At 38.5% G+C, this 288,358-nt stretch overlaps 9 protein-coding genes and 1 long non-coding RNA gene across 15 annotated transcripts in view; 5 read left to right on the forward strand and 5 right to left on the reverse strand.

The window, feature by feature from the left end:
- Window positions 1–372: 372 nt before the first annotated feature.
- Window positions 373–22,679, forward strand: slc1a5 (solute carrier family 1 member 5). The gene is made up of 8 exons (XM_067450985.1): window positions 373–1,084; window positions 5,653–5,695; window positions 5,791–5,844; window positions 6,848–7,014; window positions 7,149–7,382; window positions 18,399–18,593; window positions 18,686–18,820; window positions 20,412–22,679. The coding sequence occupies exons 1-8, from the start codon at window positions 537–539 to the stop codon at window positions 20,647–20,649; spliced, it is 1,614 nt and encodes a 537-aa protein (XP_067307086.1). The 5' UTR covers window positions 373–536; the 3' UTR covers window positions 20,650–22,679.
- Window positions 22,680–24,054: 1,375 nt separating this feature from the next.
- Window positions 24,055–27,675, reverse strand: fkrp (fukutin related protein). 2 transcript variants are annotated; one of them, XM_067451797.1, is made up of 2 exons: window positions 27,543–27,675; window positions 24,055–27,146 (listed from the first exon to the last, which is right to left on the reverse strand). In XM_067451797.1, the coding sequence occupies exon 2, from the start codon at window positions 26,833–26,835 to the stop codon at window positions 25,225–25,227; it is 1,611 nt and encodes a 536-aa protein (XP_067307898.1). In that variant the 5' UTR covers window positions 26,836–27,146; window positions 27,543–27,675; the 3' UTR covers window positions 24,055–25,224. The 2 variants fall into 2 exon arrangements, with proteins under 2 accessions (XP_067307898.1, XP_067307900.1); XM_067451799.1 differs by having other exon boundaries at window positions 27,260–27,623.
- Window positions 27,676–29,042: 1,367 nt separating this feature from the next.
- On the forward strand, window positions 29,043–59,127 carry strn4 (striatin, calmodulin binding protein 4). The gene is made up of 18 exons (XM_067450987.1): window positions 29,043–29,474; window positions 42,138–42,241; window positions 42,957–43,033; window positions 43,226–43,304; window positions 43,401–43,586; window positions 46,344–46,518; window positions 46,612–46,768; window positions 47,091–47,192; window positions 48,726–48,844; window positions 49,419–49,594; window positions 50,408–50,455; window positions 51,238–51,359; window positions 51,514–51,681; window positions 51,761–51,901; window positions 52,795–52,893; window positions 53,779–53,865; window positions 54,040–54,220; window positions 56,219–59,127. The coding sequence occupies exons 1-17, from the start codon at window positions 29,190–29,192 to the stop codon at window positions 54,207–54,209; spliced, it is 2,295 nt and encodes a 764-aa protein (XP_067307088.1). The 5' UTR covers window positions 29,043–29,189; the 3' UTR covers window positions 54,210–54,220; window positions 56,219–59,127.
- A 1,891-nt stretch (window positions 59,128–61,018) lies between these two features.
- prkd2 (protein kinase D2) lies at window positions 61,019–124,589 on the forward strand. The gene is made up of 18 exons (XM_067450988.1): window positions 61,019–62,119; window positions 104,024–104,162; window positions 105,100–105,231; window positions 105,403–105,599; window positions 106,280–106,463; window positions 107,866–107,934; window positions 108,080–108,242; window positions 111,319–111,430; window positions 112,643–112,720; window positions 113,036–113,348; window positions 114,375–114,427; window positions 114,550–114,622; window positions 114,911–115,017; window positions 115,218–115,379; window positions 117,917–118,015; window positions 118,151–118,418; window positions 118,699–118,784; window positions 120,328–124,589. Exons 1-18 carry the CDS (start codon window positions 61,793–61,795, stop codon window positions 120,550–120,552), a joined length of 2,787 nt encoding a protein of 928 aa, XP_067307089.1. The 5' UTR covers window positions 61,019–61,792; the 3' UTR covers window positions 120,553–124,589.
- A 4,626-nt stretch (window positions 124,590–129,215) lies between these two features.
- On the forward strand, window positions 129,216–145,034 carry gpr184 (G protein-coupled receptor 184). The gene is made up of 2 exons (XM_067450990.1): window positions 129,216–129,453; window positions 142,696–145,034. Exon 2 carries the CDS (start codon window positions 142,699–142,701, stop codon window positions 143,701–143,703), a length of 1,005 nt encoding a protein of 334 aa, XP_067307091.1. The 5' UTR covers window positions 129,216–129,453; window positions 142,696–142,698; the 3' UTR covers window positions 143,704–145,034.
- LOC137084646 (uncharacterized) lies at window positions 132,740–154,846 on the reverse strand. The gene is made up of 3 exons (XR_010906775.1): window positions 154,448–154,846; window positions 132,965–133,056; window positions 132,740–132,881 (listed from the first exon to the last, which is right to left on the reverse strand). It is a non-coding gene; the product is annotated as an uncharacterized lncRNA (long non-coding RNA).
- Window positions 154,847–166,385: 11,539 nt separating this feature from the next.
- Window positions 166,386–174,354, reverse strand: si:dkey-202l22.3 (7 transmembrane receptor domain-containing protein). The gene is made up of 2 exons (XM_067450989.1): window positions 174,143–174,354; window positions 166,386–173,057 (listed from the first exon to the last, which is right to left on the reverse strand). Exons 1-2 carry the CDS (start codon window positions 174,227–174,229, stop codon window positions 171,918–171,920), a joined length of 1,227 nt encoding a protein of 408 aa, XP_067307090.1. The 5' UTR covers window positions 174,230–174,354; the 3' UTR covers window positions 166,386–171,917.
- Window positions 174,355–189,985: 15,631 nt separating this feature from the next.
- On the reverse strand, window positions 189,986–197,910 carry si:dkey-202l22.6 (interferon-induced very large GTPase 1). Its single transcript, XM_067450991.1, has 4 exons — window positions 197,866–197,910; window positions 196,965–197,040; window positions 196,590–196,750; window positions 189,986–196,434 (listed from the first exon to the last, which is right to left on the reverse strand). The coding sequence occupies exons 3-4, from the start codon at window positions 196,642–196,644 to the stop codon at window positions 191,867–191,869; spliced, it is 4,623 nt and encodes a 1,540-aa protein (XP_067307092.1). The 5' UTR covers window positions 196,645–196,750; window positions 196,965–197,040; window positions 197,866–197,910; the 3' UTR covers window positions 189,986–191,866.
- A 1,895-nt stretch (window positions 197,911–199,805) lies between these two features.
- On the forward strand, window positions 199,806–208,833 carry LOC137085240 (uncharacterized). Its single transcript, XM_067451800.1, has 4 exons — window positions 199,806–199,959; window positions 201,208–201,321; window positions 207,431–207,473; window positions 207,584–208,833. The coding sequence occupies exons 1-4, from the start codon at window positions 199,906–199,908 to the stop codon at window positions 207,691–207,693; spliced, it is 321 nt and encodes a 106-aa protein (XP_067307901.1). The 5' UTR covers window positions 199,806–199,905; the 3' UTR covers window positions 207,694–208,833.
- Window positions 208,834–212,120: 3,287 nt separating this feature from the next.
- The window catches only part of dscaml1 (Down syndrome cell adhesion molecule like 1), a 166,472-nt gene continuing 90,234 nt past the window's right edge, over window positions 212,121–288,358 (reverse strand). The window contains exons 4-33 of one of the 5 annotated variants that reach the window (XM_067450992.1): window positions 263,342–263,488; window positions 261,113–261,391; window positions 259,273–259,548; window positions 258,254–258,550; window positions 252,610–252,882; window positions 248,227–248,508; window positions 247,917–248,036; window positions 247,646–247,822; window positions 244,610–244,815; window positions 244,102–244,198; window positions 243,797–243,925; window positions 243,285–243,452; window positions 242,742–242,812; window positions 242,413–242,653; window positions 239,071–239,256; window positions 237,374–237,529; window positions 232,377–232,516; window positions 227,545–227,698; window positions 226,472–226,589; window positions 225,110–225,273; window positions 224,580–224,678; window positions 223,406–223,594; window positions 222,275–222,562; window positions 221,884–222,039; window positions 221,698–221,728; window positions 221,424–221,545; window positions 219,375–219,527; window positions 219,084–219,278; window positions 218,582–218,893; window positions 212,121–217,763 (exon numbers count right to left, since the gene is read on the reverse strand). In XM_067450992.1, coding sequence (XP_067307093.1) covers window positions 217,231–217,763; window positions 218,582–218,893; window positions 219,084–219,278; window positions 219,375–219,527; window positions 221,424–221,545; window positions 221,698–221,728; window positions 221,884–222,039; window positions 222,275–222,562; window positions 223,406–223,594; window positions 224,580–224,678; window positions 225,110–225,273; window positions 226,472–226,589; window positions 227,545–227,698; window positions 232,377–232,516; window positions 237,374–237,529; window positions 239,071–239,256; window positions 242,413–242,653; window positions 242,742–242,812; window positions 243,285–243,452; window positions 243,797–243,925; window positions 244,102–244,198; window positions 244,610–244,815; window positions 247,646–247,822; window positions 247,917–248,036; window positions 248,227–248,508; window positions 252,610–252,882; window positions 258,254–258,550; window positions 259,273–259,548; window positions 261,113–261,391; window positions 263,342–263,488 — 5,759 coding nt within the window. In that variant the 3' untranslated portion in view covers window positions 212,121–217,230. Of the gene's footprint in view, window positions 217,764–218,581; window positions 218,894–219,083; window positions 219,279–219,374; window positions 219,528–221,423; window positions 221,546–221,697; window positions 221,729–221,883; window positions 222,040–222,274; window positions 222,563–223,405; window positions 223,595–224,579; window positions 224,679–225,109; window positions 225,274–226,471; window positions 226,590–227,544; window positions 227,699–232,376; window positions 232,517–237,373; window positions 237,530–239,070; window positions 239,257–242,412; window positions 242,654–242,741; window positions 242,813–243,284; window positions 243,453–243,796; window positions 243,926–244,101; window positions 244,199–244,609; window positions 244,816–247,645; window positions 247,823–247,916; window positions 248,037–248,226; window positions 248,509–252,609; window positions 252,883–258,253; window positions 258,551–259,272; window positions 259,549–261,112; window positions 261,392–263,341; window positions 263,489–288,358 lie in introns of those variants that run through there. The other 4 variants (XM_067450993.1, XM_067450995.1, XM_067450996.1 and 1 more) reach the window with 4 other exon arrangements.

Below are 288,358 nucleotides of genomic sequence, written 5' to 3' on the forward strand. Positions count from 1 at the left end.
ATTTTTTACAATTAAATAACTTTTTTCAGATTTTTATTTTATTTTATCCAACTTACTTTTATAGGATCCGTATGTACTTTTGTCTGTGTAATCGTGACCATTATATCTTCTGATGTATCATTTTAAACCAAACTGCTTTTTAATGTTTTTCTTCTTCTTCATATTTTGTAGCATGCTTGGTTGGACAGACATATGTTTGATAGGCCTACTAGTTATTTAATGGCATTCATAGAAGTGTCTAAATAATTTTTAAGGCCATTTGTATAACTTATTATATCCACCCACAGTGTATAATGTATCCACCCACAAGCTGCTGTATATCTAAAAATGTAAAAACCTGTTTTCTAGGTCTCAGACCCCGCCCTATGACGTATTGGGAACGTAGACTTCTGATCGTGTTCTGATGCGGGTTTTTACGCGCGTTCATTTTCCACGCTGCTAGCACCACACGAGGAGCAGAGAAAATCAGCTCACACCAAAGAATCCTAACACTTTTACATTCTCTCTCCGGGCACCGGATACCTTCAGACAGCACAATGACAGAAGAGAGAATCTACATAGAAGATGTAAAGGCGTCCAACGGTGAAGCGCACCTGGGCGACCCGACTGTCGCCAATGGCTTGAGTGAGCACAAGACGAGCGAGCCGGAGACCACCGGGCAGAAGCTGAAACGGATCGCCATGGCCAATCTGTTGGTCATCCTGACGGTGGCTGCTGTCATCGTCGGCGTGTTCATCGGGCTCGGTGTCCGTAGCGCCGGGTTGAGCCGCACACAGATCATTTACTTCGGGTTTCCCGGTGAGCTGCTCATCCGCCTGCTCAAAATGATCATTATTCCTCTGGTGGTCTGTAGTCTGGTGTCCGGGGCTGCCAGCCTTGACCCCAAAGCCCTGGGCAAGTTGGGCGGCTGGGCGATGCTCTTCTTTCTGGTGACCACTTTGATCTCCTCTGCTATCGGCGTTATTATGGCGTTAATTATAAGGCCCGGTGCCAACGACGGGACAAAGCTCTCCCTCAACAATCTGGATGACAGTGGGGTTCCTGAATCCAAAGAAGTAATCGATTCATTTTTAGACTTGATAAGGTGAGTCAACAACGTGTCGTCCAGGGTGACAGTGTACATGCGGTAGTCTTCCAAAGTTAAGTTCCGCCAATAACACGTGCTGGCATATTTTGATTCTGAATTGTTTTCAGTGTTTCCAACACTCCAATGCTTTTAAATTTCCTTTAAACTAATTAATTATGACTTGTGTCGAGCACTAGCCTATGTCAGTTGTGTGAACGAATAATTCTTTCGAGTCGGATCTTTTCAGTGGTTGAGCCGGTTCACAAAAACGCTCTTACCATTTCTTTCACGAATCGGAATGAATCGAATAGCAGAACTTTTGATGAATTAATTGTAATATACAGACATTTTATCAACACGCACATAAAACAAAGCATGTGCCAGCGACCACATACTGACGCAAGTAGAGCTGAATATACATCTGTTCGAAAGAACCGATTCGCCGAAATGATTCTAACTTTCCTGGCTTCAACTGCCAGCGCAGCTTTGCCAAACAGGAACAGGAAAGGACACATTAAGTAAAAAGGGCTAGATACATTTGTGACATTATGTAATTTTATTTTTAAAAATGTGCCCAGTTCAAAAAGCTGCTGTTCTTGTCTACATAAACTGAATTGGAGCTTAGGCTAGTGCTCGGGAACCGCCACATGGTTATGGTATGTTTTTATAATCACTTATAAAAAGTGATTTAATTTTTTTTTTTTTAACCCAACTTACTATTGTCAAAATTAATAGAATTCGTAAATTAATTTAGGGACATTGTCTTGACTATCTATAGCGTGAGTTGCCTGGTGGCGATCTGCATGTGCTGTAAACGGACACTTTAGTTGCATCAGCTGCGCGTAGCGTGCTGACGTAGTTAATCCGCTCTGAAGAGGATGCAGGCTGATGGTCAAGAGTTTATACATGTGCCACATACCCTTTGCCTTTTCTAGGACTGTGGTTTCCGCACCTCAAGAGGGAATACATTCACAAATTGTATTTTTTTAACGGTATATGATGGACCGTCCGAGGCACTTGGTAATTAAAATATATAGACATTCTAAAACAATTTAAAAAAATAATAATAATTGTATTTTTTGAACTGAGGCAAACATCATCTCTTGCATTCCATGAGCATGCCTAAACCTACTATGGGTGGGTTTTGGGGTTTGGCCCTGTTGTCCTGTAAACAGGTCAAATTTCATCATGTGTTTATGACATGAAGAGGACACACTGTTCTCATTTTCCTTCAAAAACAACAACAGCAATAAAATAATTTAAACGTTTATAAACCTAACAATAACACTAAACGGGCATGTTTACTAGAATATTTACTAAATTTAAATATTATTTACTGAAACAAATTAGGGTGACCTGACCCAAGAGAAACAGGGTTTTCCTGTTTTTGGTGGACTGGACTGCGTTGGAAATGTCACTAAGCCCACAAAGTGAGATATGAAGTGTACTATATTTGCTTGGAGGAAAAAAAGAATATATATTACCATTTTATTTATAACATTCATCTTATTTTTAATTACTGTTTGTTATAATTCCCATGTGACCAAAGGAGCTAAAAACCTAAAGCCCGTTTTCTAACCGCATTGAGGTTAATTTAGGTTAAAGGATTAGTTTAAAATGAACATTACTCCCATGATTTACTTGCCCTTAAGCCATCCTAGATGCATATGACTTTCTTCTTTCTGTTGGAGACAGTTGGAGTTATATTAATAAATATCCTTGCTCTTCCAAGCTTTATAATGGCAATGACTGGGCCCATTGAGTTTAAAACTCAAAAAAGTGCATCCATCCATCATAAACGTACTCCACGCGGCTCCAGATAAAGGCCTTCTGAAGTGAATCGATGGGTTTTTTTGTAAGACAAATCCATAATTAAAATGTTCTAAAGTAAAATATTTAGCTTCCACCAGACTGCTTTCCATATTTAACTTACGGAAAAAACGTAACTGGCACGGCATATCGCTACACGCAGGTGTTTTGAACTAAGAGGTGTTACGCTTTCTGGGTGTGTGGGTGGGGTAGGTAGTTTCCTTGTGCCATTTCCTTGTTTCATACTTTGACCAATTCCTCGGAATGCAGAAGATATCTTTCAAAAGAAAAATGGTTCAGTCTACATGTGTTGGAATTCCTAATTTAATACCAAACTGAAACATTTGTGTAACTCCTGTGTCTCCAGGGAAAGTCAATAAGGCGGCGTATGCTTGCCACATGAGGGCAACACTCACATGCAAACATACACAATAGAAATTGGGTTAATTGAGGCAGCTGATGTAGCTCGTGTCATCCATCAAAGGGTCTTCTCTATTGGGGTTTCACTGTGAAACAAATCCTGCCATACAATCACAAAGACCACCATGGACTGTTGATTTCACACTCTTACGGTCTTTCCATTGAAAGTCTACAAACAGCTGTTCTGGTGTCTGTTTTTGTAAGCTTAAACTTGTTTTAGCTGTTATCTGTCGTTGTGTTGCCTTATCCGGTTTAAGGTGAGACCCTGACAAGAACAACATGTTGTGGAACAAGCTCTCATTCCCACGTATTGCACAAATATACATAGTTTATCTTATAGGTTTGCAACACCAAGACTCACTTAACCTTTGTGACCTTCTTTCCTTGTGGAGAAAAAAAAAAGAAGTTTTGAAAAATGTTCACACTGTTTTTTTCCAGTGAATGAGCTGATGAGTGCCAAAAAGGACCACAAAACCCCACCATAATGGTGATCTGCACAAACTTGCTTGCTTGACTGCTATGGTCAAGACTCACTTTCATTGTATGAAAAAGAGCAGCTTGAACATTCCGCAACATTTTTTTTGTGTGTGTTCTACTGTAGAAAGCAAGTCAAATGCATCATCAATTTCACAAGGGTCAGTACAGTTAATCATTAATTTCTGTGTGAATTGTTCCCTTAATCCATTTGTGTGTGCTTTATGTACAGTGCATGTGAACCCCCCTTTTTGTGTGTAAACTTTGTGAAACTTTATTTTAGACAGGGCAAAGTCAGAGTGTAGTTATGTTTCTGTTAATAGTTACTTTTTAATATGTCAACAAACACCGGACTTGAGAGAAAGCTTTGATAAGGTGTGTGGAGTGCCACGTTTTCAACACAGTCCTGTTTGACGCGTCTCCCCAATTACGTGGCTTTTTAGAAATCAGGAAGTTCTGTCACGCCTTGGAATGCATTATACTGTTGACATACTTGTCATTGCGTGGGTTTAGTGGCCGTAACTGGTGTCTATAATATAATCTAACTACGCAGCTGACTGGGATTTCAATGAATGCAACGCATTGGAACCCTGTGACAACATTAGAGTGCGTCAACAATCAAATATTTCAATGGTGTAATTTACCAGTGTTGCCATGCAGGTTCCTCCTGATGTGTTTGGATTTTGTTAAGAGTTTTCCGTGTATTTTAAGTTGTATCTTTCATCCGTATGTTTAGACAAGAGAAATTTGAGGAGGGAACGACCCCTGGCATTGGTGTTTGGCAGAGACGTGCTGTCTGGGGATGCAGCCTGTTGCACAGCACAGCAATTTTGAAATTTATATTTCTCTCGGTTTTCCAGTCTCGTCTAGCGTCAGCCGTACTATTACGATAAAACTCATCTCCTCACACTTTCCAGGCTTCTTTAGGCATTGGTGGGAATGATTGTGACTTATTGGAAATGTCCATATGTGCAATAGATTCCAGATGTGTTCATAATCAAGTCTGTAATGGTGTCATTTTTTGGAAATATATCTCAACATCTCAAGCTGTTTTTGCGGTTTCACTTGGCCATATTCACACATACCAGGCAGTATTGTTCCATCCCATTGAAGACTTCCTTGTTTTTTTTGTACGCACGCAGACCATATTAAGGTCAGGGATACCGGAATATTCCTGGATGTCTGTGTTTGTCGTTAATCCCCATTTTGAGGCAGGTCCTAGTGCCCATCTAGTTTTCTCCATTTGAATGGGTTATGAGGTAGGAGGTAATGTGTGGAATTGGGATTAGTGAAGGGGTATAATCAGACTACATTCTCCAAGTTATTTCCACATCAGTCCGCTCAGGGATTTGTTGGTCCAGACTATGAGGATTTTATTGCTGGTGGGCTGAATCTATGGCTAGAACTGGATCTTTGTTCTCTCACTACCTTGTTTTGTACCACCTTGTACCTCAGTTTTGATGTAAATGCTAAGCTTATACACAACCTAGTGAATTTTTGTAGCAACCTTGTCCCTCAGTTTTTTAGTTTAGCTTTTACATACAACCGAATGCATAGCCTTTCAAGATAGGCTCACTCCAGTTGTGCAAACTCAAATTTTCTGTAAAAAGCACTCCAAACACAATTTTTGCCCATCGTCCACCATGTTTGTTTACTCTAAAGTCACGTTTGAATGTGTGAGATTTTCCGAGTGTGTTTGTAAATGGAATCTGTTAGTGTGTGCTGCCTTGGTCACATCGCAGCCCTCCGCACACTATAGGAACAACTTAAATCTAGCAAGATATGAAACTGTCAACTTCTGACATTAGGCTTTGTTTGATTTAATTGGCTGATTCATTGATTTGTGAGCATGTCAGTTATAATTCCGTCCTGTCTTCTTTCAGAAATATCTTCCCATCTAACTTGGTGTCTGCTGCCTTTCAGTCGGTAGGTTTAACAAGATTTGGTTTAACATAAAAAGCAGACGTTTTGTGTATGATTATTAGATGATTCTGAACCTTTTTTTCCCCCCTTCTTCACAGTATGCTACGGGTTACAAGTTTGTGAAGAATCAAACCAACATCACCATAGAAAAGGTAACAAGTCCCAGATTTACCTTAGGATTATCTTTTATATGAATAATAAATATTAGGGCATGCGATAAAAAAAAAAAAAAAAATCAGTTTAACACATTAAAAATATTTAACATAATTAAAGCCGCATCTGTTCCATCATACTATAGCGCAGCCAAAGGATATGTTTACACTATCATTCAAGTGCTATTAAACCATTCAACCACAAAAATAAGAACTTAAATCTATACAGGCGTCTGCGCTGTCTGTGAATCTCCTGTGTGACACACACACACACACACACACACACACGACTCAAAGCCGCTTCAGACAGCACGCCGGCCGCAATGAGTTCTCTTTTGTGCTTGAATGGACAAAAACACACAAGTATGCCAGAACGCCCACTTTGTCGAGTATCCTTACAAGCACAGTCTTCAATTTAGTTGAATTACATTGGGTGTGTCAGATTCGCGTCATGTGCAGCAGGTTTAAAGTGAAGGCAGCCTAATAAACCTGCTGATGTCTGTCATTAATGTTTATCAAACAACATAAGTTTTGAATCAACATTTAATCGCTAATTTTTGCATTGAAAACTGTTTAGTTTTTGATAACTTTATTCAATTTCTGTATATTTCCTACCTGTTAGATCAAATATTTAAAGCATACTGCCTTTGTTATTTCTACATTAACATGAAGATTAAATGTGAAATTACATGTTGTTATTATACATGCGATAATTTACAGAAAAACGTGACTTTTTTTAATCGATTGACCGCACATTCATATTCATAAAAATATTTAGTGTTCATTTATAGTTTTGTTTTTATAAATGAAATATAAATATTGATTGCTTCATTTAAAAAAAAAAAAAATCTAGCATAAATATAAGTAATGCTATTTTTTTTATATTCTAGAAATGTATTACAACCATTTAATCTAAATATTAGTGGTTTAATGTAATTAAAAATATATAATAATAACCCCCCCTTTCTTTCTTGCCTTCAGTCATTTATGTCTTTGTGTTTAGATTCCAATTAGCACACAGGTGGATAGCATGAACATCCTGGGTCTCATCGTGTTTGCTATGGTGTTTGGGGTGGCCCTGAGAAAACTTGGAGAGGAAGGAGAGATCCTTATTAAGTTCTTCAACTCTTTCAATGAGGCCACCATGGTGTTGGTCTCCTGGATCATGTGGTAAGGGTACTTTTATTGTGTTTATTCCAAATAAATGTGTTTTGATGCTTGTTCCCGATTTGTGGATTGTTGTGTCCTATCCATTCATCACTTTACTTCCGTCACACCATGTCTCAATGTCGTCTTGTCTGAAGGTATGCACCACTGGGTATTATGTTCCTGGTTGCCGCTAAGATTGTGGAAATGGAGGATGTTGGCTCACTGTTCGCCAGCCTCGGGAAGTACATCGCCTGCTGTGTCATTGGTCATGCCATCCACGGTCTCCTCATCCTCCCGCTCATTTACTTTGTGATTACACGGAAGAACCCCTACACTTTCTTGCTGGGATTGGTCACCGCTTTGGCTACTGCCTTTGGAACCTCCTCCAGGTAAATAGACAGGAGTTAAAATAAAGGTTCTTCAAAATAAAGGTTCTTATTGGCATCTATAGGGGCTTTCACACCAGGTATTTATAGGAACTAGCCGCCAAGGCGGTCCCCGTAGAACTAAATGTTCCCTTAGGACCCTTTTCCAGGTTACATTCACACCGCTAGTAGGAACTCTGAAGTGACGCAAGCTGTTATTTTCACCCTGCTGCTTGGACAGGACTTTAATTTTGACTTTGATGTGAAAGCCCCTTATGGTACCATGAAGAATTTCCGTCCATGTAACCTTTCCATTGCACAAAATGTTCTTTATAGTGGAAAAAAAAATTCTTCAGATAATTAATGTTCTTCACACCAAGATCAAATTATTTTGTTCACTTAAAGGGGTAGTTTACCCAAAAACGAAAATTATGTGATTTACTCACTCTTAAATCGAACTTTAATTTTTTGGGTAAACTATCCCTTTAAAGGGTAACTCATCTGTAAAGTGTATGTTTTTGGTTTGCCCAATTTTTTGTCACAAGAAGAGGGTTTTTATCAGGACAAATGCAGAAAAACTTTCTTTAAAAAAAAAAATCACACATACATTTAAAGAATTGTATATACAATGGTTGTCATTTATCTGAATTACAATTTATAAATTGGTTATTTATTGTATTGTTTGCTGAATGTTGAATCTATATGTGACCAGTCACGGAAAGTGGGGACACAAGTCGGTTCTGGTGCATTTTGAGTTATTCACAGTTTCTGAAAGTGTAGTCTCCAAGCTTTCCAACGATGTGTAACGCATGGAAATCTGATAATATTTGGAGAAGTTGTGTCCATCTGAATGTATGCCTTTAGAAAAGTGTAAACGAGAGAAAACAGCCTCAGTTTAGTAGTTCTCACCTGCTGGGAGTGACAATAGGGCTCATTTACATCTCATTTAGATAAGCCATACCCCCTGTAAAGCTGCATGGTTGCTAGTAACGACAGACGCAACGGGAAAAATCGGACCGCATACTACTAATAATAAAGATGCAAAAATTACCATCTAAAAGCCCATTATAGTAATGGGGCTTTTTGGCAAGTGATACGATGCTAACGATCACAATTAAAATGACAGTTAAGAACAATAGGTAGGTATGGGAAGTCTAAACATGAGATAACGTGTGTGTGTGTGTGTGTGTGTTCTTAGAATGAACACAAAACGACAAACTTTGGTGTTTCTGCAACACTGCATCTGTTCAAAGGGGATAAAGACAGAGATGTGATTACAGTCCTTAACTGTGGCTGTAGTGTAGAGGTAAGGCGCATGTCATTAAGTTTTGACGCATATGCGATCAGTGGTTCGAGTCCGCCTTTTGCCACACACTCTAACCGAGAAACACTTATTAATAAACACGTTAGATGCTTTATTTCCACTAACAATTTCTCAATTCTTTTTGAAAATAAATGCCTTTCCGATCTGATATTTGATGGGAAAAGGGAGTAGTGAAAGAGAGAGTGTGGCAAAAGCCAGATTCGATCCTCGATCGAGTTGCATCAAAACTTGATGACATGCATCTTACCACTACACTATAGCCAAGGTTACAGATTTGAGCCATTTCTCTGCCTTTATCCCTGTCGAATGTTACTATCGCTATAGCCTCTGACTTCTTACGGTCCAACTCGTCTGACGCCTGTCTGATTCATTCTTCCTCTTCTTCATCTTCACTCAGTTGTAGATTAGGGTATTATCCAGTCTTATTATGCCGCTTTCATCGTCGCTTGGATCTTCTTCAGAGTCTGTGAGCGCTTGTTCATAAGCATCCGGCTTGTCGAAGAAGTACTTCGAAACATTTTCGGTGTAACGAACGGCCACGGTTCAGCTCGTCTGCGATCATCTTTGCGGCGTCCATCTTCATTGAATGTTGATATCAGCTAGAGCCGGACAGAGCGCTTCATAATAAGTAGCCACGCTTCCCTCGGAGGGCGGGTACAATAACAAAAGAAAATTAAAGCTGCGAGCAGCATTTAGCGGGGTTCAAGCCATTTAAGGTCTTTAAGCATTTGACGCCTTTTGCATGAAAGGTTTTTAAGCACTGAATGAATTTGAGAGAAATCAGGTGAAATGAAGTGATAAACTGACAAAATGTGATTTTAAATATTATAATAGTGACTTTATAAAGTCTAAATATGAATTGATCAGGAGAGTGCAGAGAATCATACTGCTGTGGTTTGGTTCCGATCAGGTAAAAAACCTAGGACTAGTTTAGAGGCAAAGTTGTTCAGTATGAGAATATCTATCATAATATATGCATGTTATGTGGCTGTTTTAACCCCACCTGATTACAGAGATGGAAAATACCATTTACAGGCAATTCACCATAGGGAATACATGGTTTTCAAAGCTTTTTAACACTTATAGCGCCCCCTATACTCCGATCTCCATAAAACATTGCATGTGTCTTCAACATGTTATGCCACATATACCCAACAATTTTCGTGAAGCTTTGAGTTTCCTCTTAGGATTTATAGGCTTTTGAGTGTATTTTGCCACGCCTCTTTTCTAAATGGCTCTGTTATAGCCATCCAAAAGCAAAAAATCTACTTTTTTTTGATAATTATTGATCGAGAGAGTCCAGAGAATTGTCCTAGACTGGTTTGGTTCTAATTGCGCAAAAAACCAGGGACTAGTTCGCAAAAGTAGGTTTTTAACATTTTTGCAAATATTTATTTAACAATTTGATTGACCGAAATGATTCTAGAGGCAAAGTTGTTCAACATGAGGAGATCTATCATATGATATGCATATTTTGCCGATGTGTGCAACACCACGTGATTGCAGAGCCATAAAACTCGTTAGCGCCAACTAGTGGCCGATTTCTTTCAAAATTCTTACAGACCTCTAGGACCATGAGTCAAACATGCCTACTGAGTTTCGTTCCGGTCGACCTCCGTTAACCCTGTCTAATAGGTGCTCAAATTTCATTGGCCGATGGCGGCCATGTTTTTTTAGATACGCCAATGTTCTCATAGACAGACATGGTACCTTGGGCCAAGACACTGCTTACCAATTTTCAAGTCAATCGGACTAGCGGTCGCGTGGTTATAGCCCTTTTTGTGTTTTTTCCATGTTATAGCGCCACCAAGTGGCCAATCGTCGCGATTTTTTTATCGTGACCAAAAACTGAGCCCATAAACATGTGTACCAAGTTTGGTGAAGATATCTCATTTCTTGGTGGAGTTATAGCCTCTTTAGTAAAATAGGCTCCGCCTTGAATGTACATTTCCACGCCCCTTTTCGTTCATGAGTCAAAATTTCAACTTTTTTTTGATAATTATTGATACTCAGTCTAGAGAGAACATTTTGGCACTGGTTTGGTTCTGATATGTCAAAAAACCAGGGACTAGTTCGCAAAAGTAGGTTTTTGACAAAATTCAAAATGGCGGAAAAATTTGCATACCGGAAATGAAATCGGAGATATACGTTTTGTTCTTCATGGTCTCAGCTTTCCAATGATATAAGACACTTGACCCTTAGGATGAACGGTTTAGGAGTTATGAGCCATTTCGCGTTTTTGGTTGCTGTAGCGCCACCTATTGGCCAATCTGGCTCATAATTTGATAACCTCTCCTCGATTTTTGGACTACCTGTTGACAAAGTTTGAAGTCTTTAGCATTTACGGTTTGGTCTGCACGATGAGTTTTACGGCAGAATAATAATAATAATAATAATAATTAAAGCTGCGAGCAGCATTTAGCGGGGTTCAAGCCATTTAAGGTCTTTAAGCATTTGACGCCTTTTGCATGGAAGGTTTTTAAGCACTGAATGAATTTGAGAGATATCAGGTGAAATGAAATGATTAACTGACAAAATATGATTATAAATATTATAGTAGTGACTTTATAAAGTCTAAATATGAATTATAGAACAATATTAATCAATTGTATGACAAAATTACTATTTTACTTTGCTAACATGATAAACATGTTGCTAGGTGGTTGCTAGGTTGTTCTTGATGGTTGTTATGGTGTTGCTAGGCAGTTGTTAGCTGTCACAGATGGTTACTATAATGTTTATAGAGTTCTTACTATGTTTTTTGCCTGATTTAACACTTAGCTAATCACTGCTAGCATGTGTAGCATGTTGGAAGTGCTGTTTGCTCGAATGACAAACAGACAGACAGACACAAACACACACACACACACACACACACACACACACACACACACACACACACACACACACACACACACACACACACACACACACACACACACACACACACACCACCTATTTTTGTGAAGTTTTGAGTTTTCGTTCAGGATTAATAGGCTTTTGAGCATGTTTTACCACACCTATTCTCTAAATGATCCTGTTATAGCTACCCAAAGTGTAAATGTCAACATGTTTTTGATAACTGTCGCCTTTGGCTTGGCTTGCTCAGTTGGGGACACTAAAAATATGATTAAAGTTATTCAACTTATTATACAAATAAAATATATGAATTAGGTCTTATTTAATTCTATAAACTATAATACTGATCTGCCAACATTGTCGCTATATGATAAATTAAAATAAGCTGATAACATCACTGTTTTCTCCAGTACGGCTGTACAGCCAAATCTAATTTTGTCGCAATATTACCCTGTTTGACACTGTGAAGCTGCTTTGACACAATCGTGATTGTAAAAGCGCTATATAAATAAAGTTGATTGATTGATTGATTGATTGAACTATTGATCAGGACAGTCCAGAGAATCATACTGCTGTGGTTTGGTTCCGATCAGGCAAGAAAAACCAAGGACTAGTTTGCAAAACGAGGTTTTTAACATAATTGTGAATATTTAAATAAAGATTTGATTGACAGTATTGGTTATAGAGGCAAAGTTGTTCAGTATGAGAAGATCTATCATAATATATGCATATTATGTGGCTGTTTTAACCCCACCTGATTACAGAGATTCACCATAGGGAATACATGGTTTTCAAAGCTTTTTAACACTTATAGCGCCCCCTATACTCCGATCTCCATAAAACTTTGCATGTGTCTTCAACATGTTATGCCACATATACCCAATAATTTCCGTGAAGTTTTGAGTTTTCCCTTAGGATTTATAGGCTTTTGAGTGTATTTTGCCACGCCTCTTTTCTAAATGGCCCTGTTATAGCCATCCAAATGCAAAAGTTCAACTTTTTTTCAATAATTATTGACCTGGAGTGTCTATAGAATTGTCCTAGACTGGTTTGGTTCCAATTGGGTAAAAAACCAGGGACTAGTTCGCAAAAGTAGGTTTTTAACATAATTACGAAAATTTAATTAATGATTTGATTGACAGCAATGGTTCCAGAGGCAAAGTTGTTCAGCATGAGGAGATCTATCATATGATATGCATATTTCATGGATATGTGCAACACCACGTGATTTCAGAGCCATAAAACTCGTTAGCGCCAACTAGTGGCCGATTTCTTTCAAATTTCTTACAAACCTCTAGGACCATGAGTCAAACATGCCAACTGAGTTTCGTTCTGATCAACCTCCATTAACCTTGTCTAATAGGTGCTCAAAATTCATTGGTCTATGACGGCCATGTTTTTTGAGATACACCAATGTCCTCATACACATACATGGTAGCTTGGGCCAAGACACGGCATACCAATTTTCAGGTCAATCGGACTAGCGGTCACGTGGTTATAGCTATTATCATGTTTTTTCCACATTATAGCGCCACCAAGTGGTCAATCTTCACGTTTTTTTTATAGTGACCTCAGAATGAGCCCATACACATGTGTACCAAGTTTGGTGAAGATATCTCATTTCCTTCTTGAGTTATAGCCTCTTTAGTAAAATAGGCTCCGCCTTAAATGTACATTTCCACGCCCCTTTTCGTTCATGAGTCAAAATTTCACCATATTTTTGATAATTATTGATATGCAGACCAGACAGAACATTTTGGCACTGGTTTGGTTCTGATATGTCAAAAAACCAGGGACTAGTTCGCAAAAGTAGGTTTTTGACAAAATTCAAAATGGCGGAAAAATTTGCATACCGGAAATAAAATACCTCCTATGTTTTTTGTTCGGCTTGAGCCAAGGATTCCAATGATGTAAGACACTTGATTGTGCGACAATGGGTTTTTGAGATATAAGCAAAATAGTGACTTTTTTTTGTTTTTTGCGCTATAGCGCCACCTATTGGCCAATCTGGCTCATAATTTGAGAACCTCTCCTCGATTTTTGGACTACCTATTGACAAAGTTTCAAGTCTCTAGGCCTTACGGTTTGGTCTGCACGATGAGTTTTACGGCAGAATAATAATAATAATAATAATTAAAGCTGCGAGCAGCATTTAGCGGGGTTCAAGCCATTTAAGGTCTTTAAGCATTTGACGCCTTTTGCATGAAAGGTTTTTAAGCACTGAATGAATTTGAGAGATATCAGGTGAAATGAAGTGATAAACTGACAAAATATGATTTTAAATATTATAATAGTGACTTTATAAAGTCTAAATATGAATTGATCAGGAGAGTGCAGAGAATCATACTGATGTGGTTTGGTTCCGATCAGGCAAAAAACCTAGGACTAGTTTAGAGGCAAAGTTGTTCAGTATGAGAAGATCTATCATAATATATGCATATTATGTGGCTGTTTTAACCCCACCTGATTACAGAGATGGAAAATACCATTTACAGGCAATTCACCATAGGGAATACATGGTTTTCAAAGCTTTTTAACACTTATAGCGCCCCCTATACTCCGATCTCCATAAAACATTGCATGTGTCTTCAACATGTTATGCCACATATACCCAACAATTTTCGTGAAGTTTTGAGTTTCCTCTTAGGATTTATAGGCTTTTGAGTGTATTTTGCCAGGCCTCTTTTCTAAATGGCCCTGTTATAGCCATCCAAATGCAAAAAATCTACTTTTTTTTGATAATTATTGATCTAGAGAGTCCAGAGAATTGTCCTAGACTGGTTTGGTTCTGATTGGGCAAAAAACCAGGGACTAGTTCGCGAAAGTAGGTTTTTAACATAATTGCAAATATTTATTTAACAATTTGATTGACAGCAATGTTTCTAGAGGCAAAGTTGTTCAACATGAGGAGATCTATCATATGATGTGCATATTTTGCCAATGTGTGCAACACCACGTGATTGCAGAGCCATAAAACTCGTTAGCGCCAACTAGTGGCCAATTTCTTTCAAAATTCTTACAGAACTCTAGGACCATGAGTCAAACAGGCCCACTGAGTTTCGTTTCGATCTACCTCCGTTAACCCTGTCTAATAGGTGCTCAAATTTCATTGGCCGATGGCGGCCATGTTTTTTGAGATACGCCAATGTTCTCATAGACAGACATGGGACGTTGGGCCAAGACACTGCATACCAATTTTCCAGTCAATCGGACTAGCGGTCGCGTGGTTATAGCCTTTTTTGTGTTTTTTCCATGTTATAGCGCCACCCAGTGGCCAATCGTCGCGATTTTTTTATCGTGACCAAAGACTGAGCGCATACACATGTGTACCAAGTTTGATGAAGATATCTCATTTCTTGCTGGAGTTATAGCCTCTTTATTAAAATAGGCTCCGCCTTAAATGTACATTTCCACGCCCTTTTACGTTCATGAGTCAAAATTTCAACTTTTTTTTGATAATTATTGATATTCAGACTAGAGAGAACATTTTGGCACTGGTTTGGTTCTGATATGTCAAAAAACCAGGGACTAGTTCGCAAAAGTAGGTTTTTGACAAAATTCAAAATGGCGGGAAAATTTGCATACCGGAAATGAAATCGGAGATATACGTTTTGTTCGTCATGGTCTCAGCTTTCCAATGATATAAGACACTTGACCCTTAGGACGAAGGATTTAAGAGTTATGAGCCATTTTGCGTTTTTGGTTGCTGTAGCGCCACCTATTGGCCAATCTGGCTCATAATTTGATAACCTCTCCTCGATTTTTGGACTACCTATTGACAAAGTTTGAAGTCTGTAGCATTTACGGTTTGGTCTGCACGATGAGTTTTACGGCAGAATAATAATAATAATAATAATAATTAAAGCTGCGAGCAGCATTTAGCGGGGTTCAAGCTATTTAAGGTCTTTAAGCATTTGACACCTTTTGCATGAAAGGTTTTTAAGCACTGAATGAATTTGAGAGATATCAGGTGAAATGAAGTGATAAACTGACAAAATGTGATTTTAAATATTATAGTAGTGACTTTATAAAGTCTAAATATGAATTATATAACAATATTAATCAATAGTATGACAAAATTACTATTTTACTTTGCTAACATGACAAACATGTTGCTAGGTGGTTGCTAGGTTGTTCTTGATGGTTGTTATGGTGTTGCTAGGCAGTTGTTAGTTGTCACAGATGGTCACTATAATGTTTATAGAGTTCTTACTATGTTCTTTGCCTGATTTAACACTTAGCTAATCACTGCTAGCATGTGTAGCATGTTGGAAGTGCTGTTTGCTAGCATGACATACAGACAGACAGACAGACAGACAAACACACACACACACACACACACACACACACACACACACACACACACACACACACACACACACACACACACACCTATTTTTGTGAAGTTTTGAGTTTTCGTTTAGGATTAATAGGCTTTTGAGCATGTTTTACCACACCTATTCTCCAAATGATCCTGTTATAGCTCCCCAAAGTGTAAAGTTCAACATGTTTTTGATAACTATTGATCAGCAGAGTCCAGAGAATCATACTGCTGTGGTTTGGTTCCGATCAGGCAAAAAAACCAAGGACTAGTTTGCAAAACGAGGTTTTTAACATAATTGTGAATATTTAAATAAATATTTGATTGACAATATTGGTTATAGAGGCAAAGTTGTTCAGTATGAGAAGATCTATCATAATATATGCATATTATGTGGCTGTTTTAACCCCACCTGATTAACGAGATGGAAAATACCATTTACAGCCAATACAGGCAATTCAACATAGGGAATACATGGTTTTCAAAGCTTTTTAACACTTATAGCACCCCCTATACTCCGATCTCCATAAAACTTTGCATGTGTCTTTAACATGTTATGCCACATATACCCAATAATTTCCGTGAAGTTTTGAGTTTTCCCTTAGGATTTATAGGCTTTTGAGTGTATTTTTCCACGCCTCTTTTCTAAATGGCCCTGTTATAGCCATCCAAATGCAAAAGTTCAACTTTTTTTCAATAATTATTGACCTGGAGTGTCTATAGAATTGTCCTAGACTGGTTTGGTTCCAATTGGGTAAAAAACCAGGGACTAGTTCGCAAAAGTAGGTTTTTAACATAATTACGAAAATTTAATTAATGATTTTATTGACAGCAATGGTTCTAGAGGCAAAGTTGTTCATCATGAGGAGATCTATCATATGATATGCATATTTCATGGATATGTGGAACACCACGTGATTTCAAAGCCATAAAACTCGTTAGCGCCAACTAGTGGCCGGTTTCTTTCAAATTTCTTACAAACCTCTAGGACCATGAGTCAAACATGCCAACTGAGTTTCGTTCTGATCAACCTCCATTAACCTTGTCTAATAGGTGCTCAAAATTCATTGGTCTATGACGGCCATGTTTTTTGAGATACACCAATGTCCTCATACACATACATGGTAGCTTGGGCCAAGACACGGCATACCAATTTTCAGGTCAATCGGACTAGCGATCGCGTGGTTATAGCTATTATCATGTTTTTTCCACATTATAGCGCCACCAAGTGGTCAATCTTCACGTTTTTTTTATCGTGATCTCAGAATGAGTCCATACACATGTGTACCAAGTTTGGTGAAGTTATCTCATTTCCTTCTTGAGTTATAGCCTCTTTAGTAAAATAGGCTCCGCCTTAAATGTACATTTCCACGCCCCTTTTCGTTCATGAGTCAAAATTTCACCATATTTTTGATAATTATTGATATTCAGAACAAACAGAACATTTTGGCACTGGTTTGGTTCTGATATGTCAAAAAACCAGGGACTAGTTTGCAAAAGTAGGTTTTTGACAAAATTCAAAATGGCGGAAAAATTTGCATACCGGAAATAAAATACCTCCTATGTTTTTTGTTCGGCTTGAGCCAAGGATTCCAATGATGTAAGACACTTGATTGTGCGACAATGGGTTTTTGAGATATAAGCAAAATAGTGACTTTTTTTTATTTTTTGCGCTATAGCGCCACCTATTGGCCAATCTGGCTCATAATTTGAGAACCTCTCCTCGATTTTTGGACTACCTATTGACAAAGTTTCAAGTCTCTAGGCCTTACGGTTTGGTCTGCACGATGAGTTTTACGGCAGAATAATAATAATAATAATAAAAATCGGTACAATTACAATAGGGTTTCAGCATTTCATGCTTGAACCCCTAATAATAATAAAAATCAGCACAAATACAATAGGTGTTCAGCACTTCGTGCTTGAACCCCTAAAAATCGGTACAATTACAATAGGGTTTCAGCATTTCATGCTTGAACCCCTAAAAATCAGCACAAATACAATAGGTGTTCAGCACTTCGTGCTTGAACCCCTAAAAAGCCGGCTTATCCCGTATGGAAATACACATAGACAATGACACGCCCCTACTGCGTGCTAGAATCTCCAAAAACAAGCCGATTTCAACCTCAAAATGTACGCTTTTAAATATACCAATACTGCTGTCTCAAAAACGGAGAGGCTTCTTCGTGATCTCAACAGATTCTGCAAAAAAACGAAAATCACATAATTTGAAAAAAACGCTTCAATCTCATTTTGCTCGAAGGTTGTGCTGCCGACTTGTGTCCCTGGTTTCTGTGACGGGTCACATATCCGCCATGTAAAAGTCTATGAAGTCATATGGCAGTACATTTAAATACATCATCTATAGTGTCCTTTTGAAACCTATATTTTTAATAGTGTAGGTGTGTATAAAAGGCCAACCCTGGTATTTGCATCTGTCTTGTATTACTCACCTCGATTCCTAAATTCCAATTTATTAAATGAGTATTGCATATGCATAATTAAGCAGGAAATAACCATCAGCTTTTCTGATCAGCTCCGCCACATTGCCCCTAATGATGAAATGTGTGGAGGAGAACAATGGCGTTTCCAAGCATATCAGCCGCTTCATCCTGCCCATCGGAGCAACCGTCAACATGGACGGAGCCGCCTGCTTTCAGTGTGTAGCTGCGGTGTTCATTGCTCAGCTCAATGGAATCCCGCTGAACTTTGTCCAGGTCATCACCATCCTGTGAGTTAATTGGATGTCTTTTTGTCACGTTCGTACTCTTCATGATTGGAAGCTGATGACTTTGTAAACTAACCTTTTTAACCCCTTTATAGCGTGACCGCTACAGCATCTAGTGTGGGAGCTGCTGGGATCCCTGCTGGAGGCGTGCTGACACTGGCCATCATTTTGGAATCGGTGGGGCTGCCCACCAACGATCTGTCCCTTATTTTGGCTGTGGACTGGCTTGTGTAAGTATCTGTGCTCCGATCAGGATTTTTGTGGCCGATTACTGATCAGTGGAAGCTGTATTGGCTGAAGCGATCACAGATATAATAACCAAAGTAAATAGTACTATGTATTTTATTTTATATAAAAATGTAATAGATGAGGAAGTATTAGAGCATATAACAATTACAGCATTCCTTTGAAATAAATGATGATAATAAAACACAGAACAGTCTTTATCAGCAGAAAGTAATCATAAATGTAAAACATTGCATAGTCTTAACTCTATAAATTAAATATAGGTTTATTTTTGATGTTTGATTAATGACACAGACGGCATTATTAGGCTACTGTCACTTTAAGACCGAACGCACGGATCCAATATTAATGCACATGCAACTTATTTCCAAATATTTGTTTATGGTTTATGTTCACTTAAGATATAACAAGTGGTGTTTAAGTGAATGCCCACCAAGCTGAGTGTGTCTTTAACCGTTAATGTGCAAAACCCAAGCTCAAAGTTTTCTTTGCTTGTCTGTACTCTGTCTCGGAGAACGCACACAGAAAGCCGCTTTGGGAACAAGATCACTTTTGTGGCTTAAAGGTGTAGTTCCCCCAAAAATGAAAATTACCCCGTGATTTTCTCAACCTCAAGCCATCCTACATTCTTCTTTCAGACGAATAAAATTGAAGATAAAAAATATCCTGGCTAATCCAAGCATTAAAATGGCAGTGAATGGGAGCCCAAAATTGGAAGCCACCCATTATAAAATCCACATAGCTCCATTAATTAAGGCCTTCTGAAGCAAAAAAAATTCTTTGTATAAGAAAAATATCCATATATAAAATTTTAAGTAAACCTTTGGTGGCTTGAGGGTGTGTAAATCATGGGGTAATTTGAATTTTTAGGCAAACTCCATTTAATGCAGTTTTTAATAACTTTTTTTATTAAAGCTACACTGTGTGATTTTTTTTCCCCTATCTAGCAGTGAAAAGGTATATGACCATCCAGTGAATAATAGTTTCTGTTCGTCTCAATTCCGATTTCGTTTTAACTCCTACGGTGGCCGATTTAGTCCAAGATTAACATGGCTTCCAGTTCGACCTCGTCCATGAGTGCCATCGAGTGTTAAACCGTGAAAAGCGAAGCTTGAATGTACGAGTATGTCCCTCTTTGGCTAATGTATTTTCAAGATGGAGGGGCAACATGGCGAACAGCATTCGCACCCCTCACCCATATGTATTTTCAATGGCATATTATAAACTTACGAGACTACTTTATTACTTGAAAGAAGTAAATATTCATTAATGGGCACATATATCTTTGAAAGAACTAAGTGTTTTTAGCTAAGAATAAACTAAAAAAGTTACACAGTGTAGGTTTAAGTACGTCCTCTAGTTTTCCAACAGTAGACTGTATTTTACCCAATCACTGGTATGGCTGATTTGGATGTTAAGTTTATGCTTTTAGGGAGGAATGAAAGCGCATCGCTGTGAAGGAAAGAAATACCCTAAAAACTTACAGCCCTAGATTCTTGACGGTCATTGCTGTAGGGTTGCAATGTCTCTTCTTCATTGTCTTTTCTGTCTTTTTTTTTCTTCTTCTTCATTTAGTGACCGCACTTGCACCGTCATCAATGTTGAAGGTGATGCCTACGGAGCAGGTCTTCTGCAGTATTTCGTGGATCGCACTTCCAGTAAAAAGGAGGGGACGGAGCTAACTAAGGTAGGAGTGGAGGAAGAAGACACCGCCTCCAGGCCAGAAAGATCTCCACTCATTGAGAAACCGGAAAACCTTGAATTGGAAGAAGTCGCTGGACCTAAACCCTGTGACAAGGAGTCCGCCATGTAGATTTGCACAGTATTTCAACAAACTTCCCTTCGCTACCTGCCTGATCTCACTAAATCAGTCTGCATCTACGCAGCGACCATGGGAGAGATGGCGGTTTAGATTAAGACAGGACAAAGACTACATGCTTTTGGCTTTTTCCTCTATGCCCAGCTCTTTATGAAAGGAGTCTGCAAAAATGCACATTTAGATGAAAAAATGCTTGAACATTTATTTATTAGATGCTGGTCAGATATTTTTGATTTTTTCTTTTCTTTACTCCTTTTATATATGCAAAGTCAGTCCGGCCTTTTTAAATATTTTGTATTAATATAAAAAAATATATTATTTAATACATGCCCTGATAGTTCTGATAATATGCTTCTAACTTAAAACTCCAATTTCTCTTAACACCTTTTTAATGCAAGACATCTCTTAAAAAGCCAAAGTACCTGCAGAACCTCTGCATCCTTCACTGTCTTACTCTTATCAACACCAAATACTAAGTTTTTAGATGCCGTGCTGTTCCTTTACGACGCTTTGAAATACCTCGTTCATGCCGATTCCCTTTAAAACACCTCAGGCTCCTCAGACTTTGTTCCATCCAAGAGGTGCTGGTAACGTCACTGAACTCAGGAGACAAAAGAAAGCTGTTGGAAGCCTGAACTTTAACTTTGGCTAAAAGTTAAGACATCTTTCCTTCTGCATCTTCGGCATTATGCTGACAGTTAAGTTTTGTGTCGTACTCTTTGGGGTCAGGTTAATCCGACAAAACTAGCAAGTTATGTCTTGTGTCTTAAAGCTCCAAGGCTGTTCAGATAAGGCTGTGGAAACCTGTAGGTAAGAGAGTTCGCTATGTGCTGGTTGATAAGCAACTATCCGTGGTTAAGAGGTGTAAAGGTTACATTATGATCCATTTCAGAAGAAAGCCATAGGTTAGCGTGAGATTTTGGATTTTTGTGAGATCTAAGCCCCAGAGCCCCACGCTTGTTTAAAGAATGTAATACAATTCTCTTGACTTTGCTCCACCGTTAGAAGATGCTCTTTAAACTGGATGCATACGGTGTTCTCCAGCGACGGTGGTTTCCGAACATGATCAAAAGAGAAGTGAGATTTTGTTGGGATTAAGCTAGAATAATGCTTCATGTGGTGTAGATACATGTTAGATGTTACAAACACACTGTGGAGTGTATTTTTTTTGTTTGTTGCTTAAATGTGTATGAAAAGAAAAAATACTGTTTGCATATCATTTTGTTGTTTTAAAAAAATCAACACAACAAAATACAGAAATGAAGTATACCATTTTTTAAAGCGTATTTCTGAGGTCTATTTTCTTTTTTTTTCTTCTATGAATGTTATTGGAGAAGAGCACAAATATGAAATTCCTGCCATTTTCTGAAAGAAATTAGGCAGAACATTCTGTTAATACAATTTACTGGTGATTGTTTAGCTGTAACTAGTAGTTAAGCCGAATTCATATTCTAAGTTTGCTTTTTTTATAGAAATGTTTTATAAATGTACACCCTAAACACACCAGCAGAAGGAAAGTATCGGGCGACAGGGTGCTAGATATTACCAAATTTTTTGTCAAAATTGATGAAAAGTTGACATGATGGCACATTCGTGTAGAAATCACGTCAGTTTGAGCATTTGATTGTTGTACGGATAAATCCGACCAAAGATGAACATTACGCTACTTTGTTTTCTTTTTACTTACCAACATTTTAATACTGTGTTTGGTGCTTGTAGTCTGCACTATTATCAGTCTGTCATTTCTGTTCTGTTCCGTTAGTGATCAAGATGCATTTCAAATCACATCTGTTCTGCTTGACTGACTTCACTCCATTAAAAGCCTGTCATATGTACAGTACTGAAAAGGCTTCTCATTCCAGGTGGCTGTAGTGTTGCTGCCCTGTTGATGTGGATATGTGTGGGTGCTTGTATCATAAATTATAGCTTGATGTCATCAGCAGAGCCAAAGACATACTGTTGAGAGAACCAGTGAATGTACTCCACACTGACTGCAGAATAAAGACCTTTTTTTTCTTTTTTTTATTCAACTGTGATGTTCTTTTTCTTAAGAGTTCCCTGCAAACATGACAGGATAGGATATTATTCAGATAGGATCAACATAGAACACATGGACAAACCCATTTGAGGCCTATTCTGGGGCTAATTCAGGTAGGGTGGACGTGAAACCCATGGACAATCCCATTACTCTAGCTAATTCAGACAGAGCTGACATGGTACACATGGGTAAACCAACTGGGGGTCCATACTAGGGATAATTTAGACAGGGCCAACATAGACAAACCAATTTGGTGCCAATAGACAGGACCAACATAGAACACATGGACAAACCAAGTTGGGGCCCATACTAGGGCTATTTTAGCAAATACAAACTGATTTGGGGCTTATAGGGCTAATTTAGATGTGGGATAACATGGAACACATAGACAAACCCATTTGGGGACATACTGAGCTAATTCAGACAGGGCCAACATGGATTAACCTATTTGGGGCCCATACTAGGGGCTAATTCAGACAGGGCCAACATGGAACACATGCACAAACCCATTTGGGGGCAAATTCAGATAGGACCATTCTGGGGAAAAAGTAGACACGATCAACATGGCACACGTTGACAATCTCATTTGGGGCCCATATTAGGGGCAAATTTAGACAGGGCCAACATGGAACACATGAACAAACCCATTTGGGGCCCATATTAGGGGCAAATTCAGATAGGATCAATATTATCAAACACTTTTGGGGCTTATACTGGGGAAAATTTCGACATGGTCAACATGGAACAGATGGACAAACCCATTTGGGACCCATACTAGGGGGTAAGTCAGACAGGGCTGGCATGGTACACATGGATAAACCCATTTGAGGCTCATATCTCAAGCCCATATTGTACCTACTTTGACCTAACCATTAAATGTTGGCATGGGGAAATCAATAAAATGAGGTACATATGGGTGCCAGAGGACTTTACAACTAACCAAAGGATAACCATTTGTTGGTTATAATATCTCTTATTGTCTATAATTATTATACAGCTCTGGAATACTAGCTGCTGATTTCCTACAACTGCGCTTCATATCACTCCAAAGTCAAATAATTCGAACAGAAATTGAAATTTCACAACAATTATGTCAATGCATGTAATTATTTGTTAAGAATCCCTTTAATAAGCAAGATAACATACAGCCAGCCAGTCAATATCGCAAAATAACTCCTTAGCTTCTGACAATATTGTAGATAGATTTAGAATGAATTAATTTTCATCGTAAACACTTAAAATATCCTACTGTAAAAAGCAAATACTGTTGCCCTCAAAATAATATTGTACAATCTAAGTAGTATTTCAGTGCTTCATAAATGCAGTAGGTTCAGCATATTTGAAGACTTCATGGCCTACCGCGCCACCTTGTGGATCATTTAATATTTTACAGTAACTACATTTTCACCTGTCCTTCAACATCCCACACCATGAACACCAAAAACTCAAAAGTAATTCAATGTGGTTTATTTCCAGACATTTGAAATGCATTGAGATTTTAAGACAGCCATTGGTAAAGTTGGTATGTGTTGTGTAACTGTACTATTATTATTATTTCTTAACCATTTAAATAGTTCATGTTCATTATGTATTTGCATAATGTACTATACTGAACATTACAAAGTACATTTGTGAAACGTGGTACCAAAACCAAACCAGACAAAAAAGAAAAAAAAAGAAAACAAAAGGTGTTTAATTCATCAAAAAAAAAAAAAAAACAGTCTGACAGTCAAAACAAACATTTAAACATCAAAAGTGCAATTTTGAATCATGCAAAATACTGTTTATTTATATGAAAATAAACCAAACATCATATGGCATGAAAAGACCAATATCATTGGTACAAATATTCATAAAGTGAATAGGTGCATAAATCAGTGGCTGCTTTTCAGATTTACCGAAAAGTCTTGCATTTCAGCCTCTTTTGACGTCAGCTAACATGTCAAAGAAAACATCATAGACTCTACAAAGTTCATAGTGGTATAATAATGATCATACATCTAAAAGTTTGAATGAGCTGCCAGGGTTGTTTCATATTTGGGTGAACTATAGCCCTGCAAATAGTTCACTTGTGAATCAGTCAATGATGCAGGCTTTTTAAACACTTTCAAAAGTAATGTTTCTCTGGCAATCAGTTTAAAAAATACTAACTTTTGTTTTGTTTAGTTGCTATAGAAACTGCTATATTAATATCATGTATTACAACCAAAAAAAGCTATGACCCTTATGCCATTTTGACATTTCTGGGATTCAGTAGTGTAAAAATTACATAGAGTTTCAGAACCTTTATTACCATTGTTACATACAGTATATTTAGACAATTTAGAGATTCATAACTCACCAGACCACAACACACACACACACACACACATAATAAATAAAATTGGCAGGAAATACTAACATTTAAGTGTTCAGATACAGACCGAGACATTTAGTCTGGTAAAAATACTCTACAAAGTTCAAATGTCCAAAGATGTTCAAATGTGAGAAATGCAGTATTGCGCAATTGTGTCGCATCAAGTTACTGCTTGCTACGATCCTAAGGTGCGACTCCTGTCCAGCCTTTTCTTGGCAGGGTTCGGGTACTGGGGGTTCTCAATGACCCCTTCCCCAAACTTAAGTTCCAAGAAGGCACGGTGGTTGTTTGGACCATAAGCGGTGATGCCAGCGAACGGCATTGGCACCAGGGGTTGCAGGAAATGTTCTGGGAACTCCACGTCTTGTTTGTGCTCAGTCCATGTGTCCCTGGTCATAACTCCATTACGGGGGTAGAAGGGCCACAAGTCTACATGCAAATGGTTTGCTTCACTATACTGCACACGGTAGAAGTCACCCTCGACCGCTCGCTCCCACACATAGCCGTTAGCATCCACCAGTGAGCCGGAGTCCAAGTTCTTAAGATAGTCGCAATTCGGAACGTCCTCCAAGTAGATGCCCAAGTCCACGTCATAGTCCCATGGGATTATGTCCTGGTGTCGGGCAGCTCCCAACAAGGAACCCCCTTCCAGCCAGTAACGCACACCGGAGCTCTCCAAGATGTTGACAACATATTTAGTGGTCTCTCTGAGGGCGCGCAAGCAGCAGGGTGGAGTCCATCGTTCCACATAAAGGTATTCCGGTGTGTCATCTCGGACCGTGCCGAAACATCGTGGCGTCTCTTTACTGCAGCCAAACCACTGATCTCGGCCATCAGGCAACATGACGCGCTTCAGGCCAAAGCTGCGCATGAGAAGAATGGTGGCATCTTTCAGGCGACTATCCGCCTTCCACTGGTTGTGTGCAGAGGTAAACAGCGGCCGATGAGTGGTGGAGAACGAAGGTCCCTCCAGGAGCTTGACCTTCCATCCCCGCAGAGATGTTTGGACAAACAAGGAAGACATCAGGGGGCGACCTAAAGGAACGGAGAGATTGAAGAGGTCCTCGGTACGGATAAGAACCACGGCGTCTCCCTGCAGGGCAGTGCAGACGCTCCCGCTGCTCCCTGAGGCCCCAGGGGTGTAGGTGGCAGTCCATTCCCGCAGATTAACCCGAAGGTGCAGGCACTGCACGGCCGAGCGGGTCAGCACGGGCGCAGCAACCAGTCGGACGGGCCCGCCACCCTCCCCTTCCAGCTCCCGAATGAGACGCTCAATTTGTCGGCCATGGTCTAGCTCCACACCATCTGGAACTAATAAAGCAAATTCCGTCTGCACGTTGAACTCGGGACGGTGAGTTTGTGGAGGCTGGTCAGGGCTCGGCGACAACACCAGGAGACGGGATCCCTCGGGAAGAGCCAAAGGAGGGTATGGTGGATTTTCGGCTACAGCGAGGAAGGGCAACTCTGGTCTCTGGTGCAGAAAAGAGCGAGCAACATCACCAACATAGTTCTCAAAGTCTTCAAATTCACGAACAAGGATCGTAACTCGTGGGCCACGTATGTTGCCCTCAAGGCCTCCCAATTTGACGCCTCCAACTATACTTCCACCAACCAAATTACCCATAGCTCCGAGTCCTGGCACAGGGAGAGAGGCTTTTTTTAAGCCCTTACCTTGTTCCCGACGCTTCTCCATCATCTGCTGCTGGGCCCGTGAGACATAATACAGGATGAGCAAGTTCAAAATGATTGCTCCAGTTAACAGAGCCTGGCAAAAACTGATACGCATTATGACTCTAATTGTTATATGGTTTTATGACACATACAGTAAGTGAAATCTCAAATCGAGAGAGGACAATCTTGACCATCATAACACATCCAAATTCCTGAAATCTTGAACATTACCATTCTGGATTGATCAAAAAGAAAACAAAGTGGAAAGAGTTTGAGGTAAATATTTGATGAAGCATCTTCTGTGACCAGATCAGATTCGGCTGGCTCCTTTGTGTCAGCTGATCCCATCCAGGAAAAAAATAAAGATGGACAGATTCCATTTTCAACTCAATCGCCTTTATTTCACCACAGTCCGTTCAATATATGCTGTATATGGAGACAAAAAAGAACATATTAAACTATTTTACTTTGAGCATTTCAAAGTACACCGTTATTTTAATAGAAGTTTGTACTACAAAAAGCCTATTAGTCATCATTACCAAGTCTAGCCAACAAAGATGACCTAGAAATATAGAGATGTTCAAATCTGCTGTCCCAATTAGAGATAACCCACATTCATGTATTTGAGAATCTCATTATTTGATCACTTGAGACAGCTCCTTACAAATATAGAACATCCACGCGAAATTAAATCAAAACAAGCCTACAATCATCGATTCATGTATATCTATGTAGCCTCTGATCTTAAAAGCATACACATATTCACGTTGAAACGCATCTTCATTATGCAAAACGGTTTAAATCACGATTGTGAGAACTAACATTTTACGGCTTGATTCAACATTTTCCTCATCAGCAGATTGTCTGCACGGCATTCTTGCTATTCTTCCCCATGCGGATTCGGAAATGAGCAAAGGAAGTCTGAAAGAAGATCACAATGTAGCAGGAAGCTCACACTACTGGGTCGCCTCGATCAATCCCGTAGAAATAGAACGAGCGGGTAGAAGGACAAATATCGTGGAAACTTCAGTTCTCAAATGGGCGGGCTTAGTAACAGGTTTAACGCTTCACTGTTTTTTATTTGTTTGTTTTATAATATATATTTTACTTGTGTTATATGTAGGCTATGCAATATTTATTTTTGTTAATTACAATTAAAAAAAAATGTATCTGCGATTTTGTAATGACATGTGATATGCTAGCTAAAACAAAAACAAAGTTTAAGTAAATTCTAATTTAGTACAATTTGAAATTATATATTTTTGTTTTGCAAATGAAAATTTAGAACATAAAATATAGGCTATTTAGATTTTTTAATTTTTTTTATTATTATTATTTTTGAGAAAATAACTGAAATTGTCAAACAACAAAAAGTAATTCAAAAATATTATGATATCATTTTCGGATCCCCTGCCACCAGTTAATGACACACATTGTTTTGTACTAGCTACTGTAGCCTAAGTTATGCTATGATTTTCACTTGTTCTATATCCTCGATAAAATAAAATAAAATAATTGAATAAAAAAATAGGCCTATAAAGATATTTCAAATTCCACTATGAATAGCCTACCTTAAAGCTGGCAGGGAGGAATTTACATAGGCCTACTTTAGTTTATGTATATACAATTTTGCCTGTGTTATAAATAAATGAAAGAGGCTATTCAAGACCTTTGTTAAGATTGTTTTCATGTAGCCCACGATAATATCCTTTAATAAGTAGTATTTACTCTTTACTAAATTAAAGATAGGCCTACATTCTGCCAATTCCCTCCAAAAACTTTGGATAATTTTACAATCAAAAAACAAAAGCATCACCAAACTCTTTTTCACTTTTACAAAAAGAGCATAAATCATCAATATCAGAGTTCATCTTGAAATTAACGATTTAACAATGTATTAATTTAGTTTTATTATTCATACATTGTCTAAAGGGGATTAACCAAGCTGTTAACATATATTTAGAACAGATAACATTCAAATATGATGCAGCATTGCCACATGATAGCCTAGCTTTAATTTCTTACTGCTTTTCGGGATGGACCAATCACAGTCTTTGTAATGACTAGCTAGGCCTACTGGACTCGTTTTTTAATTTATATATATATATATATATATATATATATATATATATATATACACACAATAATGAGTGATTTTTATTTGTTGGTTAGCCACAAATCTTTCTAATCAATAGATTTCAAAGATTATATTGAGGTTTTCGTTTTCTTTTGGAGCCACAACACGCCCCCTAGCGGAAGCCTGCTTTATGACCCATTGGGAGGAGCGTTTGCAGCCATTCAGTGGTTGGAGTGGATCACTATTTGGCACTTTTCCGTGTGTATGAGTACTCGCCTATCTGTATCGGGCAGGAAAACGGGAGACGGGCTACGGAGGAGACTTCAAACAACGGGGTGGCATATTCTTCTGTATTTCCACCTCCTGGCTCCGGCGACAGCTCGAACGCTCTGATGGAGGCGGAAAGATCCGGCGGGGTGGCGGGCGGAACGAATCAGAGCCCTGCAGGAAGCGGAGCGGGGCGCAATCCGAACGGGCCGAAGGCTGTGCTCGGTCCCGCTCCCTCCGCAGCAGCAGCCGCCGCGGCCGGGCCGATGGCTGGATCATCCCAGCCGCGAGATCCGCAGGACGGGGAAGCGGGCCTCTCGTTGCCCGGGATCTTACATTTCATCCAGTTCGAATGGAGTCGTTTTCAAGCCGAGAAATATCGCTGGGAGGCCGAACGAGACGAGCTGAGGGTAAAACAGCGTTTCTTTAACAGCTTGTTTTGGTCTCTTGCAGTTGCAGACGGGTTCCTTAAGGAAGAGCACATTAACAGATAAGACGCAGGAGAAGTCACGACCGCCCGCTGTTATTGTTGGTCAGGCGTTGTTTTGGGATTACATTGGGTTTAGTATTCATCTGGTTTTATTCATTGAAACAGTTGACAATTTAACTGTGAAATGCTGTCCTTTTGTTGAATAGCCATACCCACCCAAGGAGGAGTCGATTCTGGTTCCGATTAATATAACGTTACTTTTTGAATAAGTGGGGGTGTTTAGCTGTCAGTAGTCTGTTGCCAAATTATAAGAGAGGCTAGTTTTTGATTTTTTCAACATTACTACAGTAGGTTCAATATAAAACTGGCTACTAAAATAATAACAACGGATTTCATTCTTTAAAAATAATAAACTACAGAACACATAGTTTGTATCTAGTAGCCTACACGTTGTCGTGTGAACAACAAAGTGAGTCAGATTTAAATCTTACGTGGTGATGTAACACAGTAAAAAGTTTTGCGTAATTTCGAGAAGGACCAGCTTGCGGTTCCGTAGCCAAAGTTAAGCGAGTTAAAAAGATTTCAAGAACTGAAACCAACTCGTTGGTATGTGTTTCAATTCTTTTTAAAAACAGAACCGACACAAAAGAGTCATTCCATTTTCGAACGAATTACACTGGTGTAGTTTTATGTTTTTAATTCACTAAAAACATAGGACAGGAGTCAATCGTGGAGGAATTGGACTAGACTGGTCGCGCAATCAGTTAGATTTACTACAAAAGTGTATTGTTTCATGCGTTGCTGTTCTGACATCAATGCAGTATGTGTTTTTAAATTTACTAAAAAAAAATAGGCTTATACCTGTGACATAGATAAGACAAAAAATGTAACTTCTACTTTTTATATCACAATTCGAACTTAATTTCTCACATTTCCAAAGTTAGAACTAGCAATTCTGATTATTTTTTTCTTGCAACTGCTGGTTTATATCTCACAATTAATTTTTCCCTCCTCAGAGTTTATATTTCACAATTCTGATTTTATATGTCACAATCCCAAATATATAAACATCTCACATCTGAACCCCCAGAGTTGAGATGAAAAGTCCCAATTACCTTCTTCTTTTTTTATTTTTTTATTCCATGGCGGAAAGAAGCTTCATAGAAATCTGAATGCACTGATCGTGGTATTAGTTCGATTCACTAAAAGAACTGTTGCACCAGCTTTGTGTAAGTTACAATTAAAGACCAGTTTACACCAAGAGCATGACTAAAACGATAACAGTAGTTCTAAAAATCATTCTAAATATAAAAAAATCAAAGTCCATACCATAACGATAACGGCACAGAGAAACAATATCTTTGGAATCATTTTCAGGGTAATTTTTGATGAAAAATAAAAACATAGACAGCCAGTCAGAATCCATCCTGCTTTAAAAAGCTTTTAACCCTTAAATGCATAACTATTTCGCCAATCATTTTTACATATCCGGGTCTTTAGCGACCTATGTCTATATCTAACACGGATGGATCTCTGCCTGTCGTGATAATATAAGACTCTCCTGATATTAGAGTAACAAGAATAATAATAAAATACTGCATATTTTGTCATGTTTTGGTGCTTGGAAGGGTTCAGTTTGAGCAGATGCTTTAGGACATCATCACTGTCCTCATCAGAGTTCATTTTCCAGTACATGCAGGTATTTGGTATTCAGGTACAAAAACAGGTATTATTTTATAATGTTTTTCTTGTTATTGTTCATAAACAATTATTGAGGAATACTAAAAAGAATAAAAATGAATGAGGCGGATTGTACTGAATGACGTACCGGGTCGCTAAAGACCCGAGACCATTTAAGGATTTTTGCGACGGAGGACAAAAGGGTGTGTGCACTTAGAATAAACAGAATATCATGCGTTGGTGTGGACGCTAATATAGTTATCGTTAAAGTTAACATTCTTGGAGTGAGAACATCTACAATTTTTGCTGAAGTGTGTATGTTTTTAATTTACCAAAAAGAAGGGGCTCATAAAAGTTGTTTATTCTGAAATCAGACTACACTGGTTGCGCGATATTAATTATATTCACTAGAAGAACCGGTTCAAACAACTCTTTTCGTAAGAATTCGGCCTTCAGAGGTTTTATGTTTTTGATTCTCGAAAAAATGAATCCGCTCAAAAGTTTTACTGATTATTTTACTGATTACAATAGGTTTACCGGTAATTGTAATCAAATCTTTTGTTTTTACATTTGTATATTTAAGTATCCATGGGTTTGCAAGTAGGTTTTGTTGTTGATAAAATATGTGCTGTACAATACACTTAATATCCTGTCCTTAAGTCCGCACTATTGAGATGATTTTCAGTTATCGTTTTAAATCTTTGTCATCCGTGGCATTACATGCAAGATAATAGAATGAAGGCAGTTCTGGAGGTCCAGCTGACATTTATTAGAAAATTGACATTGACGTCACATGACCCATTGACTGCTATTTCTTTTGTAAATTGTGTAGCTTCTGCCTAAGACATGACGTAATTCAGTCCGGCTGGAGAATTAAAGCAAGTGCTTTTTTCAGTCCCAAGAGAGCCGATCTGTGCAGCACAGAAGATGTCAAAGCAATTTCGTCATTTAGTGCCCTTACTTACATGTATTACATTACAATATGTGAAAGATGTATTGCTCTAGTTATTTTATTTGAAACCTGTAAACATAAAATCTATTAGAAAGCTTGCAATCACATCAAGAATAATAATATAAAAAACGATTTCAACCTAGGATTAGGGATTAACTTCCAATAAAATTTGCTTAAACCGTCTTTTTTTTTTTTTTTGAGTCTGGACTCCCCTGGCCTAGTTTGCAGCAGATCTTGGCCTGAGAAAAAGCTTTGCGATTGAGTGACCCCATTCAAACAGTGCCTGTAGTAGATTACATAAGGAGTTGCCAGTGTGTGCTATAATAGGACAGGCCTTGTGGCTCTCATGGACGACTTGTGTGTGTTCTTCTGCCAGGCCTCTTCTGGACATGCCCATGGAAATGTGCACAGGCTTCGGGGACCAAATGCTTGGTTTTCCATGTCCCCCACACACATTTTTTTTTTTTTACTATAGAAAGTGTGGTAAGGGACCGTTGTAGTTGGGACATGCTGGTTTGCCCTGCCGTGGGGCGTCATGTTCCCTGGTGTTTTTATGTGGGACACCTGTGCTATTGTGTTTCTGTGTGACAGGCAGGACAGGATCGTTCAGGTATGGTGTCATCTGAAGCAGGGTTATCTTTGTTAACAAAAACTGTAAAATATAAATATTTGAAACAAAATGAAAATCAGAAATATTGTAGAATGCAGAAAAATTACTTACTGAAATTAAATAAAAACTAATGATGTACTAAAACGAATACTGAAATCAAAATAAATAAAACCCTAGTAATATTAAGGGGGGGGGGTGCTATTGCATGCATTCTGACTTATTTACAATGTTAAAGAGTTGGTTTCTCAAATTCTCATGCTAAACATGGCCACAATTAAAAACAAAAAATGAGTTGGATGTACGAAAGAGTATTTCTCTGCCATATACACTCCTTCAGGATTTTGAACACGTTTCAGAAAGTTATATAATGCATATAATGTAAACAACACGAATGCATAGTGAATCAAAAGTTATCCAGGGAGTGTGTGTTTAGCTCCGCCCACTGCACACCTTCATGAGTTCGGCTGTTTTCTGAAAGAATCTGTACAGCGTATCTCTTTTATAAATATGATGATAAAACTTAGGACTCTTTGGACATATTAAGGATGCAATACTCGATAGGTACTCAAGATTAACGTGAGAAACAAACAATGTTGTCTGAGCATGAAAAAGGTCTGCAAAGTTACAAAGCACGAAGGCTATGTTCACACTGCGAGTCTTAGCGCTCGATTCCGATTCTTTGCTTAGATCCGATTTGTATTGTATAGCTGTTCACGTAATTGTTTTAAATGTTGCCAATATCAGATTCCGCTGTGAACCGATCATGGTCCTGAACTGACCTGCATGCTCAAAACAATGATAAAAATATGAAGCAGTTTTACTCACCAGCTGCTTCCAAAGCAGGACCGAACCTTTATCGCTGGGACCGCTCCGTCAAAAACACACTTCTTTGGTATGATTTGGTGAAGTCCTGTGACAGCAGTGGCGTGGAAATCCACTTTGAGACGCGACTGAAGCGATTTTGTGAAGCTTCCCGTCATTTCTGCGTTCAAATCGGTTCAAATGCAGCGCTGCCTTCCCGGAATGCTGTGCTGAAGCGTTGAAGTCGCTCGACGTCACCCATAGGAATAAAGTGGAGTGCGGCGTGGGACATAAGTCTTCACGGAGGACTGGATCTGCACCTGAGCGAGTGTTTATGGGCGTGCATTTCCTCTCTCGCTCTAGTCACGCGCGCGCACCCTACCGGGAGAAGAGCCCGTACGGCCCATACAAGGACCTTCCGTTCTATTAACGTCAAGTCGACCCATACTCGAAAAAATCTCGAATCCGGAAGGAGTATTTTTGACACAGAAATACTCTATCAAACGTCCAACATTAGTTTTTGAAACTTTGTCTATGTTTAGGATGGGAATCCAAGTCTTTAACAGTGTAAAAAGCTAAGTATGCATGAAACAGCATTTCACCCCCCCTTTAAAGTAAGGGATTGTGCATTTATTTATAGCGTGATCGGCAGCGGATGTTCTGCAGTTTTGAAACATTTATGATACAAGCCCTTGTGTTTTGCTTGTATAGAGCTGTCACTGTAATACTTTTGAGCTCTGACACATCACTGTCTTTCCACTGACACCTTTTGCTACAGTCTTGATAAATTCAGGTATGTAAAAGTGACTCCTGTGAATACGGATTTGTGACGGATGTCGCTCTAGAGTGATGTAAAAGTCGAATGAATTTCGGTATGGTGGTCGCATTGCAAAACATCTGATTTGTATCTATTTAGTACCACATATGGAAGTGGTCTGAATCAGAATCGAAAGGATCAGATTCCATTTGGTTTTGTGCTGTTCAAACTGTCAAGGCAAAAACAGATCTGAGTCACACATGAGCAACAAAAATGTTTTAGTCCACATTTACCAGCAGTCTGAATGTAGCCAAAGTCACTCCAAAGGGAGTTATTCTTTGCATCACCAATGTTTCTGACCTTTCCTGAGTTTTCTTCCAGGAACAAACATGTCACAATATTCCTCAGTTACATGATTCCCACCTAAGAAAAAGTACACAAAATAAAGGGGATGAGGCTCGGTCAATATAGTGTTTTGAAATTCATAGTTATGGTAAGGGGTGTAACATTTCTGTTATGTCTTGCAGAAATCTGTACAGTCTTTCTGTTAATTGAATGCTAGTCTCATATTTCATATTAAAGACATAGACTTTAAGAAATTAGTTCACAGATTAAAAGCACAGATTTTTATAATAATTTCTTTTTGTACCTTAGACCTTTCTAAGGATTTTTAGTCATAGGCTGTCTGCATATTAACTGGTAACCCAGCAGTTTTTTGTAATATAGGTTTTCTGTAAAATATAATTATAATAATTATATTATTATTAAAAAAATATTGCATTTTAACCAGATCGATATTTTCCCCAAATCGTGCAGCCCTAGATAGTCAGAATGTTTTTTTTTTCTCCATTGTAGCAAACACAAATTATATATACTCGGTTTTCACATTTTGTCCATATAGCAGGAAAAAAACTATTTAAATTTAATTTTCCCTCTAATATCATGCAGCTCTAGTTTTTAAACATGGCTGCATTGCTTTATTAAACAATCAGCATCCAATACTAGCCTTATGAAGTCAATAAATTGATCAAACATGGTTATCACAATCACGACTCTTGCATGTAATTTTATGTCTAATACGGATCTTTCCCACATACAGTCAGTGAAATCTTTGTGATGTGGTTCTTTACAGGAGAGATGCATGGGTCAAACAGCAGGTATCTTTACCTCTGTCAACTCCCTTAATGTCAATATAACATTGAAGTGTCAATACAACCTTTTGTGCGTTTAACCAAAGGCTGAAAGCCATAGGTTCGCCCAGCTTACCAAAAAAACATAGTATAATAACACTTAACAAAAGAGTTCAAAGAGGTTCTAAGTAGGGATGCACTGAAATGTTTATTTTGGTGGCTGATATCGATACCAATTTTAACAAACAATTATTGACCGATACCGTCACATGCCCTCTTATTTGACTTTTTGTCATTAAAATAGTGTTTTGAACATGTTTTAAATCAGCAAAGTAAAAAAAAAACCCATTACACATTAACTTATAGCCTACTAGCTAGTTTATTGCTGCATTAGCAAATCATTTATAATTCATTCATTCATAGACTGGATCCTTCCATTCAGCAGGCCATATATATATATATATATATATATATATATATATATATATAAAAAACACACAGCAGACAATATGAAATAAACAGTGCTTTTTAAGTAGGTTTAATGTTAAATTACACTGCATATTCTTCACTGTTTACATTAAATAATATTACATTGAGACGTAGCTCTTCTTTACAACATTAATCCTGTCACAATTACACTGAACTTTTATTTTGGATGGGTAGCTGTCTGCTTTGAGTTCCTGTGTGTGTTTATGATGTGACGATAGATTTTGTCGAATGAAACGGTAAAATGCACATGAAGTGATTGGAGATGCATTCATGTCTTCATATTGAGGTGGCAGATACTGAAAAAACACTGAGTTTCATGTGTGTGTGTGTGTGTGAGAGAGAGGTAAGGTAAACAAAACCGCGCCGTCCATGCGTCTTTAACAGTCTTTCTGTGCGTTCACACCGACGACGACGAGAGCATCAATTACCGCCCTGCCAGCGACCAAGCTTCAACCTCCCGCGATCTCTCTTGAAGCCAATACGGAAGTAATGTAAACTGCAAACAGGCTCCAGAAGGGAGCAGAATCTCATTGAGCCCATGTTAAAATTCCTAACTTTACAGCAGGCAAAAACATGCAGATAAAAACAAGCCTGGTACAAATTGTGGTTTTGTTATATACGGCTAATTTTGCCCTTCATGACAACTGTGAGGGGGGTGTTTTTTTAAAAATATAATTCATTAGTTTACATTATATAAAGCCTTAAACTTCTGCATAATTAAGGGTGTGGTTACTTTGAGTGGCAGGTGGGTAGCCATTTATCCGTCGTCTATAGTCATTGCATAACCTAAGCTCCGCCCACATCCCAGCTTTTTGCCCATTTTCTGTTACCCGGGAGTGACACGCGATGACTCGCTCGCAAGATGGCAACGCCCAGCTCGATCCGGCTTTAAGCTTCAGAACGGCTTATCGGAATCCTATGGGTGACGTCATGGACACTACGGCAATATTTTTTTACAGTCTATGCAAACGATGCTGTAGAAAGCTTCGTGGACGCGCTGCCGGTCTGACGTAGATCAAATGCTTTTTCTTTTTTTAAACTGTATTTAAAGTGGTCGCAAAGCAAACAAGCTGTTGATGGGTAGACTGACCCAAAGTAGGGTATAAGTTAGCCTCATGAAATTGTTTAAATTTGAAAGTAAGAATGAATTGCATTCCCGCTGAAAAACGAGCGTTCTAGCGGCTATAAAATAGTGTTGCACGCCTTCTTAACAAATTACACATCACTATGAATGATCTTGCATAATTGATTGGGAAACCCGCACAGCAATGATCAACTTCTTTTACATTTTGCTTGGGAACTAATGTGGTCGGAACCAAAGTTTACATGCCTGCTTTCTTTTGACTTCTCTCAAGCGGAGCACTTCTACATTCCAATTAGTTGCCGACCATAGTTCATTACCATAAAGTTGAGCTGATTTTAACTCTCTTCGACGCCCAAATCGTCCAAGACATGCCGCGCCACTCTTGCCGGAGCTCGCACTCCAGGCAGGACTCAAACCCGGGTCTGTCGGCATGAGAGTCGGACACTCCAACAAGATGGCTAAAGGCTGCAACCTCTAGCAGCAGTCGCTAGAGCATCTCTTGAGGTTAGAGGAGTGAGGTTTACACAGCGACTACTAGCTGGCCTCCATTACACTCACCCCCTTAAACATCACTTCCATCCGGGTCACGGCACCAGTGTAACCCCTCCTGTTCGAACTGCCGGCTCCAAGCGGGACTCGAACCCCGGTCCGCCAACATGAGAGTCGGAAGCTCTAACAAGGAGGCTACAGGCTGAACTATTATTGCAGCCTTTGCCAAATCGTATGCCATTTAATTTTGTTTAATCGTGCAGCCCTAGTTCATATACTCTTAAAAAGACTCGTCCCAGAAAACGTCTGCTGCTCTACTTGTTAGAGTGGGTCCCAAAGGGGTGCTAATGTGTGGAGAGAGTGAGAGAGAGTTCGTATGTGCCCTTGACCTGTTCCCACCCACAGGAAGTCACAAGAAGGACAGTCTGCCACATAAATGTGTCTGTGTGGTAGTACCAGCCCCTTCCTAAAACTTCAGTGACCAAAAACACTGCAGGGTTTTTTTTGCAGGTTTTTTACACCATTGAACTGTGCTTGATAGCTGGAAGTGTCAACGTTTAAGTAGACGTATTAGACTTTTGCAAGGGATCATATGATTTTTCTTTTGTGTTAGTGCAGTGTAATTCCCAAAGCAAGTCTGTTTCTTTGATTGACAATGATGTCAGATAAGTGACAAGTGTCCAAGTTGCAAAGGCCAAAAACATAGGCAATTACTTGCCTTTGTGAATATGTCAAAGTGCTCCAAAGACCTGCCATAACAGGTTTCCTGCCCACACCATGGCAACTGCAGTCGAGTCGGTCTCCATGAAGACCAGTGCCAACTTGTCATGCTTTACTTTTCCTGCAAGTCAGCCTTGGAGACAGGGAGTGATTTTGAACAAATGTTATATATGGCTTGACACGACCTACATAAAGATATTAAAAAAAACTCTTATAGAGAACGGCTGAAATTATCCATGTTTTGGGCAAGAACTCAGGAGTAAAGCATTTAGTTTTTACATTAAGCTTCAACACAAGCCAAGATAGGCTTGCTTGCTTAACAGATTTCTCGCGATATAAATAAGTACTCTTAGGGGGCCATTCCATTCCAGTGCACTGCTTTTCCATTATTTTTCAGTGTTCGTGCTACACAGTATGACCGTCAAGCTCTCTTTTGCAGCGCCTCGCAGATAAACATTGTGTCAAGTCAAAAGTGTTTTATGGACCATCTGATGCATATGACACATTTATCTGGAAACACTTCAGTATTTTGAAAACATCATCTGATTGGTTAAATTCTACAGGATGTCCGCTATATATGTGTATTGCGTTCTTTAACGGTCTGCCTGGAAATCAATGTTGCGACTCCAAAATCCCTCATTAAAGAAGAACGCCGTCTGAGCACTTACTAGGATCAATTAAATGCTGGATTTTCAAAAGTATTGAACTTGAACAACTTTCTTTAATTTAATAATTTATAGATGCACGCTGGTCTGTTATAGCCTGGTCTTACAGACTCTCATACATTTCATTTGTACATAGAGTCTGGCCACTCTCCATTGACAAGCGTTTATTTCTGCAAAGGCGGGTACTCTGTTGAAGTTTAAAACTATTAGATCTGCCATAACCAATCGCTAACGTTTGGTCGTGACGTATGTCATGCGTCCTTCACCTGTTTTACACATGGAAATCCGTCAAAATAAATGCTCACTTGTGCAGGCCAACTTAGTGATAACCTAAAACTTGTGCATTCGGATTGTGATTGATTCACGCCACGGTGGAGAGAAGAGTTCTGTGACCGGGAACGCGGCGCTTACGTGGTCCGTAACATGATTGTATGCTGTAAATAAAATGTCATATGCTTGGTATGATAATAAATGGTGCTATAAATAACGGACCAATTTAAATGTTTATATGCTATTATTTTAATTTGTTTGAGCAGTGATGAAATATATTGCTCTTGTAAATACTTGCCAGCATTTTAAAGAAATACAAGTCTAGAAATGCATTCAAACAACATCAAAGCAACCGTATGGTGCTCTGCAGTGGTCAAAAATGATTATACAGAGTGAATTTTGAAGTGATTTATTCTTGAAAACTTGAAGATGTGGAATCGGACAGCTTACATCACCACACGACCTTGTGTTTGTCAAAAGCAGTAGGTAACTCGGCCGGGGATTTTTATGCGGGTGGTGTGAGACGGATGGCAATAAAATAACTGACCAGTCCCTGTAACTTAAATGATGACAATACCTTCCAACCCCATGCGAAACAGTTACCGTCCGAATAGGGCTTCACCCAGCCAACTTCTTCATCACTAACGGAGCGAGCTGAAAAATCTAACTTTCTAAATCTAATTCCCCCTGTTGGGGAGGAGGGCCACACCATCATGGCCACCAACCAACCCCAGCAAAGATTGTTATTGCTCCAGCTTTAACTTCTGGGTATTTGGCAGCGGTGCCACAACGGAATGAATGGTTTGTTCGGATCTTTCTCCGCTGCCATTACTGAAGTACAACTCAAACTAGCGCACAACATCAACGTCATCGTTCTCAGCCAATCCCTCTGTTCGCTGATTGACTGGTAAAAATTTGTTCAGAGAAAACCTTACAATACACTGCAGTCCCAGACGTAGTACTGAAGGAAAATGAAAATTGAGCGGAAGTATGTAGGAGGGCAGAGCCAGGCTAGGTTTGTTACTGCAGGGATATCAACTTTACACTTTCACACCCCTAAACATGATGCAGAACAAAACATGTGGTTGCGTTGCATGTCAGTCAAACGTCCTCTTGTGTGGTCCTTGACCAATGAAACCATCTGCCATCAGTCTGAAGCTGTGGTTACGCGAGACAACCATCGATTCTGCTGTTTGGCTATTTCTGTTAATGCATGAATTTTTTTTACGGTCTATGATCACGACACAAAAGCGCCTGTCGAGACATTTTGTGCTTCATAAAAAATAAACAACATTCCTGAGTACTTTGGCACGTTTTTAGATGTGTTCTGTGTGAATAGCCCCTTATAGATTTACGTTTTGTTATAAATAAATAAATAAATATAATAATAATAATTATTCTCATTATTAATATAATGGTGGTATTCATTATTTTATAATTATTACATTTTTATAAAACTTAAATTAATAAGTTATTATTAATTTGTTTATTTAAATCAAGGTATTCAGACTTATTTATAATTTTACATTAAAAGTCTTCTTTAAAAAGTAGATGTAAGTTTTATTAATATTTTATTAGAATCAACAGATTTATTTATATTTTTTTACATTAACAACAATAATACAGTTAGTCAGTTTATTTATAAATTATTATAATAAATAATTTCTGTATTATTTTTTTAATAATTGTGTAGTAGTGGTATTCATATAATTAATAGCTTTAATATAATATGTCATAATATTTGTAATCAACAGATATTATCAGTATGTACTTTTTCAGTATGATTTGAATGATAAAAAATAGCTCTCTATATTTTATTTATAATTCATAAATAAACATTAATTGGTTAGTTCACACTCATGCCAAACCCTTAAAAGGTTACTTCAGCGATTACCATATGGCTTTGTATCAACAACAAAAAAAATCAGTATAGAAAGCACCAAATTCAAAAATAATTTCACATTTCTACTACATTCATGACCCAGTTTAAATACAGATTCATCTTCCCAGTACTGAAGTACCCTTTTAAGACTTCCGTTCACCTTTGGAACACAAATGAAGATCTTTTTAATCAAATCTGAGAGATGTCTGTCCATCCATTGACAGTTACGCAACTACCACTTTCAAGCTCCAGACAGTTAGTAAAAGCATCATGAAAGTTGAAGAATAATTTTGTAAATGGTGTTTTTTGTTTTTGCGAACAAAGCACTTGTCCCATCATAAATTTGAGGTGAAACCATTGGAGTCACATGGATTAGTTTTGTGATGTACTTAATACCTTTCTCGGACTTGAAAGTGGTAGTTGCGTAGCTGTCAAAGGAGAGACAGAAAGCTGTCAGATTTCATTAAAAATATCTTTATTTGTGTTCCGAAGATGAACGAAAGGCTTAAGGGTTTGGAATGACATGAGGGCGAGTAATTAATGACAGAATTTTTTACTTTTAAAGATATTATTATTATTATTATAATGTCATTTTGTATGTGGTAGAGACCTATGCCTCTACAGTTCTGTTGTGTGAGGTACACTGATAGCCGTAGAGGGATGCTCCATGAAAAAATAAAAAATAAATTCTCTGGCCTAAACAGATGACTGTTGGTAACTTTGCATCTCTAATTGATGTGGGTTTTACGGGGGACTCTAGGGGGCGATTGAGGCCCATTTTATTTATTCATCACTGTTTTCTCTCTCTTCTAAACCACAGCTGACTGGTGGGAAATGAATGTTTTTTGGCTTCTCCCCCTTTATAGTCTCTGTTCCGTCAACATCTTTGCCTTTCATGACTCTGGTCGGTGCTCGGTCAGCAGCAGTCTAAAATAAAGCTTGTGGAATAGCAGGCCTTTAGTTAACCGTTGCCCTCGGAATGTCATTGGTGGTGGTTCAATCACGGAGCTTCAGCGTATAACCTTTCATTTTCCCCTCAGATGTATCTGGTTGGAATCTTTACCATATTTATATCTTTGTCTTTCTGTCTGTTTGTCTTCCTGTGCTGGCTCAGGCTCAGGTGGCGTTTCTGCAGGGTGAGAGGAAAGGTCAGGAGAACATGAAGCAGGATCTGGTGCGGCGAATCAAGATGCTGGAATACGCTCTGAAACAGGAGAGGTGAGACGACGCACACACAGACGAGCTTCTTCAGCTCTGCTATAATGTGAAACCACTGTTATAGCCTTTTTTTGCTCTTCTTTGTTTTTGTTTAGTTAATTGTATGTTATGCTCTGGTTTTTTATTTTGTTCTGTTTTTGTTCAGTTTTTTTGTTTTGTTTTTTTATTTACTTCTGTTTAGATGTTTGGTTCTGTTTTATTCTGTTCAGTTTTTTTCTTTTTGTTAGGTTTTATTGTTTTGATTTGATGTTTTATTGTGTTTTTAATTGGTATTTTTTCATTCTGTTTTGTTTAAAATATTTTTGCTGTTTTATTGTGTTTTTCTTGTTTTATTTAGTGTTTTTTTATTTTGTTTTTAATTTTTGTTTTTAATTTTTTTTATGTTGTATTGAGTTTTTGTTATTTTTCCCTCTTTGTTTTTGTTTAGTTCTTTTAATGTTATGCTCTGTGTTTTTATTTTCTTTTTTTAAAGTTATTTTTTATTTTCTATTGTGTTTTTGTTCTGTTTTTTTTTTTTTTTTTGTTTAATTCTTTTAGGGTTTTTTTTGTTCTATTTTTGTTTAATGTTCTATTGTGTTTTTGATTTATTGTTTTTTGTTTTTCTGTTGTTTAATTGTTAGAGAAGATGCCATGCCGATCTCATTGTTAGATCTGAGGGTGTTTCCATGAGTTTGTATGATGCTGATCATTAATATTCTCATCATCTTTATCCCAGGGCCAAACATCAGAAGCTGAAAAGTGGCACTGATCAGAGCCCTGGAGAGAAGAAGCCAGAGACAGAAGCTGAACCAAGTAACAACCTAGAAACAAACTTATCAAACACACACACATGCTATAAAACATGTGATCTGATTCATATTTTCCAAAACACAACATATGCATTATTATTTAAAAAAAACACAATAATGCCCAGATTTCTGAGATTAAATACTGTATGCTGTTGTGTTTTCTCAGTGTTTAGTGACATAATTTTTTTTTTCACAGTACCCAATGGGCCTGCAGATTCAGACTCTGAGCCAACCAATCAGATGCCTTGGAAGGAGGGCCGGCAGTTATTGCGCAAGTCCGTGCATTTTGTTTGCATTAATTCTCAAATGTATTAGTCAAAATGTTGTGCTGACACTGTGTATGTGGTGTTTTTGTGCATGTTCATGAGCAGGTACCTGGAGGAGGTGGGATACTCCGACACCATCTTGGACATGCGCTCCAAACGTGTTCGTTCCCTGTTAGGTCGCAACAGCCCAGAGGCAAACGGGCCTCCTCCCAGTGAAACGCCTGCAGAACCAGAACCTCGTGAAGGAGGAGAATCACTACTAGTGCGCCAGATAGAAGAGCAGATCAAACGGTTAGAGCAGCATGTGTTTTCACATCTGATATTTAAAGGTCCCGTTCTTCGCGTGTTTTCGAAGCTTTGATTATGTTTACAGTGTGCAATATAACATGAGTTCATATTTTGCGTGTAAAAAAACAGTATTTTTCACACGATTTACTTATCTGTACAGCGCTGTTTCCTCTGTCCTAAAAACGGCCTGATGATTTACTTGTTCTATGAAGTCCCTCCTTCAGAAACACGTAACGAGTTCTGATTGGGCCAGCGCTTCCCGTGTTGTGATTGGACAGCAGCTTAGTGCACTTTGCCCGGAAAGGTCCCGCCTCTTACCATAACGGGGAGATGCAAGCGCTGAATACGCGCTCTTCTCCACATGGGAGAGCAACAAGACCACGCCCCCTATTTTGTAAAAAGTAAAAGTAAAAAGTAATTAGTTATAGTTTCTCACTACTTGTTCCAAAAAGGAACTGAGTTAGTAACTGAATTACTCTATAATAAAAGTAACTCGTTACTGTAAAAAAAAAAAAAAAAAAAAAAAAAATAGCTATTAGTCATATAATTTTAATTTTCACAAGTCAGTTGAAATGAGTGGAACAGACAAGTGTTTATAACTTTTTTTTAAATGCTCAAATATGTAAAATAATTTGGATGTCCCCGATATTCAATTTTAAATGAATGAAATGGACACTAAATAGAATAAATTATTATTATACAATATTATACACTAATCTACACTATTTTAACGTTGCTGTGTGACAATGTGAGAGACACGTCTATCAAATTCAATACATTATTGTAAATATCAGTAATATAGTGGAACAATAAAACTAAACAGATTGTTTAGAACTGTAATATTTATTGCACAGACCCCAACTGGCCATCAAATAAATCTAAAAATAAATGATGCTCCTTAAGAAAAGTCTACCAAAAATAGAAAATAATAATAATAAAAAAGATATTAGCCCAACTTACATAGCCTAAACTCTTTGTAGTGCACATTAAAATTCTAAAACTGTCACACAACTGGTAGACATATAGCCTGCTTGAAGTATTTTCTTCCTCACAAAAGTAAACAGTTTAACAAGAAGTGCTCTCAAGTCTTGTTTGTATGGCGGGCTTATCCATTTTCTCAGGAGAAAATCCTAGTTTTGGTTGCTTTAATATCGTGGGTCTGTCTAATCCTTTGGCAGCAAAGCTCATGTTATCAATTGCGTTCACCGACGTGGAGAGAGACTTCCTGGCCAAGTTGCACGTTAAATAAACATTCTTACCTTTCACCTCAACGAGGGAAAAGTAGCGCTTATACTTCCAGTTTGCGAAAGCTACCTTTGAAGTATTGGACATGATGTCGCTCTGCCTCTGACTCCTGATCGCTGTTCGCATGCGTGTGTCACTCACACACACACACACCCACACACACAGCTGCAGGTCCGCTGTTCGGATGAAAACCGCTACAGTGAGCTCAATTATAGTAACGCCGCATTTTATTCTCAGTAACGGTAACGGTGTTGTAACGGGAAACAGTAATTCGTTTGATTACTCGTTACAAAAAAAATTAACGCCGTTAGTGACGCCGTTTATCTATAACGCCGTTATTCCCGTCACTGTTAGTTAACAAACAGTTCTAGTGACGTCATTCCTACCAGGAAGTGCAGGGCTGTAGTCCAAACCGGCCGTTCGCTGTAGGCTTTGAAAGGGAACTTCTGTTAAATAAAATATCTTGCTTGGCATTGAACTTTGAGCTTTATAATTTTACAGGTATTATTTATGCTCTAACAGCAACATTACACACTAACTAAAGTTTGAAAGATGGAATCGCGAAGAACGGGACCTTTAAGTCAGTAAACATAAGGTCCAGTAAGTGTTTGTGTACTAATTAATTTGTCCTTCATAATTAGATCTATTGACATAAATGCTATATAATATACATCACTATGTTTTCAGTGGTGTAAAAAAGACCTTACTTAGACCTTACTACGATCAGACATAACACATTTTTCAGGTTCATTTTTCACATTTTTTGCAGCTAAAATTTAAACAGTGCACCTTTAAGCGACTGAACGCCAGTGGGCAGGACCTATAGTGTGACGGTGTATAACTATTCATTGATATCTTGTTCTGGAGGCAGTCATATGCAAATGCTTTTGCCCGTGTGACATCACAGATCCCGCAATATCCAAACAAGCCATTTTTGGAGCTTGATTAAATAAATGCTTTGTTTATAATAAGGACGTTTAAAGTCAAAAGATAAAGGCAAATTTGATTTCTCATGTCATGACCCCTTTAAACGCAAATCGTAAAAAACGTTTTAACGTCTATTTATTTATGTAATAAGTGAGATTTTGTTTATTTTTTGGTTTTGTTAAAAAAAAATTGAGCTGTACATTTTTTTAATTTTATTTTTAAACTTGTTCTGTTTTTTTGTTTTGTGTTGCTTTTATTATTTTTTATTTTACTCTGCAGATTGCACACAGCTCAAGGTTGCTATAAACACACCTTTAACTGCACTTTGACTTGCGTTGCTGGGCAGCCACAGACAGCATATTGTTAGGATAATGCAGTATGATGCCTGTTCATGTTAAATATAACTCCTAACTGAGCATTGTGACCTTTAATATATTGCTGTTGCTGGCTTTTTGTACAAGCGATAAGCCACGAAAGACTTGAGAGGGTTGTTCTAATGTGGTATGGCGTTTGGGAAACCAGTTTTGAAACTATAGTTTTTGCAATCATGTTTGTTGTGGTGATAGTACAGAAATGTCTCTCTTACAGGCGTGCTGGGAAAGAGAGTTCTAAAGAACGGATGGGCAGCTCTGTTCTGGATAAAATTCCTTTCCTCCGTGGCTGTGAGGACGACGATGAGGATGACAGTGATGAAGAGGAAGACTTCCAGGGCATGACTACTGACTGCATTGATGGACGCAAAAACAAAAAGTCCAGGAGCAAGGTCAGCGTGTTTACATGAAGATAGGGCCCACATGCACAGAATCTTTTTTTATTTTATTTTTTTGCTAATAGTGTGTCGTCTGTACGCTTGCAGATTGGCGGAGAACCCATGACAACAGATCTTGACCCTGAGGACGAGGATGATGAAGATGATTCTGAGGACGCCCTGGGCGAGTTTGATTTCTTGGCTTCTGGAGAGGAAGGGGAAGGTGCGGGAGAAGCTCGCATATCTGGAGACGGCCGTGAATTGGGTATGGAGGCTACATTTTTTGGGAAATTGGGATGTGCTACTAGACAACTCATTATTCCTGCTTTGTATTTTTGTTTGTGAATGTGAGGGTTTCCCTTTATCATCACGCTGTAACCGCTCATTGTTTTCATAAAATTAGCTTTTGTTTGTAACTTCCTGTTGATAAAATCTGTTGACTGGGCCACCATTTTGTCTTCACGTCACCTCAGACTTGTTTGTTTCCCTTCACTTCTTCCAAACGTCATCATGCTCAAGGATGAATGGTTGATTTAGTTGATTCTGCTCTGTTTGCTGATTAGTTTACTCTTTCTTCCTCTGCTCAGGTTCAGAGAACCGCCGGAACAAGTTACAAGGAATGATGTCAGATTTCCCTCCCAAACCCACTCCACCTCCTTCTATCCCGGGCCAGGCGCGCTCCAGTGAGGGTAAGAACAGCCATCTGGCTTTCTGAATCCCAAACCGATCACCTTTGGTAATAATAATAATAACAGCTTAATACTTTCAACTATTTCCTCTGATTAAAAGACTAATTAATGAATTACTCAATCACTCTATTCATTTATTTATTCATTAATTTATTCATTTTCATTACTCAACCAAACATTCATTGTTGCCAATATATATATTTTTTTAATACATGTATTTAAATAAAGATATTATAATATATAATTACTACATTATTTATTTATTTTTTCTTTATCAGTACAGCAGTTCTTAAATAAATATATAAATAATATAAGAATAAGTAAATATTCTTTCTTTAAAATGTCAAATGCATAGTGGGATGCATATTTTTGGATTTATTTAATCCACATATTCATTATTCAATTTTTGCCAAAAAAGGTTTAAGCTTTTGCTAATGCAACAAAAAAGTTAATGCAACAAAAAAGGGTTACATTTTTTGCCATTATATTATATTATATTATATTATATTATATTATATTATATTATATTATATTATTATCAATTATATTATACAAGGCCATAACCATGTCTTGAGGAGGACCAATTTTTAAAATTCTTTAAATTCTTCGCAGATTTCTTCGCATTAGTAAATAAATCCACAGATCTCCTAGTGATAGCGGAATTCCCTAGTGGTCTGGTGGTACATTTTTTGTAAAAAACTAAGGTTCCGGGTTTCTAATTTCTAATTCTAATTTTTTTCTTCTTCTTTAAAATCAAAGATGCTCATCAATGATTGCATATTAAGTGCAGGGACACATTTGTGTGCAGTTTGTTTTGTGATATCACCCGAAAGAATAGTTTCCGCAATAGCATTAAGTGATAGATTGACATGCTCGTCTGTGTGTGAAGACTGCACGAGCCAAAAGAGAAGGTAAACCTCGGCTACTTTGATTTGATTGGCTATCTCAATAATTTTAACATTGACAAGCGCCATTAGACCAGTGAGGCTGACCAGACCATAAATGTAACTTTTAAAACTTTTTGTCATCCTAACATACATGAAGTGCAGCAGAGCAGTGCAAAAATATTAAAACTATTTTGCCATTTTTAATTATTGTCTATGGTGGTTACGGCCCTGATTTTATATACAATCTTAGTGACGTTTACTCATTTTAATTTTGTCAGTATAACAATAATTATTAATATTTATTTTAAAAAATTATTTAAACTGCATAATGAGACCTTAAATTAAATAGTTTTTTTTCCAATCTAGTCATTGAAAGTTGAAACCAGGAATGCTTGTTTGGATTTTAAGTTTAACAAAAATGTTGTTTTCGTAAGAAACTTATACAATTTAAGTTTCTTGAGACAATTTTGTTTCTTGAGACAAATCAATTATTATACTGGCACAATTTTAACTGGCAAATTAAAAGGGCATTTTAATCACAACCGTATACATTTTTTGCTTTAATTTTAAATACTGCTACAAACCACTGTATTTATTATATTCCAATTTCAGCATGTTAATTGTTATCTATGTGCCTGTGCTCAAGGGGGCGCTCTCGGCTTCTCATCTGATGTCTTCATACTGGATGCGGTTGGAGGAGGAGATATGAACCTCGGAGAGCTGGCTGATCTTACTGTTGCCAATGACAATGACCTCACCATTGATGTTAGTGTTATAAGTCTCCTCCCCAAATGAGTGTGTTTTTAAGCATTAGAGTGCATGCTTCATAAGCAGGTGATGTTTAGAACGACATGCTATTTACATGGCATTTATTTTTGTGCTGACTAACATACAAAAACAACTTATTCAATTTTACAAGTTAAAATATTTTAAATGTGTTAAATTGCAACATCATTACAAATGTGTAATCGCAAATATATTTAATGTATGACATACAAGCACACTTTAACCTTAGTACATATAAAGATGTACTTATGGGTCGAAAAAGCACTACAGTTTAGCTAATTGGATTTAATATAAATTTAAACTACAATACAATTTCATTTAATTGCAATTAAGTGTCCGAAAACATTTGTTTCAGTTCGCACATAAGTATATTATTTTAAAGTATCTTATTTCCTTTTGGTGTAGTAGTATTTCCCTTGGTTTGCAGCAGCTTACCTGTTTCACAAACCTTTTTTTATATTAGGTATTTATTGTGAAATTAGCATTATTTAATTTTTCTGTTGTGTATATATGAATTACACACAATTGCATTTAATTTCATGTCTCATTTTAGTTGCAGGAAAGTCGAGAAGAGTTAAAAAAAACATGGAACCCTCGCTTCACACTACGAAGCCACTTTGACGCCATCCGAGCGTTGACCTTTCACCCCAGCCAGGCCGTGCTGCTGTCCGCCTCTGAGGATGGAACACTCAAGCTGTGGAACCTCAACAAGGCAATGCACTCAAAAAAGTAAGAACCACATTTCAACCCTGCATCAAAACAAGAAACAAAAAACACACTACACACACACACACACACACACACACACACACACACACACACACACACACACACACACACAAAAAATCCTTATTTCACTGCCTTCTTATGTTAAGTATGTAACTATAATTGTGTTAGTGTAGGTGTCTATATATATATATATATATATATATATATATATATATTATTGTATATAGTATATTTAGAAATATTTATCCATAATGTTATTTATCCAATATTTATCCAAAACCACAGTGATGCGTGCACAAGGGAGAAACTGAAAGTGCCCTTTTCAACTGAGGGGGAAACCCCGCCCCCCACTATTGACCGTCACTATGCACGTCACTACTCTGTGTGCTAACCAAGCGGCAACCTCCCATGATCTCTTTGAGCCAATACAAAAGTAATTTAAACTTCAATTCATCGACTGGCCACTAGGGACAGGCTCCAGAAAGGAGAATTTTATTTTATTTTTTATAACTCATTAGTTTACATTATATAAAGCCTTAAAGTTCTGCATAAATAAGGGTGTGGTTACTTTGAGTGGCAGGTGGATAGCCATTTATCCGCTGTCTATAGTCATTGCGTCACCTAAGCTCGCCCACATCCCGCCTTTTTGCCCATTTTCTGTTATTCGGGCGTGACTAACGATGATGCGCTCGCAAGATGGCAACAGCCAGCTCGTCTCTACTTTACGCTTCAGAACGGCTTATCGGAATCCTATGGGTGACGTCACGGACACTACGTGCTAACATGGAAACCTCTCTTTTTTTGCTCTCACAGAAATGCAGCGCTGGACGTCGAGCCCATTTATACATTCAGAGCACACAGGTGAGTGGGACAAATTTATAATCAGACTGTGAACTGAAGTCCACCTAAAAATGAAATGGCATGCCTTTTGACCAGCAATATTTCTGTTCATCTTGGACCACAAATAAAGATATTTTATTGAAATCTGACCAATTTCTGTCCCTCCATTCACAGTCTATGCAACTATCACTTTTTTGCGTCATAAAGTTCATAGAGGGGTCGTAAAACGAATCTTTATGAATTGGGCTGCTTTGACTGAAAAGACTCGATCGCTTTATATGATGAACAGATTGAATTGAACTCAAACATGCTGCATAACTCAAGAATTAACCTCATTGGTTGTTGCTGAAGCTCAAACGTGTTGCGTAACAAGAATGAACCTCATTGGTTCTCACATGCTTGAGCTTCTGTTTACCATATCTGATGTGTGGGATGAAGAATTCAATCTGTTCATCATATTAAGTGATTGTGTCTCTTTATAAAATTTGGACTAAACTACTCGATTCATATGGATTAGTTTTACCATCTCTTTATGTACTTTTTGGAGCATCAAAGTAGTAGTTGCGTAGCTGTCAATTCAGGGACAGAAATCTCAGAAATTTCTCAAATGCTGTTTATTAGGTATTTCATGACATTACCATTGTTTTTTGGTCTTTGAAGTACCTTATATTATAATGGAAATGAATATGGATATCAATTATATCCACTATATAGTACAGTGATATTACAGTCTGATCTCTTGATCATGGTACTGTCACATAACTTTTTGTCCTAAAATGTGCTGCTTGTGTGTGTGATTTTAGTGGTGCTGTTCTTTCTCTGGCTATGGGTGAGGAGGGAGAATCATGCTACAGCGGAGGTCTGGACGGCACCGTGCGAGGCTGGAAGATCCCTGACCTTAATGTGGATCCTTACGACAACTATGGCAAGTCTGCCTTATACTGCACTTCCAAGTTACTCAATGTCACTCAAAAACAGCTGCGTTTATTTTACAGTCCACTAGAGGGCACTGACTATAAATGAATTTGCTGACACATTGGACAGAGCTAGACTGAAATGTCGTGTGTAAATGCGTTCAGATCCAGGTGTGGAGAGCAGCGTGTTGTCAGGGCACGAGGATGCAGTTTGGGGTTTGGCTTACTCATCCAGTCTGAAGCGTTTGGCCTCCTGCTCAGCGGACGGGACTGTGCGGATTTGGGACCCCCATAATTCCTTACCCTGTGTGTCTGTTTTCAACAAGGAGAAAGGTGAGGAGGAGACCATGTGTGTTTGGATTGCTTTTCTTTTCTTTATGTCCCTCTCAATCACTTCCTCTCTGTCTTTCAGAACACGGCACTCCCACCTCGGTTGCCTTTGTAAACACAGACCCGTCCCAGGTTGTTGTGTCTTTCGATGGGGGCGAGACTCTGCTTTATGACCTCAACACAGAGCAAAGCATCATGGTCCTGGAGACCCAGACCAAGGATGGTAAGCTACATTTTGTACAGGAATCGACTACTTTTTTTATTTAGATACATGTTTTTTTTTGTGTGTTCATTTTTAGTTAATAAAAATTAAAGCTGCAGTCCGTAACTTTTTGCGCTCTAGCGGTTAATAAACAGAACTGCATGCGTCTTGCTGAAGAACATTGCAGGCGGAGCTACTTCGGTCTGTTTATATCTATGGCGGATCACGCAGGGACTGTGCTCCGCAGCGGTTCCTACCAGACCGTTCTGAAATAGTCCCAATATAAACACTTATTATAAGTGTACCATAATGATTCAGGGTAAGACGAAAACACAGTTTGAAAAATGATTCATTATGTACATTCATTATATAATTTTTGTAAATCTTGAAAAAAGTTACGAACAGCAGCTTTAAAATATGAATTGTTAGTTAATATTAATGACATGAACTAACATGAATAATGCTTTAGAAGCATTGTCAAGTCATATTAATGTAATGTTACTGTTACAATATATAATTATATTAATATATTACATAATATTTTTGTATAATATATTATTATATTAACATAATAATATTCTTATAAGTAATTCTTATTAAAATGATTGCAAATTATATATATATTTTTATTATTCAATAAAATAGAATTATGTATATGTGTAAATATATATATATATATAATATATAATATATATATATAATATATATATATATATATAATATACACGTGCGTGTGAACAGGTGTCAAAGTATATTCAAATGGATGATTGGATTAAATTCTTGGCCTACATTGAAAAAATAGTTGCACGCATCACGTTAAAGAAGTAAAATGGGTTATGAAAGCAATTTCTGCTTGAGTCAAAGCCTGTTGTACAATAATAAAATATTGTGTTTTGCTTTACCGCCCCCTGCAGGCAGCGAGCTGATTAACCGCGTCGTCAGCCATCCGTCCCAACCGATTTCCATTACAGCCCATGAGAATCGTACCATCCGCTACCTGGACAACAAGACAGGTGTGTGTGTGTCGACAGCATGCTGCAATGTTGAGGAGCATAATAACACTCACTGCATATTTTCCAGCTGTGCACTGTGGGAACTGTAAACACACCAGCAAAGTCATTTAACTCCCATACGGTGCAGTCACAGTAGACCTTTTGAAGCAGTTAAAAAGTAACCTCCGGTATAAAAAAAAACTCAATCGAAGCAATGCCAGACACCAACCTTTAATCACCAGTTTATATAGCAAGAGCACTTGAAGAGAAGCGAATAACATTCTTGGTGTTAAAGATTAGCCTGGGAATAAAAGACAGCTGCAATGTGAGCCCAGCGGTGCACTTCATTTTCCACCACATTAGGAATGTTTTATTGATTTATGCAGATATGTGTCAGCAATGGAAAAATGGTGAAATGGTGAAATTTGTGGAGTCAGGATGGATAATCAAGTCATCAAGCAAGGATTATCTAGATTTTTTTTATAGCTTTTTTCTTTTATGAGGTTCACCCCAAAATCATAATTTGCTCATCTTCAGGTTGTTCCGAACCTGTATGAATTTCTTTCTTCTGCTGAACACACAAGAAAATCTTTTGAAGAATATGGGTAACCAAACCGTTGATGGTCATTGACTTCCATAGTATGGAAAAACAAATTACTATGGAGGTCAATGGGGACCATCAACTGTTTGGTTACTGGCATTCTTCAAAGTATCTTCTTGTGTGTTCAGCGGAAGAAAGAAATTCATACAGGTTTGGAACAACTTGAATTTTTGGATAAAACTTTTTTTTTTTTTTTTAAATGGATGAATTTAGAAACTTAATCTTATTCCATTGGTTGAGCCAGAACTTGGAATATGTCCCACATGACCTAATCTTTTTCTTCCTTCCTCTTGCTGTGGCTTCAGGGAAAGTGATCCATTCCATGGTTGCTCACCTGGATGCTGTGACCTGTCTTACCACAGACCCTAAAGGCACTTACCTCATCTCCGGCAGTAAGTAAAAGTACACGGGCATGCAGTGTGTGACGTCAGAGAACAAAACTAGAAGCCAACTGAAGCCTTCTGAACATATCCACGTCAACAGACCATTCTCACGGAAATGTGAAAGTTGCCAACGATGAGGCGTCACTGCATCTGTGTCTTGTGTTTTTTGTTTGTTTTTCTCAGGTCATGACTGCTCAGTGCGCTTGTGGATGCTGGACAATCGCACGTGTGTGCAGGAGATCACGGCACACAGGAAAAAACATGATGAGGCCATTCATGACGTGGCCTTCCACCCCTCGCAGCCCTTCATCGCCAGCGCTGGGGCCGACGCGCTCGCCAAGATCTTTGTTTGATTTTTTCACTGGTAAATGCACATTTAAGCATGATATTTCCATACTTCCAAATTCACTTGTTTGTGAATCACATGACTAGGATTGTGCGATATATATCGTCTATGATAGTATCTTTGTTGTTTTAACGATATGCGATCTGACGATATTGAGTGTGTCCCTCACTTTACAAAAACACCTAGAGAGTGCACGCATACACCAAGTGATATAGTCCAGTAGGTTAGACTAGTGTGCTTTTAAAGTCCAGGGTTTCACTATGGGATTTAGTCCTAGGGCTTTCAAACTGGGGTCAGGTTGTCTGCTATCACCAGACCAAGCTCAATTTAATATTTAACATTGGTCGGGGGAGTCGGCTCTGTATTTTCTACTGCTCAAGAGGTATGATGAACACGCATTACTTAAATGACTCTGTACACAATCGGATAGTCCTTCAACCAATTAGAGCACAAGAGGCGTGATCAACAGGCAACGACCTATCGCTTCTCTATCTGTCATCATGTTAAACCCGCCAATTGTGCGCCAGGTGGATAAGCCAGTCTGTGATTGGTTCCCGCAAAAGTGTAACAGAAGTAGTAGAAATAAATGTACAGGTTTTTAGACCGAGTTGCAGGACGAAATCAAATCGGTGGCTGATCAGGCTGGCACAGGGTTTACCCAGTCTAGGGGTCCAGGGAACCCCAGGGGGCCGCAAGAGTGACGGGGGGTCCATGGAAAAGATGTAAAAAAAAAAAAGTATATTAAAATAAATTATTAAAGCAGTAAATTAGATCAAAATATAGTTTAAATATATATATATATATATATATATATATATATATATATATATATATATATATATATATATATATATATATATATATATATATATATATATCAAATATATATTAGTTAGGTATTAAAGGGTTAGTTCACCCAAAAATGAAATTGATGATGACTCACCCTAATGAACTAACCCTTTAATCTATTGCATAAATTAAATTAGTTTTTTTTTATTATTGATTAAAATTAATTAAATAAGCAACAAATAAATAATACATATAACAATACATTGAGTGTATAGCAATGTAACTGAAACAAATTTTAGATTTAAAATATATTTTTTGTGTATAAATTTGAGTGTTTATAAAAGATGCCTTATGAATTTAAGGATGGGGGACCCTCATACAGGGATGATCATATTTGGGGGTCTGTGACATCTAAAAGACTGAAAATCCCTGATTTAGTCTACTGAAATGCATTTAGAATGCACCCAATATTTAAGATAAGGGGTCTGTATAAAATAAAAATACCTCTGTATGTCTTTTATATCATTTAATATAGTTAATCAGTATCACATGATCAAATATCAGCATGATTACAAATGTGATATTAATTTTATACAATATAATACAATATTAAGCGACTTATATTTTAGATACAACATTGCCTGTTTTTGCTCTATTTTGCCAATGAAAATAGTTCCAAACAAAGACAGGCCTTAAACGTAAAAATTCAATGAAATTTATCGGAAAAGACGGTTTCACTGTTGCAAACTGATCACCACAAAGAATATGAAGAATATCAAAACCTTCAGATGTCCACGGCAGTCCTAAACCTGGGAAGGTACCAACACAAAATATCGTCTAATTATCGTAATCGAGAAAATATTGAGATGTAATATTGAGATTTTTTTGTCAGTAGCGCACACCTGTACAGACTACACTGTTAGCGATCTATGTTTTTGTGTGCATCCATAAGGACAGCTCAATGTTTTATCTTCAGATTTATTTGACACATTATTCAACTCACATAAACAACTTGAGTAAATCATGATTTATTTTTCTTTGTCGCTGAGGATCCAGCCACAAGTTATCTTTTATGCAAGTTGTTCTTAGGTTCTAATTCAGTTGTTTGTGTTATCATGGCTAAAATCATTTGCAGCACCTTGCTGCTTGTTGTGTGTGTTCATGGGAATGTGTGTTCCTGTGAAACCTGCTGCTATTAGCTAATCTCTTTCCTTTATCTCTTCTCAGGGGAGCCACCCTCACTACTGGGCCATAAGAGTGAAACGCTGAATATCCGCACACACACACACACACACACACTCACACACTCATTGAAACGATGGGAACAATATTCTACACATCACTGCCTGTGTAAAAGGCGCACGACTCATCATTCTTTTATGCCTCACGTTGCGATACAAACTCTACCGCTTTCAATACTAATGAGTTTGCTGCTTTGGTCTTGATTTCAGTTTTAGACGACACTACTAACAATCTGCACAGTGTGTTGAGAAGGATGTCCAATCTGTTGACGGATGGACCACGCAAACACACACCTTGATACAACACACACCCTGGATTTTAATTTCATGCTCCGTTTAGGTTGGGGATTTGAAGGCTCTCGGTAAACAAGACATTACCCAAGCCTGCACATTTTCTCAATGTAAATTGCATTAGTGCTAATCTGTGAATTAATGTCCTCGCGTAACTGTCGCCTAGTAACGTGAGGTGATCGATGCATTTCATTCCAAAGACTGCTTTTTTTTTTTTGGTTTCGGTTCAGCTGCCAAGTATAACACAGCTTTACCTTTAGCCTCACAGCTAAGAGCCTTAGTATTTCAGCCTTTCATAATCACTTCCTCAGCCAATTTCATTTATATGACGAGTACACCATGAACTAAAACCAAACACGTGTGTGCGTTTGTGACGGTGCCAGCACGAGCCTTTTGCAATCACCGTCTTCATCCATATCCGATCAGGTGGCATTATCCATAATAGTCAGGTGACTGTTGAGTAGTGTATTTATTGTAGTGTTCGATATCGGTCGGAAGACTTTTCGGGAACATCTGCAGTTGGATGAGTAACTCATTTCTGTATATAAGCAGGATGCGCTGTACATAGCACACTAGTTCCACAACCTTGGTGCTAAGATCTCTGAATCAGGGACCTGTTCACGACGAGGGTCGCAAAGTATCAAATCTCGGTTGACCCCTGCCATTCCTCCCGAGTCATCATGTACGGTTCTGTGGCATTTCAGAAATACAGCCAGTGTGTCGGGAATACATCTGGTGTGCCGAAGTGGCTTTTAAGGTTTTGTCAGGGTATTTTTAAGACGATAAACTCTAGATCCACGCAAGAGGATTTCCGGTTGACAGTTGTCTCCTGTAACAAACTACAAGTTCCAATGTTTAAGTACAGCTGTGTTGTCGGTTCTTGAGTTTTCGGACATCTGTGATCTCGACCCAAGTTCTTTCTGTTCCTGAAAAGTGGAGAAAAAGTGAAGCTTAAAAGGGCTTTTTAAGGTGAATGAAAACGAGTGCCCCCAGTATATGCTTGATTTACCAAGAGGTAAAAGTGCAGTGGGGAAACTTGGAGGTAGATGTATCCAAAAAAAGTCCACTTGATGGCCCTTAATCAAGGCAAGATGCAGAGGTGTTTCAGGGTAAAATAGCTCAGAGCAACACTCTACTCTCATGGCTCTTTTAATAGAAATAAAAGTGGAGCGCCTTCCTTTGTGTTGGCCAAGCAAGGAATCAAAATGCAACTCTGAAACTTGAGGGGGGCACCAAGGTGAGATGAAGAATCATCTGAATCTGATCTTTAGGTTCCTTAGTTGGAGGAGAGCCTGGTCTTGAGCTCTGGAGATCGAAGGTCACATCATGTTTTAGCCAGTTTCCGTTCTGCAGGGTTTATTTTTGTCCTTTACTGGTTTTCCGTGGTCGTAGACGAGTGGCCAGAAGGCAAGTCAGAAACGACAGAAAGACTGATGGGCCATAAAGAGCGCTTTAGCATAACGGAGCCATGTCAGACCGCCTCCGTCTAGAATCACTCCATCCATCCAACCCAGAAAATGAGATTTCCTACTTGGTTGGTCTTTGGCAAGGAAAGCAGGCTGGATTTGTAAGTTAGCAAGTGCAGAAAACTTCTTGGAGTGATTTTATTAATGGACAAGGTTATGGCTTATGTCCTTTGTATAATGATGAGACCACCGTTTCATTTTGGGATGTTCACCCAGTCAATGAATGTCACATAACCACAGACTTGCGTTCAGTGGAATCTCATAATCCTTTGCTGCTTACCTCTTTTCTTAGAAACTTTGCACCGCACACTAACGGTTAGCTTTATGCTACACTACACGTGTAGAAAAACACGAACAGTTCGGTTCATCGACGTATTGCTGCATCGTTAAGTTCTCTTCCGAAGACTGCCGGTTGCATGGGTGTTCAGACGAGTCCTGCATTCTCTTTTCTACACCTTTTTCTGCACCCCTAGATGCAATACGAGTCTTGAAACTACAATGACAAAACACATTCCTTACCGAGAGAGGACGAATCTGTGTAAAAAAAAAAAAATGGAATGAAATGAAACCGAAAATGTTTATATGTTTGACAAGCTGCCGATGCATAATGTAAGTTTCCCATTTTCTCACATATATGCTTTTCTTTACTAGACATATTATCATTATGATTACTAGTAATAAGGTGTAAGACGACAGTAGTACCTTTTTTGCTAGGCTTAAGAATTGCTTGTGATTGTGTAAAAGCCTAAAAACTGAAAATTGTATGGAAATTTAAGAAGAAAAAAAAAGTTTCAGTCCACAGCCAAGGTAAAAAGGACTTTTTGTTATGTGTTTTTATTTTTTAATAGCAATTTATCACTGTGTGATACTTTGTACATCATATTAAGCTGTATTCAACTATATCCTCTAACTACAAGGGATGAAAAAAAGACCAGCCTTTTATTTATTTTTGTTTTATTATACATATTTTTGAACTGCTTTCTAGCTTGTATCAAATGACATCTTTTTAATTTTTCCTGTTGATTTTTCTTTCTTTTTTCTTTCTTTTATTTTGTTTACTGTGCAGGTCTTGTGTTGTATGTCATTAAAAAAATCCAAAAACAACTAAATAAAAACATGGTTTTGTACAGAGATTTCATTCTTGTCTGGTCTGAACTGTACTGTCTGAGAAAGTGTTTCTGGGTATGCAGAAGTTGGATGAAACTTAATTGGGGGGGGGGTGATGTATGTCTTTTGGTCTTGGAAGAGGATAGCCAGAGAGTCGGGTATTTATTTTTTTTTTTTTATTTCTGTGATGGAAAAGCTTACTTTTCAGCATCATTACTATGATTTTCAGTGTATCATACTTCAGAAATCATTCTTATATGAGAATTTGCTGCTCAATAATTATTATCAATGTTGAAAAGAGTTGTGCATGTTTTTTCAGGATTCGTTGATAAATAGAAAGTTCAAAAGTAACTTTTTCATAGATAGATAGACAGGCGGATGGATGGATGGATTTTAAGCCTTTTTAAATATTTGGACTTCAGTTAATAATAACGTTAACATCAAATTAAATATTTTCATTTAATAATTGATTTTTTGTCATCATTGTTATAGGAAGGATCAGTTATTCAATTAAAATATGCAAGAATTATTTAATTCAGTTAAATGGAATTTTACTATCAATACATGTAAATCTTAAAAGGTTGACATTTAATAGATTGGAAAGATACAGATAGATGAAATACTATAATTTAATGTATTTTGTGTGTGTGTGTGTGTATATATATATATATACAGTGCCTTGCGAAATATCCGGCCCCCTTGAACTTTGTGACCTTTTGCCACATTTCAGGCTTCAAACATAATGATATGAAACTGTAATTTTTTGAGAAGAATCAACAACAAGTGGGACACAATCATGAAGTGGAACAAAATTTATTGGATATTTCAAACTTTTTTAACAAATCAAAAACTGAAAAATTGGGCGTGCAAATAAATCAGCAAAGATGTGTTAAATTGATAAATACTGATAGTAAAGGAGATTTATATTATTTGAAAATATGTTTTTTTATTTTTATAAATACAGTTCATTTGAACATTTTATTTATCAAATATATTAGGCAGCAGAACTGTTTCCAACACTCATAATAAATCAGAATATTAGAATGATTTCTGAAGGATCATGATCACTGAAGACTGGAGTAACAATCCTGAAAATTCAGCTTTGCATCACAGAAATAAATGATAATTGAAAGTATAATAAATTGAAAACCAAATATTTTAAATTGTAATAAATCAAAATATTTTTTAAAAATTCTGTATTTTTGATCAAATAGATGCAGGCTTGATATATATATATATATATATATATATATATATATATATACATACAGATATATATATATATATATATATATATATATATATATACATACATACATATATATATATATATATATATATATATATATATATATATAATGATAATTTATTAAAAGTTGCAAACGTGATATTTTTACATAGAATGTTTTTTTTTTTTTTAAAGAATAAAGAGAGCATGTTTTTTAAAGATGTCTTGTGCAAGGGTCTAATTTAGTAGAAAATTAGACTAGAATAAGAGAAAATGAGTTTAAAACCTGAAACAATAAGATTGTTAGAATGTAATTTTATTTTCACCATTGTTATTGCTTAAGCTATAGCAAACATTTTGTTTTAATTTCTTGTTTTATTTTATTTGAGTTCTCAGAGGTTATTACAATGCTGTTTCTTAACTGTGAACTGACATTCATTCAAGGGAAAAAAATGCATAACTCCCATTTTTTAAGTTAAATTAATCTGGCTGCAGGATCACACTGGGCTGATTATTTAGGTGTGTTCATGCGACACACATAAGATATGTGGTTATCTTCTGGGACATGGGAAACGAGAGAGAAAAAGAAAATGAGAGACTGGGAAAATAGTGTGGGGCCCCAGGCAAAAAGAGGAGGACAAAGTTGTTCCAGGGTGGGGGAGTAAACAAGTCAAACTGTTACACAAAGAGAGCGACGTAAAAGTTGAGAGGGAGGGAAGACTGTGTATGTGGGACTGGGAGGAGACAGAAGTGGATATGTATGATCTCATAGAGTTCTCATTTACAACTCTCTTTCCTGCTGATTGGCCAAAAGATCTGTCAGTCAGCTCACTTCCTCCTGGGCTCTGAGGTTCAGACAGTGGGGAGGTGGAGGCAGGGGGAAGAGGGAGTGTCCTCAGTAGTTTTTCTCACTGGGGCACATCAGACACGGCTCAACACGACAAGAAACTGAAACACAGCCTGACTTGCAAAGCAAGCCTAACCAGGAGCTCTCTCCGGCTAATTTGTTGTACTTGGAAGCCATCTTGAGCGGACGGGCTTACTGCTACAGGAGTTTGTTTTTCTTTTTCATTTGTTACATTTTCTTTTATGTCACCAGTGTGTTTCCTTGAAGTTTGGATGTGTCCTTCTTCAAAGTTTCTTTGGAGTCGTGAGAGAACAGGAAGCGTGAGGAGGAGGAGGAGGAGGAGGAGATACTTAGTTTGAAAGCTAAACTTTATCTGCATTGCTCACCTGCTCCTTCTCTGGAATGAAAGCCGTGTAGAGGACCTTTCCGTGAAAAAAAGGGTGAGAAAAAAGAAAAGCTACTTCCTGGAAAGGAATCAGTTGTTTTTAAGCTCTAGGAGAAGTGGGACACACAGCAGGGACGGCCACTATTGATGAGCGAGTGACTGTTGGTGTGTGTAGGTGAGTTTTCTGCCTCACACTACCCAGTCTTATCTCTCTTGACTGTCTTTGACTCTTCAGCATGGCCAATGTCAGTCCCTTCATGTCTCCGGGACCCATGTCCCAGGTCTTTTTCCCCCCGGGTGGCCCATCTCCACCTGGGTCAGTGGTGATGCAGCAGGGAACACCGGTCTCTGTCCATACATCTCAAAACACAGGATTCCCTACAGTGGACATGGTGGTTGCCCCAGGTCCCGGCGGGGCATCCGTAATGCCGTCAGGGCCTCCTGCGCCAGCTGGTGTCTCCTTCATCATACAGATTGGGCTGACTAGAGAGTCTGTGCTTCTACCTCAGACTGCAGACCTGGCCTACATCAAACAAATTGCTTGTTCAATTGTGGATCAGAAGGTAAGCACCACCCAGAATCTTGTGCCACAATATTGTATGCACTAGCACTTTTGCACAACTCAAACGGAAGTTCAAATGTTTTGAAGAAGTGTGTTTGCCATCAGAATTTGTGTATTAGTGGTTTACCTTGCGGTCTGCTAAAATTAATATTTTTTTAAATACAGTCTTCAAAAACTCTATTTTTAACATTTAAATAGAGTAAGAAGGGTGTCATCTACTGTAAAGCTTTTTTTTTTGGTCCTTCACATCGTGCATGTCAGGCATATTTTGTGACAACCGTGTCCACAGAGATATGCAATGTATGCAGAACATGTTGTGGTAACGTGCTGCAACTCTTATCCAAGTGTCAGCAGTTCTCCACATAAATACTATTATTTATAAATACCCACACTGATCTCCATATTGCTAATGAAGGTGCTGATGTAAACTCATGGAAGGTTGGACGGATAAATTAAAAGGTTGCATAGTCAAAACCTTCAAGTAAGTCATCTTCTTGGGTTGGGCTCAATCAAGCCCTGGAGATGCACTTAATATCTTAGTTCAGTACATAACTCATTTCTGCACTAATGGGACAAGAAACAGACCAGCCAATTCATGACTGCCCTTACTTCAAATCTGCATTATGACCTAACAACAGATTTTATCAGCCAATCACACTGTGAGATGATTCAATAACCAGATTTCCATGCTCTGGGCAGTGGCCCGGGTCAGCTTAAAAGGATCATTTGGAAGAGATTTTTCCAGGAAGCATCTGTAGAATAGCACGATACCAGTAATTATGCTTTGCTCAAAGCCACAGAGAGCTCTGCGATCACTAGTTTGAATCTCAGGCTTAAATTTTGTCATCCACGTGAAGGCGAATGTCTTTCCTAAACTAATCCTATGAAGGTAACTTGTTGCCAAGTTGCCTTGGAAAGGAACCTACAGGTGTAGTCACGTTCTAGCCCTCAAAATGTGATTTGGACTTTATTGGGAAACACTGACCATGACTATGCTTTTCCCTTTAACTCACAAATCAGATGACTACAAGAAGTCCTCTGTTGTGTTCTTTGGATTCGGAGATTTGTGAGCTTGTTTTTTGGCTCCTTCCCTCATCTCCCCTGGCTTCAGGCAGAGTGAGTCACAGTGTTCCCTCTCTGTTTATTCAAATGGCTCCCTCTGTTCCATAGGCACTTTTTTCCATTCATTTGAAGGGTAATGTGGCGGCATCACCCAATTCTTCCCCCTAGGCTCAATTTATCCTCTTCTAGGACAGGTTTTCCTTTCCCTCAATTTCAAAAGAGCTTTAAAATGGTTCTGCCATCTATGCAATACATAATTAAAGCATCAGTAACAGTCAAGGACAGTCTCCATTGATTGGATTGGGGTGTCCCTTTTGTTCCTTGCCCAACCTATTTTCTCTGCTGGCCCAACACGTAAGCAATCCATTGTCCATGGGATAAAGAGGAGGAAATGAAGCCTGTTTCCTCTGAAAGTAGGAGGCCATAGTGTGTCCTCCGCCTCTGAACCGCTCCCTTGGGCTTCCTCCAGGAGTTTGTTTTCTCACTGCAGGTTCCCAGACAATGCAGCTACTTCCATCTATGCACATCTCCATGTAACACATCCTCCCGTCACCTATAGCTTGTGACTTTTTAAAAGGATAAGAAACAAGTGTTAGATCTTTGTATGTGGTAATAGGCGTCTAAATAATCATGCTGTACACAGACTGAACATGAAACAAGTAGATTTGGGTTAAGTCATGTGTGTCGTCTTCCCCTGGAGAGGAATGTGTTGTGGCTTTATCTGGATTTCTGAAGGAGTGCATTCTTTGGAATGCCCGGATCACACCATCAATCGCCTGTTCACCCACCACTGGCCTCATAGGCTTGGGGTGTTAATGGTAGAAAAAGAGCGGCGAGTCAGTTTATACTAAACAGAAGAAAGTTAAACAGTACAAAAATGTAATTCTTGACCTGTGTACCAAGATACTCCTGCACTGGACTGTGACCCATGTCGGCCTAATTCCATCACACTGTAGATCCATTCTAGACCTACATGTTAAGGAGGTTGAATATCAGAGGGTGTTTCCCCACCCCTGGGGGTAGAGGACTTTTAAGAACAAGCATGTGGAAATATCAGCAGCTGGTTTAAAATCACTACTCGTTTGTTTTCTTACAAATGTGGGCACTGAAAAGCACACAGTGTCTGATATCAGGGGAGTCACAGGTAATTCTGCACCGTGCAACTCCCATGTACTATAGTCCTCTCACTCTTGCTCATTTGCATGGCTGCAGAGAGTGTTTGCATGGAAGGACCGTATTTCCTGGTGAAGTTACCGCTTTGCACTGGCCACCATTTGACTATACAAAACACGCATTTGGTCATGTGCTTATCGATAGGAAATGAATGACAAAAGTGTTAAGACAAGAGAGACTGCTTTGCATTTTGAAGATTTAGATAAGAGGTGCTGGTCCTTAGATAAGAAGAAATCTGCTCAATGTCTTTTTTGATTTGACGTAGAGTGAACTTTGTGTTTGGTCTGCACAGACTGATTTGAATAATAATAATTTATATGATATGCATTTTATTTTGACAATATATAAACCCATAGATACACTGTAAAAAGTTATTTATATAAATAAGTAATCTGGTTGCCTTAACATTTTAAGTTCATTGAAATAAAAAAAATTGAGTTAATATAATGGACATTTTTGAGATTCGGCAACCTTTATTCAAATATTATTAAAAGATTTTGTAAGCATATTGGGTAATTGTGTGTGTGATGATGCAATGAAACATGATAGAATAATTCAGATACAATAATATTTTTAGTTTCTATTTATTAAACCAATTTCCTTTATTGTATCAACTCAAATTTTTAATTTCAATAAACTTAAAATTTTAAGGCAACCAGGTTACTTACTTTTTTAAGGTAAACCAACAATATTTTTTTACAGTGCAGCAAATTAGAAAATATGTTTGTTTTACATAAAATACCACATGGCGTGGCAAAAGTAATGGCAATTCACTGGCCCCAACTACAAGATTATTTAATGTGAAATAGACATTTCTAGCCTGAGATGCTTCACTGTCAGCATCAAACAAAAAAACATAATGAGTTTCTCAGTAATACTGTACAGCGCCATTGGCAGATCACTTTCCTCAGACTAGATTTTCTGGCATACACATTTACACTTCCTTTGGTGTTTTCTCCATCATAGGTATATAAAATCCAATATCTTTATCCCTTGTTTGTGCTATGATTTATAAGCTGTCTAACTTTGGACTGTGGAATATTATTATGGTGCATACTGAAAACTTTGAAAAGGTTGAAAATGAAAGAACTGCCTATTCTTTTAGGCTCCAGCAAAATTGTCATTTTTGAGTGTACTATGTAAATACCATTGTGTATACCAATGAATATGGCACACATTCAGTACAAAGGTGTATGTCAGTTTGGTGTATATAAGTTTCGTAAAATCAGCATATGATACCGTCGTTTTACAATGTACAGGTACAGTTTGTTTTTGAAAGAATAATGACAATAGTTCCATAATGCATAATGCTTTTATTGGTCAGTTCAAAAAGGGAAAACAAACAAGTTAGGAACAAAAGCAAACTTCAGTTTTTGTATAGCTGGGATTTGGAGGTTGGAGGTGTGTCCAGATTACTCTTTCAGTATGTTGGGTGCTCAATTAGGAGGTCACAGATGGTTTCTGTTACCCGGGGCAGTATGGCTCAGGCTCACCCGCTGCACCATTTTCCACCAAAATACCACAGTTAACAGTGATTGTTACTTAACGTGTTCTGACTTGGTCTTTTTACTAGAACTGTGCAAAAGGGTGTTGTGGCTGTTTGCCAGGGTGTTGCTAGATTAGGCTTTTCTTTGTTTACTATAGATGTGTATATCATTGTTAATGTATAAAAGCCGTACTCTGCAAGAGTTTCCTACAGAGCTGCAAAAATGACCAATGAAAAATGACATCAACATCATTTTTTTATCCCTGTTTTTTATTTAGCACATATCTATTCATTCTAAATAACAACATTATATTCAGCTAACATGATGTTCACTCAGTTTAGCACAGAGACACACAAACACTGCTGTTTGTAAAGCCTTAATTTCACAGTTCGCACACCATTTGGTTTTGAAATGTGTTGTTTAATGCCATGCTGTTAGTGAATCAGTATGTAATTAATCCCATTAGGATTATATATTTTTTTCAGACCAACCATGGTTTTTAGTTGGGTTCTTTGGAAGAATGGAGATTTTGTATTGTAATACAAATCAAAGCAGCTTAACTTTGGCATGAAAAAAGCACAAGAGTGGAACGAGGTGTCAGACTCGCATGTGCTTGGATCAACTGTAATGTAGGATGGTGTGAACGGTTGGTGTGGGTGGAGTGTGCAATTTGCGATTTTGGAGAAGGTGGAGCAGGGTTTGTGTGTGTATGCGTGAGTGTGCATGCGTGTAAGAACAGAGGTTTTGTGTATAGTGTTTCCAAGCTGGTAGAAAGTTAAATGAGTGGGTTACCACAGTGGGTAAACACATGATCTCAGGGTGAGGAGAGAAGTCTGGTTCCAGTCACACTGGCAGACGAGTATTTATGTGTGCATATTCAAATGCTAAGCTCCCTGTTAAAAATTAGTTATACCATGTTTTTATGGACATGTGCCGTGGCGTAATACAGTAATCATTCAGGACCATTGTAGCTACATCGTAACTTTGTGAAATGTTCACTTTTAAAAAGAATGTAAAAAGAAATAATATAATGTATTAAGTGTGAACTGAATGCTAACAGCAATTAAATGGAATTGTATATTAAATTAGCTGAATTTTGGAGTGATGTTTTGACCCACTTGCTGTAAAGTATTTATAGTAAACTACAATACATGTTCTTTTCATTTATTGAAACGTATTTAGCTATTGTGTGTAAGGATGAAGTTGCAGGCTATAGGCTATTATATGAAAATATGAACCTTAAAGCTGCTGTCCTTAACTTTTTTTTGTTTTGTTAAAAATGATCCAAATTTACATTGTAAGTAGGCTACATAACCAGCATTCAAAACTATCCTCTTACCTTAGCCCAGTTCACAACGGTAAGCTTTTAATAATGCGTTATAGTTTGAGTGGTATGGTAGCCCATATACTCAATTCTAGTCAGATTATGCCAGACCTAAAAAGTTTGTGGGCGGGGCTAAATTCGGCTGGCATCCAGGCTAGTGGTATGGTGGATTTCTGCTGAAATTTCAAGCATGTCTTTGCATCATTATGTCTGTAAATGAAGAAAGGAGTCCGGCTAGTAACCTAGTAGCCTATCCAATGTGAGGAGCATATCGCATGTTCCTCACAGCATTTAGATTTATCATTTTGATGGTGGATTGTAATCCACAAAGATCCAAACGACAATCATTAGTGACAAATCTACAGGTAGGCTAACGCTAATTAACACTAAATGCCTAGTCACGCAAGGCTGATGTTTTTAGCATTAACAATTTAAAGGGGGGTGAAATGCTGTTTCATGCATACTGAGCTTTTTTCACTGTTAAAGACTTGGATTCCCATCCTAAACATGGACAAAGTTTCAAAAACTAATGTTGGATGTTTGATGGAGTATTTCTGTGTCAAAAATACTCCTTCCGGTTTCTCACAAGTTTCGGAGAGTTTTTTTCGAGTATGGGTCGGCTTGACGTCGATAGAACGAAAGGTCCTTGTATGGGCCGCACGGGCTCTTCTCCCAGATGTGTGTGCGCGCGCGTGACTAGAGCGAGAGGGGAAATGCACGCCCATAAACACTCGCTCAGGTGCAGATCCAGTCGTCTGTGAACACTTATGTCGTTATAGTCCGTGCCGCGCTCCACTTTATTCCTATGGGTGACATCAAGCGACTTCAACGTTAGAGCAATACCTTATTTAAATAAACTATTTGGTTTTTATGCTTTTTTTAGTGGCAGACATGTTACTTACTTGTTCAGCTGACTTAAAATCTTAAAAATGAGATAATTATAATTGACCATTCATTGACAATTCCAGGCCTAATTTTTAAGATTTTAAGTACACTACAAGAGCAGATTAAATACAATTAAGTACACTGAAGGTATCAAAGTTCCATGATAGTATTAGCATCAAATACCATCACTGTGTAATTGTTTCGACACAAGAAAGGTGTCTAGGTTTGGGAATGGGAATCAAAAACTGCAGTACTGATTTTGTGCAACTTGGCTATGTACCGATTCTTTTCAATTAATTTTTAAAAAAAGACTAAAGAATCAGTCACAACATCTTGAAACCTACTTATGAATTTCTTATGAATTTATAACAAAAAAACCTTTTCAATTCCATCTCTATTCATTTCTATTTTTCTGTTCAAAGTAATAAAGTCCTGACTATTGCTCTGGGGATCAATGTGGCATTCCTATTGGCTTACCTGCCTCATCACCCCGACGCCTGGGCCACAAAAGACCATTTCAGCACGCTGGAGCACATACTCATTTAGTCCCCTCGCCAAGTCTCCTCCGCCCCTTCTCCCCTTCGCTTGCCAGCCATGCCTCTCGTGTTACCGTTCGCTTGAATAAAAAAGGGCTGCTTTGTTTTCCGAGCCCCTGCTTCAGCCCCGGGCAGCGCACAGAAAGTGAGTTTGTGGGCTTAATGAAATCACTGTGTGTGTGTATGTGTGTGTGTGTGTGTCTGCAGCATGTGTGATTTTTGCATCTAAACCAACATGTTGAGTTCAGTGGGTAGACGGCTCCAGTCCCACTTTCAGACTGTTTTTGTTGTTGTCACTGTGCATTTGAAGAATTTGAAAGTGCTTCAAAATTCACTTTGCCAATGTTATATCTAGAAACAAATATTCAAGCCCTGTTGATAGTATTTGCTATGCTATCAATTATGGCAGAAATTATTGGACTCATCTCTCAGTAAATAAAACTTGTTTAAAGTAATACAGGTAATACATGTGGGGTTGTGGGGTTTGAAGGCAAAAATGGCAATTGCAGTTTTTGTTAAAAAGCTTTTATGAATTAAAACCAAAATGTGGTATATTTTAGCTGTAGTTGTCTGAATGGTCTTATTGACTCATCTTATCTAGATGTACTTCTGGTAATGCATTCCCAGCATATTTTTTTGTGAGTGGAATGTGTTCCATGGAAAAGTGCTGCACAGATAGATAAAACATATAGTTATGTCCCTTCTTGACATCTTTGCTCGCATTTTATTGGGGTTTAATAGTCATATTAGTCAATGATTTTGCTGATTGGGTAGTTTTGGTAAGTGACTCTATCAAGCTTGTAAAATGTGTTTTAATTTATTTAACAGTTTTTTCAGTATATACTTCCTTAATTGTCCCTTAGACTAAATGCTTTATGTGTCAACAAACTTTTTGTTGGTTTTAACCGAGATGAGTAAGAATAATTTCTGTGGGGTTTGACGGCACACCGCAGATGCTATCAATAAAGTTTAAAGTAACACTACGACTTTTTGGTACTTTAGCTTATTCACCATATCCCCGGCATTAGATAAGTACACACTAGGCATGTGACTGTATCAAATTTTCATGTTGCGATTAATTGCTGAAGCTTTTATCACGGTATTGAAATGAGTTGCAAAAAAAGTGTTATAACACGGTTTAATAACTTTTTTCTTATGACAACAAGAACTGAACATTTAAATACAATAAAGCAATACACAAAAATGTGTAAAGTAAGAAAATGTTCCAAAGTGATTAAAGTGTCATGCGCATGAGGTAACGCAGCTCTGTTGCTGTGTCACTTGTTCACACTGCTAAAAGTAAAGCGATTCTGCAGAATAAAACCGGAAACCGAGGGTAACGCAGATATGACACAATTGACAGGCGACTCCCTCAGACGCTATGCTTGGACGTCCCAGCTCCTTGGCTAAAATAGCAATTTTCTCACCATTTAAATATAGTTCTTACATAATTTCTCAACTGAACAAAATATACAAAACCTAGTGGTTTTGGATATTTTACTGTAAAAATAATACATAGTGCACCTTTAAATGCTTTATAAGTATTTTTCATGGTCAGTTTATTAACTAATGAATTAACTTGTGCTAAAGCTGCTGTCCGTAACTTTTTTTGTGTTCAAGATTTAAAAAAAAAATTATATAATGAAATCCATGAAAAATTCTACATGAATCCACTTTCCAAACTGTGTTTTTGTCTTGAACCCTGAATCATTGGTACACTTATAATAAGTGTTTATGGGCAAAGTCCCCATGTGATTCGCCATAGAAATAAACAGAGAGAAGTAGCTCCAGCTGCAGTGTTCTTACGCCAGGCGCATGCAATTCATTTTATTAAACGCTAGAGCGCAAAAAGTTACGGACTGCAGCTTTAAATAATTGAGCCTGTAATTGTAAAGTAACAATAAAGTATCAGAACATTCAAACAATATCTAGGGTAGTCCAGATTAAAATATATAGTGTTAAAGTTTGATAATAAATTAAGTATTTGCTGATGTGATGAGCACCATAAGGGAATACAGAAATCTCAATGTCTGTTTGAAACATTTAAATACCGTGTCGTTTAATAGCAAGTCTGCTTTGTTTATGAGGTTATCAGGGAAACGGCTGCATTTCTGCTGTTCCATCAACGCCATCTGCTGTCAGATTTATACAGTGAATGTTCATTTTCATTCAGCGTGTCTCCTTTGCTCTGCTAATGCTTGTTGGGTTTGTTTACATCAGTGCCCATGCCTCCTTGATGCAGCATACAGCTCTTCATTATCATGATATATATCGTATTACCGTATACCTACACATGTCTAGTCCATACATAGCCTCTGTGCGTGCCATAACCCTGATAGTCTGATGCACCCACCGCTAGCCTAGCTTAGCACAAAGACTGGAGGTAAACGGCTCCATCTAGCCTACTGCTCAATAAGTGACCAAATAACACTACCAGTTTCCTATTTACATGAGGTGATGTGTAGTTACATTGTGTACTAAGACCAACAGAAAATGAAAAGTTGCCATTTTCTAGAACGATATAGCTAGGAGCTATTCTCTTATTCCTGTGAAATGATCCAGGAACTTTGGTACCGTCCCATGGGCACAGGAAACCCAATGACATTATGCGGTGCCTGAAATTAGGCTAACTTCTGTCAACATAGCATGACAGCCTGCTTGCTCAGAAAGTGTGCTGGGGACTTTTTTAAGGCGCTGCATAATATCATTTTGCGCCGCTGCACCCATGGTATTGCAGCAAAGTTCACTGATTATTACGCGCCAGGAATGATTTATAATGTTATGCCTGCTTGGCCTATATTCCTTCATGTAAACCCAGATGGACTCATTGATGGGGAGATCAGATCATATTTGCTGTACTTGTATTTAAAAGTTTCACTGATTATTTCAATTAATGTTGAAAGAAATGTTTTGAAATGTAAAAAACTGATATTTCCCACTGACACAATATACAGCAAAATATACAAAAAACTAGCTTAAAACCCTTTTTGAGGGGTGAAAATACTAACATGTGTAAGACTTTTGCACAGTAATGTATATGTTGATACAGTATCAATTACTTATAATGTTGCAGCTGCAGTTTGACAGCACTTAGAATGAAAGTATCATTGGTATTTGCACCAGGCCTGCAGGCTGTCATACTCTACGTAATGGCCCTAGCCATGTGTGGAATGTAAATTTGGCCTTTACGCCCTTTCCATTACACAGATGGAGTTCACCTTTGTTATTATATCTGTGCTATCTACTCGTGACTCAAGGGAAAGTCGTCTTAAACCACGTGTACACTGATTGTATGGGACTGACGCAAGAACATTAAAGTAAGAAACAGTACACATGCTACCTCCAAAAACGTTCCTTCCTTGCCCTCTTGGACTTGTGAGAACACAAACAGGAAGTAAGGCTCTTAACCCTGATATGCTTTAGTTGAGTTTATAAGAAAACCCCCATGAAGAGGCAATGAAATCGTTTGACAAACACAATTTTGTTTTCTGGTGTGACGCATTTCCTGTTGTGGAAGGAACAGGAACTTATCGAAGGGCTTTTATGTTTTAAATAGGTTTTAGTTTTTACAGTAATCATTTGCCACATGCTATTGCTGGTTCATTGCAGATGACATTTGAAGGAATTCTTTTTTGTTTGAGAGAGTTTTTTTTGTTGTGATTTTTATATATGCAAGTCATAAATATTTTTCCCTTGTTTTCAGGAAGAGAGAGATACATTTTAATAATTGTGTGTAACTGCCAAAACAAATGTTGTCATATTTTCTGAGTGCACTATAGCATTAGCTTTCTAATAAAGATACACAGCTTTATATTCTTACTCAAATTGAACCAAAACATAGATTTTACAGGGTAAAAGCTTTGATTGCTCGTACTTTTAGGACACTTGCTGATTAGGTAAATAATATACTAAAGTGTAATATTTCTTACCAGGCACTAAATGCGCTTAAATAGCGCAGTGCTGTGATCGCAGCCTGTGAGTACTTACATTGACTTGTTGTCAAGTACCAAAAAGTGCATCCTTTCTACCCTTGTAAAAGGCAGTTCATCCAAAAGTGAGAATTGCTCCAAACCTGTTTGCTCCAAAAAGTCCTGGCTATTCCAAGCTTTATAATGGCAGGGATTGTTGCTCTTATTTTTGAAAGGGGGTAGGGAACTAAAGGCCTTCTGAAGCGAATCATTGCGTTTGTGTAAGAAAAATATCCCTATTTAAAACTTTTTTAATTAAAGTTCCGGCTGATCGCCTACCGTGGAAAAGTGTTGAAAGTGCCTTCTCGGAGTTCATGATGCGTACGAATCTGTACGTATGAAGTCTGATGAGCGTAACTGGTTGCGTTACGCCCATTTCACACATACTCTGTCTGTGGTGCGTGTTGCGTTGCGTTACGTATGTGGTGCAGGAGCCGCACACCCTGTTGTGCTTTCACATATGCTTGCTTTGCAGTGCGAAACTGATCCGCTGTTGCATACCACACAAACACAGCATTTGTTCATTATTTTTTATTTAATTTCCAAAAGTTGTTACTGGACATGGCTCGTCAGAATTGCAATTCTCTTTGTTTACTCTTTCATAGAAAGAGAGGTTTCAGGTTTTAACGTACTACATTTAAACAACATTTTATTCAGTTCATTAATTCATATTTATATAGTACATTAGATTTAGCTCACATGAGTGGCAAAACATTTAAACATGGGTTATAGCCTAAAATCACAAACATTTTAAATTAGAAACTTACAATAGGCTATTTAAAAACAGCCGACTCGCGTCTTTTCTTTCGTTTTTAAACCCTTTTAAAAGAAATCCTGCAGGTCATAAAGAACTTTGTTTTCCACCTCCAAGAAAGGACGAGTGTTATCCATTATGACACTTTTTTTTAACCTAAATGCCAGGTAAGGTGTCATTTCCTTGCTTTACCTAAGAACAAAAAGTATGTGTTGACTTTGAAACGATAGTATATTTTAAATTATATCCATCTGTGGTGAAATGACCAGATTTTCACGTCAGTACATGTTTATTTTAAATGCGAACAATGTTCTGTCACTTTACAGCTGCAGTGCAGCACAGCAAAAAAAAAAAATAGACACGGTACGGAAACGATCGCCACACTGCTGCAGACGCACCGCACCAAAGGCATTTATTAACCCCCCCAGAGCATTTTAATTTGATAGACAGATGCATTTTAGGGATTTATAAAACAGCTACACGCCCTGCCATTATAAAGCTTGGATTAGCCAGGACTTTTAATATAACTCTCTGATTAATCTTAATTCGTACAGGAAATGCATCACTCTTAATTCGTCTGAATTAAGAATGTCATATACACCTCGGATGGCTTGAGGGTAAGTAAATCATGGGCTAATTTTCATTTTTGGGTGAACTATCCCTTTAAGCATTACTAAAGATTATTAAAATTGTGATTTTTATTTTATTTTTTATTTTTATTTTATTTTTTTAAGTAAAAACAAATATTTTACATTATTACAAAGGGCACTTTAAAAAAAAAGTTACTTAAGAATCATAGTACACTTAAGTACTGTACAGACTGTACAGTGTATGCATTGTTTTAGTTTGGCAGGGTCGGCGCTAGCTTAGCTTAGCATAATGAATGGAATCCTATGGTGCCAGCTAGCATGTCCCGAGTAAAAGTAATCCAAACCGCCCCACCTAGTATTAATCTGCATCGCTATTTGTACTTGTTGTAAATACGCAGGCCAGTAATTAGGAGGTGGGGGGAGGGGGTGTCAAACATAACGGTCGCGGGTGTGGGGCGGGTTGTAAAAATATATACAGTGGTGCGGGGCGGGCCAAATAACTTCATAAAAGCGGCCCCGCGGGTTGGTGCAGCAATATCAGTTAACCTGAACACTGCAGGAGGAGTTCACATGCAAGAGTTCTTCTGGCGGCGCGTGTGAAATGTCTTCATCCCAGGTACAGTCAGTGGCATATGTTTCAGCATGTCATATGAATATAATTTCATGGGCTTTATATTTTTCAAACGCCAAATAATCATGCTGCTCACATTTACAAGCCAGCGTCATTATAGTAGTCTATTGGTTACCGTTTTACAGAATCTATTTGATACTTCAATTCAATGTTTGAGTGGTAGGTAATCACTGTAACAAGCATGACAGCATCGGTCGGGCACGCCTCCTTCAGCTCACGCCGACGAGCAAACGCTGGTCACATGTTGATCCTCGTCCTGCCTTTAATCCCATCACTTTTTAGTTTCCTCTTATTGCTTTCCTCCAACAAAACCTTTTCTTTCTTATTTGTCTCTGCTGCTTCGGACATGACTATATTATCCGACGAACAAAGTTGGGCTCGCACGTCCGAATTTAAGGAAGTGTGGGTGTTGGTGGAAGTGACGTATATGCCGTAAAGCAGTCGAATTGTGTAGTTCTTTTTGTTCTCGGATTACTACCCGAAACCCGAAGTTTAAAAGTACGATTAAAAATGATATAGACCCCATCAAGCTATGGCAGACGTGTCATTCAACCTATTGTAAGTCAATGTATCATCACAAGAGTCTTGAAAATTTATTATGAAGGTTGAAAAGTTACCTAGTGCTGCTTTTAGATATAAAGTTAAGTGCGGATTCAATACAATTAAGCACACTTCTTTTTCACAAAGAAAGTCTCTTTAACTGGTCAGCTACTTTGCTAACTGTTCAGATTTGCATAGCAAAGAACTCTTTAGTTGCTTTAGACTGACTACCTGCACAAGTGGACTACAGGGTGGAGGAACAGAAGAAAAGAGTAAAACTCCATAGAAAAGTCTCTTTTATGCAACTGGGCTCCAACTGACCTCAGTGTTGTATTTGTTGTGAATCAGCTACTGACATCACCGGTTTATTGCGTCATCGCTTGTGGCGGGGAATTCTCATTCATTCCTGTCTCTCAGGTTGTTGAACCATGAAGAGAGAGAAAAAAACTTGGCATTTCTGATATGTTTCTCAGCTTGGAGGTACTATGACATCACGCAACCCAAAAATAACTCCCGAAAAGCATTGTTCCATCACGCACAAACACAAAGGCTGGTGAAATTCCCTCACTGAGCCAAGCTGTTGTTGGCCTCTAATGAGTGTAGCCCGTTGACGTCTTTACTCGACAATTGCCATGAATATCTGCCAAAATCCATGGGAACTTTTTGTTTTAGCCATTTAACTGGTTACAGAAGACTATTTCGAAGGTGATGACGGTGAATGGCTTAAGAAGTTGCAGCCAAGGGTGTTGTCTCAAACATTGTATTACGTTATTCGTATTATGTGATAAGCCTTTTGACTGTGTCTCTTCCGAGTGCTGTTTGCAACATTTTATAAACATTTGCATGCCTGCTGTCCAATTCCTAGTATAAACATTAAGCAGTCACATTCCACTTACTATCGTTCATTCAAATTTATATGGTCACAATGGAACAAATACTTGGTTATCTTTGTGAAATAGTAAGTGTATAAGCCGTACTGATTGGAAACAAAACATGCATGTAGCAAACAATCAGCCATTGTTTCTAATATTCAATCTGGTCTGCTACTTTACACAGTAATCTCCTTTTGCTTCATACTCTTGGGAAAAGAAGTGCATTTCAGCATACTTTAAAAAGTGCTTATTACGATAAATAATATATTACTGCGAACTGAATACCCTGTTGTTCTTTACACTTTATTGTAATGTTAATTGCAATTAATTGAAAATGTATTATTATGGTATGTGGTTAAACTGTACTGTTAAATGTACTAACAAGCATTTATTGATTATATATTAAAGTAATTTCTTTTAAAATGTCTGTTATGTATTTAAATGTATTTGTAGTTACGCATTTGTAATGGTGTTGCAATTTAAAAGTTTAAAGACAATTAAATTATTATATATATATATATATATATATATATATATATATATATATATATATATATATATATATATATATATATATATATATATATATATATATATATATATATATATATATATGAACAAAAAAGGAAAGAAAGAAAGTACTTTAAATGTTCTTTACTATGTTAGTAAACACATTCAAATAAGTATACATCTTTAAAAAATGAGAAAAGAACTTTAAAACAATAAAAAAAAAAAAATGTACTTAAAAACACAGCTTTTAATTGCCATTTGTAAGTCAAATTAAAACCTTTAAGTGCGTGAAGACTTTTCCAAGTCAAGAAACTGTTCTTTCTTAGTGGCTATATATTTCAAGAATATTGTCTGCAATATTTTTTTAAATATACTTTTTAACATTTATAAGATGTATACTTTTAAGACACTTAAGACCCCCCCCCCCTTTTTTTACACAAGGGTATTTCTTCTAAGAGGAGAACTTTCTTCCATCCTCACAGATATTATTTAGAATTGACTATGGTTTTAAAAGCACAATTTTAAAATTTTTACTAAACCATGATACCATGCAATGGTTGCTGACTGCCGTTTTCTTAGCTTTGACAGACTGTAATGTAAGTCTATGGAGAACATGGTGCTTGGATCGTTGCAAAAATGGTTGCAAAAAGCCTTTTCCTGTAAATGATCCTAAATTTATATGCATTAAAATATGTCAAAGTGGGTGGAGTTCAACGAAAGGGTCAATTCTTACAATCTCTCGTGTGATTTTCACAAACATTTAGTATATATATATATATATATATATATATATATATATATATATATATATATATATATATATATATATATAATATAAATGTGATAGAAATAAATAATTTTCATCAGGTTGAATTCAGATGTTATTTGTCCATACTTTCCACAATAGATCTTAAAAAAAGTGATGTAACTTCTGTTATGATTCCGACTATTTTGCATCACGTAATAACGAGTGCCCGTTTCAGGTGCGCTTGAACCTTAAATGTCATCTGTTGTAGATCAATCATAGGCAATATGTTACAAAAACTGTAATGTAGAATGTCACAATATCTGTCTCAGTAAATATGATGTCATGTATTTTTTTTGTTTATTTGCTTTATATTGGTTGACTGTAGTAATAACTGTGCAAACAGTATTTACTACAGTATTTCAGTGTGGCTTTAGCAATAATATCGTCATCTAAATGGGTCATATAAGAACTTACAGCTTCTAGCATGGTTCACTGATTGAGTCTGTTACAATCAATGTCTGCATACACAACATACATCTATAAGTCTATTAAGGCCTTATGTTTGTGAATGTTTGTTTTTGTTCATTGATAGACTGAAAGATAGTATTGAAAATAACATTAACGTAATAGATTTATTAACTTTCATTCAATCTGCTTGTGGCATTTTAGGTAGCGGGTTCAAAATACAGTTATCCATGTCCTGATCAATTCAAACCAAACTATCAAAAGAGAAGGTCTCGCTTTATTGAGTGTAATGCATTTGAGAGCTTGCACATGCTTGACACTCGTCTTCAGTGCTCTCTGTGAACTCGTTTTCAAATAAAGAAGCAGTGCTGTGCATAAAAACTGTGTGCATATTGTAAACACTATATATGTGAAAGGAAATGGTGGTGATGATGAATAGCGGAACTCTAGTCTATTAGTTCATGTTTCTCGCTTCTCTATAGCTAATTTTCACCCAGATTCTCATGCTGTCTCACAGTTCTCTTTTGGTTTAACAACCCTGTTGTTTTTATTTTCTTTTACCTGCTATTAATGTCATGGATGTCATTAATATCGCAGTAGAGTCTTATAAATAATAACAATAATAAAATATTTTTTTATATTAATTTATATAAATAAAAATGTATTGCATTAAAAACAGTCCAGCTTCTCTTGAGTTTAAGATATTCCAAAATATATCGGCAACAATGTAAATGTGAGAATTAAAAATAAAAAAGGGTTCCAAGAACGAAAATGCCTTGGTTAGAAATAGAATAGAAAAATCCAGCAATATGCTAAAGCTAATATAAATAGTTCTCAGCAAGAAAGTACCCCAAAAAAACTATAATAAGTCTATTCTTATGTTGCCATGGTGCTCTTGAATGTGGCTCTCTGGTTGCACACCGTCTCTAAACACTATAAAGCAGGTCTTTGAGTCCTGAATTGGAGCAATGGACATTTCCATTACAATTAGTTGATGTTTGGATAGCACACAAAGGGCAATCTAAGGAAAAAGTGACTTCTCGTTCCATTATTACGGAGTTTGTTTGTAAGAAAGAGGCCTTGACGTGTGGGACTAATAACAGACTGAAGTGGGTCATGGTGTGTGTTGCAAACGTTCATTCTAAAATTGCTGTGGCCACATTGTCAAACCATGGTCTTGGTCATGTGACCATCATCATATCACAGAATGAAGCCACAGAGTGGTTTAGGGGGTGTTTACAGAAGTAATATAATGTATCAGAGGTGGCTTTTGCAATACATAGGCCCATTTCAAAGACATTTGGAGGCCCCCCAGGGAATTTTTTAAAAATAATAATATCAAAAACATTGCATAATATCTGTTATAATTAACAATGATGTCTTCACTTTTTTTTGTTCTAAAGATTTTGACATTTGTGTGTATCACACACTACAAGATTATCATTATGTCAGAATGAGCACGTCATGTAATCTCATGGAGAATCAGATAAACATGTAACTTATACTGCCTTCACATGCTATCAGAAATTTCCAACTTCCCACTTCTGAAGTCGTGATTACAAGCTCAATGCATTCAAATTTTGACTCACGTGGTTCACGTCCGATTTTTTTAAACTACGAAAGAATTATTTACGATCATTCCAATAGCACATGAAGATAGTATTATTACATAGTGGTTCACGTCTCAACAGGTAATTTTTACATTTGCCAGCAGCTTTCTACACTCACCTGGTATGTTCAAAACTAAGGTGATTTCTCCTTTGCTCTTCCCTGTCCATGCTGTTGTGTCATGTTTTGGAGACACATTATACAAATAGATGTGTAGTTGCAACACTCCACATGCTGCCCCGCCATCTCTGCTGTTCAATGGATCTACACGGCAGCTGATTTCAAGTGCTGATGTAATCATCCCGATTTAAAATCCAAAATATCAAAAATGTTTGATATGATCGGGGCGGTCCCGATTTGTTTAAGAGCAGATCGGGAGGAGCAAGATTCAGTCTATGAACACCTCACATTACCAGATAACCCGCACCGAACATCGGAACCGATCGAGTTCCTCAACAAGATTTTTTTTTCTCCGATCCTCTAGTCCGGGGGTCTCGAAACTCGGTCCTGGAGGAGGCCACTGTCCTTTAGAGTTTAGCTCCAACCCCAAATAAACAGAACCAGGTAATCAGTGTCTTACAAGGCCCTAGTTAAACACTGATAGCTGGTTCAGGTGTGTTTCATTGGGGTTGGAATTAAACTCTGCAGGACAGTGGCCCTCCCCTAGGACCGAGTTTCGAGACCTCTGCTCTAGTCTGAGCCCAACTTTATTCAGTCTACTGGCACACAGTTTTTCTTTATAAAGCGACATTGACAACTACTGACCTGGCAGCATAATTCACCATTTTTTATTGTTTTTGCTGATCCTTGTGAATGGGGATCAATTCGACAACATTGTCTCTACGTGAAAAACATTTCTGTTTTTAGTACATCATTGTCATGTATCCTTAAGTACTCACTCGTTATAACAATTTGCTGCCACCTACTGGTGGTTGATGAAGCGAGACATTAAACGGTAAGTTACAGAGAATAGTTTTTGTGCGCAAAAAAACGAAATAACGGCTTCTATAGGGATGGGCTGATTTCAAAACAAAGTTTGAACCGTTATGAATCAGCGTATTCACTGATTCATGATTCGGATTGCCAAACTTCTGAAACACGTGACATTAGCGATTCATAACCATTCGAAACTTTGTTTTGAAATCGGCCCATCACTATACGTCGTTATTTAGTTTGCTACAAAAACTACCCTCGTCACTTCATAAAATGATTGTAGAGCCACTGTAGTGAGATGGGCTTTGTAACGACGTCTTTAGTGCCTTTTATGAGTCTTGAGAGAGAAAATGACATTGGTGTCAATGAAAGCCTTTCTGAGCCATCGTATTTCATAAAAAAATATCTTCATTTGTGTTACGAAGATGAACGGAGGTCTTATGGGTGTCGAACGATATCAGGGTGAAAAATTATTGACAGAATTTTTTTATACTGTTGTTTTATTGATCGTTAAGTCTGGATCATTCCCGAGCACTAGTGGATGCCCCTCTGTTGTGAGGCCAACTTGATGAAAAAAAAAAAAAAAAAAAAAAAAAAAAAAAATATATATATATATATATATATATATATATATATATATATATATATATATATATATATATTATTGCATTATTTTTGTGGATTGTTCACTTGCCGCTTCACTGTCTGATTCACAATTTGAGCTACTTAAAAAAAGAAAAGAAAAGCTAGTCGCATTGGGAGATCAACAGTGCGGTTTATTTGACACTAGACTTTTATTAGAAGAAGCTGTTGCCAGATCAGTTTAAATCCCTGGAGCGCTCTGGGGATCACCCTTTATTGGCATTTGATGGGTAATACGAGGAAGGAAAATACAGTTCACACTTGGGAGTGCAAATAAATGTCACTCAACTTTATTACTTTCAGTCAGCCCAGATATTTGCAATATTACATGTAAGCAAAGGACATTGGCTATTCATAGCATGCGGTTTTATGTCACCGTGCTCATGTCTGGTGAGAAAACAGGGTCAAAGTCCTGATGGATGTTGATAAAGGTGTTTGTGTAGACTGAGGAGAGGAGAGGAGAGGAGAGGAGAGGAGAGGAGAGGAGAGGAGAGGAGAGGAGAGGAGAGGAGAGGAGAGGAGAGGAGAGGAGAGGAGAGGAGAGGAGAGGAGAGGAGAGGAGAGGAGAGGAGAGGAGAGGAGAGGAGAGGAGAGGAGAGGAGAGGAGAGAAGGGGGCAAAGGTTTCCATAATTCATCAGAGTCATAATGGGCGCAGTCGCCTGAGACCATGTGGGAAACACGATCCTAGTCAACACAAAGCACCCTTAGAAACACTGTGCTGTTTCCAAGCAAAGCCCAGGGAATGGCAGATATGATTGCACCAGCATCTATTGTCTGTGCCACTGTGCAAACATGCATAAGAACAATTGAGGATACATATGTAGTCGAGCCGATAGTTTGGCCTAAGGTCCATACTGTAAAATCTTATTTGGTTGGTACAAAGTAGCAAACCGCAAGCGCTCGTTGTAGTTAAAGTATGCAGGCAATTGAATGACACATCTTGTATTTGAGTGAATTGTTTTAGACCATCAAGGTTCTTATTAAGTTATTAAAATGTACAACAATAGTGATTATTGCACTTAAAAAATAAATAACTCGCATTAAGATGTTTCCTAGGCTGCATAATAGAGTAAATCTAATACTAATCTAATACTCAAATGTTAGTTGACATTAGGGATGCAACAATACAGTAAGTCCACAGTTCAATACATACCTCGGTTTTTAACCATGGTTTTTCAGTTCGGTTTGGTTCTAATGGCTTGTCACATCAGTTTTTTGCTATTTTATTCTTAAGCGACAGGAACAGAAAGAGGTTAAGGAGAAAAAAGACAATCTTTCTTTAAAAAACCTTGTACACATTCCTAGTGTATTGTATACTATAAAATAAATATATATAAAGATTTACAGTGGCAGCTCAGAGCTGTACAGCAGCATTTAAGGGTGAAATTGAATTAATTAATGTAAAAATTAAACGCATAGACTTCACAATAAAATATACATTGATTCTATAGCTATTAGTTTTTCAGTCAAGAGCAGTGAGTTATTTTCTCTGTCTTTGTGAATTTATTCAATTATCACAAAAAGTAAAAATAGACAAAAAACCTCAAAAAACGACAGTGTATACTATGACGTAAAAGTGAATTTATTCAATTATCACAAAAAGTACAAATGGAGAAAAAACCCAAAAAACAACAGTGTATACTATGACGTAAAAGTGAATTTATTCAATTATCACAAAAAGTAAAAATGGACAAAACCTCAAAAAACGACAGTGTATACTATGACGTAAAAGTGAATTTATTCAATTATCACAAAAAGTGAAAATGGACAAAAACCTCAAAATACGACAGTGTATACTATGACGTAAAAGTGAATTTATTCAATTATCACAAAAAGTACAAATGGACAAAAACCTCAAAAAACGACAGTGTATACTATGACGTAAAAGTGAATTTATTCAATTATCACAAAAAGTAAAAATGGACAAAAACCTCAAAAAACGACAGTGTATACTATGACGTAAAAGTATATTTATACAAAAATCAAAAAAATTCAAAATGGACAAAAACCTCAAAAAACGACAGTGTATACTATGACGTAAAAGTGAATTTATTCAATTATCACAAAAAGTACAAATGGACAAAAACCTCAAAAAACGACAGTGTATACTATGACGTAAAAGTGAATTTATTCAATTATCACAAAAAGTAAAAATGGACAAAAACCTCAAAAAACGACACTGTATACTATGACGTAAAAGTGAATTTATTCAATTATCACAAAAAGTAAAAATGGACAAAAACCTCAAAAAACGACAGTGTATACTATGACGTAAAAGTGAATTTATTCAATTATCACAAAAAGTAAAAATGGACAAAAACCTCAAAAAACGACAGTGTATACTATGACGTAAAACGTCTCAGGTTACGTATGTAACCCTAGTTCCCTGAGGGAACGAGACGCTGCGTCGAAACGCTGTGAGAACGCCTCTGCGTTAATGCGTCGTGAAGCGCCTGTAGAACCATTCCATCGGAAAAAAGATCGATCGTCGGCGTGATGACGTCATCGACCGGAAGCTATAAAACGTCCGTGAAAACAAACAGGAACTAACTTCTGATAAAGCCTGAAGTAAGTGATCACGGACACGCCGGGAGTATGGCAGAGCGACGCAGCGTCTCGTTCCCTCAGGGAACTAGGGTTACATACGTAACCTGAGACGTTCCCTTTCGGGGAACTCGAGCTGCGTCGAAACGCTGTGAGAACGCTTATACCCACATCGCCATAGGACCAAGTGTCTCGTATGTGTGAAACCGAAGCGCACACGGTTACGAGAGAACCTGTGCCCCTACTGTAGATGCCAGGTCTAGCTCGTAGAACCTGACGAAGGTAGAAGGAGACGACCATCCGGCCGCGTTACATATATCATGGAGGGAAGCCCCCGACAAAAGTGCTTTAGAAGCAGCCATACCCCTGGTAGAATGTGCCCGGACAGCCAAAGGAGATGGCTGCCCGGTAGCTTCATAAGCAAGTGAAATGGCCTCGGCCACCCACTTGCTCATCCTCTGCTTGGATACAGGAGCCCCCTTCTTAGGGGGTCCGAAGCAAACAAACAATTGTTCAGTTTTTCTCCACAGGGCAGCTCTGTGGACATAAGTATCCAGTGCCCTCACCGGACACAGCAGATTTAATCTTTCCTGGTCTGACGTCAAGAATGGAGGAGGACAGAAGGCTTGTAGAGTGATGGGGCCCCGTGGGCTCGTAGGAACCTTGGGGACATAACCCGGCCTGGGATGCAGAAATGCTTTCACCATCCCAGGCGCGAACTCTAGACATGAGGGCCCTACTGACAGGGACTGAATATCTCCTATCCTTTTAAGAGATGAAATGGCCAAAAGGAAGATAGTTTTCAGGGTGAGGAACTTATCCGAAACCTCCTCCAGAGGTTCGAACGGAGGTCCGGACAAGCCCCTCAAAACAATGGCCAAGTCCCATGCCGGGACCCTCGAGTGCATAACTGGCCTCAACCTTAATGTGCCACGAAGGAAGCGTGTAATTAGAGGGTGTCTTCCCAAAGACACTCCACTGCAAGGGACGTGGACAGCACCCAAGGCCGCCACGTACACCTTAAGTGTGGAGGGGGTCAACCCTGCAGAGAACCTTTCCTGCAGGAACTCCAGCACTGTACCAACCGGGCAGTTAACTGGATCCCACTGGCGTTCTCTGCACCAAGCTGAGAAAAGTCTCCATTTCAAAGCGTACAGCTTCCTCGTGGACGGAGCTCTGGAGTGAAGGATGGTCTTTACGACCTCGGCCGAGAGACCCTCCTCTATGAGCCTAGCCCCCTCAGAGGCCAGGCCCACAGTTTCCACATCTCCGGGCGTGGGTGCAGGAATCTCCCGCCCGCCTGAGAGAGTAGATCCCTCCTGGTCGGAATCTCCATCGGAGAGCCTTCCAGGAGAGATATCAGGTCCGAAAACCATACTCGGGTCGGCCAGTTCGGGGCCACTAGGAGTACCTGGGCCCCGTCCCGGCGTACCCTCTCCAGAACTCCTGGAAGCAGAACAATCGGGGGGAAGGCGTACAGAGGCAGCCTCGGCCACTCCTGTACCATGGCATCCAGCCCCAGCGGGGCCGGATGGGTCAGAGAAAACCACCGCGGGCAGTGAGAGTTCTCCGCCGAAGCGAACAGGTCTATCTCTGCTTTCCCATAAACCTTCCATAGGAGCTCCACCACCTCTGGGTGGAGTCTCCATTCCCCGGGCCTCGGCCCCTGTCTCGACAGGCTGTCTGCTTCCTGGTTTAGGGCCCCCGGGATATATACTGCCTTGATTGACAGCAATTTCCCTTGGGCCCACAGGAGGATCCGATGTGCCAATTTGTCCAACGGACGAGACCTCAGACCCCCCTGGTGATTTATATAGGCCACCACGGACGTGTTGTCTGTTCTGACTAGTACGTGGTGGCCCCTGAGGTCGGGCAGGAACTGTTTCAATGCAAGAAACACTGCGAGCATCTCCAGCCGATTTATGTGCCAGTGCCGCTGATGTTCCTGCCATAGACCCTGGGATGAGCGACCACTCATGGTCGCCCCCCAGCCCGTGAGGGAGGCGTCTGTCGTTAGCGTTACGCGACGAACATGAGCCCCCAACACGGGACCCTGAGATAAAAACCCCGGGTTTTTCCACATGACCAGAGCACGTAGGCATCGCCGCGTGACTTTGATCGTGCGGAGCGGATTTCCCCTCGGGGAGAACCCTTGTGTTTTGAGCCACCACTGCAGTGGCCTCATGTACAGTAGGCCAAGAGGTATCACGTTGGACGCTGCTGCCATGAGACCTAACAGTTTCTGGAACTGTTTCACAGTGACGGCTCGGCCTAGCTTCTGTTCTTTGGCGGCTGCCAGGATCGACGCTATGCGTGTTGGCGATAATTGCGCCCGCATAATTATCGAGTCCCAGTTCACACCTAGAAAAGTGGTTCTCTGAGCCGGAGAAAGCACACTCTTCTTGGCGTTCAGCCTCAACCCCAGCTTCGACATATGGGCGAGAACAGCATCTCGATGCTGAACCGCCATCTGCTCTGTATTCGCTAGAATCAGCCAGTCGTCGATGTAGTTCAGTATGCGGATGCCCTGAAGACGCAGCGGCGCCAGAGCTGCATCCACACACTTGGTGAACGTGCGGGGTGACAGTGCTAGACCGAAGGGAAGTACACGATATTGGTATGCCTCTCCCCCGAAGGCAAACCTCAGGAACTTCCTGTGATGTGGAAGGATGGAGACATGAAAATACGCATCTTTGAGGTCTATGGTGACAAACCAATCCTCCGATCTGACCTGCGCTACAATCTGTCTGAGTGTAAGCATCTTGAATTTGAGCTTGGCCACCGAGCGATTCAATAGCCGCAGATCTAATATCGGGCGTAAGCCCCCATCCTTCTTCGGCACGATGAAGTAACGGCTGTAAAAGCCAGACTCCCTGCTGGGAGGGGAAACCCTCTCTATAGCCCCTTTTTGCAGGAGTGTCTCTACTTCCTGTGCCATTACCAGAGCCTGCTCCGGGCCCACCTCTGTAGGTAGGACACCGCAGAAAGGAGGTGGCCGACTTCTGAATTGAATGGCATACCCCTTTTCTACTATCTGCAGGACCCAATGAGATATATTTGATAGACGTTTCCATTCGTCTAGAAAATCTACTAAGGGAACCAGCCTCTCGAGACTGGCCTCTGGTGTTCTTCGAGCAACAAATGCAGTGCCCTGAAGCGGCGGACCGGCAGGGAACGACTGACTTGACTGCTCGGGGACCCCCCGAAGGGGGTGCGGACCACCCTCGGGTGGCCCGCGGAGACCGACTGCGCCCCGGCATTGCGGCGGGGTTGGCAGCGCGGCCCCCCGAGGGTGCCGCAGGGAAACGGGTACCGTAGGCAGGGGTAGACACCGTTTCCCTACGGGGGGAACCACCCTCAGCGTCCTGACGCTTCTGGCGTCAGGAACGCTTCGACGAGGCCTTCTTGGCGATCAGGACTGTCCGCAGATCAGCCCTGCCCCTCGAAGGCCTCGTCTGAGAGCGCCGCCCCTCGTCCCCGCGCTGAGGGGGAGCCCGAGCGGCGACGCTCTGCTTTTGTTGTGCCCTGTGAGCTGAGCTCGTACTCGGCTTGGGCTGCCTGATGTCAGCGGCAGCCCCAGGGACCTGGACTCGGAGAGGGAGAAACTGCTTTAGCGCCGCAGCTTGTTTCTTTGACTCCTGGAACCTCTCGGTGACAGTGTGTACTGCGTCACCGAAGAGGCCACCAGGAGACAGCGGCGCGTCGAGCAGAAAGCTCTTCTCCCTCTCTTTGATTTCGGTGGGGTTGAGCCACAAATGTCTCTCCGTAGCCACCAATGCTGCCATCGAGCGGCCAACACATCTGGCCGTCTCTTTGGTGGCCCGGAGAGTTAGATCGGCTGCTGTTCTAAGCTCATTTATGACGTCACCCCCCACTTCATCGCGTCCATCTAGATCCCTGAGCAGGTCAGCCTGATAAGCCTGCATAATTGCCATGGTGTGAAGGCATGCAGCAGCCTGACCTGCCGCCGAGTACGCTTTGCCCACCAGTGCCGACGTTGTTTTCAATGGTCTGGTGGGCAAAGTCGGGGCCTTTAGGGACGATGCCGAGGAAGGCGAGAGATGGCTCGCAAGCGTCTCTTCTACCTTTGGCATCGCCCCATAACCGTAGTGCTTCAGCCCCATGATGTTGCTATAGACCGTAGTCTGAGGGCTGAACACACGGTATGATGCCGGTCTCCTCCATGATGTTGCCACCTCGGTGTGCAAATCATGGAAGAATGGCAGGCCCCGCCGCTGAGGTTCTGAAGCGCGAGCGGGCAGGAATCTTTCATCTAATTTACTAGATCGTCTCTTTCCTGCCTCAGATCTCTCTACGGGCCAGTCAATATTTAATCTGGCCACGGCTCGCGTTAGAACCTCAACGAGCTCATCACTCGCAGGGGACTGAAGTGGCGAATCTTCAGTCGCGATGCTCTCAACGTCCACCTCCTCGGAGCTGGATAGTTGGAGCACCGGCGGCTCTCTCGGGGGGGAAGAAACCGCAATGCGTGCTTCCAAGCCCCGAGAAGAACCGCTGGATGGAGCGGGTGAGGGCAGAGATAAGGCAGCGCCCGTCTCAAACCCCTCCGCAACATCCAATTGTGAACCCCACGACTGCAGCCTCCGCTCTGCCTCGGCAGCAGCGGGACCAGAGCCGCGGGGAACACGAGCCGAGGCACCCTCCTCGAAGAGTGCCCGGCGGGAGCGCAGCGTTCTCAGTGGCATACGCTCACAGTGCTCGCAAGCAGCCCCCTCGAGGGCTGCCTGGGCATGCTGCGCTCCCAAGCAGGCAACACAAAGAGAGTGTGTATCCCCACTCGTGATGTAGCGTGGGCAGGGATGAACACACCTCTTAAAGTTACTGCTTTCGCTCGCCATTTCTCTATCTATTTTATTTTCTCTTTTTTGTAAATATATGGAATATTTAACAAAGGGTGGAAAAACTCTTTCAATAGACAGACAAAAACACCAAATAGACAGACAGGTTCACACAGATCGCTTACTGAAGGCACAGAAGCTAGTTCCTGTTTGTTTTCACGGACGTTTTATAGCTTCCGGTCGATGACGTCATCACGCCGACGATCGATCTTTTTTCCGATGGAATGGTTCTACAGGCGCTTCACGACGCATTAACGCAGAGGCGTTCTCACAGCGTTTCGACGCAGCTCGAGTTCCCCGAAAGGGAAGTGAATTTATTCAATTATCACAAAAAGTAAAAATGGACAAAAACCTCAAAAAACGACAGTGTATACTATGACGTAAAAGTATATTTATACAAAAATCAAAAAAATTCAAAATGGACAAAAACCTCAAAAAACGACAGTGTATACTATGACGTAAAAGTGAATTTATTCAATTATCACAAAAAGTACAAATGGACAAAAACCTCAAAAAACGACAGTGTATACTATGACGTAAAAGTGAATTTATTCAATTATCACAAAAAGTAAAAATGGACAAAAACCTCAAAAAACGACACTGTATACTATGACGTAAAAGTGAATTTATTCAATTATCACAAAAAGTAAAAATGGACAAAAACCTCAAAAAACGACAGTGTATACTATGACGTAAAAGTGAATTTATTCAATTATCACAAAAAGTAAAAATGGACAAAAACCTCAAAATGCGACAGTGTATACTATGACGTAAAAGAGAATTTATTCAATTATCACAAAAAGTAAAAATGGACAAAAACATCAAAAAACGACAGTGTATACTATGACGTAAAAGTGAATTTATTCAATTATCACAAAAAGTAAAAATGGACAAAAAGCTCAAAAAACGACAGTGTATACTATGACGTAAAAGTGAATTTATTCAAAAATCAAAAAAATTCAAAATTGACAAAAATCTCAAAAAACGACAGTGTATACTATGACGTGAGAGTGAATTTATTCAATTATCACAAAAAGTAAAAATGGACAAAAACCTCAAAAAACGACAGTGTATACTATGACGTAAAAGTGAATTTATTCAATTATCACAAAAAGTAAAAATGGACAAAACCTCAAAAAACGACAGTGTATACTATGACGTAAAAGTCAATTTATTCAATTATCACAAAAAGTACACATGGAGAAAAACCTCAAAAAACGACAGTGTATACTATGACGTAAAAGTGAATTTATTAAATTATCACAAAAAGTAAAAATGGACAAAAACCTCAAAAAACGACAGTGTATACTATGACGTAAAAGTGAATTAATTAAATTAAAAATCATAAAAATTCAAAATGGACAAAAACCTCACAAAATGACAGTGTATATTATTACGTAAAAGTGAATTTATTCAATTATCATCAAAAGTAAAAATGGACAAAAACCTCAAAAAACGACAGTGTATACTATGACGTAAAAGTGAATTTATTCAATTATCACAAAAAGTAAAAATGGAGAAAAACCTCAAAAAACGACAGTGTATACTATGACGTAAAAGTGACTTTATTCAATTATCACAAAAAGTACAAATGGAGAAAAACCTCAAAAAACGACAGTGTATACGATGACGTAAAAGTGAATTTATTCAATTATCACAAAAAGTAAAAATGGACAAAAACCTCAAAAAACGACAGTGTATACTATGACGTAAAAGTGAATTTATTCAAAAATCAAAACAATTCAAAATGGACAAAAACCTCAAAATACGACAGTGTATACTATGACGTAAAAGAGAATTTATTCAATTATCACAAAAAGTAAAAATGGACAAAAACCTCAAAAAACGACAGTGTATACTGACGTAAAAGTGAATTTATTCAAAAATCAAAAAAATTCAAAATGGACAAAAACCTCAAAAAACGACAGTGTATACTATGACGTAAAAGTGAATTTATTCAATTATCACAAAAAGTACAAATGGAGAAAAACCTCAAAAAACAACAGTGTATACTATGACGTAAAAGTGAATTTATTCAATTATCACAAAAAGTAAAAATGGACAAAACCTCAAAAAACGACAGTGTATACTATGACGTAAAAGTGAATTTATTCAATTATCACAAAAAGTGAAAATGGACAAAAACCTCAAAATACGACAGTGTATACTATGACGTAAAAGTGAATTTATTCAATTATCACAAAAAGTACAAATGGACAAAAACCTCAAAATGCGACAGTGTATACTATGACGTAAAAGTGAATTTATTCAATTATCACAAAAAGTAAAAATGGACAAAAACCTCAAAAAACGACAGTGTATACTATGACGTAAAAGTGAATTTATTCAATTATCACAAAAAGTAAAAATGGACAAAAACCTCAAAATGCGACAGTGTATACTATGACGTAAAAGAGAATTTATTCAATTATCACAAAAAGTAAAAATGGACAAAAACATCAAAAAACGACAGTGTATACTATGACGTAAAAGTGAATTTATTCAATTATCACAAAAAGTAAAAATGGACAAAAAGCTCAAAAAACGACAGTGTATACTATGACGTAAAAGTGAATTTATTCAAAAATCAAAAAAATTCAAAATTGACAAAAATCTCAAAAAACGACAGTGTATACTATGACGTGAGAGTGAATTTATTCAATTATCACAAAAAGTAAAAATGGACAAAAACCTCAAAAAACGACAGTGTATACTATGACGTAAAAGTGAATTTATTCAATTATCACAAAAAGTAAAAATGGACAAAACCTCAAAAAACGACAGTGTATACTATGACGTAAAAGTCAATTTATTCAATTATCACAAAAAGTACACATGGAGAAAAACCTCAAAAAACGACAGTGTATACTATGACGTAAAAGTGAATTTATTAAATTATCACAAAAAGTAAAAATGGACAAAAACCTCAAAAAACGACAGTGTATACTATGACGTAAAAGTGAATTAATTAAATTAAAAATCATAAAAATTCAAAATGGACAAAAACCTCACAAAATGACAGTGTATATTATTACGTAAAAGTGAATTTATTCAATTATCATCAAAAGTAAAAATGGACAAAAACCTCAAAAAACGACAGTGTATACTATGACGTAAAAGTGAATTTATTCAATTATCACAAAAAGTAAAAATGGAGAAAAACCTCAAAAAACGACAGTGTATACTATGACGTAAAAGTGACTTTATTCAATTATCACAAAAAGTACAAATGGAGAAAAACCTCAAAAAACGACAGTGTATACGATGACGTAAAAGTGAATTTATTCAATTATCACAAAAAGTAAAAATGGACAAAAACCTCAAAAAACGACAGTGTATACTATGACGTAAAAGTGAATTTATTCAAAAATCAAAACAATTCAAAATGGACAAAAACCTCAAAATACGACAGTGTATACTATGACGTAAAAGAGAATTTATTCAATTATCACAAAAAGTAAAAATGGACAAAAACCTCAAAAAACGACAGTGTATACTGACGTAAAAGTGAATTTATTCAAAAATCAAAAAAATTCAAAATGGACAAAAACCTCAAAAAACGACAGTGTATACTATGACGTAAAAGTGAATTTATTCAATTATCACAAAAAGTACAAATGGAGAAAAACCTCAAAAAACAACAGTGTATACTATGACGTAAAAGTGAATTTATTCAATTATCACAAAAAGTAAAAATGGACAAAACCTCAAAAAACGACAGTGTATACTATGACGTAAAAGTGAATTTATTCAATTATCACAAAAAGTGAAAATGGACAAAAACCTCAAAATACGACAGTGTATACTATGACGTAAAAGTGAATTTATTCAATTATCACAAAAAGTACAAATGGACAAAAACCTCAAAAAACGACAGTGTATACTATGACGTAAAAGTGAATTTATTCAATTATCACAAAAAGTAAAAATGGACAAAAACCTCAAAAAACGACAGTGTATACTATGACGTAAAAGTGAATTTATTCAATTATCACAAAAAGTAAAAATGGACAAAAACCTCAAAAAACGACAGTGTATACTATGACGTAAAAGTGAATTTATTCAATTATCACAAAAAGTAAAAATGGACAAAACCTCAAAAAACGACAGTGTATACTATGACGTAAAAGTGAATTTATTCAATTATCACAAAAAGTGAAAATGGACAAAAACCTCAAAATACGACAGTGTATACTATGACGTAAAAGTGAATTTATTCAATTATCACAAAAAGTACAAATGGAGAAAAACCTCAAAAAACAACAGTGTATACTATGACGTAAAAGTGAATTTATTCAATTATCACAAAAAGTACAAATGGAGAAAAACCTCAAAAAACAACAGTGTATACTATGACGTAAAAGTGAATTTATTCAATTATCACAAAAAGTAAAAATGGACAAAAACCTCAAAAAACGACAGTGTATACTATGACGTAAAAGTGAATTTATTCAATTATCACAAAAAGTACAAATGGAGAAAAACCTCAAAAAACGACAGTGTATACTATGACGTAAAAGTGAATTTATTCAATTATCACAAAAAGTAAAAATGGACAAAAACCTCAAAAAACGACAGTGTATACTATGACGTAAAAGTGAATTTATTCAAAAATCAAAAAAAATTCAAAATGGACAAAAACCTCAAAATACGACAGTGTATACTATGACGTAAAAGTGAATTTATTCAAAAATCAAAAAAAATTCAAAATGGACAAAAACCTCAAAATACGACAGTGTATACTATGACGTAAAAGTGAATTTATTCAATTATCACAAAAAGTACACATGGAGAAAAACCTCAAAAAACGACAGTGTATACTATGACGTAAAAGTGAATTTATTCAATTATCACAAAAAGTAAAAATGGACAAAAACCTCAAAAAACGACAGTGTATACTATGACGTAAAAGTGAATTTATTCAAAAATCAAAAAAATTCAAAATGGACAAAAATCTCAAAAAACGACAGTGTATACTATGACGTAAAAGTGAATTTATTCAATTATCACAAAGTAAAAATGGACAAAACCTCAAAAAACGACAGTGTATACTATGACGTAAAAGTGAATTTATTCAATTATCACAAAAAGTACACATGGAGAAAAACCTCAAAAAACGACAGTGTATACTATGACGTAAAAGTGAATTTATTCAATTATCACAAAAAGTAAAAATGGACAAAAACCCCAAAAAACGACAGTGTATACTATGACGTAAAAGTGAATTAATTAAATTAAAAATCATAAAAATTCAAAATGGACAAAAACCTCACAAAATGACAGTGTATATTATTACGTAAAAGTGAATTTATTCAATTATCATCAAAAGTAAAAATGGACAAAAACATCAAAAAACGACAGTGTATACTATGACGTAAAAGTGAATTTATTCAATTATCACAAAAAGTAAAAATGGAGAAAAACCTCAAAAAACGACAGTGTATACTATGACGTAAAAGTGACTTTATTCAATTATCACAAAAAGTACAAATGGAGAAAAACCTCAAAAAACGACAGTGTATACGATGACGTAAAAGTGAATTTATTCAATTATCACAAAAAGTAAAAATGGACAAAAACCTCAAAAAACGACAGTGTATACTATGACGTAAAAGAGAATTTATTCAATTATCACAAAAAGTAAAAATGGACAAAAACCTCAAAAAACGACAGTGTATACTGACGTAAAAGTGAATTTATTCAAAAATCAAAAAAATTCAAAATGGACAAAAACCTCAAAAAACGACAGTGTATACTATGACGTAAAAGTGAATTTATTCAATTATCACAAAAAGTACAAATGGAGAAAAACCTCAAAAAACAACAGTGTATACTATGACGTAAAAGTGAATTTATTCAATTATCACAAAAAGTAAAAATGGACAAAACCTCAAAAAACGACAGTGTATACTATGACGTAAAAGTGAATTTATTCAATTATCACAAAAAGTGAAAATGGACAAAAACCTCAAAATACGACAGTGTATACTATGACGTAAAAGTGAATTTATTCAATTATCACAAAAAGTACAAATGGACAAAAACCTCAAAAAACGACAGTGTATACTATGACGTAAAAGTGAATTTATTCAATTATCACAAAAAGTAAAAATGGACAAAAACCTCAAAAAACGACAGTGTATACTATGACGTAAAAGTGAATTTATTCAATTATCACAAAAAGTACAAATGGACAAAAACCTCAAAAAACGACAGTGTATACTATGACGTAAAAGTGAATTTATTCAAAAATCAAAAAAAATTCAAAATGGACAAAAACCTCAAAATGCGACAGTGTATACTATGACGTAAAAGAGAATTTATTCAATTATCACAAAAAGTAAAAATGGACAAAAACATCAAAAAACGACAGTGTATACTATGACGTAAAAGTGAATTTATTCAATTATCACAAAAAGTAAAAATGGACAAAAACCTCAAAAAACGACAGTGTATACTATGACGTAAAAGTGAATTTATTCAAAAATCAAAAAAATTCAAAATTGACAAAAATCTCAAAAAACGACAGTGTATACTATGACGTAAGAGTGAATTTATTCAATTATCACAAAAAGTAAAAATGGACAAAAACCTCAAAAAACGACAGTGTATACTATGACGTAAAAGTGAATTTATTCAATTATCACAAAAAGTAAAAATGGACAAAACCTCAAAAAACGACAGTGTATACTATGACGTAAAAGTGAATTTATTCAATTATCACAAAAAGTAAAAATGGACAAAACCTCAAAAAACGACAGTGTATACTATGACGTAAAAGTGAATTTATTCAATTATCACAAAAAGTACACATGGAGAAAAACCTCAAAAAACGACAGTGTATACTATGACGTAAAAGTAAATTTATTCAATTATCACAAAAAGTAAAAATGGACAAAAACCTCAAAAACGACAGTGTATACTATGACGTAAAAGTGAATTAATTAAATTAAAAATCATAAAAATTCAAAATGGACAAAAACCTCACAAAATGACAGTGTATATTATTACGTAAAAGTGAATTTATTCAATTATCATCAAAAGTAAAAATGGACAAAAACCTCAAAAAACGACAGTGTATACTATGACGTAAAAGTGAATTTATTCAATTATCACAAAAAGTAAAAATGGAGAAAAACCTCAAAAAACGACAGTGTATACTATGACGTAAAAGTGACTTTATTCAATTATCACAAAAAGTAAAAATGGAGAAAAACCTCAAAAAACGACAGTGTATTCGATGACGTAAAAGTGAATTTATTCAATTATCACAAAAAGTAAAAATGGACAAAAACCTCAAAAAACGACAGTGTATACTATGACGTAAAAGTGAATTTATTCAAAAATCAAAACAATTCAAAATGGACAAAAACCTCAAAATACGACAGTGTATACTATGACGTAAAAGAGAATTTATTCAATTATCACAAAAAGTAAAAATGGACAAAAACCTCAAAAAACGACAGTGTATACTGACGTAAAAGTGAATTTATTCAAAAATCAAAAAAATTCAAAATAGACAAAAACCTCAAAAAACGACAGTGTATACTATGACGTAAAAGTGAATTTATTCAATTATCACAAAAAGTACAAATGGAGAAAAACCTCAAAAAAACAACAGTGTATACTATGACGTAAAAGTGAATTTATTCAATTATCACAAAAAGTAAAAATGGACAAAACCTCAAAAAATGACAGTGTATACTATGACGTAAAAGTGAATTTATTCAATTATCACAAAAAGTGAAAATGGGCAAAAACCTCAAAATACGACAGTGTATACTATGACGTAAAAGTGAATTTATTCAATTATCACAAAAAGTACAAATGGACAAAAACCTCAAAAAACGACAGTGTATACTATGACGTAAAAGTGAATTTATTCAATTATCACAAAAAGTAAAAATGGACAAAAACCTCAAAAAACGACAGTGTATACTATGACGTAAAAGTGAATTTATTCAATTATCACAAAAAGTACAAATGGACAAAAACCTCAAAAAACGACAGTGTATACTATGACGTAAAAGTGAATTTATTCAATTATCACAAAAAGTAAAAATGGACAAAACCTCAAAAAACGACAGTGTATACTATGACGTAAAAGTGAATTTATTCAATTATCACAAAAAGTGAAAATGGACAAAAACCTCAAAATACGACAGTGTATACTATGACGTAAAAGTGAATTTATTCAATTATCACAAAAAGTACAAATGGAGAAAAACCTCAAAAAACGACAGTGTATACTATGACGTAAAAGTGAATTTATTCAATTATCACAAAAAGTGAAAATGGACAAAAACCTCAAAAAACAACAGTGTATACTATGACGTAAAAGTGAATTTATTCAAAAATCAAAAAAAATTCAAAATGGACAAAAACCTCAAAATACGACAGTGTATACTATGACGTAAAAGTGAATTTATTCAATTATCACAAAAAGTAAAATGGACAAAAACCTCAAAAAACGACAGTGTATACTATGACGTAAAAGTGAATTTATTCAATTATCACAAAAAGTAAAAATGGACAAAAACCTCAAAAAACGACAGTGTATACTATGACGTAAAAGTGAATTTATTCAAAAATCAAAAAAATTCAAAATGGACAAAAATCTCAAAAAACGACAGTGTATACTATGACGTAAAAGTGAATTTATTCAATTATCACAAAAAGTAAAAATGGACAACCTCAAAAAACGACAGTGTATACTATGACGTAAAAGTGAATTTATTCAATTATCACAAAAAGTACACATGGAGAAAAACCTCAAAAAACGACAGTGTATACTATGACGTAAAAGTGAATTTATTCAATTATCACAAAAAGTACAAATGGACAAAAACCTCAAAAAACGACAGTGTATACTATGACGTAAAAGTGAATTAATTAAATTAAAAATCATAAAAATTCAAAATGGACAAAAACCTCACAAAATGACAGTGTATATTATTACGTAAAAGTGAATTTATTCAATTATCATCAAAAGTAAAAATGGACAAAAACCTCAAAAAACGACAGTGTATACTATGACGTAAAAGTGAATTTATTCAATTATCACAAAAAGTAAAAATGGAGAAAAACCTCAAAAAACGACAGTGTATACTATGACGTAAAAGTGACTTTATTCAATTATCACAAAAAGTACAAATGGAGAAAAACCTCAAAAAACGACAGTGTATACGATGACGTAAAAGTGAATTTATTCAATTATCACAAAAAGTAAAAATGGACAAAAACCTCAAAAAACGACAGTGTATACTATGACGTAAAAGTGAATTTATTCAAAAATCAAAACAATTCAAAATGGACAAAAACCTCAAAATACGACAGTGTATACTATGACGTAAAAGAGAATTTATTCAATTATCACAAAAAGTAAAAATGGACAAAAACCTCAAAAAACGACAGTGTATACTATGACGTAAAAGTGAATTTATTCAAAAATCAAAACAATTCAAAATGGAGAAAAACCTCAAAAAACGACAGTGTATACTATGACGTAAAAGAGAATTTATTCAATTATCACAAAAAGTAAAAATGGACAAAAACCTCAAAAAACGACAGTGTATACTATGACGTAAAAGTGAATTTATTCAAAAATCAAAACAATTCAAAATGGACAAAAACCTCAAAAAACGACAGTGTATACTATGACGTAAAAGTGAATTTATTCAATTATCACAAAAAGTAAAAATGGACAAAAACCTCAAAAAACGACAGTGTATACTATGACGTAAAAGTGAATTTATTCAATTATCACAAAAAGTAAAAATGGACAAAACCTCAAAAAACGACAGTGTATACTATGACGTAAAAGTGAATTTATTCAATTATCACAAAAAGTGAAAATGGACAAAAACCTCAAAATACGACAGTTTATACTATGACGTAAAAGTGAATTTATTCAATTATCACAAAAAGTAAAAATGGACAAAAACCTCAAAAAACGACAGTGTATACTATGACGTAAAAGTGAATTTATTCAATTATCACAAAAAGTGAAAATGGACAAAAACCTCAAAATACGACAGTGTATACTATGACGTAAAAGTGAATTTATTCAATTATCACAAAAAGTAAAAATGGACAAAACCTCAAAAAACGACAGTGTATACTATGACGTAAAAGTGAATTTATTCAATTATCACAAAAAGTAAAAATGGACAAAACCTCAAAAAACGACAGTGTATTCTGACGTAAAAGTGAATTTATTCAAAAATCAAAAAAATTCAAAATGGACAAAAACCTCAAAAAACAACAGTGTATACTATGACGTAAAAGTGAATTTATTCAATTATCACAAAAAGTAAAAATGGACAAAACCTCAAAAAACGACAGTGTATACTATGACGTAAAAGTAAATTTATTCAATTATCACAAAAAGTGAAAATGGACAAAACCTCAAAATACGACAGTTTATACTATGACGTAAAAGTGAACTTATTCAATTATCACAAAAAGTAAAAATTGACAAAAACCTCAAAAAACGACAGTGTATACTATGACGTAAAAGTGAATTTATTCAATTATCACAAAAAGTACAAATGGAGAAAAACCTCATTGAGAAATAAATACAGGTTTGGAACAATATTAGAGTAAATAATGACATAATTTTAGAGGTGAACTGTCCCTTTAAGGACAGTGTGGTAAGCTGCTGTCAGTTTAAGACCTGCTGCATTTAATATACAGACATTCCGATTTTGCTTTCACTTTAGACATAAGTGACTGTGTTTATGTAAACCTGTGTGTTTTTGACAGTATTAACGCATAAAGACTACTTAGTAAAGTAATCACGTGTTTGACAGGCGTTTAGTGCGCGCGCTCAGAAAAGCGTGTGATGTGAATGTATGTCGCGTTGTTCAGTATATTGGGATGGAGGCAAATGGTAGAATTTGTAGAAAAATAGTTAATTAAATGGAAAAACGCAATTCACAAGCACGTATCGAACCGTGAATGCCGTACCGAACGGTTCAATATTATATTGAGAATTGTGGCATCCCTAGTTGACATGTAGTTTCAAAGTAACTTATAGTCTACATTATGTTCAAAAGGGACCATCAAAATAAAGTGTTACCCACTAACCTTTCAAACTGTAGCAAATACAGAAGTGCTCATTTTAGCAGCCCGTACCATCAGCCAGTCAGATTAGAGCTTGTCATTTTTTGCGTTAAATAGGCGATCAGTGAACTATAGCTGTAGCCGTTCTGAGGCTGTAACAGTTTTATTCTATAGTTATATAACAGGACATAAATAATCGTTTGACTCGGCCACTAACGCAGAAATAATATGTGGAGCAGCTTCATTAATTGCAGACAGATTCTGAACAGACTTTGCCCATTTTAGCAGGAGCCTCAAAGCCTCTGTGGGATGGTTTTAGCTTGAGGCTGCCTGCTGCTGTCAAGTATGTTTAGAGGCTGGTTAGAAGTTGCGGTAGCATGCCGGGTGTGGACTATAATCTTTGGCAGCAGCTCAAGCTTCTGGAAATAGACAAGATGGAGGGTTGTTGACTTTCTTGTGGAAGCTTCAGGCAGAGGGAGGGAGTATTTCAGGCGGAAGGCAGGGACCCTGAGTCCGTCTCTTCCTCTGGATGAGGTGGAGGTTAACCACATGTGCTCCGAAAGGAACACATGGGAATCCTTAGGCGGTTCTGGAAGTGTAAAAAACAGGAACTGGGTGGAAAGGTGTTGTTTTGGGGATGGAGTGTATGATTCTCTAAACTCTTTCTCTTTCCTTTTGTCTCAGTTTGTTTCTTCCTGTCTTCCGCAACTGTGGGGAGCTTTGAAGCTCTCTGATGTCGTGTCTGGGTTTTGTGTTCTCATACCCCTCACTCTTGTGCTGTAGCCTAAATGATTTTTCCATGCTGATATCACAACATCAACATGATCTCCTGCCGGATTGTACATCGTTCATTAGCATGTCGATTAACGGAAAGTCCCACCAAAACTCCACCTTGGATGCAAGACCAACACACCAATTCTGGTGGAAACTTAAACCAGATTTTACTCATTTACAGGACTCTTTACGCATGAATGCATTTTTGAGTGTGTGGTGTGTGTGTGTGTTAGGATGCAATCATGTGAAATGTCTGGACACCTTCGAACTACCATTAGTCTGTGGTGATTAAGTATGAGGTAGGCGGGGCTTTGAGGCTCCGCCTTCTTTGAAATGGAAATCTCCGGTTCATATCCTCTGTTCAGTCCGTAGAGGTCAGATGCGAGTACAAGCATGAACACACTGAAGAGCTGTTTTATTATAGAAGTTGAAATTCTGTTGAAATTCAAAGAAACACTGCCCCTGTTCTATTGAAATTAAGAGACACTGCCCCTGTTTTTTCATGTTTGAGCTGCTTATTTTAAAGCAAACTATTGTATAAAGGTGTATGTATATAAATTAAAGGGATAGTTCACCCAAAAATGATTTACTCACCCGGCCTCAAGCCATCCTATAGGTGTATACAGCATTCATAAAATATTATAAAATATTATAAAAATGTCCTGGCTAATCCAGGCTTCATAATGGCAGTAAATGGCAGCTCATAATTTGAAGCCCAAAAAAGTATATCATTCCATTATAAAAGTTATCCACATGGCTCTGGGGGGTTAATAAAGGCATTACATTTTTTCCCATATTTAACACGTTATAAAATAAAATAAATTATCTAGCTTCTGCCAGACTGCCTTCCATATTCAATTTACAAAATTGGGTTACTTTTATAATGGATGGATGCACTTTTTTGACCATTCCCTGCCATTTATAATGCTTAGATTAGCCATTACATTTTTAAATATAACTGATTGTATTCGTCCGAAAAAAGAATGTCATGTACACCTAGGATGGCTTGATGTGACCTGACTGGATGCTTTCTTAACTGCTGTTTTCTCACGGCTGTAATTTTTGTTGGCTGTTTATTTTGTTATTTAAGGCAAGTTTATTTGTATAGAACATTTCATACCCAATGGCAATTCAAAGTGCTTTACATAGAAATTAATAAAAATAGTGGTAACATGCATGAGAAAAAAGAATACCATGTGTACGAAAAATTTAAAATGAAAAACAAGGATAATTAAAACTGTTGTAAAGATAATAAAAAAAAATATAAAATGGTCATATACACAATAGTGGTCTGAAATAAAAATGCTAGAACATACATGCTTTCTATTTAGAAGAAAGAATGCAGAATCTTTGCAGTGACATATTGTTGGTGATCAACCTGACGCCGATCCCCACTTTTTTTCCCCCCAATAAAAGGATGAAAAAGAACTTTGTTGTGAATATATTAGGACATTAAGAGATCATGACATGACATATCAATCTTATATTGGTAACACGTCTTCAGTTTTCACATGATATGGGTGTACCCAACTTTAGCTGTCAAAATACTGCATATTTACATGAGCTTCTGTCTCTCACATTTGCATACATATCACTGGAAGTCAATGGAATGAAAAGTGTAGATATCTTCCATGATTCCATGCTCCACAGTAAAAAAAAAACCATTGAATTTCTCCAGTGGTTCTAGCACACCCACAAAGACATAAGATGAGGGCCCTTCAGCAAGATTGAGGCTGCTGTTGTGATGCTTCCAGCTCATTGAGTTGTATGACATGCATTGAATAGGGCATTATAAAGTATTCACGAGATCTGCTTCAGCGATAAGCCCTATGCATTTGACTGACATTATCAACCCCACGTCCCACTCTTTTGACCTCAGTATAGGGCGGCCATATCTTTTTTCATCCTTGTTGTTCCTTCATCCTTTATATGTAACACTGCACCTATGTCGTGCTATTGACTCTGCCCAGCTTTCTCATTTCAAAGTCGGTCCAAGTTGGCTTGTTCAGGTTGCTAATCTTCTCATGCCAGGTTGTTGCTTGGTGCCAATTGGGATTTCGCTCTACAATGATTGGCAGGCGACGGCTGTAATGCAGAAGTGCTCGGGTATCATGCCCGACTGACTCTAAGGCTTATATCTCAGCACGGTCACAGCTGTCAGCCCAAAATGAAAGGCAACCAACTGTATCCACCACGCTAGATCACATGCTAATTAGCCCAAATGGGTTCTGCGCAACACTGCGTTGGAATCCCCCTGAAAGATCTTCATCAAAGGGTCCCTTAGGCCCAATTCTAATTGTATTTTATACCCCTTCCCCTACCCTTACCCCTACACCCCTTGCCCCTTAAAACAGAGTAGCAAGATGTAGGGGTGAAAATATTCCCCTGAGAAATGTGACACCACTACTATACCATTACATGTGATTATACGTCATCATACCCTGTTTCTTTTATTAGTGTCCTGTAACATTTAACCAGTACAAACATCAAGTGCATAGGCTTTATCTAACAGAAATCAGACGTGAGCGTGGTTAAATTATGCCCAACTTACTTACAAATTATTCCCAACGCAGATGCTGTATTTGGACATAATAAAATGGCACTCATTTCAGTTAAAAAAACAAATGAGCCTTCGAGTTTCTTAAGGCGATACAGAATGATACAGAAAATGCAAGATTGGTGAAGCCGCTTTTCCATCGGGCCAAACTGTTTTCTTTGTTTATTAACCGTTTCATTTCGTTCTGATCCGATCTGGTTTGGTTATATGGTTTGGGTAAAACTATTCCTCAGTAACAACCCCTTTCAATAATCAGATTTGACATTGTGATGCAAAACAAAACCATTTCAATGCACTCTTAAAGGTATAGATAGTGAAATTAAAATGTTATCATCTTGCCCCCACCCCCCATTTTTGACTGGACATTGGCTAGTTTTATTCCACAGACCTTGATTTTCATTGGATGGATTGTGCAGACATTCTTCAAAATATCTTCTTTCATGTTCCACAAAATGATTGGAACAACCCGCGTTGGTGCAGGTTCCAACTTGTTTTTAATGATTAATCCACAATTAAATGAAGGCTTTTTATAAACCTGAGTGCCTTCGCTTGACACCTTTAGTGAGTAAATGAGGACAATTTTCATGTTTGGACAACTGATCACCAGAATATTGGCAAAGCCAAGCAACCGCCAAAAAGCGTCTGACAAATGTCTGTTATTATTAATTACATACTGATTGAAAAAAGTGGTACTACTGGTGTTTATGAATAATAGAAAGCTATTTATCCTGCTGCCTCCTTATTACTTCACTATGAATATGAATATATTATGAATTTATTTAACATACATTTGGACTTTCAAAAGTTCAAGGAAAATACATTTTTTTTTATTAATACAATCTCCTAAAACAACATAAACAACATAAAACCTCTAAATCCATTCAGAAGAATTTGGCAGCTCTCAACACAGAAGAGCTATGAGAATTAAAAGCTTTTCTCTGCAACAACAGGAAATCTTCAAAATGCAGCTGGCAGAAGCATCCCCGACACACACACACACACACACACACACGTCACACACACACACACACACACACACTTACACCCTCCACATGCAACGCTTGCACAAATAAGAGAGTTCCCTGGTGGGTACACCTGCAAAATTGCCACCCTTTTTACAGATGGCTCTTCAGTAACATGACCAAAATTCCCAGTATCTGACTAAATGCTGGATTCACAGCGTTTGACCAGGAGCTAAATATCTACGAAGGATGTTGTGGTTGTGGTTGCGGTTGTGATGAGCTGCTATAGTGCAGTGATGGTTGCTGACAACAGGGGGGGGGGGAAAGAAATATTACCATATAGATTGCAGTTGATATGTATAGATGCTCTATAAATTAGGCTAATCAATTTATCTCACTTTCTTTGTTTCGTCCAGTTTCCTGAATGTGGCTTTTATGGGATTTATGACAAGATCCTCCTCTTCAAGCACGACACCAGCAGCAATAACATCCTGCAGCTGGTCAAGGCAGTGTCGGATATCCAGGAGGGGGACCTGGTGGAGGTTGTTCTGTCCGGTGGGTCATAGACTTAACCAGTAGCTCAAAAGGCCTTCACATTTGCAGCAACAAATTTAAATTACAATAATCATAATTAATAATAAACAATAATAATACAAAGATAAATAAATGCTGTTGGGTGATAATAATATTAATAATAAATTATTTATGCCAAATACTGCATGTTTTATTCAATTTTAAGATGAAAGCTATACACTGTAAAAAAAATGTTGGTTTTTGTTGGTTTAACTTAAAAAGTAAGTAACCTGGTTGCCTTAAAATTTTGAGTTTACTGAAATAAAAATTTGAGTTGATACAATGAAGGAAATTTGTTTCATAAATAGAAACTCAAAATATTATTTTATCTGAACCACATAAAAACACACACAATTACCCAATATGCTTACAAAATCTTTTAATAATATTTTAATAAAGGTTGTCGAATCTCAAAACATGTTCATTATATTAACTCATAATTTTAATTTCAATTAACTCAAAATTTTAAGGCAACCAGGTAACTTTTTTCTAAATAATTTTTTACAGTGTACAAGTCATTCATTTGATGATTGTTTTTTTTTTTCATTTCCCCCCATTTCACATTAGCGTAAATTTGAATCAGTCTAATTCTCATTATTATACTTAATAATTTAAATAATTAAAAAATAATCATTTTTCAAATGATTTAACAATTATGATTATAATGTGTCATGGTACAGTAATACGAATGTTTTGAGAGGATTTTTATTAAAATCGATTTGTTAGAGCTGTATCTCTGACTCCCAACACAAATGGCTTCACACACTGCAAATCATGTAAATATTTGAAATTTGCATAATACTACAGTCATTAGTCCACCTGAAAACATGAAAAGAATGTCTAAAATCATTGTTCACTTAGCTTAGTATTAGCACTGTCTCCTGATCCCAGTTTTTGATTTTTGTTGCTTATTCCGCAGCTGCTGCCACATTTGAGGACTTCCAGATTCGCCCACACGCATTAAACGTGCACTCCTATCGTGCGCCGGCATTCTGCGATCACTGTGGCGAGATGCTTTTCGGCCTGGTGCGTCAAGGACTCAAATGCGATGGTGGGGACTGGTTTTGTTTATTCAACCATTTGCATCATTTGAACCATTTATTGTGAGCTGTCATGTGATTTTTATGTAGCCTATTCACCATGACTTAACCTGCTCACTTTAAATGAGATAAAAGCATGACACCAGTAAAAAGTTTTGCCCTCTCACTGTTTCCCCCTGCAGGCTGTGGACTGAATTACCACAAACGCTGTGCCTTTAGCATTCCCAATAACTGCAGCGGAGCGAGGAAGCGGCGTCTGTCCACCACGTCCCTCACCAGCAGTCAGTCCCTGCGTCTGTCCACCTCAGAGTCCCTCAGCAGCATCAACAGCAGCGTGACGTCTGAGGATACCAGCCTCATACGGTCGCACACTCAGATGGTACAGGATACACAAACACTCGGTTTCAGGTTTCTACACAATTTTAATCCAGAAACATATAGGCCTACTGTACGTTTTTTAAATAATACAGAAGTTGTCAAGGGCACAAATTAAAATAATTAAAGCATCTGCTCAAGGAATACATTTAAAAACTGCACAGCTTGATTTCAAGTGTATTTGTTAATAAAACTTTAGCGCTGCTTTTCAGAATTTTCCGATAATATATGTAGTAAAATATTACAAAATAGGGGACACATTAAAATATAAATATAGTTGCTTTCGATGATGCGTCTGTTAAATGTATATATTTCAAAATTGTGCATCTTGATTTAAGTGGATTTTCAGAACACACACACACGTTTGTTTTTGTGACATATGGGGAGTTTTTATACTGTACAAACCGTATTTTCTATCCCCTTACACTGCCCCTGCCACTAAACCTACCCATCACAGGAAACATTTTTACTTTCTAAAAAAAAATAATCCTGTATGATTTATAAGCATTTTGAAAGTGGGGACATGGCCAATGTCCTTATATTTCACCCTCTCCTTGTAATACCTATGTCATTATACACGTGTGTCCTCATATGTCACAAAAACACACACATCATTTATTATATATATATAACACTATTTAATAAGAAATCTGAAATGTAAAAATAATGTTGGTCTCTCTCCAGCCCCGCACCCCCAGTGAGGCCAGGCGCTTTTACACCGGACGGCCCGTTCACCTGGACAAGATCCTCATGACTAAAGTGAAAGTCCCGCACACATTTGCAGTCCACTCATACACACGCCCCACTGTGTGTCAGTACTGCAAGAAACTGCTGAGAGGACTCTTCCGCCAGGGACTCCAGTGCAAAGGTCTGACAGTCCCGCTCAATACATCGCTCTGACTTCACAAATTGGTAATACAGAACAGCTAGGAATGGCCTCTGGTTATGATGTATTGACCCATGTTGATGTTGTACCAACGAGGTGATTAAATTGATTTTGCTATAATGATCAGCTGGCTGTACATTATCCAGGTTATTATGTCGGTACTCACAAAATGTATCAATAAGTGCATAAACATAAACAACTATATAGAAATAAAATATAGAAAAAAAAACTTAATTTTATATAAAATTATCTTGTAGAACAACCCTAAATATAAACAAAAATTTACTGGCTTTACATTACATATAATAATTTTGAAAAGTTTTTTTTTGTTTTTTTTTACAAAATATTTTTTATTCAGTAAAAATTAAAGTAAAGGCTTTTATATTTTAAGAAAATGAAATGTTTCTTAAGCAAAAAATCAGCATATTAGAAGGATTTCTGAAGGATCATGTGACACTGGAGTGATGATGCTGAAAATTCTGCTTTACCATCACAGGAATAAAATACTTTCAAAAATATATTCAAATGGAAAACAGTTATTTTGAATTGTAATCATACTGTTTTCACTGTATTTATATTCACATAGACAGTGTTGGGTAAGTTGAATGTAATGAATTATGCTAATACTAATTACAACAGTATAATTAGATTACTGTACTAATTATTCTCTAATATATACTCTAAAAATTATGCATTACTAATCAATTTCTAAATCAACCTTGACCAGTTGAACAATACCTGTACTTTATTCTTAAACTGAAAAACGCATTTCAAGGGAGTAGGTTATATTAAAAACATACATTTTAAAATTGGGCGTTACATTTTCATGTTAAATCCACTATTGTTTTATATAGAATACTTCTGTTGTCTATAAAGTATTTAATACAATTACATCAGAAGTAGCTGTAATTAAATTACAGGTATCCCTAACTTTACTTTTTCAAGGGAAATTTATAATTTTATTAATTTATATAAGTAATTAATTACTTAGTAAAACTAATGCCCCAACTAAATATTAAAAATATTACTGAATGTAATGTATTTTTATTAATGAAATGCAGCTGGTGAGCAAAGCAACTTCTTTCTTTCAATTATTATTTTTTTTAACTCTTACTGACCCAAGCTGTAGTGTTGTGTAGTTTGTGATATATAAACATTATGATAACACATTACAAATTTAAAATAATTTTTAATCTATAACACAAGTAACGTTTTTCTTAAAACGAGAACATATTTAGTTACACCTGAACGTTTCCATGGAAAGTGAAATAGAAAGTTTGCTTAGTATGTAGTGAGTTAATTGAAAAACTTGTTGCTAACATTTGTATTTGATATATTTTTTATTATTTGATTTAGCAAATAACACTTGTTCTATTTCTTTTAGACTGCAAGTTCAACTGCCACAAGCGATGTGCATACAAGGTCCCTAATGACTGTTTGGGGGAGTCTCTTGGTAATGACATTGTTGACAATATAGACATTAACACATTTGGAAAATTTACTCTGTCGGTTTTTTCTGCAAACATGTAATTATAGTTTGTCACTTCATGCTGCTTGTATGTGACTTTTGACCTGTTTCCCATCTGTTTTTCTCTCAGATATATTAAGTCCAAGCACAGACGCGGAGGTGCCGATGGACTATAGTAATGAGTATTCTGACACTGATAAGTCTTCTATGATGGACGACTCAGATGAGGCCTGTAGTATCCCTGGGTCTTTCTCCCCAGACAGCGGCCAGGACGGAGCCAGTGGAGACCAGAGGTAGTTAGACACAGATACAACTGTTCCTAATAAACACAACGGGTACAACAAGTGCAAATAGCCCACCTTGTTAGCTGAGCCTATTTACACTAACTCCGCCCACCAATGTCCGGTTGAGCCAGACAAAATGACAAAAGAGCGTACACTCCCCATGACGATGAGGGAGTTTCAGCAAAGTACAAATAGATTTCAACCACCAAAAGTCCATTACAGTAATAATAATAATAATAATAATAATAGATTTTATTTATAAAGCACTTTTCATTCCGAAGAATCTCAAAGTGCAACAATGGAAATAAGAAAAAAACAAAAATGAATAAAAAGTAAAAATATAGAATAATACAAACAAAGCCTTTCTGGACAGAAAAGTCTTCAGTTCTGCTTTAAACTGGTTCCACGTTTGTTTTCAATCCTCAAATAAAGATTCAAACGGTCACGAATCAGCGGATTGATTCATGATTCGTATCGCTAATGTCACGTTATTTTAGCAGTTTGATACATGATCTGAATCATGAATCAATCCGCTGATTCATGAACGTTTGAATCTTTATTTGAGGTTTGTAAACAAATGAGGAAGAGAAGACAATGCTGATTAAAGTCTTAGTTTTTGTTATTTTTGGTCCAACATGTATTTTCAATGATTCTAATGAACTAACTGATGTCACATTTGGACTACTTTGATGATGTTTTTATTCCCTTTCTGGACATGGACAGTATAGTGTGCCTACACTTAGATATGCTCTTGGACTAAATATAAAATATCTTAAACTGTTTTCTGAAGATGAACGGAGGTCTTACGGGTGTGGAAGGACATTAGGGTGAGTCATTAATGACATCAATTTTTTATTTTTGGGTAAACTAACCCTTTAATGAACGCAGTGCACACCGGAAAGGTGCGGTTGTTGAAATGAATCAGCTGTGGGATGGAATATTTGACCCTCATGACAGCCACTGGAAGGTTTTGACTAGCGCTAGGCATTATCCAAAACACAGAGCTGGAACACTGTCAGGAACAGCGAAATGATGGTACCATGGCATAACTCCCAGCAAACAACTGATTTTTAGAAGAGATAGCAGTAGGTGAGCAAATGTCCTTCACATTAGAAGCAAAACCATAACAATCCATACAAAAGGTTTTAGACGTATAAAAGCGGCGAACAATGAGCGTCCTCTCCTGTCATGAGGGAGTTCATTCGAACTTCCAACTGCCAACTATCAACAGCCAAGTAGAGTTTTTTTGAGACCATAAGATAAGATCCTAGCAATAAGTCCCAAAATGAGCACTGACTGAATGTACTACACTGTAAAAAAAAGGCAAATTTTGAACTTTTGCAGTACAATCGACTTAGATGTTTAAGTTATTTCAACTTAAATTATGTTAAACTGACTTTAAAAAATGAGTTACATCTTGTATAACTAATAAAAACAAGTTTAACATTTCTTAACTTATTTTGATGAGTTAAAAAAATGTAAAAACATTTGTTGTCATAATTTATTGAACATATAATTTTTTACAGTGTAGTTACAGTCAAAAAAATAAATAAAAATACATTCTAACATTAACGTTTAAACTAAAAATCAGGTGGAAAAGCGGTGAACAGACAGCGTCAGCGTCCTCTCCCCCTCGTTGCTAGGCAACATCAGAAGCTCTGCTACTACATGTATTTATGGAGAAGAGAAAGCTGTTCCTCCATCTTGCGTAAACTTTCAATTTTGTTTTAGAAAGGTTGAAGCAGATTGGTTGTTTTTTGTCATATGAGCTGCAGTGCACTTGCGGCGTTCTAAAAAGTTGAGGTTTTTCAGCTCGCTGGGGCGTAGATGACCCAGAATGTATGTCTCACCCAATTATCTTCACAATGGCGTCGCTCTATTGTGAGAGCAAACTTGAGACGGATTGGGAATGGCTGGCATTAGCTTGTAACCAATCTAAGTTTGAATCTGTCGTTTTAACTTAGTAACTAACTTAGTCTTTTCCCATCGCATATCAGCTCAGAGGCAACATTTGAAAAGTGGAATTAAAGTGCTTAATGGGTGGGTAGTTAATAGTGGGAATAAAGTGTTTAAAAGGTATTTAACTTTTTACCCACCATGCACTGACAGAATTTTCTGGCTTTCCATGTTTTCAGAAACAAGTGATAAAAAGCATACACAGTAAACTATACTCTTTTTTTTAAGTGTTCAAAATGTTGAATTTTTTATTATTTTGATACGCTGCATTCAGATATTCATACAATATACAATATTCTACACTGTCAAAAATTTTGGTTGTTTTTTGTTGGTTTAACTTAAAAAAGTAAGTAACCTGGTTGCCTTAAAATTTTGAGTTTATTGAAATTAAAAATTTGAGTTGATACAATGAAGGACATTTGTTTAATAAATAGAAACTCAAAATATTATTGTATCTGATCCACATAAAAAATTTGGTAAATCATGAAAATAGCACTATTTGGCATGTTTCACTGCATCATCAGAAATAAAACACACACAATTACCCATTATGCAATCTTTTAATAATATTTTAATAAAGGTTGTCGAATCTCAAAAAATGTTCATTGTATTAACTCAAAATTTCAATTTCAATGAACTCAAAATTTTAAGGCAACCAGGTAACTTTTTTTCTAAATATTTTTTTACAGTGTAGGGGACATTACATTTTTTGTGAAAATTGTCAAAAACTTGGGGGAAAGAGTTAATAGGCCTGTAATTAAAAGTGTATATTGTTATTTACACTTGTAAAATAATTGCTTCTGTTTGAACAAAATTGGAAAGTATAGTGATACAGTTTTACGGCTTATACGAATGTTACACACGCAAATGTTTAATCAAGAAAAGGTTCATTTAAAATGAAGTAAAAGATCTCTATGGAGACCTTCACTTCGAATGGCAAAATTTAATCTGCTACTATGCATTTATACGCTTGTAAGCTTTTCGAAAACTGTTCACAGGCAATTTGTGCTGCTTTGTTGTGTCTCTCTTGGTATGAAAGACTTTATTCAGCCTATGTACCTCTCGTGTACGTGTCACACAGATCTCATTAATGTATGTCCTGACCGTCTGCTGTGATGTCTCTCCTCAGTGCTAATATTCCTCTGATGAGAGTAGTGCAGTCCATTAGGCAGACCACACGCCGCTCCAGCACGGCCATCAAGGAAGGCTGGATGGTGCACTACAGCAACAAGGACACACTGGTACTTCCTCTTACTGCTGGCTGACCCGAAAGGGTCATGCCATTCTAAATCCATAAGACTTTGTTTTTTCTTCTTCTGTGGAACCCAATTATTGATATTTTGAAGAACATCTTATCTTTAACAAAAGATCTGCAGCACATCAAAATAAAACGCAGAAATCAATTGTCGATGTCTAAATTCAAAATGAAAACTGTAAATAAATAAATGACTTTTGTCTAAAGTTTTTTTTTTAAATGCAATTTTATTGTTACCTCTTAAAAAATTAGTTATTAATATATTAGTTTTTACTACATTTAAGTGATATTTTAGAGATGAACTCCATAAACAGTTTTAAATCTGCCTGTTTATTTGTCTGTTTGAAAATGAATTGATCCATTCTAATTTTTTTACATTCTATATTAATAATGGATTACTTCATTACTTTTCAAAGATAATCGTAGTCTGTACAGGATCTGTTATCAACTGACACATTGGCATTGAGCCAATTTAATGCATTTTTAATAATGCATTTAATGATTTATTTATTTAAATATTTAACTTTAAGTAATATGGCACTAGTTGTGTCCTGAATATTTATTTTAAGCTATTTATTTAATTTTGCGTCTTGAAACCCCCAGTCCACAGTTCATATCACTTTAATATTACTTGATAAATAGTAATGTATGGATATTCAGAAAAGGTTTGGAATGATAAAGGATGAGTAAATGAAGACATTTTTTCTTGTTGCGTGAACTATTTTCTGTCTAGTCTTTACACTGTCCTTCCTTTTCCAAACGTCGCTATTGATATTTCTTTCTGTGTTCTGCATCAATCTCCACACTTGCACTTTAATATCAGCAAATTTTCAGCTTTTAAATCACAACCTATTCTCGGCGTCCCCTGCAGGTTTTCTATTGGAGTGGTATTGATTTGTAAGAATGAATAGCCATAAATGTCATTCATGGTGCTTCTAGACGAGTATTTCCACAAAGAATGGGGAAAAATTGGCTAGGCATTGAAATATTGACCTGTTCTCGACCTCCTGTATAGCATTTTACTCCTCTAGCCTTTTCTTTCTAACTTTCCTCCCGGTGATTCTCTTGCGTCCTCCTTTTCTCTTCAGCTCTGTTTACCCTTCGCTTTCTTCCTCCTGTCTGCTGGGGTGAAGCTGACCCCCAGCACCAACTCCTTGTTGACCTATGACCTCTGACTTCTCACTCCACCCTCCAACAGAGGAAGAGACACTACTGGCGTCTGGACTGCAAATGCATCATCCTATTTCAAAATGACACCACCAACAAATACTACAAGGTAGATCTCTATCTATGCTCTATTTATGCAACACTGTGAGCTAAATTGCACATTCTTTAGTTAATGTGTATATGGAAATGCCACATGACGCTATGCATTACGCCATCACAGTGACTGATGAAGCATGAATATTCTGGGTTCATGACATAATGTATTATGAATGGTTTTCACAAGCTATTTGGTCATAGAGGTGACTATAAATGTAGAATTACCTTGTTTGATGTATCATTTCAATTAATTATCTGGATGTTAACCTCTGTGCACATTGTCTGAATGATTAAGGGTGTAATTTGCTTCTTTTGTGTGCCTCTGCAGGAGATCCCGCTTTCAGAAATCCTGGAGGTACGCCCGGCAGGTGATTTCTCTCTCATACCTGCCGGCACCAGCCCCCATTGCTTTGAGATTATGACAGGCACCATGATCTACTTTGTTGGCGAGGACCCCAACACCACCCCGTCCCTGTCATCCAGTGTGTCTGGCCTGCCCATCTCTATCACCCCCAGCTGCGTTGCGCCCAATAGTGGGGTAGGACGGGAGTTTGCCAAAGGCTGGGAGACTGCTATACGTCAAGCCCTCATGCCGGTCATCTTCCAAGACAACCCTCCAGCAGAAGGTCACACCCCTCACCGTGAGTGAGAAAAATGTGACAATACATGCATAATCATGATTCCCGTGCACAATAGTGGGAATGAGACCTAAAGAAATAATTTAGTTATGTGGATAATTTAGATAGAGTTCAGTAATACGTTGGCATTTTTAAATTCGGACTGTTTAAAAATACATAAAAAATGCAGTTCATACAACAAACTACATTAATCGAAATTTTCAAAGATGAACTTATTTCCATGTATATGTGTATATATATATATATATATATATATATATATATATATATATATATATATATATATATATATATATATATATATATATATATATATATATTTATTGTATAATCATTGTAGAAGTAAATCTGCCATTAATATCCAGTTTTGTCCTTGAGAAACTTACATATGTCATAAAGGGGAAGTCTTCTGAATTTTATGATATCTGGGAGATGTTTTTGGAATTTGTTAAAGAAGGAGATATTGAGGAAGCTGTAGATGTATAAAGGTAGTGTATATACACAAAGTGCCAGATAGATAGACGGACGGACGGACGGACGGACGGACAGACGGACGGACGGACGGACGGACGGACGGACGGACGGACGGACGGACGGACGGACAGACAGACAGACAGACAGACAGACAGACAGACAGACAGACAGACAGACAGACAGACAGATAGATAGATAGATAGGTAAAGTCAAATGAATGACCCAAAGAAAACCCTGTGTGAAAACAATCCTGTAAATTCAAGATCCATTACAAGTATTTTAGTGCTTTTTATCTGATTGATAGTTACTACTACTTGACTTTTTTTTTTTTAATTATTAACTTAAAAAAAAAAAAAATGCTTCATACCAACATGGATTTCTAAACCATGTGTGGACCAACCACCAAGTTTTCTAAAAACTTGGCATATAAGTTTTTGTTTATTTAATTTATCATTCTACACACGTAATTTTCATTTTGTCATGGCCTCTTATACAAGCATAATACTGAGATTATAAAGCGAGGCTAATCTGGTTATTAATCTTTTTGATTTTCAGGGCAGGCATCAGTAAGCATCTCTGTGTCTAACAGCCAGATTCAGGAGAACGTGGTGAGTGAGTGAACTTGACCTTTAACGATGTAATACAACACGTAATGTGTTGATAAAGACGATGACAAAGATGATTATGATAATGATAACTATTAAAATAATGATGATTATGTACCCAACAGGACATTGGAATGGTGTACCAGATCTTTGCTGATGAGGTTTTGGGTTCTGGACAATTTGGCGTGGTGTATGGAGGTATGTCTATGACTGCAAACTAGATTTTTTTCAGTTGGATTTTGCTGTGCAGCTGCTAAGGTATACTTGGTGTTTGCCAGAAAGTTTACTTTTTTTTTCCTACTGGCCCAAGTCAAAAGAACAAACCCACAAAACTTTATAATATACCAGACTGAAATAAAAATCCAATTTAAAAAGTACTTAAAATCCCTCATCCTCAGTATGAGCTCTAACAAGCATCACTAACGATATGCAAGAATGAATATTTACAACATATCCAAGTCATTATAATTTCCCCAACCCCCACAGGAAAACACAGGAAATCTGGTCGGGATGTAGCTGTGAAGGTAATCGACAAGCTTCGGTTCCCCACCAAGCAGGAGAGCCAGCTGAGGAATGAAGTAGCCATTCTGCAGGTGACCAGCAGGGGACGATATAGAATCAGTGATCTCATCACTCTTGGCTAATGAGTGCTATTGTATTGACTGAATGATAACAAACATGCTGTGTCCTTCTTATTGTGAGGACACCTAACATAAGGTCACGAATGCAAATTCGACAACAATGTGACTCACTCAAACGCATCTCAATATCTTGTCCTTTCTTTCTCTCTCAGAGCCTTCGACACTTGGGTATAGTGAACCTCGAGTGCATGTTTGAGACACCGGAAAAGGTGTTTGTGGTAATGGAAAAGCTTCATGGTGACATGCTTGAGATGATTTTATCAAGTGAGAAAGGACGACTTCCTGAGAGGCTCACCAAGTTTCTCATTACGCAGGTCAGCACTTTTATTGCTATTCACACCAAAGATGTTAACTATAGCTATAAAGTCATAAAATCATTCCAAAGGCCAACAAATAAATACATATGTAGATAACAATATCAATAACTAAATCAGTATCCAAATCAATGCACAATAACATCCTGTTTATCCTAAGTGCATGCTGCAGTTTCGTCATCTGCCACTTTAAATGCTCGAGCTCTTTAAAGCAGGATGGATTCTGATTGGCTGTTAATGTTTTTATCATTCATCATCTAGAAGAAATCGTTCTGAAAGGTGTTCCACTGATATTGTTCCTTTTGTGTCGTTATTATTAATATAATCACTATATCTATTTAATTATTACTATTAAAGGCAGGGTAGGTGATTTGTTGCAGAAATCTTTTTTGTAATCCCGGTTGAAAGTCTTTTCACATCCTGATATGACATTGCGTTAATTAGATTTTTGATTAAAAATGGAAAGCTGAAAAGTGAGAAAATAGGCTCTTAAAAAAAAAAAACTTTTCAACTTTTAATACATGATGATAAAATTATTTTTTTGATCGAAAAATTAATGCACAAGGACCCACTCAGTGGTCTAAATGTATTTATATCTACATACAGTCTTGCTCAAAAGTTTACACACCCATTGGAGAATCTGTTAAAATGTTAATTATTTTAACAAAATAAGTTTCACTAAATAATATTTATTTAGGACTGTCCTGAATAAGATATTTTACATAAAAATATATTTACATATCGTCCACAAGACTGTGAGTTTATAAAAATGACCCCGTTCAAAAATGTACCCTTGTTCTGTACACTGTATGTCGATCCACGGCTGTTTTTTTCTTTTATGACAGTTGTTCTTGAGTCCCTTGTTTGTCCTGAGCAGTTAAACTGCCCGACTTTTTTCAGAATAATCCTTCTGATCCTGCACATTCTTCAGTTTTCCATCATCTTTTGCATATCTGAACCCTTTCCAGTAATGACTGTATGATTTTGAGATCCATCTTTTCACATTGAGGACAATTGAGGGACTCAAACACAACTTGGGAAGTGCTGTCACTGGGGCGGTACCCTAAGGTACAAAAGTGAAAAGGTACATCTTTGTACCTTACTCACCCCTAAATGGTACAAAATAGTACCTTAAAAGGTACACATCAGGACTTTAAGAGTGTGAATTAGTACCTTAAAGGTACCTAGTAGTACCTTTTATGTTTTGTACCTTAGGGTACTGCCCCAGTGACAGCACTGTACCAAGGAAACACAATACATTAAGACCTGGGGGGTGAAAAAGTTTTGAATCTGCACGGGACTGTTTTTTACTGTTGTTTCAAGGGACGCGCTCCCCCTGGGGTTATGTTCCGCACCCACCCACCCGTTCCCTATATATATATATATATATATATATATATATATATATATATATATATATATATATATATATATATATATATATATATATATATATATATATATATATATATATATATATATATACACACACTCTTTGTTCACCAGCTGTCTGCTTAGTGGGATCTTCTGTGTTGGGAAGAAAATGATTCTAAGATCCCACTTTCATCCCCCTAAATTTAGATCTCATTTCCAGAATTTCACATTTAAATTTCCATGGAGGAAATAAAAATGTAGTCTGCAAAAAAATTGTATTTATTATTTTGTTCGCCTTGTCAAGATACAAAATTGTACATTTTGCTGCCAACACATTAGGGGGAAAAATGCAAAAGACTCCAATACATCAGACTTGTCTGACGTGGGTTTCTTAGCAGTAAACTGACCAGTTGAATGTCCTTCAAGGACAGCACATCCACACTTTGCTCTGCCATCCTTATTCTGCTCTATCAGTCATCGACAACCTGCCTGTTCTTTCTAAGGGCCGTATATTCCTGCCCTGAGGTTATGCACATATCTAGCCATGGGAATGCAGACCTCTAATTAATATAATAAATAGGATAAATGTTGCTTCCAAAAGGGCAGTACTAAATAAAAAAATAAAAAAATATTTAAACAAAATAAGAACGATTTTAACATCTTCGTCCTGTTCGAAAGTTTTCACCCAGCTATTAATGGATTGCGTTTCCTTCTGGAGCACAAGTGAATGTTTTTGTTTTTTGAGTCCCCCAATTGTCCTCAGTGTGAAAAAATGGATCTCAAAATATACTGGGAGCGGTTCATGATTTTAAATTTATGTTAATAAATAATCGTTAATCGTCGAATACTCTTTTTAATTTGAAAGAGAATAACAACACAGCTATAATAACACAGAGAAAATATAAATGTGGAATCACTTTCAGAAAAAACTATTTTCTCAGCTGATGAACAATAAAAACATTAATAGCCAATCAGAATCCAAAAGACTTTAAAGAGCTCAAGCATTTAAAGCGGCCGGTGGTAAAGCTGTAGTGCATGCTTATAATAAACAGAACATCATCGTCTTTTGGTGTAGATGCTAATATAGTTATCGCTATAGTTGTCATTCTTGGTTTTGACAAGCAACTTTTTTTTTCTTTTTTGCACCAATATCTTATCTTTAGATTTTGGCTGCTCTGAGGCATCTTCACTTCAAAAACATAGTGCACTGCGACCTCAAACCTGAGAACGTGCTATTGGCATCAGCGGATCCTTTCCCTCAGGTCAGAGAATGTGCAATTTTCATACCCCTGATGGAGATGCATGAGAAATAATGCAAGGTTTCATTTCTCCCTTTTTTACCCTTTATTGACTCTTGTGACATAACACTTCTTCCCACCCACGCTGCATGCTCATAGGTTAAACTTTGCGACTTTGGATTTGCTCGTATCATTGGGGAGAAGTCTTTCCGCCGTTCTGTCGTGGGCACGCCGGCTTACTTGGCCCCTGAGGTCCTCCTGAACCAGGGATACAATCGCTCTCTGGACATGTGGTCTGTTGGTGTGATCATGTACGTTAGCCTGAGTGGAACGTTCCCTTTCAACGAGGACGAAGACATCAACGATCAGATCCACAATGCCGCCTTCATGTACCCGCCTAACCCGTGGAAACAGATCTCTCCTGAAGGTACACACCAAAAAAATACTAGCTCCTCATTTGTTGTACAATAAAATGCCAGCTCAAATTAAGAATAAAAGTATGTGAAATGTTAAAAGAGCTGAACGGAGAACACTTTGCGTGGCTATTCCTGGAAATTTACTTCATAATAACAAAAGGAAATTCGATGCATTAAAAGCAGGCTGATGGTTGAGTCGCTCCATCCGCCTTTGATTTTCTGTCGACTGCTGTAAATCATTTAGCTCCAATCAATGTAGATTTTGTTTGTGTGATCTCGGTTTCTCCATAGCTATCGACCTCATCAATAACCTGCTGCAAGTGAAGATGAGAAAACGCTACAGTGTGGACAAGAGTCTGAGCCATGCCTATCTGCAGGTAATGCCAATATCAGACCCACATTCATGCTATTAATGGCTCTTTCCATTAACAGGGTGCCAGATAAGGCTTTCTGATAATATTGTGTCTAAATCTTTGTGCTCTTAAAAAAATGCATTTGCCTATACCAAGAGGTCAAATAAAATTTTGCATGTGCTGTTATATATAAATAAAGGGGAAACAATTGTTTCATCATTTTCTGGCTACAAACAAGAAGAAAAACCTCTAAATACAGTTTAAGTCATGGATAAAAACAAAAAAAAGATTAAGCCATCACTTTTTTTTTTAAGCGGTGTGAAGGAATTTGTCCTCTGCATATAACCCATCTAAGTTAGTGCACACACATTAGAAGTATAGTGAAAACGCACACACTGCAAACCGTGGACACACACATACCCGGAGCAGTTTGCAGCCATTCACTGTGGCGCCAGGGAGTGATTGGAGGTTAGGTGCCATGCTCAAGTCATTTCCTGTGGGTATTGCGAATCAAACCCACAACCTTCGGGTAAACAGACTCTCTAACCATTAGGCCCACTCAATCTCGTAGCAAATATGGAACCATATGTAGGTTTTCAGTTGTTTAATATATCTGACATATGACCACAAAACAAGTCATACGTTTTTTTTTTTTTTTTACTTTATTTTTTATTGAGATTTATTGAGAAATATTGCAAACATGGCCTTTTAAAGTTGTCCAAATGAAGTCCTTAGCAATGCATATCACAACTAATAATATTTTTATTTCATTTATATGGACATTTTATACAAACTTTTTACAAAATATCTTAATTAAACATGATCTTAATATCGTAATGATTTTGGCATTAAAAAAAAAAGAAAAGAAAAAGACAATGTATTGTTGGCTATTGCCAGAAATATATCCGTGGGACTTATTATTGGTTTTGTGCTCCTGGGTCACGTATATATTAATTAAGTAAATATTTTCCATAAATTACAGAATTACTATTATTTTATTTCTTATATGTTATATTTATTTGTGTCAGTTGTTGTAATTAGCTATGTTTCCATCCGAAGTTGTGAATTTAAAATTGGAATATCAAATAAAACATTTGCGAATAAAGCAGCATTTCCATCCATTGAGTCAAAGAGAACAAGATCGTCACTTCCTTGATAAACTGGTGCTAAATATCACTAAGAAAAGTGGTGTAGTGACTAATCAAGATATTAAGTATTCCAGAGAGCCATGTGAAATATTATTATATTATACTATTATATATACTGTCAAAATGATGATTTCTAAATGAATTACAAATGATCTAGACAGGAAAAAGGCTATTATATTCATATTAATAAATGAAAATATTACAATTATGTTAAAAGCAGGACATTTTTTTGAGAGTTTTATGTTTGAAGAGCATATCACATTAAGGACAAATTAGCTCCCTAAGTAAAGCGCTTTCAGACACCGCAAAACAAAATGGATAATCTTTAACAGTGGCGTCCTTTTGTCTTTATCATCTCCTTATTCTCTCTCTCTCTCTCTCTCTCTCTCCACCCCCACCACCCCCGTTCGCTCTTTCAGGATTACCAGGCTTGGTTGGACCTCCGAGAGCTGGAGTCAAAGCTTGGGGAACGTTACATAACCCACGAAAGCGACGACAGCCGCTGGCAGCAGTACGCCCGTGACCACACGCTGCCTTACCCTCCTCACCTGGTGCCCCCGCCACCTGCGTCCGACGACGACGAGCTGGAGGGCGCGGAGGACGCTGATATGCAGGGGCTGACAGAGCGTGTTAGCATCCTTTGAAGCAGAACCCGAGGTGGCGGGTGAGAGGAATGAAGAGAACCTTAGCAATTTTTAGTGCACCACGAGCGTAGGATGGAGGTAGTTAAGTAGCCCTCTGTATGAAAACGTAGCTTCGTGTGTCTTTGGTGGCCAACAGCAGGCCCTCTGAACTCTGACCTCCTTCAGCCAGAGGATTGGCAATGAAGTGTTTTCTGAGATGCTGATATTATGGTCGAATAAGGACTATTTGGATCCCAGCATCGTTGCAAAGACAAACTCTTGTTGTAGGCCTGTGTGAAACGGAATTTTGCGAAAACTGATACATCCACCAATCTGCTTTAAGGAAACCCTAATTTAATTTGACTGGTTTCTTAAGGTGTGCTCACAATTGCCACTGTTTAGCAATAAGAATCCATGCAATCGGACACAAGATTTTGTCAGTCACACAGATTTGTGGTGTTTTTCAACAGAAAGCTGCTTGGTTTGAACATGCTTCTGTGTGAGCTTTTCTTCATACATTTTTTTTAGAGTTATATTTCACAAGTTCACACTTACAAATAATCAGTGCTGTCCAAGTGGAGAACTACCCTCATATCCCTGGCTGGGATAGTAACCAGTCAAGTGTGAGGAGTCGGGGTGGCGGAGGGATGCAGGAAAACTGTCGAGAGACTTAGGTGAGTCGGTTGTGTATATATAGGCCTCCTCTCGAGCTGATTGGATAGATCATTTGAACATGTTCCTCCAGAACTTTGTTAATAAAACCTTTTTTGGCCATTCTTGGATAGGACAGTAGAGATCAGACAAGAAAAGCATGGGTGGAGAAAGGGGAGTGGGATTGGCAAAGGACCTCGAGCCCGCAATTGAAGTCGGTTGGCAGAGGTGCAGTTGCTCTATACAGGGGTGCGTTTCCTAAAAGCAACTTTAGCCAACTAAGGTTGCAAGTTTCATCGTTACCAACATGATGACTTGGTATTTCCCAAACTATAGTTCCATGGAACATTCGCAGACTAACGTGACTGAAATTACAGCTCTCACTCTGTGGTTAGAAGCAAAGTCTCTTGTAAAATTGACATGAACTTAAATAGATCAGTGCTATTTTTGAGGAGTGCAAAATCACAAAAATACATAAGGGTATGCTGTACATAAGGGAACCTGCGATTTATCAAACATCCAATAAAGCAAAATGACAGGGAACAAAATCAGTGAGTCAGTTTGAGTACAGTCCCCCCCGGGGGATATCTAAGATTACCCATTTTAGATATTACAGATTACCATCTTAGATATTACACAAGATATTACACATTAGGGATGCACCGAAATCAAAATTCTTGGCCGAAACCGAAAAAGAGGAGACCAACGCTAAAAACCGAAAAAAGTATGCCAATTATTAGTAATTGTAACCAATAGTAACCATTGCATTTATGGCTGACTGTTACTTTACAAAAAATCAAGGCATTGCAATTACATAAATTAATAACTAAAATGTTTAACTTGACCTCACTCATGTGTACATTGGTGGTGGTTGAGGAGATTTCCCCCTTCAATGTAAAGCGATTTGAGTGCCTTGAAAAGCGCTATATAAATCGAACAAATTATTATTATTATTATTATTACATTAAATAAAAATGCACCTACTGGCCTGCAGAAAGGTACAGGAATTGAATAAAGTAATCAAATGTAAAATAACTGCATATTTAACTGTTTAAATTAAAGATTTATCCTTATTAAACTTACAAAAGCTATTCAATCAAAAGCAGTGAGTGATGTTTTTATCTTTTGACATTAAACAGACAGCAGTAAAAGGCTGCCCCTTTAAGACTACTGCCCTTTTTCGACTGTACAAAGTTACCTTAAGGCATATACAGACCATGTCTGCTAGGATACTCAACAAGATAGACATGTTGACATGCCTTTTGTGTGAGTTTGTCCGTTTAAGTGCAAGACTTGAAAGAGAACTCAATATTTGTGCGCTGTGAGATGAGTGCGCATTGCACAGAGACAGATCTTCTCACAGACAGGGCATGCGAGTTCTCATTTGCGTCTTCTGGCTCTACACCCAGGTGATGATGACGGCGAAAATGACTGGTCATATTCGGACATACGGCAGCACTCGCACGCACTGAACAAAGTTTACAAAGAGAGATAATTTTGCCCGTTTTTCTTTTATTATCGGTGTTGTTGTAGTGTATCACTGAGGAGCAAGTACGTGTATCCATCGACAGAAACATAAAAAAAGTATTATTTTCAAGTTACAACCCATATTATAGATTGCGTCATCAGATGTGAGATGAACCACATATGTCCACACCGCAGACATGTTGCTTTAGACAAGCACGTGCAGGTCACGGTTTCTGTTTGTCATCACAACATTTAAGTCGTATTGTTTCGGTGATAAAAGTCTTTCTTTTGGCCGAAAATTCGGTGCATCCCTATTACACACATTCTGAAAGAGTACTGAATCTCCTGGTTAAAGCACAGGCGAAGAAAAGGGAGAAACAAGTGATAGCACATGTAAACATATGCATGTGTAAAATAACGCAATCATCAACATGTTCCCCCTCAGTTGAAATCGCATTCGCAGTGTGATCGAAAAGGGCCCTTTCACTAACACACCCACCCACCCACCGACCCTTGTGCACGCCACTGAAAACCAGCATGTGACGTTTTTCATGACAGTCCTATATTGTTTAACTAATGTGGTTAAAACATCAGAGGTGTGTCCTGTTTTGGGAAACAGTCGTGACTAGCTAGTTTGTTTCCACAATGATGCATCATATTATGCTGGTTAAGCAGTGAGGTATGTCGCTGAATGGGAAACGCACCCTTGCATGTTGGAGCGCTGACCATGTCGGCTCTGACAAGACGAAGGACCCTTTTTTGCCTGCAAAATTTCGCTAATCTGACCAAACATTTAAGGGAAAATGTTATTGTGTTCAAACACAAAATAGAAGAGAACTAAATACAAGACATGTTTATAAAAGTTTGACTATTTTTTTAACTCAACAGTATTTTTAAAACACCTTTTGGATGACATTGCGAGATGTGACACAAAGACTTTCCTCTGAATGTGTATTTCCTGACAGCAGTGCTTTGAATGCGATGATTTATGAGATGTTTTTTTTATGGTCTAAATTGTCTAAAGTTGCGTTACATTAACCGATGCTCTGCAAAATGCCACGGGTGAAATCCAGTAATTTAATCAGGAATCCGTGTGATTAGAAGTTTCGTGGCGAGGACCCCAGCAGATTTCACTCATGTTTAAGTTGGTCATGCGAGCAACAGAAAGCTGCTTGGTTTGAAAATTACTTTTGTGCGAGATGTGCTTCATACATCTGCTATTGACAATAAACAATGGGCCTTTTTGCCACAAAATGTCACCCACAACTTAACCACTAAAGTGCAGCACACAGTTAGCATGTGAATTAAAGCACCAAAAAAATCTAACAAGCTTGTCAACTTCACTAATCAACCAGTTGACTATCGTAACCCATCGGTAGTTCATTATACACAACAGACTGATATCAAACTATGAATTGCCAGGTCTGAATTTGTCTTGGCGTTCAAAAGAAATGTATCACTCATGATACGAAATGCTGAGAAATACACATCAGTGGCTGGATTTTTTCCCCCCCTTTTTGTTTCATGTCCTGTGACCTTCAGTATCAGATCCACTTTTTACATATAACAGAGAATAAAGATATTATTGGTGTTTTCCAGTATCTTGTCATCGGTTTGGCCTGCAGGTGCGGGTGACGTCACCTCTGAGAATGATTATCAATACAAAATGAGTGCACTAAGACTACCTAGGCTGTTCTCAGACCAGCAGCGGGCTAGTTCAACTGATCTTCGTGGAGCTGTACTGGGGGTGTATTATTACTCCTAATGACCCTAGACCTGAGCATTAGGCTGCATGTCACTGAGAATTATAGGTTTGCTTGAAATATATTGCTATGAAGGACTGTTTTGTACACATGTAAGCTTAGAAATGATTATGTAGTTTGTGGAAGGGAATGTCAGAGCATTTCCAGCAGATATAATAAAAATGGTGATACACGTGATGTTTGAGTCGTGTTGAATTCTTTTTATCCTCTCTTTTTCTCTACAATGGGGAAAGGCATTCCAGAGGGTTTACAATATACCAGTATATTTTATATATATATAAAATTTATGCAAAAGTGTTGTTTGAGCTGTAATGGTGACATCTATTCATCATCTAATTAAAGTGCCCTAACCATGCTGTTTAAATGTCCCATTTTGTTTTGGCGGTCTTCTATATGCATCCAAATATCAAAAAACACTTTAATTTTGTCATATACATTGCAACATCTGAAAACATTGTTCAAAGACTCCGAAATGAAAAAAAGCCAGTGAGCAGCAAACAGGTATTTGAAACGGCCAGAGTCTCAAGAACCTCTCCATGCAGGCTGGAAGTTGTGTAAAGTTGCATTCCAGCAACTTATAACCACAGCTTATAACCACCATTTAGAAATAAATGAGGACTCATTTCTGGATACTTGGTAAGTGGCCACACCATTCCAAAAAGACTGCGACGTCAGCAGTGATGATTTGGGTTGGAATGTTTGGAAATGAGATGGTTGGTTTCTTAAGGGGCTCTAAGATTGCACCATTTCCTGCTTTTCATCAGAGAGATATTTCTTTCTCATATTGCATGAGGACTGTGACTTGCTTAGTAATGTGGGACACCCTCTAGTAGTAGTAAAGGGAGTAGAATTTCCTGTTGGAAAAACGATTTAATTATCCATATCTATCAAATATGATATCAAAAGGTGTGATTTATTAATGTAATGTATAAAGAACCCTAATGCTCAAAATAATTAATTGGGTTGAGTAGAGTAAACTTAAATAAACCAATTTAACAAAACTGACATTTTAAGTAACCAGATATTTTTCAGTCTTGAGTTTTATGAACTTCCCTGCTATAAATTTTACATTCCCAGAATGTCCCTGCTGGAGTCAAGGACTTTACCTACAAAATTCCCAGGACGTCCCGAGGTGTTCATGACGTGGAGTTCTTTAAATGGTTCGTGGACATTCAGGATGTTCTCTGAATGTTTAGGGGACCATATTTCATTTGGAATTTTATGCTCCCAGAATATTTTCAGACTGCCCTGGCTGGTGTCAAGGACGTCGCCTGGTATTTTTTGGTCCTATTTGTCCTTCTATCACATTTAGAGAACATGTTTGTGTGATGAATAGATGGATCAAAACCATCCCTTTAAAAAGTGTGTGTTTGCACTTTGGCTTTCTGAATGTGCTAATGTGGCTAAAGTTACCACAGTTCCATCTCTTACTGTGTTTACAGAGCCCAGAGCGTGTCAATTTTAGCCCATAAAGTGCTCACCATCTGTACAATTCAGAAGCTCAAAAAATAAAAGTAACGACATAGCTCTAATCTTTGTGAATAAAGAGGCAATGGTAACTTTAACCACATTAGCCATCAGTGTGCGCACAAAGGCAATAAATTATATTATAATTAAATTATAGGCATATAAATTATTTGTTACATTTATATAGCGCTTTTTCTGGGTCCTCAAAGTGCTTTACATTTTAGATGGGGGGAATTCTCCTCAACCACCACCACCAATGTGCAGCATCCACCTGGATGATGCGACAGCAGCCATATTGGGCCAGAACGCCAACCACACACCAGCTGATTGGTGGAGAGGAGACCATGTGATTAAGCCAATCAGGAGAGGGGGATGATTAGGAGACCGTGATGGACTGAGGCCAATGGGCAAATTTGGTCAGGAGGGCCAGGATTGGCATATATTCACAAAATATAACTCAATACATACGTTCTGAATATAAAGTTGGACAAACAGTTGGTATTGATCCATCTTCGAGAACCAACATTTGTGCAAATCCTTTTACTGACCCTCGTTTGCAAAGCAGCACAGTGTACATTGATTCACACAAACATGTTCTGAAAACATTCAGTAAATGTGATGGAAGGACCTAAAAGGACCAAAAATAACATTCCAGGTTGGTTCCCTAAAGGTCCTGCAAATGGAATGTAGTGCAGCACAGTCTCGAATTAAACATCCCCATCTGACTAACAGGCAACCGTTAGAACCGTTATGTTTTGTTAACATCCCAAATATAGTTTTCAAACTTTATGATGCCTAGGACCCTCAAATAGGATGAATATTTTATGAGGGACCCCGTTCCTAAAATTCATATATATATATATATATATATATATATATATATATATATATATATATATATATATATATATATATGTATGAAAAAACATTTAAACTGTTAAATAGTAAGTGTGACATTATAAATACAATGTATTGTTTCCAAACTTAAATTGGCTATTGTTAAATGATTAAACCTGAAGAAGAATATTTTCAATTAAAAATTATTTTAAAAAGCTGCTTTCACAATAAATACACACTGTGTTATGAATGCTGCCTTACAACCCCAGTGAGTAAGATAAAGGGGAATATAGTAAGAAAACAAAATCACTAGAAAACAAAGCAAACACAATTCTGGAAAGTGTATATGGCAAGAATGGAGACAAACATTTAGAAGTGTTTGATAGACTTTAACCATTTTTGCTTTGTCTTTTTATTCTCTGAAATTTTCTGGGGACCCCTTTGAAAAAAACTCCCTGGACCTCAGTTTGAAAACCCCTGATATAAGGAACGTTATTATATGACTAACAGAGGACCATCTGGAAACGTACTATTAATATCACAAATGTCCTTTTTATAAAATTACTGTGTGACCATAGAATAACATATGGAACATTCTCCTAAAGTCATATCAGGAACGTTATTATATAACCAACAAAGGACCATATGAGAACGATGTCCTCTTTATATCATTGCTTAACCATATATCAAAAATGGAACGTCCCCCTAAAGTCATTATAAGGAACGTTATTATAGTACTAACAGAGATGTCCTTTTTGTAATGTTGCTGTGTGACCATAACCAAAATGAACTTCTCCCTAAATTCATATCAGGAACCTTGAACTGTAGCACTTTCATAACCAAATGAGGATGTTTTAGGCACGTCCCTTATGTTCTATAAAGGTTCAGGATTTTTTTTAACTTTAGATAACTTTTAGGGAACGTCACACAAGGTCGGTTGTTTCTTTAAAAAAAAAAAAAAAAAACTTAAAATTATACTGAAACTGGGCTGGGGTTTCTATTTCCTGGAATGCTTTGCCATGCTCGAAAGGGAGAGTAAATGCTAAAATTATGTATATAATACTTTTGTGTAAATTTTAATGTTAAGTGGGAGTTTCAGTAGTGTTGAATGTTTTTCTATGCTAACTAAGAAGAGTTTCTGTTATGTTGGGTTTTTGGGAGGTTATTGTGATGAGGAGCGTGAGCTTAAGGTTGAGATGTATATCAAATGTTTTATATCATCTTACTCATTCAGCAATTGATATGCTATGCTAATGCTATCAAAGTATTGTGTTACCAATTATATTATTAGCTAGTTTAGGCTAGCCAAGCTTTCACTACTAAATTAGTTTCATTAATATAAGTTGATCATTTTAAGTTAATTTAGGAATTAGCTCACGTATTTCAAGTTAAGAGCAATTAAAAAGTATGAGTTCAAAATAAAAATCTGCCAGTTTTGCTTAGGCCTACTCGAAATTTGAATTTCTTAATTTAAAATGTTGATGTGTGTGATTACCGCAAAGATTTTGAGGTTTGCTGATTTATTCCGGTTTACAGTGTACTGACAGATCCATTTTAAACCTACAAGTTAAAGCTCAAACTACAAAATGTATTATTTCCACAAAGTCAAAAACATGAAATGTAAAGTTTCAGATTTAGAGAAACACCAAGTAAATCAGAAACCGCTTGTACTCTTGGAATCAGCCAGTGAAATAAATGAAAGTGCAAATGAGAAGAAACAAGAAGCAACCAAAGTAATACTGTAATACAGTGTGTGAACTGAATAAATCCGTGTACTCCATTAAACATGGTTTAAGAATATGTCTTATATCTCAATCCATTGTAGGCTTTAGAGAAATGTTTGGTGTATATCAAATATAGGTGAACTGCTTCAGATTTCCAAGAGGAACATAACCTTTAAATAATTAGTTAAGAGAATATTAGGTTTATATATGTTTAAATTAATTTCCAAGAAGTCTCAGATTTCCCAGAATACCTCAGATCAAGAAACAGTTGGCGGTTTGGCAAAAGAGAACATTTTGTTCTAAAGCATGGCTCGGAGAAAAAAAGATAAGCTTTGATTCTAATCAGGATACACTGGCGGTAGAGTCTTAAATTGGGGGGGGGGGGGGGGGGGGACTTCGCTCATAATCCAAATTATGATTATATCCCATTACTGACATTACGACAAGCGCAGAGAGCATGCTTAAAATGACACTATAGATTCTTTCTTGTTAAACAGGAAGTTGTGGCATTATGATAGACGTCTGTACCGTCAATTGAAGTTTGTCATCTGCTGCTGTTTGCTGTAGTGTCTGGAAAAAGCTTCAGCTCATTGTGGTTCCTTCTATATCTCCTTGTGGTTCCCTTCTATATCTCCAACACATGCAGCTTATAAAAAAAATAAAAAAAATACCCTTCATGACATCAAAACATCTTCCTGTAGAGCTACTCGTGTGAGTTGTTCTCTCTCCTCCCCCTTTTCTCTCTCAATTCATCTCCTCTCCATCCACTGCGAAGTGCAGTAGCTGAACCTGCTCTCCCGGGGTCACTTTTGATCATCTCCGGGCAGGAAACGTTATTGAAGTGTATGACACCCTCTTTATGGCTAAGATACCCTTTTCTCATAGGTCACGAGGGACTGCAGCTGGACTTGAGGAGGTTCTGGGGCTGAGGTTTTAAAGTTACACTGCTGAGATTGGGTGGACCCTGGTGGAACTGGTGGAGAACATTTACCATTCGTCGTGTTGATTTCCAGGTGAGATTCTCTCATTTTCTGGGCTGGTTTCAAAACAAGAACTTATGATGGAGTGTGTGTTTGTGTGTATAAATGAGAAAATCAGAGTGTGGGCATGCATGCTTGTTTCCTCTGCTATAAATAGTTACTCTACCAATGCAGTTTGAACAAATCTTAGATTTGACATGTTTTATTCTTGTGTATTTGGCACGTTCAGTTATACACCTACAGTATGATACAGAGATATGAATACATTTTTGTACATTCTATCAGACAAAAAAAATGTTTCATTTAATAAATTGCATTGTGGCAAAACAAGCTTACTTACAAAATTGAGCGAGATTTTATATTATATTATATTATATTATATTATATTATATTATATTATATTATATTATATTATATTATATTATATTATATATACCTTCTAAAATTTAATACTGTAATGAAAAAATGTAATGTTGACAGTTATTTTGCCATTAGGATATCGTTAAACTTGAGGTGTGAATTCAATGCTGATGTTTCTATAAATAACTAGTGATTTTCCACTACTGACGGTAATAACAAGCCATACGATTAAGTGCTGAAATAGACTTTCTCTTGTCTTTGAAGAGTTCTTGAAAGAATGATGATGCAATTAGTAATCAGTGGAACAGTACTAGAAAGGGGACAAATTATGATGGTAATAGCAGGGTTTTTGGACCCACTATATATTAGGATTTGGATGCATTAATTAATTCCTGTACATAGTTACATTTGTAATTACACAGTAGGCACTTCCCTTACACCTAACCCTACCCTAAACTTACTCATACCACCACACCTGTTCCTAACTCTACCCGTATCCCACCTCAATATCAATATTGTTTTGCAATATAATTTGAACACAGTAAGTACGAATTATTATATAATTATATTGTACTTATTTTTTGATGTTATATTGTACTTAAGTCCACCTAATATAAAGTGGGGCCGGGTTTTAGTGTTTTTTTAAAAGTTCTTTTTAAAGTACTCTATGTGTCATATTAAAAAGCCTTGAAGTTGTCTCCAGGCTCTGTCAACCCTTTATCATTATATAAAAAAGTTAATCTTTACAGAAAGAAAAAAACAAAACAAAACTGTACATCAACCATGTTATTATATCACCATGCAACCCCCCTTGGAAAGTCATGAACTATTCCATTAGTATGTCACTTAATTACCATAATATCATCATCCTTTCAAGAAGTGAAAGGTTTTTTTTAACGTTTTTTATTTAAACCATCATAGCCTATATATAGAATGAATAAAGAAAAAATGCTACTTCCATATATTTTCCAAAAATGGATCCTCGGAAAACACCAATGGCATCCATTTTGTAGCGTGAGTGGAGTGCACATGAAGTGCTTAACATGGTAAAAAGAAAATGCAGACTAGTTAGATTTTTATGTGTGATCAACAATCTCCTTATTGCATGACCTATGGAGTTTTTTGGGGTCATACGTCTCTGCATTGATTTAAAGACACAATATGTATGGTTTTTGGATTAAAATATACAAAAAACACTAGAACAATGTTATATATTTGTTGATTTGTGTACTTCCATTATTCCAAATGTTTACAACAAGTCAGTGCAGCTATTTTAACCAATGTAACGCCATGGAAACCATGTAAACACAATGTGTTTTTTAGACAGGAGAGCAACTGTTTGGACCAATTCATCGACAGAAAACTAATTATTGATATATAGCTCAACACATTCTTATTGTTTGAATCTCTTGTTTTCTTGATTTACAGTTTCTACCCCAAAATTGGTAACACTTTAGAATAATATTTCCTTGTTAATAAGTAACTATGCAGGAAGTAATGCAGGACTAATGTGTACTTTGTGTGTAATGTGTACTACATTAATAATTCAGCTACTACTATTAACTCATTTGGAAAGAAGCTGAACTAATCAGTAAATAATATCAAATTTACTTAATTACTTAATGAGATTAGCCTCATTTATAACTATTAAGTAACTGACAAATTATAAAGAATATTATTTTATATCTGAGACTTAATCAGTTATCTTTTTTCAGAATAAAGTCATCAAATGCATCAGTAATTACTCGAGTGTTAGTCACTCTGCAGGAACTACTAGTGATCTGAAACAAAAAATAATTTTCCAAATTACTATTAGTTCCTGCAGAGTGACTAACACTTGAGTAATTAGTGATGCATTTATGCACGTTAGGAGTAAAAACAGACGATTACTCACATCTCAGTTGTGATTAGTAATTAGGTAGCAATTCTTAAACATTTTTCATAGTAACTTATTAGTTCTTAGTGACGCCAGTGTCATTCAGTAATTGATTACATAATAAGGAACTATCTTAGTCTTAGATTTGATATTAGTTACTGATTAGCTTGTTTCCATATTAGTTAATAGTAGTATATGTAACCCCGAACCGCCTGCTCCAAGCGGGACTCGAACCCTGGTCCGCCGGCATGAGACTCGGACGCTCTAGCAAGGAGGCTACAGGCTGCAACCTCTAGTGCCAGTCGCTAGAGCGTCTCTTGAGGTCAGAGGAGTTAGGTTTACTTGCACAGCGACTACTAGCTAGCCTCTGTTACACTCACCCCTTTAAACCTCACTCCCATCCGGGTCACGGCACCAATGCAACCCCTCCTGTTCAAACCGCCCGCTCCAAGCGGGACTCGAACCCTGGTCCGCCGGCATGAGAGTCTAACACTCTAACAAAGAGGCTAGAGGCTGCAACATCTAGCGTCAGTCGCTAGAATGTCTCTTGAGGACAGGAGTGAGGTTTACTTGCAAAGTGGCTACTAGCTGGCCTCTGTTAAACAGTTATTAATTAATGACGGACCAGTATTCTAAAGTGTTAACCAAAAAGAAGTAAGAGCTTTATTTAAAATAACAGTAATAGAGCATTTTCCCACAATGTTTTGAAATGAATTGTGGGAACACAATTAGCAACATTTAGCATTGTTGCAACACCATTTAGCAACACAAGTCATCCAGCATTTATTAGATGTTTTAAAAATGACTGTATTGTGAAACAAGTGTCTCATACCAGCTATCGAGCAAATGCACAGTGTACACACTTTCAACACACTCAAATGTATTTATAGTATGATTGCGTTGACCAAGTAAAACAGTGCTGTGTTACCCCAATATTTTAATTGAATTGTCAAATACAGAGGCCTGTATAAGTATAGGAAGTTATAACTGAAATTACAAAGACATTGACATTGAAAAGATGCAAGGTAAAGACACTGGAGGCACCATTAGTTTTGTTCTGTACTTACATAATTTTCCTGCAGATTCAGTGTGTGCTTGCCTCAGGATGGGAGTTGGCTAGGGAGCGATTACACCATTCAGAAGGGCTGACAGGAGCTGCAGTCCACCACTCTTCTTTCAGACCTCCAGCCTGAATCTCAACAGCTCTCAGGGGTGCTCATTAAACCTGTAATTACAATAGCAAAACAAGAATAAAGCAGTCTAAACACATTACACAAGCAAAGGGAAAGGAAGTGGACAGGAACTCACCATTAAAGTAGATTATGTGTTTATCAATACTGTACAGTAACTGCTGACTGAAGAATCCAGCGTTGTCCGTTCCTTCCTTTCTGGACAAAAGCCTGAAAATAACACCCAGATTTTGACAAATACTATCGATAACATGACATTAAGTTTGCAGAAAAAAAGCGAAGTATTTTAAAGTATATTATTTCTGTAATATATAATACTCTTAAAAATGGCAAATATACCACAAGGGAGTCAGTAGGAACACAATCAAACCATGTGATTCATTACTCACTTCATCTGATTTTCCTTGCTGAACTTCAACGGTACAGTCCCTTTTGTGGTTTGGAACATGTCATTTTGGTTTAAATTAGATTTTTGTCCATATTTGTAATCTCTGGCATGTCAACTTTCATGTGTGAAAACGGAAAACATGTCATGTTTGACATTTAAAAGCATCACAGCATCCTTTTAAATTTGTCATGGGTATTTTTGTTGTTGTTGTGAATATTACATTCCACAAACGGTAAACAATTTGCATGCAGATAGCACATGTACGTCTCCAAGATGTCAGTTCATCTGGAAAGAATCTGCTTTGAACAATCATCTTAAAAAAGTCTTTAAAAAAGCCAGTTTTACCTACATGCTCAATCATAAACATCTTAAAGACATTTTCTAAGTGTCCTTTTAACATCTGACAGGAATTGTCTATTGGCATTTCAGATGAGTAAATACACGTACATCAATTTTTCCAGATTAAAACACGCACATCAAATAGACGTCTCCGAGATGTGCGTGTGCAATGTACTTTCTATTTGGCGACATGTGATCTAAACCACAACCAACTAATATCTAAAGGTGCCACCACATTGCCCACTTAGTCGGTGACGTAAAAATCAGACTATAAATCAAATACATTAATAAAATGCAAAACAGCTCAACATATTGTGAAATGACAGTATAATTTCCATAGATATCATCGTCGCTTCTTAGTCATTCACAGCAGAGCTGATGGGGAGGCTGTGTGTGTCATACAGCTTTCAATTTGTGATGTATTGTATGGGGGACTTTTGTGCATTTGCTGATTTAATCTAATTCTACATCTAAAATTCCTCTTTCAAGCTTTGAGAGTGTGCTCAGGTTACCCAGCTATTGATTTTTCCTCTGTTTTGCACCAGTAGGGCGAATCGCACACGTTGCTTTTAAACTGCCGGTCAGTTAGACCTGAATTGAATTTAAGTGTGACGCACTGCTGGTAGAACAATCGCTATAACAGCTAATGCTGTTAGTACGCCTGTGTTTGATTTTGCCAACCGAATAAGGAGGCCATAAGAGCTCAAGGTCTCTTATATAAAGCAGAGGTCAGTGAATACACTGCTTTTTCAAAAAAGCTATTTGGAACATAAACGTCTTTGTTTGCAGCCACATGTTGTGTAGGCTACTCTGTTCAAGCAAACTCACAAGAGTTCAGATACACAAGCACATCAGTCGAATTGATAACTTTACAATAAGGTTTCATCAGTTAACTACTTTAACATGAACTAAGAATTAATACGAATTCCACAGCATTTATTAACCCAAGTTCAAGTTTATTTCAACATGTAATAATCCATTATTATATTTATCATTAGTTCACGCACTGTGAACTAACATGATTATATTTTAAAATGAATAAAGATTAATACTGTTGTGAATGTACTGGTCATTGTTTTTCATGTTAGTCTATAACAAATGACACTTTATTGCCACTATTAAATTGAAGGCTTGTGTGCTTAAAGGGATAGTTCACCCAAAAATAAAAATTTGATGTTTATCTGCTTACCCCCAAGCGGCAACCTCCCGCCATCTCTCTTGAAGCCAATACGGAAGTAATGTAAACTGTAATTTCTTAACTGGCCACTAGAGGCAGGCTCCAGAAGGGAGCAGAATCTCATTGAGCCCCATGTTAAAATACCCAAATTTACAGCAGAAAAAAAAAACATGTTTACAGCCTGGTACAAATTGTGGTTTTGGCCTATAAGGCTAATTTTGATCTTCATGACAACTGTGAGGGGGGTGAATATTTTTATAACTCATTTGTTTACGTTATATAAAGCCTTCAAGTTCTGCATAATTAAGGGCGTGGTTACAAGTGGATAGCCATTTATCTGCTGTCTATAGTTATTGCGTCACCTCAGCTCCGCGCACATCCCGCCTTTTTGCCCATTTTCTGTTATCCGGGAGTGACACGCGATGACTCGCTGACAAGATGGCAACGCCCAGCTCGCCCCTACTTTAAGCTTCAGAACGACTTATCGGAATCCTATGGGTGACGTCACGGACACTACGTCCATATTTTTTTTTACAGTCTATGCTTACCCCCAGTGCATCCAAAATGTAGTGTTTGTTTCTTCAATAGAACAAAAATTTTAACTCCAACCATTGCTCGTATAATGCATGTCTATGGGGTGTATTTTTATAGAGCCACTATAAGAGTAAAAAAACACATGCATAAGAAACCATATTTAGGGTGACCAAATGTTCTGATTACCCAGGACAGACATTTTGGTTAGAGATAGTATTTTGTAATATAAGAATTTTATATCACTACAGAGGGGGCATACTTTTCAAAGGTGTCATGAACTTGTTTTAAAAAAAAAATCTGATATCAACTAATGACGTTTGTGTGGTTTTTACATTCAAAAACATCATAAGTAATAGGCTATTTTCTACACCGGTTTTGCGGCTCTCTCCAAAACGCTGGGTTTTGATGGGCGTGCCACACTGGAGACTTGGAAGTAAACACCCACGGCTAGGATTGGATACAATTTGCATATTTAATGAGCTATAGCTTCCCTGTCATATCTATGCCCCTGTCAGTTCAGTTCACATGAGGGAGGGTTGTTTTGAAAGTGGCAACCGGACTGATTCAAGTACGTCTTTATCAAACAAACACAATGATTTATTTCTCATCCACCCACGATTGATTGGACTATTATTTTTGTATTACATAGCCTGCACGAGTGTTTGATATAAACGCGAATCGCGCACACCCTTCAAATATCAAGTCAAGAGAGAGATAACAGTGCAGAACAAGAAAGGAATATTTTGAAATTCAAATTCATCTGCCTGACGTTTTGGTAGCCCGCCTGGAAAACACACCGCACCGGGACTTTGGGCTTTGCAAGCCCTGGCCCATACGTGTTTGAGTCCAGCGTGCTAAAGGTATGTTTCTGTTAGACACGTTCACATAAGCAAAATGATCTATAACAATGCAGTACTATTACATATAAAAACATGTTTTACTCACATAAGTGTGTTGCACCATTCCTCCTGTCAGATCCAATACAGACGAAATAGCATTGTGAGATTTGTTTACAAACGATCCCGCAGTGAAATTAGTTGGAAATCAGTTAGCTGGAACTTCATTTAAAATAAAGTTTTTAAATGCACATTCCTAATACTAGGATCCAAAGGAAGCTTGCAGCGACTGTGTTCTTTGACAACAAGGAATAGTGCAATATCTTGCTATCTTCCTCTGCATGTTTTTCCCTGCTGGCTAGCATGATTTGACGAGTCGATGGGTGGGGCTACTGAATTACACATACTTATTATTCTGTAGAGGTGGTGTTTCACCACTAGATGACTTCAGGATGAAGCACGCGATCGTTTTCTGGGCCTGGTGTCTATAAAAGCTTTTCTTTGACTAACAATGAAGTTTTTAGGTCTGAAACTTACAGGACAATCTTATATTACCATGACCTTTTATATATCAAAAGCTAAAGGGAAAGTTGATTTCTCAATTCATCACCCCTTTAAATGTATTGAAATTAATAAGGAATCTTTGAGTAAACATCAAGTATCATTTGAGTATCTCATTGCCAGAACGAGTGTCCTGGTTTTCAGTAATCAAAATATGATCACCCTAACCATATAAAACCCAGCTGTGACTCGTGGTGACACATTGATGTTTAAAACAGAAAATTACTTCCATTGACAGTCATCAAAATCCTGATGCGATCATATATATACAAACAGAGAGAGAGAGAGAGAGAGAGAGAGAGAGAGAGAGAGAGAGAGAGAGAGAGAGATGAATGAGTCATTTATACAACGCTTATCTATTACTGTACACTCAAAACGCTTTACCCTCATGTCAGGGATCTCCTCAACCACAACCAGTGAGCCATCTATGTAAATATATCTATATGATCGCGCCAGGATTTTGACCTTCATTGACGGAAGTAATGGTGCTGATGACATTAGTATGATGATACTAGATGAGTTTCTTCTGATATGAGGTAAAAAAAAAAAAAAAACCTTCAGTTTCTTGCAGAAACCGATCGTGTCGTGTCTTAAGACATCAATGTGTCGCCACGAGCCACAGAGTTTAATGTGGATTTGTTAGATTTTTTTAATATCACATTTATGGTTTTAGCACATGCCAACTAACATTACACAAATCACATTACTGCCACATACCAGCACAGGCAGCTAAGAATAGAGGTAGTTTCCTGTGCAGAATTTCCCCCATGATGATTTGTTGAGTGGTCGTTTGCTTCATGCTCCAAGTCAAATGTGCCCAGCACTGTCCCATTTTGGTTTGACATTTTAGTCTGACATTTTGATCTTTTGATAAAGCTTGGTGAAAAAATATTAGCAGACCTCTCCTCAACAAATCCCATGTAGTAAACAGGAGTCCAAACAGTGAATCTGGTGTTTAAAACAGTTAGCTCCATTTGAGGCAACATTCATGTCTGTGTAGCAGAATTGAAACAATGCGAGTCACGCATCAAAGTTTAATAGTTAAGATTAGGGGTATAATCAATATCAGTATGAGCGATACTAATAGTGCTCGTCTTAGAAACAAGAACGGGATATTAGTAGTGCAAGTGTAACTACGTTATTTCCCCCTGGTGTATAAATAAAGTTCCCAGAGCGGTGTTTTTGACTGTTGTTGGGCTGTTTGCTTTTCTCAAAAGGAGGAGCTGCAAACCCTTCATGTGGAGACTGGCAGCTGTGCAAGTCGGCAACAGAATGTTGAATTGAAATCAAGCAGAGACTGGCAGCAAGTTAAAAGTCTTTCCAAAGGTTAAAAAACAAGCTGAGCAATAGCATTTAAGATGAACTCCAGGGCCTATAGGGGATATGCAGTAGTGATGAAGGAGTGTCTAGCAGTGAGATTAATTGAGCAGCACATGAACCTTACGGAAATTGTGAAGCGCTATGAATAGCATTTTTCAGAGAGAATTCAAAGTGTACGGCTTGTCACTCATTTGTTAACAGAGAAAATACATGGTATATGCGCAGCTTCTGAGCAGATGTAAAGGGTCTCTGCCAACAAATATTGATCATGTCAAAGATCTGTGCAGGCAAAAGCATATGGAGACCTTAAAAAAAGAATACAAAAAACAAAACAAAAAACAGTTGAGGCATAAACCCATTATAAACCCACTCCATCCAGGCACATTTACAAAACTTTCCTTTCCCTGCCAGTTCAAAAGAACATGTTTTCTCAACCGTGAAATTAAGTTCAACACCAAGCGTGACATTTTGCCTTTAAAATCAACAACATATCATAAAATATATAGAAAATAGACAAGGACAGAATTCTGGTCAGAGTTAACAGATTATATTCATCCTTCTGAGCTGATGGTATATTATATTCTAATATTTGAATGTTCATCACATAATGGAGGACAGGAGATATATTCTTCAAGGGGAAAGAACACTAACTGAGAAAGCGACGGACAAACTGACATACTGACCTATACGATGCAAAAGGGGACTTCACATTTTCATAATCTGAAGAAACAGACACAGTAAGACTTGTCGTTTTGTATCATAGCATGGATATCCATTGGTCAGCTCCGGTCAGGTAGGAATAGGATGCGAGGGCCGTGAAGCAAACCGTTAAGCATATATGAAACCTTTTCTATTGAATTCATGTTTAATTCTCCATCAAATTCATGTCACATGCAGCTAGTAGTACTCGGGACGACATTTTTTAATTAATTAATTAATAACTACAACTAATGATTTGCTTTTAAAGAATTACAAGGCTTCTAGCAAGTTGAAAATTCGGATAAGAATGACTTTACAACTCTTTGTGAACCTTGATTACTCTTTTGAGTGAAAGACATTTCATTTTATTTTACATTCATACCACAGTGGATAATATTTGATGTACAGGTGTTAACCTGAGATGCTTTCAAAAACTCATAGTTGATCTTGCCTGGTTGAATGCACCTTGATTAAGGTTTCAAGCATTATGTTGTTTTGTTCTCACAGAAAACCACAGACATTGTGCAACTTGCAGCAACCGGAAGATTTTTGTTATCAATTGAAGTTCAATATTTCAATATAAACTAATTTATGAATGAGTAGTTAATGAGCACAAACAGTAGTCTTGAGTCACCCTTTCCATGGATTTTTCCATAGAAGTTATAATTACCACCTGAATAATTATAGAAAGTACCTTTTTAATAACCACTATGTTGTGCATGACAACAGCAAGAACATCTAGCCAAGTTTAACCGCATCATGGCTAAAAAAAAAAAAAAAAAAAGAACAGAAAAAATTAGGTCAGTGGTTTGCACATGTTTCACATGTGCAGAGTAGCTTACCATTGTTTTACTCTAGCAACCCTAAATACAGCAGTAGAGTATTTCGTAATGTTTTAAATTCATGTAATACACTATCCAGGGAGTCCATGATTGTATTTGTGGTGATTATTAAAGCCCCATGAAACCCCAAAACACTTTTTTTGAGATGTAAACAGGTAGGTTGCACATCATTGAAAACACTAAGGGTACTCATTAATGGTATTCATATGTGAAAAAAACTTTTTTTGCATTTTTCAGAGCGATTTCTGTCTTCCGGTTTGAAAAGCTGAGCCGGAGCAACGTCACAAATGCTGATGTCAGCTTGTGCTTTCGGCTCAAGTATGGGCTGCTGCTGACATACTGACGTCGACCGCTCCGAGCGATTCTCGATATATATTCATGACATAAAGCTCATTCAATCCAACCACTGCACTGTAGTAAGCATACAAGATAATTTAGTTAATATGCATTAGACAGTCACTTCTGTCAGGCGTGTCTTCCATCATTATTGTATGTTAGAGAAGTTTTGAAAGCAGCGTGCAGAAAAGTCAAGGAGGAAAGTGAGGGGTTATGCTGATACGAATTAACGTATGGGCGCAAGCGAGCTGTAACCGGGCGCCGTCTGTGGAAGCCTTTGCTGCAAAGGCTTGGTAAAGTAAAATTAATTTGAGGAATCGCACGTCGAACCTGCAAGCATTGACTAATTCTTGATCTAATTTATGTCAGGAGTGCAAAATAACGAACAATATTTTTGATGAATATCAACAAGAATCAAAAGCCGCCTTTTCGATTTATTCGTGGTCATAGACATGCACTAAACCGCATGTGTTCGGGCTCTTAGTGAAACAGTGCGCATATTTGGACAAATATAGATTTATTCTGGCTGCCGAGTGACAGCATGCATCGTCACATCAACCCAGCGCGCGTCGCTCTGTGCTTCAGATGCTTTCTCGCTGATTTGAAGAGCTGAAAAACTTGCGATCTCTGCTGCAATCCACTTAATGACCCTCATTTATCAAAAGTGAGTACACCAAATTTCCAGCGTACACCTTGCGTACACCCAAACACACGGTGACTTTGAGATTTATCAATATGGACGTTGGCGTACGGCACACTCAAATCCTACGCCAGCTCAGGAGGTGGTGTACGCACGTTTGAGTTAGTGGGAAAATGCGCAGGAAAACAATAACACCACAAAACGCACTGACAAATATATGCTAGGCCTTTATTATAACCCACTGTAAAAAAAAAACAAGAACATAGTAATTATAAACTTCAGAGTTTATTTTTGTGCAACATGGACTTCAATGTTTTGTGTGACACCAAGCATTTGATTTTTTAGGCATGTATTCCTCCAGTCGCGAGCCTGTGCGCTTTAGCTACCTGACGGTTCGGGGTTACGCCCGGCAGCTGCGCACGGACTGGGACTGAAAATAATTCAGACTGTCAAAATAATAAAATTGACATTCTTCTTCTTTTAAATAATAATAATAATAAAATAAATAATAACGACTCTTCTTCTAAATAACAATAAGCATCATTAATAATAAAAATCATAATAATAAAAGGAATCCTACAAATTGTCATGCAATTATTAATGTGAATGAATGGTACTCCTATCGTACACCCCAATAGCCTACCTACATGTGCCGTGATACGAAATTAAATGCTAATTGTTTCAAAATCATTGTTCTGTAAAATAATGGTAAATGGTAAATGGACTGCATTTATATAGCGCTTTTATCCAAAGCGCTTTACACTTTTGCCTCACATTCACCCATTCATACACCGACGGCAATGTCAGCCATGTAAGGCGCCATCCAGCTCGTCGGGAGCAACTGGGGTTAGGTGTCTTGCTCATGGACACTTCGACACTTGGTCAGGTGGAACCGGGGATTGAACCACCAACCTTCTGGTTTGTAGACAACCTACATGAACCACTGAGCCACTGCCGACAATAATGCATTGTGATAATTTCTCATCCAAACTGCTAGCCTATTTAAACTGCTGGAGTGCACTTCTCAACTGCCACACTGTTACTCGTAATTTATGTCCATATTTTGTTTTTGTGGGTGCCTTTAATCCCACTCTTTAAACTCCCAAATAAAAATTTTTCGCTTTTTTCCACTTCCCTGGTGATCGGCTCGATAGGCGCGTCTCAATCATCTCTCTAGTTCAGTAGTCAGGGCACTGATCAGGGAGTCAGCCCATTGACTTATGTCCTAATCAGTGCCCTGACTAGTGAACTAGTGAGATGATTGAGCGCGCCCGATCTCCACTTCGGAGAAGTTTCGCTTCTTTGCTGTCTTCTGTGTCCCCATGGCGTAAAATGAGGGCGTGGGGGAGGCGGAGACTTGAATATATAGGGGCGTGTTATTCTAATGACCATCGTTTTCAGTCGCGGTATTTATCAAGGGCAAGTATTGCGTACACCTGGATTGCAGAGGTGCGCACAGCTTCATAAATCAGGCGATGAGGAGTGTACGCATAATCTTACGCCAACATATACGCCCGTTTCTACGCAAGATTGATAAATGAGGGCCAATGTCTCTGAGCTCTCTCATTCGCTGTACTCATCCCTCATTTAATCTTTCTGTTGTAAACAATGCCAACGTGAACCAAGAACATGTCTCAGAACTGCTGTAACTGCCGCTGTTGGTATCGCTAATCTTGATGCAACTAATGACACTCCCCTATTTATGCAAACCATTCCCTCTTTCCACACAATACCCATCCCACCTTTTCAGTCGACCACTCCCCTTTTAAGAAGCCTTTTCAAATCGAAGGTGTGAAAAAACTCAGCTGCAGCAGGGGGGATTCATGACCCTTTAAGGTCTGACTACAAACGCAGTTAAATTAAGTGACAGTAAATTATGAAAGGACTGTGTTATCAGGATTTATATTTTTTCAGCTTAGTTCTGGTTATAGCGCATGTATTCTATAACCAAAATAATTCATTTTTCTGAAAGCAATTCATGATTATCAAATGGTTAATTGTGACAGTATTGAACTTCAGAGAAATATATGTCTGAATCTATTTTTATGATAAATAATAAGGCATACATGTATAATTTGGGAACTAAAAATTCGGAATCTTTGAACTTAATGGCATTGCATGTAGAATTCACTCATTCTAACCAAATAATAGAATTTGAGCACGTTTTGTGTTTACAGATTATGATGAACGCAACATCCAACGTAAGCAACTCTTCATGTGTGATCATGAACCCGTCGGCAGGTCACCTGCTGATGTCCATCTACATCATCGCCTTCATCCTGGGACTGCTGTTCAACCTGGTCACCATTGGTCCCATAATTCAACAGATCTGCAGAAAGAACATTCTAGGGATCTACCTTCTCAGCCTGTCTGTCTCGGATCTCCTGTACATCCTTACCATGCCTCTGTGGATCTATTATTTAAGCAACAACCACAAATGGACTCTTGGCCAGGGACTCTGTAGTCTGTCTGGCTTCTTTTACTACTCCAACCTGTACATCAGCATCTATATCCTCTGCTGGATCTCCGTCGATCGCTGCCTGGCCATCATTTTCCCTCTGCGAGTTAAAGCCTTCCGCCGCCAGCGCTATGCCTGGATCATCTGTGGGCTGGTCTACATTGTTGTCATGGCCTTGCACTGTTTGGTGCTGTACCTGGACAAGCTGCCAGATCCTCTGGATGACGGCGACCAGAGGTGCTACGAGACCTTCCCCATGACAGAACGCATCGCGATGTTCAACCTGATACGGGTCGGAGTTGGTTTCCTCTTGCCGCTGGTGGTCATCACGGTCTGCTACAGGTTGATCGCAGCCAAGGTGCAGCAAAGTAGAGGGGTGGATGAACAAGGCAAGCGCAAAGTGAGGGTTTTGTCAATGGGAGTCATTGGCATTTTCTCCTTTTGCTTTGCACCATACCACATCCTTCTGATGATCCGATCCATCGTTTTCTTTACCGTGGGAGATAAACAAAGCTGCATCATTGAACAAGCGATGTACTTGCCCTTCACTTGCTCCCTCGCACTGTCCAGCCTGAACAGCGTGGTGGACCCGGTGCTCTATGTTTTGGTCAGTAATGGAGTGAGGGACGACATGAAGTTGTCCTGTTGCAAAAACAAGCAGAGACAGGCAACAGAAAGCCCTCTTGTTGATAGCAAGTGGAAGACAAGAGTAACCAAACTTTGTTAAAACCAACCTCAGTAGATTTGCGTCTGATAGCACTGTATATTTGCACACACTGCTTTTGCACCCTTTCAGGAATTGTGCAAATCAGTTACCAGCACCAGATTGCCCAAGCCGCTTGTGCTGAAAGCAAAGGCACAATCATGCGGATGGGTGCTGAGAGTTAAGCTGTGGAGGGAGCAGCGTACATGATCTGGCGTACTTTCCTGGAATTCCACCACTGTGATCAAGACACCTTAAATGACCTTTCAAAAGGCAGAAACGCCTAACTACACTGCTGTCTACTGTCTGGATTATAATGCTTTTCTTTATTATTCTATGAATAACCGCCGACATAACGCTTGCTTTCTGCAGGTGGAGTTAGGTAATAAGCACCAAGTTTTGTAAGGAAAGGTCATCTGTAATAAGCTTAATCTACAATCAATGACATGTACTGACAATGTTGAGTGTTTAGCATCTGGTTAAACTGGATTGTGGTGGCTTACTGAATAATAATGCTGTTTTTGTGCCGAAATACTGTGCGAAAAAGTGATTGTTTAGTGACTTTTAATGATCATGTGGACTTCTCTTCTGGTCTCTCTTCTGGTCTCGGTCTTGACCACAACATTGCCGTCTGCAGATTTTATTATTATTATTTTTAACTGTGTCAAAAAAGATCTGTATATGTTTACAAATTATGGATATCGAGTGAAACAGGACCTGAATCACAGTCTTTGAAGGACCCTTAAATCACTTGAACTTTCGGTGTGAGAGCCGTACTCAGCCCAAGTGTTGTTGTTGTAGGATAAAGCCTTGCTTGTTTGTCCTGTTTAATTCAAAGATGACTCCCTGTAAATTACCATTAAACCAGATTTAGCCGTTACAGATTTAATCTTGATGTTAAAAAACAACCTGTTGCAATGTTGGCAATTTCAATGCACAGCATGTTGCTACTCTCATCTTTATATTAAGCTCAACAGATCCACATTTTCACTTCTGCAATTTACCATTAACACAAAGAAACAGTAAATTATGAAATAAAAGAATTACTCTGATTCAGACTCTCATGAAACATTTAAGGAAGTGATGCTTTCCTTACAGCTCTTTAAATGAAGGCAAAATGATTAGTGTTTCATTCAACGGGTGGGATCATCTACTGACAGTTTAATCACAATGCTTTCTGAAAAGCGAGCGACCCCGTGTTCTTGAGCGCTGATGAGGAGAGTTTGAGTAGCATCTCTAACCAGTATCACCCATGCCATGATACACTTTGTACAGTTTTGTTCCCCCACCTTCTGCTAGCATGATTGCCTCTATAGATGAGTGGCTCTTAGTCTTCTGTAAATCTGTGAGCGAGAGTGGCCTTCTGCTCTACTGTAAAATGCCTCGGACCAACTGAATAGAGTGATTTTGGAGTGTGAGTGAAGCAATGAATTGCAGCTTTGAGTACCTGATCTACAGTCTGAATGGTTTAAATGACTGCTCGCTTTCACCTATCGCACCAGATGCTGTTGTATCATTCATGGAAGATGAAAATGGGATAATATATAGTATTAGAACTTGTCTGCACTGTCATCCGCATATAGGACAGAACATTTCTGCAAGATTCACTTACGGCCACATTCTTCCATTAGAACAAACGTATTGCATCATAACGGAACTAATGTGTGCTATTTTGTATTACACAACGAAGCTGCTACTGAGTTCTCACCACAGCAGGAAGTCTGGAGGGATTTAAACGAGAACAGCACAGAACACTGTCTGCTCCCCTTCACTCGAGCAATTGATTTGCACCTTCCTGAATGCAGACAACAGATGTAGGTGAACGAGCACGCAACCTGGCACTGCATCAAAATGCTAATATTGATTTTGTTTAACTAAGGGCGGAATCTGATCAAAACATGTCTGAGTCATATTTTCACCCATGAAACATTGGATACTTGGAATCTATGTGTATACAAAGTTTGGGTTCATAAGATTATTACTAATCAAATTGTCCTTCATAAATGTATTCACCACTTTGAATGAATGACTAACTATTATTCATGTGGTATCACTACAGAGCATGGAATGACCTTTTGGACTGAAAACCTCGGGACGTCTCAGAAAACAATTTATGGATTCAAAAATAAGAAAAGAGGTTGTTAGGGTTGTTGCAGTTGGGATCATACGCCTCATTATTATTCTCAACCACTTTGTCATTACAGTGCCTAGTGAGACAAAGGGATGACTCTAAGGGTGCGTTCACACTTGTCATGTTTGGTTCGATTAAAACGAACTCTGGTGCGGTTCGATTGATATATGAACGCAACACGGACCAAAGACATGTGAACGGACGAAAAACCGGACGTAATGTCACAAGATGCGACGCATAATGCAGCTGATTTGACGACGCGGAATGATCGGTGTATCCAAAATGATTAACTTTAACGTAAGAGGGCAAACGTGGAGCAACGAGGAAGTGCCTAATCAATATTTGGTCAGACGAGCATGTTTCGAAAATGCTAGAAAAAACACACAAAAAGCATACCTGGCTCTTCTCATCAAAGTTCCTGTGTTGCCCATTATTAGCAGGTACAGACGACAGAACGGCCGTCTCTTTTGCATAAGAGTCGCCTGTCTCTTTTCTGCACAAAGGAGGAAATCCTGCTGCTGTTTTGAATGTTTTGAACATTTTATGAGCTCTTCATGAGTTCTCAGTGGGTAAAAATAATGCCACATGTACACGCATAAAATGATCGCGTTTAATCCAGCACACAGTGTTGTTTTGAACATTTCATGAGCTCTTCATGAGTTCTCTGGTAAAAAATAATGCCATATGTACACGCATAAAATGCCCGCACGTGTAATCCGCACACAGCATTGCTTTGAATGTTCGGTAAACGAGCTCCTACGTCATATAAGCCGACCAATCAGGTTGTGAGCGTCTCCCTGTGCCTTTGGTTCGGTAACTTTAGGTTCGCTGTTAAAAATGCCCGTGTGAACGCTAAGCGGACCAGGACTATTATGTTTGTTTTTGTTATTTGGTCTGGACCAAATGAACCAAACTAACCGAACTACAAGTGTGAACGCACCCTTAATGAGAGACCAGGGGCCTATTGCACAAAACTAGAATAAAGGATTAGGCCGGGATATCTTGGTGATCTTTTTAGTACACTGCTGTCATGTAAACGTACCCTGAAGGCACACCAAGAATGATAACAATAAAGAAAGTATATTAATTAATAAATTGAGCCAGGATATACAAGATATCCCGGCTTAATCCCTTATCCTAGTTTTGTGCAATAGGCCCCATGAGATCAATTCAGTCACCACAATGACCAAACTTGCAGGTCCATGCAGGTCAACGAGTATTTCATATGGGATTGACAATTTATTGTTATGCAGCAACAAAGGTGTAATATTTTATTGAGTTTCATTCATCACCACAGGCATTTGTTGAATGCCTTAATAACAAGAAGAGACTAAATTAGCTATAGAAATGAGCAATTCACTGTTTTTCATTTATAATTTTTGATTACAGGGATTGTTGAATTTTGCTGAAACATATTTTTGCATATTAGCTTTCCCCCTATTTTGCAGACAGTAACAGGTCTAAATATTGCACACAGACCTTTAAATAAATGGTTATGGTAAAATTATGTTTTTTCGAATATTCCCTTTCATGCAGTTTGCAAAAGCTGATTGTGAATGTAAACGTTCTGCAAAGTTGTAAAGCCGAGAGTCTACAATAAATAAAGTTATTGCCCTTTTAAAAGAAAAAAGAGAAAAAAAGAAATCGACTTAACTACCAGTCATCTGTATTTCGAATCCCACTGCTTGACAGGCATCACTAGAAAATAAATTTGCATAATGCCTGTCTATGTTGTACATCCGCCCGCGTACAACATAGGCAACTTGACCAACCATCAACTGCTTCTCAAAAGTTCAATGCAGGATTAGCAAAACACTTGCTCTTGAAAAATGGGTCAGTACCAAAGACTGTAAAAAAACCTGTTTTTTTGACTGTTTTTGAAACCTAAAGTTGGCCACATGTCGATGTGGGACAGGCATCCCAACTGGCAAACTTCATGTGCACTTTCGGTCTTGTGGACTTACAATGGCCGCTGTGTGCGTGTGTTTGTTAAGTCCATGAGACAGCAGCGTGTCCCATTTGTCATTTTAGGTCACAGAAGGGTGCTTGTGAGGGCACATACTGACCTCCCTTTGAGGTCAATATGCGCCCATGATGCACACTTCTGCCGAGTCCAGGTTAGGCAGCGGACTTCTTCCTGGCAGTCAAAGCGGCATTATGTCTTGAAAGTGCTGTCTCAGAGGAAGACTGTGAGGGTTTAGGGTGCCATTTGGGACAGGGCCCAGAGCGAGAGAGCAAAAGCACACCCGTGAAGCTGTTGGCTGCGCTGCACAGGTCTTCACAAAATTAAAGCTACACTGTGATATTTTTCCCCATCTAGCGGTGTAAAGGTATATGACCATCCAGTGAATAATAGTTTCCGTTCCTCTCAATTCTGATTTCGTTTTAACTCCTACGGTGGCCGATTTAGTCCAAGATTAACATGGCAATCCCCCCTCTTCACATTCGACACGGTGCCATCGGGTGTTAAAACGCGAATGGCGAAGCTTGAATTTATGGGTATGTCCCTCTTTGGCTAATGTACTTTCAAGATGGAGGGGCAACATGGCAACCAGCATTCGAATCCCTCACCCGTATGTATTTTCAATGGCATATTATAAACTTACGAGAATACTTTATAACTTGAAATAAGTAAATATACATTAATGAGCACATATATCTTTGAAAGAACTAAGTGTTTTTAGCTAAGAATAAACTAAAAAAGTTACACAGTGTAGCTTTAACAATGTCACGAAATCAACAATCACCAAAGATGTGTGTTTTTGGCTGCCAGGGCAAGAAAACCCTGTACAGCTTCCCAAAGAACCTGTGTTAAGGGGACAGTGGATGGAGTTTGTTTTTCCCGGTTCAGCAAAGGAGTTCCGCAAGTGTTTTTGTTGCACATTTTTGTTGCACATTAAGTAAACAACATGAACATATAATGTTAGTTAATTTATCAATGGAACATGCAGTGCACGGTGTGATACCAAAATACTTTTGTGTAGTTGATTATTATAGGCAGGGCTCCAGACTAACTTTTTGCCTTGGTTGCACTGGTGCGCCTAACTTTTTTATTTAGGTGCACCAGCCCAAAATTTAGGTGCACCCAAAAATGTCCCCGGCTCGCATAATATCAATTTCAAGAACACCTTTTTATCACGTTCCATATAAATTAATATATATTTTGTAAATGACAACATAATATATGCTGTAACACAGGAATTAAAATCAAGGAAAACAATGCTTTGAACATCAGCCTACTATTTTAAAACTACAGTTTTAACAAAGCATTATAAATTAATTTAAAAAAAATTAAATAAACTCATAATAAATAAAAATACAGAATTTTTTATTTCCTCTGCCTGCTATATTATATCACGCTTTGATTGTCATAATTATGTGGCAATGTTACTAGTAGGTTGTGGTAGACTTATTTTTTATATTTCTTAATAAAATTGGGCCAACTGGAACAAATGTTATAATGACGGGTAGATCACCACAGGAAAGTTTTTTTTTTTTTTAAAAAAGCAGAAAGTAACATTGCAGCAGGCACAACAAATTAACAACTAAGCGTTTCAGTTCACTCTAGAGCCCTGATAGGTGTCTGTTTGTTTATTGTAAAACCACTCAAAACAAAGAAATTATAGTGGGAAAATATTTTGAAGTAAATTAATTATTTCATATTAAACCTAGGGGATTTTGTTCACACAAGACACATTTCTTCATTAAAATGCACTAATACCCATTGCTTTTTATGTAAACGACACGCACGTGCAAACCCGCTTGCTACACTCTAAAAAGTGCTGGGTTAAAAACAACCCAAGTTGGGTTGAAAATGGACAAACCCATAAATTGGGTTGTTTGATTGGGTCCATTCACTGTGTTCAAACCACCACATTTCTGGGTTTGTTCAGTTTCAACTCAACTTGGGTTGTTTTTTAGAGTGTACTGCTAACGTTAAGTCACTAGTTCATAAACCAAATCATATCTTCAAAAAACATGAGTAAACACACGCAAATGTTGTAAAACTCACGCATGACATGGCCCAGATAGCATTGAGTCAGTGTTGAATTTCCATCAGAATCATCATTTGGTTGAGGTTGAAATTTCAATGCTAAGCGTTAACGCTTCCCATTTACTTTGAATGGGTGACATCATCTGTTGCCGAACTGAATTGTGGGTTCCGTCGCGTCGCTTCACTTGCGTTGCAAGCATAGACCGTAAAAAAATATGGATGACTCGACATCTTCCGTTTGGCAGATTTGAAGCTTTTAGGCGGCCTGCACGGCGCGGACATCTTGGGACCGAGTCTGCGCAGTAGAGAGCAGGAAATACAGTCGCGATATCAAAAGCCCGCCCACACTCTCGCAAATGCAGAACAATTAATTATGCTGGTGTGAAATAAACAGTTATGAAATGTAGAAATTAAAGCTAAAGCTCCAATCTGCTCCTAAAAATTTCGAAAAAAGTCAGTTAGTGCCTCAGTGACAACTTCACTCAGAGAAGCCATCAGTCTCAGGACTGGGACGTCACACCCCCCGTTTTTATAGCATCAAATAACTAACTCAAACTAAACTTATTTTAAAAAACGATCCCTTGAAATGAAATCATCGTGATGATAACTGCCTTCAGTGACAGAAACTAACTTTGGGGAAAAAATATTTGAAGTGTAATTTTATTGTTTAGTTTGCCTCGCGTCCATTAGAAAACACAGAGGGGCGGCTATACTGGGACCGGTCACCAAGGGGCGATCGAGGCGCGAAAGCTTCAGTAAATGAGAGGGAGACTGCAGGCTTGGTTGCAAGCGGCAGAAGTTGAAGATTTCTCAACTTTTCAAGCGCCAGCGCAGGCGTCATCCAATCAGATCACCGTATGCAAATATCCTTGAGCAGGCGCTAGCCAATCGCGTTAGTGCTCCGTGAAACATCCAGAGGCAGCTCCCGCCTCCCGGACGAGTATGTGATATTCTCCCCGCTGCCGATCCTTTTTAGGAATTAATATACCCAACAGCTTCGAGCACCTGTGCAGTGCACTGACAACAACTGCAGGGGCAATCGCAGTCACACACAACACCAAATCGGCATCCATTTCGTCTCACAGACTAGCTGTCAAAAAAGGCGTTTTTTTGTGTTGTGTTGTTGTGGTCCAAGCGGCAAGTAAGTTTTAATGTGATTGGCTGTTGTCGACGATCACGTCAGCACCAAGCTTCAGCCGCGCCCTCCGTCAGGCATTTTTTTGGTGGCCGCCAAATAATTTTCAATGCATGCTGTTTAACTCTAACGCCCGTTTCACACATACTCCGTCTGCAGTGCGTGTGCGTTGCGTATTTTTTTCCGTACCCATGTTAACGGATGACAGCTTTCACACTGCACGCGGATGCTGTCCGTCAGTCCGTTCCAGGAGCGTTGCGTCTGCAGCAGTGCACGGATCGTTTTCGTACCGAGTCTATTTTTTGCTGCGCTGCGCTGCGTTGCGTTGCTGCATTAAAGTGATAGAACATTGTTCGCATTAAAATAAACATGTACTGACGCGAAAATCTAGTAATTTCAACACGGATGCATATCATTTAAAATATACTCTTGTTTCAAAGTCAACACATGGCTTTTTTTCTCAAGTAAAGCAACAAAACGACACCTTACCTGGCATTTAGGTAAAAAAATGTGCCATAATGGAGAGCACTCGTACTTTCTTGGAGGTGAAATGCAAAGTTATTTTTGACCTGCAGGATTTCTTTTCAAAGGGTTTAAAAACGAAAGAAAAGACGAGAGTCGGCTGTTTTTGAATAGCCTATTCTAAGTTTCTAATTTAAAATGTTTATGATTTTAGGCTATAACCTATGTTTAAATGTTTTGCCTTTTGTGTGCTAAATCTAAAGTATATTAATATATAAATATGAATTAATGAATTGAAAACAAAATGTTGTTTAAATGTAGGCTTGTAGCCTACGTTAACCTGTCTACTCAGAAAGATTAAAAAAAGAGAATTGCAATTCTGATGAGCCAAGATCAGTAACAACTTCTGGATTTTAAATAAAAAAATCATTAATTAATGCTGTGTTTGTGGTATGTAAAAGCGGATCAGTTGCGGACTGCAAACGCAGCATATGTGAAAGGACTACAGGGTGTGGGGCTCCTGCAACGCACACGCAACGCAACACGCACCGCACACGCACTGCAGACGGAGTATGTGTGAAACGGGCGTAAGGGACTTGGAAAAAGAGCCTATTTTCAAAAAAAGTGGAGTGTTCCTTTAATGTTAAATTTATTAATTTGGTGCACTTTAAGAGTTCAAAATTCAGAGCTCAAACCCATATTCAGTGTGCAAATTGAGCAAAGAAAAAGTCTTGACTTTTTTTACTTGAACCTCACCTTTAAAGGGACTCTTACACTCCAATATAGTAATAATAATAATAATAATAATAATAATAATAATAATAATAGTTATATTATAAATCCTATGAGAGTAATAGCAATATATTGTAAAACGAATGCACTGGAAATAAATGAGTGAGATTTTATTTTGATGTAAACTGCAGTCGAGCATTTATTTTAGTGGAAAATATGTTTACAAACGCTCATTACAAATCCAGTAAAATGCAGCAATGGACAACTGTGCAGATATGAAATTGCATTTTTACATTTTCAAAAAACATAATTTAGTACGTTTATAAATCCATTTACATTGTGTGGACACATGCATAATGGTTCGTTTAGGCGTAGAGATTCACGTGGATAGCTCAAAATGCACACAGATAACACGCCACTTGGCTTTAGAAAGTGGCGTGTATGTTTACGCAAAGTCAGGATGTTATGTTGCAAGATGCTAGATCTTATTTTGAAGCTTCTGTTTGAGAAAAACTAACTAGCGAATGTTGAACATATTAATCCGGATGTTTACAGCTAGCAGTTCAGCAGAAGGGGCGAAGAAGAAAGGGGCGTTCCAGTCTGCAAAAACGGTAACCCACCCACACGATAAATGCCCATTTGTAGCCGCAGTTGGATGATATTGGTTAACTGAGATGTGGAGCTGATCGCGCACTTCTCTTTGCACAGTGCAAACAGACATTCTGTTTGATGAGGACACAAAACCTTATCGAGCTCTGACATCAATTTATGGCAGTCAGTGTTGTGGCAGGGCTCCACAGATAAATAAATGTATGGGAAACTCTGATACTTTACATTCTCCGCATACTACTGTATATGGAAAAATACAACTGGGGAGAACTTTCTTGCAGATTTGCATTATTCTACATATATAATAATGACTAATTAAATATTTTTCAAGAATTTACAATTACAACAAGAAACCAGTCATTTTATGACAACAACTAAAATTAAGAGCATACATATTCTAAGGGAAAACCACTATATTTACACATGATTTGACAGTTTATTTTAATAAATATTAAAAAGGTAAAAGGTGTGCATCATAGCTGACACCTGGATGAACACTTTACGATTGTTTTTTAATAACTATAAGGCTAGTATGTGCACTGCAGTGTAGCCTACATTGTAAAACAAAACATAAAACTATCGTCCAGTTTACTACAAGCTTTATTTGTAGATTGTTTATCGTCTTACCTCCCTCAAACTCATTGTATCTCTTTTCTGCTTCCCTGTCCCTGCTTCTTACAACAACAACAAAAAAAGGTTCTGAGAGAATCTGAGATTCTTATTCTGAGGATAAGATTATTACCAGACTTCTGTGTGCACTGCTGCACTGCAGTTGCGTCAGTTTGGTTTTGTTTTTCTGCATTGATTTGGTTACGTTGCATACAGATCCAATCTACATACATTGACAATGACAAGTATAATAAAATGTTAAAATTCAAGCTTGAGATTTTACTGGGGCACGTGCTCCAGTAAAAGGGGTCTAGCAACACCCCTGGTTCAGCACTAATAGAAATGGACAATTTGAGACATACAACAATGACATACCATCAACAGATTCAAGGCAGGAATATAGCAGCACGTACCTTGAACTGGTCAAAAATAGAAACCATATATATGTGTGTGTGTGTGTGTGTGTGTGTGTGTGTGTGTGTGTGTGTGTGTGTGTGTGTGTGTGTGTGTGTTTTGTGTTCATTTACAGTATTGATAGAAATTGATAAGAGAATAATGAAACAGCACAACCCAGAAAAAGATTATTTACAATTTATTGATAATGTAATATTACATGCATTTGTCCAGGTGCTGCCCTTGTAGCCTATTTCTCAGGTCTGTCTACAACTAGAAAAATATAAACACTGCATGAAGAGATTTTATGTGGCTGGAGCTACATATATCACGTCATGTCTTAATAAATGAATAATTGATCTGAACGCTTGATGGTTAATCAAAATATGCTACACGATGTTAAAAAAACACGAATGAGTTTCTGATTTGTTTATGTTTCTGTCAGCTGCGTGAGGATACAGTTTGATTTTTCATGTCACTAGCTTCAAATATGCCTCTTCGCAGCATAAAAGCGTTCAGATGGATATATAAGAATGCAAATAAAGTTAGACGGTAACAAACGTGACAATAAACGTGTTTCCTTGTGTTTTTGTCACATTGTTTTAACTGCTTGAGGTAACAGTTACTAGCATCAGTCGCGATTGCATTAATACAGCATCTAGTCAACAAAGTAATTACTTTTTAGTGATAGTGCTGTACATACCGTTTGTTGTCTGTTTTAAATCCGATTTTTAAGTGCCCCGCTCTGCTGCAGTCTCCATGTCAGTCGCATGCAAGATCACCGCGGTTGCGCGAGCACTTGTTTGCACACGCTTGCATGCAGTCTTCCGAATTTATTTTGTAGTAAGTAACAAAAAAGCTTTGGGAAAATGTACCGGAGTAAAAGTATACATTTTATGTAGGAAATATATAGGAGTAAAAGTTGACAGAAAAAAAGTAGATTCTCCCCAAAAATATTACTGATTATGTAAAGAACTTGGAGCGGTGCTGTAAATAACTTAACATTGTTGATTTTAAACCCATCTTGATCTATTTTTCATCATTGAAATAACATTATTTCAGGGTGCAAATCATAGACCGTAAAAAAATATGGACTACTCGACATCATCCGTTTCCGCTTGTCATATTTGAAGCTTTCAGGCGGCCTTGCACGGCGCGGACATCTTGGGACCGAGTCTGCGCAGTAGCGATTTCGGGACCGGAGTTGCGCAATAGAGCGCAGGAAGTAGAGCAGGAAGTACAAGTGCAATATCAAAAGCCCGCCCACACTCTCGCAGATGCAGAACAATTAATTATGTTGGTGTGAAATAAACAGTTATGGAAATGTAGAAATTAAAGCTAAAGCTCTAATCTGCTTCCAAAAATTTCGAAAAAAGTCCGTTAGTGCCTCAGTGACAACTTCACTCAGAGAAGCCGTCAGTCTCAGCTGTCAATCATGACGTCACACTCCCCGTTTTTATAGCATCAAATAACTAACTCAAACTAAACTTATTTTTAAAACGAACACCTGAAATGAAATCATCGTGATAATAACTGCCTTCAGTGACATAAACTAACCAAGCCTGCAGTCTCCCTCTCATTTACTGAAGCTTTCGCGCCTCGATCGCCCCCCGGTGACCGGTCCCAGTATAGCCCCTCCTCTGTGTTTTCTAATGGACGCGAGGCAAACTAAAGAATAAAATTACACTTCAAAAATGTTTCCCCAAAGTTAGTTTCTGTCACTGAAGGCAGTTATCATCACGATGATTTCATTTCAGGTGTTCGTTTTTAAAATAAGGTTACTTTGAGTTAGTTATCTGACGCTTTAAAAACGGGGAGTGTGACGTCATGATTGACAGCTGAGACTGACGGCTTCTCTGAGTGAAGTTGTCACTGAGGCACTAACGGACTTTTTTCGAAATTTTTGGGAGCAGATTAGAGCTTTAGCTTTAATTTCTACATTTCCATAACTGTTTATTTCACACCAACATAATTAATTGTTCTGCATCTGCGATAGTGTGGGCGGGCTTTTGATATCGCAGCTGTACTTCCTGCTCTACTTCCTGCGCTCTACTGCGCAACTCCGGTCCCGAAATCGCTACTGCGCAGACTCGGTCCCAAGATGTCCGCGCCGTGTAAGGCCGCCTGAAAGCTTCAAATCTGCCAAGCGGAAACGGATGATGTCGAGTCGTCCATATTTTTTTACGGTCTATGATGCAAACCTGATGAAAAATCAATGTTAAAAATTTAACATTAATTCAATGATATACTTTAGTTGATGCATTAACCTTGATTCAACGCTGATCCAGTGTTTGTCTGCTATCTGGTGTGTTCTAAAAACACTGCGCTCAAGTTAAAATAATATCGACATAGAAAAACTTGTCTCAAGACCTTGCGTTTTTATCCCCATACACACGACGCTATGCAAACAGGTACAGTTAGTTACATACCACACACGTCTGCTGTAGTTGTTGCTGCTACGCTGCTTCAATTTCCAAGCTAGGTCAGCTTCATTTTCTTCTTCTTCCTTCCTTCCTTTTTTTTTTTTTTTTTTAGCGATTTGCACCAATTTCGAGCACCGCGACCTACTGTGAACTCGATACACAGACTAACCATGACCCACTCCCCAATCCTTTCCTGCTATAAAACAAAGAATCAAACACAAAAAACATTTGCTACAGCCAGTGTTCAGCTCATAGACCAGCTCCTCTGACTTTACAAAAGCGATAGATGCGCGCTCTCGTGTTTCTTTAGCTCCGCCCACACGATACATTTATAAATATGATGAAAGTAACTATAACGACTTTTTAAAAATATGTCAATATCTCAAAGACTACACTTTAAAACCTTAAAATAAACAGTTCAGTAATCATTTATTCATACAATATTTGTTTCGTGTGCCATGGGAAATGTAGGAATTCATATGATGTTAAAAAATGTTAACAGCGTAGGCCTAAAGCAATTTATTCCAAACATGTTATAAAGCTTTTATGGTAGGGTTTTAATTTTGTACTTAATTGTCATGATTGTTTACATTTGCAAAACATTGCACACACACACACACACACACACACACACACACACACACACACACACACAAAAGAAAATAGGCCTATACAATGTGACAATCCCAACTTTGTGTTGGCAACTGCATATTGGGCTAGATTAGGCTCAGGTGTGGTTAGTTTGGGGTTTTCTGTTTAAAGACTGATGTTGACATGGTTTACTTAAGGCTTTGAATCAGTAGGCCTATTAATATTAAAATATGTTCTGGCCCAGTTCAGGACTGGTTATGGGCTGAGATTAAATTGGGCCAGTTATGGTCCATGTGTGGCCCTTGTCTTTAATCCAGATCTGGGCCACCCGAGGACCGTAATTCACTGCTGTATGTGGGTCGAGTTGAGAGAAAGCTGGTTGTGCAGACCGGCCTCGCTCCATAGAGGAGTAATTATCTCTGAACAGAAACTGTTCGGACCAATGAAATCATCAGGGCAGGTTTTAGACGATGACGGACAGATGATCAACAGTAAGGTAATCATGCACGTCATCAAAGGGGCTTGGATTATATTTGTTCGAATCCTAAACGGAGAGCTTGTTTGTATATGCATTCATCTTCACAATTTCTCTCAAAAATGATCAAGTTCGGTAAGTGCTCTGTGTATCATTAAATTATGTTTTTTTTTTTACAACACCGGCAAAGATCGTTTATTCCAGCGTGTGTGCAGACAGGGTTGCCAAGTTTTTACAACAAAACCCGGCAACTACTAGCCCTAAACAATAGCGGGGGGTTCTCCGGGGGAAAAAATGGCGTTTGAGGGGGAAAATGTGTGTTATTTTGGCAAGGTTGCCTGCTAAAATTCACACTCATGGATCTATATATCACATAATAAACGTTTCAACCCGTCGAAAAAAACACGGACTTGGCAACACAGTGCAGTTGAGCTCTGTCTGTTGACATTTGACAATGCGTCGCTTTGTTGCTCTGATTGGTTGTAGGTCTATCCAATTGAGAAAGATCTATAACTGCAGCAGATATACCAGCTTTACACTGTTAGACATTTCTGTGTACAGGAACCACAAGAAAGGAAAAAAGAGTGGGGAAAAGAAAAAAGACTAAATTATAGTTCACAATCTGGCACAGGCGCTTTTTCATTCCATTTCAGCTTTTCCAGAAGCATTTTCTGCTATTTGGTAATGGTTGACCCAGTGACACCTATTTCTGTCAGGTTAGAAAAATGGACACATCTGTCTAGAAGACAAAACACAGCATAAGCTCTTGGTAAATGTTCCAAATGAACAAATCAGCTGCACCCAATACAATAAGTTAATGGCGTCTAGTGTTGTTTTGGGCTCCACTGACTTTCATTGTTTGGACAAAAAATTATTAGTTAAAGTAGCTTTGTTTTGTGTTCCGAGATGCCGAAAGTCAGGTTTGAAACGACATGAGGGTCGACATGATAACAGAATTTTAATTATTGGGGGAACAATTTTTTTTTGAAGACAACTAATTTGTTTGCTATTTTTAAACAAGTAAAATTGGTATTGATCGTGACAGGCAGTGATTATCGTGTTTTTGTTGTAACAGAATGGAAAAGACAGCTGTTTAAATGTGAGATCTCTGCCACAGCATTTAAACCAGCTGTTTTACTTGCAAAAATCGTGCAATCTACTGAACAAATACACATATTATTTACTGCATTGAAAAATTCACTTGGTTCAATCTGAGGAGGTCTGTGCGTGACGAATTTGTCTTTATTCAGTGTATTTGAATGTGAAGAAATGAGATACCAAGACAGAGGGGCGTATAAGCAAGACCTCTATTTATCTCTCCTCCTCAGAGAAGTATTGATTAAGGTTTTTTTTTTTCTTTATTTATTGAGCATACGGAGTACACAGAATGCTAAGAGCTCCTGATCGTTTCAAAAATGTCCAGACGGCAAAGCCGCATAATCATCTCTCAGATAATTACTTGATAATAATGCAATTTCGTATCGCACACCAGGAAAATGAAAGTGGTTCACATTTATAGGCCTACAGCTGTTCAGAGCCATAATTTTTAAAAGCAAAACGCATTCAGATTAGCAGCTGATAGCTGTGGATGTCATTCCAAAAGGCTGTGCAAATACAGCACGCCTGTATTTCAGTGCATTTTGTCATTCGTCTCATTCATTGTTATTTCATATTCTGAATGGCATATGCAAATTTATGCTAATCCCTCCATGGTTTACCTTGGGAAATGCAGGCCAAACACTTGAAGTTTCTGTAAAATAAGTGCATCTTTAACTAGCTGACTACTATGATTGCTGTTCACATTAAGGCTAAGAGGGCTCACAGCACAAATTGAGGTGGTAATGAAACTGATCCCAAATTTGTACATGTGTGCGAGGGGTGTTGTGGGTATTTAAAATTAAAGAGGATTCCATCTTGTGTTTTTAAGGCCATTGCCATTCCTACATTTCTGTTTGATGTAGTTGTTATCACTGTTGTTATGGCAGCTGCCATTTAGTATTTGTATTTTGTGCAGTTCCCCATATTGTGAACAGAGAAAGTGATGCACTGCCAAATGGGAACAATCCAAATGAATATAACTTGAGTGGCAACTTAAAAATGGTTGCTATGGTTTCCCTGAAGCACCATTTCACCCCTGCAATGCTCACTTACACTTCAGCTCTTTGAAACATGTTGTCAGTACTGGGCATGGAGTGTATTTTTCATGGTTAAAAAAACTAAAGTTTAAAGTTAAGTGTGATTTTCTTTTGGCAATGAAAGCACAGGAGATCGAATTTATGAATGAAAGAATCAATTACTTGCTGGAACCACAGTTATAAATCGAAGCCTTTTGTGCAGTTTTTAGGATGACTCAAATATATTGATAATCCTTAATGGGAAGTCTCATTTTTACCAGTGTGAAACCTTGCATTTCCATATGAATCATTAGCTAGTATTGGTCACATTTATATATATATATATATATATATATATATATATATATATATATATATATATATATATATATATATATATATATATATATATATATATATATATATATATATATATAAGGCTCGGGGTGGGGAGCCTTACACAAAGAGCAGCCTAGGGGCCCTTGAAGTGTTGGGTGTAACTAGATGTAACTAGATACTTAGTTATTAGTTACTGTAATTACTTTTCCCTTGAAGGGATTTCTTAATTTCTTTTCTGTAATTTTATTAGTTACTTCTGATGTAATTGAACTAAATACTCCATGTAGACTGTAGAGCAATTGTATTTATTACAATAGTGGAATATTTAAAAGATTCAGTAGGTATTTAAAATCTAATTTTAAAATACATGTTTTATGTATCCTCACATGTGTAATACTGTAATTTGGTCAGTTGATACAAATAGTTTATGTAGTTTTATATTATTTAAATGAATTAATTACAAGATCCGTATCATAGTTGAGGTTGATTTAGGATTTAAAAAAGTAATCAGTAACAAGTAGTTCAATACATTTTGGTAAGAGTAATTTGTCCAGTAATCTAATTACACTAATGAAGATGTAATTAGTAACTAGTAATTAATTACTTTTTTAGAGTAACTTACCCAACACTGCGGGCCCCTGACCACATGAATCTTCCTACGCCTGTCGGGCAGGCTGGTAATACATTGTGGTTGCCCGACTGAAAAATTAAATCAAATCACCTTTATTTATATAGTGCTTTTTACAAGTCTAATTGTTTCATAGTAGCTTCACAGTGTTAACAGGAGAGAGGCGAAGGTGAAAGCCAAAGGCAACGGTGGCAAGGAACCAAATCTCCATCAGGGCCAGAATGGAGGGGGGAAAAAAACCTTCGGAGAAACCAGGCTCAGATGGTAAGTGAGCAAGAAAACACATTAGGCCTGGGATGTCGGGCTAGCGATTTCAAGCCCTGGCTCATACATGTTCTAGTCTGATCACGAGTCGCAGGACAATGAATCAACAACACCTGAAACACAAAGGATACTCCAACCTGTGACTGGAGCTGTTTTTGGCAGATGATTAAATAAATTGAAGGGGGATTCCACTGCCGCTTCAATATACCTGTATATAGTACATATATCCTAATTAACTTCATAATCAAAACCTTAATCAATATTTACCTTCCTATATTACTAAAATGATTCTATCCAGTTATGATTTTGCTTAATGTTTCTTGTTTTCTAAAGTATATATTTGGTCTCCGAGGAGTGACTGAGGGTCTGGCCTAGAGATGTGCGATGTGTCACTAAACACTATCAAAAATGTGTTTGGATTTTGGAGGTATCACACACCCCTAACATGTCAGGAGTGCAGTAACAGGGTTTGCTCACTTAGCCTGGCTTCCAGAGATGAAATATGGATTTGTCGTTCATTTGATTTATTATATTTTATTCCTTTTATATTTACTTTTACTGAAACACTAATGTCACAGACACGCCAGGCTCCCACGTCACAGACACCCCACTTTCACGCTCCCCTGAATACTAATCACACACACCTGCACACCATCAGCACCTCATTCCCCCACAGCATAAAACCCACGCTCACACACACACAAGTGTCCGGTCTCGTTTGCACAAGGTACTAACCTGCTCTGCTTACCTTAAGGACTCCCTCGAAGTGTGTTCCCTATCTCCAAGTCTGATTCCAAGTCTCCAGCGATCTCAAGTGCCCAGTGTGTGTGTTCCGTTTCCTCCATCGTTCCCTCCTGAGCCAACCCAGTCCATCTCCTCTTCACCTCGAAGCCTGATCACCGTCACCTCACTTCACTCTGCCACTGTCACACTCTACTGGTGCCCGTACTAATAAACTCTGTTAACCATCTCTTGTCTCTGTCAGTCTGTACCGTAACAGAAGACCGGACCAAGACAGCGGGCACCAGTATGAGCCACCCGGATCCCTTCCAAGAACTGGTGGATGCCGTACGCCGAGAACTCACCACCGCTTCACCGGCACCGGCAGGCACTTCTGCATACACCAGCACCACTTCTTCATCCCCGGTTTTCGCCAGTCCCATGGCCAAGCCGGCACCCTTCTCTGGATCGGCGGAGGACTGCAACGGATTCCTCCTGCAGTGCTCACTGGTCCTGGAGATGCTGCCGCACCTTTATCCCTCGGATTGCGCCCGCGTGGCGTTCATTATCTCGCAACTGAGTGGTACGGCCCTGCGCTGGACGGAAACATTGTACTCTCAAGATAATCCCATTGTACAATCATTGTCAAGTTTTCTCTCCCATTTCAAAGATGTATTCGGAAAGCCTGCCTGGGACGCTTCCGTGGGTGAGAAGTTATATCATCTCAAACAGAATGACATGTCAGTAAATGAGTATGCTTTACAGTTCAGAACCCTGGCCGCCGCCAGCGGGTGGAATGAACAGGCGCTTCTCACCACCTATCACCAAGGTCTGGATCCACGCGTGCGGTTGCATCTCGCTGCATACGAGGATATTCATTGGTCCCTACAAAATCGCGAAGCAGATCAATCCCGTCACGTATCAGCTCCAGCTTCCCCTCGAGTTCCGCATCCACCCCACATTCCACGTCTCACTCCTGAAGCCTCACTATCCCTCTGTTTCTCCCTCCACAGAGCCTGGCGTTGCCGAGGAGACCCCCCCCCCCCTCCCACTCGTCGTAGAGGAAGGAGCCACCTACGCGGTTAAGGACATCTTGGACTCCCGACGTCGTGGTGGTATCCTCGAATATCTAGTGGACTGGGAGGGGTACGGCCCTGAAGAACGCTCGTGGGTACCTCGCAATGACATCCTTGACCCCACTCTACTTGACACTTTCCATGCCGCTCATCCAGATAGACCAGCACCTCGAGGCCAAGGTCGACCACCACGGCGTCGGGGTCCCCGGCCCTCAGGAGCGGGCCGTGGAGGGGGGGGGGGGCTCCCACGTCACAGACACCCCACATTCACGCTTCCCTGAATACTAATCACACATACCTGCACACCATCAGCACCTCATCACCCACAGCATAAAACCCACACTCACGCACACACACAAGTGTCCGGTCTCTAACCTGCTCTGTTTACCTTAAGGACTCCCTCGAAGTGTGTTCCCTATCTCCAAGTCTGATTCCAAGTCTCCAGTGCCCAGCATGTGTGTGTTCCGTGTTCTCCATCGTTCCCTTCTGAGCCAACCCAGTCCATCTCCTCTTCACCTCGAAGCCTGATCACCGTCACCTCACTTCACTCTGCCACTGTCACACTCTACTGGTGCCTGTACTAATAAGTAAGGGATAATGTACACCCAGCCGGTTGTTATCGCAGAATAAACCCCAACAGAGTGATCAGGACCCCGACGCGAAGCGGAGGGGTCTTGCATCACTCTGAAGGGGTTTATTCTGCGATTAAAAACCGGCTGGGTGTACATTATCCCGCTTATTACACGGCTACTAGTCTCAAATAAATAATTATTAGACACAAAATATTGTCTCGAGTTTAAATATTTTATTTGCTCTTACACAAAGCTTCTGCGAAGGAAAACAGTTCCAACCTGCTTTAAGCCTTTATCTATTGCTGAAGATTTGCCATATGACCTTGCTAAATGTTGAAAATGAATGCTGAAAGGGTTAGTTCACCCAAAAATGAAACCAAGCCTATGATTTACTCACCCTCAAGTTATCGTAGGTGTATATTCTTCTTTCAGACAAATACAATCGGAGTTATATTTAAAAAGTCCAGGCTAACGTTAATCCCAGCAGTTGTTGTAGTTGTGTTTGAAGTCCATAAAAAATGTAGCTGTCCGTCAAACAAAGTGCTCCACACGACTCCGATGGGTTAATAGAGCCTTCTGATTCGAATCGATGCTTTTGTGTAAGAAAAAGATCTATATTAAAATCGTTATAAAGGAAACCTGCCTTGATGTCTTCCATTGTAACCCACGACTGTTTAAGCCACAAGATGGCGCCAGCGTTAAGCATAGAAGTAGTACCGGTCAAGTAACTCGTAGTACCCGTTTGAGCGGGTGTTATCTGGAAATAACGTACCGCTGGAATGCGCGATTGACCAATCAGAATCAAGTATTTCACAGAGCCGTGTAATAAATTCTGTTAACCATCTCTTGTCTCCGTCAGTCTGTACCGTAACAACTAAAGACCCAAGATGAATATTGCCTGTACTATTGTGTGTCCCTCTCACTGAAAGAAAGCACATGCTACCAGTATGTTTTGCTTAGAACTGGAGCTTAATCAGCTCCAACGTTGGAGAGACTGTGTATCTGTGTATGTGCGCAATATTCTATGTTACAGATTAGTGTTGAGAATGGTGTTCAATGGGCACCCTAAGAGATGGGTGGACTTGTTGTTCTGGGCAAGCTGGTGCCTGCTTCAGATCTGGAAGGTCACTGCGGGCCTAATTCCGGGGTGAAAGCATCAACAAGTGACACGTCTATGGAAACGTGCATCAGATTATCTGACATGAGTGGAAATTTACCATGACTGTGCATTGTCTCTGAGCCAATCAGAACCATCCACATTGCAGTAATGACGTGGATAAGACCTTGAAAACGGTATAACTGTTGGGACAATTGTATGTACGATAGGGCGAGGCAACGAGACGAGTGAGAGGGAGTGCGGCCTACAAACTCCTTGTGAGACTTGAAGCTGGCTTCTGCTTTTGAAACTGCAAACTATTCTAAGTAAATTTTTCTTTTAATTAATTGCAATCCTGACTCTGTCTTCATTTCTTCACTACTGGTCCGGGGTCATAAGCTGTTAACCCCTAACAAAATGATTTGTTTATGATGAAGAGGAAGTTTTATACTCTAAAACTTTGGAGGATGTTTTAATTGTACAAAACCTGTGTCAAAAGATCAAGGCAAATTTGACGTCTCGCATCATGAGCCCTTCAAAGTAATTTCAAGATTTTGTCTTGTAAAATGTGTTCACATCTTTGCAGAACTGATAATTACAACTTCTGAATTTTTGGAGAGCTGTGACTCATACAACCTGACCGCTGCACAGCAGTGGCAGACACACTGCAGTTCCAACAACTGCAACAGGAAAATGTAGTTCATCAGTTATTTCGTAATATAGAAATTTGATAATTCCAAAAATTGATTGTTAATTAGTTGATATTGTTCATAAAATTAAAATACGGTCATACTAAAATAAAGAGCAGCTAGCACAAAGTTGGATGTCTAATGTCCTGCTAAATACATTTTAAAAGTTTATTAATAAGGCTTTGGCATAGCAACCACTGTTACAGAACAGGGTTGACACTGACTTAGAGCACAAATATGTTAAAATGTTTTTACTGTGACAAATCCAAATCATTTTTCTTAATCCATGCCAGAGATACTGATTGAGTTACATTTTCAAAAAAAGACACAATTCATGCCTACAATGCATTTATCACACTCCCTTGTGTCTGATTTCTTTCATTTGAATCTTGAAAACCTAGATGTGTTTGACATTGGAACCAATAACAACAGCTGCTCTTTATGAAACCTTCTGGTGCCGGCCTTCAGAATGTGTTTGTTTCCACCGCATGCTAATACCTGCAGGAAAGTCTGCTGTCTTCTTTTACCTATTCCTCTACTAAGCTGCTCTAAGCTTAATGACACCATTAGACCTACACTCTCACTTCATTGATTTTCCTAATATGTTCTGCGGGAAAGGAAAATAGTCTGTTTTCTGGATAGAAAGTTTAGTAAATTATGTAGATATAGGCCTACCTCATGCTATATTTAGCAGATATTGAGATGTCATGTCTGAGCACTGTCACGGAAAGGAAAAATCACAAAGGACATATTTTTAATAACTCAACAGAGACAATGAGTCAACAACAAAATTAAATGGAGAGATGGAAATTGGATGTCTCCTCTACAGTTTCAGAAGAAATCTCAAATGTCGCAAACTGTGCTCAGACTTTCCAAAGATATCCAAGTGTGAAATATTAGCTGTGACTATATGCTTACTCATAATGCTCAACATGGTGTGACAAACTGTTGCTGCCTCTCGCAGTTTCAACAAGGTCCTGGGGTCTATTTGTCATCTATTTTGAATCATGCCTATTAGCATTTTTGCTACCGAGCTCCCTATGCAAAGGGACCCACTGTATGAAATTAGGTGGTCCGGACATGCTGACTGCAGGGAATACACAAGTTCTTATTAAGGAACCTTTGTATCATCCGCTAGGGCCATTTTTTTTCCTTTGCACACTGGGCACCTTGCCACTGGTGTCCCTGTGCTAGGCTAGCAATCAGCGTCGGTGGCTAGATGTGATAATTAGCATGCAGATCCATTCGCAGGCATATCTTGCCTGGCATAATTGTACTAACTTTTGCTTCATCCTCTACTCACTGTGCCTATGTATGTAATCAAAAAATTGTTTGTGCTTACATTCATGCGGAAACAGATTGTTTGTTGATTCATGTTACTGATGTTACTTGTGTGTGAACCTGTGCACATACTGTGTAAGATGTGAAATATCTGATCATGTAATATAACCTTTCTAATAAATGACAAGAGTCTTTCGAACACTGCTGAAAGCTTTTCATTTTACTCACACATTTACAAGGTAACACAATTCCAAAAGGTCACCCATAGTGACAACATATGTTATATATTATGTGATTACATTCACACAGGTTGTAATCCACATTGTCATAGCATAGAATCAGCTAGTCAGTGACAGGTGTGTATGGAGTGAGATAAAAATCTGTTAAAACCTTTCATCTATATTATATGCAATATGCTTTTTTTATCATATACTAAAGTACGTATAGTTCACTTAAAAAAAAATAGCATTCCATAACCTCTTTGTCAAGTGAGGTTGTTTTTTTTTTTTTTTCTTCAGGCAAAACATTTAAATTGTAGCACAAGGAGAACCTTGGGTTTGTGAAGTTTAATTTCAATTTCACATACATATTAAGATGCAAGAATTGACAAGGATTTAAAATATTTAAAGGAACTGTATTTAAGAAATGTATTTCAATTAATCATAAAATGGCCCTGATATGTCAATAAACATTAAAGGGGCGGGGTGAAACACTCAGTTTCAGTCAATCTCATGTCAATCTTGAGTACCTATAGAGTAGTAATGCATCCTTCATATCTCCAAAAAGTCTTTAGTTTTATTATACTTACAAAAGAAATATAGGCTGTACCGAGTCTTTCAGAAAAAACAGAGCGCCTGGAGAATGACAAGCGCGCACAAAGCTGTAACATCCTCAAGCGTGGAGAAGAAAACGTTACCCTAAATAAACCATGCTTATCAATTAGATTCAACTAATACAGATATGATCCAGAATCAGATCTGGAGGCTGAAATAAATTGAACAGGAGAAGCAGCAACAGCAGGACGTCCATCTCTGTGGTATGTAAGCTAGTGTATTTAGTGGCTTGTCAGCATTTAAATAGGTTTACTCATGGTTTTATGATTACATGATTTGGTTTATGGACTATTGAATGCGACTAAACATTAGCAGTAGCAAGCAAAACAGTTTTGCATGTCAGACTAGTGTAACGTTATACATAGAACAACAATGTAGTAGCGCATTTGAATGCAAGTTTAGATACAGATGCATTTTCTCTCTCGCTCTAGGCTCATGCGCGCACCCTTCCGGGAGAAGAGCCCGTATGGCCCATGCAAGGACCTTCCACTCTGTCGACGTCAAGCGGACCCATAGTCGAAAAAAAGTCCGGGTTGCCAGATCTACTCTAAGTACCACAGCTGCAGCTATAAACGTTCCTGCTGGATCCTGCAGCCTATCTGGCAACCTCGAGTCAGGGGGGAGGGGGAGAGGGGATACACCGCTCTACAGTCATTTGAAAGTGATTGCAGTACCGGTTTTGGCCACAATCTTACATAAACTTCCTTTAAAGGCACAGTATGTAGGTTTCACCACTAGAAGCTGTTTGTTCAAAACAAAGGTTTTACATGGTTAAAACAATCATACTAATTACATTTGACTGTGCTGAAAGTTATGTTATAATGTTACTCTATGCGTTCACTCGGGGGCTAGTATGAGGGACTTGTTGCACTTTGGAGTAGATCGATATTAGATTGGAATATCATATTAATAAAACAGTATGCCTGATGAAATGACTGTTGCTAAATGCAATTCATTTAAATATGTGGTATGATGGAGAAAGCTGTTGATTAAGCAGTCCGATTATGCTGTTAGCCACTTAGTGTTGTCTCAGAGGCATTGTAAAAATGTTACTCGCGGTAAATCAAGAAAAAAAGCGATTTAAACAATAAGACTAACCATGCTATAACAATGATTAGTTTTATATATATATATTTAAAAAACAGTTGCTCACCTGTTTAATAATTTACATACTATATTGGTGTCTATAATGGTGTTTCCATGGTTTCTACAAAAATCGAAGGTAGCATGGATATGACGTCAATGAATGGTGACGCAAGGACCCGGTCCGTCACACTGGTTAAAACACTGGATTTAAACTGGATTGTTGGAAACTTTTGGAATAAAGTAAGTACACAGGTCAACAAAAAATATAACATTGTTCTAGTGGTTTTTGGATATTTGAATCTAAAAACCTTACATATTGTGCCTTTAATGTTGCATAGTATGCTTTGGATTTTACCCAAGATCTCACAGGGGTCACGTCATAAAATCTGACAAGAACTATTCAAATGCACATGAATAATTTGCACAGGTTTTTTTTTGTTTTTTTTAAAGAAAACCATGAAAAAAGGCTTTAGTTTTGTCAAACAAACAGAATGACACTTAAGTCACCATTAAGTTCCATAACACTGTGTCCTACCTAGACGCGATAAGATTCCAGCGACGTGCAACTTGTCTGTCCACACCATAGATGTAAAAAAATATGGACAACGTGACTTCATTCCCTTCCGCTGAAGTAATTGAAGCCTCCGGAGATCCGAATATGGCGATTACATCTTGCGGAGATTTGGGACCGAGTCTGTGCAGTAGCGATCTCTGGACTGAAATTTGTGCGGTAGAGAGCAGGAAATAGAGGCGCGATATCAAAAGCTCACCCACACTCTCACAAATGCAGAACAATTCATTATATTGATGTGAAATAAACAGTTATAGAAATGTAGAAATTAAAGTAAACCTCCAATCTCCCCCAAAAATCCTAAAAAATGTCCGTTAGTGCCTCAGTGACAACTTCACTCGGAGAAGCAGTCAATCTCAGCTGTCAATCATGACGTCACACCCCCCATCTTTATATAATCAAATAACTAACTAAAACTAAAACTAAAACGAACACTTGAAATTAATCACTGTGAAAAAAAAACTGGCTAAAATGACAGAAACCAGCTTAGGAAAAAAAATATATGAAGTGTAATTTGATTGTTTAGTTTATCTCACCATTAGAACCCATTAGAAAACATGGAGGGGCGGGCATTATGACCTATACTGGGACCATCCACCGGGGGGCAATCAAGGCGTGGAGGCTTCAGTTATTTACAGTAGTCCTGCCATAGACAGTAAAAGAAATGGACACAGCGTTCCCATAGACTTCTACAGCGGAAAGTGAGGTCAATTAGAAGCACTCACTTCCTGATGGCTGAGCGAACTGCGCAGGCTCAGACTGAGCTTGACGATGTAGATGTGACTTAAGCAACCTGTCTGACAGCTGTAGATCTTCTAGTAGTTGTGGAAAGTAAAATCTGAATCACGTTGTTTAAATGTTTTGTCCCGTTGCTTTTGGCTCACTATGGGCTTCTCCCTATTCTTCTCCCTTGACTTTATCGGACTTTATGTCTCCACGTCCCCCCGACGGTCTCATAGACAGTAAAAGATTGCCTGCGAGCATCTCCTCCTGTCTATACGGTAATTTCTCAACTGTGCGACAGAGTCGCGTTGGTTATGACGCAATCGTTAGCCTATTTTTACAAAAACAGCTTCTACGAGGCGATAGTGTAAGATACAAGGTAATGGAGTCTTTTATGCATTGTCGTGTTTCTTTATAAATAAACAATGGACAAATGGAGTCTTTAAATGTCTCAGATGTAAAGTTATTCACTGTCAGAGTGACTCAAAAATGAATGGGAGTCAATGGGATGGTAACAGCAGGTGATGGCTTGGTTAGCAGTGGCCGCCCCTATGGGTGGAACGCTTTCTGAGTGCTAGATTAACCCCTTGAGTCCTGCAGACTTGCTCCACACCAGACCTGTGACTATGAGATGACAAATCAATCAAAAAAACACAACAATCAGAACAGCGTATGGGCGGGCTCTCGCCACCAGAGATTAATCTTGACGGCACTCGCAAGGAAGTGGATAAGTACATAATCAAATTCACAAATATTACACCATTTAAACATTACTAAAATAAATACTAAAGCCGGGTGCACACTGTGCGATTTTGGCCACGATTTGGCCGTCTGAGACAAATTTAGGAAATCCTAAAAGATTCCTCAGATCCTAGGCTAAAATCTGACGTCTTTGGTCGTTAGTTTGACATGTTCACCAGCCGCCGATTAATGAGCTCTGCGATCAAATTTTACCTCAGACGAAATTCTGGCAGTGTCAGAAGATTTGGCACAGAATCCTGCAGTGTGACTTCTCCTACGACGACAGTCAAATATCTCGGTTTTTCAAGACAAACTATGACCAAAACGAGAGCTAGAAATGTATTTGTAGCCAGCATTTCAGTCCCGCGTGTAATGCAGCTCACTGTCACTGAACGCGTCATTCATTGATGATATAAAACTCCGTGAGATTTCTTGCGCGTGTCCGTTTTTAGCGCGCCTTCACTATCGTGCAGTCTGACATTAATGTCAACTGAGATCTTACAGTGTGACACGGGGATCATGTTCGTACAGTCTGACAAGGGACATTCGCAAAGGATTTTGAAAAATCGCACAGTGTGCAGGACCCATAAGTTACTAAAACAATCTTTGTCATAGAATATACTTGTTTGTTCACAGTCTGAACGTTCTTGTATCCATTTGTTTATTTTCAAGATCTGAGGTGAATTATCCATTGTTGTGTGAGCAGAGCACTAAATGATATTCAAAGTCACATTACATGCTTTTAACATTAAATGAAGCACATAAACTACCTGAGATTATCATTGCCATGCTGCTGCGCTGGTTAGGACAAAAACATACTTTTTATCACATTATCGTGTTGCGTGTAGTTAGGACACAGTGTAAATCGTTTGAGTCAAATACTCTTGTTAATTCATCTGATGAATTGTTGATTTGATGATTAATGTAGTGAAGTGTGAATGCATTGTAGCTCATCTAATTAAGTCTAACTCACACCTCCAGAGAACTGTCAAAATTAGACATACATTCTCACAGCTCTCCAAGGAAATTACAAAACCATATAATAGCAAAACACCATGCATTTGCTCCTGTGAAATTATCATCACTTTAGCTCCTACCAATTACAAAAAGGTCAGGCTCACTCTGTTGGACATTTCATAGAACTATGCCTATCCTCAGAAATATAGACGTGTTCCAGTGCGAGCTATGTGCCTCGTATGTGTCTTAAGGTTAAAGTGTGCTGCAGAGTGTGCAGTCCATTACCAGAGGCGAAAGCCTGTCTTTTGATTGAACTCCGACTGCCAGAGCCCTCTTGAGAGTGTCTGGACTTGAGAGTGTGAGAGGCTCTGGGGGCAAATTTCCGAACAGTGATCTATATCAGTCCTGCAGTGATTCTTAGAGGCTTATGAGGCTGAGAGGGTATATAAGATGTTCTGCATCACTTGCTTTTTGACATGGGTCTGAGCTAAAGGAACAGAATTAACTACTAATCACGTCATGGGATGGGAAAGGTACCTCGGCTCAAAACACCTGATATTTTCCTGCCTACTTGCTATTAGCAGAGAAAAAGAAGGAAAGAAAAAGAAGTGAAAAAGAGCAGTCAACATCCAGTTGTGGCTTGCTGATATTCCCCTTGGCCATTAATGGGTTCAAAGAGAGGGTATTCCCAAACAGATTTGCTCTCAGATTCCTGAACTAAAAGCTGCACTTTAGCTGCATTTTGTAGTTTTCCTTCAAGGTCAAAGAGATGTACTATGTGAGGGAATCACTAATGTCCACAACAACATCAAAACAAAGCTGAGAGCCTGAGTATTCTTTTTAGTTCTCATGAAAGAAAAGCCCACCAACAACAAAGCCTTCGTTTTCAGACAAGAACATTGAATACTGTCTCGAACACCTCCCCAGAGCTGCGAAACCTCCCTAATGTCTGTGTACTCTTTCTGATTAGTCTGTGCCGATGTGCCGTGCATCTTCAGAGGCAACTGTCAGGGACAGGGCTTTCAGATGATTGGTTCTCCTTCACTGCTACCTCGGAGATGAGTGTCAGGCAGGTGGCAGGGTTGCGGGAGGCACAACGAGAGAGTAGCTCCTGCCCACTACGTCTGCAGGGGCACAGGTAACCCCGCAGGTGCATGCGGACCTTGCTGTGTAACGAGGCGTAGATGAAGGGGTTGTAGCAGGCTGAGCTCATGGCTATCAGGTGGCAACTGACCTGCAGAACATTGACGTAGCGTTTGTCCACAATCTGGAAGTCTGAGTCCAGATCCAGAAGGAGATTGAGGACTTGCAGTGGGAGCCAACAGAGGGCAAAGGCAAGCACAGAGGCCACCAGAAGGGAAAAGGTCTTGCGCCGCTGCTTGCTCCATCGCTGCTGGCTATGGGAGGGCTCTCCAGGCAATGTGTGTTTACGCAAGTGCACACTTATGGCACAGTAAGAGATGCTTACAGACAGAAGGGGGATCATGTAGGATGCCAGCAAGAAGAAGCAGGAGTAGAGTAGGCGCTGTCGTTCGGTACCCAGCCAGAACTCCTCGCATACTACCAGCTCCATGCCACTTGGTCGCAGGTCCACATAGCGTGTGTGGAGGGAAGGGGGAGCGGCAAGGGCCAATGAAACTGCCCAGACACCCAATGCCACTGCACCACAGCCCCACACAGAGATACGCCTCCGTACCGGGTACGCCACCACCACGTAGCGGTCCATAGCGATGGCAGTGAGGGATAATACAGAGGCAAAGACCGTTGCACCTTGCAGCAGAGGAATAAGATGGCACATTGGGCGTCCGAATGCCCAACCACGTGCATCAAAAGCATACGACGCGGTCAACGGCACACAGCTCAGGCACATCAGCAAATCCCCAGCTGCCAGGTTGCCAATGAAGAAATTCGTGGCATTGTGGAGCTTCTTGTCTGACAGAATGCAGGCAAGAAGGAAACTGTTCCCAACACCAGCTACAACAACAACTAAGGCGTAGAGCGGAATAAACAGAGGTTTGAAGCGCCACAGCAGCTGTGTTCCTGAGAATTTATCCAGGGGGTCTGTTCGATTCGAAGTTCCGAGGGTTGCGTTAAAGCCAGCCAGAACTTGTTCCAGGAGAGGATCCATTTCTACCTGTAACAAAAACATTCATGAACAACAACAATGTCCATCACGCACACACCGGTACACACTCACTCAACTGTTGGAGATAAACTCAGTGTGAGATTGGCACATGGAAACGCTGTTGCCATGCTCTTGATGGAACCCTTTTAAAGTCTTTTTCCTTCTGCCCTGATGAGACTTGAGCACCCTCTAAGCGCAAAGCAGAATGGCTGCATTCCGAAGATCCAATTAATTGTCAAAGCTGTTTTTTTTTTCCTCCAGGTGAGTCATAATGTCTAATCACAGTGTTATGATTAAGTATTATCTAGAAGAAACTCCTAAGGTATTTACCTTTATTTAAAGCCACATTTTCTAGGAAGGGTAATTCATAAGGATCTACTGGATATCAGGCCTTATGAATGGAGAAAAAATTAGCATTTGATGACTATAATTACTTCCTAAGTATATATCAAACTCCATTACACAGAATTTCACCATATGTGATTACATGAATGCATGATTACAGTAGCAATCATATCACAGCAGGGATGAGTGGTAAAGGCCATAAAGTAATAATGATTATAAATATCATGTTAATCAATTAATATTGATTACCTACCTAATTCTAATCTAATTTTGGCTAAATTACGATATGCACTATAGGATACAATGTGTTCCAGATATGCCTCATTTTAAACAGTGATGAAGATTTAGTACAAATAAAAACACTGATATTACAGTGTCAAGTGAAAAATGGTATCTGACGGCAGTATCAGCAGCCAGTAAAGCTGTCAGGCAGCTGGTGGTCAGAATAAGACAAAACAATTGCAGTGATGCTGCAGACTGATCTAATTTGAATCAGTTTTTAATCATTAGTTAGGACTAAAGCAATTGAATTCAAACTTGATTACCCAATCAAATCGAATTAAATCCACTCTTTTTGATTAACAATGCAACATTGATCTACTACTGTATGTGTGGAAAACAAATGAATAAAAAGTGTTTTAAAAAAGCGATGCAATTTACAGCAGTTTTGAAAAGGCAAATGCAATGTGAAGAAAAAAAGCAAGTGCGTGTTTGTGAGAGAAAATGAAAAAGGCAGAAAGAAAGAGTACCTGATGCACAAAATCTTGACGTATAGCTTTGATGTCCCTCAGTGTTGGTCCAGAGTTAAGATATTGTTCATCTCCACATTTCCACATCCATAAATGATACTCTGTGCCCAGTTTTTCACGCAGTAGTGTTTATCTGATGTCATTTACCACTGTCTCACTGGAGGAGAGTGGATAGTGAGGTGCAGACCACCAACTCAATGGTCTGTGGAGTGGGTTGCTGGGGGCTGAGAAGGAATGAGAGAGAGAAGAGAGAGAGAGAGAGAGAGAGAGAGAGAGAGAGAGAGAGAGAGAGAGAGAGAGAGAGAGAGAGAGAGAGAGAGAGAGAGAGAGAGAGAGAGAGAGAGAGAGAGAGAGAGAGAGAGAGAGAGAGAGAGAGAGAGAGAGAGAGAGAGAGAGAGAGAGAGAGAGAGAGAGGGGAGTGACTCTTCTGTCACAACCGCAGTAAGACCAAGACTGAAAAGAGACACGGTTCTCCTTCTGAGACCAACCTCCCTCTTTCACTCAGTCTCTCTCTCTAAATGTGAATGCACACAGAGGTGCAACTCAGTCTTTAATCTCTTTTGGAGATCGGTTTTCACTTTTTGCTATCTGTGAGCTGCTGATAATTCTGGAAATATAAGTGTGGCAATGGACGTGGTTGGAACTCTAATGCGCACCACACAGAATAAAAAAACTAAACAAACAACAGGTGGTTGCTGTATTTCATAGAGCAGTTGGTCTTTTCTTAAAGTTTTATGGGATCTTTGGCTTTGTAGACTTTTAGAAATTATCATAACACTCTATAATAGATTAAAAAAAATAATACTTGTCACACTCTAATAGTTTAATTTGTCTACGAACAGTTTCCAGAAGTAGCCTATATGGATGAAATGTCTTTAATATTTTCCACCTGTAATTTATGTGTAAATTATTATTTTCCTTGATTTATTTTTGTTCAAATATCATGTCTATTTAATCTCAAGTTCTTCAATGAGACTTTAAAAATTGTTTGTAAAATTTGAGTGAAATTGTTGGTTGTAGCTTTTTATTTTTATTTTATATGAACATAATTTTTTGAGACCAGTGTTTTTTAGTATTACTTCAGTAAATCCTATTAGCATTTATTAATATTTTTTATTTGTATAATATTTTATATATATTTAAAGAAAGATTTTAGATACTGTATTAATCATTACAGTGATATTTAGATTTTCTTTTAAATCATCAAAATCACAAACGTTTCATATTTCACATAAACCAATCAAGCATAACTTTATAACCACCTTCCTAATATTGTGTTGGTCCCCCTTTTGCTGCCAAAACAGCCTGACCTTTCAAGGAATAGACTCCACTAGACCCCTGAAGGTGTGCTGTGGTATCTGGCACCAAGATGTCAGCAGCAGATCCTTTAAGTCCTGTAAGCTGCGAGGTGGAACCTCCATGGATCGGACTTGTTTGTTCAGCACATCCTAGAACACCCTGACTGGTCTGCGGCTATGCAGCCCCATACGCAACAAACTATGATGCACCATGTATTTTGACAACTTTCTATCAGAACCAGCATTAACTTTTTGAGTGTCTGTTTGATCAGGCCACACAGGCCTGCCTTTGCTCCCCATGTGCATTAGTGAGCCTTGGCCACCCATGAAATGTTCCTTCCTTAAACCACTTTTGACAGATACTGATCACTGATCACTGCAGACCGGGAACACCCGACAAGAGCTGCAGTTTTGGAGATGCTCTGACACAGTCATCTAACCATCACAATTTGGCTCTTGTCAAACTTGCTCAAATCCTTACACTTGCATTTTTCCTGATTCAAACAGATCAAATTTGAAGACAAAATTATTTTGCTGCCTGATATATCCCACTGATTAACAGGTGCTGTGATGAAGAGATATTCCGTGTTATTCACTTCACCTGTCAGTGTTCATAAAGTTATGCCTGATTGGTATATATATATATTTTTAATAATACAATTTCATAGTTTAAAATGCTAAGTTGGGTTTTGGACAAGCTATCTGTAAAGAAAAAGCAAGAATAAATAAAAGCAACTATTATGTAGTTTTAATAAAAATCAACCCCTGAGAAATGAAGGTGCTGAAGTTGAAAAAACACTCAGTTACACAGCAAACATACATCCACTGGATTAAATTTCTCCATTCTGATGTTGACTAGCAGTAAAGTTATACAGAGGATACCTCATATATCTTTCACTGAATTTATTGCTACTGTAATCAAAGATCACCACATCCATTTCACCCTGATATTTCCCAAAAAACCACATCTGATAAACATTTTTTTCCTAGAGTTTTCAAACAGACATTAAAAATAAAAGTTTCAGAAGGAGGTGGGTTTCATGATAGATTTATGTGCACAGTGAGCAAATGCAATCTGAGCATGAAACAAATGTACTGATTAGCCTATGCTGAATTTCAATAAAACAGTTTTCATAATCAGCAATCATTGTTTGACGACATTTACACATTTAATTGACATTAATTCACGATAAACGTTTTATCTCCCTAAAGGACAACTGAAGACTTTAGTGTGTTTTCAATTTGGACAGTCAAACTGACACAGAGTGGATGTGTTTCGGGGTTGGCATGAAGCTAAACACAATAAATTACCATCTTGTTGATGCCCTAAGAAGGGTGAACTAAAAATGGCCAAAAAAGAGGGTGAATAGAGTGAATTTTAAAGGTTAATTGCAGTTGTGCCTGTCTAAGTAAATGTCTTGCCATAGCTAGTTTTCTGAATTTGGCCGCTGGCAAAGCCTTTAGTGTAAGACAATCAACACTAATAATTTTATCTCGTGTCATGAGGATTTTGACCTCTTCAGTCATCTGACCCTTTTTCGACCCCAGCGACTGCTCTTACTCTGTGAACGATGAACGAGGGAGCGAATAAAGAGATGAAAGACAGCAAAGGAAAAGTTATAGATCACTAGACATAGTATTGAATCTGGTTGAAACTCATTTAGTGGCAATGATTTCAGAATCAGAATGCCAGACTCAGGACGGTGACCTTTTGGAAAAGTGCAAAGCAAAAGGTCTTTGTGACATATTTTTGAATGAAACGGGATATTAAACAAGATAACAATGTGTTTTATCTATTGTGAACTGACTGGGTTTCAAAAAGTAATAATGTAGCTTCCTGATATTTCTATGACAACTGAGCCAGGAATCCTTTCTATGTTCTCCCTGTGTCAGCCTGGGTTTCCTCCGGGTGTGTCATGTTCTGTTGTAAAACCTGTGCCAAACCCAATTTGTGTGTGTGTACAGACATCGCACCTCTCCGGGAAGTTCCGGAAGTTTCCCACATATTGATAGCAGCTCCCAGGGACTGATGGATTAATGCGGGACTGAAAAACAGGTTTTAATATGGAGACATGAAAGATGGGATGAATCCTCCCGTACGCTGGAGGTAGTTTGAGGCGGACTGTCACCGGGCTAATGATCTTAGTGACAGGAAATGGGCCTATGAATTTGGGAGCGAGCTTATTACTTACGGAACGCAGAGGAATGTTCTTGGTTGAAAGCCACACTTTTTGACCCACAACGTAAACGGGAGGCTTAGATGGCGATCAGCTTGGGCCTTGGTGCGTCTACCTACATGAAGTAGAGTCTCACGGGCTCTATTCCATGTGTGACGACACCTCTGGACGAAGGCGTGTGCGGAGGGGACCGCAACTTTGAGAACACTCACTCGAGATCTTGGTTGGCTCGTTCAATTTGACCATTGCTCTGGGGATGGAAACCTGAAGACAGACTAAATGTCGCCCCCCAGTAATTTACAAAATTCACGCCAAAATTTGGATACAAATTGGGACCCCCTGTCAGAAACCACGTCTGTCGGAAGGCCATGTAAGCGAAAGACGTGGTCTACGACAGCCACCGCTGTCTCCTTGGCGGAAGGTAATTTAGGCAAGGGAATAAAATGAACCATTTTCGAGAACCTGTCCACGACGGTGAAAACGACCGTCTTGACCTGGGAGGGCGGGAACAAAATCTAGAGCGATATGGGACCAGGGTCTCGAAGGGACAGACAGCGGTTAGAGTAACCCATCTGGGGAGGGATTGTAAGTCTTACCCATGGCGCAAACTGAACAAGCCAATACAAATTCCTGGATGTCACGAGCCATACCTGGTCACCAGAACCGTTGCTGTACCAAAAATTTGGTTCTAGTAACTCCCGGATGGCAAGCTACATTGGAGCTATGACCCCATCGAATTACATTGGACTGAACTCCCTCAGGCACAAATAAACGATTCGGTGGGCCACTGAGCAGAGGCGTTACCCCTTCTAAGGCCGATTTGACCTTCGATTCGACCTCCCATGTGAGTGACGAGACGATAAGTCTCTCCGGAAAAATGCACTCGGGAGTAGACGGGCGTTTGGAGCGGTCAAAAACGCGAGATAAAGCATCGGGTTTAATGTTTTTAGAACCCGGGCGGTATGATAGAGTAAATGTATTTAAAAGAGAAGAGGAACGCATCTAGTGTTAAGATAAGATCACAACAAGTGCTCAGTTAAGACGCTTGCATTTACACCTGGTTCTAACATGCGTTTAAAATGCTTCTCTTGAAAATGCTTTTCTTGACAGAAAAATGGCAGAAAGAAATGTTGTTGATGTGCATGAAAACACTCCCCATCATGCAAGTGATGTGAAAAACAAGTAATGGTAAAACTGCATTTTTAGCGCTTTTGACAGACCCAAGGCCACCAAAGCACTTTACATGTTGCCTCACATTCATCCATTCATTCAGTCATTCATACACAGGTGTCAGCCATGCAAGGCGACATCCAGCTCGTCGGGAGCACCTCATGGAGAACCCTTGCTCATGGACACCTCGACACTTGGTCAAGTGGAACCAAGGATGGAACCACCAACCTTCTGGTTTGTAGACCACCTACATGAAGCACTGATGAGCCGCTGCTTTAATCCAGCGAGTAAGCTAGATCGAGTAGTGTGATGCCAATGTCCACTTTGCTTTTGGTGTGCACTCAACACATCACTCACTTCTGCCACACAAAAATGAACAAACCAGTGTTATGCAGCTTAAACATTCTGAATTTTTGTGCGGCAAAAATGAGTGATGTACGCTAGTGTTGAGTGCACGCCGAAAGCGAAGCAGATATTGGCATCACGCTACTCGCTCTATATTACTCGCTGGATGAAAGGTGCACTATGCAACTTTTCCGACAGCTAGAGGGCACCTTTTCAAAACAAAGGCGTAATTTTATGACGACTGAGCGCAGCATCTTGGGACATGTGGTCTTCACCTTACAGACAGTGTAAAATAATCGGGATAGGAATCATGTTGATGGATGTGGTTATTAATTTTACTGTAGTATGAAGCAGAGCAGGACTGCTGGAGCGATTGTTAATGAGATGATCAACACACTCGTGAGCAGCGGGACTTTTATTATGACGGGACACAGTTGCCGGGCGCTGGCGCTATTTGCGCTTTTCTGGTCATGAGTATGAGGTAACGCAGCTCTGTTTATCATCTTAGATACATTTAAGTGTGTTTAAAATTATGTTATGACGTTACTCTGTGCGTTCACTCAGCGGCTGCTGTGACACTTGTTCACACTGCTAAGAGTAAAGCGTTTCTGCCAAATAAAAAAAAAAAAAAAAAAAAAAAAAAAAAATTAAAAACCGAGGGTAATGCAGATATGACGCAATTGACAGGCAACTCCCTCAGAAGTCCAGGTTCCTTGGTTAAAATAGCAATTTTCTCACAATTTACAAATAGTTGGAAATGTAGATTGTGTAAAGAACTGATACAACGCAGGATGTAGTTGCCAAAACGAACATGTGGTTTATTTCCAACTTGTGCACCTCTCACCGGCTATATCCCATTCATGCACCTCTACCGGAACCCCCCGCCCACTCTCGCATAGCTCTAACCTTAAAGGGCTATGCAACCTTTAACAACTCTACATCCCTTCCCTTAAGCTAACACTCACTAATTGAGTATAATAAACATAATATAGGGAACTAACTGAAAAAATAAATATTGCATGTAACATAGTGGTTTGTTAAAAAAAACAAAGGGGGATAATGTCCTTAACCAGTTACATAATCCTGATAACGTGGGTTGGGCCGACTGACTCTCCCTGAACGAGTCACTATAGACCGGGCAGTCTGGGCAGCAGCACCAGTACTGGATGCTTCACCCTGAGATGGCAACACCGCAGATGACTGGGGAGTTGTAGGAGGTGAAACTGGTGAAAGGGGGCTATAATCATCCTCTCCACATTCTGCAGGTGCAGGCTCTTGAACATGGAGAAGGAGACGTCGGTTTCTTGTGTACTGTCTGCCCTGAGATGTTACCACATAGCTGTTAGGCTGAGAGGCAGGGCCTTGTACAACCGCCAGTTTGTCGAAGCCCCGAGCTGTCTGCATCCTCACTGTCTGTCCCTGTTGTAAGGTTGAAAGGGTGTGGGCTTTGCTGTCATAGTATGCTTTGCTCTGCTCTCTCCTCCTGGTTAACGCAGCCTTGACATCACGGCATACAGAGGGCTTCAGTCTGTCTTTCAGCTCCGGAAGAAAAGTCCTTGTACGCCTGGAGAAGAGGAGCTGGGCAGGAGATGGTAGGTCAGCACGTGAAAGATTACGCAGATGGAGTAAGGCAGCCTGTATGTCACTGTGCTCTCTGTAACATTTCTCAAGCAGATGTTTGGCGGATCGCACTGCGCGTTCTGCAAGGCCATTGGACTGCGGATAATGAGGGCTGCTCCGAATGTGCTCGAAATCCCACGCACGTGCAAAATCAGAAAAGTTGCTGCAGACAAACTGCCGTGCATTGTCTGTCATGAGAGTCTGGGGAACGCCATGAACTGCAAAGTGTCTCTTGAGTTTCGCAATTACTGTGACACTTCTCATGTCAGGTAGATGGTCAAGCTCAAACCAACCAGAAAATGAGTCTACTAGAACCAGGTGCATTTTGCCATGCCATTCAAATATGTCAGCAGCAGTGAACATCCAAGGAAGGTCAGGAACATTGTGCAACTGCATGGGCTCTCTTGAGTGATGGGGCTTGAGGGCATTGCAAGGAGCGCAATGAGAGAGTGCTCTCTCTATATCACCATACATTGTCGGCCAGTACATTGTTTCTTTTGCCCTGCGTTTTGTGGCTTCCAGACCTGGATGACCTTGATGTAGCTGAGTCACATAGTAACTTTGCAATGATGATGGTATCAGAAGTCTCTGTCCTCGAAAAACTAGTCCGTTCTCAACCACAAATTCCTCTCTCATTGCAAAGAATGGGCGGAGATCATATGATAGCTCTTTGAAAGAGCTTGGCCAGCCATGCATTATCATGTCAACAAGTCTTTGGCATGTAGGATCAGATTTAATTACAGATCGTAGTTCTTCTGTCCGTTGCGACGAGAGGACTTGAAGTGTCATTACCTCTAGCAAGTCGTCAGAGAGGGAAGGTTCAGTTGAGGAGAGATGAGCACGTGATAGAGCATCAGCGACAAAGAGTTCCTTGCCCCGTTTGTAAATCACATTGAGACTGTAACGTTGGAGCTTGAGCATCATGCTTTGAAGACGTGCCGAGGCAGTGTGCAGCGGCTTTTTGAGGATTGTAATGAGAGGTTGGTGATCAGTTTCTATGGTGACGGGTCGGCCGTAGATAAACTCATGAAACTTCTGTGTAGCAAATACTAATGCTAACATTTCTTTCTCGATTTGGGCGTATCGAGATTCGGTGGGTGTTAAGGCGCGTGAAGCAAAGGCAACAGGCGCACCCTGCTGAATACACACAGCGCCAAGTCCATGTTGGGATGCATCAGCTGAGAGGACAACGGGTTTAGTAACATCAAAGTATTGCAGGACTGGAGGACTGGATACAGCATCTTTCAACTTTTGGAAAGCAGAATCCTGCACCTCAAACCATGACCATTCAGCGTCTTGCTTTAACAGTTCACGAAGTGGGCCTGTGATGTCACTATAGTGTGGAATGAACTTTGATAAATAGTTTGTCATGCCAAGAAACCGTTGCAAGGCCTGTTTGTCCTCAGGTTTTGGCATTTGGCGGACGGCTGTAGTCTTGTCAGGGTCAGGTTTGATGCCATCAGCAGTCAGGAGGTGGCCCACATAAGACACTGAAGTGACACGAAATTTGCACTTATCAGGGTTTAATTTCATGTTGCATGCACGGATTTTTTGAAGTACCTGTTTCAATCGCTCATCGTGTTCTTGTAGTGTGCGCCCCCAGACAAGGATGTCATCTACCACGATTTGACATAGCTGTCCGTCAAAGAGATGTTCCATGGTTTGCTGGAATACTTCACTGCCGGTGGAGATCCCGTATGGCATGCGCAAGAATCTGTACCTGCCAAAAGGCGTCATGAATGTGGTCAGCTTGGATGATGCCTCATCTAAAGGGATTTGCCAAAATCCACATTTTGCGTCAAGAATGCTGAAAACCTTGGCCCCTGGCATGTCAGCAATAACCTGTTCAATGGTTTTTAATGGATGACGTGGCCTCAGGAGTGCTTTGTTGAGGTATACAGGATCTATACATATCCTTACAGAGCCATCTTTCTTTTTGGCGGCGACCATTGCAGACACCCATTCCGTAGCATCGGTTTCAGGGGTGATGACGCCCAATTTGGCCATTCTCTCGAGTTCTGCCATGACTTTCTCCTTCATTGCAATGGGCACTTTCTTGGGTGCACACACAGTGGGCGCTATGGACTCATCTAAACGCATGTGATAAACAACAGGCAGTTTCCCAATCGCTGTGGTGTCAAACAAGTCACTAAATTCCCGTACCTCTGGTTCTTGATGTTGAACTGCATGCACATGTGGTCCTAACTGTATTAGGCCCATTGCTACGCTGTCTTGCAATCCAAGCAGTGGTCTCACGCTGCGATCAACAACATGGAATTTGAGCTGGCCTTGCTCACAGTCTAATACTGTGGTGCCTTCAGTCTTGATAGTTTGCCCACCGTATACAATGAGGTTCACTTTTTCATAAGTATTTATGTGAGCTGAGGGTACAATGAGGTGTAGCTGTTGGGCAGATATAACGTTGCATTTGGCACCTGTGTCCACTTTCAGTTTTAACTGATTAGGTCCATGCTTCAGGTGTAGTGTTGTGAATATTTCACCTCTTTGAAAAACATCATCCACTGTCTCACAATAGAAAGTGTCCTCAGGGGCATTTAGGGTTGTGTCCAATTCGTTAACTCGATTTGATTTTGAGCTTCTAAATTGAGCTGTAGTTCGCTGAGGAGGGTAATCACGACTTTGAGGCTGTTGTGCTGTTCTTGGCGATGGAGCCGATCTGCAGCACTTTGCAAAGTGATTCCGTTTTCCACAGTTATTGCACTGTTTGTTGAAAGCAAAACACTTAAGTTTATCAGGGGCATGGTATCGGTTGCAATTGACGCAGCGAGCTTGTACAGTGCATACTTCAGCCTCGTGTTTCAGTTCTTTTGTGCTCTTTTCGGATTGCTCATGTAATAAACATATATTGACCGCTGAGTCCAGCGTGAGCTTTTTCTCACGGAGCAGTTGTTTCCGCACATTATCACTTTCAATCCCACAAACGATGCGGTCGCGAATCAGCTCGTCATTTAATATTCCAAAGTCGCATTTTTTTCCAAGTATTTTGAGTGTGGCAACATAGGACTGAATTGACTCACCAGGCTTTTGATTAGTGGTGTTGAAAACGTGTCTGTCCATTATTATGTTCTTTGTGGGCAAGCAAAGCTCAGCAAACTTTTGCAGTAATACATCGGGATCTTCTTTATCCTCTCCCTCAGCGAACGTGAAAGCCTCGGATTTTTCCACCGCATCGGGACCTGCTAAATTTAGCAGAGTATATGCCTGCACCTTTTTCGACTTGTCTGATAAGCCAGCGTTGCAGTATATGCGCCATTCTTTCTCGAATTTGCCCCAGTTATCAGCAATATGCTCGTCGAAAATGAGCGGATCAATGCGGCGGAGTCCCTGAGCCATATTCATCCCACTTCTGACACCATGTAGATTGTGTAAAGAACTGATACAACGCAGGATGTAGTTGCCAAAACGAACATGTGGTTTATTTCCAACTTGTGCACCTCTCACCGGCTATATCCCATTCATGCACCTCTACCGGAACCCCCCGCCCACTCTCGCATAGCTCTAACCTTAAAGGGCTATGCAACCTTTAACAACTCTACAGGAAACATTTGGGATATTGTAAGAACTCAACTGAACAAAATATATAACACTGGCCTAGTGGTTGTTGGAAATTTTACTGCAAAAATACTACATAGTGCACCTTTAAGGCAGTGGCTAAGCGGTTCATTTAGGTGGTCTACAAACCGGAAGATTGGTGTACGAACACATGCCAGGTTGTAATTAAAAGATGACAACACGTAATCTTCTACTCTGAGCTGGTCATGTAATCTTAAATCTCGTAATTATTGTAATTACGACATGATATGTAAGTACAGCTTGGTTTGATCGCAAAGAAATGGAAGAGGAAGGAAATAAATGCAAGCCAATGAACAACATCAAATTGCAACAAACTACTCAACAACAGACGGCAACACTGACGAGTGCTTTTGTGAGTGGATTAATAGAGACAGACAACTCTAGTTTAAACAAGTACGAATACATTATCACCTATGGATAGAAATAGTGCAGACACTGGACAAGATGAGACTTTCCAGTGCACATGTGTTGACCGTCTGCGTTCGTACAGACTAAGCTATGCTTTAAGGTATATACGATGGGCCTCTAAATGCATTTAAATGTCAAAAAGTTTCACAAACTCACAAGTTGTTTTGAATACATCTAACAGAATATGTTTACGTATGAGTGTTTCAGTGGCTATTTATGTGTAGCTTAAGGTGAAGTGTAATTTATGCACCACAAGCAAAACCAAAAAGAAAGCATTTTGAAAAGAAAAATAACACACCCCCTTGGGAACTGGTAAAAAGAGCTGTTTTCCATATGAAACAAACACTGAACATGGAGATGTAACAAAGCTCTCACTTTTACACAAATACCAAAAAGTTGTTTTGTCTATTCAGAGGCATTTCAGATTATTTCTTCGGTCCTTTTGAGGTTTTACCATGCAGTCCAGTCAGTGTCAGCTGCATAAAATTGGACCTCTGTTCGGCCATCTCCTCAGTGCTAGTAAGGGGGACATGCTTCTTTTCCCACTCTTACATTAAACGTCCTCTGACCCCTCATGCTTTTAGTGTTCAGAATGTCTCGGTTTGTTCATTTCCACTCACACTGGAGATAAATAACATGGCGAGAACATTGACGATGCTGCTCAGCTAGAAGCTCTGCTTCCAGATGAAAAACACACAGAACTGAGACATATAGGCTACAAGAACTTTAATTACAATAACCCTAAGAAGGAATGGTGTATTATTGTGCAGTATTCAAGTGCAGTACAGAACTCCTAAAATTAAATTAAATGCACCTAAAAATGACAAATGGATCCTGCTTCACATACTTCAGCTCAATCGATAATGTACATTTTTTCCCAGAATCTTAACCGAAGATTGGAAATTATTAGTATGCAATGAAGACCCTATAGTTAATTTAGCTCCCTTACTGATTTTTATTGGCCACCTGGTGAAATCTCTGGATCCAGATGGAGAACCATGTGAATTAGCTCTCTTCAACCAAGGACCAGAATTAAAAAAGTGGGGGTTGAGGAGGGCTTTAGATTATGTTTTTTCTACTTAATAAGCTACAACATTATGTAATACTTCACATATAATTAGTTAAAAAGTTTGAAATGAGATAATAAGAAATGTAATGATAAATCCTTCTTAAGATCTAATTTATATCTTATCTTCCAACACTGGGTCTAAAGCAATTAAAGGGGAACTGATTGTACCATAAACATTAATTATCTGTCTTTTTAGAGATTAAACCATTAGGGTCCATTGTCACATTTTGAGGATTGCTCCCTTTTATGTGTATTGAGAACTTGGTTGACTTTTATAGCATAAAAATGTTTAAATGTAGGAACTGGTTCACTGTTGCACAACCTTTGATGTTTGAAATTCTATTACCATCAGAACATTCACAACGGAGCTGAGAGAGAGAGAGAGAGAGAGAGAGAGAGAGAGAGAGAGAGAGAGAGAGAGAGAGAGAGAGAGAGAGAGAGAGAGAGAGAGAGAGAGAGAGAGAGAGAGAGAGAGAGAGAGAGAGAGAGAGAGAGAGAGAGAGAGAGAGAGAATGTGTGTGTGTTATGAAGTTATGAAGTGTGGTTCAAAAGGAGCTGGCAGGCTGTGAAGTATAACATGGATTTTTAATGGTTTCACTCTGTTGTACATTACACATTTGAAATTCTATTATGGAGTCTCCTCCCAAATTTACTATCAGTCCCCCGACCACACAGTGATACAAAATAATGAACCAAAAATCTGACACTTTTTTCATGCACCATTTATTTTAAATGCACATGATTGATGCATTTGTATTTTACACAGACCTTTGTTGCACAGCAGATTTCTTATTTTTTGAAGCAATCTTTTTTTTTTTTTTTTTGGTGCAAGGATCTTCTCTGTAAATGAAGTGTATCAATAAATAGGCTAAAACATAAGTGGATGATGTCTTATATATCATATGAAAACTTAGTTGGATGGAGAGAAGACGTGTAAGCTGACTAACCTGGGATCTACCACTTGTTGTTGCCAAAAAGCCTTGCCCTGCCAGTGGCAGAGAGAAAGGTGGCAACATCGCTGGTCTTCCCATGGTGCTTGAGCACTGCTGGAATGTCATGCATGGATGGTAAAGGAGTCTCCAGCGACATTCCCTATGGCCACAGAATTCACTTTGTTTCCGATGTCGGGAAATAAAACACACATTCGCCTTGTCACACACTGTCAGCTAGATTTTCGGCTTGGGAAACTGCTTACCTATTCATTGCGGTCACAAACTGCTAGACTACTTTACTCAGTTGAACCTCTGAAGGCGCATCTGAATATGGCGTCATAATGCGGCTCTCTTAATACTGCAGTCACTCAATTAGGCTAACACAACACACAAACGTAGTGTATTTTTAATTTGGCTTTGCATTATTGTGTCATATAAATTATTTATTAAATGCATAGTTACCCATACCCTTGACAGGACAGCATTATATTATTTCGACTAGCCTATGTGCGTGTGCGCGAGAGAGAACGCGTTATGAATAATACATGATTATTCTGACCTCTTGTGGTGAACTTACTTAATCCCTGAGAAAGATGTTCTCGTTGTTTAATACAATATTTTCGGGTTTTAAATGTTTCTGATCACTTTTCAAATTAATTTCTCTTTATTGTTGGATTTTTTTCCTTGCATCACAGTATTTACGGCCAACTATTAATTCACTTCACTTGGCTACACATCCACATTAATAAGACACTACAGACACGATCTGGGGAGAAAAGAAAAAAAATACACATCCAGATTCAGTGGAAAAAAAACACCTTTTAAAACACTCTCTATTCACTCCTAAAATATTTGCATATTTTGCCTAGAAAAATAGCCTATGGATTTTTTCCCTCCATTATTTAGGAAGTTTAGCTAAAAACACCCAGAATCCATCTTTCCACCAAAATAAATAAAAAATAAAATAACGTCAACTTATTTTTCGTTAATACAAACAGAATCACTCTCCCCAATAGTCTAGCGCCACCAATGCCTATGAAAGTAAATTGATGCCATAAAGAATTAAATGCGCAGGCCAGGGTAAGATTTGTGAAAGTGTAGGCCTACATAAAATTGCAAGTTAAATTTGAAGGGTCAGGATAAGTTTAGTAAAGGTGTAAATCGTCTTTCAAGTGTAATAAAAAAATGTATACTGTTATTCTTAAGTGTAATTAATGTATGTGAAACTGCAGCTTCATGCTAATGCAAATAAATATGATCTGTATTCTTCTGACTTCCATTTTTCTGTGCTTACACTTTTGACACGATTCTTTCGACAAAATACGGCCAAAAGCATTGCACGCATGTGCACATTAACGCGCATGTGAAAACAAGTCAGGAACTGCAAAACTGATTGACCTTGTATAACCAACCTTTGTGTAAAAAAAATGTACTGTTGCAAATGTCTAAATGACTTGTTGTGCAAAACAAGTTCACGAAATTAATCGATTTGTACAGCCAGGTCCGTCTTTCTTTAGCTGCTGCGCTTACAGTTTTGCAAGGAGGAAGGCGGGACCACCTTCTTCTGTAGCCAATCAAATGAGCTGCTGCTGACTCTCGATTTAGGCTTATCTGATTGGTTCAAGAAACACACTATAGTAATCAGAATCAATGATGACCAGAACGATATTTCAAAATATATAATTAAAGGGTTACTTCAGCGATTAGCATATGGCTTTGTATCAGTAGAAACCCTGGAGTATATTCAAATGATTGTGCTTCCCCCCTCATATCCCCCGGAGACAAGAGATTTATGCAGTTTATTTCTGGAAAAATTCCTCCCATGATGCAAATATCGTCAATTTGCGGAGGAATTGTTGGCCAGAGGCTAAATACTACAGCCAGCAGAGAGAGCCATTTCCTAATGTTTTTAACTCGCGAGTGGGGGATGGGAGATTACACTCACAGCTCAGCTCGCAGCTGCAGCCTCAGGCCAGTCACAGTGCTGCCGGCAGAGCAAAGTAAGTCTTTCAACTTCTCAAACTAATTCCTATGAAAGTTAAGCTTTCAAAGGCATGAACTGAAAACACTGCAGACTGAACACGCGCTGTGAATCTATGCCATGGACGCGTTTACCTCAGCTCTCATCACAAGCTCATCAATGACTGTCAATATATCTGACTCCTACAGCATTTTGGGCTGTGAGACACCCTCAGCGGCTAAATCACATATTGAACAGACACATTCAGTTTTTAATTGTAGTGTCTGTTCTCTAGCTGAACTGATTTTATGAAAATGAATGTGGTCGGTGGGAAAGTGATCAGTAATTCAGTATTCTAGTAGGTGGCTTTGGGAGTTGCCTCGTAGGGGCAGCAAAGCATTCTGGGAATTGTTGTCTTTCATCCCCATGAGACAAAAAGACGTTTTCTGTCTTTTCTCAGTCTAGAAAGCACCAAATTAAAAAATAATTTCACATATCTTCCCAGCGCTGAAGTACTTCTTTAAGTGTTAAATACCATGAAATGTGGTCTAAAAAAAATAATAATCAGTATGGTAATATTACATGGGTATTAAGAATGGGTATTAAATGTTTTTAATGTAAAGTTTTACATCAGCTCAGCGGTGTAAGCAGTTATATAATATATAAAATTTCAATGCAATTTCAAACCAATCCAATAACGACACCCGCTCAAAATTCAGAATAAACACATATAGTCAGCCTAGTGGAGCACGGCTTAAGCAATCGTGCTTTATTTATTTATTTATTAATTAATTTATTTATATGTATGTGTGCATAAAGTACAACTTTGCCAGTGAGAACGATGATGACGAGCCAAATGAAGATAAAGATGTGTTCTGGCGTCTGGGGTGTTTCTTGAACCAATCAGATAAGAGTAAATTGAGAGTCAGCAGCAGCTCTTTTGATTGGCTACAGAAGAAGGTGTTCCCGGCTTCCTCCTTGCGCTTGCAAAACTCACTGCGTGAGAATCGTGCTAAAACTGTAAGCGCAGCAGCTAAAAGAAAAGACGGACCTGGCTGTACAAATCGATTACAGTTTTTCTCAATCGATTTGACACATTTCTCCAAATGAATGTAGTTGCTCATTTAGACATTTGCAACAGTTAATTTTTTTACACAAAGGTTGGTCTGTTGTTTTCACATCCACGTTCATGTTCACAGGTGTGCAATTGCTTTTTTTTTGGCAAAAGACGGTCAGTGAAATGGTCAGTGAATACAGATCAAAAAGTCAGAAGAATACAGATCATATTTATTTGCGTTAGCATGAAGCTGCAGTTTCACAATACATGATTACACTTAAGAATAACATTATAATGCTGCAAATGTATTTTTTCTTACACTTGAAAGACGATTTACACCTTTACAAAACTTATCCTGCGCATGCATATTTAATTTACACTTGCAATCATACACTTTCAAAAATCTTACCCTGCACATGCATTCCTATGGCAATTTACTTTCATAGATTCAGTCATTCTTAACAGATCACAAGAAAATCTGAAAATAATAGAACCATCGAGTTAATTGTAAGCCCACATTTTATCTTCCCTTACGAAAATGAACCATGGTTTTACTGCAAATAAAACCAAAAAAAAAAAAACATGGTTAGGGACAGGCACATCCAGTTTTCCCAGGACATAGACATTTTGGTTATAGGCTAAATACAATTTTCTATCTGAGGGGGCATACTTTAAATGTATTGAAATTAATAAGGTATCTTTGAGTAAACTTCGAGTTTGAGTAGGCCTTTCTCGCCGAGTGTCCTGGTTTTGTTAGCCCCCCAAAAAAAACCTGGTTACTAACTTTTACTATAGTAAAACCATATAGGCCTATAGTAAAACCATGGTTACTACACTTTTACCATAGTAAAACCATTTTCGTGAGGGTTTGTACCCAGCTGTGTGCAAGTTCAAGATTTGAGGATTTATAGACTTCATATCTGAAAAAAAAGAGACGAAGCCTGCATACACTTTTCTGTGCGCGCATTCTGCCTATACGCATATTTGAGAAATAATGTAAAATTCAATTTAGGCCGGTTTCTACACAACATTTAAGGTTTCTCTGTAATCTGAAACACCCAAATTGACCTGCCATATGAAAGAAGGGGAAAAGCTTTTTTTTATTGATCATAATTGATCATGATTTTCTGTAGGCATACAGTTTGTATAAATTTTGTATGCATTCTAATTGAAAAACAGGAATAAAGTTCCCATTTGAAAGTTTTATGAAAGAAATAATAATAAAACCAAACTATGGACCATCTATAACCATGTCATTTTACAGACAAAATGTTTGTTGCTGTGGCCCTTTTCATTTAAAAAAATATATTTTTTGTATTTCCTTAATTTCTTTTTTTTCTTTTTTTTTTTCTTTTTACAAAACATTAGTCCGCACCATTTATTAAAATGGGAAATCTACCATACAAATATGAAAAAAAGATGAGAATGAGGGGGAAAAACTTTAGATTTTAAAATAGTTTTTAGTTGTAAAATATAAGAGCAACATTTGTAATCAAGAAAGTCACATCTTATTAATAAAGTATCAATGACATTATGCTGATAATGAGTATTGCTGAATTACATTTAGCTTTTTACATTTAACATAGGCTATTTAAAGCTGCAGTTTGTAACTTTTCTTGCGCTCTAGCGGTTAATGAACAACTGCATGCATCTTGTGGAAGAACATTGCAGCCGGAGCTACTTCTCTCCGTTTATGTCTATGGCGAGTCACGCAGGGACTGTGCTCCTCCACAGCGGTTCCTACCAGACTGGTCTACAATAGTCCCAATATAAACACTCATAAATGTACCATAATGATTCAGTGTTTGGAGAATGGATTCATGTTGTACATTCTCATTATATAAGTTTTGTAAATCTTGAACACAAAAAAAGTTATGGACAGCATCTTTAAAATGTAAATATATCAGGTCATAACACGTTATTACAGGAAAATAGGAAACCAGGAATATACAGAAAATCAACTGGCATGTTAGAGATGAATCCAAATTTTTACCTTCTTTTATTTATTGAAAATGTTCTATAATAGAAAACTGTTTTATCAGCTGACGTAATATCATCCGAAGGTAGGCATGGATATAATAATGCTGGTCATTATCACTCTGTAATGCGAAAGGCCTCTCTCAGGCTCTGCAGTGCCTCGTCCCGAGTGATTTTCCTCCATGCTTGAGGCAATACAGCAGGTGCACACTGATATTCCTGAGCAAACCTACTGTTGTACCTCATGAACACATACCTCCAGTAGACTTCAGCCATGTTATTCATAGGTTCCTCTGGGTAAATGTTCCAGTCTGGGTATATGGACTGATACTCCTTAAAGGGCAGAGACCGGCCCCCTGTATGTCTGTTTTGAAACTGGTTTTGTCCTGCAATATCTGCAGAGCAGGTGTTGTGGGACAGAGTGGTGGAGTTGGCATTGGTATAACACACTAGACCTTTAGGTCGATGCACAACAGCTTCGTGCACTTGATGGTCTTTTTCTTCCAAATCACACGGAGCTTTGCAGAAAGGACAGCGCTTATCACACCCCTTCACTCTGTCATACAGCATGTCCTGAAGTTTAATAGGAAGGTCATCAGGGACTTCAATGACGTCCTCATTCTTCATAAATTCCTGAGAAATGGATGAGAACAACTCAGTGACTGATTCTTGTAGCTCTGCAAGGAAGTGCTCACGATGTGTACTTATGTCATACAAAGGCTCTTTCAAGATTTGAGTTGGCATAGTGATTTTTCCCAGACTCTCCAGGTTGATGCAAACTTTCTCCAGTAGGAGTCTAACATTGCACTGTACCCCACTACTAGATTCGGATGCCTGATTAATGGACCTCTTCACCCAATCGAAGATTTGGTGCATTCTCTGTTCCCTGCGGTCTTCGATCATAATAGAACCTGACAGGTGAGCATTGATAAAGTTATCAATAATCTTCTGGCTGTAGCTCTCATGGGACTGAAGATACTGAAGGAAATTCTCGAAGCTATCCTTTAGCAGCATTTCTTTAAGTAGACCATAGTGAAACTTCTTTGGTGAACTATAAAGCCGTGCATTTTTGTTCTGGAGCATATCATTAAATATCTGGCTCTCCAAACTGCTGTAAATGAAGTCTTCAGCTGTCGACTTGAGGCACAGGTTGGTGAAAGACTGAGCAGCTTTTTGACACTGGTCTCTTTTTCGGAACTGATATTTGAAATTCAGCATTTGCTTGTCCTTGCTCTCATTTAGAAATCTCTCTTTAGTTTCTCTTTCCTTTATAAGCAACTCCTGCACCTCTTGAAAAGATTCCACTGCTTTGCTACAGATATATTCTTTGATATCCACTTCAAATTTGGGATTCAACACGAATGACTCACTTTTTAAAAGTTCTAGACCTTTATCCACAATTGTAAGCAACTCTCTCATGTAGCTGTCTGAATAGCACTCTTTGTGCCTCAGTTTTTCTGAGACTCTCTTGTCACAGTCTTTTATCAAATTGTTAGCGTATCTTTGTGCAACATTCTTATTGTATTTCGCGTTTTTCTTCATCTTACTACTCAGAGCAAAATGGCTAGTCTTCACTTTAAAGCCATCGAGTTGGTTTGCATTTCGAAGTGTAATGTTTTGATTGTTTATTCCACGATTGCTTAGGTTTTTCTTTAGCTGCTCCATCATTCTTTCAAAGATTTCCTGTGTCTCTAGGGGGGAATCCTTCAAGTTGGATGGGATATTTTCCCAAACACTAACAAATTCACGTTCAAGATCCTTGTCCTCAATCACACAGTCATTGGTCTTGCAGGTCTTCAAAAGTGAACGTAGCCTTACCTCCAGGGCTGCTTCAAGTGACGTCAATAAGGCTTTCATCTTTATTGTCAATTCATGGCGAGTGGTAGCAGACTCAAGTTTCTGTGCAACATTGGATGTCATTTGTTCCTGAATGAGGTCTGCTCTTTTGAGAAGGCTTACTTTGTAATTTTCCACAAGGGCAATATCAATATCCTCCTGCCTAAGGTAGTCCCAGAGACTTGCCTTAATATGGTCTCTCTCTGTACTGATTTGGGTAGTTGCTTCATTCCTCAAAATGGTGAGTATGCCATCTGAATCCATATCCTGTCCATTTTGCGATGCAGATTCTTTTAACTCTGTTATGTGACTGTCCAACCCTTGAACCCAAAGATCCAGTTGATCATTGAGCTGCTTCTCTCCCTGTGCAAGTTTTGTGCAGAGGCCAATGATTGCATCAGCTGTAGCCGTGTCTCCAAACTTTATGGTAAAATTTCCATTTTTCACTTTCTCCCATAGATTGCACATATACTCCATTAATGCCCCTAAGCAGGTTGGCTGGCTATTTGTTGCCTTTTCATGGAACATCGTCAACAGGCTTTTCTTTAAACTGAGAACTGCATCGCTGTAGATTCGATCATTTTGTGAAGTCAAAGAGTTGATGTTCCATGAGCTGGACCGGTTATGGCTGGCATCTCCTGTTTCACTTGTGAGAAGTGTTTCTCTTTGAGATTCATTTGGGAGCTGTCCTGTGGTAAGTACATCAATTGCACAATTCATGATTTTTCCATCTATTCCTGTTAACTCTGAAGCAACATGAAAGGTGGTCTTCCTCTCCAAGTTTCGTGTACAGAGAAGAACGCTGACAGCAATCTGAAGGTTGCTTCTTGTTTCGTCCTGACCCTCAGCTGGTAAATCGACCAGAGTAATGTCACTCAGTCCACTGACAAAGGTAGCAAGTTCAATATCATGCACAATACTTCTTCCTGCTTGGCGGTTTAAACCTTCTGTGCCAATCAGCATCAGAAATTCACAGTCCATCACCATTCTTAAGTTGTCAGGCAGGCTGAGGAGAAGCATGTATGCCCCTTTGATATGCCTTCTACCCCACTTTGGGAAGTTGGTGCCAAACAATGCAGATAAGATCTCTGCATTCTTAGAGTTGTGGAAACCTAAGATTGTCAAAACTCTCATGCGACTGAACTTTGGCAGCTGCCTGTATACCTCATAAAGAACACTGTACACCCAATTCATGGGAAATACTGAGGCATCTCCATCGTAAATCTCAAGGGGAACTCCATACAAAAGTAGCTCGGCACCTACATATGGTAAGCGGAACATGTCATACAAGTCACTGTTTGATTTGCGGAAGTATCGTTCATAGACCAATCCCATTTCTCGAAGGAAATGTTCAAGTCCAATGCAAGGTTCTTGCATTGGTTCCTCGTTTTGTCCCCTAAGATGGGAAAGTTTATCCAACTGCATAACTTCAAGTTTCACCCTCATCCAAGAGAGGAAAAATGCCCGCTTGGTTGTGTCAAGTGAACAGAGAGCTGCAATAAATGCTCTCATGGCTGTTGTTAATTTATAATCAAGCAGCTGTTTTATAAGATTTTCCTTTTCCTCTCTCAAGCTCTGGGTTGGTTGCTGCTGGTCGCGTGCCTCCTCCTTCTCCAGGTGACACAACTGTTTCCACATCGTACCCTGCAGGGGCAGCTGGTTCTCCAAATAGCTGGACATTCCATCTTCAATTCCACCAAGTACTTCTTCAACTTCCCTGAATGCCATTTGACAGATCTCATCTTCATCAACATTAATGTCGAGGTCACTGGCCATACCAGCTGTACCTACAAGGTTTGTGGTATGCAGGTATGGAATAAAGCGATCAAGAACATCTTTTAAGCTTGCAGCAATTTCTTCCTCATTACCTTCACATCCATTAAGCATCGTTCCATCAGGCATTTCTAAATTCTTCATCAGCCTTTGTTTCATTGTCTCAATATGATTCTCTTGGACATCAACTACTGGCAATGAGCAGTCGATTATAATCATGTGGCTAGTATTCTCCCTCCATGAGGCAAGCAATTCTCGTTCCTCTGGACCAAAACTTCCACAGAACACTATGAGGACTGCAGATGTGTAACACAGCAGACTCATCTGTTTTTCGCAGTTGGCTGCATCTCCACGGAGATTAGCTACTAGCACAGGACGAGGAAAGACGCTGTCATGATAATCTCCTGAAGGCAGGTTCCAACACATCTCCACCAGACCATCTGAGAGAACACGAGGTAGCTGCCCTCCATCCATACCACAGTTTATGAAGCACTCATTCAGCTTGTGTGGACCCCCAAGTACACAGTTAAGTACTCTGGATTTTGAGACACTGCATTGACCTAGCCTCACTGCAGAGAGAAAGGGCATCCTAGAATTGGCCATGTTCTTCATGATAGTTCCCTCAGAAGGTGACTTCCACTGACCTAGAACACCTCTAAATGGATACAGGAGCATGGTCCCCTTTTTTTCTGGGTAAACAGGTGGAAGATACAGAGGTACTGCAAAGTTGCACTCTAACATTCGGTGGGTGATCTCTTGCTGTAGGAAACTATTTGTTGTCATGTAGATGACTGCAACCAAGTCTAAAGGATTGATAGCACATTGCGAATCCTCATCCATGTCCAAACCGTAGTCTCCTACAGTCACCTTGCAGCAAGTGCTGCGGGCTTGGGGATTAGATAGCCAGAGCCGTCGGAGGAATGCATATGAGAGCTCTGTTGGGTTCTGTGGAACCTCGTCTTCAGTGCTTGGAGTGTTTATATATAGCATTGTTGTAAGATCGATGGGCGACACCTTTTCCCTGTGCAGGTCCAGCATATGCAGTAAAATATGCTTGTCCCTGTCAATTTCAGACACTAAAGAAGAGATATATTGGATAAAAAAAAAATCCACTGTCAGTGTTATAGTAATATCACATTTTTAAATAATCCTGCAATATAATATAAGCAATTTCAGCTTGGACAAAAACATGTTTATTATTGGGATGATGAAGTTTATGCATAACTCTCACCTATCTCAGTAGTAAGATGCCCCAAAGCGGGGACGATCTTCCGATGTAGAGACATTGTTTTAGAGTGTTTATTTGGTTGTCAATTATATTTTGTAGGATAACATTGACCAACCAGCCAAAAATGACAATGTTAATGAGTGTCCATCTTTTTGCTTCTGAAACTGGAAAACAAACAAAAAAACAAACAAAACAAAAAACAGACAGACACAGTTACACAATATACACAATGCAAGTTTTAGCATTGACTACATTGCATTTGGTCAAATAACAATGCTGATGTCTAACCTTTTTATTAATCTTAATATTTTACATTTTTGCAGTAAAACCTTGAGTTCATCCAGAATAGACCTGATTATAGATTAATTAAGTGCCTACCTGTGCTAAAAATGTCAAATGTTCATGTTCTTGATGGAGGATAAATTATATCCAAACGTGTCTAAACTGCATCCATCTGAGGAACACAATTCAACAACATTGTTCACACTTTTGCCTTAGTTAAACACAATTATGGTAATCTGGGATAATACATTTCTGACATTGTGCATACATCATTGTGTACTTTATTAAAAATCACATGGGCTTTTCTTTTATCATTTTATTATGTATCTGTCAATGCTATATTTTGCAGCAATTTCATGCATCAACAACTACTTAACACACATCTTTCTTCTTTCCTGCTTTCCATAAGTCATAAGTATAATTATCACAAACCACACATATGGAAAGCTAATTACTCATTAAAACCAATGCCTTTGTATTCCTCCTCAAGGATTATTCAGTCACTATAATGAACAATTAATTTACCATAGATCCAAAACCACTTTATTTAAGGTGTCTTCAACTACTAACATTTAAATGAATAATTTGATACAATGCACTTGTTGTACATACATGTTTTTACAATGTATTTATAGAATACATGCAGATATACAAATATCTGCATGTATTACAGCTGTAATTAATCTCTGTAATTACATCTATAATTTCACTGTTGACCCTTCCCCTACCCCTTAATCTACCCTTAAACCTACCCAAACCACCTAACCTGTCTCTAACCTTACCCGTATCCCATCTCTATAGCAGCAAAACTGTTTTGCAATACAAAATAAACACAATAACTACACTTTACTTATTATTTTTGATGTACGTATATAGTAGTTAAGGACACCTATATAAAGATTGACCTGAAAATCAAATGTAAAGTACAAATCCATATATACTATCATAACAAAGCAAAATTAAAGCAATTTCTCCTTAAAAAATCAGTTTGTCTGACCTGATACTTCCATTAGCTGCGTGCTGTGCTGATATTAGATGGAACTGACATCAACATGACCAAAACATTGAGCTCCTATATAGACCTGAGAGCGATACGGTCTGCTTTTGTGGAATTTCCCCCACCCGTTTCATTACGCACATAGAGTTCTTCATCACATTCACACTCCCATATCTAAACAGGCCCTATGTAGCAGAAAAAGTACCAAATAATCCTCCTTACACACATTAAGCTATGTGTTTGTGATTGTTTAAAACACTCAAAACACTTAAAAAAAAATGACAACAAAATATAAAACTAAATGGCATTCAATTTAAATATACAAACATTTATGTTTAAGCACAAATAGACTTTTATTGTGTTACATAAAATAATAATAACAATTTTAATCTGCTACACCACTGCTAAGAATCAAGTTAATTCTTAGAAAACATTATTTGCAAATGCCACTTTTTTGTATTCAGACAATAAAACATACAACAAAATTAAAAAAATCTTATAGATTACAGTACTTTAAATCCGATTCTCAAGCCATATCCAGTGGCTTGATGGTGCACTGTAAAAAAAAAAAAAAAAAAAAAAAAATTTGGTTTAACTTAAAGTAAGTAACCTGGTTGCCTTAACATTTTGAATTTATTGAAATTAAAAATTTGAGTTGATACAATGAAGGAAATTGTTTTTACAAATAGAAACTCAAAATATTGAATGAAATGAAAACAGCACAATTTGGCATGCTGCGTCATCACAAATAAAACACACACAATTACCCAATATGCATACAAAATCTTTTAATAATAATTGAATAAAGGTTGTCAATTCTCAAAAATGTACATTGTATTAACTCAAAGTATTAATTTCAATGAACTTAAAATTTTAAGGCAACCAGGTAACTTGTTAAAAAAATAAAAAAATAAACTTTTTTTACAGTGTGTGAACAATGTGCTTTTTTGCAGCTTAGCAAAATTGTAAATCCAAAATATTGTAGGAAGAACCAAATGAAAAAATAACATTTGAACTACTATTAATGCATTTATAGTTTATAGATTAGGATTGTGCCGTTAAAGATTATTGGCTTCCATGCAGGAGTGATGACATCATACCTTCACTTATCTTTCCAGTTAGAGATAGAGAAGAGATTCTGAACATTCATCACTTCAGTAGCATCTGCTTTACAGATAGTTGTTTACAATTTGTGTTTTAATTTTTGTTTAATGACGCGTCCTGATTCAATGAAAAATGTATAGGTCAATTTTACATCACACAGAAAAACACCAACAAACACGCATGTTGGATTTTATCGGATCAGTGTGTTACCCCATTGGCACTGGTCATGATTTTTTTTTAAAACCTGAATCATGTTCAATTGTTGGTGTCTGTTGGGGCAATGTTAACATGAATAATTTCGCATACAATTCTAAACTTGTTTGTTGGCATTTTTTTGTGCAATGTGAATTGGCCTTATGCTTTTGTACAGAGGCCCCTAAAGAGATATAGTGATGGGAACATTTTTGTTTTTCCATTATTTTTGCTTTTCTCTAAAAAAAATGTTGTATTCAAAACTTGTGCAGTGATGATGAAAATAAAATGAGATGCAGAGAATTTCAATGCAATGTCAATGCTTTTGCAGGTTTTACAAGGGAACGCAATACTTTAGTGTGAGAATGTTTGAGAAAGTTTGTCTGAGGAAATGCAACGTTTTTTGCAAACATTGAAAAATAAATTTCAATTTCTTTGCCTTTGTTTCTAGCACTTTGCAGTGGTTGTTCTTAAGTCAAGTTCAAGTCATTTAAGTTAGAGTGTAATATCTGGCTCAGGATGAGGTTAAAGCTCTGCCCAGAGGGATAAACTCTCATGTGCGCATAGGAAAAGATTACATGCCTCCTATTTTTGTAACGCAAAGCTCTTTAAATGACTTAGCCATGTGAGTGTGTCTGGCTGAGCAGAAAGATGCAGCTCTAGATCCTTGACTTCTCTGAGTTTCACTTCGGTTGACGTGCTCTGCCCGGGACTACCTGAAGAAAAGCACAAAGAAAGATCAAAATGCTGGTGACAATGCTAACAGCCATGTACATGTTGGTGAGAGCGGCTGAACAGGTAAAGCTACTCAGATTACATCTCCATGCATTTGTCGCCAATCGTCAACATACCTGCCAAAAGCTATTCAATTTACTGAGATGCTAGTCATTGTTTCATATGCCCGACGATTGAACTATGATAAAAATGTTAGATGGACAAATATGATGAAAAGACAGAAGACAATATCACAATTAGAATGAAATAGGTTATTTTCTCGATGAAAGAGCTGAAACAATTTATGGACATAAACCATGGTAATATTTGAGTGCATTTTTAAGGGTGTTTCTTCAATTATGGGCATTTTTGGCTCCTGTAGACTTTTAGAAAGCAAACTCTCATAAAACACACTCACTGTTTTAATGTCTAGAATACTGTACATACAGTTCAGGAGGATTATCATGACTCCTCCTTGCTGTTGGCCAAGGTGGAAATAATGTCACAAATGAGGGAAAGTCATAATTTTTCTAAAAGGAAAAAAATAAAAATAATAATATTTATTTTTACTTATAGTTCATGATTGTAATAGCATTCTTTGAGGCATTTTCAAATTTCAGATTTGAATAAATAAAAGATTAAAAAAATATTAATTTTATAAATTAAATTATTCATCAAGAATAAATGTAAAAGGTTTCAAAGACAGATAAAGTAATTTAATAAAACGGAAAATGATGAAACCCAATAGATTTAGTTCATGATGTGTAATAATATTTTATAGGGCATTTTCACATTTAAAAATATAAAAACAAAAAATAATAGTTTAAATGAAAATGTGCACAAAAGTGCCTGTAGTGTATGAAACACCCTTAAATAATACCATTGTACGTTATTGTAATCATTTAGTTCCTCGAAATGAAATGGTACAACGTTGTATTGCCACAGCACTCTCTTTTAAGCATTTTCTTTTTTTAAATAGTATGGCGTGTCTTCAAGTTTACATGCCATCTCTGGCTTTTTGATGATGCAGCATCCTCCAATCTCAGTAATTAAGGTATTAGGGTGCAGAACATTGCAATTCAGGACCATAACGCTCTTGATAAACGATGTGAATGAGACTGCAGGAGCTAGATCACTTACGTTTTGACACGACTACTGTTTATTCCACAAAAGTTGATTTAATTCACAAGGGACAAGATGGATGTTTTCTAATGACAGATTACTATGCAGGATCATGACACATCATGAGTCAAGCCAAAAGACACGGCATCACCAGGCTCAATGTGGTCTCAAATCGTGCAACACGCACTCATCCTGCTGTGTCTGTTTCAGCTGGGTGTTCGGTGGGTACGTCAACCGGAGCCTCTTCCGTATGTGTTGTCTCAGCCCCTGCCATGGCAGGTCCACAACGTCTCCCATTCTCGGAAAGGAAGCCGCTCAGAGGAGGTGAATGACTATTGACTATTATCTACATTACACGACCGCTTAAACCTTAAACCCACCACCTCACCAAGAACATAAACAAGTCATATTTCACCTAATCAAAAGAAAACATAAATATTTTGTTTGCATAATGAAAATGTATGCTAATTTTTAAAATGCTGTCTTTATGTCCGAAAAGGACAATAATAAGAATGCAATTTTTTTGGGTAACACTCTATTTTAATTCCCGCTATTAATAGATGCTTATTAGCATGCATATTACTAGACAATAGCTGTTTATTAGTACTACACATGCCTTATTCGGCATGACCTTATTCTACATCACTTAATCCTACCCAATACCTAAAATGAACCACTACAAATCTACCTTACTAACCACACTGAACAAAATTATAAATGTAACACTTATCTTTTTGAGCTGAACTTAAAGTTCTTAGACTTTGCTATCTACACAAAAGGCCTATTTCTCTCAAATATTGTTCACAAATCTTAATATGCCACACCTGTGAGGTGGATGGATTATCTCGGCAAAGGAGAAGTGCTCACTAACTCAGATTTAGATATTTGTGAACAATATTTCACAAGAGAACTATAGGCCTTTTGTGTACATAGAAAAAGTCTTAGTTTTTTGAGTTCAGCTCATGAAAAATGGTGACAAAAACAAGTGTTGCGTTTATAATTTTCTTTAGTGTATTAATAAGTAAATTATGAGTTTATTGAGGCAAAAGTTGTTATTAGTGTACACTTATCTAGCCTGACTTGGTCATACTCAATTCTAGTCAGAATATGAGTCTGAAACTGCTCCATTGGGCTGTGATTATGGGGCGTGTTTCAACCGAACCAGGAAAGACATCAATTGGATAGACCTACAGCCAATCAGAGCAATGAAGCAACGCATAATGTTAGTTGTCAAATGTCAACAGAACTCAACTGCACTGTGTTGCCAAGTCTGAGGTTTTCCCGCGGGTTGTTTTCCATGTCTTTGGGTTGAAGCAACCGCAATTATGTGATATATAGATCCAGGAATACGAATTTTAGCAGGCAACCTTGCCATTGGTCCGAACAGTTTCTGTTTCGGCATAATCACTCCTCTATGGGTCGAGTCCAGACCGAACTACCCAAGCTCATATATTGTGGGCGGGGCTGAGTTCGGCTGGCATCCAGGCTAGTGTTTATCATCATTAAAGGTAGTGATAAATTCGGTCACACTATAATTAAGAGTCCAATTATTATCTAACTATTACCTACGACCTCAATAAACTCCTAATGACTGCTTATTAATAGTTAGTACGGTAGTTGTTAGATTTAGGTATCGGATGGAATTAAGGGATATTGAATATTGTCATACAGAATAAGAAATTAACATTGTGCTTTATAAGTACTAATACACAGCCAATATCCTAGTAATATGCAAGCTAATAAGCAACTAGTTCATATGGTGAGAACTGGCCCTAAAAAAGTGTTACAATAAATTCTTTTTGATTTTGAGGTGACTTTTATCTTCATGAGAGTCATCTTAAAAGTTTCACTGTGCTTTGAAGATCTGAAGGTGAAAGAGGGCAATGCTGGTGGGTGGACAGAGATGAAAAATTTAATGTGGCCCTTATTTATGTGGGTCGCCCTTGTTCAATGCTCAAAATGTCTCATTTTTAGGTTTCTTTCTTACTATACTTTCCTTGTGAACTTAAAAGATTAGTTCACTTTAAAATGAAAATTACCTCACAATTTACTCACCCTCAAGCTATTCTATAGGGGTATAAGACTTTCTTCGTTCTGATAAACACAGTCAGAGTTATATCAATGACTACCATTACCCCTTACATTCTTAACTGCTGTATCTTGTTATATCATTTGACTGAAGTTGCGCAATATGACTTAGTCTTAATTCCAGTGACTATCAGACATTACTAGGTAACATCCAGGGCCGACACACACACAGACAGTCCACTCTCTGCTAACCTCAGAAAACCAGGATTGGGCATCCCTCAGGTGCCTTTAATCCAATGGAGAAGGATTTGTGTCTTAATGCAGTATGCTCTCTAAAAATGAAGTCTATACAGAAGCCCTGAGATTCTGCTTAAACAACAGCAACCTAATATATTCACAAATCAGTTGTTTAATTATCCCATACATTAATATTTCACTAATGAAAGTTTTTCATTTGGATCCTAAACTTGCTCAAATGATATAAAGAGTAGAGAGACAGGTAAACATTTAGCTGACGTTTTTATCCAAAGCATAGACACTAATTACAAGGACAACCCCCTGTAAAAGTCTCCTTACTAAAGAGAGCAAAGCCGCTTTTCATTTTGGCATGACAAAATGTCAAATCAGGCTGCTAGTACAATTTAATCAAGTGATGACATCAATGCACCTTTTTTGCTCTTCAAGCTCTGCAGTCCTCTGGGTCTAATGCTCATCTGGGTTTTGTTTTCCGTAAAAAGAAGTTATCCAATATGATGTCACTTTTTGGTCTCCAGCACGAGATCAGATTTTCCAATTAAATGTAGGGCCACATCCCCAACTAAAAGGTTATTTATGGGTCATGCAGTGCCAATTGAGGGATTTGTACTGTAGCATGTTGACTGAAATAGATATTAATGTTTGCCATTACCAGATGCCATCCAATATGATTTCAAATACCTGGTCTCCAGTTTGAGATCAAACTTTCGTGTTATGTGGCAGCCACACAGTTCCTAAAGGTTACGGGTCATACAGTGCCTTTGAAGGGAAATCAGGCAAATTAAAAGCATCCAAGAAAAACTCTCAGACACTGTCATACACATTTCCTATCATGCTGTTTTTTTAAAATTAGTCATGGTCCATTTTAGTTGAAATAATTGTGGGTTTACAGAGAAGAGCCACGGACATAAGGACCATGACGCGACCCAACGGCATGAACGCATTGAGTCGCACAGTCACTCGCTGCGGTGGCATGTGTGGAATTTCAGAGGCGTCTCACACCTGCGTGATCTGTCTGGGCCACCATGTCTCGCACATTCCAGCAGGAAAGACAGATAGGCGACACGTGATAAGACTGTCATGGCTGATGCTTTTGTGCGTACATGGACATAATGATGCATTGACACTTCTGAAGACCTCAAAGTAGAGTTGTAAAAGCAAAGTATAAAAGCATTTTTCAAATTTCTTCATCTTGTTAAAGGGATTGTTCAACTAAAATGAAAAGTCTCATTATTTACTCACCCTCCCTTTTTTACATTTTTGCATAATGCCCTAGCTACTCTTTTCATATAGTGAGCCTAAAATGACAACAAAAAGGCAATATAAATTGTCCATATGACACTACACAGATTAGGTATAACATTATGACCATTAACAGGTGATATGAATAACACTGATTATCTCTTCCTCACGGCACCTGTTAGTTTGTGGGATATATTAGGCAGCAAGTGAAAATGTCCTCAAAGTAGATGTTACAAGCAGGAAAAATGGGCAATTTTAAGGATTTGATGGAGTTTGACTAGAACAAAATTGTGCTAGACAACAGAGCATCTCCAAAACTGGAGTTCTTGTGGGGTGTTCCCAGTCTGCAGCGGTCAGTATCTATCTAAAGTGCCCAAAGAAAATGAACAAGGTTCAAGGCTCATTGATGCACATGGGGTCTGATCAAACAGACGAGCTACTGTAGCTCAAATTACTCATGAAGTTTATGCAAGTTCTGATAGAAAGGTGTCAGAATACACAGTGCATCACAGTTTATTACGTATGGGACTGCATAGACGCAGACCAGTCAGGGTGCCCATGCTGACCCCTGTCCACCACCAAAAGTGCCAACAGTGACACGTGAGCATCAGAACTGGACCATGGAGAAATGGAAGCAGGAGGCCTGGTCTGATGAATCACGTTTTCCTTTACATCATGTGAATGTCCGGGTGCTTACCTGGGAACACATGGCACCAGGATGCACTATGGGTAGAAAGTAAGATGGCGGAGGCAGTGCGATGCTTTGGGCAATGTTCTGCTGGGAAACCCTGGGTCCTGCCATCCATGTGGATGTGTTGACACATTTCCAAGCATTGTTGCAGACCAAGTTAACTGAATGAAGGTTAGTCGCAGCAAGACAGAATACATGTGTGTGAACGAGAGAGAACCAACAACAGTGAGGTTAAAGGGAGAAGAGGTAAAGAAGGTGCAGGATTTTTAGTACTTGGGGTTAACAATCCAGAGCAATGGGGTGTGTGGGAAAGAGGTAAAGAAGCGTGTGCAGGCAGGTTGGAATGGGTGGAGAAAAGTGTCAGGTCTGTTGTGTGATAAAAGTGTACCAGCAAGAATGAAAGGAAAGGTGTACAGGACAGTAGTGAGACCAGCGATATTGTATGGTTTGTAGACAGTTGCACTGAGGAAAAGACAGGAGGAAGAGCTAGAGGTAGCAGAGCTGAAGATGTTGAGGTTCTCTTGGGAGAGGCGAGGATGGATAGGATCAGGAATGAGTACAGCAGAGGGACAGCACATGTGAGATGTTTTGGAGAAAAAGTTAGAGAGGCCAGGCTGAGATAGTTTGGACATGTTCAGAGGAGGGAGAGTGAATATATTGGTAAAAGGATGCTGAGTTTAGAGCTGCCAGGCGGGAGGTCAAGAGGAAGACCAAAGAGGAGGTCTGAGAGAAGAGGTGTTGACTTGGCCTCTAAATACCTCAGATCTCAATCCAATTGAGCATCTGTGCGGTGTGCTGAACAAACAAGTCCGATCAATGAAGGCACCACCTCGCAACTTAGGATTTAAAAAGGACTTAAAGGATTTGTTGCTAACATCTTATGCCAGATACCACAGCACACCTTCAGGGGTCTAGTGGAGTCCATGCCTCGACGGGTCAGGGCTGTTTTGGCAGCAAAAGGGGAACCAACACAATATTAGGAATAATGTTAATATATATTATAGTCATAGAGTACTAATGTGAGCAACAGACTGAAAATTAAACTATTTTGCATCAGGAGACAATAACCACTGATATCAAACTTGGAACAACTTCTTTCCAAAAAGTCTTCTTTTGTGTTCCACAAAAAAAAGTTATACAGATTAGGAACAATATGAGGGTGAGTAAACCATCTTGGGGTTAACTATATTTAAAGAGTGTATAGTTTCTGTGCAATTGACATAGAGTGCAGTCGTTGGTTCCAAAGGTAAAACTCATAATTTTTTTCCATATGGAAATTGATTTTTAATGATAACTTATTAAATATTTAAAGACAGACCTACTGCGAGTCCAAAGGTTGAACGCGATTTCACCAACATGTTCCTGGAACAATATCTTTGTTGATCCTGGAACAACATTCCAATAAACCAATCAGATTTGAAGGATACGTTTACAGTTTGTCAAGTTTAGGCTTACAACAAGGGTTAGGTGTTTCTATATCAGTGTTATTCACCTGTCATTTCCGTCTGATTTTAGCAATAACTTAAGGGCAGGGCTAGGTTTAGGAGTAGGGATGGTTGTTCCTGAATCAACAAAATATGTTTGGCATAGATCCAGGAACAGGTCTTTCGTTTAAACCATCTGTTATTTCAACTTATTAAAAATTAAATCAAACAAAAATGCATGGTGAAAACTAAATTACTATGATTAGGATGCTGTACACACAATTACACCAATCACAGACATGGAGTGAATGGCAAAAGATGTTACAGGGAATGTCCACTCCCATGAAACACCATGAATGACATAATCAAGGTATTCCCATGCATGCTCTCAAAATACTTCAATATTTTTGTTTAAAAAATATGACTTAGTAATTAATTTCTGTAGTTACATTTGAAATTACACAGTTGGCACTTCCCTTACACCTAACCCTACCCTTAAACTGACCCATATCACCACACCTGTCCCTAACTCTACCTGTATCTCACCACAATATCAGCAAAAGTGTTTTACAGTACAATTTGAGCACAGTAAGTACATTGTACTTATTTTTTGATGTAAGTACATAGTACTTAAGGCCACCTAATATAAAGTGGGGCCATTATATTTTCTGAATACTGAGTCCACACATGGCTTAAGTATAGTTGTTGATGCATATTATAAAGTCATAGACAAAGTATTAACAATAAAGATACACATTTCAGCTCTTTTTTGTCTATATTGTTTTCTTTGCAGTATGAGGGCCATAGAAGGAACAGCATAGGAGTTTATAGAAAGTGTAAGTATTACCTTAAGCATTATACTTGTATTCTAAAATAAATCAAAAAATAAAACAATTGAATATAACAAAATATAAAATGTTAGCCATTCTCTTCCATGCTTTTTTAGACTCTTCATCCAGTAATGGACACAGCGGAACCTCTGCCGAAAAGGCGGCGTCTACGATTCAGAACCAGTACAGGAAGTACCAGCAGAAGAAGCACAAAGACCCCAAATGAAAGGTCAACCAGGCTAAACCGCCAGCAGTGTCCATCCCACGACGATCAAGACCCAATATTCTCCTCTCTGAACTTTATAACCCCAGCAACTGTGCACACGCAAAACTGGTCTCCATTAAAGTTAAAAGACAACTTCTGTGAGCGACACAGTCACGTATTCTGATTTACAGATAGCGGACACCTGCACAAACACACACACATTCAGAAAATTACAAACATTTCAGACCATTGCTGATAAAAGATTCCACAAACTTCAGAAACAAACACTCACAGACAAAGAGATCTTTAAGATAAATGTGAACAATTTGTTCAGAAGACATGCACAATATTGCAGGAATCTACACGTTTACCTATCCATCTAAACCATAGACTTCTTTTGTATATAATATTATTAATTTAAGAATTGCGCATGCCCTTGGAGTTGGGAGGGTTATTTAAAAAATGTTTTCTGTTACAGTTACAAATTACTTCATATAAAAAAGTATTTAGTAACGTAATCCAAGCACCACCATATGAAAGTAATGTAATCTGATTATTGTTGTATTCCTTCAAGGTCACATATGTAAATAAAGTCGAGGAAAAAGCAATGCCATCAACAATAATTTTATTTATTATGGATTTGATGCAAATATTAAATGTCTGACATAAAATATTTAAGAAAATGCCATGTAGTTGTAACTATGCTGTAACTAAATGCTCTGCTAATTGTCACAACATAAATGTTTCTGCAACAGACAAAACAGAATACTAATTTGCATTTCTTTCTCGAGCAAATATAAGAACAGATGCAATGAATTATGTTAACATTAAACAAAGCTAAACAATATTGTAAGGTTCAAAATTGCTGCAGTGTAATTCGGTCTGGTGTTTGCGCATGCGCCAATAGGTGGCTCACGTGAGTCACGATTGCCAACAGAACCTGAACTATAACGCCATACTACCAGCCTGCTTGGATGTCCACAACAAAAATTCAAATTTAGCTCAATTCTGGGGACAATTGTGTCATCAGAGTTTAGCTAAATAAACCCACGCAAGCATTTATGTTTTTATTCCTTATCAATTTAGGTTAATCTACATTATGTAACATTTCTGTGTTACATTATGTGCCTGGGAAGCAATGTGTAAATCTGTCATTTGACAGTGTGCAGAGAGCAATGTGTATTTTTCAACAGTGAAATAACAGATAATGTACCAGGGATTTTCATAAACTGCCATGGCAACGTACAATCACATCCAATAAACCCAAGTTCTCTCTCTAAGATGTAGTCATTCTTCCCTCTGCTGGTGAGCTAGTGCTAGTGGAGGTTTTTTCCCCATTGTTCCATTGATGGAGGTTGGGTTCCTTCCCTGGTGAAAAATATATATGCTAAGTATACTTGCAGCCAGACTAATTATAAGTACTTTAAGTGTTTTAATTATAGTTAACTTGAAGTGTGCTGTTTCCTAATAACTCATTTTGTACTAGCCTAAGTATATTTTAGTTGTAATTAAATTGTCGTAAAGTGCTTAATTGGAACAACTTCAAGTGCACTTTAAGTATGCCTATGTAGAGACTAATAACATGTTTGATTAGTGATATTAAAAGTGTAGCCTACTTTGTTTGTGTTCTAAGCACATTACAAATTTATTGTGAGTGCCTTCAAAACACACAAGAAATATACCATGAATGCTTTATTTTTGAGGTAGCCTAATGTGCTCAGTACCATTGGCTTATTCCAAATACTAAAAATTACACTCTATGTATTAAATATACAATATACAAGTATATACAACATAAACAATATAATAATTACATAATTGTATTCAATAACAATATACTTATTACCTAGCTATAGTTGGTACAATAGGCTAAACAGCATTTTGAAAATGATAATCTTAATACAGTAGGCTATATTTAAATGTGCAACCATTTAACCAGATTTGAATGTAGTTAAATGGTCATAAAACAGGAGGTGAGACAGGGAGATGAACTCAACAGGATTTTATTCGCAGATAAGGTTTGACCGTTATGATCGTAGAGCAGGAGGTAACGTTAAGTGAAGAACATAAGCAGTTAACAAAGTCACACTTAAATGTGCACTATGTAGTATTTTTGCTGTAAAATATCCAAAAACCACTAGGCCGGTGTTATATATTTTGTTCAGTTGAGTACCTATATCCCAAATGTTTCCAACTATTTGTAAATTGTGAGAAAATTGCTATTTTAATTGCTATTTAACTGAGGACCGGTACGTTTCAGCATAGCGTTTCCTCGGTTTTGGGTTTTATTTGGCTGGAGCGCTTTACTCTTAGCAGTGTGAACAAGTGAACGCACGGAGTAACGTCATAACATCATTTTAAACACACTTAAATGTATCTAATATGATAAACAGAGCTGCCTCATAATCATAACCGGAAGAGCGGATCTGTGCAGACGCCCGGCGACTGTATCCCGTCCCGTCATAATAAAAGTCCTGGTATTCGCGAGGCGGGTATTTGTTTAACAATCGCTCCAGCAGCTGTGCTCAGTCCCACAACACTCGGTCCTGCTCTGCTTTACACTACAGTAACGTTAATAACCGCTTGCATGAACGTGATTTCTGCCCGAGTCCTATTTTCCACCGGCGGTGTGGTGAAGACCACATGTCCCAAGAAGCTGCGCTCAAACTTTGCGTCATCAAACTACGCCTTCGTTTTGAATAGGCGCCCTCCAGTGGACGGAAAGTTGCATAGTGCACCTTTAACTAAAAAAGAATTTTCTTTTTTGCTTGGGGCAAAATGCTTGCTTACAGTATGTTGTCAGTGATACAAGTCACAAAAGCTTACCTATTAATGCATAAATTAAATCTTTTAATCATCAATATGAAGATTTATGTGATCAGATTATTTCTATTGACTAAATGACATTTTTACATTTATGCATTTGGCGGACACTTCTGTCCAAAGCGACTTACATTGCATATTTTAATGTGCACATTTTTTTTTTGTCAATTCTTGCTTTCCCTGGGAATCGAACCCATGACCGTATTGCTAGTGCCACACTCTGGTTGAGCTACAGGAAAGCCATAAAAAAGCAGTAACTAGTTGGCATGTATGTTCTTCCTGTGGAGTATCAAATGAATGAAAATACAAACACTTTATTTTAACGTGCCCATCTGAAGAGCCTTTATATACAGTAGTTCTGATGTATTTCGTTTGTTCTAGACATGACTTTAAAGGTGCAGTGTGTAATATTTATGAGGATTTATTGACAGAAATGCAATGTAATAAACATAAGTGTCATCTTTGTCGGCCATCGTAGCTTCTCTATGGGCTTCGAAAGGGAGGGCGGTTGCAATTCGGAACCTAACCACTAGATGCCGCTAACATTTACACAGTGCACCTTCAGGGCAATTACTGCATTAAGGCAATTCTAAAATGGCATTCTATGCATTTACGTGTGTACTTAACTTAAGTGTCAACCACCCTCAGTCTGAATAACGCACAGACATAAGAATTCTGTCAAAAGTGTGTCTGATGAGTTCAGTGATTTGGATATGAAGCTTTTCAAATGTTTATAAACTAGAGCTAAGACCCAGAATCTGCCTTACCGAAGTGTATGGCTGAGCCGCTACTGCTGTCATTATTCTTATTGTATTATGTAAAGATACATTTTTTTTTGGAGATTAACTATTAAGGCCAAAGTATACTTCTTATTTTTACGCGTACACTAGCACGTGTGCAGTCACCCGTAGTCTTTATACTGTAAACAGACAGTCGACACGTGCTCTTACAAAGTTTTTTTGTAGAAGTTATGAATATTATAAATGTCTTAAACTAAAGTTGCGGCTATCTCATAGTATCTTATGGTATATTATTATGTTGTTGTTGTTGCTCTGTCTCTTTAGTTTTGTTTTATACTGTGGAACATGTTCATTCTACATACATAAATTAGGTGACAACACTGTGTAAAAAAAAAAAAAAAAAAGTCACTGCCTGAAATTTTTAAGTACAATCGACTTGGGTGTTTCTAAGTTATTTCAACTTAGATTATGTTACAATGACTTTAAAAAATAAGTTATATCTTGTATTACTTATAAAAAAGTTTAACATTTCTTAACTTATTTTGATAGTTAAAACAATGTAAAACACGTTTTACATTTTTTTTTTACAGTGAATGTAGATAAATGATGTTGATAACCTACAATAAACATGCAACCAATGCACATACATTTTTTTTCAGACAGACAGAAAGACAGACAGACAGAGACAGAGACAGACAAACAGACAGACAGACAGACAGACAGACAGACAGACAGATAGATAGATAGATAGATAGATAGATAGATAGATAGATAGATAGATAGATAGATAGATAGATAGATAGATAGATAGATAGATAGATAGATAATATTTATTCTACATAAAAAATATATAAATAAAAATCACACAAGGGTCAAGGCACCATTCATAGAAAGATAGCTTTATTGCACAAGGTGTTGGAGTACTCTTTTTCTGTTTTTGTATTGTTTTCATAGAAAAAAACTGTATATTTAAACACAAGCAATTGCAAATTGAAGCAACTTTTCCATAAAAGTTTAGGAATCCCCTCCGCATTTTTTAAACTTTTTTCCCCCTTTTAGTTATTTGTCTCCTTTTCCTTTTTCTTTTAATAACCAGCAAAATATTCAGAGCATGCAATGCCATTTTTCGTCAAGTTAACCAAAAGGTAGAAACAAAACAAAAGTAAAAACAAACAAAACAACCAACAACATAAATGAATAAAAACATAAGACAAATTATAAAAAGGAAAAGATAAATCAAACACCAGACGTCTGGTCTGGGTTTTTGTGCCCCATTCAAAACTCAAGGTGTAAAGTATTTTTTGTTAGATTTTATGCTTTTTTTGTCTTTTTAATCCCCTCACATTTAAAGTTATACCTTTAACCAGACTTACAATTGTGCCCTGGTTGCTAATGGAGATGTCGAAAATAGTAATTATTTATACAAAACAGTTTCATATATACAAGAGTCTTTATTTGTAGATTAGAAATTATGCTGACAGGGAGGTCTTGGGTATAGCAGGATTTTTTTATTGGTTAATGAAAAGGGGCTAATCGGATCATTTGGGCGGGGAAACAGGCGTGTGGGGATGGAGTTCTATTCCTGACTCCGCCCAATATTCACACAGCTTCTCCTGTGATTGGTTGGAGCTTGGGGGTCCCTGATTCGACTGGCTAAACAGGCCTGCCCCATTGCGCAACACAACTGCATTTTCTTTCAACATAAATCATCATAGAATCAAACAAAGAACTAAGTTGGATACATATTTTTTTATAAATAAAGGAAAAAAAAGAAAAGAAAAATATATAATTCATTTTAAGTCAGCAACTGTCTTTTACATGTGAAAAACCATGGGACGTGAGGGCTTTTTGGGGTGGTCAAGGGGATATTTTCACAAAATGTTTCACCTGAACAGGCATGAATACTGATATAGATATTGGTCTAATCCTAATGAAACGTTCATGGCAAAATGCACTGGGCACGTCTGCCGTCAAACAGACAGACAGAACCCAGTCAGTGGGCATTTGAGCAGCAATAAGAGGAACATATTCTTTCATTGTTTTTAAAACAAGTCCACATTCTTCGCAACTCTATCTTAAGATTGGTTTAGATCCGGGCGTTCAAATGTACTTATCTTACACAGCTTTGGATACACCGTAACAATTCTAATTTATCAAGCCACCAATAAAACATCTCCTGGTAAGTCAAACAGATTTTTTTTTCTTTTCATATGCCACAAACAGATATATTATCTTTCAATCAGCTCAATTTTAAACCCAACACGACACGTTCCTATTCTGTCCCTTAGGATTTGTTGCATCAAGTCTTCCTCACATGAGATATGCTGAATCCTGTTGAACAAACTATAAATGTGTGCTATTTCCTGTGCTGAAGTCTGCAGGGGTTGCGTGTTCTAAGTCACCAAGAAATATAAATGTAGCGATCTTTCCCCTGATATATAAGATCTGACCTTTCAGACATGCCGAAAGCTTGAATTTTTTAAATCACAGGAGCGATCTCACCTTAAACAGACGGTTCACCCAGAGATTTGAGTTTGTAGTAATTCATTTTCCCATGCCATTCTAAACCTTTATGAGTTTTTCTTCTTTGATGCATGAAAGAAGGTCTTATTTTGGGGGCTATTTAATGAAAGTCATTGGGGTTGAAATCTTGTTCATTTAGGCCTGTCACAATATCCGATTTTAACCATGCGATTACCTTTGCACAATAACAATATTATTCCAAAACCAATAATAGACTTGGGGTGGGGGGTGTTCTAATCAGTTCTGGCTAATGATGACCCACAGACTGTGTTGTCTATTTTATGAAAACTCCCACAATGGTGAACTAAGTTTGTTGGTAGCCACCATTTTGAAGTGAGTTTCACTCAAGAGGGCGAGGGACGTTTAGATACACCCTCGTCCCTTCGATTTTGACAGAAGGAGCGAGTCTACTCCGATGCTTCAAGCAGCGCTATATCCAACAATTCAACTTGATTGTGGCGTCACAGCCGATCACGCTATGTATTGTGTGATATTTTGAGAATGAATCATAGTGTATAATATATTAATTATGTAGAGATTTAATAGCATAATACTTGCACACTGTAAAAAAAAAATTTAAACAACAAGTTACTTGGTTGCCTTCAAATTTTGAGTTCATTGAACTACATTTTTTTAGTTAATACATTGAACATTTTTGAGAATCGACAATCTTTACTCAAATACTATTAAAAGATTTTGTAAGCATATTGGGGTAATTGTGTTTTATTTGTGATGACAGTGAAACATGGCAAATTGTGCTATTTTCATGATTGATCACATTTTTGATGTAGTTCAGATACAATAATATTTTGAGTTTCTATTTATTAAACCAATTTCCTTCATTATATCAACTACATTTTTTTATTTCAATAAACTCAAAATTTTAAGGCAACCAGGTTACTTTAAGTTAAACCAACACTTCTTTTCTTTTTTTACCAATAGGATTTTATTCATAAAGCAAATTCATATTATTTAGATTTAGATTAGCATTAGATTATTTAAGATATTGTGTGAAGGGTTAACATGATATCAGTATTTTGGTTATTGGCAATACCAGTTTTTGCATCACCCCTTCTTTCATTGAATGGATTTTTCTCCCCCAATATATCTTCTTTTGTGCTCCACAGAAGAAATAAAATCATACCGATTTGGAACGTCATGAGGGTGAGTAAATGCTGACCGGATTTTCATTTTTGGGTGACCTGTCTCTTTAAGGGCCTGACGGAAAGCTCTCAAAGCACTGTGGGTATTTTATACTATTCGTTGGGCAGTAGAGATGGTGCATGGATTCAGATGGCGCTCACACACGCCGTGGTTCCATCTACGAGCTGGAGTTGCAGTGGCAAATTTCCATTGTTTCCAAGCAACTGTAGAGAGTGTGTTTGGAAATGTTCATAAATATCTCCTTCATACCATACAGGCATGTTGCACTATGCAGCCCGGCTGATTATAACGATGACAGGAAGTCAGTTTGAGAACCTCAAAGGTCTTTTCCCAGAATTCCCAACACGGCGACTGCCGCGGCATGTCGAAACACACCCTCTGCCGTTCTTTTTCAATCTCTCTCGGTTGTGTTACCCGTTTGTCTCAGCGTTTCGTGATCGACACCTCCTCTCGCTTACTGCTGCACCTCCCACTGAGCGATTGTCTTCAAATCTTTTTTTTAAAATAAAATGTTTCTTTTTCAATTAGATATGGCGTTAAATCTCTGCTCTCACCATGTATATATTTACTATATCTTTAGATAGAAATATATATGTATATATTTTGACAACAAACATTGCAATATATTTTCTTTTTTTTTTCTTTTGTATTGCAGGAGCCCTGATGTAGTACTTTTTTTCCATTGAAATCATTGGGAGAGTTTGTTGTTTTTTGGAAGTTTCTCTGTGATGGGGCTTTGCTTTGGAAACTGAGCGAACGAAGGAGGATTGAGAGGATATTCGATCCATTTAGGGGCTGAATGAAACCTTCCCCTCCAACTTTTCACTCATTCCCTCCTTTATCCACCCCTGCGCTACCTAAAGCTAGAGTCTCTAAGACCTTCAAATAGGAGTGACCGCTAGAGTCTTCGTGTGGGGAAGGAAAGCAAAGAATAAAGAGAAACGATGAACAAACGCAGAAAAGCTACACAGCGACGGCAGATATCTCTCCCTCTCTGTTCACGGGCCCGTCTGCCTCTACTTCCTCCCTACCTCTCTGCCCTCTTCCCGCCTTTCTGCCTGCGCTCGGCCCATCCAGGAGAGGCTGTTAGGCGTTCACAGTGAGACAGAGGAAGTGGTGACGTTTTTGGGGGAGGTCTGGGTGGGGAAGGAGGGGTATTAAGTAAATGGCATCAAACACAAACAATCGAACAAACAAACCAACCAACCAACCAACCAACCAACAAACAGCAAAACAAGAGCATTTCTTTCATATCGAAGGCAGCCAAGAGAGATGAGAAGGGAGATGCGCCTACCCTTTACATACTCCCTACGTCCTGTCCCCCTTTCAGATGAACTCTAGACCGTGTAGCTCAATGGGTGGCACTTGGCGTCTCCAAGCTGATCCCTTTCCGAAGCGCGTAGGCCTGGTTGAGAGGTCCCTTTAAAGGTGTGTGCTTGCCATATGTATACATATATATTTACACATATACATACACATGCACGCACACCACACATACACAAGCTTGAGAAAGCTCAGTGGATCCACCCGGCCCTCCTTAGTGCTAAAGTTCAAAATTTTGAAAATAGAAAACCGAACAAAAAAATTAAAGTACAGTAACCATACATCCGCTGTGAAAATGGCTCCAGACATTTTTTTTCTTGATTTTTTTTCTTGTTTGTTTACAAAATAGTCAATAACACTCTATACTGTGTCATCAATTGCATGAAAAAAAATCCCAAAGACTCGATTCAGGCGGTTGAGACTTTCGTCTTCAAGCTGTTTTTCCAGACCGATGTGGATCAGGAGGGGCGGAAGGTGAACACCGTGGTGGATTCGTTTATGCATAAGCTTTCCGAGGCAATGCGTTGCAGTATGAAGCTATGCGAGAGACATAAAAAAGAGACACTTTTTCAACAGCCTAAAAACATCTAGACGGGTCAATGCGAAACAATATATCTCTTAAAACCGCTTTTTCCTATTTTCTGAAGTCGAGAAATCAAATGAACAAGTGCACATGGAAAGCATTTCGTGCATAAGGTCCAAGGTGTCTTTGACAGAGAGAAGGAGTGGGGATAGGGTTGGGGGGTAGAGAAGGATACAACTCAAGACAAAAAGAAGGCAAAATTAAGGAAAAGGGTTCGGGGTTTGGCATATTTAATCCTGGAGAAGGCCAGATAAAAAGCTTGAGCAGTAGAATAAAAAAAGGAAAGCAAATAAAGGTAAAAGAGAGGAAAAGAGAGAGACCCCTGTCCCGCCATTGTTCGTTTCCGCCCCTGCCCAGACTCCAGGTGTGTGTGTGAACGTACTGTATGAGTATACATGTGAGCTACACCAGAGTGTAGGATTTGGAGTACGCCCCAGCATTCTGCTTTTGCAGTCTGCCCAGGCCGGACGAGCTGCTCTCTAGCAGAGAGTCTCTGGATCCCCCGACCTTGGAGCTGCCGGGCGTCGGGCCGCTGCCTCCCGTGGAGCTTGCGCTGGCTCCTGCTCCAGCGGCGACCGCCCCACTTGGGGCCGAGGAGGTGGAGGAGGTGCTGGGCATGGTGAGAGTCCTCTGGGGCAGGGTGGCCGTGCCTGAGCTGATGCTGGAGCTCCCAGCGGCCCCGCTTGAGGCTGGGCCCGACGTACCAGAAGCCCCTGAGCTGGTCAGGCTGCTCAGGCCGCCGTGGCCCAGCGTCAGAGCCTGCTGCTTGGAGGGGTCTAATGTCATGTGGCGGCCCTGCGTGTGGTAGGCCCGGGCGGCGAGGCTCCGGATGGAGGCCTCGCGGGGTGGGACCACAGGGCAGGGGTCGTGCAGCTCTGCCTGTTTCCGGAAGAAAGGGTCCGTCTTCATGTAGAGGGGGAGGTTACAGTACTCACCTGCAGGACAGAAGGAAGTACCAGTTAAATGTTGTTCAATTGCATCATCTGTAGTTGGAGGCTGTTCTATAGAGGTAGTTTTTTAAAAATGAATATATATTGCATGCAGAGATTTTGTTGCAACAATACATAAAACACAGGCCTGCTGCAGAAATATCAAATTATTATATATTATAATTATTATATTTATTTTTAATTTTAAATTAATAAAATTATGTTAATATTTACAAACACTATAATATTAAACAGAGTAAAAATGATAATATTTGCAAAAAACTAAAGACGTTATATTTATTATATAAATAATAAAAAAGAATACAAAACAATTATTATTTACTTGTTTTCATAAACATTGTTTATATATATATATATATATATATATATATATATATATATATATATATATATATATATATATATATATATATATATATATATAGCTTCAGTTATTAACTATTAACTAGTTTTAGTTTATTTAGTTTTATACGTGCTTTTAGCATGCATATTACTAGGATATAGGCTGTTTATTATAACGCACATATTATAAAGCACATATTAATGCCTTATTCTGTATGACCTTATTCTATACCCCTGTATCCTACCCAAAAACTATTAATAAGCAGTAAATTAGGTGTTTAGTGAGGCAAAAGTCGTAGTTAATAGTGCATGTATATATAAAATGTACATCTATGATATTTTACATAATAAATACGATTCATGATATGATCCTAGAAATTACACAAGCTGGACTTCAAAGCTCCAAAACTAAATTCTTAAAATAACCCCCTTAAAACCACCTAGATGTGTCGTCAACTCACTTTTGTTGGCGCGGTGGGGAATGGGCACTGCCACGTTTTTGCCGCGGTCGTAGTCCTGTGGTTTGGGTGGGGAGGCAGTGAAGCGACAGATGCCCGGTTCGGATGGTGTGCTCATAGAGGTCATGCTGTCTGCGTTATCATTGGTTCCGGTGGTCATCTGATCGGAGGAGCTGTCTGAGATGAAACACTCTGTGATCTCGAACTTGGCATGCTGTAGGTGCTCCTCCAGCTTCGCGTGTTCGTACGCTCGGGCCAGCTCCTCGTATGTGGACGACGCACTCTCGGTGGACACCATACTGTTACGTCCCTTATCTGAGGACAGGAGAGAACAGAGTTAGTGTGAACACACTGTTAAACTGTGGTCGATCACTTCATATGCTGGTGAAACGGCTCCTTTCTTTCCAAAGTGGGCATTTTTGGTCAGAATAAGAACAGATCTGGCTAATGAGAACATAAATATTTTTAAAACCTGAAATTTGTGTATGTCTGTAAGTGTGTGGACCTGTGTCCTGGGACAGGCTGGCACTGTAGCTGTCACTCTCGGTGACCGTGATGCCGTGCTGGGAGCCCACTGTCCGCCAGTCTGAGGTGAGAGTGCGAGCAGGTGTGGAAGCCTGGCATTTAGTCAGAGTCCACTGGCTGGAATAGCGGTTCCTTGTGCTGTGTGCAGACTTTACACTCTTCCTTGATACTGGATCTGAGAAAGGTCAAATAAATAAGAGAGGGTATGAAACATTCACAAATGATACCATGTTCCATCTATAATGGAATGAGTGTGTGAGCTGTGACATACTGGTGCCAGGCCTGATGTCCGACATGTCTATCAAAGGGCCTGTGTTCTGGATGAGGGCGGGGTGATGCACAGACACGCCCGTACAGAAGCTCTGAGGGTTCACTGATTGGCTGAACTCAGTGTCTGTCACAGGGATGGTGGCCTTGTCTTCACCTATCGCACACAACAGAGAAATACACACATACCTTGAGTGAAAAAAAATGACTTTCACGTTCTTTAGCTAGGATTCATTCAGGAATCAACTTTTCACAGATTTTGTCTACTTATATTCCTTACAATTAATTGATGTGAGAAAATGAATGAAACTTTAAAATTAATATAATACACACTAACAATCAAACAGTGGCGTGCAGTGGTTTTCTTTTATGTTATTTCCCGGTTATCATTAAATGATAAACATTATTAACACTATAAAAGAAGAAACAGAAAAAATAGGGCTGGGTAAATATATAGATTTCAAAAATATAGATTTTAACTGATTCTCATTATGAACCAAGTGTGCCACAGGAGTCGTGAAAAGTGAAGCCTTGTCTAGATCGCCCCTAGGTGACTGGATGCAGTATAGCTCATAAGCCCTCTCCATGAAATGTAATGGCACACAGACAAACTAAACAATCAAATTACACTTTGAATACATTTTAGTTAGTTATTTGATAATATATAAAACGAGAGTGTGATGTTACGATTAACAGCTGTGAAGAGACTGGAGCTGTAACTTTAATCCATACAGTTCCATAATATTTCACAAAAAGTTGTTGATTAGGCAGGAGTATGGATGAGACCTTGCACCACAGCTCAGTTTCATGCCCACTACTGTGCACACTTGAGACCCAAGATGTCAGCACCATATTTGAACACTGGCAGCTTTACTTATGTCAAGAGAAGAAAGTGAAGGCGCGTTGGCCATTTTTTTTTTTTATAGTCTATGGTATGAACCTTGTTCGGTTATCACCAGACCAAGCTCAATTTAAGATTGGACATTGGTCTGGGGAGTCTGCTCTGTATTTTCTACTGCACAAGAGGCGTGATCAACGAGCATAATTCAAATGACTCTGCAATTGGATAGTCCTTCAGCCAATCAGACCACATGAGGCATGATCAATGGGCAACTTTAATACTAACTTTACTCTAATTGTAAAGTTAGTATTATAATTGTATTATTATAAAACATCCCTAAGTGTAATGAATGGTTGTATTTAAATGACTTAATTTAAACCTTCAATATTATAGTAATGTAGTACCAACTGACTATCATTTATAGTTTAAGCATTAGTTGAAAGATTTTCTTTTCCTCAAGAAAATTTGCCATGTACTGTTTATGGTATATATCCACTATAATCGTTACTGAATCTAATCGAAATCTGAATTGAATTGAATTGCAAGCTTGCGAATGAAAATCGAAATGAAATGTCAGCCGTGACACTCGATTAAAAAACCCCAAATACAAATATTCTGTTTTGTTCTTTTAAATTAACAATATAAGAATAAATATGTACATACATATTTCTCATCAGGTGCATGTTAAGCATTTTTACATTTATTACAAAATAAGAAAACAGCAACAAAATTCTGATTACATCTATATTTTATTTGTGGACTGATGTTCAGCTGTTCTTTTTAATAGTCAACTTATTTTAGCATCATCAGTCATCCAATCACTGTAAACACTGTATATATTATATATCTCACAGGTTTTGTTGCTATATCTTACATATGACTCGACTGCACATCCACACGCACACACACGTTTGTTTTTGTGACATATGGGGACATTCCAGGCGTAATGGTTTTTATACCATACAAACCGTATTTTCTATCCCCTTACACTGCCCCTACCCCTAAACCTACCCATCACAGGAAACATTCTGCATTTTTACTTTCTAAAAAAAAACTTATCCTGTATGATTTATAAGCATTTTGAAAAGTGAGGACATGGCCAATGTCCTCATAAGTGTCATACCTATGTCATTATACACATTTGTGTCCTCATATGTCACAAAAACATGCCCACACACACACACACGCACACGCACACGCACACACACTGACCTATCTGTTTGATTCCCTCTTTATCCTCGATGAGCAGCTGCACGCGGGGGATATCTATGTGCAGTCGGGGTCCCTGAGGTGGGCCTTTAACTGGAGTGTCAAAACTTCGATTGTTCTTACTGCTCCAGGTGCAAAACAACCACAGACAGACAAACACAAAAAAGTATTGCCACTGCCACTTCCTTTAATACACACATTTTTATAAGGAATGAACAAGATTAACGTTTTAATTTTGGAGTTTAATCTTTACACAGACTATTAACTATATCCTTACCTGATAAGCATCTCAGCCAAGCTCTTAGCATCTACAGAGGCAAACAGAGTTATTTTATTCAAACGCTCCTGTAAAATTATACATACACACACACTCACATATATGTAACACATACACATACATAAATAAATTAAAACGTTTAATTCTTTCCATACAATTTCCTGCATCTTTCACTCTCTTGCTCACCTCTGAGTCTCTTGAGTCTCTTTTCTTTGCGTTTCTTGCGGATAATGAAGAGTAGCGCCATGCCCAACGTAACCAGGATGACAGGGCAGCCGATAGAGAAAAGCTTTTTAACATCATCCCCTTCCCCTCGTGCTGACTTAATAGGCGGAATAGTGCCTGTGGAGGAGAGAAAATAGAGATAAGTAAAGAGATTGAGATAAAGCTTATATCAAGGCTCTTAGCGCTAAAATTCAGGCCTAAAACAGATGAATTAATTGATTTAGCCGCTACTTGTACAAGTTTCTTTGTGTCGTCCTGTGTTACATGCCCTGGCCCGGAGGAAATATATTTGTACATCTGTACTAGTATTGAATGACAATTATAGCCGATGCTTTTGTGTACTGGCACTTACTGCCATCATAATCCAGAGTGGCAAACTGGGAGCTCTGGTTTCCACATCCGGCACTGTTGCAGGCCTTCATCTTCAGCTCATACCAGGTGGCCTCACGTAACTCGGCGAGGAAGATGTCAGCTGAGGCGTTTGTGCGGACGCTCTGCCAGGCCCAGGTGCCTTTTGGGCGGAACTCCAGAAGGACAGCAGTGATGGGGCAGCCGCCGCTCGTCCAGCCCTGCAAGTTGAGTCGGGCGTGGGTGGAGTTGATGTGAGTGAAGAGGGGCTGGTCCTTATTGAACTGCGGCTCTACAAAACAAGAAAGAATACTAATGATTGGCTCATACATATATACTACATTAGTTGATCCTAGAATACACTAATATGTTATATTGATGCAATAGACTGATTCTCATATAATCCATATAATCTATAACAATGATTGGCTGAGTTTATACTACAATACACTAATTTGCTTTATTGATGCAATAGACTGGTTACCATATGAGGTTTATCCTTGAATATCACATAAATCTTCCTTAAAAGAGATATACAGTACTCATAAAAGAGATATACATTACTTTTATTCAGCAAGGATACATTAAATTGATCAAAAGCGACTAATAATATTTTATAATTTTATAATATGTAATATAATTATATATAATTTAATAATATGTAATAATATTTATAACTTTCCAAAAGATTACTATTACAAATAAATGCTGTTTGAACTTGCTATTAATTCAATAATTCAGAAAATTTGAAATTGAAAGTTGGTCAAGCAGCAAAATTGTATTCAATAATAATAAGAAATGTTTATTGAGCAGCAAACAAAAGATATCTGAGTGATCATGTGACACTGAAGACTGGAGTAATGATGCTGAAAATTCAGCTTTACATCACATAAATAAATGACATTTTAAAATATATTCAAATAGAAAACTAAAACTTTAAAAATTGATCTTCCAGGAAAAAAAATGCCAAATAACCAATCATAATTTTTCCATATGTCTTAAAGGCACAGTAACAATACGAGCCTATTTAATTCTAAGGGTTAGTAAGAGGGGAAAAATGGTCATAAGGAACAAAATAATTTATATTTTTGGTGTAAGAACCTTGATAAAAGGTACAGAGACTAGAACCTCTTACCTCTGCCGTGAGTCTTGGCCTCAATGATCTCGCTGATGCGGCCGGCTCCCACACTGTTTTTTGCTGCCAGTTTGACTTTGTACCAGGTTCCACAGCGCAAATTGTCCAACTTGAAAGAACGTTCACTGGAGCTAATGAAGACATCCTTCCACTCCTCGGTGTTATCTACTGAATACTGCAGCACGAAACCTGAACACACATACACACATATGCAAAATGGGACAGCTGCTTTTCACTGAATTCTAGGATTTTGTTCCAAATAGTACTGTACTAAAATAATGTGTTTTGGAATCTAACAATATGTTTTAATAGCATACACATATACTACTGCTTGTGACTAAAATACACATTTTCTAGTAGCAAAAACTCCCAGATTTGTCAAAATGTGCAATAACAGTGCATACTGCATTGAATACTGTATTTTACAATGCAATGTGCTTCACTAGGTTTACCATTTCTTTAACTAGATGCATTATTTGAGTGGACTGACAAAATGTTGTCAAATAAATGCCAAATAAATGTATATAATACATTAAAAAAAAAAAAGGTTTATTTAGCGAATTCATGCAATTCATGTGAATCAAACTGATGATTTTGGCATTGCAAGCATAACCCAGGACACTGTAACAAAGACTTCCTAATGTCACCACTAGATGGCGCATTGACCTTACAGACTAATCACGGAGTAACAATCTCAGATGAAGTGCTGATCAGATGTCTGTAAACCTCCATTAGTTGCCCAGAGAAAGAGAGAAAAAATGCTGACTGCACAGTTATGCAAATAGATGCACAATATGGCGTCGCCCATCATTAGGAACGGGCCGGATTTGGAGTCTCGCTACAGCTTTGGCAGATGGCAAAATAAAGGGAGCCACACCAAAAGGATTTACCCACTGACAGCCTGGTGTGCTCCTTATTCTCCTCCCACCTTTCCACACACAAAAACCACAGACATCTATGTTTTTACCTAATTTACTGTGAGGTGCAAGCAGTTTGACAGTAACATGTTACACCGTGACAGATTAAACAGTCGGAGAGAAAGACAGATATACAGAGATAGAAAAAGGAGAGAATGTGCTTAACATAAAACAAACCTTAGAGGTAGATAAAAGAACAAGAAAAAGGGAGAGATATAAAGAAAGAGACTTCTTGAAAGAGGAAGGAAAAAAAGTACCTCTGATGGAGCTTCCTCCATTGTCTCCAGGGATCCAAGCTAGAGTGATAGAAGAAGTGGATGTGGTGGAAACTGTCAAACGTGGTTGATCTGGAGGCACTGTAACACAGGACACACAAAGATTGATAGGAAATCTACTTAATATTCAAACACCAGAAGCCAATAACGTGAATCAACTTTTGGTTGTCCTGGAACATGACACATAATCTTATCTCTACGCCCATCTTAAAAGTGTGGTCACGTTCCGTTGATTGGCGAATTTTCATGGTCCAAATTGAGTCATCAATAGGAATCAGCACAATTATGAATTTCGCATGAGATTGAAAGATGTCCACATGTAGATTTCACAACGGGTTCAAGTTGGTCATGCAGATTTGCCACATTGACCAACAGAAAGTGGCCTGCTTTAAAAGTGACTTCTGTGTGAGCTGTGTAATTTTGTTCCGATTGGTTGATAGGAACAGTTGACAAGGAAGCTTGCTGACCCAGGACCATTTTACAGGACTGTGTAGAAATACACTTTTCCTTACCTTGTACCAGCAGGTTGACGATGATTGTGTCAAACCCCAGTGTGTTGGTGGCTGTGCAGGTGTAGTACCCAGAATCCTCGGCTTTCACAGAGCGTAGCACCAGGGTACCGTTTGAAAGAATGTTCCGGTGACCATCTTGAGTGACCGGGATAGCGGTGTCCTCACTGTGAAGATCAAATCACAATCATATTGACTTTTCATCTTTTAATAAACTAAAGGTGAATATTTAGGACAAAAAAAATAGGAATTGGGGGTTGTCCACCTAAACTTAAAGGGGTGATGAATTGAGAAATCAACTTTCCTTTGAGCTTTTGATCTATAAAAGGTCATGGTAATATAAGATTGTCCTGTAAGTTTCAGAGCTGAAAACTTCGTTGTTAGTCAAAGAAAAGCTTTTATAGACACCAGGCCCAGAAACCGATCGTGTGCTTCATCCTGACGTCATCTAGTGGCAAAACACCGCCTCTACAGAATAATAAGCATGTGTAATTCAGTAGCCCATTGACTCATTGATCACACTAGCCATAAGCAATAAACACGTCGAAGATAGCAAACTATTGTGGAAGAACAGTCGCTGCATAAGCTTCCTTTGGATCCTAATATTAGGTCCATCTCACGTGGGGAAGAATGCTTGTGTGTTTGCTTCATTTCATTGCAGAATCGTTTGTAATCAAGCCTCAAGTGCTGGATTTGCAGACACAATGTTGTGCCTTCTATATTGGATCCGGCAGGAATGGTGCAACACACTTATGTGAGTAAAACGTCTTTTTTATATGTAACAGTAGTCCCGGGGCTGTACCAGATGGGCTACCAAAACGTACGCCTGTTGGCAGAAATAATATTTTCTTGATCTGGGCACGCACACGAGTGTGTGTGTTCACGCTTATATCCACAGATTGTGCGGGCCATGTAATACAGAAATAATATTCCAATCAATCGTGGGTGGATGAGAAATAAATCATTGTTTTTATTAGATAAAGACGTTTATGAGCCCTGTGAGAGAATCATCCCGGTAGCCGCTTTCAAATCAATCCCTCCCTCATGTGAACTGAACTAACAGGGGAGCTTAAGCTCATTAAATATGCAAATCTTATCCAATGCTAGCCATGGGCGTTTACTTCCAAGTCACCAGTGCTGCACGCCCATCAGAACCCAGCGTTCAGAAGACAGCCTCAGAACCAGTGTAGAAAATAGCATATTTCTTATTAGTTATGATGTTTTTGAATGTAAAAACCACACGAACGTCATTAGTTGACCTCATACAACAGTATAAAAAAATTAAAAAAGCCAGTTCATGACACCTTTAACACTTTATATTTTAATCAGGGGAAAGTGTTTTTAGGAAAGTGCCCAAGCCCAGACCTGTCTTTGGTCCATTTGATGGTGGGTGTCGGCTCTCCCACCGAGCTGCACGGCAGCCGGACTTCCTTCATCCATGGAGTAGTCACCGTTCCACCAAAAGAAAGGATTTTAGCAGGAGCTGAGTAGGACAAACAAAGAGTCATATACTTGTGCACAAATTATGCTTAGTTTATGGTGACCCTCCTAATTTAAAGTTTTGAACCTCCCCAAAGGAAGTAAAAAGGGTTGGAAAGGGGTTTTAGAGGGGCTCCATACAGAATTTTCACTGCATTCCTTTTCCATTGTTTTTATATGTAAACATGCTCTAAATGGATATCTTTGTTGAGTCAAAACGACGGACATCTCGCATGGACATCTTGTGCAGGACACGGTTCTTAAAGTAAAATAACTTTGTACAAAAAAAAAAAACCTACTGCCCTCAACTCAAAAACAAGTTCTGCGTGAACTGGCCCTTAAAAAGTATACATTGCATAATTTGAATTCTACATTTTATTTATTACATATTTAGTGTATTCAAACAATGTTTCTGTGACCACAACAGAGTTCACCCAGTGGAAATTGTACATACATTGAAAAAATCTGCCATCAAGGGATTAATGCTCTTTAAAATAGCTGTGAACCAGTTGTTAAATAATAAAGAACACACACACACACACATAGATTCTCATAGATTCTCTCCCTGACCCTGGAAATATTGATTGAACTGCCCCCTTCATTGTCTGGCATATTGGCCGGGTCATTGTCTGCCATCTCTTTCTCATTTAGTTGCTTTTACTCCTCTCCACATAATAAATGATAGGCTATAGCTTCATCCATCAGGATAGAATGAAAGAAAAAGGATGAGAAGAAAGCATCAATGACAGAATAAACCTGTGCTCACTCAGGTCCCCTACCTTATCAGGCAATTGCAAAATTTTGACACAATCACTGAGTAAAGGAAGTAAAAATACAGACAGGAGGCCTAAAACATTGATTACATTGAAACTATCAAACTGTCTGATTTGAGATCAGATATTTACTGATATTGATAATGCATGTGGTTACAGATCTTATTGGAGATGAATATGACTCACCTTTCCCAGCAGGCTCCACAGTCACCTTCTCGCTGATGTTGCCCCGACCAGCAGTGGTGACAGCGGCTGCCCAGATCAGATACTGCTGACCCCGGGTCAGGTGGGTGATTCTATATATCAGCAGCTCAGGGTTGGCTTCGTATTCGCTGGGTGCCTGGAATAATCACAAGAATGCAATGTTACGAACAAACACGCTAGAGCTGATAAAAGACAGGACAGTGCTGTTATTCTGTTAGAAAAAACAATTCACAATAGCTGTTTTTAGACTCAAGGAAGGTCAGTTTCATGCATTGTTGGAGCTTAAAATGTGTCCAAACGCAATTCATAATAAAACATACAATCTCAGCACTGCCACAAGGGGGCACTATAGCGGGTGCTAGCCATTTACTATATAAAACAATGGACATAATGTCCGTGACATCGCCCACAGGTTTCTGAAAAAAGTTTTGAAGCCCAAAGTGGGCAGAGCCGGTTGTCAACAATTTAAAGAATTATACTCTTTAGGAGGCCTGTTTGAAAACAGTCACAGTATTTACATATGTTTCTGGGATTTAGTATAGGGAACACATTCACTATTAACAATGACTTTTGCCTCAATAAACTCCTATTTTACTGCTTTATTAATAGTTAGTAAGGTCATTTTGTAGTGTTTAAGTTTAGGTATTGGGTAGGATTAAGGGATGTGGAATAAGATCATCCAGAATATGTGCTTTAAAAGTACTAACAAATGAAGTGTTACCATTTCTGGCATTACTTTAGGCTTCAGCTCTTAGAAAAATGAGTTTTAAAGCTAAAATGATGATGACTTGTTTTTATACGGGATTTATACTGGGCTCTTTAAAGGCGAAGATGAATGTGTAACTCTTGGCATGGTGGCACCTGGAGAAAATGATTAGTCAAACAATTCTTTCCTTTACCCTTGAATTAATAGCATTTGCTAAATAACATGCAAAGAGATTTCTGCTGCTTTTCTTTATGTGAGTTAAAAAGGCTTAACTGTGTGTTTGTATGTGAGAGTGTGTGTGTGTGTGAGAGAGAGAGAGAGAGAGAGAGAGAGAGAGAGAGAGAGAGAGAGAGAGAGAGAGAGAGAGAGAGAGAGAGAGAGAGAGAGAGAGAGAGAGAGAGAGAGAGAGAGAGAGAGAGAGAGACCCAGGGGGCCTTACACAAGTAGATGATAGGGTAAAAAGACAATACCCCTAGACACACTAGATCAGTCAGCCTCAGATAACACTAACAATAGAAGCAGACTAATGAGAGATATCTGCTGCTCACCTCAGCATGCGTGAGACACACATATATACTCCATGATGAGTATTTCTATTATTATATCCACCTTTCATTGTAATGCACAACAAAAACAGTATCACTGTACACACACATACATAACGTGACGTTAGGCTGTGCTTCAAGCTCTCTGTAATTGTAGTGTGTTTAAGAGAGCCGTGTGTCTGCTGTCCAAACGCGTGTTCGTCACGAAGAACGTCTGCTGCCCGCGGACATGCAAACACACGCAGTGTCATTCCCACCGATCGCCCTGAATGCTGCCCTGCCATCATCTTTCATATCCCTCGGCCCTGACACTAACAGAGCACCCCCCCCCCCCCACACACACACATATATTTCAACAACATATTTCCATTTTCTATTCATAATCAGAAATATCTCTCTTTCACTATTGCTCTGGTCCAAACCAAGTCAGCAGCTTTGCTGTATAGTAAAGGGCATTCTATCTGAAATGTAAACAGAATATGATGGAATAAAATGGAAACCTGTTCATCAGTGGTTTTGTGGAACACTTTACAATAGATTACAATAATGCCATGCCAGTATGCAAACAATATTTAAGCATTAAAATATAATAATAATAATTTAAAAAAAATTTATAAACAAATTCTAATATAAAAATATTAGTGCTGGGCAATCGATTAATCGCAAATAATCACATCCCAAATTAAATTAAAAAATGATTTGTGTTTAGATAATATATGTGTGTGTGTACTGTGTATAATAATGTATATATAAAAACACACTCCTTCATGTTTATATTTGCATGTATAGACTGTATATATATATTTATCTTGCATATGAAAATATATTTTTATATATAAATATAAAATTGTTCTTAAATATATACATGCATGTGTGTGTCACAAACTTTTACTTGGGATCCAATTAATCACATTATAGCAGATGTTTCATAATTTTTTTCTTGAGGGCTTAAAGAGGTAGTTCACTTAAAAATGTGACTATGTCTGATGATAAATTCTTTGATGATAAACTAAAGAAATGATAAATTCTTTCGTTCATATTCGGTAAACAAAGGAAGATATTATAAATATCTGCGATTTCTGTCCCTCCATTGACAGCTATGCAACTACCACAAAGTCAATATGAATGGAAATTCACCATCTATTATCTAAATGCTTGTTACTAAACGTATTGCGGATGATTCATCCATGTTAAGGTTTATTTTTCTAACATTTACCTGTTTATCAAACTGTTTTACTCGGATATGCATCACAATACGGAAAAAAAGATCTGTCGCTACTTCCACTACAGTGCGACTTTGAGCGCGTAAGCAGCAGCATGCCGGTCACATACTTCCTGTCTGCATGTGCCTGTCATTAAAATGAATTGGAATTGCTGTTTTTTTCCCTTCTCGGTTTCATGGTCAGCCATCTTGGAATAATTTTTTTCCAAGATGGATTTTGGCACAATGCATTCTGGGATAGGTTTATTTGTGAAGACTATGTAGTGTCAAGCAAAAGGGGTTTAGAGAATAATTAATAATAACAATAATAATAATAATGAATATTATTATTGGTTTTACTTGGGATGCAATTAATCACATTATAGTAGATGTTTCATAATTTTTTCTTGAGGGCTTAAAAATAGTGAAAGGTAGTTCACTTAAAAATGAAAATTCTGTCATATGGTTTTAAAATTATATATTATAAGTATATTATAATATTATTTTTATTTAAATAATATAATTGACATTTATTAATTTATTTACATATAAAAATGATCATAATAAGTATTATTATATTTATAAATTAATACACATACGCAGATGTTGCTTAGCATCATGCTTGCTATTTTTGCACATACAAATGGATACTATATTTAGCTGTCTTAATATTTTAGAAAGCTAGTCCAGATAATGTATAAAGTATATATTAACTTACTTCCAAAATGTTTTCAGAGGCTGTTCGAAATAAGAGAAAGTCAGTACAAATTAAGAAAAATAAGAAAAAATAAGAAAAATAAGGTCAAGAACTAATATAAAAAGTAGATGTATATCTGTCAAAGGGGTAAACTTATGGAGTAATTTAGAGATGGAAATAAAACGGAAATAAGAAATAAGAAAATGTTTAAAAACAAGGTGATGATTAATTACATTATAATATAAATAATTGGTGTATGCAATACTAAATTTATTGGAATAATATCAGAAATGTGTATATGTATATATGTTTTTTGTAATTATCATGGTTAATTCTGGGAAATATCTATAGTAACACTACTGTATATCTTATAATAATCTAATCAATTAGAAAGGAATGAAAAAAGGGTCCCTTGGAAGGCGATTGTCCCTTGGCATCAAAAAGTTTGAAATCTTACTAACCTTCTGGGAGTGTGTACAATACCTAAATATGCTGTCTAGCTAGGCAGCTCACTAGGCTTCTGAATGTTTTCTTCCTAGTTTATTTCAATTCATCTTTTTCCTCCATGTTATTCACCCCCCCCCCCCCCCCACCTTTCTCAGCATGAATCAGGTATGGGAGGTGGGGGCGGGAGGGGTGGAGTGCTGTAACGGATATTAAAATATTCCTCCGGTGTGGAGATAGCGGTGATCCGGGGAGCGATAGAGGGAGATAATGAAAAGAGGAACAAAAGTACTCCCCGCACGCTGAGTCTGACCCCCCTTCCTCCTCCTCTAACCCCCCCCTCACCCTCATACTCATTTACATAGTAATCACCCCGTACTCTGTGAGAGGCCAGAAAGAGAGCGAGAGAGAAAGAGAGAGAGAGAGAGAGAGAGAGAGAGAGAGAGAGAGAGAGAGAGAGAGAGAGAGAGAGAAAGAGAGAGAGAGCAAGAGAGGAGTGATTTGTGAATGAGCAAAAGAAAAGAAGAGAGTGAGCATGTGTACATCTGGACAGGTACATTAATTCAATGTGAGAGTACACAAATTACGTGCGTGTGTGTGTGTGTGTGAGTTTGTCGAGGAGGTGGTTATAAATGTGATCGAGCCTGTGAGATGTGTGTGTGTGTGTGTGTGTGTGTGTGTTTGTGTGTGTGCTGTCAGCTTGTTTCCTGCCCTCCCTGATGAACAGATGAGGTTGTCTAGGCAACGTGATGAGACGCAGATATGCAAATGAGACGGGAGGGTGAGCTTGCATGCACACACTGCAGTATGAGCCTCTCATTTACACACGCGCAACACACACACACACACACACACACACACACACACACACACACACACACACACACACACACACACACACACACACACAGACACACACACACACCCCGCTGATACTGCAGCACAACCTCACACATGCACAGATTAAAAATACACTCACCACAAATCCAGACGCAAATAGATGATATGATAAGCTAAATGCTGATTTATACTTAGAAACTAAAGAAAAATGACACACATACTTATCCCACACCCATATGAAGTAAAGCACATGTGTTAAAAACTCATAAATATTCACTTTCGCATACTTTAACAAACACAAGTATGCCTTCATTTTTGGACAAAAAAACAACGGCAGCACCGAAAACAACGCTTAAAACAAGTTTCCCCCTTGTGCCTCACCGGTTGGCCCGATCCAGGGCTGGAACAGTAAATTGTGTATTTTCGGATGATACCATTGGGCTTGATGGGGGGAAGCCAGGATACTACCACACTGCTGGCAGAGGATGGCACTGCTTTGATGCCCGCTGGAGGGCCGGGGTCTGAAAGATAAAAAAAGAGACAGAAACTTGAATAACGTTTGACAGAGACATTGTGGGATATATTACGTCCCTGTGACAAAGGTTTGCCGCAGTATGTTGTTCGCTAGTTGTGGAGTTTTCAGGACTTTTTCTTAAAGAGAGAAAGAAAAAAAGAGAAGCCCTGCTCCTAATAGTTGAGCTGTCTTTCTGCCTACTAGCTGAATAAAAATACTTCCAGTTTATTTTACATTGGGGGTTTTCATATAGCGCATGTGAAAAATGTAATTATCATATATGTATAAACATGTTCTGTAGTGTACATGCATAGTCAGATTTGCACATACTCTGTACACTCGGCTTACATGTGTTTTGAAGTTTTTTTGCACTAATTAGTTTGTCCAAAAGGTGGCAATACTGCCCCTGACCAGTGTTTCACAGTTGAAAAATAAACGGATAAGAAGGAACAACATTAACTATAAGCGCATACGTGAAGGAACTGAAAGATATACTAGGAAGATATACGTTTAAATGAGTTCAGCCGCCTTTTTATCTGCCATAATCAAGAGAAATTGTGCAGACGCTGGACAACGATTAAACTTTCCAGTGTGCAAGTGTTTGCGCATACTACCAAATGTATTACACTTTGAAAGGCTAGATGTTCGGTTGTACGCAAAAGATCTAAACTGTGTCAAAACGAAAACATACTTTAGACTTTAGTAGCATCTTAAAGGGGTACTTCAGTGCTGGGAAGATGAATGTGTATTTAAACGGAGTCATTTATGCAGTACAAATTTGAAAATAGTTTCGAATTTGGTGCCTTTTAGACTGAGAAAAGGCAGAAAATTTATTTTTTAGCTCATGTGGATGAAAAACAACAACTCCCAGCACGATCATTCGAATATACTACAGGGTTTCTACTGATACAAAGCCTAATGCTAATCGCTGAAGTAACCGTTTAACCATCACGATTAGGGCAAAACTCTTTACATATTAGCTCTCTCACAATTAAGTTTTGGCTTACAAATCGATTAGGCTACTATAGAGCTTGACATTAGCATGTGGCTAAGCTAATGCTCTGCCAAAAAAACATGTAGAATTACAGTGTAAAATTTGAATTTTTTAATAATATTTTTTTCTGTCCTGAATAAAATATAATTTCCTTCAACTCAGCCATCCATCTTGGATTCATTTCCTAATTGCAATGCATTCTGGGATCCTTATGAAGGATACATGCAATGCTCGGTATAAGAAGATCTTATAATGTTGCAGCCTACTTTTGGGAACTGCCTTTGCCTTAAAAATGTTCCTACACAGGCAAAAAACTTACTTTTGGAATAGAGCTAGAAAGAGAAAAACTAGGAGCCAAGGAAACCATGTTTCAACTTGAGTCTACATAATTTCTTACCATAAAATTAATCTTATACCAAGACAAGTATTCAGTGTGAAAATGTTATGCATTAAACATTTTAATTTCAATGAACAGCTGTTAATGCGTCTGTTCGGACCAACATGAACTTTTGCATGTCATCAATGTGACTGAATATTGATGCGCTAACCTCTTTTCCATTACACTGCGGAGAAAAACTAATATGGCCAACTAATAGGACTCACGCTTTTGGTGTTACAAAAAACTGTGTGGGGGTCCAGAGCTTTGTTAAGGATTAGCCCTAAATACATTAAACCACCGTCACACTTCTGTCATCTTAGAAATAACCGTCACAATTTAGTGTGTCTACAAGATTCAGCAAGACAGAGATTCAAGAAGGATTTGGTGAAAAATTCATCATCATCAATACTAGGGTTTAACCAAACAGGGGTTAATCCTTGAGGGGGTTTAGGTCTTAAAGGGGTGACACAAACTGTTGTGATATTTTGTGGAATTAATGATGATTTAACTGTATATTATGGAGACCACAGTCAAAAATTACTGTTATTATTTTTTCTAAATTCAAAAATTGCTGTTATTATTATTATTATTATTTATAAAGTCTCCATAGGTACCATGAGCAGATGCAAAAAGGTGCCAAAAAAGGTAGGCCGGAATTTTTGGACCGGAAATCCTGTGTCAAAACTGACACCTCACACTCATATGCACACCTATATCCATTATATTCAATTAAATAAAAAAGATCAATGCATCTCTCCTATTCTCCAGCACTCAGACAACCCTTATTTCCCCGAATCCCCTCCTCAACCCCACCAGGGAACGGAGGAGAGACAGATATAGGATAATCCTATCGCGACCAGTGTAAGCACAAAATTAATGTCAGCTAATCCACAAAGAATAAATCCTTCTCCTTGTGTTGGATGGGGGATCTGCTTTGAGAAATATACCCGCTTTACAGACCCCCCTCCTTCAGCGTCTTAATTCTCATTAAGTGTGCTAATGCTAAATCAGAGCCTAAATGTCGCCACGGCGACCGCAGCCAGCAATCAAGCAATCCAGCATCATCTGGACTGGGACCATGCAGCACTTGCCTCCAGCTAATGTGGTTTTTGTGGCAAGACTTTCTACCCCACAACCTCCCCCCACCCAGACACATAAACACACACCCTTGAGCTTGAATAGAATCGGGGTAAAGGGGAAGTGGCTTGCAAATAATGTGGCTGTGTGTTTGAATACAGGTTCTCCGCTGTCTGGGTTGAAAGCGCACTGGAGGATCACAATTATCTGTCACAGATAAAAGACTCTATATTGTTTTAATTTTTTGTGGTCCAAAACATGCTGTCTAATAACTAGAATAAGGGTGAATTTTAGGGTATCATAAATATGCTGAATAGTAAGCAGTAACATTAATTTGTCTTTTATTTGACTGAATCGTTCATTGCAATGTCTACCTCAATATGCTTTGCAGCAAGCTCAGTTATAAATAGATACAGAAGATACAGATACAGTTTGATTATAAATGTGCATATAGTTCCTTAAAACTGTTTTACTGTTTTACTGTTTAACAAAGTTATCAATAAATATAGCTCAGTGTAATTGTACCCAGTATTTTGTTATGCTGTGTATTTTTATTTTTATGAATTGCAACTGTCCCCACCCATTTTTTTTTCTTCTTCAGCTTGGGTTTCGAAGTAAATTCCCATTCATTTTTCCCATAAGGTTTCTCAAAACGACTTTGGGCCTCATTCATGAAACTTAAATAATATATAAGCACATTCTGAGTAATTTGCACGTAAAATGGACCTTTACAAAAACTCTCCTCCAGATTTACTAATACTTTGTATACCACGTATTCAGTAGTTAAACTGGTGTATATTAAAGCGGCACTATGTAACTTTTCCGTCCGGTAGAGAGCGCCTTTTCAAAACAAAGGTGTAATTTGATGATGCCAAGTTTGAGCTCAGAATCTTGGGACATGTGGCCTTCACCTCACAGCCAGTGGAAAAGAATCGGGATAGGACTCGGGCAGAAATCATGTTCATGAATGCGGTTCTTTAACGTTACTGTAGTATGAAGCAGAGCAGGACCGAATGTTGTGGGAGCTGAGCTAGGCTGCTGGAGCGATTGTTAAGCAACACACGGCTCGCGAGCAGCGGGACTTTTATTTTGACGGGACACAGTTGCCGGCGCCATTTCTGTTTTTTGATCAATTATAACACTGGCCTGGTGGTTTTGGGATATTTTACTACAAAAATCCTACAGAGTGCGCCTTTAATGGATTCCAAACACCCGTAAATAGGGCGCACATGCACACTTATTTATAACTAGAATAATTTCCACCCATGAGGTACAACTATGTGTCCAGGAGCGCTGTGAAATCTTCTGGACTTCTTTATCAGGTTTGGCTCCAGTATATTGCATAAACGTTAAAGAGACTAATTTGCCATATACCTAGCAATAAGTATTCAATTATCGTGTGTCAACCAAAGCATTTTTAAGTATTCTTCTGAAAATGGCCAGCTGGGGGCACTTGAAAGTACTTTGCAAGCGCAGCGTTTTTCCAGCTGATACTTTGGTCGCTATGATACAGAATATCCATGGCAGTAATGTGTTAGTATCTCATTTTGAAGAATATTACTAAATAAAAAATGCAGTAACCAGCAATAATAATTCCTCAATTGTTCAATGCATTGTACAAGTAGAATGATTGGTCGCTAGTTGAATGTATTATTTGTTCCACCCCTCCTCCACTGTAAGGGAACAGCTGCCTATTAACCAAAATTGAACAGTTGAAAAAAGACAGGCCAAACCAACTTAGAAAGTTCAACTGTTTTACGCACCATTTACACATGGAAGGGAGCAGGTGTAAATTTACGTCGCACTAATCATGAATCAGAAAATTCGGATTTATGGATTTATGAACAAAAAATTATTCTGCTTGTGTTTCATAAATGAGGACCTTTAAGCGGGCACCTATAGTCTGAAAATGTTATACGCATGAGCATGACATTGCGTTTTCGTGGGTTTACATGGAGACTGTATAGTTTTCAAAAAACGTGCACTTTGAAACTCTACGTCATTCGCAGTGCGTTATGGGACCATTTTAGCACAATTTGCTTGTGGTGAATCATGGGTCTGAATCATAGTTTTTCAACAGGAATTCCTAAACAAATGTTAAACAAAAGATAAGTTGAAATAATGTGGACTGACTGCTTCAACAAAAGCATGTACAATCAATTAACAACCTCATAGCTCACAGTAGGTTTGTCTTTAAAAACTCTGTCTATTGGAATCAAGAGTGAGTCTAGTCTCTTCTGCACTTTATGTGATGAGTCTTGTTTGAGATGTGCAGGGTCTCAAATTTTGTTCTGCGGTAGTGTCTTAGAAGGTAGCTCACTAGGTTCTGAAACAGGTTTATTGTTTTTTACAGTACGTGTACACAGTATATTCAAGCACACTGACCTATGGTCACGTCACGTGTGTGAACTTACGGTCTTCTCTGGTCTGTATGTAGAGAACGTTGCTGCGGACGCCATCTCCTGCCTGTGTGTAGGCCAGGACCTGAATGCTGTAGTTTGTAAACTTCTCCAAACCCTTCAGCTCCACCTGCTCACGAGTGGTAGTGATGTTCTGCATCTCTCCCCATTCTGAGAGACGTGAAAAATACTGAATGATTCTCCTTCTGCATGTTTACATACTCACTAATAACAGCAGTGTAATTGGAACACATCACACAAGGGAACCATGTTTACACACATTCCACTTACAAAAAAAGTACCATGGTATTATTCAACGGGAGACTAAAATAGTCTATTTTGCTGGACAAAAGGTTGCTTGTCACTGCTACTGTAGCTATATATAGCAGACAATGATATTTATGTTCGAGTGCAAAACAAATAAAGAAGTTAAAAGGTTTTTCCACGGCTCTTTGGAGATGTTAAAATAGCATTTATTTTTGGACCTGTACCATAAAAATGCCATGCTATTCTTTGAAGAAACTTGATTCCTACTGAATAAGATTCAGTGCATGGTATATGTCATCACTGTAGCATGTTACCACCATAGTACTTTTTTGTAAGTAACACATAGCCGAATAAACAGCAACAACAACAATAAAAAAACATATTGTTACTACATTTCAGCCAGTTAGAAATAAAACACTCTTAAATTGTAAGACACTATTCGGCCTATTTATGAACCATTTCGGTCCCATTAAATTGTACAAAATTATCCTACCAATCAAAAGTTTGCGCTCAGTAAGATTCTTTGGAAAGAAACTGATACTTTTGTTCAGTAAGGACAAGCTAAATGAATAAAAAGAGACATAAAAAAATTACAAACGTTTTCTATTTCAAATAAATGCTGCTCTTTTGAAATGTCTATTATTCAAAGAATCGTGAAAAAATTGTATCCATTATTACAACAATATTAAGCACAACTGTTTATACTGAGCCTGTATATATTGTCCAGGTACAAAAAAAGTCTGGCCACAAATAATAATTCATTTTCTAGTTCTACAAATTCCTCCTTCGTTTTAGTTAAACCAAAACAAGGGAACAAATGACTACAATGTGGCCACGATTTACTACAAAGAGGGAATTAATTAATAAATCATGGAAACTATTTCTTAATTTGTGGTCACGATTTAACTAAAACAAGGCAAATTCTTAAATTCGCACAAGTATATATTTTGTCTGCATTTGCAAATTGATGACAAGAAATGTTTCTTGAGCAGCAAAGCAGCATATTAGAATGATTTCTGAAGGATCGTGTGACACTGAAGACTGGAGTAATGATGCTGGAAATTCAGCTTTACAACACAGTATTATTACATATTATAATAACAGTTTTTACTGTATGTTTTGATCGAATGAATGCTGCAGCCTTGGTGAGCGTTTCATTTAAAAACATACAAAAATCTTACCGAGCCCAAACTTTTGCACGGTAGTGTAATATTTGTACAATATTTGTGTGGACATATCAAAAATTTAATGTTTACATTCACTTTTTTCTCGCATTTTCCTGTTACATATAAAAGACAACACACACACACACACTTCCGTCCACCCACAAATGTACATCGTCTGTGGTTTGGACTGGCTGGGATACAGATAAACGGGCGGACAGTAGGGGGCGCTCTACAGGGACTGCGGCTAGTGAGGGAGTAACAATAGTAGCGTATAATTACTCTGGTTGAGCCCCAGTGTCTGGCCCCCACAGCACCCACCTCCATCGGGGTAGAGGGACCAGAACACCACACGGTAGCCCTTCAGAACCCCATTCAGGGTCATCCGTGGGGGCTCCGACCACGTGATCACTGCCTCGTCCGATGTCACAGTAATGGCCCGCACATTTTGGGGTGGCTGGCTGGGAACTGCGAGAGAAAAAGAAAACAAGAGACGGTCACATAAAAGCAAAGGAAGCGTCGGGAAAATAATTCAGGCACCGATGGAAACAAGATACAATAGGTGAAGTGGAAACCAAAAATTGCAGTGAAAGAGCACAATTACAGGGATATAGTAAAATGACAGTAATATACTGCAATTGGAGCACTTGGTGAGGCCCAAGTGCATCAACAACCTTGTAACTGCACTCAAAAAGGACAGAACAATCATGTTCTGAAGCTGAAGAGAAGTGAAACGTTACTGTTATCTCGATCTTGAGCTGTTTCACCTAGTAAATGCGTTTGCTTTTTTTCCGGATGCACCGCAAATGTGGTGGTGGTGATGTGCCAAATTGCGTCCCTGAATAAATAATGCCGCTATTGAGGGGACACAGAGCCTGTCTGTGTGACTTGCTGGGAGGGAAAAAGCATGTGCGGACGACAGGATGAAAGGAGGGATAGAGGAGGGATAAAGCTGGCTTGGCTCTATGAGGGAGCAGCTGCAGCTGGCGCAGGAAGAGGAGCGAGTAAAGGAGACGGTGAGAGGAGGGAGGGAGAGAGAGAGAGCAGAGGAGAAATGATGGTATTTGTTTGAAGAGGCCTTAGGGTCCGACTCTGTCTGGCCCTGGTGGACCACACTAAAACTGCCATTTAGAGTAGAGTGGCTTGACGGAGCGCTCACAACCACAACAACTCGCTATACCACCTCAAAATCCAGTCTCTCACTCACTTTCTGGATCTGATGCACTGAACAGGTATATTAGCATCTTACTTTCCTCCAAGCTATAATTATTAACTCACATGCATGTCATTTCAAAGCCGAATGACTTTCTTTCAGGTTTTTTTTTAAATATCTTGGCTGCTATTGTGAATATAATGAAAGTGAATGAACTCAGTGCCATAAAAGTGTCAGGAAAGTTGTCTACATAATTTGCACACTATATATTTCCTGCAGTCATACAATTGGTTTACTGTATGCGACAGGAAAAAATTAAGTCACGATGCACTGAAAATCTTGACACCTACCCTAGATCTTCTTGGCACATTCATTAGAGAAGAAGCCGTGTCTGATTCATGAACAAATCATTTGTTTGAGTCAGATATTTGCAATGAATCATTCCAAAGAGGTCTCTGTAAAGTGAACCAAACCATCCGTCTTTGGACCATTTTTCAACGATGCCTGGACACAACAAAAAGCTAGCGACCTAAACCGTGGTGTCACCTCATGACGCCGGCATCTGGGACAAAAAGGTATGACAGCCTTCTATAGCCTGGCCGTTCTGCACCAGCATGAAAGGAAATAACTCTCCATACCAGCACGTGGAAGTAAGTCCATATTCATCATTCAAAAAGGAAAACCAGATAAGCTAGGAGTGTTGTTATAAAAACCTTTTAATTCTCATTCACTGGTTTGCTAAGCTGAACAGCCAAACAGAGTAATCTCTCTCACCAACGGGCTTCGTCGTTGATCCAACATGCTCAAATGGTCAACTAGTGCCAAAGGTGTGGAATACACCACAAAACTAGACTGACAGATTCTCAACGAGAGCCCAGCATTTGCCATTGATTCAATTTTACTTTAGGTCTGAGTTTGATTGGTTTATAGCTGCGGTGTCCGAACTTGGTCCTGGAGGGCCACTGTCCTGCAGAGTTTAGCTTCAACTTACCTCAACACACCTGCCTGGAAGTTTCTAGTATGCCTAGTAAGACCTTGATTAGCTGGTTCAGGTGTGTTTAATTTGGTTGGAGCTGAACTCTGCAGGACAGTGGCCCTTCTGGAGCAGGATTGGACACCCCTGTTTTATAGAGTACTCAAGTGAATACACTCTAAAGGGGTAGCTGCTTTTACAATGGGTGCGTTTACATGCACACCAGTAAGCTGATAACTAAAAAAATAATCAGTTTTCCCCATTTACATGCAAATCAGTAAACTGACAACGCAAGTAAACCGCGTTTACGTGACTTTATGAATAAACTGGGTTAATTCCTTGTAGTGACGTCAAACTTAATAATGTCCGTATCTGACTCTGAGTTTTTCAAATTTTACATTAGTTGTGATGTTAAATAAAGTGTGTCAGCGGGAGATTTACAGCCCATATTATTCTCTCGTGCAGGTCCAGATGCAGCGTTTTGACTGAACATCTTCTACTTCTACTGCTTGAACACATCTTTACAATTTTCTGGGTCTTAAAAGAGTCTGCGTTTGTGATACATGTCCTTATTTCATGCAAAACGCTAGCTCGCTCTGTCTGGATGCATTTAAATCTGCTCTAAGTTTGCGTTTTTGTTACCTATCACACATGCGCACTTCAATAAGCCAACAGAAAGCAGGTTACCACGTTTACATGACTGTGTTCATTGTCGACTTATTAAGCATAATCGGCTTAAGAACGTGCATGTAAACGCACCCATTGTTTCCAGCTGGTACAGTTTTTACGATCATTAACTGGTCAAAGCTGGTTTAGTTTGTCATTTGGCTGGACTACCAGCAAATAGACCTGGTTTTAATCTGGTAAACCGTCTTGGTTGAGTTGGAAAATGTTTTGAATTTTTGGGTTGGAAATTTTTACAAGAGAAACAACCTTGACAAGAAAGCAACTGATAGAGGTAAAAACAAAGTCATCAGGGAAAAGTGATGGAAGAACTCAACAGTGGCACAAAAGCAACCCAGGAGATTTCCAAAAATAAGAATGGAGAAGAAATACAGTGGGACAGAAGTGGGTGTAGGGGTGGAATTGGAAGTTGGGAGATGGAGGGAGAGATAAATGAAAGGTGTTTTGAGAGAGAGTGAGAGAGGAGTGGGAGCCGAGAGGAGGGGAGTTGAAAGCCGGAGAGAGGGATCTGGAGGAAAGATGAAAAGAGAGAGGGGGAGACAATGCGCTCAGCTGCAGATAATTAGACTGGGAGGAAAAGCAGCGGATCAGGGAGAGGGGCCTCGGCAGACAGGCTAATTATAATTATTTTTCCTATGCTTGTTGTTATTACTATTATCCTTAACAGCATCAATATCACTGTCGCCACAATGACAGTGACACGCATGTGGATGAGGACCATGGGCCAGAGTCGCCCCGTACACATGACTCGTGCGCAATCACACGGAAGAGAAATCCCTAGAGCATAATGGATAGATGGATAGCGTTTCATTACCATCCTCAAGTGTTGTGGCATTGATCTCAGAACTGGAAGGTCCGGTTCCAGCTCGGTTGAACGCCTGGACCACCACGCCGTACTGAGCAAACTTCTTCAGGTTATCCAGAGTGTACACCTCACTGTCACCTGTGGCTTTCATCTCCACTATACTATACTGTCCATTACTGCCCGGTCCATTCTCCCTATAACCGATCTGATAGCCACGGATCACTCCATTTTGGAGCTCTTTCTTAGGTGCCTGGGTGGAGTGAAGAGAAAAGAAGAGTGACGCAAGTCTAAAACTCTAAAGTCCAAAGAATCGTCAAGTTTAGAAGTCGCAAGCTTACCTTCCAGGTGACACGGATACTCTGAGAAGTCATTGGCTGTAAAATCACCTCCATGGGTGGCCCATCAGGAGCTGTGAGAAGAGAACCATGTGATGTCACAAGATTATTAAAAGGAATAATTCCAAATCTGTATGACTTTCTTTTTTTCTGTGAAACACAATAGGAGCTTATGTAACTACAATGACAGGGGACTGGTACTTGTAAGCTTCAAAAATGGTGTATGATAATGGTGTCCTATATGAATTAGGCGCTAAATTCCAAGTACAAGTCATATGATGACTGAAGTTATCATTCACTGATCTTCCCCTCCAGTGAGCTTTTAACCATTGTGACTCGACCATTGATTCAGTGACAACAGTATGGAAAAGAATGGCCAGTAAATTCTTTAAAAATTCATTTTTTTGTTCCACGGAAGGAAGTACAGGTTTGGAACAGCATGTTTAAAGGTGAGTAAATTATGCCAGATTTTGTTCACGTTTTGGTAAACTAGCGTTTTAAGCAAAGAGTTTTATGCTTTGTGAATATGAGTTTGTGTGTACGTACGTGCTTCCTCTGTGCTGATGGTCAGCTCTTTGCTGGCTTGACTACGTCCGATCTTGTTGTAGGAGTACATGCGAATGCTGTACACTGAAGCCGGGTGGAGCTCCACTATGTTGGCCTGGTTGTTGGTGGGCGAGATCTTACGGGTGGCATGTTTCAGCTCCCATGGGTCTACGACAAGAACAAAATAACACGGATACATTACTACATCTCCATCCGGGCTGTTCTGTAACATTATGTTTGTTAGCATGCAAAAAGGACTGTTTACAGGTCAAATCATATGGATATGAATAACAAGTGACGCATGGGAAACTAGGATAAAAGCAGACGTACAAAGAGCAAAATAAGGCAATGCACTCGAGTCGCAATAGCGCAAAAATCCGTTCACATCCCATTTATCTTCTCACAGTCTGAGCTTATTCGCTACATATTCTTCTGACATACAAATACATATTTAATGCACGTTCACAATGTAATTCATCCAAGCTTGAAATGGAAACAAAGCAATGCCGCACCGGATTTGTTCTTGTACTCAATGTCGTAGCTGGTGATGATGCTATTGCCGTCAAACCGTTGCGTCCACCTCAGGTTCATACTCCGATCTTTTACCTCTCGGACTTCCAGCTCTGGGGGGTCAGGGGGTTCTGCGAAACAAAGTGGAAATAGACTTCAAACAGATGGAGGAGATTGAGACAGAGAGAGAGAGAGGCTGAAGAGTAAGCGGTGGCTTGGGGCCGGGAGGTAAATTATTGATTTTGTGTCTCTAGATAAGGAGTATCATGTAAGATGTGAGCATGTTGTTCATGGCTGATTGTCTTGCCTTGCACCGTCAGCTGGATGAGCCCTCGGCCCTCGCCGTATGAGTTGATGGCGTGGCAGGAGAAAAAGACGGAATCCCCGCGCTCCGCTGGCTTCAGCTGCAGAAGAGAGAAAGTGTTTGAGAGGGATGATGTTTAGATCTCTTCCTCATTTCGAGTTTTACTTCATGTATTGATTGAATGTATAGAATGTAAAAGTGCTTTCAATTTTAAAATACTTCCCTAACTGTAAGTAATACTACTAATATAAATTCAAATTCATAATAAAAATAACATTTCATACATTAAATGCAGATTAAAGTAAATTGCAGGTCAGAATATAAAACCGTTTATCAAAATTATAATATTGATACCTATAAACACACAAACAAATACCACCAAACAGCAAAAGCAAAAATAAAAGAATGTTAAAGGTCTACTAGGAAACCTGTCAGGAGACCTGTCAAGACTGCCTTTCGCTTTTACGGTACTCCTTCACTGACATCATACATGTATGTGTGTGCGTCTCACCTTCAGTGTGGAGATAACTTCATCGCTTTTCTCGTTGGGGCTGGTGGTGATGGAGTACCGAGGGTTGCGGTCGGGGTCAATAACGGTGTCGCCTCGCTCCCAGCGAATGATGATGGGGTACTCACCCCGGGCGGTGCAGTTTAACTCCTTGTTCTGCCCTTTTATGGCCATGGTGGTGTTTGGGTGGGATGTGATCATAGCCGGAACTGAATTGAAAAGATGGTATAGGAGGACAGGAGGTAAATAAATGTGAAGGAAAGAATGAATTTAAAAACAGGCAGAGGTCAGTGTGACTTTAACCCGACAACGGGTGTTCTTGTGACACGGGGCGGTGAGCGTTAGTGTGTGCATTTCTTCAACTCCTCAATCACTTTTTCACACTCTCTCGCTCACTCAATCCTCCTGAGTAACTCTTCTCTAGTGCTGCCTCTCTCACACACACACACACACACACACCATACTATCGATCTGAGGAGGGTTCCGCTGTTTTGTTTTCATCACTTATTCATTCCCTCCCTTCCAACGAGTGAAACGGATAGAATTGAGGGAGGCAGAACAGAGGAACGATTCAATCAATAACACCAACACGAGAGAGAGAGAGAGAGAGAGAGAGAGAGAGAGAGAGAGAGAGAGAGAGAGAGAGAGAGAGAGAGAGAGAGAGAGAGAGGGAGGAGACGAATCCACTGTTAAATATATCATAGTAATAATTTTCATAGTTTACATTTCACCCCAAAATAATGATAAATAAATAAATACATATTAGGCTATTGCCAATTTACAATTGCCAATTAAGCAAAAATGTATGCTTGCAATATAAGTATTCTTACTTATATACCTTACTACAAAATGTTATTTTATTAAAAATTATCAAATTTACTTTTACAATTATATATATATATATATATATATATATATATATATATATATATATATATATATATATATATATATATATATATATATATATATATAAAAAATTGTAAAAGCAAATTTGATTATTATAATGTTAATAAAATAATATTTTGTGTAAGTGATAATGCCAAATACAATAATGAGAACTTAAAGCATCACAGAACATTATTTAGAATGAAATTATTTCACATTACAATAATGATGAATAATTGGGGTGAAAGAAAATGAAAAAAACTCTAAAATAGGCTCCATATATGAATTTATAAATATATGCTCTTATTTTTTCTTCTTTTGATTATAAGGTGAAATACCACCCGGACATTTCTTCATAAGATTCACCAGGGTAGAATGTTCTGGCTGTTAATGAATACACCAGTGGATGAGGTTTGTTTAAAAGTGGTCAGGACTGTAACTGAAGCCTAGGGCAGTGTTGCGTGGATGGGAGTTTTCAGCACTCTACATTATGTGAGGGATCAATAATATGGATGTGGATAGAACAGATTGTGTGTCCGATCTAACGATCAGTCATGAGATGGCCTTACGGATTCCATTGTAATGTTCTATTACTCTAAATGAGCTGGGTACACTTGAATTTGTTGTTTTACCACTGCCACTCCTATTGAGAGCCACACACACACACACACACACACACACACACACACACACACACACACACACACACACACACACACACACACACACACACACACACACACACACACACACACACACACACACACACACACACACACACACACACACCTAGCAATTCTAGCTACTATATAAAAAAAGTCAAAGGCTTCTTGTATTTCTTGCCTCAGTGTGACGGATATATCATAACCTGGGTCATTAGTTTGAGTGACAAAGTGTGACAGATGCAGGTGTATGTGGATCTGTGTGTGTGTGTGTGTGTGTGTAGAGGTGGTGTGTTGGGTGTGAGTGTGTCCACTCAAGCATCCCAAACCCTTCCCGCAGGCATCAGTCTGAGACGTGAAAGCCCATCTGAGGGCCGTTCTTAAACAAAGACCTCAAATACACACACCATGGCAAACAACCCCAAAGACTGCAGGTCAAATCACATTCAAAATTCCTCAAATCTACTGTGACGGGAATGCAAAATATGGATTTATTTTTATGCCATGGTTTAATAAGAGATTCAGTATATTTGCTGATATTCAAAGATTCTAGCAAAGGATTCTACAGCTATGCCCTGAAACCTAATGAGCTACATGTAAGGCAAAGATTATGCAGAAAAATTATGTGAAATTTTATTTATTATTATAAGTTAATATGAAAATGTATTTTGCCCAAAATCAAAAGCAGTACTGTATGTATCTTCACAAGAGGGTAATCTCAGAATTTGTATTTAAGAAGTCAGATGGAATCAAGGAAATGTATTGCTAATTCCAACTAAACACTTCATATGTCTTTCAATATTTGTGTTTATATATATATATATATATATATATATATATATATATATATATATATATATATATATATATAGTGTTATAGTCTTTTCCAGTTATTTTAGCTATACAAAAACTGTCCATTATGCTGCTTGATAATGCAAATAGGTATTTGTTATTATGTTATATAAATGTTATATAAATGATCATAATCATAAACACACTGTTTTTAGCTATTTCTTCCTGCGTTATTATAGTTTTAAATCATTCTATTGTTTTAGTTTGATTAAGACATTTAAAATGTTTAATGAGATGATTAGTTCATTTCCTCATAAAGTTTTTTAAGCACACATCCTTACATTTTTTTTCTTTTGCTAATTTAAACTTGCCCATCCACATTTTTCTAAACTGGTTGGTTTACTTTGGTTCACAGCTCAGAACTCTTTATTGAAGAACTCCTATGGAGAAATGGGAAAATTACTTCTGGTACCAAGGCTACTGAAAAAGTGTGTGGTTGCACTCTATTGTTATAAACTAAAATTGGCATGTCGCATGCCTCACGTGAGGATCACTGTTTGCATAAATGACCCTTAGAAGAGTTGCTGCCAATGAATAGTGTTTCAAAACCAAGATAGATGCCTTTGTAGACATTGAGGTTTTTGGACAGAGCTGATGTCATTATGTGTAAATATGTAAATGTTGTGGTCAGACGCACTTTTAACGGTGAGCATCATGCTCTTGCTGATGTCGGACCCCACTCCGTTGCTGGCTTGACACAGGTAGTATCCCCGGTCTTCCTCTAGAACGTGGCGGATCAGCAAAGAACCGTTGGACAGGATCTGGATTCGACCCGTCAGTGGAACTGGATGGTACTGCTGGGGGTTCCCTATACCTTCAGAATCAAGATGAAGAAGTTTTGGTTTTGGATCATCAGCTCATGAAAACTTGAAATTGATGTCTGGACATGCAATGACAAAATATGTTACCTTTGGCATGCTTCCAGACAACTTTGGGAGGAGGGTACCCTTTTACAGAACAGTTCAAAACCTCTGACTTGCCGTAGATCCCATCCTGGTTATTGGGCTGAACCAGAAAACCAGGGGGAACTACAATGAAGAACATATATTTCAGGAAAGGAGAACCCAATAGAGTGTTTTTTGCCAAAAAGGACAATATTTGGTCAAACGAACATTGTCCTAACCCTAACACAAACCCTAACCCAGTAATCCTGGTCCTGAAAAATGTCCTAATTGGTAAAATCTAATCCCACTACATTCCCCTATAACTCTTGCTCACCTGTTACAATGAGCTGTCTCTCTGAACTGACAGTTGCTGCGTCGTTGCTTGCAATGCAAGTGTAGTTTCCGTTGTGCTCGAGCGAAACTTTGGAGATCTGAAGGGAACTCATGAACTCCTTGGTTTCGATGGTGACTCCTGATGTTCCCGACACGATCTCCTGTCCGTCCTTTCTCCAGGTGATCCGGATTGGCATGTCTCCGGAGGACACCACACACGCTATGTACATCAGCTTACCAATGGAGGTGGGAGGGAAGTCAAAGGGCTGGATGAGGGGAGGAACTGATGGAGGAAGAGAGCAAGTGAGAGATTTTCAGTATCAAAATTCGAACCCTTCATGGTCTGCAATGCAATACTGACCACATCACCCTCCAAAAATGCACACGCACATACACGCTCGCACACATCCCACCCCTCCAGCCCATAATAGCTGCTCTAATTAGAGCCCAATTGGCATGGGGAATAATGGCATTGCCATGGAAACAGAGGTGGGGGGCTCCATCGGAGACATCTGGGGGATTTAATCTGGGGCTCGTTAAAATTCAGCTAATTAAATCAGAGACATGACAAGACAAGCAGCACACTATACTGACTTCACACTGGAGTCAGTGTTCGGTTGTACCGGTACACACACACACACTCATGCAAACGCACACACTAGACCTCGCTGTCTTTGTACCAGGCGCTGTAGCCCCTTGTATGGACACACATGGTGAAGTGAAGATTCAAAACCCAACATCAGAGTGACCTCCCTTTTATTTAGATTTAACATGCTGAAAATAACACCCCCACACATATACACATGCTAAGTACAGTGGGTAATTGATGAATGGTTGTAATGCTGCAGAAGGCCTGTAATCCTGTTAATCAGAGGCTATTAGTGGTGTGCTTTCTCTCAGGGTCTTTGTGCCAGTGGATGGGAAAGACCATCCCAACCTTCACCACCCGCCTACAGCTTAAATATACACTCATTCTAATGCAAAACACACTCCGTCTACCAAAACACACTCATTTTGCTGCAATAAACCGCCACACTTGAAATGTAAAAGATGAAATGCTGTGCAGTGGGCATCCTTTTATTGAAGAAGCATGTTACCAAGAAAAGCCAAACCTCAAATGGGTTTTTTTGGAAATCCTCCAAAAAAAATCAAGATACCCTGCTGACTAGGCTCAAGTCCAAAAATCCTCTCAGTGCGGCCTCTTCACACCAAATCCAATGTTACTAAATTACATAAAAAATAACGTTTCACACTAAAACGATTCACACCCAGTCTATTTTTTGTACTCCTGAATGAATCGTTCAGAACAATTAAAAAAGAACCAACAACTGGAAGAAAATAAAACAGAATGAAAATGCATAAATACAGTACAATATTTCAGACTTAGTGTGAACATGTTGTTTAATCACATTAGTTCAAAATAAATCTAATGAGTCTCAACAATGCATTAATCTGATGTCAATTTTTTTCCAATCTTTAAAAAAAGTTTGGATAGCTGAAGTGTACAATAAATCCAGTGTGACTTTAAAAGGCCTGGGACACACTAGACGATTTTCAAACCTTAACGGGTTTTAAAACTGTGGGAGACCACAGACATAAGGGCAGTTTCAATTGATTTTTAGCATTATAATCCTCCGAATACACACATGTCAGGACTGCAAGACCACACAGCTCTCGACTGAAGTAACATTTTCACAGTGAGACGAGGATCAAACGCGATTTGAGAAGAAAAACAAATGGTAGACGATCGACATTCTCAGCTGGTTCTTCTGCCGTGAGTTTTGTTTTACAGAAGAAAAACAAAAACAGAAAATTTGGGTGACTTCTTTCTCAATACTTCACCAGTCTATAATACATTTGTGGCATGTTTATGGCTCAAGTTTCAGCTATAGAGAAGCACGCAAAATCCAGTCGAATTTGCAAAATCCACGCAAAATCCATCTCATTGGCTATTGTGGGTATCAGATCAGAAGCAGCCCGCTCAAGAGTAGGAAATGTCAAACGCTACAATTGAAGATCTTTTGGACAAAAGTCGGTTGAGCCAAAAATTAGGGCTGTCCCAATCAATCCAACCAATCAGAATCATTGAATATGGAGTATCTGCCGATATAGAGTTCCGATCCGATACTTGAGGCTCAAATGTATAAAACAAAGAGCATCTATCCCCATAATATCCAATATAACAATTTCTATAGTAATATGTACAATTCGCATAATAATTGCAAAAAAATAAAATAAAATAAATTGGATTTAAGGTTTGAAAGCTCATAGTGTCAGAATGCCAATTTGTGGCAAGTGGCAACCCATAGCAACAAAGTCTGATAGCCTGGAAGAAAAAAAAAAAATCTGTAAAATAAATGACTTTCGCGTGATGTTCAACATATGTTAAACATAGAAGCCTGAACATGTGACATGCTAGCATGATATGCTAGAACATTCCTCATTGGTTGTTGGCCATTTGAGTTTCTGCTTTTTTTTTTTTGATAGCAGCTGGGAAACCCACTTGAAGGTGCAAACCATAGAAAGTATACGTAGATGACCGCTACACACACCTCGACATGCCTGCCATACTGGAGATTTTTACGCCACTTACAGTAAGAATCAATGATGCCACAACATTGCACATCTTCTGGTTGCGAAACATAAATGTGATAATCTTTCACAGGCGAGAATGTGTTGGATTGTGTTTCCATATGTATTAACTCAATAGTGCAGATTTTTACTATGGTACTTTTTAATGTTTTTACTTTTATGATCACTTTTTAATGTCATGTAAGCTGACACCTTCAGGGGTGGTCACACTGCATTTTTTGACTACAATTTATATGCATTCGAATATATCAGAAATGGAAGCTCTTGTGAAAACTTAAAGTTCAAGTTTGGTGAACTCTGACCTGCGAATTTGCATCGTGTGAGGATCATAGACTTTAAAAAAATATAGACATAGTGTTTGTGACATCACCCATAGGATTCCGTTAAGCCATTCTGAAGTAGAGACGAGCTGGCCGTTGCCATCTTGGCAACGTGTCATCGCGAGTCACGCCCAGATAACAGAAAAAGGGCAAAGCGGTGGGACGTGGGCGGAGCTGAGATGACGTGATGACTAACAGGCAGCAGATAAATGGCTATCTACTTATCAAAGTAGCCACGCCATTTATCATGCAGAACTTTAAGGCTTTATATAAAGTAAACCAGGGGTCCCCAATCTCGATCCTGGAGGGCCACTGTCCTGCAGAGTTTAGCTCCAACTCCAATCAAACAAACCTGAAACAGCTAATCAATGCTAATCAATTAAAGGCATTGATTAGCTGTTTCAGGTGTGTTTGATTGGGGTTGGAGTTAAACTGTGCAGGACAGTGGCCCTCAAGGACCGAGTAAACGAATGAGTTATATAAAAATTCATCTCACTTACAGTTGTCATGAAGGGCAAAATTAGTCATATAGACCAAAACCACAATTTGTACCAGGCTATAAATATGTTTTTTTCTACTGTAAATTTGGGCATTTTAACATGGGGCTCAATGAGATTCTGCTACCTTCTGGAGCCGGTCTCTAGTGGACAGTCAAGGAACTGCAGTTTAACTCACTTCCGTAGTGGCTTCAACTGAAACTATGGTTGCCGCTTGGTGAGGATGTGTGACCAGTAGAAGATTGATATGTCACGATGTAACCTCTTAACTGAATTAAAATAACTTTTTGCAGTAAAGTCGAGTAGATTGTATATTTTTTACATTTTGTGTGTATTATTTTTGAATATGTTGAATTCATCTTTATAAAAAAGATGCGGCAGGGCATGATGTCATATAATTTTTTTCCTCATGCTATAAGTCTAAGTGTGACCACAGCTTTCGTTTGTATTGTGTTAGTTTGAAATCAGATAAAGACATATATTATCATTCATGTGTCTACCTACTCTTGTAGGCAGTTAAATTGCTCTAGTAGGTTCACGGACCAGTTTTGATCGCTCCAATATGGTATAGCGGTTCACAGAAACAACCGCTAATGAGGAATCTAGGTATATATAGATCTATGGTACATACTGCACTACACCTGCGTGACAGCGGACGTAAAAAGGATCAGGCTTAAAGGGTACATAATATACACAGTTTCTGCCAATCTCATGTTAATCATGAGTATCTATAGAGAAGTACTGCATACTTCATATCTCCGAAGAGTCTTTAGTTTTATAATATTTATAAAAGACAGATACGCTGTACTGGTTCTTTCTGAAAACTCATGGAGGCATGCAGTGGGCGGAGTTAAAGAGTCAAGAGCACAAACACACACACAAACACAGCATTATCCCTGGATAACTTGTGATAACTTTTCATCTAAAAAACTTGTGACATAAACATCCCCAAAATAATCGGTAGCAAGCACTAACCTTTGACGGTGACGTAGACAGTCTGGCTGATGGAGAGCTGGGGTTGGATAAGCACACTGCACTGATACGCTCCCTCATCCATGCCCTTCTGCACATCGCTCAACTTCAGAGTGCCGTTCTCGTACACCACCTGACGATGGTTGTCTGGCAACGGCACTATGTCTTTATACCACTTGATGGAGTAATAGGGGTAACCAATCACACGACAGTTAATGAAAGTGTTGCGACCGGCCACGGCTGTGATGTTCCGCATGGCCCGGATACTGGGAGGACCTGCAAGAGAGAGAAAAGCAAGAGCAAGGAAGAGAGAGAGAGAGATAGAGGTAGATAGAGAGAGGAAGACAAAAAAGAGGGAGAATGTGGCGGGTAGAAAAGGGTAAAAGAAAAGGATTTGAGAAAGAGTGGGAGATGGAAGACCAGGTTTTGCATGGATATTTTGGGTAAAGAAGGGAGAAATGTTGGAGGAAGAAAGCAGAAGAGTGAGTGGTGGAGGGGGAGGAGGGGGGTTAGAATGCCCTTGGTCTTCACAGCACAGATTGAGGTGTAATAGGTGTTTGCATCTAAAGTTTCAATGTGGCTTGTAACGTATCCTTGATCAGAGCTTGGCACAAAGGCACATGCAAACCATGCCTTTATAAATTCAGCAACTGAATGAGGTGTGTTTTTGCAGTTACATTAATATGCCAAGTTAATGGATTTAATAGTAATGCTATGTGCGGCGTAATCTTAATAAAATACTAACCTAATGTGTTTGTGTAGGCAGAGTGAAAATACAACATCACATTTCATAGCAACGTCCCAAAATACACATTTAAAGGATTGAGGACTGCGAGAACAGAGGCCTTAGAATTATTTGAGTGAAACTGTGCTATGTAAGCCTGCTTATAGCTAAGTCATTTAAGTTTGATAAACTAAATAGCTAAAAAAATGACATTTGAAAAATAATTCTACAATGCTTTTTGTATGGGAACTGGTCAGTAGCAGTCTGAAGTCTGAGGCGGCATTCACACTGACGTCGATTTTATTGTTGGAGTTTGCCAAGTCGCTGTACTGACCTCATGAAAAAAACTGCTTAAATTAGCCTAAGCTGGATAGGCTGGTCTGTTTTGAGCTTTTAAAGGGTTTGTTCACCCAAAAATGAAAATTCTGTCAATAATTGCTTATCCTTATATTACCCTAATGTCATTCGACACATGTAAGACCTCCGTTCATCTTCGGAACACAGTTTAAGATATTTTATATTTAGACTAAGAGCTTTCTGTTTCTCCATTGAATGTATGCACACTATACTGTCCATTTCCAAAAAGGGAATAAAAACATCATCAAAATAGTCCGTATGTGACATCAGTTAGTTACTTAGAATCTCTTCATGCATTGAAAATACATTTTGGTCCAAAAATAACAACTAAGAATTTATTTAGCATTGTATTCTCTTCCGTGTTTGTTTCAATTCGCAAACAAAGATTTGAACGGTTATGAATCAGGGTATTGATTCATGATTTGGATCTTGTGTCAAACTGCTGAAATCACGTGACACTGGCGATCAGAATTCTAAATCGATATGCCGATTCATGACCATTCAAATCTTTGTTTGCGGATTTAAAACACACACGGAAGAAAAGACAATGCTGAATAAAGTCGAAATGTTTTTGTTAATTTTGGACCAAAATGTATTTTTGATGCTTCAAGAGATTCTAATTAACTAACTGATGTCACATATGGACTACTTTGATGATGTTTTTATTCCCTTTCTGGAAAGGGACAGTATACCGTACATTCATTCAATGGAGGAACAGAAAGCTCTCAGGCTAAATATAAAATATCTTAAACTGTGTTCCGAAGATGAACTCTTACGTGTGTCAAACAACATTACAGTACGTAATTATTGACAGAATTTTCATTTTTGGGTGAACTAACCCTTTAATGCCAGCTAAATCAGCTAAACACAAGGTTAGCCAGGCTAGGAGGCCAGCTTCAACGCAGGCTGTTGATTGCTTCTACGAGTCTTGCTCGAATTCAGTTTCATGAATCCCTTGAGCATCACTATCTGGTAATCACTGTGCATTTGTACTTTTCAGTTTTCGCAAATTTGTCGTCATCTCAAATCACCATCTATTGTTGAAACATCTATGTCGCTGCAAAACACCTTCAGTGCGAATGCCCTTTCAAGTGATTAGCATATGCTAACAGCTTCTGGTTCTTGCTAGCAAGACCAGTCGTTGCCAATTTTGAAAAGGTTAATAATGACCGATTCGTGTTTGTTTTGTTTTCTTTGTTTTTGGGCTGGCTTTCTTCAGGACTCTGCTCTCAGATCACACACGAGGATGGAGGGGTATACAAACAAATGGAGGGTGAAGCACTCTGAAGATGTGAATGGCCAATGCCTGAAGATGCAGAAAGTAAAAAGGAGACAAGGTGGCTTAGGTGTAAAAAAAGAGGAACCGAAAGTACGAGAAGACGTAGAAGGACATTTTGTTTCCCTCAAAATGGAGGGCGGATCGGCTTATAAATCGTCGATGGGGCATATGGAGATTTTATGCACACAAATATTCTCATCCCCTCTAACAGCCCACTCCTCATCCTCGTATCTCTCTCTTCTTCTGTTATTCTCTCTCCCTTTCTCTCAGCTCAGCGTGCGTTGTGCTTTGAAGTCACCGCTCTGACAAGTCAACCCTGATGTATTATTCAAGAAGACTGTCGCACAGTATCCCTCTTCTCTCTTCTTCACAGTTATTCTCTGGCTGTCTTTCTATTTCTCTATTTTTCTTTTGTTCTCAAACACAATATATGAATGTATGAACTTAGATAAGGATCCAGAGAGTAACTGAGCAACTCTATTGTCCTGTTCACAGGAAGAATGGGCCTGATTGCTCACGGGTGTCTGTGTTTGTTAAATATTGTGTTGCGAAACTATCATCTCAAAAATAAATGTGTGTGCGTGAGATGGATAAGAGTATGTGGTAAAGTCAATGCTGTCAGTTTTCATGAGCGCACTGCGGTCAGAGTGTATTAGTCAGGCAGTGGTGTTTTAAGACTATATGAGTGTGTCCATGAGCATTGGGATCATTCGATGTGTGTATGCGCACTAACTGTGGCTCCCTGGCAAGGGGTCTCATTCTCACTGCGATGATTGTTCTGGCATGTCTCCTTAAAGCAGACAGATATGTCATAACTGAACATTTCAGAGAGAGAGAGAGAGGAAGAGAGGGTGAATTCAACAGGCCTGTCAACACAAGTCAATCTCACTCAGACGGCACGCCCACCGACCGTTCACCAACCGTCTGATGCAAATTATGCACAAAACTGTCTCGATCTGGCAAACCTAATCTGATTGGCTGGCTTAACGCAACTTCCGAGAGTATGACGCACTGGGTTTTATCTGTCCAAGTCTTTGTTTACAAGGTACTGGGTTGATAAAACAAGCTCTACTGAGGATGTAATAATTACTGGAATTTTCAGGTAAGTGGCATCAGATCTTTAAAAAGATATTAATTTCAGAGCGGAGGCCTCTTTTTTTCTCTTTTACCAAAACGTATCAGATTTTAAAATGAGTTTTTAAGGCACTTAGTTTCAAGTTAACAAGGTAACCATGAGTACTTTGTCTGTGAAATAATCAGTACTCATTACTTATTGAACATAGTTAGGTTTAGACTGGGTAAACCCAGCCTGATCAGCCAGCGATTTGATTTCGTCCTGCAACTCAGTCTGGAAACCTGTACATTCATTTCTACTGCTTTTGTTACACTTTTGCAGGAACCAATCACAGGCTGGCTTATCCACCTGGCGTGCTATTGGCGGGTTTGACACGATGACGGATAGAGAAGCATTGGGTCATTGCCTTTTTATCATGCCTCTTGTGGTCTGATTGGCTGAAGTACTATCCAATTGCATACAGAGTCATTTGAATTATGCTCATTTATCACGCCTCTTGTGCAGTAGAAAATACAGAGCAGACTCCCCAGACCAATGTTCAATTTTTAAATTAAGCTTGGTCTGGTGATAGCCAGACAACGTTAGTTTAGATGCCATATTGAATTAATTGCAGATGAAAATGAGGCTGTAAGGGATAGATGTATGGCCTTTACAACGACAAGCTCTATATGAGAGTGCCAGATCATGTAATTTTTACAACTTTTATGGAGATTTGTAACCCTGGACCACAAAACCAGTCATAAGGGTACATTTTTTGAAATTGAGATGTATGTATCAGCTGAAAAAATAAGCTTTCATTTGTTTATGGTTTGTCAGGATATGACAATATTTGGCCGAGGTACAACTATTTGATCTGGAATCTGGAATCTCAGTGTGCAAAAAAATCAAAATATTGAGAAAATCGCCTTTAAAGTTGTCCAAATGAGTCCTTAGCAACGCGTATTACTACTAATAAGACATTGTTGATATATTTATAGTATGACATTTACAAAATATCTCTATAGAACATATCATCTTTACTTATTATCCTAATGATATTTGGCATAATAGAAAAATCGATCATTTTGACCCATACAATATATTGTTTCCCATTGCCTCAAATATACCTGTGCGACTTATTACTGGGTTTGTGGTCTGGGCTCATGTTTGTCTACTTGAAGTTTTTTAGCTGATCAATTAAATCGTTAAACATCACAATCCTTTGAACACACTTTATTCTATCCCTTACAGCCTCGTTTTGATCCCTGTCAAAAACGAGTAAGGCATACACACTGACTAAGGTATATTGAAATCCCAATACGTCATAATATGAAAAAAGATCAGTCACTACTTTTTTTTCAAAGCTAATTTATATTTTTCCCTCACACTGGTCATCTAATAATAAAAAAGTCCACTAATCTTATATTATCTCCACTCTTCTCCGCTCACTTCTCTGCACTCTGCTTCCCCTTCTCAACTTGCATTCTCTCATCTGGTCTTTGCTCAGTTTTCTCCTTTCCCTCCCCTTCAAGTTGTTTATTTACTGTCCATTTGCATCGTCTTCTCTTGTCTTTGCTCCACTTGTTTAATCTCGTTTCCATCCTCCTCGTTTCTTCTTTAAGTTTTTGTCTCCCTTTTTCACCACTTTTGTTCTCTCTTATCTTTTCCAATCAGAGTATTTCCCCCAGTTTCTACCCTTCTCTACCATTTCAACTCATCCCTTCTCCTCTCAGTCTGGTTTCTTAGCTGACGTGTCTCTTTTCTCTTTGGCTTGATGGTGTCTCCCTGTTGCCAGCTCTCCACTCTGTCCCAGAACAGCCAGGACACCACACGTGTGCCAGCCAGCCGGCGACATTGAGACAGAGACACCGTGTATGTGTGAAAGAGAGGAACAAAGACTCAGCAGATGGAGAGACAAACAGAAGAAGTGGAAAGATACAGAGAACACAAACGGATGATCCGACAGTAGAAAGAATGCTGTTCAAGATGAGAAGACGCACAGGTGACAGTGCTGCGATGAACAAACAACATAAGACGCTCCACCCACACACATACACCCACCCGCCCCACCCACCCACCCACACACACACACACACACACACACACATACAATGACACTTGAGTCGATCAGAAGGGATGACGTCTGGACTTGAGATGAGGTGGAGGAGTTCAGGGGTCGGGGAGGTGGCGGGTTATAACCCTAAACGTCTGAGATTGAAAAGTAGACAGGCACCTCTTACGTTTATGCGCGCTTGGTACTCGGCGCTACCGGCCGAGTTGCGTGCGGCGCAGCGGTACACGCCCCCATCGCGGATCTGGGGGTTGGTGACATTGACGTGCGAGACAGTGGAGCCGTCGGAGAGCGTGTACTGGCTGGCCCGGTGCGCCGAGTCCCGCGCTACCGGCTCGTCGTCCAGCGTCCAGGTGATGGTGGGGGGAGGGGCACCTTTGGCCGCACACATGAGAGAGAAGGGCTCGCCAGGGGCTACCACGCGCTCACTGAAAGACGAGACGATCCGTGGGGTGCCGTCTGACAGGAAAAAGAGAGAGGGAAAACAGATAGAAGACTTTATAATCTTTGGAAGGCACACTGCTGAAATGTTTATTTCACATAAACAGCTCAATTTTTTAAAAGTTATTAAATTGTTTTACATTTTATGTCACTAATGCTCAATTGCACTATGAATCTGTTTTCTAACCAGATATGACACTGTAAATTTGAAAAAAAGTTAATTTGTACAATAATTTGCACTTAAATCAGAGATGGGGGTTGTGGATAATTTAAGCAAAACATTTGCTTAGTTTAAAATAAGCTATACATTTTAAACATGTTTTTTTTAACATCAAATTATATATTATTACCGTTTCATTCTACTTTCTAAAGCTGGAAATCACAATATTTTTTTTTTTCAGTTGCTTGGTTCCTTTCTGTTTCTGTAAATTAAAAACGTATACAGTGTGTATATATATATATATATATATATATATATATATATATATATATATATATATATATATATATATATATATATATACACACACACACTGACTGTTATGGTGTTGCTTTGTGCAGTATTTCATTTTCATCATGGACAGCAAAAGTTCATGTCACTGGAAACTTGTCTTATCATGCCTGATTAGGATAAATAATAATAATCTAACTTTGGAACTTTAAAGCCAAAAAATAAATCTAACCACTGCAGAGTTAGAATCCGAACCACATCCTTCACCACCATCCCATTATCCACTCACCCTCAAGCAGTATGATGGAGAAGTCCTGTGCGGTCTGACCCTTACGAGTGGCAAAACACTGATATGCCCCTGAATGTCTTTTCTGGGCTGCCGTGATGAAGAGCGTCTCGTTGTGGACTCCCTGGATGGAGAAGTGCTGGTCAGGCACGATGGGTTCTGTGTTGCGGAACCAGGAGACGGTAAAGTGGGGCGAGCCCTGAACAGCACAAGACAGAATCACTGTGCTGCTGATGCCTGTTTTCAGGTTCTTGGGGGATAATGTGACTCTCAGAGGCTCTGTGGAGAAAAAGAAAGACAGAGAGAGAGAGACAGAGAGAGAGAGATGCTTGAGTACGAGGGTAAACCTTTAAATAAATATGTTATTGACAGAATATATGACAGACAGACAGACAGACAGACAGACAGACAGACAGACAGACAGACAGACAGACAGACAGACAGACAGACAGACAGATAGATAGATAGATAGATAGATAGATAGATAGATAGATAGATAGATAGATAGATAGATAGATAGATAGATAGATAGATAGATAGATAGATAGATAGATAGATAGATAGATAGATAGATAGATAGATAGATAGAGAAAATGTCAGTGAGCAATAAGGCAGCTGGTGTTATGTGCTGGAGGCCTCAGTGCATGATGGTGTGTGTGCGAGTATGTGTATGGGTATGTATGTGAGTGTGTGGCCTCCTCCCCTCCTGTCCTGTCAGAATCTGTGTGAGCAAACTGGTGTGATGTGCCCACCGGCTAAACGTCCAAATGTCCACCCCACCTCCCATTTTTCTATTCCCCTCTTCCTTTCACATTAAGACTCCAGCTAATACCATCCAACTGGTCTAAGATCTCTCTCTTGCTTGAACACACATACACACATTCCTGGTAGAACAGGGGTCAGACTGGAGAGGCCACAACAGTCTTCCTGTCCTCTCATATAAATTTCTCTGTAAGTCAGCGAGAAGGTGGCAGAGGCCTATCAGTGTGCCAAAATCACTTAAACACAAATGTGCTTAAAAGCTCACTCTATAGTATACTCCGTTCAATATCTCTTTCTCCATATGACACAGTTGCACATGAGATATGGGGCATTAAATTGGTCCGATGGCATGGTGTTGAACCCTCTCCTTCAAATAAAAGGTTGTGGATATTCCAGGAATTTGTAAGAGATGGACAAACAAATCACTCCATAAACTCCAGGCCCTGTTTTTTCATGATTGGGTTAATCCTTCTACTTCAAATGGTGGGTACTTCTTAAGGGAAGCCAAAACCCTGGGACAAGTGTTCTCTTCCCTGTTCCTGGAGTTCCAACTCCAACACACCTGAGCCAAATCAAGTTCTTCGGATTCAGTTGAAAAACACAGGTAGGTTAACTGAAAGCAATTTCAGAACTAATCTTTCTGTAGGAAGGTTTATCTCCAGAAACAAGGATGAGGACACTATTGATTTGCAGTTGCACATTCTAAATTCTTTTGTTAGTTCTGGAAGACCATCCCAGTCAAAGAAAAACAGTTCTAACCCTACTCTTACTAAAGGTTGAAAAGAACAAGATTATGCCAAGTATACATGTTCCTGGATATTCTGTTGGTCCTGAAAGAACATTCTAGTCGAGCGAACATGATCCTAAACCCTATTCGTAGGCTCATAAGAATGGTGTTAAAGCTCCAGTCGCAGCCCTATCCCTATGCCTATGTCTTACCCTAAAATCCAAGTTCAGGAACGTGGTTCCATGATGAACAAGGACTTATTTTGTAAGCTTGTAACATTTGAAAAACCTACCCGACTACTAGTTCTTCTTTTTGTCACTCCCCGCTTTCCCTTTATTTCCTTTTTCTCCTTACCGATGACATTAAGGTGTCCTGTGACCTCTTTGGAGCCGAAGCTGTTGGTGACTTCACAGATGTAGTTTCCGGAGTCTTCCAGGCGGAGATCGCTGATTGTGAGGCCGGTCAGTCGCCGCGTCCAACGAGAGTCAGCTGGAAGTGGCCTCCCATCTTTCAGCCAGCGGATGGTGGGGTTTGGGTAACCGGAGGCGATGCAAGGCAACTCTATGCTGCGCCCCACTTGTACCTCTCCTGACTGGAAACTGTCCATCACAGAAGGCGGGGATTCAGTGGGGTCTAAAGGAAAGAGAGAAAGTTCTAAAACCAAGCAATTTTATCCAATTATAACAACTAAGGTACTTTACATACATACATCTCAAAGATACATTAGCAAAACTGCCTGATTAATTCTAATAGTCTGAATGAAATGTAGAAAATAGCTTCATTTCCACCATAATTACCCAGAACAATTTGTCACAAATACTGTTTTCCTAGGAACTCTTTTTTTCCCCCAGACCTGCTGCTGTCTGTGTTTCCATCGCGGTCTAAAGTACCGTGAAGATTAGTTCGTTGACGTAGGACTACATCCGACAATATTACATTGGTTGTATGATTCGAATAGCAATCACCTCTTACTGCACGCACTGCAACAGACTATTAAAAATAGTGGTTGAAATAAAATGCTAAAATGCTTGAGTCGACCAATCAAAATGCTGCATGAATTTAACCAATCAGCATGTTCAGCACCCAAGTTAAACCCCCGAAAGTTCCTGAACTTTGAAGAAGTACTACCTCACAAGCAGGGCCATTTCGAGGGGGAAATATTTACCCGGAACTTCAATTAGACCCTGTTCTCTGCGGTTGAAACACACAGAGTAACACCCCAAAGTCCCTAGTTCCTGGGGAAAGTTCCTACAGTGGAAACGCAGCTAATATTTATCATGTTTAACAAAATTACAACCATCTGCAAGATCCTTTGACTTATATTAAAGCAGCCAATTATACAACTAAAATGTTGTATTATATGGTTAGTGCACTATAGGACTATTCACACTTAAAATATATAACCCTGGGTCATTCTAAACCCCGGAGAAACAGAATCCTGGGTTATCTTTATTCAAGTTTCACACTGATCATACTATACCCGGGGTTAACAGTTATTCCCAGGTATTCATAAACTGCCATTTCACACTGCACATTCCTAAACCCCGGGTTAAAGTCCTTATTTGCATATCTGTAGAGTCAGTGTTACTGACTGGAAAAACGCAGCATGTGACTGGTTTACATAAAGGCTCTAGCATTGTAAGTCCTCATATAACACATTGCTGACTGTAATATCAAGGGTTTTTTTTTATGAGTGAACTTTTCAAACTATAAAAGCTAAGATAGAAACGGTCTCTCCTTCACTCCAATTGTCACGTTTTCCATCACCCTTTGACATTTCTACCATACACTGAAACAACTGTTTATATATTGTACGTTGCAGTGTGTTTTCATGATTGCCCAAAGCTCATGATTGGTTGATGGTTGCTAAGCACCTAGATGTTAAACATTCTAACACCACATTGTTTCATAATTTACAAAAGCGGTGCTAACCTCGCTCCAGAGCAGGGTTTCATAACCCTGGGTAAAAAGCGGGGCTAACCCAGCATCTAAATTACAAATGCGAAATGCTATTTTACACATGGTTAAAATCAGTGTTTAAAATGCAGATAACTCAGGGTTAAGCACAGTGTGAAAAGCCCTTATGATTGACAAAAATTACAAAAATATCAATTCACCCTCCGCCGCAAATTTGACTGAATCTGCCCTTTTGTCCGACAAAGCAGTCAGGAGAGTTAGTAGATTAACATCGGTGGACTTGACCTTGAAAAACGTTTATTTTAGTGTTCATTCATGTTAATTTGATGCTTATCAATGAACTAGAAGGAAGAGATTATTGGTTCACGTGTAGCTTTAACTGACGCACTATAGCGATCACAACACATTAAAGAGCCACAAAACGGTATTTATTGTTAACATTTCTTTAAAAAAAATTCAAATTTGAGATTTTGTTTCATACCGAAAGTAACTTGCTCTGTCCTGTCTGTTGGTCTGTTGTTAGTGTTCCACGATATATTCTCTACGTAAGAATGTGTGTGGTGCGAGAGCTCCATGGCTTGTCGGACATAGCAACAGTAACTAAAGGGGGCGGGTCTTTGCGAACGGTCAATTGCCCAACAAACTTACACAAATGCTCATACTCACCCAGCACAGAGAGACGAGCCCCGTTGCTCTGCCTGGTTTCTCCGCTGTATTTGTGCTTGGTGATGCAGCGGTATGTAGAGAGGGCGTCCTCTTTCTGAACGTCAGATATGTAGAGGGCCCCATATGATGTCAGGAAAAACCTGTTACCTGAAGACAGAGAAGAGGAGATATTAACAAGTGCGCATGAATTTCATTGCATTGACCCAAAAATACAAAAAATAAATAAATACATAAACCACTGAAGCCTTTATGACTCTCAAAAAGTCTGCTCAAAGCCAACTTCACATGCAAATCTTCACATAGATAAAATAACCATCCTTAGACTTTTACAAAAATCCAAATGCTAAATTTTGTACTGAGATACAAATCATCCAGAAATATGTCTCCAGCTATCACATACAAAAACTAACGCGCGTTCAGATATGAACGAATTTTTGAAGGATACAAGAAGTAATCCATTACAGACTAAGAAAGGGAGAGTGTTTTAATATTTGATGTGTATGTTATTGTAACAGTATATTACTGTCACGTTCATTTCACATCAGTGAGGCCTGACTCCACTCTGATTTATCTATGCATCCATGAAGGCCGTATTTTACATTGCAGCACTCGCCCAGAAGCCAGAAGTGGATGATAAATGTTTTTAGCCCTTCTCATTCAATTCAGTACATTTTAGTCGTGAATGGTTCTGACGCAAAAAGACTTTGAAGGTATGCGAACAATATGTTTCATGTATGTGTTTATCAAGTCCATTTCATAGCGAGGCAGACTTTATACACACTATTTGAACATACGTATCTACACTGTTTCTCTCAGGGGGCAACATCATCCAAAACATCTGAACACCTAAGTTAATACTTAATTGAAACATAACTGAGAAGTCTTGAGGGCTATAAAACCACCGAGCTAAAAAAAAAAGGAGTGTGTAGAGTACAAAAAAGAGTGTGTTCTGCTAAACTGCACATCACTGGCCACAATAACAACAGCAAAGTATGTCAGTGTGTGAGAACAGTCAGTCGCTATGTGTGTCCTAGATTCTCCAGGCAGGCACGGCACGTGGATTGGGCCAACCGCTCCGTTATGAAAAAACTAACTGGACTGGAAATGTAAAAACTCACAAAACACAAGTCCGACACAAACATAGATATAAACACACTTTAAGACCAAACGTTCAGCTATAGGTCAACATCTGGAGTCATATCCACACTATGACTCATTAAAAACATGGAGATGTGTTTACACTATATATAGTTGACTGTTTGCCATGTGCCGTCTTTATCCATTTATATTAGGACAAACTTGTGCATTCAAAAGTCACTCAACAAGACACAACGTTCCTACAGAAAGCAGGATTACCCAGTGGGAAGAGCATGTGTGTGTGTGAAGGATGGCGATCGATGCGTTTTATGGCTCGAGAGCTTCATCCAACGCAGATTTATGAAAGCGGAGAGGACAGGCTTGACTCGGCAGCCCACACACACACTCCATCACTATAACAAGCAGCTCTCTCTCTCTCTCCTGCTCTCACACACACTCACACACACACACACACACACACACACACACACACACACACATACACACATACACACACACACACACACACACACACACACACACACACACACACACACACACACACACACACACACACACACACACACACACACACACACACACTAGCTACAGACAAACAAAGACAATGGCTGGAAACAAAGATAAATTCAGCGTGTGTCTGTGTGAATGTCATGGCCATGTGATAAGACAATGAAAATGAAGTATGTGTGCACAGATTTGTGTGTGTGTGTGTGTGTGTGTGTGTGTGTGTGTGTGTGTGTGTGTGTGTGTGTGTGTGTGTGTGTGTGTGTGTGTGTGTGTGTGTGTGTGTGTGTGTGTGTGTGGATGAGTGACTATTTGCATCACAAAAATGTATTGCTGAATGAATATTCGTATGACAGCTAAGCACGAGCATACGTGTGTATAAGTGTGTGTATAGACGCAACACGGTGTCTGTGTAGGTATTGTTGTCACGCTGAGTGCTAGGCCCAGCAAACTGTAATTTAAGAGTCGGCCCTCGCGCTCCAACCTGCATATTAAGCCTTACAGGATAATATGCACTTGGTGACTTTAACCCCCTACAACATCAGCACAACGCTGTCACAACATTTCACCCAGTGCGAGAGACCAGGGAGGGAGGGAGAGCGAGAGAAAGAGAGGTAGTCAGTGGGTAATTTTGGTTTAAGTCACTTGGATCTTTCTCATTGTGAAGACTGGTAAATTAAACATCAGCAACCAGGGATACAAGGTCTCTCTATCTTGCACTTTTTCCTTTTCACTCTGCCTTCACCCCCCCCCCCCCCCCCCCGCTGTATAATTTGTTGCACAAATTAAATGAAATATTAAACAGATAATTCACGCCAAAATGTAAATTTTGTCATTATTTACTTATATTGTCCAAACTGCTTTCTTCTGAAGAACACAAAAAGGAGACATTTTGTGAATTGTTCACATTGTTTTATTCTATATGGAAAAAAAAAGAAAAAGAAAGAAAGAAAAGAAAATGAAGGAAAACTTTAACTATAGATTTGTGTGATGGTCAGTCAACACTGTTTCATGGCAACTATCATAAATATTTTACATTTAGGCAAACCGGTAGTAAATTCAGATGAAGTTGTACAATCTCTTTAGCACACTTTTGTACGACCTGATTATGGATTGGTTTTGGGGTGAAACTTCATGCTTCACGTGAGTTTTTATACAAATTTCATCGTCCGAAAATGCCACCTTGTAAAATAAATTACTCATTACTCATAATTTTCTCATGAGGTCAGGTAGAAACATTTGATTCAACATTTTGAACATTTTGACTCAAAAAAGGTCAAAATAATTTTTTCACTCAACTCAATCGATTTAAAATGAGATTTCAGATCGACATACAGCAAATATCATAACTTGAATTTTGGTTCTGTGTCATAAAGGTTTTAAATAACATGAAGGTAAAAATCACTCCATACTACATTTTTTATTTATATATATATATATATATATATATATATATATATATATATATATATATATATATATATATATAAAAAATAGGGCCGGGACTCGATTAAAAAAATTAATCTAATTAATTAGAGGCTTTGTAATTAATTAATCGAAATTAATCGCATTTTAATTGCATATAAATATTTGACCTGGAACAATGAGAAGTAGCCCAATTTTTCACATGGATTTTTAGCATACCATTGAATAATGACTGAATACATAAGCTTAATCAACAAAATATTGTTTATTTATTTCAGTCCAGCAGACCAGTGCAATGTTTGCCATTAAGTGTAGCAAAAGCATATTTGTGATATTTGAGGCTCGATGTGCTGCGGTGATACACTAATTCCTTGTTGTATAGCAGGGGTGTCCAATCCTGCTCCTGGAGGGCCACTGTTCTGCTGAGTTTAGCTCTAACCCCAATTAAACACACCTGTACCAGCTCATTAAGGTCTTATTAGGCATACTAGAAACTTTAGCAGTGTATTGAGGCAAGCTGGAGCTAAACTCTGCAGGACGTCAGTGGCCCTCCAGGACCGACTTTGGATACCCCTGTTGTATAGCTTGCACACAACCATGCTCTTGTCGACGCTTCCATCATTTCGTTTTTTAAAACTAAATTTCCCATCCACGGGGCCAAGCAAAGCGGTCTCATCAGCTTCTTCGTTCATGTTCACTATGGTTTGTTGTTGTCATGGTTGTTGTCGTGACTCATGAGCGCTAGTTGGTGTTCCAGTATAATCGGTCCGTCAAAACTCATTCATTGAAAAACGTTCCGTGGGGCAAAAATAAGTGCGATTAAATTTTTTTTTTTTTTTGCGTAATTAATTAACGCGTTAAAGTCCCGTAGTTAATTAATCTTAATTAACGCGTTAAAGTCCCGGCCCTAATATAAAATATATAATATATATATATCCTCCTGGGACCCAGTAATAGACTTTTGTCCACTGTAGTGGACATTATATTTTAGTGAGTTTCTGTGACATCACACACGTCACAGTTTTGAGTCAGGATGTCCTTTATAGAGCACATTCAGGGCTTTGCAAAGATACCAAATGTTTGGAGGTGTCACCAGGACAACAACAACTTCTTGGTCTTTAAAAATGGCTGACAGTAATGTTTAGCACTCTTATGGAAATATGATCATATTTTGTAATTATAATTTACATCTGATTAATTTTCTAATTGTTTGTTATAAATCAACATCTCAGGAAAATGCTATGGGGTTTCCAATCTAAATATGACTCTTTGTTTCAAAACAGGGCATTGATTTCATAAATGTCCACTGTAGAGGACACCGGGACTTAAATCATGTTTATAAGGCATTTTGGAGACACAACAAGTAAATAGAAAAATAAATTACATATCAATATTCCTATAAAATATTACATATTATTTTGAAAATGTTGCCCATTATTACTCCCCTTTTTAGACTTCTTTTTTTCATTACATGTTGCACCAAGAACACAATAATATGCAAATTAGATGCAATATACCGATACATTGTATTGAATGGGAAAATCCAAGTATGGTCATTTTACCCACATATTGCATAAAGTAAGATGGTATGTCAAAGCATTCAGTTATATCTTTTTTAACATAGCTCAGAATCATCTTTAAAAAAAGTTGGTTTTAAAAAAATCCTGAAACTTAAAAATGTATTCGTGAATTAAAAATAAATCCCATTGTTTTTGCCTATACATGCAATATCATTTCATTAAAAAAATTTAACAACTGAGTCCTGGTGTCAACTACAGAGGACATATCATAAAATATGAATATAATATAATTTTCCAAAAAAAGTATCTGTCCATTTGTTTCTTATGCTCTAAACAATCTAATGACATGAAAAAATACAAAATTCAAAAAACTTTTTTTTTCTGGGTCCCAGGAGGATATATATATACACACACACACATACACACACACACTATACTGCCAAACGTTTTGTTTTGGGACATATGCCTTTATATATATATAAAATATATATATATATAATTTTGTCATTAATGACTCACCCTAATGTTGTTCATTCATAAGACCTCTTAATCTCTTCTCTCATTCATCTTCGGAACACGAAGTAAAGCGCAGTCTCGGGAGTGCCCCCCGGCCTGCGAGGGGCGATGGGGGTATGTGGTGTGGCAAGCAGCAGGGCGAGGGACCGCGAGAGCGGGCCGGTGACGAGTGGTAATGAGTACCAGCTGCGTGACACACCGGTCTCGTCTTGCGGCCAAGGGACGGGAGCATAAAAGGAGGAGCGAAGGCAGCGGAAGATGAGAGAGGACCAGGCCTGGACTTTATGCTGAGTTTTGTTATGGGCGGGCAGTCGTCCGTGAGGGGCTGCCCGCGGTTTACTTTCGTTTTTTTTTTTTTTTTTAATTTTGAAATAAAAGTTGTTAAACGTTCGCCGGTTTCCGCCTCCTTCCTTCCATCGAAGAACCTTATTACATTGGTGCCGAAACCCGGGAGGAAGGAAGGACGCGCTGTCGGAGAGCCCTCGCTGCTGAGGGGGATCGCGGTGCTGAGGAGTTCGGGCAGCGCGGATGACGAAAGACCGCGAGTGGCTGCCTGAGGCGGTGGTGCTGGAGCAAGTGAAGACCGGTGGGACGGAGAACTCGCTGCCGTGCCCCTGGGTCGAGGTGGGGTGGCGGCCGTCCTGGAGGGAGCGGAGGAGTTGCCGGCGTTCGCCGTGGGCCGGAGCCTGCTGCCATCCGCCGTAACGGGGAGGAGCAGGGAACGCGGAGCTCGCTGCCGACTGCCCTAAATCGGAGGAGCCACCGCCGGCCGCCAGGGGGCGGAGGAGGATCGGGCCGTCCACCGGGCATCCAGCACCATCGCAGAGCACCGGGAGGAAAAGCCTCTCGGCTGGTGAAGACCAAGTGGCAGTGTTTCGGGGAACCGGACCAGATATATATTTTTTTTTTTTCCTCTCTCCCCTCTCTCGTTCTGTAGCTCCGTGCTCCCGTCTCCATTTCTCTCGCCTCTCTGTCCTTACCCCCAGGTGCCGTGGCCGCCGTGATCACCCCCGGGGGAGTAGAGCACAGTCTCGGGAGTGCTCCCCCGGCCTGCGAGGGGCGATGGGGGTATGTGGTGTGGCAAGCAGCGGGGCGAGGGACCGCGAGAGCGGGCCGGTGACGAGTGGTAATGAGTACCAGCTGCGTGACACACTGGTTTCGTCTCGCGGCCAAGGGACGGGAGCATAAAAGGAGGAGCGAAGGCAGCAGAAGATGAGAGAGGACCAGGCCTGGACTTCATGCTGAGTTTTGTTATGGGCGGGCAGTCGTCCGTGAGGGGCTGCCCGCGGTTTACTTTCGTTTTGTTTATTTATTTTGAAATAAAAGTTGTTAAACGTTCGCCGGTTCCCGCCTCCTTCCTTCCATCAAATAACCTTATTACAGACACCAATGTCATTTTCTTTCTCAAGACCCATAAAAGGCACTAAAGACGTCGTTACAAAGCCCATCTCACTACAGTGGCTCTACTATAATTATATGAAGCAACAAGAATAGTTTTTGTGTGCAAAAAAAACCCTAAATAACTTATATAGTGATGGGTCGATATCAAAACAAAGCTTAGAACCGTTTTGAATCAGAGTATTGATTCATGATTCGGATGGCCAAAGTAACATGATTTCAGCAGTTTGGCACGCAATTCGAATCATGAATCGATATGCTGATTCAAAACGGTTCTAAGCTTTGTTTTGATATCGACCCAGCACTATATAAGTTGTTATTTAGTTTTTTTTTTTGCATTCATAACGGTTCAAAGGAGCTTGATTTTATACACATGAATTCAATGATTTGGAGGGGTGTCCCAATACTTTTGGCAATATAGTGTAGTGTATATATACAGTATACTGTTTTTGTTTTGTTTTTTTGGCTGAGTAGGAGGAACGGGATATGGAAATGTTGCAAGCCATATTCAAACCCACATTGCCACATGAGCACCACAGTTGTTCTAAAGAATAAGCCATGGTTTCAACACCTGCTATATAAAAGCAGTGGAGTCCTTTATTTGAGTATTGAGTTATGCTTTAAAGAAAATGCATGTACCTGTGTGTTCATAAGACATTTGTCTACACACAAGAAGTGACCCGTTGGGTGTACAGATTAAACAATGGAGATTGATGGATTAAAAGAGAGACAGACAGAGCTATGCACATATTAGTCCCACGTCTCCTTGCGATCAGTTCTGTTTGGGAGTGCAGATCAATTCTTGTCTAGTCTTCCTTCGCCTTGAGGTGTGTGTATGTGTGTGTGAGTGCATGGATTAGAGGGGGGCATGTAAGGTCTGTCTAAAACAAGGGCTTGAGTGTACCACACACATACACGGTTCTGTGGTAGTGCTGGAGTGTGTAGCGTGGGCAGCCTGGGGCATCATGTCAGACCGAGAGAAGAAAAAAAAAATGTGGAATTGGATTTATGTGTGGAGCATGGCAACCTTCCAGTTACATCTCACTCTACACAGACTCCCAAAGGCCAGAGACACACACTCACACACACACAGAGTGAAAAGAGGTTTGTATACATGTTCGAGAATGTGTGTTTTGTTACGGGATGTCAGGAGGGCAGGAAAACTCTCTCGCTCTCTCAGCACAGTGCAGCTGAGAAAGATCCGGTCTAAAAATAAAATCCTACCGGAAGTAAAGCCGCCATTTTCCTGTCATCATTTTCAAGGTAAAAAGAAACCTTGAAAAAAAAAAGAAAAGAAGGATATGAATAGTAATGTGAAATACACAATAGTGCGGAAAATAGAACAACAGCAAAAAGAAAATTGCAACGCACGAATGCCAGGGGACTCTGAGGTAGGGGCGGAGAACAACCGAACGACAACAGAAGGGAAAAGAGGAAGGAGACGCGCACGAGATGAGAGGAAAGGAATACCGAAATATCACAAAATAAAAAAGAAAGGGAGGGAAGGATGGAGAATGCATGATGACAGAACGATAGACACATGAAGATGGAGGGAGAGGAAAAAAAAGAGGGGTGTGGGCTGAAGCTGTTGTTGAATTTGCTCTAGGAGCTCCCATGCAAATGATGGCGCCGCTGCAATGCTAACGAGGACCGGGTTTCAAACTGTTCGGCCCATTACTTATTAATGCTCTGCGTCTCTTCCCCCTCCCTCTTTCCCTCTCTCGCTCCACTTTTCTCCCTCTCTCTCTCTCTCTCTCTCTCTCTCTCTCGCTGTTGCTAGGGCCCCTGCGCTCACGTGACGTGGGTTAGGGGGCGCTGCGGTGGCATGTGCAAAAACGGAGCGAGGGAAGGAGGGAGGGATGATGGGAAGGCTGGCAAGGTGGGGTGTAAACGGAGGGGATGCTAACGCTCGTTTGTTCGTTAAGCCACTAACGGGCTACCAGGGCACGCACGGAGAGCCTGGCACACGGAGAGACAGGCCAGCCAGGGCTCTGATTGGCCGCGGACGGGACTCGACGTCATTTCGATGCAGAATATGGCTAACGAAGGAGAGCTGACAAAAATCAAGAGAGCTAGAGGGAATCAAAGATTAAAAAAAACGATGTCACCGAGTGAAGGAAGACAGTTGGTGATGGGACGGAGAAGGAGAGATGAAGCGGGAAAAGAAATCTATTGTCGACTCTATTTTTTCACAGAAACAGTCACGCTCAAACACACACTGCACTGCTGGATTTGTGAGAAATCCTCAGCCAAATCTTCCTTGACACAATATGGCGTATCTAGAAATGACTAGTTCTTGCTCGCTTGGCCTTGTCTTACAACAAAAGCACCTTGTATACACCTGATGGTCCACTATGCTGGATGTATGTAATGTGAACCTCGATATTGATTGGTCAAACCTTGTTTATACGAAACACCATGCCTTCACCATCTATTTCAGACATAGTTCATGCTTTTGCAACATAATGGATTTGGAGCTTTTGAGTGTAGACAGCCTCAAGCTGCTGTGGAGTGGCACGACAGCACTTGCGCCCGGTGTATACACAGAGTTAGAAGCCAACTATTAACTTTACATGTCAGGGACTACTGTATAGGGGATCATTTTAGTTCCAGAGGTGTTCTAGACACTGGATGTGTTCTACATTGTGAATAGTCATGCCTGGATGAAGGGTTTGCAGATGCTCCACTGCATGTCACGCCTAATGCGCTTTCGCTCTGACTATATTTACATGTAGTGTGCTCTGTTAGCCTGACAAGACAGACCCACATCAAGATGTTGGGTCTGGGAACTCACCATTGAAAGGGCTCAATCCGAGGGGCGGGATAAACGGTCATCTTTTAAACTCCCTCTGCACGCGATTGGATAGGGCTACAACCAACCAGAGCAACGTAAAGCGGAACTAGTTGACAGATTAAACTTTCGCCATATCCGGTCGGCAAAACTCTGAACAAATGTTCTTTTGTTAAGAATGACTTCAGTGCCGTTCTTTGTTCTTTTCTCAAAGTAAAGCTCAACTCCAAGTCTTCCAGAGTTGCGGCCAAAGACGATTAAAAAAAAAAAAACGCAGTTCGCCAGCTTCTTTGCTTGCAAGAAGCACACAACTCTGCCATCATTATGTTAAGCCCCACCCACTGACTCTATACACGATGTGATTGGCCTGACCAGAGTTTGGTTTTCCCAGCTCAGAAGTCTATTGAGAGTTGCTAGACTACACGCAGATTATATTTGCTGCCGCTAGGGTGCATCTAGATTTCTAGGCTAGTGCACTGTTGTACTTTACTGATAAAGAGAACTCCTTTAGATAAAGGAAGCCAATTTCTTCAAGCAATGCACCACATATTTATTGTGCCTTTCCCTGCATCTGCTTCTACTTTCCACTTCTCTGCTGTCACTCTTTCCTTCCCACCCACTCTTGTCCAACTTCAGCCCATGTTCTGTAGTTGCACTGTCTCCCGCTGTTCTCCTCGTCTCCATACTCCAACGTTCTGGCTCACTCTTTCTTGAGAACCTCAATTACATCTGTGTGGGTGATCTCTACGGCCATGTTCACACAGCAGCAGGATATGGTTGTCAGTCCTGTATTTGAGTCCCTGATACAGTTGCGTTTATACACAGTTCAGGAATTTACAGGAGTGACAACCGAATTCTGTAACAAAAAGTACACCCGTAAATGTACAGGATTTTTTTCTGGGGGACCCCTGCTGTGTGGATGGGCCTGGAGTGAACAACTAATTTCCTGTTACATCACACAGTTACATTGTTGAGACGGAGATATGAGTTGTGTGTTATTTGAAGGTTGTAGATCCAGTCACTGCCTTCCTCCAGTGCTACTACCATTAGTTTTGAGGTCTGCCCCTGATTCGGATGCTCTGCTTTCTGATTAGGTATAAAAACTGAAGTCGGTTCATTAAGATTTGATTGGACTCTTGACATGTCACTTGTGTTAAGACTTTTTAATGTTATGGACATAGCCACAAATAGAACACAAGCTTAATTTCACTTAAACAGATAGTGTTTAATATGGAAGTTTTTTTCCGCCCAAAAATAAAAAAAGAAATAAAAAAAGGTAATTGTGACTTTTTCGACAATTTCAACCTTGCGAGTTTATATCTCGCAATTCTGACTTTATATCTCACAAATCGGACTTTATATCTCGCAATTCTGACTTTATATCTCGCAATTCTGACTTTATATCTCACAATTCTGACTTTATATCTCACAAATCTGATTTTATATCTTGCAATTCTGACTTTTTATCTCTATATCTTACAATTCTGACTTTATATCTCTCAATTCTGACTTTATATCTCGCAATTCTGACTTTTTATCTCTATATCTTGCAATTCTGACTTTATATCTCTCAATTCTGACTTTATATCTCGCAATTCTGACTTTTTATCTCTATATCTTACAATTCTGACTTTATATCTCTCAATTCTGACTTTATATCTCTATATCTTACAATTCTGACTTTATATCTCTCAATTCTGACTTTATGTCTCCCAATTCTGACTTTTTATCTCTATAGCTCACAATTCTGACTTTGTATCTTAAAATTCTGACTTTATAGTGCAATTCTGACTTAATAATAATAATAATAATAAATATAGCTGCTAGCAGCAATTGCGGGGCCAAGCCCATTATGGCTCTTTTTGGCTTTTGATATTATTAGGAAACTTTTGAACATTGCCCAATTCACATGCTTAAACAACATACCTTAACTTAACTTGCTACACATTGAATTTGACCAATCAATCTTCAAAGCTTTAGCCTGTTGCTTTAAACAGCAGACCACTCATACTTTGGTTTGTTTAATTTTATAAAGGCTTGAGATTTCGAAGGCAGAACTGCAGCTTTTGCCACTAAATGAGAACATTACACACAATTTTATAAAGCTGTCCCCCATGGGACTCGAACCCATAACCTCACAATCCGGTGTCTGACACTCATCTCATTGCGCCACAGGGAAGACATGTGTCAATTGACATGCCATAGGTCCGTAGTTAAAATTAGAAATTAACTCAAAATGAAGATTTTTGGATTTAATGAACAACATTATATATTTTTTTGTGAAAAATTGGTTGAAATCATTCTTAGATGTAATTAATGTCTGAAACGGAAGAACATTTTTGCAAATAACCATTTAGAATGCTAAGCTAATTAGCATAAAGACACAAACACAGGCAAGTTCAACTTCAGAGGTGGATTTCTCCGGAACGGTAGCGAATATCAAAAATCTGTTCAGTCATTTCTGTGCGGCTCACTCCATATTTAATGTGAGCCAATTTTGAACAAAATTGGACAAAATTTGAAGGAGGAGTAGCGAAAAAACTGTTTTTCACTTGATTCAATATGGCGCACAGTCACATGTTTGGAAAATGACAAATGAGACATCGTCGAAATCTGCAAAACCCAGAGAACAAAATGACATAAATTATATAGAACATAGATAATGTTTTCAAAAGTTATAAACGTTTTAGCAAAAAATCGTATATCTCTGGAACACTAGGTGGCGCTATTCTGAAACTTCTCATGTACATTCGGGACATGATGACGGTCACGCATACCAAATTGTGTGCAGATATGTCAAATATTATAAAAGATATCACATTTTATGACAAAATTCAAAATGGCGGTCACGTGGTTCATCCGATCCTGACATATTCGGTATCCTCGGATTCGGCATGTCACGAGGAATCCATAGATACCAATAATATGATTTTCCGACAAAGCGTTCGGATGTTATGGGCAAAAATAGCCTTTTTTCATATCTCATGACCCCTAGGTGGCGCTGTTTCCAACTTTTGCATGGATCCTCAGATCATGGGTCTGATGAAGCATACCAATTTTCGTTTCGATTGGTCAAAGTTTGGCCGAGATACAGCCTCAGAACCAATTTTGGGTCAACCTCGTTAACTTCGAGACATCATAACTTTTTTTTTTTCCAAGGGTCCAAAAAATTCTGTTCAGTCATTTCTGTGCGGCTCAGTCCAAATATTCTCTCTGCCAAGTTTGGACAAAATTAGACAAATTTTGAAGGAGGAGTAGCGAAAAAACTGAATACTGTACTTTTTAAAATGGCCATTACTGTAATGGGCGGAGTCTTAATGTAAGATATTAAATTTGATCAGCATGATGAGAGGAATCAGGTGTACTAAGTGGCATTTTTCTACCTCAAAGGGTTCAAAAGTTATAACAGTTTCAATGTTGAATTTTTGGACTGCTGGTGGCGCTATGGAGTTGGTCTTAGAGACTCCAAATTTGGTCCATTTACTATTGATGACTATCTCTACAAGTGTGCCAAATTTCATCATTTTCCTACTTACGGTTCATAGGGCTGCCATTGACTCCCATAGGGGAGGAAGAATAATAATAATAACAAATATAGCTGCAAGCAGCGATTGCGGGGCCAAGCCAAAGATGCGGCAGTAGCGCAATGCAGAGCCAGAAGGAAAAAAAATGGCAGAAATAGAATGTACTTGAGTAACAGATAGGTTCAGAAGTATAGTTAGGATGAACTAAAAATTAACAGAAGTTCAGATGAACAAAATTATTAAAAACGCACTTATTTCTAATCCAAGAGGAAGAAAGATAAGTACAACACTTACTCTGATAATAAAGGAATCGAAATAACACATTGCACAACATTTTATAAAATTGCCCTCCACGGGATTCGAACCCTATATCTCTGGGTCCGGAGTCTGTCGCTTATCCTGTTGCGCCACTGGGGAGGCAGTCTTTTACAAACCTGCAGAGGTCTGCTAACCAATTAGCATGCTAAGCTAACTAGCATAAAGACAAAAACACAGGCAAGGTCAACTTCAGAGACTGATTTCTCAGAAACGCTAGCGAATATCAAAAATCCGTTCAGTCATTTCTGTGCGGCTCGGTCTGAAGATCATCTGAGCCAATTTTGGACAGAATTGGACAGATTTTGAAGGAGGAGTAGCGAAAAAACTGTTTTCCATTAGTTTTAATATGGTGGACAGTCACATGTTTGGAAAATGACAAATGAGACATTGGCGGAATCTGCATAAACCAGGGAACAAAATGACATAAATTACATCAAATTTGGACAAAGGTTTCAAAAGTTATAAATGTTTTAGCAAAAAATCTTATATCTCTGGAACACTAGGTGGCGCTATTCTGAAACTTGTCAGGTACGTTTGGGACATGCTATCGGTCACGCATACCAAATTTTGTGCAGATATGTCCAATATTTCAAAAGATATAGCAATTTATGACAGAATTCAAAATGGTGGTCACGTGGTTCATCCAATCCTGACATATCCGGTATCGCCAGATTCGGCATGACACGGGGAATCCAAAGACACCAGGATTATGATTTTCTGACAATGCGTTCAGAAGTTATGGGCAAAAATAGCCTTTTTTCATATCTCATGACCCCTAGGTGGCGCTGTTCCCAACTTTGGCATGGACCCTCAGATCATGGGTCTGATGAAGCGTACCAATTTTCGTTTTGATTGGTCAAAGTTTGGCCGAGATACAGCCTTAGAACCAAATTTGGGTCGACCTTGTTAAGTTCATAACATCATAACTTTTGAACAAAGATGAATAAAAAAAATCTGTTTTGTCATTTCTATTTGGCTCAGTCCAAAGATCATTTCATTCAAATTTGAACAAAATTGGACAAACTTTGAAGGAGGAGTAGAGGAAAAACTAAATACTGTACTTTTCAAAATGGCCGTTACTGTAATGGGCGGAGCCTTAATGTAAGACATAGACTGAGATCACAATAATGAGAGGAATCTATTGTACTAAGTTTCATTTTCCTACTACAAAGGGTTCAAAAGTTATAGCAGTTTCAATGTTGTATTTTTGAACTGGTGGTGGCGCTATGGAGTTGGTTGTAGAAACTCCAAATTTGGTCCAATTATTTTTAATGAGCATCTTTACAAGTGTGCTAATTTTCATCATTTTCCTACTTATGGTTCATAGGGCTGCCATAGGAACCCAGTGGGGAGGAAGAATAATAATAATAATAAATATAGCTGCTAGCAGCAATTGCGGGGCCAAGCCCATTATGGCTCTTCTTGGCTTTTTTTGGACTTTGGATATTATTAGGAAACTTTTCTACATTGCCTAATTCACATGCTTAAACAACATAACTTAACTTTACTTACTACACATTGAATTTGACCAATCAATCTTCAAAGCTATAGCCTGTTGCTTTAAACAGCAGACCACTCATACTTTGGTTTGTTTAATTTTATAAAGGCTTGAGATTTCGAAGGCAGAACTGCAGCTTTTGCCACTAAATGACAACATTACACACAATTTTATAAAGCTGTCCCCCATGGGACTCGAACCCATAACCTCACAATCCGGTGTCTGACACTCATCTCATTGCGCCACAGGGAAGACATGTGTTCATTGACATGCCATAGGTCCATAGTTAAAATTAGAAATTAACTCAAAATGAAGATTTTTGGATTTAATGAACAACATTATATATTTTTTTGTGAAAAATTGGTTGAAATCATTCTTAGAAGTAATTAATGTCTTGAACGGAAAAACATTTTTGCAAATAACCATTTAGAATGCTAAGCTAATTAGCATAAAGACACAAACACAGGCAAGTTCAACTTCAGAGGTGGATTTCTCTGGAACGGTAGCGAATATCAAAAATCTGTTCAGTCATTTCTGTGCGGCTCACTCCATATATAATGTGAGCCAATTTTGAACAAAATTGAACAAAAATTGAAGGAGGAGTAGCAAAAAAACTGTTTTTCACTTGATTCAATATGGCGCACAGTCACATGTTTGGAAAATGACAAATGAGACATCGTCGAAATCTGCAAAACCCAGAGAACAAAATGACATAAATTATATAGAATATAGATAATGTTTTCAAAAGTTATAAACGTTTTAGCAAAAAATTGTATATCTCTGGAACACTAGGTGGCGCTATTCTGAAACTTCTCATGTACATTCGGGACATGATGACGGTCATGCATACCAAATTGTGTGCAGATATGTCAAATATTATAAAAGATATCACATTTTATGACAAAATTCAAAATGGCGGTCACGTGGTTCCTTCGATCCTAACATATCCGGTATCCACAGATTCGGCATGACGCGGGGAATCCATAGACACCAAAATTATGATTTTCTGACAAAGCCTTCAGAAGTTATGAGCAAAAATAGCCATTTTTCATATCTCATGACCCCTAGGTGGCGCTGTTCCCAACTTTGGCATGGACCCTCAGATCATGGGTCTGATGAAGCGTACCAATTTTCGTTTTGATTGATCAAAGTTTGGCCAAGATACAGCCTCAGAACCAATTTTGGGTCGAGCTTGTTAAGTTCATGACATTATAACTTTTGAACAGAGATGAATATCAAAATTCTGTTCAGTCATTTCTGTGCGGCTCAGTCCAAAGATTCTCTCTGCCAAGTTTGGACAAAATTAGACAAATTTTGAAGGAGGAGTAGCAAAAAAACTGAATACTGTACTTTTTAAAATAGCCATTACTGTAATGGGCGGAGTCTTAATGTAAGATATTAAATTTGATCAGCATGATGAGAGGAATCAGGTGTACTAAGTGGCATTTTTCTACCTCAAAGGGTTCAAAAGTTATAACAGTTTCAATGTTGAATATTTGGACTGGTGGTGGCGCTATGGAGTTGGTCTTAGAGACTCCAAATTTGGTCCATTTACTATTTATGTCTATCTCTACAAGTGTGCCAAATTTCATCATTTTCCTACTTACGGTTCATAGGGCTGCCATTGACTCCCATAGGGGAGGAAGAATAATAATAATAATAATAATAATAATATAGGAAACTAACAGATACAATAGGGGCTACAGCCCTTTCAGGGCTTGGCCCCTAATAATAATAAGAAAACTAACAATTACAATAGGGGCTACAGCCCTTCGGGCTTGGCCCCTAATAATAATATAGGAAACTAACAGATACAATAGGGGCTACAGCCCTTTCAGGGCTTGGCCCCTAATAATAATAATAACAATAATAATACATTTTATTTGTAATGCACTTTATATTTAACAAAATCTCAAAGTGCTAAAAGGACTTCACAGACCTCGGTTTCACAGACAAGACTTAAGGTAGACATATACTAAAATTTAAACTGTTTTAACTGAAAGCAACTTATACTGACTGACACATCTTAAAATATGTAAGTGTCTCAAGATGCACATCAGTAATGTTTTTTTTTCTTCTTTTTCTAAAGCACATTTATAAAAGCTACTTAAATGCCCAAATTGAACTAAGGCCTAATCCTGGCTTAATCTAAACCCTGTCTGCGAACCAGGCCAGCACTCATGCTATACCACACTTTATAACTCGCAATTGCGCGTTTATTTATTTCTTGCAATTCTGAGACAAAAAAAGTCCGATTACAGATTTGCAAGATGTAAACTCACAATTGTGAGACAAAAAGTTGCAATTATCTTTTAAAATGTTTTTTTTTTTTTTTTCTGTGGTGGAAACAAGCTTCCATAGTTCGAGACATTGTGAGCTTTTGTGTTAACAGGATATTTTCCGACTCACATCTGTCAGTAAATGCAGTTGTCAATCACAAAGACAGATTGACAGATTGAACATAGCCTCTCGTTTAAAAACTCTTTCCTTCTATCTAACACTCTAGCTATCTGATATGTTATCTCATATTCCCTGTCCTGACAGTATGTGTTTATGCAAGTCTGTGGAAGGGGAACTCAAAATTAATTATTTGAAAACAGACATGAAACGCCACAAAATGTTTCGCAAGGGTATTATATGTGTTTGTGGGCTGTAAAGACGTTTGTGGTGGAATATGTCTATCTCTGAGAGGTCAGCTCAAAATTCCTTCTATTTTACTGCACTGTTGACATAAAACAATGACCCGGTATTTAATATGACAAACAAAAAGCCTTACTAAATTACATAAAATACTAATACTAATACAAATACTAATTCACTTTCTAAGAATCAGAAAGGTCAAAATGTCAAATAAAGAGCCAGATGTCCCCCATGTAATCCACGCATGCATCTTAGTATTCATCCGAGTGCCTACTCCGTCCTGGTTCGTCCTAATGACAGGACACGGGGGGCAGGCATAAAACATTGCTGAGTGTGGAGAGTTCAACTATAAACATGTGTTCTTCTGGCCACAACGTGTGTGTGTGTGTGTGTGTGTGTGTGTGTGTGTGTGTGTGTGTGTGTGTGTGTGTGTGTGTGTGTGTGTGTGTGTGTGTGTGTGTGTGTGTGTGTGTGTGTGTGTGTGTGTGTGTGTGTGTGTGTGCGTGTGTGTGTGTGTGATCAAAATTCCACCATCATTGCATTGCCAAGGTCAGAGCGGAGTCATCCAATAAACTTAATATTCTTTTAATATCAATGCTGTTCACACATGCATAATTATAAATATGCATACACAATCACAAAAGTAAAAGTAAAAATAAATAATTGTGTATAAATGGCTAGAGGTGGGGTTACACTATCTATTTGCATTTTGGTGACTTACAAACTGTGATGTAACCTTCAAATCTGTCTTCCGCCTGATTCATGAACCATATACCCACTTTGACGGGAATTTGTGGAAACAGGAGTTGGTCAGGTTAACTTCACAGAGATGAGCCAAGTGAGGAGTGAGTACAAAGCCCTGATTCCACTGAAATTACCTGGAACTATTTGTCCCAGGAACTTTTTTCCCTTCGGACCTGCTGCTGTCTGCGTTTCCATCGGAAGTCTAAAGTACCGTGAAAATTAGTCTAATGGATGACGTAGGATTGTGCACGACTTTTCAGAGCCCACTGGATTTCATCCTCCACAATTAAATGTAATAAAGCCTGAGCCTCATCATCGGTCCATCGGTCGTATTTTTAAACTCCATTGTTGATTCGAATAACAAACAAATCTTACTGCACGTGCCACAACAGACTTTTAGGTTGAAATAAAATGCTGCGTGAACTCAACCAGTCAGCATATTCAGCGCCCAAGTCCCACCCCTGAAAGTTCCTGAACTTTGAAAAAGTACTTGCAAGTAGGGCCAGGAACTTAAAGGGTTACTTCAGTGGTTTAGCATATGGCCTTGTATCAGTAGAAACCTGGTAGTATATTAGAATCATCGTACTTTCCCCCGCAATATCCCAAGAGACGAGAGAATTATGCATTTTATTTGTGGGAAAAAAAAATCCTCTGATGACGCAAACATCGTCATCTCTTCAAATGAATTTCTATTAAAGTTAAGCTTCCATAGGAATGGTCTTAAAGGGGGGGTGAAATGCTGTTTCATGCATACTGAGCTTTTTACACTGTTAAAGACTTGGATTCCCATCCTAAACATAGACAAAGTTTCAAAAACTAATGTTGGACGTTTGATGGAGTATTTCTGTGTCAAACATACTCCTTCCGGTTACTCACAAGTTTCGGAGAGTTTTTTTCGAGTATGGCTCGGCTTGACGTTACTAGAGCGGAAGGTCCTTGTATGGGCCGTACGGGCTCTTCTCCCGGAAGGGTGCGCGCGCGCGTGTGACTAGAGCGAGAGAGGAAATGCACGCCCATACACTCCCGCCGCACTCCACTTTATTCCTATCTGTGACATCAAGCGACTTCAACGCTTCAGCACAGCAAGTCACTGCTGTCAGGACTTCACCAAATCATACCAAAGAAGTGTGTTTTTGACGGAGCGGTCCCAGCGATAAAGGTTCGGTCCTGCTTTGGAAGCAGCCGGTGAGTAAAACTGCTTCAAATGTCTATGCTGTTGTCGCGTGAGTAACCATCAGTAAACGACACGATCGCGTGCTTCGTCATTCAAATGCGCTAACGGACTCCATTGTTTGTATAACGTTACACTAGTCTGACGTGCAAAACCGTTTTGCTTGCTACTGCTAAGGTTTAGTCACATACAATAGTCCATAAACCGAATCATGTCCTCATAAACAGCGAGTCAAGACACACAAATGTTGACAGGCTACTAAATACAGTACATACCACAGAGACGGACGTCCTGCTGCTGCTGTTTCTCCTGTTCAATTTATTTCAGCCTGGATCATATATCTATTAGCTGAGCTCGATAGCTATGGGGTTCCTCCACGCTTGAGGACGTCATCGCTTTGCGCACTCGTCATTCTTTAGCTCCGCCCACTCGATACGCCTCCAGGCGCTCTGTTTTTTCTGGAAAGACTCGGTACAGCCTATATTTCTTTTAGAAATATAATAAAACTAAAGACTTTTCGGAGATATGAAGGATGCAATACTACTCTATAGGTACTCAAGATTGACATGAGATTGACTGAAACTGAGTGTTTCACCCCCCCTTTAAAATGTGCCAAACTGAACACGTGCTGTGAATGTATGCTGCGGCCGCGATTACCTCAGCTCTTCACTCTCGTAATGAATGTAATCTGACTTTTGCTGCATTTGTGCCGTGACTTTCGTTCGGCTCACTCACAATTTATTGAACAGTTTTTTTTTGCAGTGTCTATTCTCTAACTGAATGAAATGATTATTATGATGCAAATCAAAACGACAGTGGGGGCGGTGTCATGGTGGGAAAGTGATCCAGTGAACCAGTAACAGTGGCTTTGGGAGTGGCCTCGCAGGGCAGTGAAGCAAGTGCATTCTGGGAGTTGTTGTCTTTCATCCACATGAGACAAAAATACATCTCAGTCTAGAAGGCCCCAAATTCAAAAATAATTTCATATTTCTTCTACATTAATGACCCAGTTTAAATACACATTCATCTTCCCAGCGCTGAAGTACCCCTTTAATTTAGACCCCAACTCCTGCAGTCAAAACACAGAGTACCAACCCAAAGTCCCTAGTTCCTGGGGAAAGTTCCTGAGCTGGAAATGTGGCTTTATATAGTGCCAACAATTTTCAGCACCATGGACAGCACAAGCACACAATCACAACTCCAGAACTGCTAGTAGTGAATCTCCACAGGGCCGCTCCACTTCAGCACCTTGGACATCTCCAGAACGTGTGGCTGTCCACAACGCAATCCCTTTTACAACGGAACGGAGGTATACCGCCAACAAAACACTGCACAAATCCTAACCTCACAATGCCACATCATGTTACACCAGGCTGTGGAGATGCCCAAAGGGTCGCCGTGGATACGCACAGAACAAATTAAATAGTAATGTGACATATGGTACATGGGCGCAATACCCAGCCCAGCAACAGTGACACAAACATTCACTAACTGCAGAGGACAAAAACAGCTACCTGCTAAGCCATACAGGAAGAGGAACGAGGGAAGATGGGATCTGTCTTTTTAGAGGGGAGAGATACATCTTTCATACAATTTATATGCATTCAGCAAACGCTTTTACCAAGAGCGACTTACATTGCGTTTAAGGTGTACACTTTATCAGTTTGTGTATCCCCCGAGAATGGAACCCATCTGCAAACACACACAATTACCACACACTGCAGTGTAGCCACAACACACAATTAATGAATATTTGCCCAGAGTGTGGCGTGTGTGTTTGTGTGTGTGTGGAGGAAGTAATTAAGATTGAACTGTAATAAAACACCCATCCTGCTAAATCTTAAGGCCTTGCTGAATGCTGTATTAACTGAACTATCTGACTGAGGCATGAATGGGAATGTACAGAGCTCGGGCAGAATCAATACCCCCCTCTCTTCCTCGAGCCTCACTCTCTTCTGCTCCACCTCTCTCCACCACCATCATTTTTTTTCTTCCCCTTTCTCTTGGTTGCAAAAGAATTACTCAGCGGGTGACAATAGTACATCTACACCCAGTGACAATAGCCACTCATTCCTTCATTGGCCCCCCTTTCACTATCTACACTTATGAATGATATCTCTCCTTCATTTCAGCTCTATTCACATTCAAAGCAGAGAGAACAAGCAGCCTGAAGTGTCTTGTAATAATAGAAGCATAGTTTGATGAAAGACGCCTGACACCTCGCAGGCTCTCAATGACAATGCAAACGTTGTGTCTAGGATGCTGATGCAAGGTTGTGAGGATGTTTGTCATATCTAAAGGTCGGCTCATGAAGCCATTAAAGGTCTCCACCTCTCTATGAGGTGGTCCCAACTGCGTTCCAAGAGGAACATCTTACCGTTCAAGAGACGCGTGGAGATTTCAGCTTCCTTAAAGGGAAAGTGCACCCAAAAATGGGTCATCTGTCATCATTTACTCGCCATCATGTCATTCAAAATGTGTATCATTTTCTTTCTTTCTGTGTAACATGAAAGTTTTAAACATTTTTGGGTGAACTATCCCTTCAAATGAAAAAAATAAAAGAGAATTATCACATGATTTACTCACCCTCGAGCCATCCTAGGTGTATGTATATACTATGTTCTTTCAGACGAACACAATGGGCTTATACTTAAAAATGCCTTCACTCTTCCAAGCTTTATAAAGGTAGTGAATGGAGGTCCTGATTTTGAAGTCAGAAAAAGTGCGTCCATCCATCATAAAAGTAATCCATAGGACCTTCTTGTGACACCAAAAGATTGCCATACGCATCGGTTTATAGAGTAACCCCCATTAACTACCATTGCTTGGAGCAATTATATATTTTAATATAACTCTGATTGTGTTCGTCTGAAAGTCATACAGCTAGAATGGCTTGAGGGTGAGTAAAGCATGGGGTAATTTTCATTTTGGAGTGAACTATCCCAGTTTCAGCTAAAGCAAAAGTTCCATTTACCTTACACAATATTATTCAAGTGATTCTTCTTTTCTGCATGTGATTTTGGGCCTTCTCTTATTTTCTCTTCCTCATTTCCAACAATCTTCCACCTCTTGACCCTTTTATTTTACACCACACCCTTCTTACATTCCCTCCCTCCCTCCCTCCTCTCTCTCTCTCTCTCTCTCTCTCTCTCTCTCTCTCTCTCTCTCTCTCTCTCTCTCTCTCTCTCTGCAATGGTTGGAGGAGAGTGGGTTTGTGGAGGACTAATATGCTCATTAAAAAGGCATGCTTCACCGTCAAATGCCAGCTGCCGCTCTTTTCCCTCCTCATTCTATCCCTCTCTCTTAGTTTTCAACAGTGGGAAATTGTGAAACCCATGTTAAACCTCAACCACTGCTTATATCTGAAAACAATAAGTAAACACACACGCGCACATATTATACATTATACATGTATATATTCCTTTCTAACCCCCCTGCCTCTGCTGGTCTCTCACATACTCAGTGGCCTAATTAGAATAAATATTCAAGGGGCGCAATGTGAAAGAAGGGAGCAAGAAAGGAAGGGGAAGGAGAACAAGGGAGGCCTTAACAGGAACACCACCACTGGAGGAAGAGGATGCCAAAAGACTAGGAAAAAAGACAGAGAGAATGAAAATGAGAGGAAAAGGTGGGGGAAAATTTGTATCTGCTAAATTTGATTATCCATCCATGTAGGTTGCTATTGTTAATTGAGGCCTCCTAATATTTTAAACACAATTTGCGATCTTTTTTGAAAGGGTGACAGCAATGCCACAGAAGAACCATTTTTGGGTTCCCCAAAGATCCTTTTACCATTTTGAAAATCTAAAGACACTTTTCCAACAACCTTTTATACAATGGACATTTTCCATGGATGTTAAATGTTCTTTATGGAAACATCAATGCCAATAAAGTACCGTTTTTTTTTTTTTTTTTTAAGTGTAGATGAGACATCTCATTCCTGTCTTGGAGAAACCATTGAGATATTAAAAAGATATTGTGTTATTCTACTTCCATGCTGTCATGTCTTCAAACACACGCGCAAAAGCGGTTGACAACATCCAAACACATTTGCAGTCCTTTTGTGAGTGTCCTCGTTTAATAATTAAGGCTCATTGATAATTGATACAGACACGGGCCTTAAGAAGCAGAAATGAGGAATCCATATCTAATGCACATCACCGAAGAGAACTAACACTACCAAACATGAGCAGATTATCAGCAGTCTGAAAAAAAGGGAAAAAAGAGAGCAAACCAGGCAAAAACAAAAACAAATCTGTGTTTGCTGCTAAAAATCTTGCCAGAAAATCAATTATTAATAACCTAACCAGGCCTGTTGCACTAAAGACGAGATGAAGCAGTGAGGTGCATGTGTGTAACAGACAATGATTGATGTAGGAATTGTCGGTGAGGTTGACTTATATCTGTAGGCTGAATGTGCAGAACACAAGGCGTATACACACACGCACATACACACATTACACACTGGCCATTCCCACACAAATCAATACAGAGTCTCGCCAAGGAAAGTTTGGCCTGGCTGACTCCTACACTGAGGCAAGAGCGCCAAAACATCACTCAGAGAACTGCCCTGCTTCTTCCTTAGGTTTATGATGAAGTGTGCTGATTTCCCCCCCTTTTCAATTAAGATTTAAAAGCTCTTTTAAATCGAGTTTAACATCTCAACAAGCTTTTGACTGCTTTTTCAAATGTTCTTATAGGTGCATTTTCCCACAAACACTGACCTATAAAGCATTCAGACACTTAAATCACACTTTAAAAACATAACTGCCTTAGTAATAAAAAACAAACCAAAAAAAACAAAAATTGTATGGTCTCAATGTAATTTTTTTGTGGATGTATGAAGTCAGCTCACATCTAATTTATGATATTAACAATAGACATGTTCCAGAAAGTTTTTGTTTAAATTTTAAAGGATATAATAATAATATAAATAAGTATAATAGTAGTAGTTGTTTTATATTTTGAAAGCTAACCAACTGATTTTTTTTATTTTAAAATCTGTCCAAATATTTGTAGGACACAATTTGAATATAAATTAAATTAAATCCACCAGAATTTTTTTAAAATAGTTTTCCTGTCTATATTATAAATTAAAAGCATACATTTCATTAAGTAATATAATGTTAAAATATAAAAATATGCCTTTTTAACTTAATAATAACCACAATAATAAAGGTGGCAGTGTGGCACAAAAGAATAGTCATCGTAAATGCCCTGTTTATAAGACTTGGTCAATACTCGTATAAAGACGTTGCACAGGGTTACACACAAAACGCCAATTAATGTTAAATAATGCATTAAACATTAAGTGACAGAAAATGTAACAGAAAAACAAATGTACATTACGGATAACAAAAATAATAATTCATCCATGTTTTAACTGTAGCATTTTTAAAGTAACTTTTTATTTTGAACAGTGTAGTACGGTTTTACAGTTTGTATTAGGTGGCCTTAAAGGTGCAATAGATGATCTGGGAAATGCTAACTTTAGACTGCTAGCACTGAATCAGCGTATCAATTCATGTTTCGGATTGGGTGTCAAACCGCCAAACTGCTGAAATCACGTGATTTTGGCGATCCGATCCGCTGATTCGATACACTGATTCATAACGCTCTGAAGCTTAATGAAGCAATGTTTTGACATCGACCATCACTATACAAGCCGTTATTTCGTTTTTTTGCGCACAAAAACTATTCTTGTCACTTCATAAAATGATTGTAGAGCCACTGCAGTAAGATAGACTTTGTAACGACATCTTTAGTGTCTTTTATGGGTCTTGAGAGAGAAAAAGACATTGTTCCAAATAGAGGCCTTTCTGAACCATCGGATTTCAACAAAAATATATACATTTGTGTTCTAAAGCGGT

The sequence above is a fragment of the Pseudorasbora parva genome, chromosome 8, assembly GCF_024679245.1.
Source record: "Pseudorasbora parva isolate DD20220531a chromosome 8, ASM2467924v1, whole genome shotgun sequence".
Classification (NCBI taxonomy): Eukaryota; Metazoa; Chordata; class Actinopteri; order Cypriniformes; family Gobionidae; genus Pseudorasbora; species Pseudorasbora parva.

Excerpts from the sequence above, each read along its gene's own strand:
- slc1a5 (XM_067450985.1), top strand. The coding sequence starts at position 537 with ATGACAGAAGAGAGAATCTACATAGAAGATGTAAAGGCGTCCAACGGT. Across the intron at positions 5,696-5,790 it reads TGTCTGCTGCCTTTCAGTCG|TATGCTACGGGTTACAAGTT; the intron begins GTAGGTTTAACA and ends CCTTCTTCACAG. Across the intron at positions 5,845-6,847 it reads CCAACATCACCATAGAAAAG|ATTCCAATTAGCACACAGGT; the intron begins GTAACAAGTCCC and ends CTTTGTGTTTAG.
- fkrp (XM_067451797.1), bottom strand. The coding sequence starts at position 26,835 with ATGCGTATCAGTTTTTGCCAGGCTCTGTTAACTGGAGCAATCATTTTG.
- strn4 (XM_067450987.1), top strand. The coding sequence starts at position 29,190 with ATGGAGGCGGAAAGATCCGGCGGGGTGGCGGGCGGAACGAATCAGAGC. Across the intron at positions 46,769-47,090 it reads TGGAGACGGCCGTGAATTGG|GTTCAGAGAACCGCCGGAAC; the intron begins GTATGGAGGCTA and ends TCCTCTGCTCAG. Across the intron at positions 53,866-54,039 it reads CACTTACCTCATCTCCGGCA|GTCATGACTGCTCAGTGCGC; the intron begins GTAAGTAAAAGT and ends TGTTTTTCTCAG.
- prkd2 (XM_067450988.1), top strand. The coding sequence starts at position 61,793 with ATGGCCAATGTCAGTCCCTTCATGTCTCCGGGACCCATGTCCCAGGTC. Across the intron at positions 112,721-113,035 it reads CCACCAACAAATACTACAAG|GAGATCCCGCTTTCAGAAAT; the intron begins GTAGATCTCTAT and ends GTGCCTCTGCAG. Across the intron at positions 114,428-114,549 it reads GCCAGATTCAGGAGAACGTG|GACATTGGAATGGTGTACCA; the intron begins GTGAGTGAGTGA and ends TGTACCCAACAG.
- gpr184 (XM_067450990.1), top strand. The coding sequence starts at position 142,699 with ATGATGAACGCAACATCCAACGTAAGCAACTCTTCATGTGTGATCATG.
- si:dkey-202l22.3 (XM_067450989.1), bottom strand. The coding sequence starts at position 174,229 with ATGTGGAAATGTGGAGATGAACAATATCTTAACTCTGGACCAACACTG. Across the intron at positions 173,058-174,142 it reads GTCAAGATTTTGTGCATCAG|GTAGAAATGGATCCTCTCCT; the intron begins GTACTCTTTCTT and ends TTTTTGTTACAG.
- si:dkey-202l22.6 (XM_067450991.1), bottom strand. The coding sequence starts at position 196,644 with ATGTCTCTACATCGGAAGATCGTCCCCGCTTTGGGGCATCTTACTACT. Across the intron at positions 196,435-196,589 it reads GCATCTTACTACTGAGATAG|TGTCTGAAATTGACAGGGAC; the intron begins GTGAGAGTTATG and ends TCTCTTCTTTAG.
- LOC137085240 (XM_067451800.1), top strand. The coding sequence starts at position 199,906 with ATGCTGGTGACAATGCTAACAGCCATGTACATGTTGGTGAGAGCGGCT. Across the intron at positions 199,960-201,207 it reads TGGTGAGAGCGGCTGAACAG|CTGGGTGTTCGGTGGGTACG; the intron begins GTAAAGCTACTC and ends TGTCTGTTTCAG. Across the intron at positions 207,474-207,583 it reads CATAGGAGTTTATAGAAAGT|ACTCTTCATCCAGTAATGGA; the intron begins GTAAGTATTACC and ends ATGCTTTTTTAG.